This window comes from Trachypithecus francoisi, unplaced genomic scaffold (assembly GCF_009764315.1).
Source record: "Trachypithecus francoisi isolate TF-2019V2 unplaced genomic scaffold, Tfra_2.0 Contig01585, whole genome shotgun sequence".
In the NCBI taxonomy this organism is placed as follows: domain Eukaryota; kingdom Metazoa; phylum Chordata; class Mammalia; order Primates; family Cercopithecidae; genus Trachypithecus; species Trachypithecus francoisi.
Window position 1 is genome coordinate 10,247,062 of NW_022681444.1, and position 243,793 is coordinate 10,490,854.

At 49.0% G+C, this 243,793-nt stretch overlaps 3 protein-coding genes across 6 annotated transcripts; 2 read left to right on the forward strand and 1 right to left on the reverse strand.

Moving 5' to 3' along the window:
- Window positions 1-14,750: 14,750 nt before the first annotated feature.
- TTF1 (transcription termination factor 1) lies at window positions 14,751-55,022 on the reverse strand. 4 transcript variants are annotated; one of them, XM_033194827.1, is made up of 11 exons: window positions 54,958-55,022; window positions 49,280-50,662; window positions 47,917-48,140; window positions 45,513-45,698; window positions 43,571-43,649; window positions 39,093-39,223; window positions 37,306-37,540; window positions 34,071-34,160; window positions 31,901-31,966; window positions 21,156-21,241; window positions 14,751-14,842 (listed from the first exon to the last, which is right to left on the reverse strand). In XM_033194827.1, the coding sequence occupies exons 2-11, from the start codon at window positions 50,653-50,655 to the stop codon at window positions 14,766-14,768; spliced, it is 2,550 nt and encodes an 849-aa protein (XP_033050718.1). In that variant the 5' UTR covers window positions 50,656-50,662; window positions 54,958-55,022; the 3' UTR covers window positions 14,751-14,765. The 4 variants fall into 4 exon arrangements, 3 of the variants coding, with proteins under 3 accessions (XP_033050718.1, XP_033050703.1, XP_033050711.1); XR_004433308.1 differs by lacking the exon at window positions 14,751-14,842 and adding an exon at window positions 18,935-19,477 and having other exon boundaries at window positions 37,313-37,540; XM_033194812.1 differs by lacking the exon at window positions 14,751-14,842 and adding an exon at window positions 18,935-19,477.
- A 3,267-nt stretch (window positions 55,023-58,289) lies between these two features.
- CFAP77 (cilia and flagella associated protein 77) lies at window positions 58,290-225,816 on the forward strand. The gene is made up of 6 exons (XM_033194881.1): window positions 58,290-58,751; window positions 150,605-150,704; window positions 151,269-151,497; window positions 189,531-189,636; window positions 194,769-194,870; window positions 224,881-225,816. The coding sequence occupies exons 1-6, from the start codon at window positions 58,554-58,556 to the stop codon at window positions 225,001-225,003; spliced, it is 858 nt and encodes a 285-aa protein (XP_033050772.1). The 5' UTR covers window positions 58,290-58,553; the 3' UTR covers window positions 225,004-225,816.
- A 9,152-nt stretch (window positions 225,817-234,968) lies between these two features.
- On the forward strand, window positions 234,969-243,182 carry BARHL1 (BarH like homeobox 1). The gene is made up of 3 exons (XM_033194870.1): window positions 234,969-236,179; window positions 240,235-240,457; window positions 242,144-243,182. The coding sequence occupies exons 1-3, from the start codon at window positions 235,714-235,716 to the stop codon at window positions 242,436-242,438; spliced, it is 984 nt and encodes a 327-aa protein (XP_033050761.1). The 5' UTR covers window positions 234,969-235,713; the 3' UTR covers window positions 242,439-243,182.
- The last annotated feature ends 611 nt before the right edge of the window (window positions 243,183-243,793 follow it).

The following is a 243,793-nucleotide window of genomic DNA, read 5'->3' on the forward strand; positions in this document are numbered from 1 at the left end:
AAAAACTAGCCGGGCGAGGTGGCGGGCGCCTGTAGTCCCAGCTACTCGGGAGGCTGAGGCAGGAGAATGGCGTGAACCCGGGAGGCGGAGCTTGCAGTGAGCCAGGATCCGGCCACTACACTCCAGCCTGGGTGACAGAGCGAGACTCCGTCTCAAAAAAAAAAAAAAAAATACAAAATTAGCCAGGTGTGGTGGCGGGTGCCTGTAATGCCAGCTACTTGGGAAGCTGGGGCAGGAGAATCAGTTGAACCCGGGAGGCAGAGGTTGCAGTAGGCCAAGATTGTGCCGTTGTACTCTAGCCTGGGCAACAAGAGCGAAACTCTGCCTCAAAAAAAAAAAAAAAAGTATTTGTCAATATTTTATGTTTTTTTGCACAGAGTACTTGCACAAATTCTATTAGGGTCATTGCTTGGAATTTTTTTGTTGTTGTTTCTTTTTTTTCTTTTTTGTACATGGAGTCTCAGTCTGTCACCCAGGCTGTAGTGCAATGGCACAATGTCAGCTCACTGCACTCTGCCTCCCAGGTTCAAGCAATTCTCCTGCCTCAGTCTCCCAAGTGGCTGGGATTACAGGCGCCCACTACCACCCCCGGCTTTTTTTTTTTTTTTTTTTGGTAGAGACGGGGTTTCGCCACATTGGCCAGGCAGGTCTCAAACTCCTGACCTCAGGTGATCCACCTGCCTTGACCTCCCAAAGTGCTGGGATTACAGGCGTGAGCCACTGTGTCCGGCCTCATTGCTTGGAATTGGATGGTCTTTTGGGTTATTATACATGGTGACTGTGGGATGCAAAAGAATGGCGCCCAAAGATACTTATTTCCTAATGCCCAGAATCTGTGAATATGTTACATTTCACCACAAAAGGAAATAAGGGTTGGAGATGGAATGAAGGTTGCTAATCAGAGAGATTTAAGATAGGGAGACTAGCCTGAGTTATCCAGGTGGGCCCAATCTACTTCCATGAGCCCTTAAAAGTGAAAGACAGGCAGAAAAATGGTCCTAAAATGTGCCACCTGAGAAGGATTCGATGGCCTTGCTGGCTCTGAAGCTGGAAGAAGGAGCCACAAGCCACGGAATGCGGTGGCCTCTAGAAGCTGGGAACAGCCTTCAGTTCACACAGAGCAAGAAAACAGTCCTGCAATCACAGGGAACTGAATTCTACCAAGCCAGGAGCAGAGAACATTCTCTCCTAGAGCCTTCAGAAAAGAATGCAGCCCTGCTGACATCTTGATTTTAGCTCTGTGAGAGCTATCTAGAACTTCTAAGCTTCAGAGCTGTAAGATAATAAACTTCTGTTGCTTTAAGCCACTGAGTTTGTGATAATTTGTTATGGCAGCATAGAAACTTAGTAGAGATTTACTTTAAAATGTTTATTTTCTGCTTTTATATCTAGCAACTTTACCCAATAATTCCCATACATTTTCTATAGATTCTTTTAGATTTCCTGTATTTTCAATCAAGTCATCTGTGAATTATGGCAGTTTTATATCCTCATTTCCAATCCACGTAGCTTTTGCTTCCTTTTCTTGATCATTCTCTCTCTCTCTTTTTTTTTTTTTGTTTTTGAGAGATGGGGTCTTGCTGTGTTGCCTGGGCTGGTCTCAAACTCCTGGGCTCAAGAGATCCTCCCACCTCAGAGGATTATTCTTTTTCTTAATCTCAATGAGAAATGTTTCACTTTTCTACCTATAACAATAACGTTGACTATCAGTTTTTGTAGATACCTTTCTCTGATTAAGGAAACTGCCGTCTCTTCCTATTGAATGGATTTAAAAGTTATCAGTGTAATTTATTTTTTAGTTTCTCATAATTTTTCTTCTTCATTAACGGGGTGGATTGCACTGATGGGTTTTCTTTCTTTTCTTTATAAGAAATTTTGGGGGCCGGGCGCGGTGGCTCAAGCCTGTAATCCCAGCACTTTGGGAGGCCGAGACGGGCGGATCACGAGGTCAGGAGATCGAGACCATCCTGGCTAACCCGGTGAAACCCCGTCTCTACCAAAAATACAAAAAACTAGCCGGGTGAGGTGGTGGGTGCCTGTAGTCCCAGCTACTCGGGAGGCTGAGGCAGGAGAATGGCATAAACCCAGGAGGCAGAGCTTGCAGTGAGCTGAGATCCGGCCACTGCACTCCAGTCCGGGCGAGACTCCGCCTCAAAAAAAAAAAAAAAAAAAAAAAAAGAAATTTTGGGGACCGGGCGCGGTGGCTCAAGCCTGTAATCCCAGCACTTTGGGAGGCCGAGACGGGCGGATCACGAGGTCAGGAGATCGAGACCATCCTGGCTAACACGGTGAAACCCCGTCTCTACTAAAAAAAAAAAATACAAAAAACTAGCCGGGCGAGGTGGCGGGCGCCTGTAGTCCCAGCTACGCGGGAGGCTGAGGCAGGACAATGGCGTAAACCCGGGAGGCGGAGCTTGCAGTGAGCTGAGATCTGGCCATTGCACTCCAGCCTGGGTGACAGAGCGAGACTCCGTCTCAAAAAAAAAAAAAAAAAAAAAAAAAAATGTGGTGGCCATTTCTTCCTTTTTTTTGTTGTTGTTGTTGTTGAAAGGAAATTCACAGAACATAGAACTAACCATTTTGAAGTGAACAATTCCATGGTAATACATTCACAATGTTGTGCAACCACTTGAAATAGTTCCAAAACATTTCGTTACCCTTAAATGAAATCCCACACCCATTCAGCAATTATTCCCCACTTCTCTCAGGCCCTGGCAACCAGCAATCTGCTTCCTGTCTGTGTAATTACCTATTCCATTTCATATAAATAGAATCAGGCAATATGTGACCTTTTGTGTCTGGCTTTCACTGAGCACGATATTTTCAAGGTTCCTTCACACTATAGCATGGATCAGTACTTCATTCCTTTTTGTGCCTGAATAGAATCCTATTGTATACCACTTTTTGTTGATCCATTCCACTAAGTTTTATATGTCTATTATTTTCTTTTTTCAGTTACTATTAGTTCTATTTGTTTTTTTTTGCTTGTTTGTTTTTTGAGATGGAGTCTCACTCTGTCGCCCAGGCTGGAGTGCAGTGGCCGGATCTCAGCTCACTGCAAGCTCCGCCTCCCGGGTTTACACCCTTCTCCTGCCTCAGCCTCCCGAGTAGCTGGGACTACAGGCGCCCACCACCTCGCCCAGCTAGTTTTTTGTATTTTTTAGTAGAGACGGGGTTTCACCGTGTTAGCCAGGATGGTCTCGATCTCCTGACCTCGTGATCCGCCCGTCTCAGCCTCCGAAAGTCCTGGGATTACAGGCTTGAGCCACCGCACCCAGCCAGTTCTATTTGTTTTATTTAATAACTAGTTGAAGGCCAGCTACGGCGCTTGGCTTACCTTATGGGTTTCCACGTTCACCAACTTTCTTGCCAGCTCATTGATGCATTTAATAACATTGAATAAAACCTTCATTCAACCTTTCTGGTGTTCAGAGGGAGGTCGGGGCAGTCTGGATACCTACATTGCTAAACTGCCAAAAACAAATCCCTGTGCATTTTTTTTTAAATCCCAGAATGATTTTAATATACTTTTTTTCTCTTAAAAACAGCTACAGGCCGGGCGCGGTGGCTCAAGCCTGTAATCCCAGCACTTTGGGAGGCCGAGACGGGCGGATCACGAGGTCAGGAGATCGAGACCATCCTGGCTAACATGGTGAAACCCCGTCTCTACTAAAAATACAAAAAACTAGCCGGGCGACATGGCGGGCGCCTGTAGTCCCAGCTGCTTGGGAGGCTGAGGCAGGAGAATGGCGTAAACCCAGGAGGCGGAGCTTGCAGTGAGCTGAGACCCGGCCACTGCACTCCAGCCTGGGCGGCAGAGCGAGACTCCGTCTCAAAAAAAAAAAAAAAAAAAAAAAAAAAAAAAACAGCTACAGTGGGCCGGGGGCGGTGGCTCACTTCTGTAATCCCAGCATTTTGGGAGGCCAAGGCGGGAAGATCACGAAGTCAGGAGATCGAGGCCATCCTGGCTAACACAACGAAATCCCGTCTCTACTAAAAATACAAAAAAAAAATTAGCTGGGCGTGGTGGCAGGCGCCTGTAGTCCCAGCTACTCAGGAGGCTGAGGCAGGAGAATGGCATAAACCCGGGAGGCGGAGCTTGCAGTGAGCCGAGATTGTGCCACTGCACTCCATCCTGGCCAACACAACGAGGCTCCGTATAACCAAAAAAAAGAGCTACAGGCCGGGCGCGGTGGCTCAAGCCTGTAATCCCAGCACTTTGGGAGGTCGAGACGGGTGGATCACGAGGTCAGGAGATCGAGACCATCCTGGCTAACACGGTGAAACCCCGTCTCTACTAAAAAAATACAAAAAACTAGCCGGGCGAGGTGGCGGGCGCCTGTAGTCCCAGCTACTCGGGAGGCTGAGGCAGGAGAATGGCGTAAACCCGGGAGGCGGAGCTTGCAGTGAGCTGAGATCCGGCCACTGCACTCCAGCCTGGGCGACAGAGCCAGACTCTGTCTCAAAAAAAAAAAAAAAGAGCTACAGTGGGCTGGGCGCGGTGGCTTGCGCCTGTAATCCCAGCAATTTGGGAGGCTGAGGTGGGCAGATTACTTGAGGTCAGGAATGCTAGACCAGCCTGGCCAACATGGTGAAGACCTGTCACTACTAAAAATGCAAACATTAGTCGGGCGTCATGGTGGGTGTCTGTAATCCCAGCTACTTGGGAGGTTGAGGCAGGAGAATCGCTTGAACCTGAGAGGTGGAGGTTGTAGTGAGCTAAGATTGCACCACTGCACTCCAGCCTGGGCGACAGCGCAAGACTCCATCTCAAACAAACAAACAAACAAAAAATAGCTACAAAGGCCTTGGAAAAAGTGATGTTGAAAAGTTTTGAGTACATAAAAGTTTAAGGTAAAAAGCACCCTGCATGCTGCCATATATTCAATAAACATTGAATAAATCCTCACCAGAGGGTGGTTATGACCAGTCAGTGGCATTCACATTCAAAGGGAGGGGCAGGCATTAGGTGAGCAATTTCCATTGTGCTGAAAGTTACAGGAGGGTGAGTACAGGGTGTTCTGAGAGCCTTCTCCTTCCCAACTGGGTTAGGCCCTTCCAAGGAGGCCTGTATTCTCAGTCCCACCTTCAGACCTGGGCCAGCCCTCAGGGACCGTTGCTGTTTGGAGTGACTTCTCAACATTTTCGAAATCCCTCTCTGCTAACTGGGACAAGTTGGGGCTGCCAGTACCGTTCCCAGACCAAGCCCAAGCCGGGGCTGGCTGCGTGATCTCGTGGCTCAGTAACAAGAAGAGATAAACTAGGAAAGGAAGTTTATTGCTGTAACGAGATACAGGGAGAAGGTCGGAGATAGTTTCGCCAGATCAACTCGAAACGTTACAATTTTCTCAGTGCTTACATGTGTGGGGGTTATGTGGTTATGTGTGGTATCGCATTCGGCTAAGTCTATAGGTGACTAATTTTGTTCTAACTAGGTTAGAAGTCAAAAATGCTTTAAGTTTAGTGAATCTATGAGGACCCCAGTATCATCGAAGCCTGTCTCCTAAATTCTAATTAATAAGGACTGTGGTACTGAAGTGATTATTTCTATCTTATCTCTTTTACGGTTTGGTCCGGAGAGCTGCCTTAGACTCTCCAATAAATCTGTTCACACTGCTGGCTTTGTTACCTTAACCCGCCCCAGATTTCATTGACCTGAGATGGGTCCTGGCACAAGGAATGTAAGGCTGTCTCCATTATCTTGACTTGCTCCAGGTTTGGGAGAGGCCTATACAAAGCTTCTCCTGAACGTATATATAATTTCTGAATTAAATTAGTCACCTATAGACTTAGCTGAATGCGATACCACACATAGCCATATAACCCCCTCACATGTAAGCACTGAGAAAATTGTTAACGCTTCGAGTTGGGCATCGATTTCTCTGGGTCTAATTATTAGCTCAATGTTAAGACAGTGCTGTGAAAATTTGTCTGTGTAACTGGGGTGCTATGCAGGCCTGTCTGTGTGACTGTCAGGGAGAACTGGCCTGGCACAGTACCTTCCTTGGGCAGAGGGCTAAGATCCTGGAGCAGGACTTTGAGGTCCTAAGCTCCAATTCTCCCTGTTGGGGGCAACCTCCAAATCTCTACCCCTACCCCTTACACGTGGGGTGGACCAGATGCTCCCAGGAGCTTGGGGAAACTTGTACTAAGGGGCTTCTTCCAGGGCTGTGTGGCTGGCTCTGGTTCTAGGAAGGTGGGGTGGTGGGCCACTTACTGCAGCTGACCAGTGAGCTATTTCTTTTGCAGAATTGCCTGAGATTGGACCACTAGCATGGTATGTAGAAAATGACTTTGAGGTGTCTCAAGTTGCTAATATAGACAGGAATCCTGGCTCCCCGTCCTCCAAATTCCGAGCCACCCCTTCCCCTTTCCCGAAAGGATAGCCCTGCCTATAATTCTCTGTAGCATTCAACATGATTGTGATTGTTTGTTGTCTTCCTGCCTGGCTTCTTTTCTTCCTTTCTTCCTCCTTCCGCCACTATTCCCTTCCTTCCATTCATTCATTCAACCCAGACACCATTCAAGGTACTGGGGACGTAGAAATAAATGCATCTCTGCTTCCTTGGAGCTTATATTCTGAGGCAGGAGCTGGGCAGTAAACAAGTAATTCAAAAAGCAGGATAGAGATAAATGCTGTATTACACATAACAGCAGAGTAAGGTAAATTCATGGGGGTCTGCTTGGCACCAGGGGGAGATCAGAAAATGTCTTCTCTCTGAGGAAACCACATTTGAGTGGAAACCTAAATGAGGAGTCAGCCTTGCCAAAATGAGCCTTCCACTCTTTTCCATTGAGTAGACAATTAAATGAGGAGTCAACCTTGCAAATTTTTGTTGCATTGTTCTAGCCAAGGAATGGTAGCCACAAAGGCCGTGGGGTGTTTCCTGCTATTCATTCATTCATTCATTCATTCCACAGCAGGTTCCTGGAGTATGGTGGGTGAGAGGAATAAAAGCCTGAGAGAGGGTTGAAGAGACAAGCAACAGCAGATTGTGCAGAACCCCTGTAGACACGATGACATACAGTTTGAATATTATCCAAAAGCATGAGGGAAGGGAAGCCATTTCAAGGTTCGTTCGTTCGTTCGTTCTCTCTCTCTCTCTCTCTCTCCTGCCTTCCTTCCTTGCGTCTTCTTTCCTTCTTTCTCTCTCTCTCTCCTGCCTTCCTTCCTTGCGTCTTCTTTCCTTCTTTCTCTCTCTCTCTCCTGCCTTCCTTCCTTGTGTCTTCTTTCTTTCTTTCTCTCTCTCTCTCTTTCTCTCTCTTTCTTTTCTGTCTTTTTTGACAGAGTCTCACTCTGTCACCCAGGCTGGAGTGCAATGGCGTGATCACGGTTCACTGCAACCTCTGCCTCCTGGGTTCAAGCAATTCTCCTGCCTCAGCCTCCCAAGTAGCTGGGATTACAGGTGCCCACCACCACGCCTGGCTAACGTTTGTATTTTTAGGAGAAACAGGGTTTCACCATGTTGGCTAGGCTGGTCTCGAACTCCTGACCTCAGGTGATCCCCTGCCTCAGCCTCCCAAAGTGCTGGGATTACAGGTGTGAGCCACCACACCCGTCCCCATTTCAAGGTTCTCAACAGGGTGGTGCAGGATCAGTTGTTGCAGATGTGGGGACTACAGATTGGAGAAGGGCTGGTAGGGGAAGCAGGGAGATCAGTGTAAGACTAAGAAAAATCAAGAAAAAAAAAAGGAATAGGGTATCCTTTTTAGGTGCGGCCCCTGCAGAGCCTCCTAAACCCATTCCATTAACTTGGAAAACAGAAAAACTGGTATGGGTAAATCAGTGGCTGCTACCAAAGCAAAAACTGGAGGCTTTACACTTATTAGCAAAGGAACAATTAGAAAAGGGACACATTGAACCTTCAGTCTCACCCTGGAATTCTCCTATATTTGTAATTCAGAAAAAATCAGGCAAATGGCATATGTTAATGGACTTAAGAGCCGTAAACGCTGTAATTCAACCCATGGGGCCTCTCCAACCTGGATTGCCCTCTCCGGCCATGATCCCAAAAGACTGGCTTTTTTTTTTTTTTTTTTTTTTGAGACGGAGTCTGGCTCTGTCACCCAGGCTGGAGTGCGGTGGCCGGATCTCAGCTCACTGCAAGCTCCGCCTCCCAGGTTCACGCCATCCGCCTTCCAGGTTCACACCATTCTCCTGCCTCCGCCTCCCAAGTAGCTGGGACTACAGGCGCCCGCCTCGTCGCCCGGCTAGTTTTTTGTATTCTTTAGTAGAGACGGGGTTTCACCGTATTAGCCAGGATGGTCTCGATCTCCAGACCTTGTGATCCGCCCGTCTCGGCCTCCCAAAGTGCTGGGATTACAGGCTTGAGCCACCGCGCCTGGCCAAGACTGGCTTTTAATTATAATTGATCTAAAGGATTGCTTTTTTACCATTCCTCTGGCAGAGCAAGATTGTGAAAAATTTGCCTTTACTATACCAGCCATAAATAATAAAGAATCAGCCACCAGGTTTCAGTGAAAAGTTCTACCTCAGGGAATGCTTAATAGTCCAACTATTTGTCAAACTTTCGTAGGTCAAGTCCTTCAACCAGTTAGAGACAAATTTTCAGATTGTTATATCATTCACTATATTGATGATATTTTATGTGCTGCAGAAACGAGACAAATTAATTGACTGTTACACATTTCTGCAAGCAGAGGTTGCCAACGCAGGACTAACAATAGCATTTAATAAGATCCAAACCTCTGCTCCTTTTCATATTTAAGGATGCAAATAGATAATAGAAAAATATTGGCCGGGCGCGGTGGCTCAAGCCTGTAATCCCAGCACTTTGGGAGGCCGAGACGGGTGGATCACAAGGTCAGGAAATCGAGACCATCCTGGCTAATACGGTGAAACCCCGTCTCTACTAAAGAATACAAAAAACAGGCCGGGCGCGGTGGCTCAAGCCTGTAATCCCAGCACTTTGGGAGGCCGAGACGGGCGGATCACGAGGTCAGGAGATCGAGACCATCCTGGCTAACAGGGTGAAACCCCGTCTCTACTAAAAATACAAAAAACTAGCCGGGCGAGGTGGCGGGCGCTGTAGTCCCAGCTACTCCGGAGGCTGAGGCAGGAGAATGGCGTAAAACCCGGGAGGCGGAGCTTGCAGTGAGCTGAGATCCGGCCACTGCACTCCAGCCCGGGCGAAAGAGCAAGACTCCGTCTCAAAAAAAAAAAAAAAAAAAAAAAAAAAAAAAAAAAAAAAAAGAATACAAAAAACTAGCCGGCGCGACGAGGCGGGCGCCTGTAGTCCCAGCTACTTGGGAGGCGGAGGCAGGAGAATGGCGTGAACCCGGGAGGCGGAGCTTGCAGTGAGCTGAGATCCGGCCACTGCACTCCAGCCTGGGCGAGAGAGCCAGACTCCGTCTCAAAAAAAAAAAAAAAAAAAAAAAAAAAAAAGAAAAATATTAGTCCCAGAGGCAACAAAAGATATTAAAATTGTGGAAGAGAAAAAAAAAATTCGGTCAGCGTAAATAAGTAAAATAGATTCTTTTTTTTTTTTTTTTTTTGTATTTTTTAGTAGAGACGGGGTTTCACCGTGTTAGTCAGGATGGTCTCGATCTCCTGACCTCGTGATCCACCTGTCTCGGCCTCCCAAAGTGCTGGGATTACAGGCTTGAGCCACCGCGCCCGGCCAAGTAAAATAGATTCTTTAGCCCCACTCCAACTTTTGATTTTCGCCACTGCGCGTTCTCCAAAAGGCATCATTTTCAAAATACTGATCTTGTAGAGTGGTCATTCCTTCCTCACAGTACAATTAAAACTTTTACATTGTACTTGGATCAAATGGCTACATTAATTAGTCCGACAAAATTACAAATAATAAAATTGTGTGGTAATGACCCAGACAAAATAGTTGTTCCTTTAACCAAGGAACAAGTTAAACGAGCCTTTATCAATTCTGGTGCATGGCAAATTGGCCTTGCAGATCTTGTAAGAATTATTGATAATCATTACCCAAAAACAAAAATCTTCCAGTTTTTAAAATTGACTACTTGGATTTTTACCTAAAATTACCAGACATAAACCTTTAGAAAATGCTCTGACAGTATTTACTGATGGTTCCAGCAATGAAAAAGTGACTTACAGAGGGCCAAAAGAGCGAGTAATCAAAACTCAATATCAATCTGCTCAAGAGCAGAGTTGGTTGCAGTCATTACAGTGTTAAAAGATTTTAATCAACCTGTTATATTATATCAGATTCTGCATATGTAGTACAGGCTACAAAGGATGTTAAGACAGCTCTAATTAAATATAGCATAGATAATCAGTTACACCAGCTGTTCACTTTGTTACAACAAAAATAGGACATGAGAAATAGAGGAAGGTAATACCTGGGGAAGAAGTTTTGCTTGTGCTTCACTAGGAGAAAATCAGCTTCCTATTTGGATACCCACTAAACATTTGAAGTCTACAATGAACCCATCGGAGATGCAAAGAAAAGCGCCTCCACGGAGACGGAAACACCGCCATCGAGCACCATGACTCGCAGGATAAATCAAGTGGTGATATTAGAAAAACAGATAAAGTCACCACGCACCAGGAAGGCAGAGCTGCCGACCTGGGCACAGTTAAAGAAGCTGACACTGTTAGCTAGAAAAAGCCTAGCCAGCGCAAAGGTGACACAAACCTCAGGAAAAAATGCTGCTTGCAGCTTTAATGGTTGTATCAACGGTGGTAAGTCTCCCAAGGCCTGCAGGAGCAGCTGCAGCTAATTATACCTACTGGGCTTATGTGCCTTTCCCGCCCTTAATTCGGGCAGTCACATGGATGGATAATCCTATTAAAATATATGTTAATAATAGTGTGTGGTTACCTGGTCCCACAGATGATTGTTGCCCTGCCTAACCGGAGGAAAAAGAATTGATGATAAATATTTCCATTGGGTATCGTTTCCAGTTACAGTGTGACTGGAATACTTCAGATTTTTGTATTACACCCCAAGTTTATAATGAGTCTAAACATCACTGGGACATGGAAAAACGCCATCTACGGGGAAGAGAAGATAATCTCACTTTAGACATTTCTAAATTAAAACAACAAATTTTGAAGCCTCTCAAAGTCATTTAAATATTGTGCCTGGAACTGAGGCATTAGATCAAGTGACAAAAAAAATCTTTATGGATTAAGCCCCACGACTTGGATTAAGTCTATTGAGAACTCTACTGCAGTAAATTTTGGAATTATGTGTCTCTGTTTAATCGGTTTGTTTTTAGTGTGCTGGACCAGTCAAAGAATCCTATGCCAAAATCGAGAGAACGAACGAGCCTTCATCACCATGGCACATTTATATAGAGAAAAAGGGAGAGAGAATGTTGCGGGGAGTCAGAGACCTTGAACGGAGGGACTGGCTGGAGCCACAGCAGAAAAACATAAAATATAAAGATTTCATGGACATTTTATTAGTTCCCCAAAAGTTATACTTTTGTAATTTCTTATGTCTGTCTTTAATCTCTTTTTTTTTTTTTTTTTTTTGAGACGGAGTCTGGCTCTATCGCCCAGGCTGGAGTGCGGTGGCCGGATCTCAGCTCACTGCAAGCTCCGCCTCCGGGTTTACGCCATTCTCCTGCTTCCGCCTCCCAAGTAGCTGGGACTACAGGCGCCCGCCTCGTCGCCGGCTAGTTTTTTGTATTCTTTAGTAGAGACGGGGTTTCACCGTATTAGCCAGGGTGGTCTCGATCTCCTGACCTTGTGATCCGCCCGTCTCGGCCTCCCAAAGTGCTGGGATTACAGGCTTGAGCCACCGCGCCCGGCCTGTCTTTAATCTCTTAATCCCATCATTTTATTTGTAAGATGAGGAGGATATATGTCACCTCAGGACCCTGTGATGATTGCCTTAACTGCACAAATTGTTTGTAAAACATGTGTGTTTAAACAATATGAAAACTGGGCATCTGAAAAAGAACGAGATAACAACGGTGTTCAGGAAACAAGGGAGATAACCTTGAACTGGCCGCCGGTGAGCCGGACGGAATAGAGCCATATCTCTTCTCCTTTTGCACACAAATAGGAGAAATATCGCTGAATTCTTTTTCTCAGCAAGGAATATCCCTGAGAAACAGAATGCGCTCTGAGGGAAGGCCTACAAACGACCCCCTTGGAGGCGTGCCGCCTTTTACAGTTGAAGCCGAAGGGATGAAATAAGCCCCGGCCTCCTGTAGTGCTCTCAGGCTTATTAGGATGAGGAAATTCCCACCTAATAAATTTTGGTCAGTCAGGTTGTCTGCTCTCAAACCCTATTTCCTGATAAAATGTTATCAATGACTATGCGTGCCCAAAATTTCATTAGCAATTTTAATGTTAACACCATCCTGTGCTCTCATCCTGCCCCCACTTACTTTGTCATATTCTATTACTTTGTAAAGTTTGTAATCTCAGTGTCATGATGACAATGGTAAAATTCCTCTATGTTTCCCCTGTTAGCCCCCTTCCTTGGACCCCTGCTAAGTCTACTATTTCTGCTTACCGTAGGACCTTGTGTTATTAACAGAATTTTGCGGTTTGTCAGGGAAAGGTTTGACACCATACAGCTCATGGTCCTCAGAGCCCAATACCAACCTGTAAGCGCTGAAACAGAATCAGACTTATAAGACCCAAGATTGGCTCCAGATGTACCTGAGAAAGGGAGGAATGAAAGAGATCAAATGAAGAGACTAAGAGGCAGAAATGAAGTCCACAGGCAAACAGCCCGGACGGCGCCCTGACAGCCCGGGCGGCGCCCTGAGCCTAGTTAAAGATCGACCCCGGACCTAACCGATTAAGGTTATCTATAGACTCCAGACATTGTAAGGACAAATGTTGTGAAAGTCTCTGTCCTGCTCTAATTACCAGTGTCTGCCACATATCTTAGTCCTGGGCCCAGTACAAACAATCCTCTATTTTGTCCCAACTTCCTGAGCCCCATATGGCTGCCCGACACAAACACATGAAGAAAAACAACACCTGGGGAAGCTCCAATAAGGTTACAACCGTTTGTAAAAGCGCAGGAACCGATAAGAAGGCTGCTAAAAGCATAACTTCACATTAACATGTAAACCAATTGTAATGCTGTAGCCTAGAGAAATGCCTTGTTCCTCTGTAACCTGACAAGTCCTGTTTACCTCAAGCTATAAAAAGCAAGCGCACGCATTGTTTGGGGCCCTCTTGTATGTTGTAGAACGGAGGGACCAAGTTCGAACTTGCATTAAAGATCCTTGCTGCTTGGCTTTGACTCTGGACTCTGGTGGTCTTCTTCCGGGAATAAACGGTCTGGGCATAACAAAGTCTGAGGTCATGGCAGGTGGCAGTGGAGGTGGCTAGAGTGCAGGTGGGCTTGGAGGCAAATGTGGGCTGGGGTTTGCTCTCAGTTTGGATGTGGAGGTCCTGGAAGAAAGGATGGAAACAGAATGACTTCTAGGTTTCTGACTTGAACAAACAGAACGACGATACTGTTAGGTAGTTAGATGGACATTAGCAGCTGGGAGAGGGAGAGAGAAGGAAGCAGGAGGGCTGTCACTAAGACCAGCCCTAGCCCACCTAACTTCAGCCCCAGACCGTCCTAACTCCACCCTAATGGATGGAATTTATGGTAAAATCTGGGGCCAGCACATCCTGAAGAAAAACTGGGGCACAGATAAGGATGGCCCATCCTCATTATACAGTCATTATAAGACAATTTACATGTGGTTTTACCCCTCTGAGTGGGCTTTTCTTAATGAATTATGGGTAAAAACACATGCAGTTTAACTTTAGGGATGTAACCATAAACTGCCAATCAAACACAGCCTAAGTTTCAACTCCTCCCACAAACCCCGTAAAAGCACCTTGAGTTTTGTAAAGGGGTGCTGATTTTACTTCCCAGAAATCAGCCTGCTCTCCCTCAGAATGTTTTACTGGGTTGCAATAAACCTTGCTTTAAGCTTGCATTTCAGTGTTAGTTTGCCTTTTTTTTTTTTTTTTTTTGAGATGGAGTCTCGCTCTGTCGCCCAGGCTTGAGTGCAGTGGCGCGATCTCGGCTCACTACAAGCTCCGCCCCCTAGGTTCATGCCACTCTCTTGCCTCAGCCTCGGAGTAGCTGGGACTACAGGCACCTGCCACCACGCCCGGCTAATTTTTTTGTATTTTTAGTACAGACGGGGTTTTACTGTGTTTGCCAGGATGGTCTCGATCTCTTGACCTCGTGATCCACCTGCCTCAGCCTCCCAAAGTGCTGGGATTACAGGCGTGAGCCACCACGCCCGGCCTAGTTTGCAATTCTTTGCTTGCTATCGCACGAACTGAGATCGCTGGGCCAGAGCTCCAGCTCTGTTGATCTTGGTTAAAGAATCTGTCAGGCCCCTGAGCCCAAGCCAAGCCATCGCATCCCCTGTGACTTACACGTATAGGCCCAGATGGCCTGAAGTAACTGAAGAATCACAAAAGAAGTGCAATGCCCTGCCTCGCCTTAACCGATGACATTCCACCACAAAAGAAGTGAAAATGGCCGGTCCTTGCCTTAAGCGATGATATTATCTTGTAAAATTCCTTTTCCTGGCTCATCCTGGCTCATCCTGGCTCATCCTGGCTCAAAAAGCTCTCCCACTGAGCACCTTGTGACCCCCACTCCTGCCTGCCAGAGAACAAACCCCCTTTGACTGTAATTTTCCTTTATCTACCCAAATCCTATAAAACGGCCCCACCCTTATCTCCCTTCGCTGACTCTCTTTTCGGACTCAGCCCGCCTGCACCCAGGTGAAATAAACAGCCACGTTGCTCACACAAAGCCTGTTTGGTGGTCTCTTCACACGGACGCGCATGACAGAATCCATTCCAACACAGGATGCCCAGTAACAATACCATTGGCAGAGACGAGGAAGCCTGGGGGACAAGTGACACATTTTGAGATGGGTGTCAGCAATTAGAAAGTTGTTTGTGCTGGGAGAGGTGGCTCACACTTGTAATCCCAGCACTTTGGGAGGCCGAGGTGGGTGGATCACCTGAGGTTGGGAGTTCGAGACCAGCCTGACCAACATGAAGAAACCCCATCTCTACTAAATATACAAAATTAGCCAGGCGTGGTGGCACATGCCTGTAATCCCAGCTACTCGGGAGGCTGAGGCAGGAGAATCGCTTGAACCTGGGAGGCGGGAGTTGCGGTGAGCCAAGATCGTGTCATTACACTCCAGCCTGGGCAACAAGAGCAAAACTCTGTCTCAAAAAAAAAGAAAGAATGTTATTTGTAATATGATAATAGATTTCAGGTGTAAGATCCCTGCATGGAGACAGTGAGTAGGCAGATGAATTTTTTTTTATCCTGGTGTTCAGGGAGAATCTGACCTGTAACTACACACTCGGGAGGAGGGATTAGCATATACACATTATTTCAAGGCATGGAGAGAATGTGAAGAAGCCCAAAACTGAGCTCTGAGGAACACTAACTTTTCAATGTTGAGTGCAGGGGGAGGAGTGTAGCAGACACTAATTGAGTCCATATATAAATATATACACACATACACACGTTAAATTAAGATGAGTTATACTAGAGCCTGTTTGTATGGTGTTAATGGTCCAGAACAGAAGGCTGACAATTAGAAGGATCAACAAAACATCAAAATCTCAGAAAATGCTGGGGTAGCCAGGCGCTCACACCCTGTAATCTCAACATTTTGGGAGGCACAGGTGGGAGGATCACTTGAGCCCAGAAGTTCAAGACCAGCCTAGGCAAACTACGGAGACTGTGTTTCTACACAAAAATAAAAAATAAAAATTAGCTGGTGTGGTAGCACATGCCTGCTGTGGTCCCAGCTACATGGGAGGCTGAGGTGGGAGGATTGCTTGAGGCTGGGAGGTCAAAGTTGCAATGAGTTGTGATCGTGAACTCCAGCCTGGACAACACAGTGAGACCCTGTCTCTTAAAAAAAAAAAAAAAAAGCAAGGGGATGGGCTGCAGGGGCTTAGGTGTAGGCATTGGCTTAAGTGTGGCTGGAGGTAGGTTTGTCTGCTTGGTGGAGGGAGGAGGGAGCTTATGTCTTACGGCTGCACTTTCCTAAGTGGATTATATACATGAGGCAGAAAGTGAGTGTGAGAGGGCTGACTGTGGACATGATCTGATGTGCGGAAAAGCAAAGCAAGCCAACTAGAGATTCAAAGTAGGATCCTTTGGTAACATTGTGTCCGTTTGAGCTTTATCATCATTACAGTGAAATCTGCACAGCTCAGCTGTAATTTTCTTCTGGGAATATTCAGTTCTTCAGGTGCAGGTAACAGGCAAAGGGAAGGGTTCACCCAGGTCTGGTGCCTTAAACAGGGAAGTGGCACAGGGGGACAGAATGAAAGGATGGAGGGTGTTCAGGAAGCAGTGATTGTGCAATGGACCATGTGACAGCCTGGGTAAGCTGGGAGTGAGCTGATGGCACTTAGGGAGGCTGAAGAATGCCTGCGCATGTATTTCAGGAAATAAACAGGAAATGGTGTTCCGGAAGTGCTTGACTGTGTAGCCTCCAAGAAAGCAGGCCCCAAGGCTGCACTGTCAATGCTTGTTTTTTTTGAAATAGAGTCTCTGCCGCCCATGCTGGAGTGTAGTGGCGGGATCTTGGCTCACTGCAACCTCCACCTCCCGGGTTCAAGTGATTCTCCTGCCTCAGCCTCCTGAGTAGCTGGGATTACAGGCGCGCACACCCAGCTAATTTTTATATTTTTAGTAGAGATGGGGTTTCACCGTGTTGGTCAGGCTGGTCTCAAACTCCTGACCTCCTGATCCTCCTGCCTCGGCCTCCCAAAGTGCTAGGCATGAGCCACCATGCCCAGCCTCTATTACTTTTTTTTTTTTTTTTGAGACTGGGTCTTACTCTGTCACCCAGGCTGGAGTGTAGTGGCGTGATCTCAGCTCGCTGCAACCTCCGCCTCCTAGGTTCAAGTGATTCTTTTTTTTTTTTTTGAGACAGAGTCTCGCTCTGTCGCCTGGGCTGGAGTGCAGTGGCCGGATCTCAGCTCACTGCAAGCTCCGCCTCCCGGGTTTACACCATTCTCCTGCCTCAGCCTCCCAAGTAGCTGGGACTACAGGCACCCGCCACCTCGCCCGGCTAGTATTTTTTTTGTATTTTTAGTAGAGACGGGGTTTCACCGTGTTAGCCAGGATGGTCTCGATCTCATGACCTCGTGATCCGCCTGTCTCGGCCTCCCAAAGTGCTGGGATTACAGGCTTGAGCCACCGCCCCCCCCCCAAGTGATTCTCTTGCATCAGCCTCCAAGTAGCTGGGATGACAGGCAGACACCACCATGCCCAGCTAATTTTCTTTTCATTTTTTTTTGGTAGAGATGGAGTTTTATCATGTTGGCCAGGCTGGTCTCTAACTCCTGACCTCAGGTGATCTGCCCGCCTTGGCCTCGCAAAGTGCTAGGATTACAGGTGTGGGCCACTGTGCCTGGCCTCTTCAGGCTTTGATGTATCTTACCAAATTGCCCTCCAAAAGGAACATAAAATTTATATTAAGTTCTTCTCCATTTGAAATATCTAGGGTGGTTCTGCTTTCCTGATTGATGGAATAGCCCACCAATGAAATTATCTTTGAATATCCTACAGTTGTGCCTGACTGCCTGACACATTTTTTTTTTCTTTTCTTTTAAGCGTCTGGTCTCTGTCCCCCAGGCTGGAGTACATGGTGCCATCACAGCTCACTGCAGCCTCAAACTCCTGAGCTCAAGTGATCCTCCCACCTCAGCCTCCTGAGTAGCTAAGACCATAGGCTGCACTACCACACCTGGCTAGCACCTTTCAATAAATATAACAGAGTGTCCCCTCCCCTCCTGTCCTCCCACCCCTCCCTCCCTTCCTTCTTTTTTTTTTTTTTGCATTTTTAGCAGAGATGGGGTTTCACCCTGTTAGCCAGGATCGTCTCGATCTCCTGATCTTGTGATCTGCCCACCTCGGCCTCCCAAAGTGCTGGGATTACAGGCATGAGCCACCACGCCCGGCCCCTTCCTTCCTTTTTATAGAGACAAGTTCTCACTATGTTGCCAGGCTGGTCTCGAACTCCTGGGCTCAAGTGATACTCCTGCCTTGGCCTCCCAAAGTGCTGGGATTACAGACGTGAGCCACTGTGCCTGGCCTAAGCCAGTTTTTTTAACAAGCAATGGAAGAGATTGCTGTTTTTTGTTTGTTTTCAGTTAAATACCAGGTAAGTTCAGTGACTTGCTTTGACAGGACATGTTATATGAAAAATACTTATCTTTGAACACTAGAATCAAACTCAGGAAGATGAGCTATGTACACTATGACAGGTACAAGGGAAAGAGACCAGTTTGAGGGAACCTGATTCACAACTTCCACCTAACACGAATGTGATACATATATACATGGAGAGCACACATCTAAACAATTGGAAACACAGCGGAAGGGCACATACTTTTCTGAAATTGTTAACTCTCATTTTCTTTTTTTTTTTTTTTTGAGACGGAGTCTTGCTCTGTCACCCAGGCTGGAGTGCAGTGGCCGGATCTCAGCTCACTGCAAGCTCCACCTCCCGGGTTTTCCGCCATTCTCCTGCCTCAGCCTCCCGAGTAGCTGGGACTACAGGCGCCCGCCACCTTGCCCGGCTAGTTTTTTGTATTTTTTAGTAGAGACGGGGTTTCACGGTGTTAGTCAGGATGGTCTCGATCTCCTGACCTTGTGATCCGCCCGTCTCGGCCTCCCAAAGTGCTGGGATTACAGGCTTGAGCCACCGCGCTCGGCCTTAACTCTCATTTTCATTCAGTACCCATATAGCTGAACTCATGTAATGAAATGTTCAGAGAATGTGACCCTATTCTCTGCTACAATTAGAGGGATTTGTGAAACTTTTGTCCTTTAATAAAACCGTTAGTTGTAATTATTTATTAAATCAATTCATATGTTCCTCTTTCTTTTCACATTCAAATACACTTTAATATGAATGACAATACATTTTAATGCTCTAGAGGAAAGAGTAGAACTCTGGCCATTGTACATTCTTTATTAAACATGAATACTGAAAACAGATTTACTGACACATATATATAAATATAACCAAACTGATAAAAAGGGACAAGAAATAGTAATCTCTCTCTCATGCGGTGGTGCGACTTTGGTTCACTGCAACCTCCGCCTCCTGGGTTCAAGTGATTCTCCTGCCTCAGCCTCCCAAGTTGAAATTACAGGTGAGTACCACCACACCCGGCTAATTTTTGCATTTTTAGTAGTGACAGGTCTTCACCATGTTGGTCAGGCTGGTCTTGAACTCCTGATCTCAGATGACCCACTAGCCTCAGCCTCCTAAAGTGCTGGAATTACAGGCGTGAGCCACGGCGCCTGGCCTTCACTTTCTTTTTCTATGTCCTCTCCTTCACTATCGTCTTCATAATAAAAGATGTCTCGAAACGGGAAAACTTGCTTGAGTGGTGCAGGAGTCTGGATTTCAGTGCCTTTTTTCTCCAACATCTTTTCTAACTTTTCTTTAAGCAAAGGTAGAGTCGTCTCATAAAGGTAGTCGATGATCTCTACAGAAAAGAAATGTAATTGTGCAATTATCTGTCTGTACAAGGCCTCTTATCACAGTTGAGGCACACAGGAGACTGGTAATGACTATGAACTGCTCCTGTTATTGCTGTGTGTAAGGTCTGGTTCCAATTGGTTTACTCACATTCACTTCTCTGGTTCCAATTGGTTTACTCACATTCACTTCTTCAATCCTTGCAAAAATGCTACAGAGTTAGGCACTATTTTTAACTTGTTTTTCAATTGAGGAAACCAAGGCATAAAAACATTAAGAGACTTGCCCAAGGCCATGGAGTTCATAAGGATTCAAACCCGGGTAGTGATTTCTGCTGAACGCAAAGACGCATTTCATCACAGCCCAGGATACGATATCATCCAAATGGTGAGCCCAGGAGAAACACCAGTGCTGTGCAGACACTGAGAGAGAGCACAGGCCTGCAAGTTTGTTAGTGAAAATCCAGGCTCTGGACTCGGTCTAGAGACTAGGAATTGGTAGATCTGAAATGAGGCCCAGAAATCTGTATTTTTTTTTTTTTTGAGATAGGGTCTGGCTGTGTCACCCCAGCTGGAGTGCAGCGGTGTGATCACACTCACTGCAGCCAGGAACTCCCAGGCTCAAGCAATCCCCCCACCTCAGCCTCCCAAGTAACTGCGAACACAGACATGCACCACCATTCCCGGATAATTTTTGTATTTTTTGTAGAGATAGGGGTGTGTGTGGAGGGGGGGAGGGTCTCTCTATGTTGCACAGGATGGTCTTGAATTCCGCGTCTTAGGTGATCCTCCCACCTTGGCCTCTCAAAGTGTTGGGATTACAGACATAAGCCACTGCATCTGGCCATGAATTTGTGTTTTTTTGCTTTTGTTTTTTTTTTTGAAAAGGAGTTTCGCTCTGTCGCCAGGGCTGGAGTGCAGTGGCCAGATCTCAGCTCACTGCAAGCTCTGCCTCCCAGATTTACGCCATTCTCCTGCCTCAGCCTCCGGAGAAGCTGGGACTACAGGCGCCCGCCACCTCGCCCGGCTAGTTTTTTTATTTTTAGTAGAGACGAGGTTTCACCGTGTTAGCCAGGATGGTCTCGATCTCCTGACCTCATGATCCGCCTGTCTCGGCCTCCCAAAGTGCTGGGATTACAGTCTTGAGCCACCGCGCCCAGCCAGAATTTGTGTTTTTAACAAGCTCCTCACATGGCTCTGATGATCTGAGTTTGGGACTTACAAATCGAAAACATCCACAAATGGCTACAAAGAAGGAACTGGGTGTCTTTCATTCTTTCCGGAACGTGTGTATGCTTCCGTGTGTATGTGCATGTGTATGTGTGTACGTGCATGTGGTGTGTGTGAGTGCATGCATGTGGTGTGGTGCACAGGCATGTCGTGTGCATGTGCTGTGTGCACATGAGTGTGTGTGTGTGTGTGTGATGGCAACACCAGCAGGACTCAGCTATTTACAGAGTGGTCACTAAGTGTCAAGCACCGGGATGACCACACCGTACACGTTCATGACCTCATTTAGGACTTCGGAAAGTCCTGCCATGTAGGGATTACACCTGTCTGTTTCCACCATTTTGCAGCTGATGAAGCTGAGGCTCTAAGTCCAGTCGCTTGCCTCGGTGACTTTCATTACCAGCAGGTGGCACCAAACGCCATGTTCTTAGCCATATAAATATTAAGAATACTAACCTGGAAAAGTCTTTTTCTGCCAAAATGGAACATAGATAACTTTCAGCCTAGAAAATTTAGTTTGAACATAAGATGGAGGAACATCACTTTAGAAAAGGAAAGAAAAGATAAAAAGTAAGTTAGTTTAAAACTCTATGATTTCAATACAGTGTAGTAAGTACATTTATTCCGGTGAGGTTTATAGCTTTACATAAAATAAGATCACCATACATGTGTGATACAAATATGACACAATTTTTGTGGAAGATGGAAAGCTATTGTTTATTTGGTTTAAAAAGACGTAAAGGGGAAAAAGAGTCAGTAGTACAGAATGGATTCTGTTTAAATTAAAATAACTTCTATCACTAGTCGAGAAGGCAAAGTATAATGCTGGCCAATATGCTGCTGCTTACCTGGTGCTCAGCCCTGCCTAAGCACATTAACTGCAGCAATAAATAATCCTCGCGACAACTCAAGGAGGGAGTTACCACTCTCTCCCTGGTGCTGGAGAGATGAGGAAACTGAGGCACAGAGAAGTTGCCCAAGCTCACACGGCTAATCAGGGATAGAGCAGGGACTTCAGCAGGTAGTGTGATTCCAGATCCTACCCTCTTAATCATTACACTCAGGACACATACGTATTGGTCACAATTCAAAGACAGATGTTCCCTGATGTTTATTTTACAAAGCTAAAAAAAGCAGATGCTTACGAGGTTTTGGTACGTTTTCAATTTACAATACATTTCAATTTACAGTAAGTGGGTCAGAAATTATTGTTTTTTATTTTTTATTTTTTTTGAGACGGAGTCTTGCTCTGTGGCCCGGGCTGGAGTGCAGTGGCCGGATCTCAGCTCACTGCAAGCTCCGCCTCCCGGGTTTACGCCATTCTCCTGCCTCAGCCTCCCGAGTAGCTGGGACTACAGGCGCCCGCCACCTTGCCCGGCTAGTTTTTTGTACTTTTTAGTAGAGATGGGGTTTCACCGTGTTAGCCAGGATGGTCTTGATCTCCTGACCTCGTGATCCGCCCGTCTTGGCCTCCTAAAGTGCTGGGATTACAGGCTTGAGCCACCGTGCCCGGCTCTTTGTTTTTTTACAGTAAAAACCACTAACTTAACTTTTTGGGCACCTTTTCCTAATAAAAGGGGAACATTAAAAAACAACTAATCCAGTAGTTAAAATAATTAGCATGAAGAATTTGATGTTAAGTATGTAGAGGTAAAAGGTGATGATTCTTCCAACCTCTTCATTACAGTAACCACTAGCTGAGGACGTATGTGCCAGGTACCAGACTATGTCTTTTTCTTGTATTATCTTCTTTATTTTGGGGGGCATGGAGTCTCGCTCTGTCACCCAGGCTGGAGTGAAGAGGCACATTTTCGGTTCACTGCAACCTCTGCCTCCAGGGTTCAAGTTGTTCTCCTGGCTCAGCCTCCTGGGTAGCTGGGATTACAGGTGCCCGCCACCACGCCGGGCTAAATGTTTGTATTTTTAGTAGAGACAGGGTTTCACCATGCTGGCCAGACTGGTCTTGAACTCCTGACTTCAGGTGATCCACCCGCCTTGGCCTCCCAAGTGCTGGGACTACAGGCGTGAGCCACTGCACCTGGCCCATTATCTCCTTTAGCCCTCCTGATGGCCTATTAGATCATTATGCAGATGAGGAAACAAAAGGCTCAGACAAAGAGGTAACAATTGCCCACAGACTTGAAGTGGAGTCCCTGGACTCTATGCCAAATGTGTCTCACTCTGAAACCCCAGCTCTGAGGCAGCCTGTGCCTTTCCCCTTCCCATAATGCTGTGCGCCCAACATGCTGCAGACCCAAGCCCATGCTTCGAGAAATAACAATCATTGATCTGGACATTTTAAAACTAGGCAAGGGTTACATCTCATTAGGTGGAGATGCTATCCTTAAATCCTGCTTATATCATTCACAAAGAAGTTTTTAAGAATCTGCCGGGCGCGGTGGCTCAAGCCTGTAATCCCAGCACTTTGGGAGGCCGAGACGGGCGGATCACGAGGTTAGGAGATCGAGACCATCCTGGCTAACACGGTGAAACCCCGTCTCTACTAAAAATACAAAAAAAAAATTAGCCGAGCATGGTGGCGGGCGCCTGTAGTCCCAGCTGCTCGGGAGGCTGAGGCAGGAGAATGGCGTGAACCTGGGAGGCAGAGCTTGCAGTGAGCCGAGATCCAGCCACTGCACTCCAGCCTGGGCGACAGAGCAAGACTCCGTCTCAAAAAAAAAAAAAAAAAAAAAAAAGGGGAAAAAAGAAAAAATACACCAAAATGGTAAGAAATGCTTTCATTGGCCCGGGCGCAGTAGCTCACGTCTGTAATCCCAGCACTTTGGGAGGCTGAGGCAGGTGGATCACAAGGTCAGGAGATCGAGACCATCCTGGCTAACACGGTGAAACCCCGTCTCTACTAAAAAATACAAAAAACTAGCCGGGCGAGGTGGCGGGCGCCTGTAGTCCCAGCTACTCGGTAGGCTGAGGCAGGAGAATGGCGTAAACCCGGGAGGCGGAGCCTGTAGTGAGCTGAGATCCGGCCACTGCACTCCAGCCCGGGCGACAGAGCGAGACTCCGTCTCAAAAAAAAAAAAAAAAAAAAAAAAAAAAAAGAAGTTTTTAAGAATCTCAGGAGACTGAACCTTCAATATAATTTTTACCATTTTGTTATTAAAACTTTGAGAGTATATAGTGTTTCAAACAGTATTTGACTAGATGCCACAGTCTCTATCTTGGAGTTTTGAGATTTGTAAATCTTAAATGGATAATCAGTTCCTCAGTTACCTCCGGCCTGGATTTCGTGGGGCCCTTTTATTTATTTTTATTTATTTTTTTGAGACAGGGTCTCACTCTGTCACCCAGACTGGAGTGCAGTGGCGTGATCTCAGCTCACTGCAACTTCTGTTTCCCAGGCTCAAGCGATCCTCCCACCTCAGCCTCCAGAGTACCTGGGACAATAGGCATGTGTCACCACACCCAGCTTAATAATCAGTTTTTAAACATGTAGTTTTACTTAAAACCATAAAAACCCATTTTAATTTTACAAATGATGTGATTTGAAGAAATGTCACAAAATATACACAAATTTAATGGGAAAGTGGTTTTTTTTGTTTTTTTTTTTTGAGACGGAGCCTGGCTCTGTCGCTCAGGCTGGAGTGCAGTGACGCAATCTCGGCTCACTGCAGCCTCCGTCTCCAGGGTTCAAGCAATTCTGCCTCAGCCTCCCCACTACCTGGGATTACCGGTACCTGCCACCACGCTCAGCTAATTGTTGCATTTTAGTAAAGATGGGGTGATAGGGTTTCACCATGTTGGGCAGGTTGGTCTCAAACTCCTGACCTCAAGCAATCCACTTGCCTTGGCCTCCCAAAGTGCTGGGATTACAGGCGTGAGCCACCGCACCCGGCCGGAAAGCTGAATTTTTAAAAAGTGGTTTGACATTATAAAGGGCTTTGTCAATGTAAGTCGTTCTCAAGATGGGAGCTGGTGGGGTGCACATCAGCGTCACCTCCTTCAAAGCACCTGGCACTCTCCCTGCTTGGGGCCTATGGTGCTGAAGAGTAGGTACCCTGACCCTCAGATGAGCTAGAAAAGAAAAGGCTTTGGGACCACGGCATGTATCTGTGAATCCTGGCAGGGCCTGGACTGAGAGTTTCCAATTCTCCACATTCAAGAAGGAAGAGACAGAGTATCCTTTCTTGTTTGGTTATAATCCCAAACCATAAATGACTAACCATGAGAACCAGTTTAAATCCTTCTTTTTTTTTTTTTTTTTTGAGACGGAGTCTCGCTCTGTCGCCCGGGCTGGAGTGCAGTGGCCGGATCTCAGCTCACTGCAAGCTCCGCCTCCCGGGTTTTTACGCCATTCTCCTGCCTCAGCCTCCCGAGTAGCTGGGACTACAGGCGCCCGCCACCTCGTCCGGCTAGTTTTTGTATTTTTTAGTAGAGACGGGGTTTCACTGTGTTAGCCAGGATGGTCTCGATCTCCTGACCTCGTGATCCGCCCGTCTCGGCCTCCCAAGTGCTGGGATTACAGGCGTGAGCCACCGCACCCGGCCGGAAAGCTGAATTTTTAAAAAGTGGTTTGACATTATAAAGGGCTTTGTCAATGTAAGTCGTTCTCAAGATGGGAGCTGGTGGGGTGCACATCAGCGTCACCTCCTTCAAAGCACCTGGCACTCTCCCTGCTTGGGGCCTATGGTGCTGAAGAGTAGGTACCCTGACCCTCAGATGAGCTAGAAAAGAAAAGGCTTTGGGACCACGGCATGTATCTGTGAATCCTGGCAGGGCCTGGACTGAGAGTTTCCAATTCTCCACATTCAAGAAGGAAGAGACAGAGTATCCTTTCTTGTTTGGTTATAATCCCAAACCATAAATGACTAACCATGAGAACCAGTTTAAATCCTTCTTTTTTTTTTTTTTTTTTTGAGACGGAGTCTCGCTCTGTCGCCCGGGCTGGAGTGCAGTGGCCGGATCTCAGCTCACTGCAAGCTCCGCCTCCCGGGTTTTTACGCCATTCTCCTGCCTCAGCCTCCCGAGTAGCTGGGACTACAGGCGCCCGCCACCTCGTCCGGCTAGTTTTTGTATTTTTTAGTAGAGACGGGGTTTCACTGTGTTAGCCAGGATGGTCTCGATCTCCTGACCTCGTGATCCGCCCGTCTCGGCCTCCCAAAGTGCTGGGATTACAGGCTTGAGCCACCGCGCCCGGCCTCCTAAATCCTTCTTAATGGTTCCACAGAATATTGACTAGAAACAAAACAAAACCTTTCCTAATGGACCAATGGGACCTCACACCAGTAGCCACACTTCTGGAAGTCAGAAAGGCTGCAGCAGCCTCACCCTACTGTCTACCTTCCAAAACCAAAGGCCAAGCAATCCCTCAACATCCCTGCATCTGAAAGTCACTGATCCCCGAGCCCCATGATGCTCAACAACACGTAGAGGGCCTGTGCGCTGCAGCCCAGCTCTCCCTTACTTAGCAAGCAGTTAAGTTCAGATAGCGAGAGTGGTGGCCTCTCCAATCACAGGAACTGATTAAAATGCAAGAGCTATGTACAGTGAAGGCTCACAGTGAAGGTAAAGAGAGACAGCTTATAAACACAAGAGCCATGTTCAATCTCACTTCACAGATGAGAAATGCAAATGAAAACCACAAGGAAACTGACAGAAGCTTAAAGAGAAACAGGATCTTTATATAGTCTCAGAATGTCTCCCCACAGCCATTTCTTGCCACCAAAGGAAGAACCAGTATTTTTTTTTTTGAGACGGAGTCTCGCAGTCGCCCAGGCTGGAGTGCAGTGGCCGGATCTCAGCTCACTGCAAGCTCCGCCTCCCGGGTTTACACCATTCTCCTGCCTCAGCCTCCCGAGTAGCTGGGACTACAGGCGCCCGCCAACTCGCCCGGCTAGTTTTTTTTTGTATTTTTTAGTAGAGACGGGGGTTTCACCGTGTTAGCCAGGATGGTCTCGATCTCCTGACCTCGTGATCCACCTGTCTCGGCCTCCCAAAGTGCTGGGATTACAGGCTTGAGCCACCGCGCCCAGCCAGAACCAGTATTTTTATACAGTGGGGAAAAGAGGCAGATGCTGCCTTAGCCAAATAATCAAAACGAGAATCATGTGCCTCATGACATAATGCAGTGATAGAAAACATCAGGAATATGCTGTCCTCCTGCCAGAAGGACACAGCCTGAATCTCCTCAAGAGGAAATACTAGACAAGTGTCAACTGCGGACATTCGACAAAACACCTAGCCTGTATGCCTCCAATATTTCACTACCATCAACAGCAAAGAAGGACGATCTTCACAGATTAAAAGACAGTAAGGAAGGCCAGGCATGGTGGCTCACATCTGTAATCCCAGCACTTTGAGAGGGATTAAGGCCAGGAGTTCGAGACTAGCCTGGACAACATGGCAAAACCCCATCTCTTCACTTAAGGCCAGGAGTTCAAGACTAGCCTGGGCAATATGGCGAAACTCCATCTCTGCTAAAAATACACACACACACACACACACACACACACACACACACAAAAGGTTGGGTGTGGTGGCTCATGCCTGTAATCTCAGCAATTTGGGAGGCTGAAGTGGGTGGATCATTTGATGTCAGGAGTTTGAGACCAGCCTAGCCAACATGGTGAAACCTTGTCTCTATTAAAAATACAAAAATTAGCCAGGTGTGGTGGCAGTTACCTGTAATCCCAGCTACTCGGAGGCTGAGACAGGAGAACTGCTTGAACCCAGAAGGTGGAGGTTGCAGGGAACTGAGATCATGCTGTTGCACTCCAGCTTGGGCGACAAGAGTGAAAATCTGTCTCAAAAAAAAGAAAAAAGAAAATTAACTAATTGAAAAAAAAAAAAAAATTTAGCCAGGCAGGGTGGTGCATGCCTCTAATTCCAGCTATTCAGATGGCTGAGGCACAAGAATTGCTTGAACCCAGGAGGCGGAGGGTGCAGTGAGCCGAGATCACGTCATTGCACTCCAGCCTGGGCAACAGAGTGAGACGGTTGTCTCCAAAAACAAACAAACAAAAAAAAGGACACTAAGGAAATGGTACAGTTAAAGCGGGGAAATGCTACTAAGGACATCACTGGGAGGACTGGTGAAATCTGAATGTGGACTATGTTTTAGAGGGTGGTACTATATCATTGTGAAACTTCCTGATTCTCAGTTGTACTGTGGTGATGTAAAATAACATCCTAGCTTGGGAAGTGGTATCTGCCACTAACTCTTGAATGGTTATGGGAAACACTGTATTCCTTTGGAGGAGGGGGACAGGGATGATAAAGTTAATGTAGCAGAATGTTCAGAAGAGGCGACTCTGGGTGAAGGGGATGCGGGGTGCTTTCTGTTATTCTTACAACTTGTTTAGCTTCTTGAAGCCTTTAAGAGACTTTGCACACATTTCATTTGCCTTTCTTGAGTGTCTTCGGTGGCAGGTGGGCTGGAGGGAGGGCTGGTCTGATTTATTTGGTCCAGAGCACAGAGACTGGAAGTCTCGAATAAACACACACATGGCAGCTTTCCTGTTCTGTGGCGCTGGCATGCCACCCTGCGACCCATGCAGTGTTTCCTCACCCAAGACTGTGTCTTGGCGCTCTCTGTGCCCCATCACTGAGGGGCTTTCTCATTATTTTTTGTAGCTATAAAGAATTTCACTGTGGCCAGACGCGGTGGCTCACGCCTGTAATCCCAGCACTTTGGGAGGCCGAGGCGGGTGGATCACGAGGTCAGGAGATCGAGACCATCTTGGCTAACACGGTGAAACCCCGTCTCTACTAAAAATACAAAAAATTAGCCGGGCGTGGTGGTGGGCGCCTGTAGTCCCAGCCACTCGGGAGGCTGAGGCAGGAGAATGGCGTGAACCCGGGAGGCAGAGCTTGCAGCGAGCAGAGATGGTGCCACTGCACTCCAGCCTGGGCGACAGAGCAAGACTCTGTCTCAAAAAAAAAAAAAAAAAAAAAAGAATTTCATTGTATGGGTAAAATATATATATATAGCCAGTCCCCTATTAACAGGCATTTTGCAGTCAGTTACTTTGTATACAAGTCATTTCATGGATGTGTGAAGTTGTTTTGTAGAATGTAGTTCTAGAAATGGAATTACTTGATTCTAAATGGAATCACTAGAATTATTTGAATTTTGAAAGGTACTAAGGCTGCAAAGTATGTAAAATTTACCAAAAAAGATAACAATAATTGGAGGGAGTGAATGTAGATGTTTAGTAAGGATGGCTGGATTTTGACAGTTGCTAAATTGGGGTGATGGGAACATGAAGGTTCATTTATTTTGTTATCTGTCTAAAAGTTTCCTAATAAAGTTTCTGAAAAAATAATTGGGCATTGCTAATAAAGCAGTACTTAGAAGAAAACATATGGCCTTAAATGTGTATTACAAAGAAAGAAAAATGGCAAATGAGCTAAGAACCCATCTCAAGAAGTTGAAAAACAGCAGCAAGATAAACTCAAAGAGAGCTGAAGGGACGGTGTGGTAAGGAGCTGACATTAGAAAAATCACAAGATAGGGTCAATGCAATCAAAGCTGGTGTTTTGAAAAGACAATCTCTGGTAACTCCTATTCAAGGAGTAAAAAAAGAAAGTAGGTATAAATAGCCAACATTAGCCATCAGGACATTACTCAGATCCTGCGGACATTTTGCATAAACCATCTCTGGGAAATAGACACTGGTTTCCTGCAGGGCTGTGTGGCCGGTGAGTGGTGAGGCGACACTTTTTTTTTTTTTTTGAGACGGAGTCTGGCTCTGTCACCCAGGCTGGAGTGCGGTGGCCAGATCTCAGCTCACTGCAAGCTCTGCCTCCCAGGTTCACGCCATCCGCCTCCCAGGTTCACGCCGTTCTCCTGCCTCCGCCTCCCAAGTAGCTGGGGCTACAGGCGCCCGCCTCGTCGCCCGGCTAGTTTTTTGTATTCTTTAGTAGAGACGGGGTTTCACCGTATTAGCCAGGATGGTCTCGATCTCCTGACCTTGTGATCCGCCCGTCTCGGCCTCCCAAAGTGCTGGGGTTACAGGCTTGAGCCACTGCGCCCGGCCGAGGCGACACTTTTCACTGTGTTTCCTTTCATGTTTCTTTTTTCTTTTCTTTTTTTTTTTTTTTGAGATGGAGTCTTGCTTTGTGCCCAGGCTGGAGTGCAATGGCACGATCTTGGCTTACTGCAACTTCTGCCTCCTAGGTTTAAGCAATTCTCCTGCCTCAGCCTCCTGAGTAGCTGGGACTACAGGCACCTGCCATCATGCCCGGCTAAGTTTTGTATTTTTGTAGATGGAGTTGAACCATGTTGGCCAGGCTGGTCTTGAACTCCTGACCTCAGGTGACCTGCCCACCTTGGCCTCCCAAAGTGCTGGGAATACAGGCAAGAGCCACCGTGCCTGGCCTATGTTTCTTCAATTATGGACTACGTAATCTATTACCTATTCCAAAAAAAAAGGTAAAATTACACTGACCAGTCAAGTCCTTTTTCCTTACAGGTGGGGCATGATACTCAGTTCTGTATTTGAAATTGTTACACACAACTAAAATGTTCTAACTGGGAACCAACCAAGTCATTTAACCAGCGCTAAAGCACGGGGTCTCAGCAGGGTAGCACATCAGTCACCTGGAGCTCTGAACTATTCCGACGGCCAGACCCCACACCAGACCAATCCCATTCATGCGAAGCCAGACCCCTACGCCAGACCAATCCCCATTCATGTGGCACTTGTATTTTTTAAAAGTTCCCCAGATGATTTTGAAGTGAGAGCTAGGCTGAAAACCAGAGAATTGCTAGTGCTTACAAAGTTGCAAATTGGGTACACAAAGGTCACTGGAACTCCTGGATGTCTAGAGCGTGTGCTGTGTTGTCAACTGTCTGAAGTCCCCTGAGGCATGGGAGTCTGGCCTGCAGACCCACCTAGCCCACTGCTACCATCATTTTACTCACTGTCCTGGGCCACCTGGCCCCTTTCCAGTCCCCTGAATGTGCCCAGCCAGCGCTGGCTCAAGGTGTCTGCATTCACTACTCTGTCCGAATACCCTTCAGTCTCATCCCCGCATGGCTACCCTGCCACCGCTTCTGCTTCCAAAGTCTTCCCTAACCACCCTGATTGCCTCCAGTCCCTTCTACTCTATGTTTGTTTTCTTTTTGGTACCATGCTGTCTGAAATGAGCTTATTTGTTTACAGTCTCTTCCCAGAACTAAATGTGAGTTCCTAAAGTCCTTATTCATCACTACGTTTTGCGCCTGGTATACAGAAGGTAGTCAGTAATTATTATTAGTTTGATATCATTATCATCAATGTAGTTTTTAGGTTAATTCTGTACTATACAAAACTTGGTATTTGTGTCAGCAGAATGAACACTCTACCAGGCAAGGAACTTGGTTTTTGTTCAATGCTGTATCCCCAGAGCCTAGAAAAATGCCTGGCATATAGGCACTCGTATTTGGTGGGTGAAGAGTAATTCTGAACCTTTGATTTTTCAATAATTGGAATTGATAAAAGGTATGTACTGGGAAAATTCACTCCATTGTTACTAAAGTACCTATAATATCACCTCCAATGCCTGCCAAGGTCAACTAGACTACATGGTAATACTTCCTTACACAATTATTTTTCCACTGGAAAACTGAAATAGGAAGGAGGTGGGTGGGCCATCGGTATTATGCTCTAGCTAAAATCTAGCATCACAAAACACCTGAGGCGTGATGATCTATGTGACACTAAAAAAAGGGAAGAAAAATCAAAAACATATCCAACTAATGATGTATTTAATGTGATGAAAACCTGATCTGCCTAGCAGCTCAGAGCCTTTACATATACATTGCTCCTAAAATTATTGTTTCCTCTGCACTAACAAATTGGTTTCCTAGCAAATACACTGAATTTTTTTATTTTTTTTTGAGACGGAGTCTCGCTCTGTCACCCAGGCTGGAGTGCAATGGCACGATCTTGGTTCACTGCAACCTCCGCCTCCTGGGTTCACGCCATTCCCCTGCTTCAGCCTCCCGAGTAGCTGGGACTACAGGCGTCCCCTGCCTCAGCCTCCCAAGTGGCTGCGACTACAGGTGCCTGCCACCACACCCGGCTAATTTTTTGTATTTTTAGTAGAGACAGGGTTCACCAAATACACTGAATTTTAAGCACCACTTATACAAAATTCCAAATGCAGCATCATTATCAGCCCTGTAAGATGATAGAGAGTTATTATATTTATTAAGTCATCTCTATATTTTAATTAGTTTAATATTAAACAAATGGTCTTACCCTATGGCACTAGCAAGATCTTCCCAGTCTATTTCATTAGTATCTTCCACATTTATTTCATACAACCTGTGAGAAAAAATAAAAATTAAATTTTCAAGCAAAAATCAGCATGATAGCCATCCATCTTCATGGACACGTGGAGTGTTAAGAGCTGGAAGGTATCCATGCTTTCGCCCCATTCCAGCTCCCTCATTACACATGCACAGTGAGGTCAGCATCCCAGCCCAAGGTTAATCCAGGTCAGTGAGTTGTTGGGCTGCAGAGATGGGCTGAAAAGACCTCTCTCCTCCTTCTGAGCCCTTTGTGTGTCTCACCAAACCATGTTGCTTTCTTTTTTTTTTTTTGAGGCAGAGTCTCGCTCTGTCGCCCGGGCTGGAGTGCAGTGGCCGGATCTCAGCTCACTGCAAGCTCCGCCTCCCGGGTTTACGCCATTCTCCTGCCTCAGCCTCCCAAGTAGCTGGGACTACAGGCGCCCGCCAACTCACCCGGCTAGTTTTTTGTATTTTTCAGTAGAGACGGGGTTTCACCGTGTTAGCCAGGATGGTCTCGATCTCCTGACCTCATGATCCACCCGCCTCGGCCTCCCAAAGTGCTGGGATTACAGGCTTGAGCCACCGCACCCGGCCTTCCATGTTGCTTTCTCACAGCAAAAAACACCACCTCATCATTCAGCATAGACACACAGTAAGAGGACATCTGTACTATGTGACAGACATTGTGAAGGTCTTTTTATAAAATACTGGGTCTCGCTGTGTCACCCTGGCTGGACTGCAGTGGCGTGATCGTGGCTCACTGCAGCCTCAACCTCCTGGGCTGAGGCAACTCTCCCACCTCAGCCTCTCAAGAAGCTGGAACCATAAGCACGTGGCACCATGCCTGGCTAATTTTTTAGATTTTTTTTGTAGAGACAGTCTCCACATGTTGCTCAGGCTGGTCTCAAACTCCTGGGCTCAAGCAATCTTCCTGGCCTCCCAGTGTTGGGATTATTGGCACGAGGCACCACGCTGAGCCAGTTAAGACCTTCAAGTAGCCAGGCGCGGTGACTCAAGCCTGTAATCCCAGCACTTTGGGAGGCCGAGACGGGCGGATCACGAGGTCAGGAGATCGAGACCATCCTGGCTAACACGGTGAAACCCCGTCTCTACTGAAAATACAAAAAACTAGCCGGGCGAGGTGGCGGCGCCTGTAGTCCCAGCTACTCGGGAGGCTGAGGCAGGAGAACGGCGTGAACCCGGGAGGCGGAGCTTGCAGTGAGCTGAGATCTGGCCACTGCACTCCAGCCTGGGTGACAGAGCGAGACTCCGTTTCAAAAAAAAAAAAAAAGACCTTAAAGTGCACAAATTCATTTACAGGAACCCTCCCCCCGCCCTACAGACAGGGAAACAGTGCCAAGAGACTCAGTCATGGGCTCCAGATTGCATGACTAATAGGTGGGGCCAACACTGGAATCCAGGCCTGTTTGACTTGAGATGCGCTCTTGGATCTGCTAATCTATGCAGTCTCTCTAGCAGGGAAGACTGGGCGGGGGCATAGGAAAGAGGATCAGGAAACCCACAGTGAGCCTTAGGCAGGGCTCACGCGTGAGGCAGAGGGAAAGAAGGCGGACAGCAGGGCCAGAACCCACAGGCTTCTGCTGCTCTTTGCTGTTCCTCAGTCGACATGGGCCAGGTCCATGAGTCTCCCAGGCATCACAAAACGGGCCCATGTCTCCCTTTTCCTCGTCACCCTTCAACACTTTAGCGGGGACCCTGCATGGACCAGGAACTCAAAGACAAAACCAAAGACAAGCAAGGATGACACCAACAAGCTCATGCTGGAGCACAGGAGGGCTCTGTCTGAATCATTTGCCCCCATTTTCCAATGGGCGTAAATAATTTTATCCACATGAAATGCTTCAAAGACTAAAATAATTACATGGAGTACACAGTACGTTTCACATGTTATTTTCTTTTATCCTCCTGAAAGCACTAAGAGGTAGGTATGATTATCGTCATCCTCAGTAGATGAGTGAAGAGTAAACCGAGACTCAGAAGGGTAGGTCATACATGCGAGAAGTGCTGGAACAGGGATTTGGACCTTGGCAATCTCACTGCAGACTCTGCTGGGTTAACAACTTCTCTTTGGCTAGAGACAGAAACAGTTAAGAGGTGTCCATTTCGATTTTTCCTACCTTTCAATAAGGCTGACCTTGGCCCGCAGGGCATTAACGCCACAGTATATGCGCCGACCATTAGTCATCCTCTTGGTTAGAATTTCTGTCCTACATTAAAAGGAAGAAAAACACAGTTTAACACAGTTTACTTTCAAGGGTAGAGTTTTCATTAAAATTTCCTATATTTTTCTCATCTAAATTGCTCTTATTCAGAACCAACTTCTAACTTTTTTTTTTTTTTGAGACAGAGTCTGACTTTGTCACCCAGGCTGGAGTGCAGTGGCACGGTCTCAGCTCACTGCAACCTCCGCTGTCCAGGTTGAAGTGATTCTCCTGCCTCAGCCTCCCAAGTAGCTGGGATTACTTACAGGTGTGCACCACCATGCCCCGTTAATTTTTGTATTTTCAGTAGAGACAGGGTTTCATCATGTTGGCCAGGCTGGTCTCGAACTCCTGGCTTCAAGTGATCCACCTGCCTAGGCCTCCCAAAGTGCTGGGATCACAGGCATGAGCCATAGTGCCTGGCCCTCAATTATTTTGACTATTTATACACAGACAGGCATTGCTCTTATTACCATTACCAGCCTTGGAACATCAAATAAGACAAATTTAGTAAAGTGAGAAATGATTTAATGATTCCTCTAATGCCAAAGCTAGTGGCTGCAGGCTGACTGAAGTTTCTAGTAAAGGCAGTGACCCAATTAAAAAGATTTTAAAAGTACTTACCTTGAATAGCAAAATTTGTCACAATCTGATAGATCATTAGCTGTCATATTTACATTCTTGGTAATGGAGATACATGATCCACACGCTGATCAACACCACTGTGGCTCTTAGTGAGAGCCATCCATGTTTACAGAGTTGAAATGTACCAATGGAGGTCATTTCAATGTTACACAAGGTAAACATACACTCAGAGTTTAAGTTTACTATTTTTTATCTCAAATTCATAGCTAAATCTTGCATGTTATCTTAATTATGTTGATCCTGAACCAGTACTACCCTTAATGATCACCATGTCCTCTTTTTAACATTGGTATGTCATCCTCCAATTGAGCCTTATAATTCACTCTTCCTTTTTTTTTTTGAGATGGAGTCTTGCACTATTGCTGGGACTGGAGTGCAATGGCGCGATCTCGGCTCACTGCAACCTCCGCCTCCCAGGTTCAAGCAATTCTCCTGCCTCAACCTCCTGAGTAGCTGGGATTACAGATGCCCATCATCACGCCGGCTAGTTTTTTTGTATTTTTAGTAGAGACAGGGTTTCACTATGTTGGCCAGGCTGGTCTCGAACTCCTGACCTTGTGATCCACCTGCCTCAGTCTCCCAAAGTGCTGGAATTACAGGTATGAGCCACCATGCCCGGCCCTCACTCTTCCTTCTTTTAGCTGAAAATAGACAGTAGAAAGAGCTCTGGTTCCTTCAACATTTCCTGTTCTTTGGAGTTTATTTCCCTGGAGTTGTAAGGTATATAAGCAGTGTGAGCTAGGAGTCTGCTCTTAACATAAAATATGCCTACTCTGGATTTCACTCCTACTACTTATTATTCAGGAGCCACTGAGTGCCCTTCGTGTGCAAGGTGGGGGGTCATGAGCATGCAGAACCACTGGTTTCAGGAGTTCGCTGCAGCTGGACATCCAGCTGTGCGACTCTCCAGGTCCTGGAAAACCTATATCCAGCAAAGAATGTGTGGCAAGAGCAGGACTGAAACTATCTCCATGTGACTGATGTAGCCAGGAGCACGCCTACCTCACTTCATCTGAGGAACCACAGAAGCAGAAAGCACATTAGAAGGGCAGAGCTGTGGCCGGGCATGGTGGCTCAAGCCTGTAATCCCAGCACTTTGGGAGGCCGAGACGGGCAGATCATGAGGTCAGGAGATCGAGACCATCCTGGCTAACACGGTGAAACCCCGTCTCTACTAAAAAATATGAAAAACTAGCCGGGCAAGGTGGCGGGCGCCTGTAGTCCCAGCTACTCGGGAGGCTGAGGCAGGAGAATGGTGTAAACCCGGAAGGTGGAGCTTGCAGTGAGCCGAGATCGCGCCACTGCACTCCAGCCTGGGCAATAGAGCGAGACTCCATCTCAAAAAAAAAAAAAAAAAAAAAAGGGCGGAGCTGTTACTGATCACTACACTTGTGATTTCTCTCTGCATGTTAGTTTTCTATCTTTTTTCTATATATATATATATAAATATTTTTTTTTTTTGAGGCGGAGTCTCGCTCTGTTGCTGGGGCTGGAGTGCAGTGGCCAGATCTCATCTCACTGCAAGCTCCGCCTCCCGGATTTACGCCATTCTCCTGCCTCAGCCTCCCGAGTAGCTGGGACTACAGGCGCCTGCCACCTCGCCCGGCTAGTTTTTGTTTTTAGTAGAGACGAGTTTCACCATGTTAGCCAGGATGGTCTCGATCTCCTGACCTTGTGATCCGCCCGTCTCAGCCTCCCAAAGTGCTGGGATTACAGGCTTGAGCCACCGCGCCCGGCCAATATATTTTTATTTTTATTGTTTTGAGACAGAGTCTCGCTCTGTTGCCTAGGCTGGAGTACAGTGGTGCGATCTCAGCTCACTGCAACTTCCACTTCCTGGGTTCAAGCGATTCTCCTGCCTCAGCCTCCAAGGTAGTTGGGATTACCGGTGGCTGTGAGCCACCACACTTGGCTAATTTTTGTATTTTTGGTAGATACAGGGTTTTGCCACATTGGCCAGGCTGGTCTTGAACTCCCGGCCTCTTGAACTTTTGTATTTTTGGTAGATACAGGGTTTTGCCACATTGGTCAGGCTGGTCTTGAACTCTCGGTGTGTTGAACTTTTGTATTTTTGGCAGATACAGGGTTTTGCCACATTGGCCAGGCCGGTCTTGAACTCTTGATCTGCCTGCCTCAACCTCCCAAAGGGCTGGGATTACAGGTGTGAGCTACCACGCGCAGCCCCTGTCTTTTTTTCTAATGCTGCCAACAGATTGCTACCTTGTTTTATTAAAGACTTAGAAAGAGAGTAAAGAAATCAGAAGTCAATAGTCAGTTTTAAAAAGGTTCAAGTTCTTTAGGAGGAAAGCACACACTCTTCAATGCATCAGGGCTAGTTACGTGCTAATTTAAATCAGAGAGTGATACGGAAGCAGCGGGGGCAGCAGACGAGACATGATTGTTCTTGACATGTAAGCTTCCACACAGCAGTTACGCAGATATTCTTGGTAACCTCAGCTCTCCACAGAAGCTAGAGAGATAGAGAAAGAGAGAGGGAAGAACTTACCACTTACTTTTACACTGCATCCAATTTCTGGTTTGCACTTTAGCTTCTACTTCTACCCAAGATATGCCCTTGTAGAGTTTTTCCCGTACAATTGAGAGGCAACTTTCAGGATTGTCTTGGAGTTTGGAATCCACCTCTTTTAACTCCTGGGGAGACATTTTCTTTAGAATCACTTCTTCAACAGCCTTGATTAGTTTCTGGGTTTCAGACTTACTCCAAGCACCACGGTTTCTTTCTGTAGATACAAAAAGATGGTCTTATAGTTGCTAATCTATTTGCTTTCAAACACAATATTAAAAATGAAATGATAAATCAGATACTTTTCAGAAAATAATGGGCATCTCAATTATACAGACATGAAACAAACACAATTATGTGCATATTAAAATGAAATTACTAACATGGTCATGGATTTTTTTTTTTGAGACGGAGTCTCGCTCTGTTGCCCAGGCTGGGAGTGCAGTGGCGCGATCTCGGCTGACTGCAAGCTCCCCATCCCAGGTTCACGCCATTCTCCTGCCTCAGCCTCCCCAGTAGCTGGGACCACAGGCGCCCGCCACCACGCCCGGCTAATTTTTTGTATTTTTTATTAGAGACAGGGTTTCACCATGTTAGCCAGGATGGTCTCAATCTCCTGACCTCGTGATCCACCCGCCTCGGCCTCCCAAAGTGCTGGGGTTATAGGCGTGAGCCACCGCACCCAGCTGCTCATGGATTCTTTTTAAGAACTAAAGCCGGAAATTATTAAATAAGTCCTTTCTTAAAGCATTGTTTTATTTATTTCAAAACAGTTGTTCATCCTGTTTCGGAGAACAATGTCTCCCTCATGAAACTGTGAGGTTCCCAAACGTTTAATGGGGAAAAAAAGCCAGCCACATGGCTTTTATGTTATGTACATGTCTCTTGGACAAGAGTTCCTAGTGTAACAATAATAGCCACAGTGATACCAACACAGTACTTGATGAAGGCACTTGAGAATTTCTGAAGCCAATTATCTATGGCAGATGCCCACAGTATCCATGGCTCACCCTTCTTCACTAGAGACATTCACAGTCACACACAGACTGAGGCCTTAGAAAGTAGGGAGTCTCACACTGGCAGCTGCTTGGCTGTGCTTTTGGTAACATTCCACAGAATGTTACATGTTCCCCTCAGTAACAATTTGGATGACAATTTAAAAATCAAGCGATTTCCAAGAAAGAAAAAAAGATAGCTAGAGTTCACAAAATTAAAAAAAAAAAAAAATTCAAGATTTTTCCTTTATTTCTTGGAAATGTGAAGAACTGGCTGCAAGGCACTACCTGTGTGGCCGGAGTATGTGAGCCCCTGTGCTAAACAGAAACCCGATAAGGAGTGTCTTCTTAAAGGAAACCTTTTAAGAAAGAGGAGATAGAGACAGGAGGTCACCAACACTGGTTCTGAGAAAAGTTCCCACCTGACAGGCACGAACTGCATGCCTTCCTCCCACCCAAGGTGTCCCGTGCCACCGCGGGAAAGTGACCCTCCGCCCAGGCTCTCCCACCACCAGTTTCTTGGGTTCACTTGGCAGTTACATTTGCACAGAGTTATCGAAGTGTGGTAAAAATCAGCCTAGTGGGTAAAGGTTGCATGGCTTCACTGAATACATGAGGAAACCAAATGAATTAGTATAGAGAATAGCTTAACACACAAAGCTGTTGCAGAAGACAGGTCTGCGGTGATTTCTGGGCATTGGATCAGTTATGGCTGAACCAGGCCTGTCAGGGCTTATTTCTTCAGCGAGGTGGGCACTGGTGGCTGCCACTTACGACTGCTGATCTGCGAGAACTTCAGGGCAACGGAGAGGCTACTTCGGGCCACCATCTCACCAATCGTCTTCCAGTCATTCCCAAGGAGAGAATGGTACATCTTTAACTTCTCAGTGTCTCCTTCGCTATACCTAACAGAAAGGGAAAACATTTCCCAAGTTTAAACTAACTATCAGATTAAATACGGTATTCTCATCCCAGTACGCAGCAATTGTGGGAAAAGCTAAATGGCATAGGCTGTCAGGGAACCCGGTCAGAGCTCTCTTCACTTCCTGTTGGCCTCTCAGTGGTGGTCATCCTATCAATCAATCACTGAAGCCGAGACCAGAGGCCTGGTTCAACTGAACAGCAGCCAGAGCAATCACTTAGCCCTTCTTCAGCTCAGAGCCTCTGTCCCTGTGGTGGAAATGGCTTTCCTCTACCCCACCTGGACAGTGCCTGCACGCTCGCCAGTGCAGTTTAAACGGTGCATTTTCAGGGAACGCTTCCCTGACTCCCTTAGCCTGAAGTCCCCCTGTTGATTGCTCCTGGAGAACACTGTGCTTCTCTTTCATAGCACTGGTCACAAACCGCACTCACACATGCACAGGCTCTCTTGTTCACGCCTCTTCCTCTAGACCAGCACTGCCCAACAGAAACATAATACGAGCCTCTTACGGATTTTAAGTTTCCTAGTAGTCATAGGAAAATTCACTTTAACCTGGTTTTAATAAAAGGAACTTTAAGAATATATTTTTTACATGGGCATTGCGTGATGAAAAACAAAAACAAAAAATAATATATTTCCTTGAACTCAAGATATTAAAAATGCTATCATTTCAACATGTCATCAGTATCAAAAAATATCAATGATATATTTTACATTCGGTTCTTCATCTGGAGCCTTCAAAACCCAGCATGTGTTTTACTCTGACAGCATGTCAATGTGGACTAACTACATTTCAAATGTTTGACAGGCCCAGGAGGCTGCTGGTCACCATACTGGAAGACACAGCTCAAGAAGGGAAGTTCCATGAGGGCAGAGACCTTGTCGGTTTCATATACTATGGTATCCATAATGCTTGACAAACAGGCATTCCATAAACATACAACAAATGGCTTACTGTAAATATGTAACTACTTAAGACATGTAAAGTGCATTCATCCTACATAAAAATACATAAAGTACTAAAAAAAGCACTATGATATTACAAATGGATTTTCAGATTAAAAACCTAAATAAGTAAATAAAAAGCAATCTTTACAACATCTTCAGATTCCTATCTGAATAGGAATGGTGGTTTATGTCATCACTAAGGCAACACAAAAGAAATCCTAGAAAAATACAATTTCTTTTTTTTTTTTTTCTTTGAGACAGGGTCTGGCTCTGTCACCCAGGCTGGAGCACAGTGGCATGATCATGGCTCACTGCAACCTCCACCTCCTGGGATCAAGCAATCCTCCCAGCTCAGCCTCCCAAGTAGCTGGGACTACAGGTGCATGCCACCATACCAGGGTAATTTTTGTATTTTTTGTAGAGCCACATTGCCCAGGTTTGTCTCAAACTCCTAATCCAGTGATCCACCTGCCTTGTCCTCCCAAAGTGCTGGGATTACAGGCATGAGCCACCACACCCAGCCAAAAATAAACAATAACATCGTAGCATTTTCAGACATTTGTCTGTAAATGCAGCGTATGGTGAAAAGAAACTGGTTATTCTTCACTATTTTTTTTTCAGATGGAGTCTTGCTGTGTTGCCCAGGCTGGAGTCCAGTGGCATGATCACCGCAACCTCTGCCTCCCAGGTTCAAGCAATCTTCCTGCCTCAGCCTCCCAAGGAGCTGGGATTATCAGCGTGCACCACCACACCCAGTAAATTTTTGTATTTTTAGTAGAGATAAGGTTTCACCATGTTGGCCAGTCTGGTCTCGAACCCCTGACCTCAAGTGATCCGCCTGCCTCAGCATCTCAAAGTGTTGGGAATTACAGGTGTGAGCCACCATGCCTGGTCTATTCTTCACTACTAAGAATCATGGCTGTCAGCCAGGTATGGTGGCTCAAGCCTATAATTCCAGCACTTTGGAGGCCGAGGCAGGAGGATCACTTGAGGTTAGGAATTCGAGACCAGCCTGGTCAACATGGTGAAACCTCGTCTCTACTAAAAATAAAAAAATTAGCTGGGTGTGGTGACACATGCCTGTAGTCCCAGCCTCTTGGGAGGCTGAGGCAGGAGAATCACTTGAACCCAGGAGGTAGAGGTTACAATGAGCCAAGATCGCACCACTGCACTCCAGCCTGGTGACAGAGTGAGACCCTGTCTCAAAAAAAAAAAAAAAGAAAAAGAAAAAGAAAAAGAAAGGCCAGGCCAGGTGTGGTGGCTCATGCCTGCCTGTAATCCCAGCACTTTGGGAGGCCGAGGCGGGCGGATCACAAGGTCAGGAGATAGAGACCATCCTGGCTAACACAGTGAAACCCCGTCTCTACTAAAAATATACAAAAAAAATTAGCCAGGCATGGTGGCGGGCGCCTGTAGTCCCAGCTACTCAGGAGGCTGAGGCAGGAGAATGGCGTGAACCCGGGAGGCGGAGGTTGCAGTGAGCCCAGATCGTACCACTGCACTCTAGCCTGGGCGACAGAGTGAGACTCCGTCTCACAAAAAAAAAAAAAAAAAAAATTGCCAGGCATGATGGCTCACATAATCCCAGCACTGTGGGAGGCTGAGGTGGGTGGATCACCTGAGGTCAGGAGTTCGAGACCAGTCTGACCAATATGGTGAAACCCGTCTCTACTAAAAATACAAAAATTAGCTGGGTGTGGTGGTGGGCGCCTGTAGTCCCAGCTACTCGGGAGGCTGAGACAGGAGAATTGCTTGAACCCGAGAGGTGGAGGTTGCAGTGAGCCGAGATTGCGCCATTTCACTCCAGCCTGGGTGACAGAGCGAGACTCTGTCTCAACAAAACAAAACAACAACAAAAATTCAAAATTAAAATAATGCTAATTCTTTGATTTTTTTACTTTCTACTTTTTTCAGTCAGAAATTGCATGTTATAAAAATATTCGAAGGGTAAATAATCACCACAACACAAATAATACAGTACAAACAGATGACCTGATAAATTATTAGAATGACTCTAAAAATTACTCTAAAAAGTGCATTGCTCTATGTGTGTCACAGGTGGAAATATATTATCTCAGCTGCCACCATTAACCTGCCAAAAGCATTCTCGTAAGTCCCATTTAAAATGTTACCTTTAGTGGTTTTTCTTAAAGTTCTGTTCACAACTGTCTAACCTTGGGGTTGGGGAAAAATAGGCAGGGCAGGTCTCAGTCTGTGGATGAACTTCCCTCACCTAAAGCTGACTTCTTTCAATAAAAAATTTAAAAAGGAAACTGAGCCGGGCGCGGTGGCTCAAGCCTGTCATCCCAGCACTTTGGGAGGCCGAGACGGGCGGATCACGAGGTCAGGAGATCAAGACCATCCTGGCTAACACTGTGAAACCCCGTCTCTACTAAAAAAATACAAAAAAAAAAAAAAAAAAACTAGCCGGGCGAGGTGGCGGGCGCCTGTAGTCCCAGCTACTCAGGAGGCTGAGGCAGGAGAATGGCGTAAATCCGGGAGGCAGAGCTTGCAGTGAGCTGAGATGCGGCCACTGCACTCCAGCCCGGGCGACAGAGCGAGACTCCGTCTCAAAAAAAAAAAGAAAAGGAAACTGAGGTGACATCAAGGTTGGAAGTTTAGGTAATGCCCTATGTCTTGGTTTACAATCACAGAGCTAAGCAGAACTCAGCTGCCACCAGAAGATTTAAGAAACCTGCCTCTCAGAGAGAGGTCAAGTAGTTGAGTAGAAGGTAGTTTTGGGGGGCTCTTGGAATCCAAGCTAACACCTTCCTGCTTCTCCTTCTGTCCTTGAGCAGAGTGCTAACATACTAACCCAAACACTCGGTCTACGTTTGGTGTGTTTTTAAATGTGGAATGTTGGAAGCACATTATAATCGGACATTGTATTTGGGGAAAAGGAAGGAGAGAATGACAACCGGGTTAAGCACCCTGGGTTGATACCACTGAACTGCACTGAACGGACCTAATAATCCCAGCGCTTACCTCCACCTTCAAATAGTTACTAAAAACCCACAGCACTCTGCTAAGTGCTGAAGGCAACATCTGTCAAGATGGGATGTTTGGGTTCACAAGGAGATTACGAAGTAAGCAGAGAGCAGAGCAAACAGGAGTAACAGCACATGAGGCAGCGTATGGAGAGTGCTAAAGAAAAAGTGCAGAGAAAGCTGCAGATGCAGGAAACAGGTCACTAAGGCTTCACTAAAGAGCTGAGAATGGAAAAGGGCCTTGAAGATGCACACATTTGACACACCATCTGGCTTCACACACACAAATCTTCATAATTTTTACTGTGAATCCACTGCTGTGAATGTTTTGATTTATGGTATCAGCAAAGACTAGAGAAACGTTCTGTCTCAAGCTGCTAAGACTTTTTTCTTACCTGCCTTTGTAATTGTTGACATCGAACATCTTCTTTGCTCGATAGTATATAAGTTTCCAGGGCCGGGCAATGTTCCTACCTAAAGTCAGAAGAAAGGTGATCAGAGGGGCTCACGTGACATGAAGTCACAATTGTAAAAGGAACTCAGAACAGCCCTTGTAACCACATGAACTATCCTAAGCCCCGTGTTAAGGCTGGGATTTCCTGTGTCCTGAACAAAGCTGTCTTGAAGAGCAGATATACACAATCACCAGTTTCCTTGGAGATCTCCGAAAACTAAATGCTGAGTACCCCGAGGCTCCAGCTTCCCGTCTATGCAATTTGTGGAAAGAATCCTTACAAGACAAAGTAATTTTAACATGATTTGATCGGCCGGGCGCGGTGGCTCAAGCCTGTAATCCCAGCACTTTGGGAGGCCGAGACGGGCGGATCACGAGGTCAGGAGATCGAGACCATCCTGGCTAACACGGTGAAACCCCGTCTCTACTAAAAAGTACAAAAAACTAGCCGGGCGACGTGGCGGCGCCTGTAGTCCCAGCTACGTGGGAGGCTGAGGCAGGAGAATGGCATGAACCCGGGAGGCGGAGCTTGCAGTGAGCTGAGATCTGGCCACTGCACTCCAGCCTGGGTGACAGAGCGAGACTCCGTCTCAAAAAAAACAAAAAAAAACATGATTTGAATTAAGAGGAAGAGAACACTAAGGTGGAGAATACAGGGTAACAGTTCTCCAGAAGATGAACAACAAATCTTTCCCAAATCAGCTTTTCTCACTTTCTCACTCTAAGGTGAAATCCCTCAACGGGGGCGCACTAGCCTGTTTTTCTTCGTGGACTCCACAGAACACCTAAGAAATTATCCTCTTTAAATCCAAGAGAGATTTGCTTTGGCTCTGATCCTCCATGACAGCATGACCTTCTCACTTCACAAGCAGCCCCTCCAGTCGGAGAGTTCCAGTTACAAAGCACACATATGGCCACACTTAAAAAACGTGGGAGACCATGGTGCGTATAAGGATGTGCTTTGCATAGCGTACACAAAATATAAATAAGGAACAGGAGGAGAAACCAAAACCGTAACTATTGCCAAGGAAGAAAGGCAAAAGTTGATCATTTAATGTTTCACACTGAACTTGGGAGACATGAACACATTCCAAATCCCCAAAAGTAGAGACTGGCAATAAGAATACCATCAGGGCTGGGTGAGGTGGCTCACACCTGTAATCCCAGCAGGTTAGGAGTCCGAGGCGGGTGGATCACGAGGTCAGGAGATGGAGACCATCCTGGCTAACAAGGAGAAACCCTGTCTCTACTAAAAATATAAAAAATTAGCCAGGCATGGTGGCAGGTGCCTGTAATCTCAGCTACTCGGGAGGCTGAGGCAGGAGAATCGTTTGAACCCCAGAGGTGGAGGTTGCAGTGAGCCAAGATTGCACCACTGCACTCCAGCCTGGGCAACAGAGCGAGACTCTGTCTCAAAAAAAAAAAAAAAAAAAAAAGAATATCATCAGCCATCACAGCAGTTAATGTGCACTGCCTGCAGACAATGGCCAGGTACCGTGCTAACACTTACCACAGGTTATCTTGTTTATGGCTGGAAGGCTGTGGATGGTCAAAGAGTGATTGTTTTTTTTTTTTTTTGAGACGGAGTCTCGCTCTGTCGCCCAAGCTGGAGTGCAGTGGCCGGATCTCAGCTCACTGCAAGCTCCGCCTCCCGGGTTCACGCCATTCTCGTGCCTCAGCCTCCCGAGTAGCTGGGACTACAGGCGCCGCCACCTCGCCCGGCTAGTTTTTTGTACTTTTTAGTAGAGACGGGGTTTCACTGTGTTAGCCAGGATGGTCTCTATCTCCTGACCTTGTGATCCGCCCACCTCGGCCTCCCAAAGTGCTGGGATTACAGGCTTGAGCCACCGCGCCCGGCCAAGAGTGAATGTTTCTAAACTTACCAATGTGCAATCTAAACGAGTGTCTCCTTTTTAAGTTGGTGATCGCAGATTTTTCCTCGGGATATCTGTCTGTGTACAGCAGCTTGTCTGCACTCTCGATGCCTGTCAGGGCTAGAAAGTCTTCCACATTTTTCTCTAACTGCTTATTTTCCTTCACAGAAAACTTGCCAAATTTAATAGCGACACCTAGGATTGGGAAGGAACAGGGAGAACGTGTGTATCGTTAATAATGAACAATTGCTGGTTTTTCATCAGCAATGACAGTACCATGGCCCAACAGTCCCAACACCTGACATTTGCTCTCTTGCCCCCACTTGCAGATTTGGCCTTTCCTCCAGGGTTCAGCCAAGCCACACCTCTTCTGACAATGTCTTCCCTGGTCATCCTATTCCAAAGTGACCTTTCCTGTTTCATCTATCTTTTTTTTTTTTTTTTTTAGGTGGAGTCTCGCTCTGTCGCCCGGACTGGAGTGCAGTGGCCAGATCTCAGCTCACTGCAAGCTCCGCCTCCCAGGTTTACGCCATTCTCCTGCCTCAGCCTCCCGAGTAGCTGGGACTACAGGTGCCCGCCACCTCGCCCGGCTAGTTTTTTTGTATTTTTAGTAGAGACGGGGTTTCACCGTGTTAGCCAGGATGGTCATCTATCTTTTTAAAGAATAGTTTTCAAATTTATTCATGCATTCTTTAGAGATAGGATCTTGCTTTTTCACCCAGGCTGGAGTGCAGTGGCATGATCAAAGTTCACTGCAACCTTAAACGCCTGGGATCAAGTGATTCTCCTGCCTCAGCCTCCTGAGTAGCTGGGACTACAGGCATGTGCCACTAACACCTGGCTAATTTTTTATTTTTTGTAAGATGGGGTCTTGCTGTTTTGCCCAGGCTGGTCTTAAACTCCGGGCCTCAAGCAATTCTCCTGCCTTGGCCTCCCAAAGTGCTGGGATTACAGGCATGAGTCACTTCACCTGGCCTAGGTTTACTTTAAAAATATTTTACGGGCCAGGCACGGTGGCTCATGCCTGTAATCCCAGCACTTTGGGAGGCTGAGGTGGGCGGATCATGAGGTCAGGAGTTTGAGATCAGCCTGGTCAATAATATGGTGAAACCCCGTCTCTACGAAAAATACAAAAATTAGCCAAGCATGGCAGGCGCCTGTAGATCCAGCTACTTGGGAGGCTGAGGCGGGAGAACCACTTGAACCCAGGAGGCGTACGGTGCAGTGAGCCGAGATTGCGCCACTGCATTCCAGCCTGGGCCACAGAGCGAGACTCTGTCTCAAAAACAAACAAAAAAAAGTCTTTTATAAAATACATACTCATAAGAATTTCAACACAATACACCAATAAAATGGGATTATATACTACAATTGTGTGCATGTGTGTAGTGCTGTCTTTTTTGCTTAACTTGTCTTGTCTATTTTCTGAATCTCTTCAATCCCATGAATTCTGGAAGGCTATGACTCCTCTTCTTACTTTTTCCAATGACCAGTTGTATTGGGTCTTACACAGCAGATATTCAGTAAATATTGCTCACTGGTAGTACACAGCCTTACATTTGCAGTTTATTCTTAAATCCAATAAGCTTTATTATAGGATTTAAGAATAAAGGTTATTTGTTATTCTTAATAATAATAATTCTTAATAAGAGAGGTTCAGAAACATAGTGAAATCAAGAAGGTGATCAAGTCCACTACAACCAGCTCACCATCAATGTAATACCTTGGAGAAAGAAACGATACCTCACTAAAGTTAATGATTTTAATCTGACAGTATTTTATTTTATTTTTTTTGAGACGGAGTCTCACTCTGTCGCCCAGGCTGGAGTGCAGTGGCCGGATCTCAGCTCACTGCAAGCTCCGCCTCCCGGGTTTACGCCATTCTCCTGCCTCAGCCTCCCGAGTAGCTGGGACTACAGGCGCCCGCCACCTCGCCCGGCTAGTTTTTTGTGTTTTTTTAGTAGAGACAGGGTTTCACCGTGTTAGGCAGGATGGTCTCGATCTCCTGACCTCGTGATCCGCCCATCTCAGCCTCCCAAAGTGCTGGGATTACAGGCTTGAACCACCACGCCCGGCCAGACAGTATTTTAATTTTATATAACTGTTGTATCCTTTCCCGTGTCTCAACCAATTAACCCCTTGACCCTTCTCTTCTTGGTGGGAATTAATTATCTGGTCTCTTTAGCCCCATCCTTCCTGGCCACCTTTACCAGAAACTGGGAAAGAAGAGGAAAAGCAAGAGCACTTCGTTTTGCTAATTTTACAGCTCAGACAATTCTGGTAGGAGATAGAGGTGAAGGCGGCGAAAGAATGATTCTTGTTGATCTATACATCTGAATCATCCATAAAAGAAAGTCAGGTGCTAGCTCTGCATACAGGAAGTTCGACAAACACTAAGGCCCCACAAGCTCACCTTGCGCTTTAAATTCCTTAAACCGTTCTAAGTCATCCCGGTACATCCGCTTGATTGTGCTGGTGGCCCTGTCCTTGATGTTAGGAATGAACTCCTGAAGCTGTCTGACCGCAGAACCCAAATCCGCATCTGAATCATCGGCATCTCCTGAATCTGCATACAAATACCTTGTTTCGGAATCTTCAGCTGTTTCCACGTTGCGTTCTTCATTTGCAGGTTCTAACCTAAGCGGTTAGAAAATTGGGTTGCCCAACATTAACACATCACTTGACCTCATAACTTTTAAACTTTTCCTTCTTTTCTTCGTGAGACAGAGTCTCGCTCTGTCGCCGGGCTGGAGTGCAATGGTGCGATCTCAGCTCACTGCAACTTCTGCCTCCTGGTTCAAGCAATTCTCCTGCCTCAGCCTCCAGAGTAGCTGGGACTACAGGCGCCTGCCATCGCGCCTTGCTAACTTTTGTATTTTTATTTGAGATGGGGTTTCACCATGTTGGCTAGGCTGGTCTCGAACTCCTGGCCTCAAGTGACTCACCCACCTTGGCCTCCCAAAGTGCTGGGATTACAGGCATGAGCCACCATGCCTGGCCTTAACCTTTTCTTAAAATGGCTCTCACTTAGGCTATCAGAATATTAAAGCAAGATGAGATCTTGGAGTTGACTCAGTCCATGATTTTCAAACTTTTTACTGGAACTTGAATTACTTGGATATATCTCAGAGGCAGCCTAGAAGCTAAACGTGCAGCCATAAGCCCTATTTCCTCTGGTTATTTGCTCAGACTATTTTTCAAAGGTAATTTGGGCTTTTAAATTTACTCATAGATTTTCAGGGCTGGAATAGTTCTTAGTGAAAATTGAATCTGTCTTATTTCACCCATGAAGAAATTAAACTACTTGCCAAGTTTACTCAATTAAAGATGTATGATATTCTGTACATTGAGGGTATATTGAGAGTCTATCTCTTGATGATTTCTGCCATTTAATATGTATGTGCTGAGGCCAGGCATGGTGGTTCACGCCTGTAATCCCAGCACTTTGAGAGGCTGAGGCGGGTGGATCGCCTGAGGTCAGGAGTTTGAGACCAGCCTGACCAACAAGGAGAAACCTCGTGTCTACTAAAAATACAAAATTAGCCAGGTGTGGTGGTGCTTGCCTATAATCTCAGCTACTTGGGAGAATCGCTTGAACCCGGGAGGCGGAGGGCATAGTGAACTGAGATTGCACCATTGCACTCCAGCCTGGGCAACAAGAGCAAATCTCTGTCTCAAAAAAAAAAAAAAAAAAGAGTCTGTGCTACATAAAGAGGCATGGGCAGAATCCATACAAAAGAAATACACCAGTAGCTGGAATACCACTCTCACGTTACCTTGGCACCTCTTGCATATGCTTGCTTGCTGAACAGGCCCGGGTTTTCTTTTGTCGGGGCCTGGGTTTCACACTTTCTTCCATCACGGCGCCATCACCTTCTACTGAATCAAAGAGTGTGCTCTCAGAGTTCTTACTGGACACTGAAAAACCATCACCGGACGCTACGGCCCTTTTGACAGACTTAAGCTTCCTTTTCTTAAACTTCTTTGTACTGTTGGATTCCTTGAACCCTTTAAGAGCCTTCCTGCCTTCCACAATCCCAGCCTCACGGCCCACCTGTGATCCTTCACGGTATGTACTCTCAAGGCTCTCAGGCATGGCCATTGCCTCCAATTCCTGGTGATTGGACTTTTTCTTTTTTTTCTTAGACTTGTTTTTATAAGCAGGTGCTGGTAGTTCTGCAGTTTCACCATGTAGGCCCACAGTAGGCCGGGATTCCTGCGTCTCAGTCCCAACCTCGCTGCCCACTTGTGATCCTTCAGGCATGGCCAATGCCTCAGAGTCCTGGTAACTGGACTTTTTCTTCTTTTTTTTCTTAGACTTTTTTTTGTGAGTAGGTCCTAGTAGTTCTGGAGCTTCACCATCCAAGCCCACAGTAGGCCGGGATTCCTGCATATCAGGCTCAGCCTCACTGCCCGCTTGTGATCCTTCAGGCATGGCCAGTGTCTCATATTCCTGGTTACTGGACTTTTTCTTTTTTTTCTTACACTTGTTTTTATGAGCAGATGCTGGTAGTTCTGTCATTTCACCCCCTGGACCCATAGAAAGCCAGGACTCCTCCTGGTGGGATTCCGACTGAGGCAGGGCATCCGTTGCCTGCTGGCTCTCCTGCACAGCATCCCAGGATGCAGCTTTCCTCCGATGCTTTTTATTCTTTTTCTCCCTAACTTTATTGTGCAGTGCTTCTGATTTATGTGTATGTGACTTTGCAAGTACCTGAAATTTGTCTGTTTTAGGCTCTCCTGGTAACTTCTGTTCCATGCTCCTATCAACACAAATGACATCAACATCCTTTCTAAAATGCTTTGGTGTGTTGCTAATATTTTCTTTATCCACAAGGACAACTGTAACACCTGCTTCCTCTTCCACCTCTAAAGCACTGTATCTTCTCTTTTTTCTCTTTTTGAGTGTAGCAGTGGCATTTTCAGCATCATCATGGATTCTGGATTTTTTCAAAGGAGAAGAAATGAGATGCTGGAAATCTTTTTTCCTCTTTTTCCTCCTAGTTATTTGAGACTCTTCACTTACCAGGGAGGAGTCTCTGAAAATTTCATGGGAATGTTTCTGAGGTCTTTCCTTATGTACAGAGTACTTTTTCTTTTTCTTGTCAGAAACTGGAGTGTGGATTTCAAATCTGCTTGATTCTCCTTCCATTTTATTCCTGTATGGAAATGTGACGACAACAATGGTTTATTTTTGCCTTTTTTTTTTGAGACAGTCTCGCTCTGTGCCCCAGGCTGGAGGGCAGTGACACGATCTCGGCTCACTGCAAGCTCCACCTCCTGGGTTCACGCCATTTTCCCACCTCAGCCTCCCGAATAGCTGGGACTACAGGTGCCTGCCACCATGCCTGGCTAATTTTATTTTTGTATTTTTAGTAGAGACGGGGTTTCACCGTGTTAGCCAGAATAGTCTCCATCTCCTGACCTTGTGATCCACCCACCTCGGCCTCCCAAAGTGCTGGGATTACAGGCGTCAGCCACCGCCCCGGCCTATTTTTGCATTTTAAACATAGCCTCAGGGGAAAAAATCACAGCAAAATGAAATTGTATGACAAATGACAAGCCTGTAGTCATGATTACAAATTTTATATTATTCTAGATACACAGGTGGCTCACTGGAATTCTGTCTGGTCCCACTGCCTTTATGACGGAGAAAAAAAATAGTTAACAGAGAACAACAGTGCCCCGTCACCCACAGCCTCACCTCTGACTCATCTGTCCAACTCTGCGTTTAAGCCACAAACACGCCACAACCTTTCCCCCCAGCTCTCCATGACATTCTCGTCACTGTCTCCCCACCCTCCTTGCCTCCTGCCATCCTTCAGAGCTTGGTTTGAAGATCAGTTCTTCAAGAAAGTTTTCCCTGATTCCTTGGGCTTGGCCTGATTCCCAAGTAACATACTTTAACATTTAAAAAATAAACACTTAGTCATTTACAGGCTGTCTTCTCTGCTTAAAAAAAAAAAAAGAAAACAAGGAAGAAAAAGATGGTTTATCCATCTTGTTCCCCTCTGTGTTTCTACCATGGGGAAGCCATTAGACTCCATTAGAGTGCAGGATCCACAAAACGGCTTCGCAGTGGGGATATCAGGTATCCACTGACCTCAAACCAGAAGTCAGCCTCTTTGTGAAAGAAGTTGGATATGCCTTGTTGTGTCCAACAAAGAGCAAACATTCTGCAAAACACTGGAATAAATTTCATAAGCCACTAACGTTAATACTCACATATCAGGTGTGTGCACTTGGAATTAAAATACAGTAACGGAAACGCACTTTCCAAAAGAGATGATTACAAATATAATTTTGCAAACATGTCTTATTTTTCTCTTGGCTCTGTGTTGCTTCTGGGTTTCATTTTTTTTTTTAGATTTTATCTTTGGCTAAATAACACATTTACATGGTACAAAAATCAAAATAATCTTCATATTTCTTCTCCTTTCTTACACAGAAGGTAACATCTATATATTGTGATCTGCACTTGCTATTTTCCCTTAACAACAGACCCCGGAGCTCTCTCTATATCAGCGGTCTTTTTTTTTTTTTTTTTTTTTGAGACGGAGTCTCGCTCTGTCACCCAGGCTGGAGTGCAGTGGCGCGATCTCGGCTCACTGCAAGCTCCGCCTCCCGGGTTTACGCCATTCTCCTGCCTCAGCCTCCCGAGTAGCTGGGACTACAGGCGCCCGCCATCTCGCCCGGCTAATTTTTTCTATTTTTTTAGTAGACACGGGGTTTCACCGTGTTAGCCAAGATGGTCTCGATCTCCTGACCTCGTGATCCACCCGTCTCGGCCTCCCAAAGTGCTGGGATTACAGGCTTGAGCCACCGCGCCCGGCCAATCAGCGGTCTTTAAAGTCTGAATGCTAAGCACATTTTCTACAGAAGCTACCTAACTTATCCTGGGTAGTAAATATCAGCTGTATTAGACAAGAAATATGTCACTCCCCCAAGTCTAACACACCTGCTTGTGCTGCCACATCCTCTCTCTCTCTCTCTTGCTGCAACAAAGGAAGTGTCCCTTCTTCTGTCAAAGGCTATTTCCTTCCGTTATAGGAAGGAAAATGTGTGCTGGCTCCCAACCCCCTCCTGCCTTCTCAGAGAGATAGTGGTCCCCCAGGTACCCCATCTCTCTCCTGTATCTTCAGCCTGTGTTTTCTAGCAAAACACCAATAATATTTAATCTCCTCTAACTTAAAAAAGAAAAAAGCAACTGTCGTCTAACCCTAAGTCTCATCCAGCTGTTCTCTTTCTTCCCCTTCACAGCAACATTCCTGATAGAGAAATCACTCTTTCCATTACCTCACCTTTCATCCACTTATTAACCCACATCCTTGGAGCTCCCACCCCACTACTCCACTGAGACTGCTCTGGCAAGAGTGTCTTTAAAGTCACTAACTTCAACAGATGCTTTTCAGGCCCATCTTTTAGGACCTCTTAAAAAATCACAAACAGAACAGATGATTTTTTTTTTTTTTTTTTGAGACGGAGTCTTGCTCTGTCGCCCAGGCTGGAGTGCAGTGGCATGATCTTGGCTCACTGCAAGCTGTGCCTCCCGGGTTCCCGCCATTCTGCCTCAGCCTCCAGAGTAGCTGGGAATACCTGTGCCCGCCACAACGCCCGGCTAATTTTTTTGTATTTTTTAGTAGAGACAGAGTTTCACCGTGTTAGCCAGGATGGTCTCGATCTCCTGACCTCGTGATTCACCCGCCTCGGGCTCCCAAAGTGCTGAGATTACAGGCGTGAGCCACCACGCCCGGCTGATTTCTTTCTTTCTTTCTTTTTTTTGGAGACAGAATCTCACTCTGTCACCCAGGCTGGAGTGCAGTGGCGTGATCTCAGCTCACTGCAACCTCCGCCTCCTGGGTTCAAGCAATTCTCCTGCTTCAGCCTCCGGAGTAGAAGCTGGGATTACAGGAGCACGCCACCAATCCTGGCTAATCTTTGTATTTTTAGTAGAGACGGGGTTTCACCATGTTGGCCAGTCTGGTCTTGAACTCCTGACCTCAGGTGACCCACCTGTCTCGGCCTCCCAAAGTGTCAGGATTACAGGCGTAAGCCACAGCGCCCGGCCTTGATTTCTTTTTTTTTTTTTTTTTTTTTGAGACGGAGTCTCGCTCTGTCGCCCAGGCTGGAGTGCAGTGGCCGGATCTCAGCTCACTGCAAGCTCCGCCTCCCGGGTTTACGCCATTCTCTCGCCTCAGCCTCCCGAGTAGCTGGGACTACAGGCGCCCGCCATCTCGCCCGGCTAGTTTTTTGTATTTTTCAGTAGAGACGGGGTTTCACCGTGTTAGCCAGGATGGTCTCGATCTCCTGACCTCGTGATCCGCCCGTCTCGGCCTCCCAAAGTGCTGGGATTACAGGCTTGAGCCACCGCGCCCGGCCTGATTTCTTTATATAACATTTCCCCTTCCATCAGTTCCTTTCCTTCTTTTTTGTATATACTTCCTCTGGTCTCTGGAGCCTAGTACAACCTTCTAAATATATAGTCTCTCCCTGCTAAAAACTTTTTAGAGTTCTCCTGTTATTCTTAAGATAAAGTCAAAATCCTCACAGACCTGCAAGGGTCTTCATTTCTTCATAATCTAGCCTAGAGATGGAGAGAGGTAGGTCCATGCCTACTTCTCTACCTCTCACTTCTCTCTAGGTTTTAGAAACCCTGCTTTTTTCAGTTCCCATCACACTTTTGGCAGTTATAATATGATCGGCTTCTTGAGGGCTGGAATTTTGGCCACCTTGCTCCCAAATGGCTCCCCAGTGCTCCAAACATATTGAAAGAAGGGATATGCATTTATCCCCCCTTACTCAGAACATACACTTCCCGCCCTGCAGGTATGGGCTCAAACGTGGTCCCCGATTCTCTCACCGCCTCTGAGGTGCCAGAAAGACCTCGCTCTGCTCCCGGGTGGGCTGGGCGCTCCAGGACTGAGAGGGGAGGAACTAACCAGATGTGAATTCTCCATCTTCTCACTCCCAAAGACCCAAGCCTCGGGCAGGCGCGGTGGTTCAGGCCTGTAATCCCAGCATTTTGGGAGGCTAAGGCGAGTTGATCACCTGAGGTCTGGAGTTCGAGACCTGCCTGGCCAACATGGTGAAACCCCGTCTCTACTAAAAATACAAAAATTACCTAGGCGTGGTGGCGGGCGCCTATAATCCCAGCTACTTGGGAGGCTGAGGCAGGAGAATCGCTTGAAACCAGGAGGCGGAGGTTGCAGTGAGCCGAGATCGCGCCACCGCACTCCAGCCTGGGCGACAAGAGCAAGACTCCATCTTTAAAAAAAAAAAAAAGACCCAAACCTCAGTTTCCCCAAGATAAGGCCTGGGGCGAAGACCGCGGCCTGGAGACCGCAGGCCAAAAGGCGGGTCTCCCAGAAGACGGGGAAATCCACCACCCCACGCTGGGTTTTTACGTGCGCATTTTGAAATACAGAAACAACTAACAAAGGCGCTTTCAACTTACCCTCCGAAAGCGCTGTCGCCTTTCTCCCAACCCGGAAGTGCTGCTGTTAAGGAAGCGGAAGTAGTAGTGCGTCGCCTTCCGGCCCCCTCGGCGTCACGCTGTCATGGTAACACGGCGGCCGCTGGGCAGTGGAGGCGCGCGCATTTGTCTACCCATTTTCCTTCTAGGTCCTTTAGAGGTCAGGTGGGGTAGAGCGTGCTCCCAAAACGAAGAAAGTAGGACAGAATCCCCCTCCATTGACGTACTAGTGCATGCGTGCATTCCATTTATTCCAGTTTTTGGTGAACTCCAGGAACAACTTGGGAAGACAGATGATAAACAAATCAACTAAGATAATTTCAGATTATCTTGTAAGGAAAATAAAATAGGGTAACATGATGGAGAGTGACTAGGGGACAGTGGGTACTACTTTAGATGTAAGGGAGGGCTCACTGAGGAGTGACATTTGAGCTGAGTTTTTGGTGAACTCCAGGAACAACTTGGGAAGACAGATGACAAACAAAGCAACTAAGATAATTTCTGATTACCTTGTAAGGAAAATAAAATAGGGTAACATGATGGAGAGTGACTAGTGGACAGTGAGTGCTACTTTAGATGTAAGGGAGGGCTCACTGAGGAGTGACATTTGAGCTGAGTTCTAAATGAAAAGGGCAGGCAAAAAATCTAGACAGAAGAGTGTTCCAGGCTGGAAGTGAATGGAAAAGTCCTGAACTTGGTTGCTGGAGGACCTGGGAGAAGACCAGAGCAGCTGTAGCACAGAGTGAATTCACAGAGTTAACCCACAGGGTGACAGGTCGCACACGCCCAGCCTAAGTGAATGCATGTGAATGCAGGGGAGGGGGGTAGAAGATGAAGTCAGAGTTCTGCAGGTGCAGAATCTGATGGATGTTAAGCTTGGATGAAGTCTCAGAAGGTTAGAGCTGGCAGGAGTTTGGAGATCTAGCCCAGTCTTCCCATTTCAACAGAGTCCTGAAAAGACTTAGCTAAAAGGGCAGCTTTAACCTGGCTATCAATTTGAGGCCATTATATTTACCAACTAAACGTTTAACCTTTTTGGATAGTGAACATATACGATATAGGCAACAAGTTTTCTCACTTAATCCTTGTAGGTATCTATGAGGTATTATTAGCCCCACCTTGTGGATAAGAAACCTGGGTTTACAGAAACTTGTCAAAGGTGACTTAAATGGGCCAGCCAGAAATCAGATCTATGCTCTTTCTACTACTACACTATCTTGCCCCTCACTGTTCCACCTGACTTCTATGTGATCTGCCAAGTGTCTTTGATTAAAAAATGCACAACCTATGCTTCCATGAAGGGAAGCAGGTTGGAGAAACGATGAACCTATATATGCTGCTTTGGGACGTGGATGTGCAGTTGGATCTCTGTCTGGAGAAGTCTATAAATGTGGTGGTGTCCACTGTTGATACGTAAGGCCTTGAAGTCCAGGTTCGTCATTGGTGTCACGTGTTCTGTGGTGAGCCCACTTACCCAGAGCCTTGTGGTGCTAGTGATGCATGAATGAACCCACAAAAGGCTGGCACTAGAGGAGAGATTAGAGATCATCCAGGTTAGTGGTTTCCAATCCTCCTCCAACTGCACCAATCACTTGGGAAGCTTTTTTTTTTATGCAGATTCTCAACTTTGCAATGGATTTTATATTAAACACTATTGTATCACATTAAAATCTTCAGACATGATAATGACATTGTAGTTATACATGGGAATGTGCTTGCTACCTGATGAAGTACCTAGGGTTAAATACGGTGTTGACAGATATTTTTTCAGGTGATTTTGTAATGTGTGTACGTCCATGTTCACACACTCACAGAGAGAGAGCAAGAAAATGTGGCCAGTGCTGGGGATGGGTGAATCTGTTAGTTCAAACTATACCATTTTGTAAGCCCCCTGCCATTTCATAGACCTTGGTTAGAGTGAAACATTCTGTGGGGGTTCAGGCGGTGAGAAACAGCGTGCCTCTTATCATATTCTGCTGGGAGAAAGTGCCAGGAACATCACATTCCACCAGAACAAGGGCCAAACTGCCTCATCATGGGAATACCTTATCAACATCTTCCCGGGCAGTAGGCTATACCCCTGAGGCCCCTCCCTGCCCAGGCCTATAATTTCCCCAGCTTGTAAGCAGCGGTGGGCACTGGCATTAAGCTGGTCTCCCACCTCTGTAGGTCTTATGCTGGACATAAAGCCTGCATTTGCTGTAGAGCTGCCACTCTTTCTTTAACCCTCCCCTTCCCTTCAAAATCTAACAGAATCTAGGTGAAGCCTATATGTATTTTCATTGTATTCTTCTTTTGACTTTCAACTTTTCTATAGGTTTGAACTTTTTCACAAAGTTGGGGGTGGGTGGTTAAGGGGATTTTTAAAAATGCAGCATCTGTCCTGGCGAGGTGGCTCATGTCATTATCAGAGCAAGACTCTGTCTCTTAAAAAAAAAAAAAAAAAAAAAGAGCCTCAGGTGCCATTTCCAGATATTCTGATTCAGTGAGTCCTGTGAATCTTCGTTTTTCTTTTTTTGGCACATGTTCTTATTCTGTCATCCAGACTGGAATGTAGTTGCCCAAACATGGCTCACTGTAGTCTCAACCTCCTCCAGCGATCCTCCTGCCTCAGCCTCCCCATAACTGGGACCACAGGTGTGTGCCACCACACCTGGCTAATTTTTTAAATTTTTGGTAGAGATGAGACCTCACCATGTTGCCCAGGCTGGTCTCAAACTCCTGGCCTCAGGCCATCCTCCCTCCTAGGCTTCCCAAAGCAATGGGATTACATGGGTGAGCCACCAAGCCCAGCCCAAATCTGTATTTTTCAATTACCCTTCATTCTGTGGCTTAAATTTGGGAACCATTGTTCTAATCCAACTCTAGACTTTCCTTGTCACCCATCTCACAGGAAAAAAAAAAAAAAGCCCATTGGATCCAAGAGGGTGACTCGCCCGAGTCCTCCCAGTGGGTCAGCATCAGCATCAGACTTGGAATGCATTTCGTGCTCTCTCTCGGGTGTGTGTGCGGCGCAAGGGGCAGAGGTGGGGAGGGTTTGTGAGTGGAATGGGGGTGAGCAGAGGATGGAGTCTTTGACTTGAAAGACTAGTGTAAATGACCCGCTAAGAGCCACGCCGCTTTGAACGCAACCCACTGGAGATTCTCGGTTCTCCTGTATCGATTCAGGAAAACTCCAAACAAGTCCACACTAGTAGCCACCAAGAGTTTCTTGAAAGAAAAGTACAAGCCGAGCCGGGCTCTGTTGGCGTCCCGTCGCCAAGGAGACGGGCCGTTGCATTCGTCCTCCAGGGGTGGTCTTGGTTTTCTTTCCTCTCCCAGTCCGCAGCGCGGGGCCCAGGAGACGCCCTGAGGATCCAGCGGGGCTTCTGCAGGGCTCCGGCGCTCTTTCCAACGAGGGGCCGGCGCGAGGGGGGCGCGCCTGGCTCCGGAGGGGTCCTGGCATCTGAGTTTCCCCCCTAGGATCCCGGTGGTGCGGCCCGGGTCGCCCGGCAGGCGCCTAGGAGCTCCCAGCTGGCCTGGACTTGGGTAAGCGCGCTCCACCCAGCACGCGGGCCGGCTCCCCGGCGACCCCAAGGATGCCAGAGGCCAGGAGCTCCGGCCTGGACCTCACGCGATGGAGGAAGCAGCAGCAGCAGCCTGTGCGCCGCACGGTCAGTCAGGTCTGCCCGCCCCCGCGGCGGCCCCTGACCGTGGCAGACATCCGTCCCGGCATGGAGAACGAGCGGCTGGGGGTCGTGCGGGACTCCATGTTTCAGAACCCGCTCATCGTCAAGGTGAGCACCCCACGCCCACCGCGCTTTCGCGGTCGCCGACTCCGGGCACCCGCGCCGCCGGGGGTCCCCACCCGCCGCGCCCTGGCCCCTCGGCCCAGGGTCCGAGCGCAGCGTGGGAAGCTCCAGCTCTGGTTCAGACAGGCTTGAACCCCCGTGCAGGTCGCGTCGCCTCTCTGAGCCTCGGTTTCCCCATCCTCACAGTGGGATGATAATGGCACCACTAAAGGGACTGATTGGGAAGACGGAATAGGGTAATTTCTGCGGGACCCCGGAACAGAGCCTGACATGGGGTAAGGCTGCAATGGGGGCTGCTGTGGTTTCCCACAGAGTGAACCCACAGGGTGAGAGGTCGCACACGCCCAGCCTAAGTCCTGGCTGCCAGCACTCCTAGGGTAAAGGCCGCCTCTCCCGTTCCCCTGCACACCTGGGGTACGTCTATGCAGCGGGGGTTCCGTGTCTGTCCTGGAAGCATCACGTCGAATATTCATTTCCGTCCGATCATACTTATTTCTAACCCAAATTACAACCCTAAGAGAAAAAAAGCAGTCTTTGGCCTAGGAGGCTCCGCAGACAAGAATGAGGGAGCTGCGGTTTCGGCTACATCACGTTGCGCTTCCCTCCTCCCCACCTTTAGCCTCGCTTCCCTCTGTTGGGAAACCAACACTGCTGTGGCGGCCACACCTTCCGGGGGCTACGGAAGAAGTCAGGCTCAGGCTTGGGGGTCGGGGAGCAAGCCTCGGGGCGAATTTATCTTGCGCCGCTGGAGGGCAGTGCGCCTTTAAAAATGCACTCCGCGTCCCAGGTGCGGCAGTGGAAGGCGCAGGTGGTAACCGTGGATTCAGCAACAATTATTTGTGTGACCGCCAGGCGCTGAGTAGAGCCCAGAGGTGGTGGCGGCGATTTGTTTTTGTTTTGGGGAAAAGGGAACCCGTGCTAGAATTAACTGAGTTAATTGGCTCCTGGCAAAACATTGACTCCCTCCTCTTGCCTTCCCTAAACTCGGTCCTGCAGAGGAGGAAGGATACTGCCCAGGTGCAGGCAGCACCTGGGGGAGGCTGACTTACCACACTCGTGCCTTTCCATCCAATAGGCCCCTTGGGCCCCTCAAAGTGGAACAAGGTCCTTCACTTACTTCTAGATGAGAAGAGCCACTCTCAGTGGACAGGCAGGACAGGCAGGTGGAGCTCACTATTTTTGTATCAAGGAGAGAATCACGCCCGCCACCTCTAACTACCTGCGTTAAGGTTAGATCGTTGCTTTTGTTCAAGTAGTTAGTAGTGAGCCAACTTCTTCCTACTGAAGTGTAGAGTGAGGGCATATGGAGTTATTCTCCATGGTGAGTTAGCATGTGGTGCCCACGCTGAGCGATATGTACGTACACACACGTACATGCATATGCATTTGTGTATGCACCCATATACATATGGTTTACAACATGTATACATGCACGCATATGTTAATATACATGTACATATGTGTAAAATGTATGTACATATATGTAAATTTCCCCCTTCTTTTCCTTTTTCCTTTTGCTTCCCCCGACCCACCCAGCTATATCGAGGACAGCATTTGGCCTCTGGATGGCACTAGCTGAACAGCTTCCAGGACCAATTCAATCCCTGATTTCTGAACCCAAGCTTAGGGTTGGAAAATGTACAGGAGATGACTCACCCACGACTGGGGTTCTGTCTTCAGGACACGAGATGCAGAGCGGGTCTGCCCTGGCCCCCGTGACCATGCTGAAGCAGCAGGGACCCACTTCCAGGCTCCCGCTCTCTGAAGATGGAGCCTGGGGTTCTCTTCTTCCGTCAGGGGCAGCCAGGGGGCAGCCTTTACCTCTAGCTTTCCTTAGTGGGTTCTTCAGGGTCTGTAAGGTACTTTCTGGAGCAGTTAAGATGACGTCCACTTTTCAGTATTTACCATGTCATATAATATTAGAGTATCTTATAACTTTAGAGGTCAAAACCTGACCTAAATAGAAGTTGGCAGAGAAATTGACCACAAAAGGGAAGCTTGACCGTTACCTTTTCCAGACCCCTTTTGCAAATGAGCACACTGAGGCCACCTCTGTTTTGTTTGTTTGTTTGTTTGTTTTTGTTTTTGTTTTGCTGAAGGTTTTGGCAGAGCTTGGGTTTGCAGCTTCGTTGGCTAACTCCCAGCCCAGCATTATTTTTACCACTCCAAACAGCTTCCTATATTATTATGTATTTAATTATGAAACAACTTTGGTGTTTTTGACTTTAAACAAAAAGGGAAAATGGAAAATATGTGAGGTTGTGGAGCTTTAAGATGTTTTTCTTCTCATGTTATGGAAATTTCTATTGAGCTCGGCTTGTGGATTTCTTCATTGTGGCATGTCAGTTTCACCACCACAGATTTTCAGATCCCCCTGGTAGCCTGTGCCTCCCTGCTAAGTATGGTAGAGGTTGGGAATGCACTCTGCCTTGGTGTCTTTAGGAGGGTCATTAGAACTAAAGCATATTTTGGTTTTGTCTAAGTCTGAACCTGAAGGTGTGCATCTATATTGGAAGACTATAGCACCTTAGAAATAGGCGTTTATTCTACCGTATTGGTGGGTCGTTTCTTGGGTTGCTTTCTCCAATGAATAGGATCAGCATTTTTTTTTTTTTTCATGTAAGATGTAGAAACACTGACTGAACAAACTCAACAGTGTTATTTCACATTCATAAAATTTACCAGGATGTATACACATCAGTTATTCAAGAACATGTTGGCCGGGCGCGGTGGCTCAAGCCTGTAATCCCAGCACTTTGGGAGGCCGAGATGGCTGGATCACGAGGTCAGGAGATCGAGACCATCCTGGCAACCACAGTGAAACCCCGTCTCTACTAAAAAATACAAAAAACTAGCCGGGCGAGGTGGTGGGCGCCTGTAGTCCCAGCTACTCGGGAGGCTGAGGTGGGAGAATGGCGTAAACCCGGGAGGCGGAGCTTGCAGTGAGCTGAGATCCGGCTACTGCACTCCAGCCTGGGTGACAGAGCGAGACTCTGTCTCAAAAAAAAAAAAAAAAAAAAAAAAGAACATGTCTGCAAGATGCCACTGTAACCAAATGAAAAGTGAAAAACTGAAACATCCAAGCAGGTATTTTATCTACAAATGCTCAACAATCATTTGCCTCATTTAAAACCAAATCAACTGGTTATTTAATAGGAGTGATTGAATCAAGTCGGTGTTTTACGTGGCCACAAAAGATGTAAATATTTTCCATTAGAAAGGGTTTCGACTCTAGTGTAGACAGTGATATGCAGTTAGCCAGTTTCCTTCAAATGTGACTCTCTGGGAAGAATAAAATTAAATAGAGAAAGAAACAAGCTTCTCCCTGCTTGGTTCTCATTTCCCCAGAATTCTGTGACTCCACACAGAATCCTGCTACAATAGCCTTCAAGACTCCTTCACAAAACCTGTCAGGGTTGCACCTTTCTTGCCATCCGAACTCAGCTGATAACCTGTCAATACAATTATAGGGAGAGACTGCTTGGTTTGCTCCCCTGACAGCCTTGGATCTTCTGTCGCCCTGGAGAGGCTGCCTATGTACAGGGGTGGAATTTATGGAATCGAGCACCCTTAGAAAGTGCAAATGATCCTGGCACCTGATTTTTTCATAATTTATTACTGACTTTGTTTTTCTGTGGGGTTTTATGTAACCAATAAGAAGTGCATGCATTTGTAAAATAGAGTCATTGAATACACACAGCATTTGGGGCTGGAGGGAATCTTATAGACATCTAGTCCACCTCCTTTTTTGAGGAGCTCAAGGCCCAGTGAGGGAAACAGACTCATCTGAGGTGCTATCCTCACCTGGTGGCAGAAGTGGGATGAGACTCAGGTCTCCTGGGTTCCAGCCCCACGTTCTTTTGGCCGCAACATATGATTAATTAACCAAAGACAATCCAGGTTGGTAACATCCTGTATAGCAGGCAGTGAAACAGTGTTCACAGATGAACCAGATTCCAATATCATTTCATTCAATGTTCCTTCCAAAGTGAGCTCTACTGATTTCTTAGGACTTGTTGACAGCCAAGAAATATTTGTTGAAGGTTTACCAAGTGCCCAGTGCCACCCTAAGCTTTCCTGGGGGCATAGAAAGAAGTTTAGAATTCAGTGTTGCTGAGTTTCACAGGAGTCAACCATTTACTATTTAGCTGGGGAGATGGGATACATACACACATTTATAAATGTTCAGATAGAGATGAACGCAAAGCGGCAGGCAGCTTAGCACAGCACCTGCCGTAAGGAAAGCTCTTGGGAAATGTTAGCTCTTATTCACACACACACACACATATACACACACACACAGAGGCATGTATGCACAAATAAGACAGGCATTGTGATGCGTCTCCACCCTCATAGTTTTCAAGTGAGCTCCATTGCCCAGAGAGTTCAGATTTGTGGGAAGGGAGCTCTGGACAGGTCTCAGGAACCAGGAACCAGACCTTGAAAAGTGAAAAAGCAGAGTTGGGAAAGTCATTCAGCTCAATTCCGCCCTCCTCAGCTCCTAAACACTTGTAGGTTTTCACCCCAACTTGAGTCCTAGTTTACAAGACCCAGTGCTGCTGCTGGGATCATTATCATTATCATCACGAGGAAGCGTTTATGTAGAGCCAGTGTGTTCAAATTGGATGCTCTACAAAATTAGGCAACCACACCATGCCCACTAATAGCTTAACATCTCTAATAAATATTGATGCCGGCGAACATAAAGGCACGGAGAGAGACCAGCACAAAGAAGGCAGACAAAAGCACAGTTGTACAAATATCCCAGCGTGGGTCAGTATTTTTATTACATTTGAGTACAATCTGAAAATGTGACATGCAGCTTTATTGTTGAAGAGAATATACCCCTGATTGCTCCAATCCTTTTACGTTCAATTACAATGTAATAGGAGAAAATAAAACCTTAGAAAGGGATTAAAAAATGAGCTGCCCGTCCTAATGGCCCCGTCTTGGAGGGCCAGTGGGTCGGTTTCATTTTTCTAGAGAGTGCTGTGGGTTGATCCATCCTTGCAACTCTCTCCCTCTTGGCCCTTTTTTCCTTTTTTCTTCTTTTTAAACCAAAGCCTCCTGCTTCCGGGTGCCCAGTTACATCCTTCAGTGAGTCGGGCTGAGGCAGGAAACTAACCCCCCTGCCCAGCCCCTTGGCCATTTCAGAAAGCCGAGCTGCCCCCTTCCCCAGCTTGTCACCACTCTGCGGCAGCCGCTGCCCTGCTGGAGGAGCCCACTGTCCTCTTTGTCCCTCTGAAGAAGGAGTGCTTTGGCTTTGAAGCATTAATTAAGCGCAGACTTCAGCCCTAAGCACTTGGGTTCCTCCTGTTGAACTCAGCACCTCCCGATTATATGGCTCTCAGAACACTGCAGTGGCTTGGTGGGAAGGCCGTTCCTCCAGAATAATTCTGAGACTGGGGTGAACTTATCAGAGGTTCCTTCTCACACCTTCCAGAGCGTTCCAGGCTCACGTGTTGCTCACTGTATAATCCTGCCTGCTTGTTCCTTATCTTGAAAGACAAAGTTTTCTTCATTTACAAATGACCCTGTGGGCGAAATTTCAAAACCCCATTTTCTATTGCAGTGGTTTGCACACTGTTCTGTGGTCTTCAGGAGCATTGGAGGTCTCGTAAAATGTCCGATTCAAACAGCCTTTTAAGAAAATGCATCTTTATATTTAAAGTTTAATAAAAACATCAATACAATTAAATGTATTTTGTATCAAATGCTAACAATGGAGACCACCAACATGTTAGCTATGCTTGAAGTTTGCTAGCTTTGGGTGTTAGTTCTGTGTGTGTGTGTGTGTGTGTGTGTGTGTGTGTGTGTAATGCATGTAAATGTGTCACAGACAATGAACACTGTAACCAGGCATAGAACTTTGGGCTGAGCGATTCCCTTCGAGTAGACAGTGTGCAGAGGGCTTTGCGGTGGTCCCTGAGACCTGGGCTGTGTTAAACCTTAGACCCATCTGCTGGGCTCTCACTCCTGCCTCAAGAATCTCAGGTTGGGCAGGCAAAAACAAGGGAAGGCACACAGTCACACTCATCCAGTGCCTGGTGGATTTTGGCCTATGCCATAACTGTTGAGTGCTTCTCATCTGATCTTTTGTATTCTTTTTTTTTTGAGACAAAGTTTTGCTCTCGTTGCCCAGGCCGCAGTGCAGTGGCCTGATCTCGGCTCACCATAACCTCTGCCTCCCCAGTTCAAGGGATTCTGCTGCCTCAGCCTCCCTAGTAGCTGGGATTACAGGCATGCGCCACCACGCCAGGCTAATTTTGTATTTTTTTTTTAGTAGAGACGGGGTTTCTCCATGTTGGTCAGGCTGGTCTCGAACTCCCAACCTCAGGTGATCCACCCACCTGAGTGCTGGGATTACAGGCATGAACCACCACGCCCAGCCAGGCTGGAGTGCAGTGGTGCAGTCTCACTCACTGCAGCCTCCACCTCCTGGGTTCAAGTGATTCTCCTGCCTCAGCCACCTGAGTAGCTGGGATTACAGGCATATGCCCCCATGCCTGGCTAATTTTTGTATTTTTAGTAGAGACGGGGTTTCACCATGTTGGCCAGGCTGGTCTCGAACTCCTGACCTCAAGTGATCTGCCTGCTTCGGCCTCCCAAAGTGCTGGGATTACAGGCGTGAGCCACTGTGCCCGGCTGATCTTTTGTATTAGTTTTTTTTTTTTTTTTTTGAGACGAAGTCTTGCTCTGTCACCCAGGCTGGAGTGCTGTGGCCGGATCTCAGCTCACTGCAAGCTCCGCCTCCCGGGTTCATGCCATTCTCCTGCCTCAGCCTCCCGGGTAGCTGGGACTACAGGCACCCGCCATCTCGCCCGGCTAGTTTTTTGTAGCTTTTAGTAGAGACGGGGTTTCACCGTGTTAGCCAGGATGGTCTCGATCTCCTGACCTCGTGATCCACCTGTCTCGGCCTCCCAAAGTGCTGGGATTACAGGCTTGAGCCACCGCGCCCGGCCTATATTAGTTTTTTTAAAATGCCAGCATTTGTTGGTCATTGGTAATGATTGAACTTTAAATAAAATTGTCCTTGGAATCTTCCTTCAAGCTCCTGCATCAGTATGTGAAGACCACAGTGTAAATGAGGAGGGCTGTTAAAATGATTTCAGACTGCAGCTTTTGTTTTCTTTGTTTTCTTTTTTTTCTTTTTGAGACAGAGTCTCGCTCTATCGCCCAGGCAGGAGTGCAGTGGCGCAATCTCGGCTCACCGCAACCTCTGCCTCCCAGTTCAAGCAATTCTCTTGCCTCAGCCTTCCGAGTAGCTGGGATTTCAGGCTCCTGCCACCACGCCCAGCTAATTTTTGAACTTTTAGTAGAAACGGGGTTTCACCGTGTTGGCCGGGCTGTTCTCGAACCCCTGACCTCATGATCCACCTACCTTGGCCTCCCAAATTGCTGGGATTACAGGCATCAGCCACCACGCCTGGCCTATATTAGTTTTTTTAAAATGCCAGCATTTGTTGGTCATTGGTAATGATTGAACTTTAAATAAAATTGTCCTTGGAATCTTCCTTCAAGCTCCTGCATCAGTATGTGAAGACCACAGTATAAATGAGGAGGGCTGTTAAAATGATTTCAGACTGCAGCTTTTGTTTTCTTTGTTTTCTTTTTTTTCTTTTTGAGACAGAGTCTCGCTCTATCGCCCAGGCAGGAGTGCAGTGGCGCAATCTCGGCTCACCGCAACCTCTGCCTCCCAGTTCAAGCAATTCTCTTGCCTCAGCCTTCCGAGTAGCTGGGATTTCAGGCTCCTGCCACCACGCCCAGCTAATTTTTGAACTTTTAGTAGAAACGGGGTTTCACCGTGTTGGCCGGGCTGTTCTCGAACCCCTGACCTCATGATCCACCTACCTTGGCCTCCCAAATTGCTGGGATTACAGGCATGAGCCACCACGCCTGGCCACAGCTTTTGTTTTCACGCAACCACAAAATATATCGAAATAGATTAGTTGCCCAGACAGACAGAAAATTGCAGCTACTTCAGCAGAGAGGAAGGCCAGCAGTGTGGTATAGATGCCAGGTTGGAGCCAGCAGATCCTGGAATGAGTTCTGTCTCAGCCACTTACTGGCTCTGCCACCCATGAGACTACTTACCCTTTAAGCCTCAGTTTCCCCTACTTTAAAATGTAATGGTAATAGCACCCCAGCATGGGAGAGTTTTAAGGATTCAGTGAGACAATGCAGGCAGGGTCTGCCCCAGGAAAGAGCTTAATAAGTGAGCATTTTGTTATTTTCCATTATCCTGAGTCCAAATATTTATGTTTCTCAAAGCTACCTTATTCTCAGCAATTGACTTTAAGTTAACGTTAAATGTCTGAACTTACAAAGAAATGGAGAATGAGACAAATCCACCTAAGTGCTTACGGTTTTTCCCCCTTTCTGCTCTCACTGAAAAATACTGTCATCCACATCATCTTGTGTTACCTGTGGCCATGTACCCTGGCAGATGGGTGTACCCTAGTTGCCAGTGATGAGTGCCGAGTTTACCCTTGAGGATTCTTGGGGAAGTGGCTTAATTTCTCAGCCTGGGTTTCCTGATTTGGAGAGTTTGGGTACTAAGACCTACCCTATCTACATCTCAAGATTGTAACGTGGTTGGATTCAAATGAGATACTATGTGATGGAAGAGATTATGGTGAAGTGGAATGAGGTCAGGAGTTCTTAATTGAGGGGGGCAGTTTTGCTCCCCAGGGAACATTGGGCCATGTCTGGAGACATTTTTGGTTATTACATCTGGGGAGGGGGTGCTACTGGCATCTGGTGGGCAGAGGACAGAGATGCTGGTCAGCATCCTGCTATACACAGGACACTGTCCCCCACCCCAAAACAAGGAATCCTCTGGCCCCCAATGTCAATAGTGCCAAGGCCGAGAAGCCCTGAACCAGGAGACATAAAGGAGACGTGGGAACTTTGTTATCCTTCACCCATGGTTCATGGTCTCTTGAAACCTAATGCAAAGACTCTAGAAATGAGCTGGTTTGGTTTTAATTGCTTGTCTACCCATTGTTTGCTTCCGATTGTCTTCCTCCCATACATTTTATGCCTATTTAAAATCCCCCCTCTCTGAATCCGTTTCCTTCCCCTGAGCACCGTAGCTTACATGAGTTTGCTAGCTTTTGTCTGAGACTTGTCAATCTCTAGACTCACCCATGTTGTCCTTTAAAAAAATAAAAAGCATTTCCAGCAATCCATACAGTGTGGCTCAATAATTCATTAGATAAACTAATTAGCAAAGGGACTGATTTGTTGAGTCATCACTGACCAGTAGACAAGCTTTGTTTCCTCGGTGCACCAACTTCCAAGGGTTTTGTTTGGTTTGGTTTGGTTTTCCTCAGCATGAACTAATCTAAGATTTAAAACAAAATTGATTTAGTACACGAGAAATTAAGCTCACAGTGGTCCAGGGCCCCATCACAGACTCTGTGCTCTCATTGTGGCACTAAATACAGCATTTCGGGGAAGCAAATAAATATGCTTTATAAAGAAAACAGCTGTATTTTTCCACCCAATCATCTAAAGGCACATCAGGGTTCGGGCAAGAAACTGACAGACATGGGTCAATGAACAGAAAGGTCAACATGAGTAGCACACAGGAGGGAGAATGGCCACCAAAAGGATTGTGGAAAACACATAATGAGCCAAAAAGAGGGATTTTTGATCTTTTATATGAACCAAACAATACATATTTGGGAGACCAGTGAACTCAGAAGCATGCAAGATAAATTTCTTTGTGTGGATCGAAATCTTTTGTGTTTGTCCAGAAGAATGAAAGTGGAGGCTCAGAACTCTTTGATTTCAAGGTATGTATGGCATTAGTGAGAGGCCACACCGCTGCCAGGTGGCTGGCTGTTTGTAACCAATAGCACAGCGTCTAAGCCATGCCATGGCATCAGAGAAGCAGCCCTAGCGAGCCAAAGCTCGGATGCCACAGCCTCCCACAAAGATGGGGCACCCAAAAAGGCAACGAGAGAGATGATCTTTTGGCCACAGCATTTCTGTTGAGGGAATTAGAAAATCTACTGGCAGCTTTATTAGTTAATTTTACTGGACAATAGTGAATTTGGCCGTGTCACCACGTTAAAATGCCATCATAATATTCCCATTATGTAGAACTGCATTTGTATTTTCCACCTGCTTCCCAGGAGATCTTTAAGAACCAAGAGGCTGGGCGCGGTGGCTCAAGCCTGTAATCCCAGCACTTTGGGAGGCCGAGACGGGCGGATCACAAGGTCAGGAGATCGAGACCATCCTGGCGAACACAGTGAAACCCCGTCTCTACTAAATATACAAAAAACTAGCCGGGCGAGGTGGTGGGCGCCTGTAGTCCCAGCTACTTGGGAGGCTGAGGCAGGAGAATGGCGGGAACCCGGGAGACGGAGCTTGCAGTGAGCTGAGATCCAGCCACTGCACTCCAGCCTGGGCGACAGAGCAAGACTCCGCCTCAAAAAAAAAAAAAAAAAAAACCAAGATATTGGCTTTTTTTTTTCTTTGTATGCATTGAAGACTGCTAATGAACCCATCAGCCAATGAGCAAATATTTATTGAACACCTACAATGTGCAAGGGACCGGAGGAAACACAAGAGGTTGAAGACTTTGTTTCCAAGAAGTTGTAGTCTGATCGGAGAGAACCAGACTTTGCACAGTAAAATCCATAAGTTATTAAAAGTGGGTGGCTGGGGGCAGTGACTCACACCTGTAATCCCAGTACTTTGGGAGACTGAGGCAGGAGGATGGCTTGAGCCCAGGAATTTGAAACCAGCCCGCGCAACATAATGAGACCTGGCATCCACAAAATTTTAAAAAATTAGGCCGTTGTGGTAGTGTGCACCTGTAGTCTCAGCTACTCAGGAAACTGAGGCAGAAGGATTGCCTGAGGCCAGAAGGTTGAGGCTGCAGTGAGCTATGATCACACCACTGCACTCCAGCCTGGGTGATAGAGCAAGACCTTGACAAAAAAAAAAAAAAGTGGAAGGAGAGGTGATGAGAGGCCAGAATGCTACATTTAAGAGTTGAGGCAGGAGCTGTGTTGGGGCTTTCCAGGCAGCTCAGAGAGCTGATGAGGTTGGGCTGGGCCTGTAGGATGGACCGGATTCCACTGGGGGAACAGGACAGGAAGGGGACACCTAGAGCAAAGGCACATCACCTGGAATGTGCAAGGTGTTCTCAGCAAGAATGGACATACCTGTAATCCCAACACTTTGGGAGGCTGAGGTGGGCGGATCACTTGAGGCCAGGAGTTCGAGACCAGCCTGGCCAACATGGTAAAATCCTGTCTCTACTAAAAATACAAAAAAAAAAAAAAAAATTAACTGGGCATGGTGGTGCACACCTGTAATCCTAGGTACTTGCGAGGCTGAGGCAGGAGAATTGCCTGAACGCAGGAGGTGGAGGTTGCAGTGAGCTGAGACTGCACCATTGCACTCCAGCCTGCAGCCTGGGCTACTGAGTGAGGCTCCATCTCAAAAAAAAAAAAAAAAAAAAGAAGAAGAAGAAGAAGAACAGAACGGTAACTCCATGATTCTGTGCATTCATTCACTCACTGCTTTAATTAACACTTTTTGAGCACATAATGTGTACCAGGCACAGTGCCAGGCACCAAGGATACAGGGGTAAACCCACCTGGATATAGGCTTTGTCCTTGAAGAGCTTACAATCTAGCAGGCAGAAGCAGACGTAAGATGAAATTCAACAGCAAAGTGGTATAGACATGGCCACAGCCATCCGGACGGGATCCATGCCCAGCACCGAGGGCAGCTCCATCTTTACCTGGACGAAAGGAGATGAAGAAAGCTCTCATAGGCTGATGGCTTGGCTTGTGTCTTTTTTTTTTTTTTTCTTTTGAGACAGAGTCTTGCTGTGTCATCCAGGCTGGAGTGCAGTGCCGTGATGTCGGCTCACTGCAACCTCCACCTCCTGGGTTCAAGTGATTCTCCTGCCTCAGCCTCCCGAGAAGCTGGAATTACAGGCGCCTGCCACCACACCCAGATAATTTTTGAATTTTTAGTAGAGATGGGGTTTGTTTCACCATGTTGGCCAGGCTGGCCTCAAACTCCTGACCTTAGGTGATCCGCCCGGCTTGGCGTCCCAAAGTGATGGGATGACAGGCGTGAGCCACCATGCCCGGCCTTGGGCTGAGTCTTGACACAAAGATTAGCAAGTATGTGGGTGGAACTGAAGAGGTGGGGGCAGGGGGAGATCCAGGTTTTGCCAGGCTTAAAGTTTATGCAATATTGGGATCCCTCTTTAAGAAATAGAATACAGAATTACAAATAATTTTGAAAATTAAGTCCAAGGCCTTGGAATGGGCCCTGTGCTGGAGAGTGACCCTGAAGCTAAACTTCACTAGTTTCATGGTAAATCAACTTTGGGAGAGAAAAAGCTTCCCAGGAAAAGAGAGAGCGAGTTCAGTGGGGCTGGAGTCTGGGGGGATGGACCATTAGACTTGAGAATCCTCGATTCTTCTCCTGGCTGCGTGACATTCACTAAGCGTTGCACAGTTCCCCTGGACCAGGCACACCGGGTGCTGGCACCACAGTGAGGAGTTCACAGTCTACTGCACACTCTCATTGGCTCTGAAACCTTGAATGAGTCACTGGATGTCTCTAAGCCTTGATTCTGTACACCTGAATGGCTTGTCTCCCGTCCTTCATTTGCTCATTTGACCATTTGCAAAATGTTTATTGAGGAGCTGTTATGTGTGCAGGGCCCTAGGGACACCTCAGTGAATAAGACAGCCTTAGTACCTGCCAGCACGTGACTTCTTCTTTTTCTTTTGAGATGGAGTTTCACTCTTGTTGCCCAGGCTGGATTGCAATGGTGCAATCTCAGCTCATTGCAACCTCCACCACCCAGGTTCAAGTGATTCTCCTGCCTTAGCCTCCCCAGTAGCTGGGATTCCAGGCTCACACCACCAAGCCCAGCTAATTTTTGTATTTTTGTAGAGAGGGGATTTCACCATGTTGGCCAGGCTGGTCTTGAACTCCCAACCTCAGGTGATCCACCTGCCTCGGCCTCCCGAAGTGCTGGGATTACAGCCGTGAGCCACTGTGCCCAGCCCAGCAGGTGGCTTTCAAGACCCTGCAGAAGACAGACAGTAAGCCAAGGACCCCTCACTCAGGGATACACATTGCGGAGGAGTGCAGGGTGCTCAGAGGCTAGGGAAGCCCCACCTGAAGGATAACACGGATGCTACGTTTTAGCCCAGCCTTTCGAGCTGAGGGGTCCTGGTCAGTGAAGAGGTACTGGAAGTAGAGTGTGTATGTGTCCGTGTTCGGGTGATCAGTGGGACGAGACTGTTCCACGCAAAATAAGAGATTTTATGAGAAGACCCAAAGCAAGGAGGAACCTGGAGCTTTGGAGAAAGAGGGCCAGGGGGCTGCAGTGAAGCAGCAGGGAAAGGCAGCACTGAGGTGAGGCTGGGCAGGAAGGCAGAGGTCAGGGACACCTGCAAGAGTCAAAGCAGGGGGAATACACAAAGGGCTGAGAGACAGATCCAGAAACCAACAAGAGGCTGCAGCAACCACACCTCCTTCCCTCCACTGAAGGTGACAACATGCTGACAAAGGGATACACTCTCAGCTGCAGCATGCTGCAGTGTAACAGCTGGGATGGACATGTTAGTTGCATTCTGGTCCCCAACCAGGCCAGGCACGGATGGCAGGATGTGTGCCTCCAGGCTGGTTTAGGGTTGGTGACTACGATTTGTTTACTTTTTGTAAGTTACACAAGCCCAAGTCTGCCGCACTCTGTATTTTCACCAAGTCGTTTGAGGGAATCTGCTGGAGTAATTCCAGGGGGTCCCTTAGGGCTGAGTGTTGGGCTTCGCGGCTGCCTCCAAAACCTTTACAAACCGTCACTGAAGATTTTGCTGTCTCTGTAGGCACCCCAGTGGGCATAAATTCAGAGGTTTAAGCAAGTCTTTTAAAAACTCCCCTTCTGCCGGGCGCGGTGGCTCAAGCCTGTAATCCCAGCACTTTGGGAGGCCGAGACGGGCGGATCACGAGGTCAGGAGATCGAGACCATCTTGGCTAACACGGTGAAACCCCGTCTCTACTAAAAAATACAAAAAACTAGCCGGGCGAGTTGGCGGGCGCCTGTAGTCCCAGCTACTGGGGAGGCTGAGGCAGGAGAATGGCGTAAACCCGGGAGGTGGAGCTTGCATTGAGCTGAGATCCGGCCACTGCACTCCAGCCTGGGCGACAGAGCAAGACTCTGTCTCAAAAAAAAAAAAACAAAAAAACAAAAACAAAAAAACTGCCCTTCTAAAAGGACAGCACCTGTTGGGCGAACCTGAAAGCTCTGTCTTTTCTTAGGCAGCCGCTTGTTTCTTGGGAAGATCTTCCTAGGATCACCTCTCAGGATGCTCACGGGCCTGACTTCTCCCGGAGTGGGAGGATGAGGAGGAGGCTGAGCCTGGGTCTGAGTTTCCAGGAGGCTCCTGGCTGTAGACCATTTGATCAGCTGACACCCCAGTGTGCCCACTGACAGCAGCTGCCCTCTGTGCAATATGCTCATCGTATGCCGGGCACTGTGCCTCTCCCTTATATCTTTGCAACAATCCTGAGACGGGATGACTATCATTCCCATTTTACAGATGGGGAAGCCGAGGCTTATAGAGGTTACGCAAATTGCCCATAGTCACCCAGCTCATGCCTGGAGGAACCAGGCTTCCAACCAAGTCTTTCATCCCAAAGTCTGAGGTTGTAACCGCTGTGCAGATCCAAGGAACTTAGTGACATCAGTGGCCATCACTTGTTGAGAACCTGACCAAGTGCCAGATCTTTTACATATATTAACTCTGCAAGCTCCATGTCTTGAGCCCAGAAGGGCTCAGAAACATGCTCAAGGCCACATGAAGGGCAAATGGCAGGACTGGGGCTTGCAGTGTGGCCTGAGTGAGTCCACAGCCTGTCATGCTTCCTACATGTTACGCCACACTGCCCATTACCCTGGGAGACCCCTTTGTCCTGATGGGAGAGAATAATCCAGTTAATCCATGTGATTATCACCTGCGTCTATATCTATCTGAAGGGTCAAACTCATCTGGGGATGTGTTTTCTGTTCTCCAAGGACCTTACAGTCTAGTTGGGCAGAAAAGTCGCATCACACGTGTGCACCTACGGCCAGAAGTTGACTGCACAAGGCTGAAACCAATGCAGCCAAGACATCCATGGCTGTTAAAAAAAAGAGTTAGGAGGCCAGGCACAGTGGCTCACGCCTGTAATCCGAGCACTTTGGGAGTCCGAGGGGGGCAGATCATGAGGTCAGGAGATAGAGACCATCCTGGCTAACACGGTAAAACCCCATCTCTACTAAAAATACAAAAATTAGCCGGCATAGTGGCAGGTGCCTGTAGTCCCAGCTACTCAGGAGGCTGAGGCAGGAGAATCGCTTGAACCAGGGAGGCAGAAGTTGCAGTGAGCCGAGATCGTGCCACTGCACTCCAGCCTGGGCGACAGAACGAGACTCCATCTCAAAAAAAAAAAAAAAGAAAAAAGAAAGTTAGGAAGAGGGGGCAGCCCTGACCTGGCCTGGTCCAGAAAGACCTGTGAAATTGCTGGAGGGCTGAGAAGAGGAGGAACAGGTGTAGACAATGACCAGACAAGGTGAGAAATTGGCTGCCATGAACTTGGGTGCGTTTTCAGGGGAAGTCTGGAGGGAACACACTACCAAGAAGGCAGCAGAGGAAAGTTCCTGGGAAAGGGAGGCTGGGATCAGGTGAGGATCACTCAAGGAGCCTGCATTCTGGGTGTCACCACTTGAAAGTTTAAAGAAGAGACTCGGGATAAAGACGCATAGATACCGGGTTTCCCACGGATGTCAGATTTCAGGTTATTCCAAACGTGCGCATCTGCTGGCCAGGGAGCCAGGATGGCTGGGGGCAAAACCTCCATCAAGGCTGAGCAGAGCAGCCTCCCCCTTTTCAAAGGAAAGGCGTCCCCTCCTCCTCTCCCAGCCACGGCTCCCTTCTTCTCCCCACCTCCCTAATCAGAGAGAGCAAATTGTTATCAGATTAGCGCCAGCAATGAAAAGCACAGTCCCGCTCACCCTCGCAGTTAGTTAGCATTTAGATAGACTGGGACGGAGGCCCACACAATAGGCATCAAAGCCCGGCTCAGGGCGGCGGGAGGGATTAATTTCTTTAACCAACAGGCCTGATCTGGCCTAACTCATTACCCTGCCTTGTCAGTGTGGATGTTAGATTCGATTGAAGATTATACCATTTAGGCCTTTCCCTTGTTTTCTGCCGAAACCGGGGCTATTGAATTGCACATTCTTGCATCGCCCCCGTCAATACTCAGCGGCCTGAGGTTCTAATTCTGCTTCATTTAAACTTCATCAACTTTTCCAATCAAGTGGAAGGATCCGAAATAGGCTCTGCGAGCAGAAAGGCCCGATTCCCTTTGTCAGATAATTTATTCTGTTTTCTCCTCCCCCACTCCTTTGCTCTCTTTCTCTCTCCAGCCCCGCTCCCCAATCCCCTCTCTCAATGCTCCCCCCTCCTTATCCCCATGCTGAAAATGAGATTACAGTATTTAAATGACTATGGTAATCAATCTAGGGACCCCGAGCTGAGATTGAGGTTAATTTTTCTTAGCAGAACAAAGAAGCGTGATGCCTTTGGGGATGTGAAGGTGCAATCTGGGTTTCTTGCTTGTGTTTCTTTCCCCCCCCAGAAATTGCAGTTTTAGGAGTCTTTTCTTGTTACTAACTAGGCGCCGAGTGTGATTTTTAAAGGCGGCAGCCCCTAAAGAGAGCAGAAATGTAATTTTGAGCTGATAAACAGCTAACGGCCTTCAATCAACAATTTTAATAGGAAAAAAAAAGTCACTTACATGATATGGGTACAGATCTAATGAAAGGGTGATCATTTACCTTATTTATTTTTAAACACACACGGAATGATTTCCCACTGTGTTAGAACTAGTAATTACAGCCACACAGTGCGCCTGTAAACTTTTGAATGAAGAGCCTTGTCAGTCAGACGGCCCTCTCCCTGGCAGCTTTTGCTGCTATAAAAGTTGAGATTTTGTCATGTTTTGGCTAATTGGAAACCGGGTCATTATACCATTGAAAATCTACATGAAAGTGACTTGTTCAATTGTTACCTGAAACATTCACAAGCCGGCCAGTCATTCTGCTGGGACCCCCGCCCTCCTCCCCCAGCTTCTAAAACAGAGAGAATCAAAATATGTATATTTCTTTGTCTCCCTTTGCTATCTTGTCAGAGCTGTTTTACATGCTGCCACCCAATGTTATCTTTTATTTGTGTCAGGAGAAAGGATTTGACAAGTTCCGTATACAATGTTCATTTGGCAAGGCAAATTTTTCATACCAATTTTGAGTTAGAAAATGAAACTATCTTTCAACAGAATGAGCAACATCATTTTTGGACAGACTTATTATGAGAGAGAGGATTGCAGAACTTTATTTCCTTGCATGATCCCAAAAAGTCTAATACATTTTTTTAAAAGTAGGATCCCGTTTCCACCTGCAACCCAAGTTGGGGGAAATAAGAAACAACGGTAATGTCTTCAAACAGGGAGGCCTAATGTCACATTCCCCCTCCTTCCCTGTTCCCCGCCAGTTATTAAAAGGCTGGAATAAATTGTTCCTCTTCTATATTATAATGACTTTGCTTCAGACCCTTTAAACTGTGGGTGAGTTTCTGACAGTCATCCACATTTGCAAAGCAAAATATTTATTAACCATCATCATCTGAAGTAGCAGCGGAACCTGAGGCAACCTTGTTTGTGCAGAGTGAAATTCCCCCGCCCCCGTGCCCACTTTCCATCACTGTTTGCCTAAAAGAGAAGACTCTCTCACCCTCTGTGCTACCAAATTCATTTGGGGCAGTGGTTTATGGTGACATTTTTCTTTCTTAAAGCAAATATTGACTCACCATGGGGAAATTAAAACTCCATTAGGCATCGCTACATTGTCGAGCAGCCTGCATTACAGCAGTCAAGCTACTATTAATTGGTTTCTTCCTCAGGAATAATTCAGGGAGGGCAGAGGAAATGGAGAAAGAGAAGATGGATCTCAACCGTAATTCCTTAAAATGACACCATCTAATACAGCAAAGGTGATCATTATGCGGTTATTAATCTAAATATAAAGAAGACACTGCCTGATAATAGGATGAATTTATCAATATAAGAAGCCTGCAGCCGAGTTATTTCTGGGCTGGAGAGAATACATTGTAAGACACAGGTGGGCCAGCCTTGGCCAGATTTGGGCCAGAACCGGCTTCCCCAGAGCACAAGAAGCCCCGATTCTTCTCTCCTCTATCTGGGTGAAGAAGTTTTTGTTTCCTGCAATAAGGTAATAAGGTGTTCCTGCAGCCCATACACGGCTTCCTTCTCAGCACCAACGCTCTGCTTTTTCACCCTGGCCATTCCCTCCTTGGCCATCCAGCAATTCCCGCCATGCCCAGCCCATCCTGTGTCCCACCCACTCCCCCAGACTTCTTCCGTCCTTCTCGGGTCTAGCGGCTTTGCCCTCTGTATTAGGGCTGCCTAATGAATGACCACACATCAAGTGGCTTAAAAACAGGTGTTCTGGGGCTGGGCGCGGTGGCTCACGCCTGTAATCCCAGCACTTTGAGAGGCCGAGGAGGGCGGATCACGAGGTCAGGAGATTGAGACCATCCTGGCCAACATGGTGAAACCCCGTCTCCACTAAAAATAAAATAAAATAAAAATTAGGCCGGGCGCGGTGGCTCAAGCCTGTAATCCCAGCACTTTGGGAGGCCGAGATGGGCGGATCACGAGGTCAGGAGATCGAGACCATCCTGGCTAACACAGTGAAACCCCGTCTCTACTAAAAAATACAAAAAACTAGCCGGGCGAGATGGCGGGCGTCTGTAGTCCCAGCTACTCAGGAGGCTGAGGCAGGAGAATGGCGTAAACCCGGGAGGCGGAGCTTGCAGTGAGCTGAGATCCGGCCACTGCACTCCAGCCTGGGCGACAGAGCGAGACTCCGTCTCAAAAAAAAAAAAAAAAAAAAAATTAGCCGGGCGTGGTGGTGGGCACCTGTAGTCCCAGCTACTCAAGAGGCTGAGGCAGGAGAATGGCATGAACCCGGGAGGCGGAGCTTCATGTGAGCCAAGATCAGGCCACAGTAGTCCAGCCTGGGCAACAGAGCGAGACTCTGTCTCAAACAAACAAACAAACAAACACAAAAAAACAGGTATCTTGTCTGGGTGCGGTGTAATCCTAGCTACTTAGGAGGCTGAGGCACGATAATCTCTTGAACCCGTGAGGTGGAGGCTGCAGTGAGCCGAGATCGTGCAACTGCACTCCAGCCTGGGCAACAGAGTGAGACTCTGTCTCAAAAATAAATAAATAAATAAATAAAAACAAAACAGATATTTATTCTCTCAGAGTTCTGGAGGCCAAAGTCCAAAACCAAGGCATCAGCAGGGCTGGTTCCTCCCAAGAGCGGTGAGGGAAGGATCTGGTCCAGGCCTCTCTCCCAGCTTGTAGATGGGCCTCATTATGTTCCCATGACATTCTGCCTGTAAAGGTGTCTATGTCCAAATTTCCCCTTTTTATAGGGACAGCTGTCCCCTGCAGTATCACCTCATAATTAACAAATTATCTTGCCAATGATCCTGTTACCAAACGAAGTCACATTCTCAGGTGCTAGGAGTTAGGACTTCAGCATATGAATTTTGAAGAGACAGAGTTCAACTTCTAACATTCTCCATTGACCCCATGACCCAAGTTTGTTGAGTGTTAGATTCTCTTTTTTTTCTGAGACAGGGTCTTGCTTTGTCACACAGGCTGGAGTGCAGTGGTACAATCATAGCTCACGGTAGCCTTGACCTCCTGGCTCAAGTGATCCACCTCAGCCTCTTGCATAGCTGGGACCACAAGGACATGTGCCATCATGCCTAGCTAATTTTTAAGTTTTTTTTTTTTGGTAGAACATGGGTCTTACAGTGTTACCCAGTCTGGTCTCAAACTCCTGGGCTCAAGCAATCCTCCCACATTGGCCTCTCAAAGCGCTGGGATTACGGGTGTGAGCCACTGCACCTGGCCAGAGCATTAGATTCTTAATAACTGCAAGGAGCCAGGCACGGTGGCTCATGCCTGTAATCCTGGCACTTTGGGAGTCCAAGGCAGGCGATCACTTGAGGTCAGGAGTTCCAAACCAACCTGGCCAACATGGTGAAACCTCATCTCTACTAAAAATAGAAAAAATTAGCTGGGCATGGTGGTGGACGCCTGTAATCCCAGCTACTTGGGAGGCTCAGACAGGAGAATCCCTTGAACCTAGGAGGCAGAGGTTGCAATGAGCCAAGACTGCACCATTGTACTCTAGCCTGGGCAACAGAACAAGACTCCATCTCAAAAAAAAACCAAAAAAACCAAACACAACTGCAAGGAAAAAACACACCTAGATTACCCTGGCAGCGAGGTTCCTTCCAAACAGCTGGGGAGGTGCAGAGGTAGGTGCCATTCTCTTATCATCCATAGTCTGGGTTTTGAGACTAGGGCACACACCCAGGTCCCAAGGCCTTCAGGGCACAGTGAGAGCTTTGAAGACTCACCTGCTCTGTGTACATTGGCATCACCAGGCTGCGACGGTGATGGTCAGGGTCCCACCAGGCCATCTCTGACTATTGGCTTCTGTCATGTCTCATTCACATGTGACTGCTTTGGGCTTGCGTCCTGATCTCTGGTCCCTGAGTTTTGGTGAGAGTAACAAGGTAATCACTAGAGTGTCACCCTGAATGCTGAACTGGGAGCCTCTGTCTAGTTTTCTTTCTTTCATAATGGTTTTTCTCAAATGTTTGTCTATTCTTGGTTGGGTATTGTATTTTTATTTGCCATGTCCTAAATATTTTCCTGTGAATGTTTTTTTCTCTCACTGCTAGAGATTGCAGGGAAGAGGCAGGCTAGACTGGAAAGTAAAATAAACTAGTGGTTTTTCTTCTGAGTATGGGAATAAAGAGCCACATGAGGGTACCTTTAATCTCTCCTTTCCAGCCAGGCGCGGTGGCTCACACCTGTAATCCCAGCACTTTGGGAGGCCAAGGGGGGCAGATCACGAGGTCAGGAATTTGAGACTAGCCTGTCCAACATGGTGAAACCCTGTCTCTACTAAAAATAAAAAATTAGCCATGGGTGGTGGCGGTGCCTGTAGTCCCAGCTACTCCGGAGGCTGAGGCAGGAGAATCACTTGAACCCAGGAGGCAGAGGTTGCAGTGAGCTGAGATTGTGCCACTGCACTCTAGCCCAGGTAACAGAGCGAGACTTCATCTCAAAAAAAAAAAAAAAAAAAAAATTCTCTGCTTTTCATGATCATTGCTTTAGTCTGAATGCAAATGCCACTGTTGCTTTTTGCTTGGTGACAGGCTCAGTTAACCTTGGAAGGGGAGAGGCTCAGTTAACCCAACTACTCCCAAAGCAGCTCCCCAGAGAGTCCACGACTGCTGCCCAGAGCCCTCTTTTCTCTGCTACGTGGGGTCTGCACTTGGTATTAGGGGTCTGCACTTGGCATTAGGGGTCTGCACTTGGCATTCTCCTGGGCACTCCCTGGCTCCATGGCTGTCATCTCCTATACTTATTTCTGGTGGTGATTTTCTCTGGTTTTGCTTTTCTGTTTGTCTGATTCTGTCTAATTTCTATCATTCATAAATTTTTTTTTTTTTTTTTTTTTTTTTTTTGAAGCGGAGTCTCGCTCTGTCGCCCGGACTGGAGTGCAGTGGCCGGATCTCAGCTCACTGCAAGCTCCGCCTCCGGGTTTACACCATTCTCCTGCCTCAGCCTCCCGAGTAGCTGGGACTACAGGCACCCGCCACCTCGCCCGGCTAGTTTTTGTATTTTTAGTAGAGACGGGGTTTCACTGTGTTAGCCAGGATGGTCTCGATCTCCTGACCTCGTGATCCGCCCGTCTCGGCCTCCCAAAGTGCTGGGATTACAGGCTTGAGCCACCGCGCCCGGCCTCATTCATAAATTTTTTAAAATTTCTGGCTCAGTGATGGAGCTCACTTTCTCATTTTCCACACGATTTTGGATTTTTTTTCTTTTGGAAAATTCTCTGTCCTGTTGTGGTATTTGTGGCACAGGGGGAGAGAAAGTAGATGAATGGGCTTAGTCCTCTGTTTTGATCCGATCTCCTTATTTCTCCTTCCTAAGATTTTTGCAAGCATTAGATCTCATAATAAACTGGTAAGGCACGTTCCAAATCATAGCCTTAAGATAGTTATGTTTATCCCCTACAAAAAGATTTTTAGAAACTACCTTAGCATCTACTTATAATGCAGCCAAGAATGTTTCCATTTTTCCCAATGACCAGAGCTACCCTGTGAACTAGAAACCCACTTCTTTGTTGTGATCTGAAGAAAAGCCCTCCTGTCCTAGTCATTCCTACCAGATTGCCAACATACCAGAAAATCTCAGCAGAATCCCCTCTGTTATCTGACACATCTGGGACCTCAGTCAATATGTCAGAAGGAAGAAGCAGCACTTCAAGCTATTTTTACCCAGTAACAGAAAACTTGTTCCTCTTCTAGTCATGGCCAAGTAATCTCCTATCATATCAACCCTCCCAGAGATAACATTTATATACTCCAGATAAAATGTAAAAAAAAAAAAAAAGAAGAAGAAGAAGATGCTAGAAAGTGAACAAATGCAGGCAGATACAGCAGGCAGATGAGGGAGTCAACGCGTGGAGGAAGACAACAGCAGGAGACGACTTTCCTATTTTAAAAATGACCTTTATCCAAAGGCCAGGCTATAGTCAATGCTGCACAGTGTGTCTACAGTTTGGATAGAAACCTGTGATTCTATTCAACCTGTGGTTGAAGAACCAGAAGACAGAATCGGGGCAACCACTGTCACTGGAAGGTGAAGGAAGAATCTAGGAAAGGAGAGAGCCAGAGAAGGGAAGTCCAAATTCAGGGTCTCTGGATAATCCCTGAACCCATATAAATGAGGCAGACACTACAAAGCCCAAATAAGGCTAAAATAACAGAACTTAGATGTGAATTTCTGTCCACTGCTGAAGAGGCAAAGTTTGCCTCTTGCAAATCAAGTTAGCTTCTTGCAAACAAGACAAACAAACAAAAAATGTTTAAAAAGAACATAAATAATCCAGAGTCTCTACAATGGGTCAGTCTCAATGTCCAAGGCACACCTCAGAAGTATATTTGACACACAAAGAAATAGGAAAATGTGACTCATTCTCAAGTGAAAACATATAGAATTGAGATAATTATCCAGATTTAGAATCAGCAATCCTGAATTTAAAGTGGATGCTATGACTGCACTTAAGATGTAAAGAAAAATATGTTCTCAGTGAATGAAAAGATAGGACAAAAAGTAACCAACAGGAATCTAGAAGTGAAAATACAATGTCTGAAGTAAAAATTCACTTAATGAGCCCAACAGCAGAATCTAGACAGCAGATGATTCAGTGATCCTGAAGATACACCAGTAAAAGTTATCCAATTGAGGAACAGAGAATTGAAAAAAATGGGCAGATCCTCAGGGACCTGTGAGACGATATCAAAAGGTCTAACATGTGTACTTGAAGAAAGGGTAGCCCAAATTTCCCCCAATTTACTCAAAGACATATTAGGTTGGTGCAAAAGTAATGGCAGTTTTTGCCATTACTTTTGCACCAACCTAATACATCTCAGTGAATCCCAAAAAGATTTCTTGAACTCCTGGCCTCAAGCAGTTCTCCTATCTTATCCTCCCGAGTAGCTGGGATTCCAGGTGTGAGCCACCACTCCTGGCTATTCAAACAAGATTCCTAAAAAGTAACAAAACCACACTTGTGCACATCATAGGCACATTGTGAAGAACCAAAAATAAAGAGAACATCTTGAAATCAGACAGGGAAAAATAACACATTGCATGTCAGGGAGCAATAGTTCAAATAATCACAGATGTCTCTCTGGAAACACAGAACCCGGGAACAGAGACCTTGGCCCGGAGTCCTCTCTTAGAATTTCTAGTTCTATAAAAGGACATCAGGAAGCAGGACACAATATAAATAAGCCTGGATTTGGGGGAAGGCAAAAGGGTGATGTGTGGAAGAAATGTGTGGTTTCAGGGACAAAGTGGAGTGGAATCCCTAGCAAGATGTGAACAGAGTCTGAGGGCTTTACATGGGAGGAGTTGCGTGGCTAGGGACCCATATTTGAGAATGCAGCTTCACAGTCTTATTGGGAGCCAGACCCATCCATAGAATGTAGCAAGGACTTTGGACTTGGACAGGTGTGCAGTTTACCCCTCCTTGCGCTGCTTGCTAGCTGCATAACCTCAGCTAGGAAGAGGGTCCCTTCTTAGTCCTTGGTTCCTTTTTGTTGTTGTTGAGATGGAGCTCGCTCTGTCTCCCAGGCTGGAGTGCAGTGGCGTGATCTTGGCTCACTGCAACCTCTGCTTCCAGGGTTCAAGCAATTCTCCTGCCTCAGCCAACTGAGTAGCTGGGACTACAGGCACATGCCACTATGCCCGGCTAATTTTCATTTTTTAAATTAATTAATTAATTAAGACAGAGTCTCGCTTTGTTGCCCAGGCTGGAGTGCAGTGGCGCAATCTCAGCTCACTGCAACCTCCACCTCCTGGGTTCAAGCAATTCTCCTGCCTCAGCCTCCTGAGTAGCTGGGTCTACAGGTGCCCACCACCATGCCTGGCTAATTTTTGGTGTTTTTAGTAGAGACAGGGTTTCACCGTGTTAGCCAGGATGGTCTCATTCTCCTGACCTTGTGATCTGCCCTCCTCGGCCTCTCAAAGTGCTGGGATTACAGGCGTGAGCCACCACGTCCAGCCAATTTTTGTATTTTTAGTAGAGATGGGGTTTTGCTATGTTGGCCAGGCTGGTCTCAAACCCCTGACTTCAAGTGATCCGCCCCATCTCGGCCTCCCAAAGTGCTGGGATTACAGGTGTGAGCCACCGCTCCCGGCCTATTCATTCATCTTTTAAAACCTGGTTTTGGCCAGCCGCTCATGCCTGTAATCACAGTACTTTGAGATCACTGGAGTCCAGGAGTTAGACACCAGACTGGGCAACATAGAGAGACCCCATGTGTTTAAAAAAAAAAAATTGCCTGGGCATAGTGGCATGTGCCTGTAGTCCCAGCTACTTGGGAGGCTCAGGTGGGAGGATCGCTTGAGCCAAGGAGGCTGAGACTGCAGTGAGCCATGGTTATACCACTGCACTCCAGCCTGGGTGATGGAGTAAGACCCTGTCTTGAAAAAATAAAAATAAGATAAAGTAAAATAAACAAGGCCCAGCTCTGGATACTCTCCTCTGGAAGTCTTTCCGGACCCCATCCCCGCTCTGAGATGTTTTACGTGTCCCCACTCTTTGCTGCCATTGTATCCTGTGTGTATTTCTGTCATTGTTGTTACCATGTATATGAAAATGTCTGTCCTTGTTGGTTCCTTGTGGCCAGGAACCAGGTTTCTATCCCCAGTGCCTGCAGTACTTGGCATAAAGTAGGTGTTCAATAAATGTTTGTCAAATGAGCAAATAAACAGTTTAACGAGGACCTGGGAGACTGTCTCCTAGTGAATAGTAGCCTTGGCATTTCTACAAACATCTGGATCTATTTTCAATCCAAAGTTAAGACACTTTCATTTTAAGATTCAAAGACAGGCTTTTCTCCACGAAGGAAGGCACAGCTGTGTGCACAGGTGGATGGAAGCTATGAATGTGCAATTTGGTTTCACCGAGAAGCAAAATATCTGTGCGTACAACTTTGTGTAATTGAAACACGGTTCATACCACAACAACCTGTGTGTTATCAAGCCTCCAAGTGCCCACGAGCAGGGCAAATGCATATAGAACCTGTAGGGGGGCATAGGGATTACTTCTGGTCTGGCTTTTGATTTGAGCATTTAACAAGTAAATCCAAATGGGCACTTTGAAACCATGATCCCTTCCAGCATGGCCATTCTGTGGATACGCGCTCTGCCTGGGCCGCCCAGGGCACAAAAGCGAAAAAGAAGGAACACATGGCCAATCCCAAGCCAGAAAGAGCCTTTCTGTGACAGGATATTGAGCTGTTTGATAAAGCCCAATATTACGCTTGAATTATGCTTGAATGCTTAGAGAAAGAACGTTGTTCAAAGACGCTTAACATGGACTCAAGTGGATCGCTTTCTTCCGCCGCCTTGGAGGTGGTGTTGTGGGCTGTAATGATTTGGTATTGTATTTATAAGCTGACAGCGTAATCCTAGGAACAGCGGGAGGGGATGCAACCCAGGCAAGACTTTTCCACCCTGCTAATTAAAACAATCCTTCCTCTCCCCATGAAAGCTAATGAGACAGAAAGCGAGTGGGCTAATGAAAATGTCACCACGAGATTGCCCACTTATTTTATTTATTTACTGAATGTTGTAACTTCCATTTTGGGGTTCTAAGAGAGAGAGAAGGAGAGAGATTTTTAAAAACTTGCTAGAAAGCCCTTTCTCATTCATCACTGCTCTGCCCAGGATGAGCTATCACCACGCGTATCTTTAGTGATCTGAAATTTTATCTCCGGTTGTCAATAATAACAATATGCTGGGAAAAGATTGTGTTCACTTCAAACTAAATAGAAGTGAAGGAATCTGAATGCTTTTCAGAGTATTTCCCCGTGAATCCAAGAAGCCAGTTTGTTTATGAAAGGCTTGGGCCGTGGGGTGGCCGGTCGAGTTGAAGAAACTTCATCAATACCGAGTGGTGTTTGGTGGACGGGAGCAGTGTGTCCAAACACACTTAATGTCTGCACCAACAGCATTTGGTACTGCCAAGATGGCAAGAACTCAATTAACATGGTATCTAATGGCGTCCAGCATGACCTCACCCTTCAATACCATGAGGGCACCCCAGGGCCCTCCTTCATTTCAAACCCTTGCATTTTTCTAGAATGCTTGGTGATGTCAGCTCATGACTTTATTGGCACCCACTGTACAGTGGACCAGGGAAAGAAACACAGGTTTTACCTTTATGTAGATTCTGATAAGGGGGATTTTTATGCTGGCGAGTCTGGATTTTTGGTCACCAGAGTGCTTTTGCTCAGTGAGTGAACTGAGACCAGCAGCAGGTGCACATTCCCCAGGAGAACCCAGGGAATGAAGACAGGATGATGGTCTGCTTATGGACTTGGCAGGTTTATTCATTTCCATGGCTGCCATCACAAATCACGACTTGGTGGCTTGAAATAATAGGAAATGTATTCTCTCACAGCTTCAGAGGTCAAAAGTCTGAAATCACAGGTGTTACTGGGGCCAAGCTCTCTCCAAAGGCTCCAAGGGAGGGTCTTTCCTGGCCTCTTCCATCTTCTAGTGGCTCCAGGTGTTCTTGGCTTGTGGCCGCATCACTCTGATCTCTGCCTCTGTGGTCACATGGCCTCTCTCCTGTGTCTGTCTCCTATTCTCTCTTACGAGGGCACTTTTCATTGGATTTATGATCCACATGGATCATCCAGGATGATCTCATCTCAAGATTCTTAATTGCATTAGCAATGATCCTTTTTCCAAATAAGGTCACATTCACAGGTTCTGGGGACATATCTTTTGCAACCCACTGTAGTAGGGTTTGCAAAAAAGTTGAGTTGGTCACTTGATCCAAGTCGATTACACAAGCATTTTTCACTCTTGCTTCAACAAAGAATTTTTCTCCCTAGTTTTTCATGGTATGAAGATATTTGCAGAGTGATCTTTATGAAAAGAATAGTCAGGAAAAAATACAACATTTTGAAGACATTTAAGTGATATCTAATGGCCTTTCCACCATTCCACATTTGAAGTTGGAGACTTTAATGCTGTGGCAATTCAAAGTGATAATTATGAACACTTCAAGTGAGATTCCTGATGGGGAAAATGCCCGTGATAGGTTGATGAGTGGGGCAGTGAGGAGGAGGTGGAACACAAAATTATATGTCTAGTATGATTGCAGTGTTGCAAAAATTATCCTTGTCCATGAACAGGGCCAGGAAGTGAACTCTGATAAATGAAAAGTGGTAAGTTATAGATAGGAGCTGGATTTTCCCCCCACCCCTACTTTACAATTTCTTTTATGAGGATCATTTTTAAAGTTACAGTGGAGCTTGCCTCTATGGGGAGAGGAGGACTCCTGGGACACAGGAACAGGAGGGAGACCCGCTCTTCGTTTCACACCCCGTGTATCATCTGACTTCTGTGTCATGTGCATGTAATACCTATTCAGGTAACTCGATGCACAGAGAAAGATGGCAATTCCTGTCATCATGAGGCCTTCCCTGATTGCCTTGTCCCCAAATGCTTGGCCTGCTGTCTGAAGACTCCTTTAGCTGTTGATACACTGTGAGTGTGTTCATAACATTACTCTGCAATTGTTTGCTCTTTTCTTCTTGTGCAAGGAGTGAGAGCATGGGCTAAGGCTTGAAGCAGAAAGACACTAAGGTGTACTCCAAGAACAGAAAGACAGTCAGTATTACAGGTTCAAACTTGAGGCAGGACATGGCAAAAGGTGAGGCTGAAGGAAAGAGTCGTGGATGTCACGGTAGGAGTCTGGACTTTGTCCGAGGGCAGTGGGAAAACATCAAGAGGGGTGGGACCACTTTTGCATTTTAGAGAGATCATCTCGGGTGTGGAAAATGGGCATATAGTAATTTTGCCATATAGGTATAATAGTTATAAATAAACCTCAAGAGTATAGGCAAAAGCAAGACATTGGCCAGGCGCAGTGGCTCACTCCTGAAATCTCAGCACTTTGGGAGGACGAGGCGAGTAGATCACCTGAGGTCATGAGTTTTAGAGCAACCTGGCCAACATAGTGAAACCTTGTCTCTACTAAAAATACAAAAATTAGCGGGGTGTGGTGGGCACACACCTGTAATCCCAGCTACTCAGGAGGCTGAGGCAGGAGCATCGCTTGAACCCAGGAGGCAAAGATTGTACTGAGCCGAGATTGCACCACTGTACTGCAGCCTGGGAGACAGAGCGAGACTCCATTTCAAAAAAAAAAAAAGTTAGGCATTGGGAAATAATTAGAAAGTGATGCCTTTAGAGTATTTATTGCATTATCTTCGTATAACTTAAAGTTTGTATAATTTAATTTTTAATAATGTCCCTATTTAACAATTGGCTTGCAAGATTCCTGAATACCTAATGATTGGCTCTGGTGAGCTGATACTGACTTTGTATACCATTGGTTTCTATTGAGTCTCAAATGCATGTATTTTAGGAGAATGTAATATACTACCACACATAAAAATCTCCAAGATAAGAGGATTCTGAGTTCTCCTTTATTTGGGGGCACAGATATGGTCAATATATATATATATTTTGAGACAGGGTCTCAAGTCATCCAGGCTGGAATGTGATGTCACATCATGGCTCACTGCAGCCCCAACCTCCTGGGCTCAATCAATCCTCCCACCTCAGCCTCCTGAGTAGCTGGGACTACAGGCACATGCCAACATGCCTGGCTAATTTTGTATTTTTATTGCCTGTTGCCCAGGCTGGTCTCAAATTCCTGAGCTCAAGCGATCCACCCATCTCCACCTCCCAAAGCGCTAGGGTTACAGGCGTGAGCCACTGCACCTGACCAGCCAATATTCTTTGTTTCTTTTTTTCTTTTTTTTTTTTTGAGACGGAGTCTCGCTCTGTCGCCCAGGCTGGAGTGCAGTGGCCGGATCTCAGCTCACTGCAAGCTCCGCCTCCCGGGTTTACGCCATTCTCCTGCCTTAGCCTCCCGAGTAGCTGGGACTACAGGCGCCCGCCAACTCACCCGGCTAGTTTTTTGTATTTTTTAGTAGAGACGGGGTTTCACCGTGTTAGCCAGGATGGTCTCGATCTCCTGACCTCGTGATCCACCCGTCTCGGCCTCCCAAAGTGCTGGGATTACAGGCTTGAGCCACCGCACCCGGCCTTATTATTTTTTTTTCTGAGACAGAGTCTCACTCTGTTGCCCAGGCTGGAGTGCAGTGGTGGGATCTCGGCTCACTGCAACCTCTGCCTCCCGGGTTCAAGTGATTCTCCCACCTCAGCCTCCTGAGTAGCTGGGATTACAGGTGCACGCCACCACGCCCAGCTGATTTTTGTATTTTGAGTAGAGATGGGGGTCTCACCATGTTGGCCAAGCTGATTTCGAACTCCTGACCTCAGGTGATCCGCCTGCCTCGGCCTCCCAAAGTGCTGGGATTACAGGCATGAGCCACTATGCCCAGCAGTCAATATTCTTAAATAAAGGAAGCAGTTGAACATGATGTTTCACTCTGCACTGCATCCAGCCCCGAGTCCTCAAGAACAAGACCTGGCTCACGTGGGTAGAAGCTGCTAAGCCAGAGAGGAATCTCCTGGTAGGGGCATTCAGGACCAGGGTTTCCTCTTTCACCTGCTGAAATCACTGGCTTTGGCTTCCTTCCTCTGTGAGGCTCTGTGATTAAGCCAACCCAGGCAGCGGAGGCATCTTTCTGGTCACTCCCCACTCTGAGCTCTGAGCCGAGAGATCTAGCTCTTTGTGGTCTGATTTAGTCTTCCTGACTCATCTTCAGATAAATCAGCTACTGTTACAGTTTCAGCTCTTACTCTGGGTGAGATGCTCTAATCTACCTGTCCAGAGCAAACATCTGTCTTATTCCTCGATCCTATGGTGCGGTGATGTAGATCACCACTCAGGGAAGAATGGAGAATATCACCCTTATCATAGATCATCATCATCCACATCAGCATCATGGCATCATCATCATTATCAACATCATAACATCGTCCTCAGTGGCTGCAGCAGCGGCAGCAATAACAATAACAACAGCTCTGGAAGGCCGAGGTGAGGGGATCACTTGAGCTCAGGAGTTTGAGACAGGCCTGGGCAACATCGCGAAGACCCCTCTCTACAAAAAAAATTAAAAAATTAGCCGGGCATGGTTGCACATGCCTGTAGTCGTAGCTACTTGAGAGGTTGAGGAGAGAGGATTGCTTGAACTCAGGAGGTCGTGGCTACAGTGAGCCATGATCACGCCACTGCACTCCAGCCTGGATGACAGAGTGAGACCCTGTCTCAAAATAATAGTTATAATAGTAATAATAATAATCAACAACTCACATTGACTGAACAGTTTCTATGGGCCAGGAACTGGTTTTACAATGCATTCTCTCATCAAATCCTCTTAACAACCTGACCAGAGTAGATACTGTTGGTATTCCCATTTTACAGATCAGAAAACCAAGGCTCAGAGAAATACGGAAACTTGCCTGAAGTCGTACTGCTAGTGAGTGGTGAAGCCAAGATCTGAACCTCCACTAGGCTGACTCCACAACCCATCCCCTTGTTAGTAACTCTGCTACAATGCCATTGACTAGCTATTGACAATTATGATTAACATCTAGATCATGTTTGAGGGTTTACAAAGTACCCTTGAATCTATCATCTCATCTGCTACCACCCTGGGAGGGCCACCATTATTTCTGTTGTCATTTGAGAGTCCAGGGAGCCAAGGCTCAGGGAGATGTAGGGCCTTTAAGAACCCATCAATGGTAGACAGTAGAGTGGTTCTGAACTGGGTCGGACCCTGCAAACTGTGCAGGCTGCCCTATTCTACATACTTTCTGGGGTCTGGACCATTCTTCTTCAGCAAACACCTCCCATATACAGGACTTTCTGATGCAACCTGTGTGTGTTCCCAAAATAGCTGTTGAGTGACAGTCTAGCCTCCTTGATTTGAAGCTTGCAAAGACCACTGTTTTCACTATCACCCTTCTCTCCTTGCCTCTTACTTCCTTTTCCTCCTTACTCCCTTTTCCTCCTCTCCGCATCCTAAACACACAATACCAGGGTCGGTGGGACCCGCAGCCTTTGTTTTCAAAGTAAAGTGTTGAGAATCTCACCTCACAAATCTGTCATTTGCATACTGTTTCTTTGGGAGTAGGGGGAAAAGGAGGCTGTGGGCCAGATATGTTCATGCAATTCTACTCATTATTTACGCAGACAAGGAGATATTTCAGTAAAACCGCACTCAACGCTGAGTGACAAGGTATCTTTCTGCAGTGCAAGGTTCAGGGAAATTGTAGTGAAGTTGACAGCTTTTTAATGTACAGTTGCTATTCCACTGAAATACGGCATGTTTTTATTTTGAAAGTACAAGATGACCTATTTATTAGCTGTGATTCAAGCTGAGTTTACATGCTGGGAAACACAAAGGGAGAAGAAGAGCATATTTCTTTTGAGGGCCACAGACGCCCTCCCCGCTCCCCCTCAACCACACATAAGAAAACATTGAAACGGAGTTTTCCGAATTGGAGTGGACGTATTTTCCTTGAAATGACAGCCTACCTTGGAATCACGGGAAAAAGTTGCCAATTACCTTACTCACCCTCCTCAGGGTAACAACAAGGAAGTGCTTAGGCTGCCTTGGTGAGAGGAGGCAGAGTGAGCAGTGAGTTCTGGGGAGACAAACAGCCCCGGGTTCAAATACCGGGAACCCCATCTTCTTCAATGGCAAGGCTCGGGTCTGGCACGCCTGAGCTCCTGCTCCTCCAAGGGCGGCTGGCGTGCCTGCAGCATCCACAGCCCTGGGCACTTGCTGGAGACGCAGCATCTCAGCCCCTACCCCAGACCTTCCTAATCATCAGAACCTATATTTCAACAAGGTCCCAGGTAATCTGTGTGCGTATTCCAGTTTGGGAAGTGCTGGGCCAACCCAGAGTATCTCCTACCCTTTGTGCAGCTTAGGGAGGTTCAGTTGTGCGCTGTTCAGTTGTTCACTTATTTGGCACCTACTACTATGTGCCAGGAGCTGATCTAGGTACTAGGAATACAGGCAGTAAGACAGACATAGCCCCTGCCCTCCCTTGGGCGTTTCCAAGACAAGCAGCGATATGGAACAAGGAATTGCAGTGGGGATGGATTATAAGACCATTCTCAGCGGGATAGAATGGCATTCGCATCTTGATGGGATTGTAACTGGCAAAATTTATTCAATAAGAAAAAACAGGTTGGGCACAGTGGCTCACACCTGTAATCCCAGCACTTTGGGAGGCCGAGGCAGGCAAATCACTTGAGCACAGAAGTTCAAGACCAGCCTGAGCGACATGGCGAAAACCTGTCTCTACCCAAAATACAAAAAGATTAGCCAGGTGTGGTGGTGTGCACGGGAGGCAGAGGGTGCGGTGAGCTAAGATTGAGCCACTGCACTCCAGCCTGAGCAACACAGTGAGACCCCCATCTCAAAAAAAACTCTGTGTTGTAATTTATGCTGTATCATTTTACATAATCTTATAAACCTTTTCTTATAGGTTATTTTGTACTCGGAGATAATCATGCCCATCTTTTTTTTTTCCATTGAGGCAAAATTCACATAATAGTCACTCATTTTTATGTATGTACTTATTTTTTGTAGAGATAGGGTCTTACTATATTGCCCAGGCGGGTCTTGAACTCCTGGGATCAAGTGATCCTCCCACTTTGGCCTCCCAAATTGCTGGGATTACAGGCGTGAGCCACCGCACCCAGCCAAACCATTTCAGAGTGTACAATTCACTGGCAGTTCATGCATTCACAAAGTTGTACAAAACAGCACCTCTGTTTTGAAAGTTTTTTCATCACCTCAGAAGAACACCCCAAAACTTTTCAGTAATCACGTTCCATTCCCCTCTTCCAACCCCTGCTAACCACTAACCTGCCTTTTGTCTCTATGGATTTGCCTATTTTGGATATTGTATATAAAAGGAATCATAACATGTGACTTTTTGTATTAGGGTTTTTAACATGTTTTCAAGGTTCATCCATGTTGTAGCAAGTATCAGTACTTCATTCCTTTTAATGGCTAAATAGTATTCCATTGTATAGACATGCTGCAATTTATTTATCCATTCATTCATTGATGGACATTCATGCTATTAAAATAAAAAAGCGTTTTGTTTTTGTTTTTTTTTTTTGAGACGGAGTTTTGTTCTTGTTGCCCGGGCTGGAGTGCAATGGCATGATTTTGGCTCACTGCAATCTCTGCCTCCCAGATTCAAGCGATTCTCCTGCCTCAGCCTGCCAAGTAGCTGGGACTACAGGCCTGTACTACCACGCCTGGCTAATTTTGTGTTTTTAGTAGAGATGGGGTTTCTCCATGTTGGTCAGGCTGGTCTCGAACTCCCGACCTCAGGTGATCCGCCTGCCTCGGCTACCCAAAGTGCTGGGATTACAGGGGTGAGCCACCGCACGCAGCCAAAAAAGTATTTTAATGTAAAATAGGCCTGTGTTTATCTTAGGTAAAATGGACCATCTTGGTAAATGGTCCTTTGTGAAGCAACAATGCTCAGTTTGGATTATGTCAGTTATTGTCACTTACATATGTAGCAGCAGTTTTTCGAGATATTACCCAAGATGTAGGAAGCGTTCTTCCTGAGAAGGACGACACTATGGTCTGTAAGGCTCAAATTGGAGCATGACGTTGAAAATAGGATTCCAGATTACATGCATGGGGCTTCTGGCCACACTTGAATAGTAGACACTGGACTTGAAAATCACTTGTTTGGGTCTGCAAAGCATGAATTTTGCACCCACAACACTGCCCAGAATCAGTGGCAGTTCTGGGCCGTTTTCCCATTTTATTCAATCAGTTGTTGAGTTCACACACCAGCCATTTCTTGAGTGTCAACTCTGTGCTGGGTCCTGGATAGATGACAATGGCCCTCCGGGGCCCACAGACCAGGCTTCCGGACATGCCCAAGATAAGAGCTGAGCAGCCACCAGGGTGAAGCCTCCACCTGGTCCTTCCTTGGATTCTGAGAACACCCTTTCCTCTTCCCCTTCCCGTTTCCTACAGAGGTGGCTTTGCAGCTCCAAGGGAAATCAGCTTGCACATGGAAGCCCTGGGCATTAGCAGAAGCAACGGAAGAAGGTAATTGTGAGGATAAGACGCTCAGATGGGGTTTTCCAGCCAAGCAAACCTAGAGCCACCTGCAGCATTGCCAGGGAGACAAATGCCACATCTGGAAAGATATCTGCATAATCCACAGCTTGTCATTTGGGCAGGAAGTATTCTCTCTCCTTTGAGAATCTGCCTTATTATGGGCTGGATCCATGCCAGGAAAGAGGAACGAGAAGGGAATGAAGCAGGAGCACATACACTCAGCACATTCATACCGTGGTTTGTCCTCTTGGCTCGTGGCCCGCCTCCAGGGCCCCACAGGTTCAGGAGGTGCCCATGGTTAGATTCAAGAGAGATGGCCACGGCAAGGCAGGATGGCTGACCTGAGTCCTCCCGGCCAGCCGGCTGGGTCTTGGCTGTGGTCACCCGAAATCGTGCAGTGTTTGGATCCATAGCGAGGTGTGTTGCAAATCATTTGTCGCTACTGGTAAAATACTGACTTTTGCAGGTTATTTATTTTTTTTCTTTAATTTAAAAAAAAAAATTGTAGTAAAATATGCGTGACCTAAAATTTGCCATCTTACCCATTTTTAAGTGTAAAGTTACGTGGCATTAAATGCTGAACCAAAGGCCGGGCGCGGTGGCTCAAGCCTGTAATCCCAGCACTTTGGGAGGCCGAGACGGGCGGATCGCGAGGTCAGGAGATCGAGACCATCCTGGCTAACACGGTGAAACCCCGTCTCTACTAAAAATACAAAAACTAGCCGGGCGAGATGGCGGGCGCCTGTAGTCCCAGCTACTCGGGAGGCTGAGGCAGGAGAATGGCGTAAACCCGGGAGGCGGAGCTTGCAGTGAGCTGAGATCCGGCCACTGCACTCCAGTCCGGGCGACAGAGCGAGACTCCGCCTCAAAAAAAAAAAAAAAATGCTGAACCACATTAGATACTGCGTTATTGTGCCACCATCACCACCATCCAGCTCCAGAACTCTTTTCATCCTGCAAAACTGAAACTCTGTCCCCATTAAACAACTCCTTATTCCCCCTCTCCCAGCCCCTAGCAACCACTGTCCTATTTTCTTTCTTTCTTTCTTTTTTTTTTTTAGACAGAGTCTCACTCTGTTGCCCAGGCTGGAGTGCAGTGGTGCAATCTTGGCTCACTGCAACCTCCGCTTCCTGGGTTCGAGCAGTTCTCCTGCCTCAGCCTCCCAAGTAGCTGGGATTACAGGCACGCACCACCATGCCTGACTATTTTTAGTAGACACAGGGTTTTGCCATGTTGGCCAGGCTGGTCTCGAACTCCCGACCTCAGGTGATCTGCCTGCCTCGGCCTCCCAAAGTGCTGGGATTACAGGTGTGAGCCACCGTGCTTGGCCTCACTGTTCTATTTTCTGTCTCTATGAATTCAACTACTCTAAGTACATCATAAAAGCAGAAGCCTACCGTGTTTGTGTTTTTGTGTCTGGCCTATTTCACTTAGCCTCATCTTCATCTGTGTTGTGGCTTGTGTCAGAACTTTATTCCTTTTCAGGAATAAATACTATTCCACTGTATGGATAGATCACATTCTGTGTATTCATTCCTCTGTCGAGGGACACTGGGGTTGCTTCTACCTTTAGGCTACTGTGAATAATGCTGCTATGAAGATGGGGGCACAGGTTATTGGCTTTTGAAAAACAAAATAAATATGCTGGTCATGGTGGCTCACGCCTGTAATCCCAGCAATTTGGGAGGCTGAGGCGGGCAGATCACTTGAGGTCAGGAGTTCAAGACCAGCATGGTCAACATGGTGAAGACCTTTCACTATGAAAAATGCAAAAATTAGCCGGGCGTCATGGTGGGTGCCTGTAATCCCAGCTAATCAGGAGGCTGAGGCAGGAGAATCACTTGAACCTGGGAAATGGAGGTTGCAGTGAGCCAAGACTGCACCACTGCACTCCAGCCTGGGCGACAGAGTGAGACTCGATCTCAAAAAGAAAAAGAAAAACAACAGAAATAAGAGAATTTCTCTGCTCTTGTGTTCTCTAGTGCTCTTTTAGGGGAGGGGGCTTCCAACTGGGTGGTGCATTAGGTGCCGCCCTCCACCTGCCTCATCTCAGCCTGTAGTGAGAGGCGTTTGCTGTTGGCCGTTATGTAGCTGTTCCAATTATGAGTGCTCATTCTAATGTAATTGTCCCACAAACGACGGTGGTGGGGACTTTCCTCAGGATCTAGGCTTGCTCACAGGCATGGTGAGCACATGAGAACTTGATCCATGAGATATTTTTCACTATGGAAAAAAAAAGTTCAGAAGAGCTTCCTTAAAATCTAGGAAATTAGGCCGGGCGTGGTGGCTCAAGCCTGTAATCCCAGCACTTTGGGAGGCCGAGACGGGCGGATCACGAGGTCAGGAGATCGAGACCATCCTGGCTAACATGGTGAAACCCCGTCTCCACTAAAAAATACAAAAAACTAGCCGGGCGAGGTGGCGGGCGCCTGTAGTCCCAGCTACTCAGAGGCTGAGGCAGGAGAATGGCGTAAACCTGGGAAGTGGAGCTTGCAGTGAGCTGAGATCCGGCCACTGCACTCCAGCCCGGGCGACAGAGCAAGACTCAAAAAAAAAAAAAAAAAAAAAAATCTAGGAAATTAAAGAGTCTGCTTGGTCGTGCCAGAGAGCAGGGCTGAACCCTCCTCCTGGACCTCGAGGCTGTGGCCCACAGACCTGGGTCTCTGAGTCGTCTGGGCATGTGTGGTCCTGGTTTCTGTTTTCACCGAGAACACCAGCTGGAATGGAGCCCCGACAGATCGCGTATTGTGCTTCACTCTTCACCTAACTCCCGAGGGTGCCTGCCAAAGATATGGCTCTCAAGGCCAGGTGCAGTGGCTCACGCCTGTAATCCCAGTACTTTGGGAGGCCGAAGTGGGTGGATCACAAGGTCAGGAGTTCGAGATCAGCCTGGCCAACATGGTGAAACCCTGTCTCTACTAAAAATACAAAAAGTAGCCGGGCGTGGTGGTAAGTGCCTGCAGTCCCAGCTACTCAGGAGGTAGTCCCAGCTACTCAGGACAGGAGGCTGAGGCAGGAGAATCGCTCAAACCTGGGAGGTGGAGGTTGCAGTGAGCCAAGATCACACCATTGCACTCCAGCCTGGGTGACAGGGAAAGACTCCATCTAAAAAAAAAAAAAATATATATATATATATATATATATATATATATATATATATGGCTCTCTGGACCCCATATCTAGAGAGTCGGATTCAGAAGGGGGTCTAGAAATCTGCACTTTGCTGAGCTCCCAGGCGATTCCCATGCAGGCTGCCTCTGGGCCACACTGATCAGAGCCAGTCTGTGCAGTTGTGCTGTTGCTGGAAGGAGGAGAAGCTAACATGGGCTCCCCTCCCCCCAGGCCTCCTGCCTCCTGCAGGGTGACTCATGCCAGGGATGAGTGGGGTGAGGGGAAGGAGAGCCATCATGAGCAGTCAGTTCCTTACCAGCAAATTTGGGGGTGGAGGAGTTGCTTACTTTGACTTCAGAATTTTTTTCCAGCTTTATTGAGGTACAATTAACAAATAAAAGCAGTATATGTATGGTGTACAAGGTGATGTTTTAATATGTGTATACATCATGAAATTATGACCACAATCAGGCTAAGTAACACACCCATTGCCTCACATAGCTTTTTCCTTTTTTTTTTCTTCATTTTTTATTGTTTTTTTTTTTTAGGTGGAGTCTCACGCCATCACCCAGGCTGGAGTGCAATGGTGCGATCTTAGCTCACTGCAACTTCCGCCTCCTGGGTTCAAGCCCTTCTCCTGCCTTAGCCTCCTGAGTAGCTGGGATTACAGGCACCTGCCACCACACCCAGCTAATTTTTTGTATTTTTAGTAGAGACGGAGTTTTGCCATGTTGGCAAGGCTGGTCTCGAACTCCTGACCCTTAGGTGATCCGCCCGCCTCGGCCTCCCAAAGTGCTGGGATTATAGGCATGGGCTACCATGCCCAGCCACATAGTTTTTTTGTTTTTTTTTTAAATGGTGAGAACATTTGTCTGGGCTCGGTGGTTCACGCCTGTAATCCCAGCACTTTGGGAGGCCGAGGTGGGCGGATCATGAAGTCAGGAGATGGAGACCATCCTGACTAACACGGTGAAACCCCATCTCTACTAAAAACTACAAAAAATGGCTGGGCGTGGTGGCTCATGCCTGTAATCCCAGCACTTTGGGAGGCCGAGGCGGGCAGATCACGAGGTCAGGAGATCTAGACAATCCTGGCTAACACGGTGAAACTCCGTCTCTACTAAAAATACAAAAAAAAATTAGCCGAGCGTGGTGGCAGGCGCCTGTAGTCCCAGCTACTCAGGAGGCTGAGGCAGGAGAATGGCGTAAACCCGGGAGGCAGAGCTCGCAGTGAGCCGAGATCGCACCACTGTGCTCCAGCCTGGGCGATAGAGCGAGACTCCGTCTCAAAAAAAAAAAAAAAAAAAAAAATACAAAAAATGAGCTGGGCGTATTGGCAGATGCCTGTAGTCCCAGCCACTCGGGAGGCTGAGGCAGGAGAATGGCGTGAACCCAGGAGGCGGAGCTTGCAGTGAGCCGAGTTGGTGCCACTGCACTCCAGCCTGGGCAACAGAGCGAGACTCTGTCTTAAAAAAATAAAAAAGAAATCGTGAGAACATTTAAGATTTACTCTTTCAGCGAATTGCAAGTGTACAACGCAGTATTCTTAGCTCTGGCCACCGTGCTGCACATTAGATGTCCAGAACTACTTCATCCTGCATACCTGAAACTTCGTCCCCTTTGACCATCTCCCCATTTTCCCGTGGAAATCACCTGTCTACTCCTAATTCTATGAATCCAACTTTAAAGATTCTATATATAAATGAGAGCACTCAATGTTTATCTTTCTGTACCTGGTCTATTTCACTTAGCATGATGTGTCCTGGATTCATTCATATTGTTGCAAATGACAGGACTTCCTTCTTTTTATGGCTGAATAGTATTCCATTGTGTGTGTTTGTATGTGTGTGTATATATGTATACATATATGTGTATATGTGTGTATATATGTATACATATATGTGTATATATGTGTGTGTATATATGTGTATATATATATACACTCACACGTGTCTTTTTTTTTTCTTTTTGAGACAGGGTCTTGCTCTGTCACCCAGGCTGAAGTGCAGTGGCAGTCTTGGCTCACTGCAGCCTTGAACTCCTGGGCTCAAGCGATCCTTTTGCCTCAGCCTCCTGAGTGCAATGGTGTGATCTCAGCTCCAGAATAATCGGGAGATAGGCACCAATGACCTGGAGATGAGGTTATGGGAAAAGTCCAACAACTGGGCTGTGAACAAGGACAAGAGGTGTGAGTCACCATGCCTGGCCTATATTTTCTGTATCCATTCATTTATTGGCAGACACTTCAGTGGCTTCCATATCTTGGCTATTGTGAATAATCTTGCAATGAACGTAAGAATGCAGATACCTCTTTGAGATACTGACTTCATTTCTCTCGGATATATACCCAGAAGTGAGAATGCGGGGAAATATGGTAGTTCTTTATTTTTTTGAGGAACCTCCGTACTGTTTTCTATCATGGCTGTACCACAATTTCAGAATTAGTGAACCATTTCTCCCTTCTTTTGTTCATTTCCTTAGTTCATTCCTTTCTATGGTAAACTTTCCATTGGAGCCTTGAATTCTAAGTAGGAGATTTAGTCAGAAAAACCCAGTAAGAGTCAGGCCTCTCATCACCCACATGGTCACAAGTTGAATCAGTCTCACAAAGTTGCTTTGGGAAAGCTCCGTGTGGATCCATATGCAGCAGCCACATGAGCCTGGCCAATTCATTCATTTCTCATGGAATTACGCGATAAAGATAACACATTGGCCGGGCGTGGTGGCTCACGCGTGGAATCCCAGCACTTTGGGAGGCCGAGGCAGGTGGATCACAAGGTCAGGAGATTGAGACCATCCTGGCTAACATGGTGAAAACTCGTCTCTACTAAAAATACAAAAAATTAGCTGGGTGTGGTGGTGGGCACCTGTAGTCCCAGCTACTCGGGAGGCTGAGGCAGGAGAATGGCATGAACCTGGGAGGTGGAGCTTGCAGTGAGCCGAGATCTCATCACTGCACTCCAGCCTGGGCGACAGAGTGAGACTCCTCTATCTCAAAAAAAAAAAGATAACATGTAAAAAAAAAAATAAACACAGGTGCGGGGAGGGGGGTCTCCCTATGTTGCCCAGGCTGGTCTCAAACTCCTGGGCTCAAGTGCTCCTCCCGCTTCAGCCTCTCAAAGTGCTGGGATTACAGGTGTGAGCCACTGGGCCTGCCCAGTTCTCCCATTTTCCAGAGGTGAAGACTGAGGCTCAATGAGGTTAGATGATTTGCCCCAAAGTCTCAGGGTAAAGCAGGGAAGCCAGGATTCAGACCCCAGTCTGACCCTCTCCAGATTCTACACTCTGCCACTGATTCTGCATTTTATGTTTTGCCCCTAAAATCAACTAACGAGCAGAAGAAACTCGGTGCAGAATGCAGCTGGAAGTGCCGCGCTTCCATCTGTCAATGAGAACCTGCCTCTTTCTGGGGATGCAGAGAGTGAACTAGGTCAAATTAATTGATCAATGTTGGTGTTAGAGGACCTCTTCCAAGAAAAGAAAAGCCATATTATTCACATTCCAGTTTCTTTTTAAGCCTAGCAAATAATTGAAAGCAGACTTCAGACAAGTGTAAGGTGACGCGCCCTGACTAGGGTGCTTGGGGTCTTGAATTCACTCGCCAGCTTAGACGTGATCCCTGCTCCTGCCACCAGGAGTGCGTGGCCTTTTCTTGGACGTCCCCATCCACAAAGCAGCGTGCAGAGTGGCTCCGGTCCGGACAGATCAGCATGTCGGTTACACACAGGGTGCCCTCCGTGTGTTCGGACCTAACATTCCTCTCAAATACACAGGAAGGTGCTGACAGTAATAAACGCGGGGACTTCAAACACCTAGTGCAATGTATATGTTGAAAGAGTGGTTTTCTAGAATACTAAAAGGTAGAACATAGCAGAAAATTGGGCTGATTAAAGAACCAACCTGCTACTTCCTCTCTGTACTCAGCCCTAGAATATTTCTTAATAAAACCACCCAACATTCAAAGGATATCCACTGGAGGAAAGACCTACTTAGGAGTGCAGTTTACAAGGCAGTGAGATTATTTGTTTTACCGCAGCCACTGTATTATGCAGTTAGGGGCTGCCAGGGGAGGTACCCATTGGTAATGTGGTGACAATGTTATGTGCTTTGTTTGGGAGTGTGGCTTAATTAGATGACAACTTGGAGGTGCTAGCTGTTCGCAAGGTAATACTGGTCTCCTGGGCTGAGGACTAATTTAGCTTTTTCGTTTAATTCAGAAATGGCGAGAGGGAAGAAACTCAACTTGTACTGGATCAAGAAACACACACACACACACGCACACACACGCAGACATGCACACACAATGCACACGTGTACACACACACGCACACACGCACGCACACATGCACGCATACTTGCACACGCATGCACACACGCACGCACACACACGCGCACATGCACACATGCACGCACACGCACACATGCACGCACACATGCGCACACATTCACGCACACCTGCACGCACACATGCACACACGTGCACACATGCACACGCACGCACACACACGTGACACATGCAGACACACACATGCACACACGCACACACATGCACACGCACACATGCGCACACACACGCACACATGCACACACGTGCACACATACACACACGTGCACACGCATGCACACATGCGCACACACACGCACACGCACACATGCACACACACGCACACATGCACACACACACACACTAATAGTATGTGTGCATCTCAAAACTTTGGTTGCATGACCCTGGGAAGGACTATGGTCTCAGAGTAGAAGAATGGAATGGCTCTCACATTGAATTAGGTTGATTAAAACACATCACTGCTGAGACCTTTCTCTTGTCTCATGCACCATAGCAGGCAGTATAATGTTGTGTTAAGGCACAGCTTTGGCTCAGGCAGACCAGACATTGGGCAGGTATTTATTGAACCTCTCTGAGCCTCCATTTCTTTGTAAAACAGGGATAGTAACATTTGCCTCCTGGGCTGGTGCTGGTGAGGATCCAGCACTTGGCAGAGATCTTAGAACACAGGAAATGCTCCCCAAATGAAGCCTCTGTTTTTTGTTTGTTTGTTTTTGTTTTTTGAGACAGAGTTTTGCTCTTTTTGCCCAGGCTGGAGTGCAATGGCGCAATCTTGGCTTACTGCAACCTCCACCTCCCAGGTTCAAGCGACTCTCCTGCCTTTGCTTCCCGAGTAGCTGGGATTATAGGTGTGTGCCACCATGTCCAGCTAATTTTTGTATTTTTAGTAGAGACAGGGATTTGCCGTGTTGGCCAGGCTGGTCTCGAACTCCTGACCTCAGGTGATCCACCCACCTCAGCCTCCCAAAGTGGTGGGATTATAGGATTGAGATGCCGTGCCTGACTGAAGCCTCTGTTTATTATGAGCAGTCGGGGAGCAGAGATACATGGAGGGACAAAGAGGACCCTGCCTCTAGAATAATCGGGAGATAGGCACCTATGACGTGGAGATGAGGTTATGGGAAAAGCCCAACAACTGGACTGTGGACAAGGACAGGGCACCGTGGAGGTGGGAAGTCAGAGAAAGCTTCACAGAGGGGCCCAGTCTGGAGGTCGGTTTACAAATTTCCTTTATTGTTCACAAAACTATGATTTTTTACGCCATAAAGTTGATCCATTTTAAGCATCCAGTTTGGTTGATTTTGGCAATTGTGTGCAATCATGTCACCTCCATCACAGTAGAGATAAAGAACAATTTCCCCAACCAAAGAAGCTCCCTTTTGCTCCCTTGCACTCACCCTCTTCTCTCCTACTCCTGGCCCCAGCAACCACTGATTGCTTTTTGTTGCTACAGTTTTGTTCTTCCTAGAATTTGATATAAATGGAGCCATAGAGTACACAGGATTTTTTTTTTTTAATTTTTGATTTCTTTCATTAGCATAAGGCACCTGAAATTTATCCATGTTGTGGCATATAGCAGTACTCCATTCCTTTTCATTGCCAGGAAGATTTCCGTCGTATGGGCATACCACAGTTCGCTTATCCACTTGTTCAGTTGGTGAACATCTGGGTTGCTCCCAGTTTAAGGCTGCAATGAATGACCTGTGATTTCCAGACAGACACTTTCGTGGGCATATATTTTCATGTATCTTAGGTAAATACCCAGGAACAGGATTGTGGAGTTACATAATAAACGTACGTTTAACTTCTCAAGGTTCTGCTGTATCATTTTCCAAAGTGGCTGGCCCATTTCACATTCCTACCAGCAGGGCAGGAGCATCGCAGTCGCTCCCCATTCTCACCAATACTTGGTATTGTCGGTCTTTTTAAATTTCACTGTTGAATTTCCAGGGATGATTAAGAGTTTTGTAGGCAAATGAGGTGGGGAAGATACTCCAGGCAAAGAACATAGCATTTGGAGAAGCAGGGAAACGGGTAGAAGGATGAGATGTGTGAGAACTGCTGATCGGTCAGTATTCCTGGGGCAAAAAGTGGGGGCCTGGCAGTGGAGAAGTTGGGAGAGCAACAGATGGACTCAAGATGTGGATGGAGGCTGGACATGGGCCTAGACTGTTCATAATAAAAACAATGACTGCAAACACCCATTAAATTCTGCATATCAGCCACCAAACTTCTGTGAGATAGGTCCTCCTATTATCCCTTTTCACAGATGAGGAAACTGAGGCATGGTTCATTAATGTGCCTACACACATATAGCTGGTAAGCAGAAGAGCAGAGATTTGAACTCTGGTGGTCTGCCTAGACAGGTCATGAGCTTAAAACCATGGCACCACACTGCCCAGCAGGAAATTTTGGTTCTGATACTGTAGGCCATGAGATGCTTTTAAAGATGTTAAGTGGGGCAGTGAAATGAACGGACCTGTCTTTATGCAAAACCACATGGCTGCAGAGTGAGCCTGGATTGGAGGGGGTAAGCCAGGAGGCGCAGAGACCCGGGAGGAGGCTATGGCAGTCGTGTGAGTGAGAGGTAAGCAGCAGAGGGCAAGAAACAAGTGAATGGGTTGGAGAGCTACTTAGGAGGCAGCCTGATTGAGTATGGAAGGTGAGGAAGAGACTGAGGATGGATGTCAGGATTTTGGCTTGAGCAATGGGAGTGCCTCCAACCAACATGGAAAATTTCAGAATGGAAGCAGGTCTGTGGAAAGATCATGAGTTGGACCTGGCGCGGTGCCTTGTGCCTGTAATCCCAGCACTCTGGGATGCCGAGTGACTCACTGGAGGGTGGATCACTGGAGGTCAGGAATTCAAGACCAGCCTGGCCAACATGGTGAAACCTCATCTCTACCATAAATACAAAACATTAGCCGGGCATGGTGACATGCACCTATAATTCCAGCTACTTGGGAGGCTGAGGCAGGAGAATTGCTTGAACCCAGGAGGCGGAGGTTGCAGTGAGCTGAGATCGTGCCATTGCACTCCAGCCTGGGCAACAAGAGTGAAACTCCGTCTTAAAAAAAAAAAGAAAAAAGAAGAAAAGAATGATCATGAATTGGATGTGGGTATTCAGTCTTCCACAAACAGTGGACTTTTGGGGCTGGTGGTTTTAACACTCAAGTGAGGGCCCTGAAGGCCCATGACATTCGATGATTCATAGTTTTGCGGAGATTCACATTTGAATATCCTGCACTGTGAGGTGTGTCTGTGTGTACAGGAGTCATTTGAACTAGTGAGTATACCTGCTCAGCCACCCAGCGTCTACACTACCACCCTACTCCATAGTTCTCTCCTCTTCATTGCGTGACACTCATGAAGATACTTTGTCTCTTTCTCGATCCCTGCCACACTCTTTAAGTTAAGGGCCATCACTGTTTGTTCCCCGAGCCAATCCCAGTTGCCTTCTTTATGGCATCTCTCCACCAGCCCTCACCCTCTCCATTCTGCCTCCCACCCCGAGCCAAGGAGATGTTCTTTTTTCTTTTTTGAGACTGAGTCTCACTCTGTTGCCCAGGCTGGCGTGTAGTGGTGCAATCTCGGCTTACTGCAACCTCCGCCTCCTGGATTCAAGCGATTCTCCTGCCTCAGCCTCCTGAGTAACCGGGACTACAGGTATGTGCCACCACGCCCGGCTAATTTTTTGTGTATTTTTAGTAAAGACGGGGTTTCCCTGTGTTAGCCGGGGTGGTCTCGATCTCCTTGACCTCATGATCCGCCTGTCTTGGCCTTCCGAAGTGCTGGGATTACAAGCGTGAGCCACCGCGCCCAGCCGGAGATTTTCAAAAGAACAAATCTGGTCCCATTGCTCCCCCATTGCAAGCCCATTAGGGTTCCCCTTGCTGTCTGCAGGGTGGGTCACAATGCCCGTGTCTCCTCCCAGTTGGTGTGCCCTTGGGGGAAGGTCTGGGGCAGACAGAGCTCTTCTGCAGTTCATGCCTTGACCAGAGCATCCACTGCCTCCTCCTAAGGGGGAAAGTCAAGCCTGTTGAGAACAGTCTTACAGCAGCCAGGTGGTGTTGGTTTGAGCACTGATGTTATCAATAGGCAAGACCCCTTCCCCGCGCCCCTGCTTTGCAAAGAGCACCTGAGCTCAGCTCTGGTTACCTGGGGTACTGCGGGCCTGAAGAGGAGGGGGCCAGGTTGGTGAACAATCCAGAAACCACAGGAGGACCAGCTGAAGGAGAAGAAAAGGCCAAAATAGAATTGGATCATGATTTTCAAGTCTCTGCAGAAGGTGGCTTTTCTGTTTTCCTCCAGAGAGAACTACTGAACCGCCACTAACATTGGATCCTGTGCCCAGCAACTAAGACTCAGGACTAGGACCTCAGTGGAAGCTCCAGGGAGGCAGACTCCAATTGGAGATAAAGAAGAGGTGCCTGAGAGTGTGACGAATCTGTTGCTGAGATGGGGTGCCTTATGCAGCAGGGGTGCTCTGTCCCAGAAGGAACTAAACAGCCTGGAGACCCACTGACTCGGCAAGGAACATTTACTGGACCTGAGCAGGAGGGTAGACCAGATGACCCTTTCTGACTCTCAAGTTCTTTGACTCTAAGAAAGAGTTCCATTCCTAATAAGAAAATATCTGAGGCCGGGCGCAGTGGCTCACACCTGTAATCCCAGCACTTTGGGAGGCCGAGACGGGTGGATCACGAGGTCAGGAGATCGAGACCATCCTGACTAATATGGTGAAACCCCGTCTCTACTAAAAAATACAAAAAAACTAGCCAGGCGAGGTGGCGGGCGCCTGTGGTCCCAGCTACTCGGGAGGCTGAGGCAGGAGAATGGCGTAAACCCGGGAGGCGGAGCTTGCAGTGAGCCAAGATCCGGCCACTGCACTCCAGCCTGGGCGACAGAGCGAGACTCCGTCTCAAAAAAAAAAAAAAAAAAAAAGAAAATATCTGAAAAGCTTAGTGGTACTGCCTTAGACTCATGGTGTGTGCTCAGTCAACATGAACCACTTGGCTTGGCTTTTCTTTTGCCAAGCATCAAGATAGTGAAACTGGATGAACCTGGGGCATGGACCTGACACTCAACCTTCACTCTTCCCCTCATGCCCTCAGTGAATCTCTATTTCCTCTTCTGTAAAAGGAAGGGAGTAACAGTGATTCCTAAAATCCCTCCCAAATTTAACGTTCAGCTTTTTAAAAAACCAACATAGGCCGGGTGCAGTGGCTCACGCCTGTAATCCTAGCACTTTGGGAGGCCGAGGCAGGTGGATTGCCTGGGCTCTGGAGTTCGAGACCAGACTGGGCAATACAGTGAAACCCCGTCTCTGCTAAAATACAAAAAAAACTAGCCAGGCGAGGTGGCACGCGCCTGTAATCCCAGTTACTCGGGAGGCTGAGGCAGGAGAATGGCGTGAACCCGGGAGGTGGAGCTTGCAGTGAGCTGAGATCTGGCCACTGCACTCCAGCCTGAGTGACACAGCGAGACTCCATCTCAAAAAAAAAAATAAAATAAAATAAAGCCAATATAATTCATATATCTGGTAGAAGGAAATATATCTCATGTTGGTTCCAACTGAAGCCAAAAGATTCGTTAAAAAACCCCACAGAAACCGTTTGTTTTCATAAAAAGGGCTTCAGTGTGGGGGCTGGAGCCAGGGACACCAGGTAATGAACCCCAACCCTGTATCTTGCTGCCCACTCTTGTAGCAATTCCTGGATTCTCAGGTAGGATTCAGAAAGCTCGGATCATTCTGGATGTTTTCTCCCTTAATCATCTTTTGGTCTCTCACTTCTGAGTATGTGAGAGCCATCTGCTTTTCGCATTTACAATACTTTCTTTTGGAACGTTGTCCCTTACTGATTCAGAGAAAGAGGACATTTGTTTTAATAGGTTTGAATTTTATCAGCCTGTGTATTTGCACCAAAGCATAATAATAATAAATTACAGTCCTAATAAGTAGGTTGCCCAGAAGGAGGGTGGTGGCACCCCCAATAATTGATGTACATTCTTTGGAGTTTAGGGGCATCATAATTTATCGGGGTTCATTTTTTTGTATCCAATTTGAGGAAAGGCAGCTGTGTTTTGTATGCAATAAACTCTGCCATTGTATTTCTTGGCTAAGCAGAGAAAAGCATTATTATTTTTTGCCTATTTCCTAGTTATTACTGCAGTATCTAGTAGCTTCTTTATGGGAAAGAGTTTATCAATATTTCAATTATAAACTCCAATTTTCAGGAGGTTTGTAACTCATCTATTTAAAAATCAGATCAGGCTGAAAACACAGCGAGTAGCTTGTCATCCCAGGAAACCAAGGGCTTTCTAAAATATTAAATAACCAGTGTAAGTCAGTTTGATTTCTTTGAACTTTTAGGGTAAAACTTTGGTTTTTCTTCCCCACATGAATAAAATGGAACTAAGCTTCTTTTTCCATAAAACGTGGTTCAGGTGTTACTGAGGTTTCCGTCTGCAAGTAAAGGGAACAGGTGCTGAAATCGGCGTCTCTGATATTGTTCCTTGGTTGGTGTGTTCTGGAAAAGCTGCCCACACATCACATTTTTTACCAACTGAGTGACGGTTTGATACAATGCCCTTTTGAATGGAACCACATGGTGAATCCTTTTCTAGAAGTGAAGACTCCTTCAGGAAAGCAAGTAAGCACTCCTAATTATTGCAACAGTATCCTAGCTTTGAGAAAGCAGACATACCTATAATGTAGCCAGGGCCAGCATTGCCCTTGTCATTGAGTGGATGGGGACAGGCCAGCCGTCTAGTGGCCCAGCCCTCCTGGTAGACATGTGGACCTCAGGCACCTAAGGCCATCTGTTGACTTCAGTCAGTCAGTGACTTGAGCCCGTCCTCCCCACCCAGACCACACACTGAGGCACTTCTTTCAAAGTCCCCTTAAGTCAGAGAGAGTGATCACATAGAGCATCCCAGGATTACCTGAAGCGAGGACATCACAAAATCCCATAACATCCTACAAAAAAAAAAAAAGAAAGAAAAGCCAAAAAATTAGCCTGCACAAAGAACTCTAGTCCATGGGAAGGCCCAGTGATATCTGGTGAAGTTTGTTCTACTCGCAGATCCTAGCTGGCCCTTTCCTAGGTCTTATTGGGCCTGGGACCTTGTTGATGGCAATACCATCTGTCATGGCAGCAGAGGCCGTTACTGTGGGGTTCTTACCTTAAAGAGGAGAACTGGCCGGGTGCTGTGGCTCACACGTATAATCCCAGCACTTTGGGAGGCCAAGGTAGGTGGATCTCCTGAGGTCAGGAGTTCGAGATCAGCCTGGCCAACATGGCGAAACCTCATCTCTACTAAAAATACAAAAATTAGCCAGGTGTGGTGGCGGGCACCTGTAATCCCAGCTACTCAGGAGGCTGAGGCAGGGAGAATTGCTTGAAACCAGGAGGCAGAGGTTGCAGTGAGCTGAGATCCCGTCACTACACTCTAACCTGGGTGGCAGAACAAGACTCTGTCTTGAAAAAAAAAAAAAAAAAAAGCGAACTTCGAGACCAGCCTGGGCAACATGGTGAGACCCTGTCTCTACTAAAAATACAAAAAAAAAAAAAAATAGCCAGGTGTGATGGTACATGCCTGTGGTCTCAGCTACTCAGGAGGCTGAGGTGGGAGGATCGCTTGAGCCTGGGAGGCGGAGGTTATAGTGAGCTGAGATCGCACTACTGCACTCTGGCTTGGGCGACAGAGTGAGACTGTCTCAAAAACAAAACAAAACAAAAAAAGCAAGACAAACCGCACATCTCTCTTCACTCAGCTCCCAACAGGATGCAATTGTCAAGGAAAGGCTGTAACTCCTAACTGTGGGATTTGGGGAGGCCACAGAATGTAGTGGCCAGGATGTGGGCTTTGAGGTCCACAGACACAGACCCGAGTTCTCATCCAGCGCCAGCCACTTATTAGCTGTATAACCTTGAGCAAGTTATTTATCCACTCTTAGTTTTCCCTTCTCTAAAATGAGGACAATCACACATTCCTGGTGGCACTGCCATGGCGATTCAATGAGGAAATGTGCGTGCTGGGCCTGGCACTTGTCCATCAACGAATATTTTATGAAGCACCTGCTGAGTGTCGGGTACTATCCTAGGCTCCGTTGAACGAGACAGGTGAACTGCCTCTCTCATGCTTACATTTGAATGGGGAAAGACAATAAATACACAGCCGAAAGGTAGCATCGCTTGTAGTAAGTGGCTGGGCAGGGAAGGTGGCTCAGAGTGGGTGACTGAGGAGGGACTCTGTCCACAGTAGCTGTTGTCCTGCTCCCTATCTTGACATCTGCTGCCCCTCGCCCAGCCTCATGTGTCTTGTCACGTGCCTGTGCCTGTTCCCATTTGTACCCTATCTTCAGCCAGCACTTAGCTCATTCATGTTCATATTCCCTAGGGCACCTCCTTGGTATGGCACTGGGCATGTGGTCAAACTCCAGAAATGTGTTCAAATGAAACTTCTGAAAATAGTAGACAGGGGCAGTGCCTTCTAGTCCTGTGAGTGTACAGAGTCCTGGCCCTAGAGCCATCTCTTATTCAGTGATGGACTTGAGCGCCTGTGCAGAATCCCATTAAGATTTCCATAGCCTGGCCCCACTCAGCTCCCTTGGTCCTAAGTCCGTTTCCTCTTCCTCTGGTCTTCATGGAAAACAGCATCTGAAAGAAATCATTCTGTTTGGGTAGTAACCGCCTGGGAGATGGGAAGAGGCCACTGATCCAACTGGAGATTTAAACAGTTTTTTTTTTTTTTTTTTTGAGACAGAGTCATACTCTGTCACCCAGGCTGGAGTGCAGTGGTTGCAATCTCAGCTCACTGCAACCTCCACCTGGACTCAAGCGATTCTCATGCCTCAGCCTCCCGAGTAGCTGGGACTACAAGTGTGCACCACCATGTCTGGCTAATGTATTGTAGAGATGGGGGGGGCGGGTCTCACCATATTGTTGCCCAGGCTGGTCTTGAACTTCTGAGCTCAAGTGATCCACCTGCCTCAGCCTCCCAAAGTGCTGGGATTTCCGGCATAAGCCACAGCACCCGGCCCCAGGCAGATCTTTAAAAAGAACCATGACTGGTCCCTACTGTGAAAACAAGTCAGGGCAATCCTTCTTTTGTGTGCAGGAGCTGACTGAGCCCCCTAAACCGCTCACCCGCACCCCTGAAGATGAGGAAGATGAGGCCAAGGTTTGCGTATCCTCTGGATGTAGCCCTTGGCCCGGGGTCCAGTTGTGTGATCCTGGGGACTCGCTCCCATGCATGCCCGCAACACTCAGAGGAACTGACAGGCGGCCGCATCTTATGACAGGGGTGGGGAGAAAGGATTAAAATCAAGATTTCGCTATTATTTTCTTCTGATAAAAGTGTAGCAAGGAATAGCTCGACTGTGTCACTGCCTAGTTTTTCATTTGTGTTTTTTGTTTCTCGCTTCAATATCTTCCTCCAGCTGCTCGTGTCTCCTTTCCTTTTCTCCTCACTTTGATCTATTCGTTTTCCCCAGAAATGGGGTTTATAAATCATTGTAATGCAGCCTTGGGAAAGATGGTGCTTAGTGCAGGGAGAAATACATCGCCGCTAACAGCCCCGGCAGGGAGAAAAACTCTCGCCTTGTTGCTGGGTTCTGGCGACAGGTTACTGATGGTATTTGCTTTTTATGTCTGCGTGCGTGCCATCGGGGCAGGGCCGTGGGGAGCGTTCCGCACGCCACCTTGGTAATATTTCAAGTCTCCTCCGGCAGTTGAAAACAAACTGCTCCTGCCTGCTCTCAAGGAGGCAGAGAGAGAAAGGGAAGGGAGACACGAAGGCAGGGAAGGAGCATAAAGACGTGTGCCTGTGATTATGTGGATCCCACCCCGGATAAAACCAGCTCCTAAAACACCTCTTCCCCTCCCTGAAACCCTCTGCACATTTGGATTGACATAATTAATCTGGTGTCCCGGATCGTCGGGTCCCAGTCTCCCAGGCACAGTTAGGAGTCTAACAGCCCCGATCCCTTTTTTCTGAAGGCCCAGGGCCTCCCTCCCTCGTCATATTTTATGATCCTATTTTCTCTGCAGCTCAGAGCAGCAGAGAAGCACGGGGCTTGAGGTGTGGGCCTCCTTCTGACTCAGAGCGGCCTCGCCGTGCGTGTGAGATCTGGGGCGAAGCAATGAAAATCCTGCGAGGTCTTAAATCAGAACATAAAGGTGGACCCCGTTATCCTGGAGCCAGGCACGCTTGCACATCTCCAGGCTCCTGGGCCGGCCTGAGATGCGCAGAAATGCAGCTTCCAGTCGCAGCGACAAGCTTTTGATTTCTTCTTCACCGACAGGCCTCTCCACCTTTGTTTCCCTGGCAAGCGGGTGTGGAAGGCTCAGCTCATCCCCACTCTCCCACATCTTCTTTTCTCCACGTCGGGAATTTCAGCTGAATTTTGCCATCGTTGCTGTATCTATCCATTTCACCTTGCCTGTGTGAGCTACATGTTCATCCTACAATGATCAGCAGAAGAAAATGTTTCTTCCCCTTCGTAGGTCAGGTCCACACAGGGCAGAGTGAAATAGATAGTGAGTTGGGGAATTAGCGTTGGGTAGCTCAGCACTGTCCGGTGGAACTTTCTGGAGGGAGCTCTCTCTGCTGTGTCCAGTAGGGTCACTACAAGCCAGATGGCTAGTGAGACTGAAGACTAAACATCTAACTTGACTTAAGTATAATTAATTTAAATCTAAATAGCACTTGCGGCTGGCAGGTGTCATATTAGGTGGCACAGATGTAGCCAGGCACGCTGGAAAATTCAGAGGAGACGCGTCTTTTGATGATGTCTTGTTATACCTGGAGCCACTGTTTCCAGCAGGCTAACACTAAAACACTGAGGCATGTGCAAGGAAATAAAAGGGTGAAAAAAGCATGAAATGACCGAACCCTTTTGAAGTCACACTCTTCCTCCAAGTACACCCAGGGGTGAGGATACTCGCAGACTTGATAACCAGACTGGATCGTGGGAGAATTTTCCTTCGGGGTAAAAATTAAAAGATAATCCGAGTAAATTGTGACTTGCCCTTCTGGTGGCAGCTCAGTCTACAGCCCTGGAACTAATTTTTTTTTTTTTTTTTTTTTTTGAGACGGAGTCTCGCTGCATCACGCAGGCTGGAGTGCAGTGGCACGATCTCGGCTCACTGCAAGCTCCGCACCCTGGGTTCACGCCATTCTCCTGCCTCAGCCTCCCGAGTAGCTGGGACTACAGGCGCCCGCCACCATGCCTGGCTAATTTTTTTGTATTTTTTAGTAGAGACAAGGTTTCACCGTGTTAGCCAGGATGGTCTCGATCTCCTGACCTTGGCCTCCCAAAGCGCTGGGATTACAGGCGTGAGCCACTTCGCCCGACCGCCTTGGAACTAATTTATCCCATGCAGCTACTGTGGCCTGGATGAATTGTGTGTGTGTATGTGTGTGTGTATTTGTGTGTCTGTGTATATGTGTGAGTGTATGTATATGTATTTGTATGTATATATGTGTGTATATGTATGTCTCTGTTGAGGTATGTGTATGAGTGTGTGTAGGTGTGTGTGTGTGAGCATGTATGCATGTGTGTATCTATGCCTGTATATGTGTGTGTATACGTGTGTATGTGTGTATATATGTATGTGTGTATATGTATGTCTCATGTGTGCATATTTATGTGTATATGTGTGTGTATGTGTTTGTGTATGTGTGTTTACCTGTATGCATGTTTGTATGTGTGTATGTGTGTGTATGTGAGTGTGTATGTGTGGGACTATACATGAGTCTATGTGTATGAGTGTGTGTGTTTGTATGTGTGAGTGTGAGTGTGCTAGTTTGTGAGTGTGAGTTTGTATGTGTGTGCGCGTGAGTGTGTGTGTGAGAATCTGAGTTCATGAGTGTGTGCGTGTATGCTTCTTTTTTTTTTTTTTGAGACAGAGTCTCGCTCTGTAGCCCAGGCTGGAGTGCAGTGGCACGATCTCAGCTCACTGCAAGCTTTGCCTCCCGGGTTCACGTCATTCTCCTGCCTCAGCCTCCCGAGTAGCTGGGACTATAGGCGCCCGCCACCTCACCTGGCTAATATTTTGTATTTTTAGTAGAGATGAGGTTTCACCGTGTTAGCCAGGATGGTCTCGATCTCTTGACCTCGTGATCCGCCCGCCTCGGCCTCCCAATATGCTGGGATTACAGGCGTGAGCCACCGCGCCCAGCCATGTGCATGTATACTTCTTAAAGACCTTCAAGACACTTCTCTTGACATCCAAATCTTCACGCATTCTTCCATGCAGGGCGTCGCACCCTGTGGACTTTGTAAGCAGGAGGACTTCCTGACCAGCCCCTTCGGAGTAAATGGAAGAACGTTTCTGGATGTACCAGGGGATGGTTCAGAAAAGTCACTCCACCCGTTTCCTGTTGTTGCTCCCTCTGCCTTTGCTCTCGCTTCAGCCCTTCCCCAGTTCCTGGGCAGTTCAGCAGTCAGACTGCCTGGCCACCTCCCACCTCCTCCACTTTATGAAGGCACAAGGCCTTGAGTAAGTGACTTGACTTCCCAAAGCCACTGTGTCCTCGTCTGTGGAGTGGAAATGATAATAGCATCCACCTCAAAAATGTCTGAACGTCCATCAGCAGATGAATGGCTATAAAATATGGCCGATCCATACGGTGGAATATTACTTGGCCATTAAAAAGGAATGAAGTACTGATCTATGCTACAATGTGGACAAACCTTGAAAACATTATACTAAGGGAAAGAAGCCAGACCCAAAAGACACATATTAGATGATTCCATTTACAGGAAATATCTAGAATAGGCAAATCCATAGAAAATGGGTCAAATAGATTAGTGGCTGCTAAGACTGGAGAGATGGGGGTGTGAGGAGTGGCTGCTCAAGGGGTGTGAGATAACCTTTTCGGGTGATGAAAAAGTTTTGGTGCTAGATGGAGGTGATGGTTGTGCAACATCACCTAAATCTACTAAATATCACTTAGAATCTACTAAATATCACTGGATTGTACAGTTTAAAGGGTCATTTTTTTTTTTTTTGATACCTTGCTCTGTTGCCCAGGCTGGAGTACAGTGGTGCAATCTCAGCTCACTGCATCCTCCGCCTCCTGGGTTCAAATGATCCTCCTGCCTTAGCCTCCCCAGTAGCTGGGATTACAGGCGCCCACCACCACACCCGGCTAATTTTTGTATTTTTAGTAGAGATGGGGTTTCACCATGTTGGCCAGGCTGGCCTCAAAGTCCTGACCTCAGGCGATCTGCCTGCCTCAGTCTCCCAACGTGCTGGGATTACAGGTGTGAGCCACCATGCCTGGTCAAAAGGGTCAATTTTATATTATGTAATTTTCACCTAAATTAAAAAATTAATGTAAAAAATGTATGCTCGTTTATTTACTCAAAGCCCTCCGCACAGTGCCTGGCATAATAGCAAATGCTGAATGAAGGTTGGCTGTCTTTTCTTTCTTTCTTTTTTTTTTTTTTTGAGATGGAGTCTCTCTGCCGCCCAGGCTGGAGTGCAGTGGTGCAATCTCGGCTCACTCCAACCTCTGCCTCCCGGATTCAAGTGATTCTCCTGCCTCAGCCTCCTGAGTAGCTAGGGTTACAGCTGCCCACCGCCACGTCCGGTTAATATTTGTATTTTTAGTAGAGACGGGGTTTCACTGCATTGGCAGGGCTGGTCTCGAACTCCTGACCTTGTGATCCACCCACCTCGGCCTCCCAAAGTGTGGGGATTACAGGCGTGAGCCACCACGTCCAACCTTGTAGGTTGGCTCTTAAGAACAGTAACGATGACACAACACACCTCCAATCTCTGGAAATCATACTTCTTACAGATGGAACACGCGAGAAGGAACTGGGCAAAGCGCCCCTCGTTTTTTGGTTAGGCAAAACCCACGCATTGGACGAGGTGTGTTGGCCAAGGGTGTGCCCGGGTTCCGGGACTGCTTTTGCAGGTCTCTCTCTGTCTTAGGCCAGGATGAGTTAAAGACCCCGGGTACAGCCCAATGCTACCAACTACAGTTTGGCGAATGTGTTAATTGCATCTGCTTCAGCGGCCTTCCTTCTGGCTCGGGGACCATGTCTATTTACCTGCTCCCTGGTCCCCAGCAGCCAACTAGGGCAGGCCCCAGCAGCAGAGCAGCTCGATTCCTCGAGCCCAAGGAAGCCATAAATCTAGAGCTTTAATCATGTCTTCATGATCATTCAGCAAAGAGCGACCGAGGATTTATTCTACCGGGACGGCGAAGGGAAGGCTGCGGGGGTTTGTCGTGGGGAATATTGGTTTAGCCAAGGCAGAACTGCTCCCCTGGGCCCTTCCCAGGCCTGGCCGATGAACGATGACACCAATGGCCATAACAAGGCAATTACGGTGTGTGCGGGCAACGCTTTGTTAAAGACAGACAGGCTTCCCAGCCAAGGCCTTTGTTGTGCCACTTCATCCGCCCCAGAGTGCCTGCGATTTCTCCCCGTTTCTGCTCTAGAGCCTGCGTCCTTGAGAATGCAGTAAGCATTTTTTAAAAGCCCCAAGGGTCCTTTCCAGTTTTCTCTGCAAATGTTAAGGAGGAGGAGAAATCAAGGAAATCCAGAGAGGACTCTGTGGTCCCTTGCACACGGCAGGTACCTAATATCTACCTAGTGAACATCTCCACTCCTTCATTTTCAGGGCGAGAAGAAAGAGGCCCAGAGAGGTAGCGATTAGTAACTGTCACACAGCTGGTCTCCCAATTCCCAGTGTGAGCCAGGTGCTTCAGTGCCTGGCCTTGTTTACAAACTGCAGTCTTGGAGCCGCAGAAAGGGAGTGGGTTCCCCTGGGACGGAGGGAAGAAAGCCAGCCCCAGTTCCTGCGGCTGATCTCTAGGACACGTTTCTTGTGAGTTACTCCAGAAAAATTCTAAGTACGTGCAAGTGGTCCTGCTCCTCCATTGGTCTGCTTATTGTTTTTCCACGATGAGATGCTGCTTCACTCATTTATCTGCCAGGCACAGATTGGGACATTTTCATAGCAGAAGGTGTTGGTTTCCCTCCTTTTTAAAATGGCTGTGACTCGTTCCATTACACAGATGTTCCATAAAATAGGCTTCTGTGCCCCCACCCCGACAGCACCCCCGGCAATTGTCCTTTCTATCATCTCCAGGTTTCCAACATTATAAAACACTGCAAGAACACGTTTGTCTTTGGGAGGCTTTGATTGACACACATTCAAGTCAGCTGCAGCTAGCAGGGCTGTGTCCCCACTGCATGAAGCCAGGCACCCTTATACACCAAGTCCCAGGAGGAGCATAGTTCCTGGAACTTGTGGTCAGGGGCTGGGGACATTCTGCAAAGCCAATGCCGGAGAACGAATGTCGCATTGCCCTCTGCACTGTATCGGCAATTGGTACTCTCTTCCCAAGGACCCGATGTCAAGTAATTTCCTGCACATCAGGTCCTTGGGAAGGAAAGACTGGATCGGTATGAGGACACCTGGCAGAGATGCCCCAAAGAGCTATTTTTCCTCTTCAAGAAAATAGCTCTGAGTTAGTTCCCCTGACCTCCCAGCTTCCTCCAAAAGCCTGTCTGACGCCTCCTCACCACATCCCAAGGACTTGCCCAGCAGAAGAGGCTGGCAGAGATGACCCCTGGGCTCCTCCACCTTCTCTAATTCTTTGATTCAGATCAATCAATGACATTTGTCACAGCCAGGTGTCCTGGGGCTGGGAACAGCCTTTGTTTTCATTTGAAATTGTAAAATATAGGCCGGCCGAGGTGGCTCACACCTGTAATCCCAGCACTTTGGGAGGCCGAGGTGGGTGGATCACCTGAGATCAGGAGTTTGAGACCAGCCTGGCCAACATGGCAAAACCCCGTCTCTACTAAAAATACAAAAGTTAGCCGGGTGTGGTGGCAGGTGCCTGGAATCCCAGCGACTGGGGAGGCTGAAGCAGGAGAATCACTTGCACCTGGGTGGTGGAGGTTGCAGTGAGCCGAGATCGTGCTATTGCACTCCAGCCTGGGCAACAGAGTGAGATCCCATCTCAATAAATAAATAAATAAATAATAAAATATAAGTAACAAAATTTACCATCTTAACTATTTTAGGGTGTGCCGTTCCCCAGCGTGAAGGACATTCACATCGTTTGTGCAATCCATCTCTAAAACTCTTTTCATCTTGCAAAACTGAAACTCTGTCCCCATTAAACAACATCTCCCTGTCCCCCTCCGCCCTCTCAGCCCCTGGCAACCACCATTCTCCTTTCTGTCTCTGTGAATTTGACTTTTTGGGGTACTTCATGTAAGTGGAATCATACTTTGTCCTTTTGTGACCGGCTTCTTTCACTTAGCACACTGCCCTCAAGGTCCATCCACGTGGTAGCATGTGTCAGAATTTCCTTCCTTTTCAAGGCTGAGTAATATTCCCTTGTATGGAGGGACTATAGTTTGATTGTTTATTCTTCCATCGATGGACGCTTGGGTTGTTTTCACCTTTTGGTTATTGTGAATTATTCTGCCATGAACACGAGGATGAAAATATCTCTTTGAGTTTCTACTGTCACTTCTTTTGGGTATCTACCCAAAAGTGGAATGGTAGAATCACACGGTAATTCTATATTTAATTTTTTTGGGAACCACCATTCTGTTTTCCACAGCAGCTGTATCATTTGGCCTTCCCACCAATGGTGCACGAGGGTTCCAATGTCTCCACATCCTTGCCACCACTTGTTATTTTCTGGGTTTTTATTTTTTTATTTTTTTGTTTAAATAGTCACCATCCTAACAGGTATGAGATGGGGGAACATCCTTGTCAAAGCTCTGTTCATGAAGTGTCCTGGGATAAGGGGCACACGAGCAGATGTGGATCTGATGAGCTCACTCCCCGTCCTGCATCCAACCTTTCAAAGGCTCTTTGCCTTAGAACTGTAGATTAGGGCCGAGTGCAGTGGTTCACGCCTGTAATCTCAGCACTTTGGGAGGCCGAGGCGGGTGGATCACTTGAGGTCAGGAGTTTGAGACCAGGCTGGTCAACATGGTGAAACCCTGTCTCTACTAAAACATACAAAAAAATTAGCTGGGTGTGGTGGCGCGTGCTTGTAGTCCCAGCTACTCAGGAGGCTGAGCGGGGAGGATTGCTTGAGCCCAGGAGGCGGAGGTTGCAGTGATCCAAGATTGCACCACTGCACTCCAGCCTGGGCAACAGAGCTCACTTCATCTCAAAAATCAAAAAACTACAGATTAGAACACTTCAAACAGGCCACAGTCCTCCCTGTTCCACTCCAGCACTTTCCACTCCAGCCTCATTCCAAGATGCCTTCTCTGGAACAAGGAACCTCCCATGCCCCACCTCGCCAGCCCCTGCCCTGGGCCCACCTTGTACTCATCCAGCACTTCCTTACTCTCCCTTTAGGTCTCAACTCAAATGTCCCTCCCTCCAGGAAGCCTTCCCTGACCACTCAAGAGCAGGCCACAGCCCTTGCTATGCATTTTCTAACAATTGTCACAGGGGCAATTCAATGCTTCGTCCTGTGATATCTGTCTTTCCAGATGGGATGTAAGCATTGTGAGGCACTATGATGTCTCTTTTGCTCACTTTTATATCCCAGGGCCTTTCACATTGTAGGTGCTCAGTTGATATCTTTTGAAAGAATAAGCAAACACACACAGACACACACACACACACGCACACACACAGCACCCATGTGGTCAAGTTTAACTCTCAGCCTATGTATACAAACCAGGAGAGCCCTTTCCAAATGGAAAGAATCAAAATAACTATGACATGTGTCCTATTAAAAGAAAAATTTCAGGCCAGGCGCGGTGGCTCAAGCCTGTGATCCCAGCACTTTGGGAGGCCGAGACGGGTGGATCACGAGGTCAGGAGATCAAGACCATCCCAGCTAACACGGTGAAACCCCGTCTCTACTAAAAACTACAAAAACAAAAAACAAAACAAAACAAAAAACTAGCCGGGCAAGGTGACGGGCGCCTGTAGTCCCAGCTACTCGGGAGGCTGAGGCAGGAGAATGGCGTAAACCCGGGAGGCGGAATCTGCAGTGAGCTGAGATCCGGCCACTGCACTCCAGCCTGGGAGACAGAGCGAGACTCCGTCTCAAAAAAAGTCCAGCCCCCAGACCTTTCCCCCAAGTCTCTTCTCTTTCTCCAATAGGTATAAATGCACTCATCTTTCCCACTTCTATCTTTGTAATGGAGCCGAGGAGCGCGCTAAGAAGAAAACAAACAAACAAACAAAAACGCTGTGCTCCCTTGTTAGCAAAAGGGGTGGGGGCAGGGGAACCCAGCACTTCCGGGGTAGAACGAGGTCTCTGTGAGAAGCCGGAGTACCAGGGGCAGAGACTCAGCCATGAGAAGGGCTGGAGGACCAGCTCGTGCAATCACAGAGAGATTTTCCCCCGAGCGCCTTACAAAAGCAGATAAAGGCAGGACAAAAATACCTTCCATTTCCCCCCTAATTTGTAGTTTTCTGGTGTTAGCAAGGCTTATAAGACACATGCTCCCAATTAGCTGCTCCTCTTAATTTAAATGCTTCATAAATTATCTCCTGCGCGTGTGGATTATCACTTCATAATGCGAGTTAGCATTTAAATAAATAGCTGTGGTGTAGAAAATTAGAGAGGTTTACTTCTGAGGCGCCGGCATAATGAAGGAAAATACCACGGCAGCTGAACAGGGGCAGAGGGAGGAGGCAAGGGGACAGAGAGGCACATCCCTGCTTCCCAGAAAAGGAGAGTTGTCTGCAAAGTCCACACATCACTCATGGGCTTCAACATTCTCTTTCAAAAAAAAGTATTTCATTTGCTCACCTTTTTTAAAAAAAATTTTTTTAAATTTTGAAATAATTACAGACTCACAGAAAGGTCTCACTTACCCTGACCCCAGCGCCCCCCGACCCGGTGGTGACATCTTAAACATCTAAGAAATAGTGAAACGGGGAAATGGATGACAGTCCATCCACAGGCCATATTCAGACTCTGCCAGTTATTGCTCCGAGATATTTTTATTGATTGATTGATTTATTGTTGAGACAGAGTTTTGCTCTTGTTGCCCAGGCTGGAGTGCAATGGCACCATCTTGGCTCACTGCAATCTCTGCCTCATGGGTTCAGGCAGTTCTCCTGCCTCAGCCTCCCGAGTAGCTGGGATTACAGGCATGCGCCACCATGCCCGGCTAATTTTGTATTTTTAGTAGAGACAGGGTTTCTCCATGTTGGTCAGGCTGGTCTCGAACTCCCGACCTCAAGTGATCCGCCCGCCTTGGCCTCCCAAAGTGCTGGGATTACAGGCGTGAGCCACCACGCTCGGCCTAAAAGATTTTTTTAACGTGGCCAGTCACGGTGGCTCATGCCTGTAATCCCAGCACTTTGGGATGCCAAGGTGGGTGGATCGCTTGAGGCCAGGAGTTCCAGACCAGCCTGGCCAACTTAGTGAAACCCCATCTCTACTAAAAGTACAAAAATTAGCCTACCTGGGAGGCTAAGGCACAATAATCACTTGAATCCAGGAGGTGGAGGTTGCAGTCAGCCGAGATTGTGCCGTTGCACTCCAGCCTGGGTGAAAGAGTAAGACTCTGTCTCAAAAACATTTTTTAATGCTATTTTATAAATGGATATGTTTATTTTTTTCCCTTATGCTTGGAAAATAAATCAAAACATTTTTGTGGGCCCCTATAAGGATGGTGGGCCCGGGGCACTGTGTCCCACTGCCTGATGGATAAGTTGGCCTCACGTGCAAGGCGTACGATCCAGAGGTTCAGAGAAGCAATTAGAGCAATGTAGTCAGTCGGGAGAACCACAGATCTCAGAGGGTTCAGCCCCGGAAACTGTGACCTGAAGCCCACTGGGAAGTGATGCTGAATGAGAGGCAGAAGTTGGGAAGGTCCCACAGAATCATCTGGAGAAGGTAGCTGTGAACCAGCTTCCCAGAACTCAGTGGCAGGAGCCCCAGAGTCATCTGGGGGCACCCTGCCTGCCCACGACTCTCTGGGTCCCAATCTGGGGTCCACCCACTTCTTCCTATTCCTTTATGGACCCTCCCTCCTGGGCACACACACATCAAGTTAATGGCCACACCCTCAGGTCCTGCACAGGCTTCTAAAGCCACTTCTCAGAGTTTCATGTTTCTTTCACTTTGGGATCTTTTTATATTGTGCTATAAACATAATCAGGTAGGTTGGTGATAGGAGAGACTTGGCCAGCCCCAGGTGACAGCTAACCCAGCTATTACAGGATTTTTCTGTACAGGAGCGTTGTGCGGGAGGGGGTTTGTTTTTGTTTTGTTTTGTTTTGTTTTGTTGAGACAGGGTCTCATTCTGTTGCCCAAGCTGGAGTGCAGTGGTGCTATCATGACTCACTGTAGCCTCGAACCCCTGGGCTCAGCTATCTTCTCACCTCAGCTTCTGGAATAGATAGGACTATAGGCATGTGCCTGCCACCATGCCTGGTTAATTTTTGTATTATTATTATTATTATTATTATTATTTTGTAGACACGGGGTTTCACCATGTTGCCCAGGCTAGTCTCAAAACTCCTGGGCTCAAACAATCTGCCTGCATTGGCCTCCCAAAGTGCTTGGGTTACAGGTAGGAGCCACTGCACCTGGCTTCACCGGGCATTTTTATTTGCTAAATCTGGCAGACTAGCTGGCAGCCCAGCACCTGTGCAGACCTATGCAGATCCCCCCCGCTGCTCCCATGACTCCATCCTACAACCACATGTTTTCTCCTCCCTCTCGCTCAGAAAACGTCAAGTTTTAGGGACCAGGAATTGTGTCTCTCACTTCAATATCCCCAGCACTGGGCACAATCTCTGGCACACATCTGACGCTGGATATCGTCTGTGAAACATATGTTGAGTGCTGGCACTCAGGGAGGTCTTTGTGAAGAGATGGACCGGTCATTTAGGAAGTAATTTGCAAGACTCTTTATTGTAGAATGCAAAAGCTGCAAAATAATTAGCTGCATTGTGGCTAATCACGTGACTGTTTCCACAGTCTACTTAGGCATAGCACAGTGATAAGTGTGCTTATAATGCAGGCAGGTGTGAACACAAACACAACAACAATTGTTGGCCAGGTGCATTGGCTCACGCCTGTAATCCCAATGCTTTGGGAGGCCGAGGTGGGAGGATCGATGGAGGCCAGGAGTTCAAACCCAGCCTGGGCAGCATAGTGAGACCCCATCTCTACAAACAAAATTTAAAAATTAGCTGGGTGCAGTGCGGCTATAGTGGTGCCTGTAGTTCCAGCTATGCAGGACGCTGTGGTGGGAGGATCACTTAAGCCAAGGAATTCAAGGCTGCAGTGAGCCATGACTGCACCATTGCACTCCAGCCTGGGTGACAAAGTGAGATCATGTCTCTAAAACAAACAAAAAACAATGGCTCTGATGAACTCAGTGTTTGCTGTGTGCCTGGCTCTGGGAAAGCATTTGTATTGAACCATATTAAATTGCTTCTTTTTCCTGTTAGCGCCATGTCTTAGTCCATTTTGTGTTGCTATAAGTTAACACCTGATAAAGAAAAGAGGTTTATTTGGCTCTGCAGGCTGTACAAGAAGCATGACACTGGCATCTGCCCAGCTTCTGGTGAGAACCTCAGGCTGCTTCCACTCACAGCAGGAAGCAAAGGGCAGCTGGGGTGTGCAGGGACCCCTCCGTGAGAGGGAGTCAGGGCTTGGGGGAGGGAGGTGCCAGGCTCTTTTTAACAACCAGCTTTCAAGAAACTAACAGAGTGAAAACTCATTCAACCCTAAGGAATGTATTAATCTATTCATGAGGGATCTGCCCCCTCACCCAAACACCTCCAACGTCATTCAGGATCACCTTTCAACACGGGGCTTGGGGGAGCAACCATCCAAACTATAGCAACCCACAAAGTGGGCACGGTGGTATGGGTGCCAGGCATTCTCTCCTCTGAGCCCCAGACACACCCTGGAGGTGGTTACTATTTGGCCTCCCTATTTTACCGCTGGGGAGACTGAGGCAAAGAACAGTGATGTAACTTGATCCAGATCGTCCTGAAGATGAGTAACAGAGCTTGGATTTCAACCCAGGCGGTTATAGTCCCCAAGCCTGGACACGGATTCCCTTCCAGACTGTATACTCGTCAGGATACCTTCCTGTCTGTGGAGCGGGTGGTTGCAGGCCAAACCAGACGTGTGAAAACCAGACGATCCCTAGTTGTGTCCCTGGAGCCCTCCCCAGTGCAGGCAAAGGGCAGCTCCCAGCCTCAACCAGAGCTGTCGCTGACCTTGGAGTTCTATTTTTTTTTTTTTTTTGAGATGGAGTTTCACTCTTGTCACCCATGCTGGGGTGCAATGGTGCGATCTCGGCTCACTACAGCCACCGCCTCCCAGGTTCAAATGATTCTCCTGCCTCAGTCTCCCTAGTAGCTGGGATTACAGGCGTGCACCACCACCACCCCTGGATAATTTTGTATTTTTAGTAGAGATGCGGTTTCACCATGTTGGTCAGGCTGGTCTCAAACTCCCGACCTCAGGTGATCCACGCGCCTCAGCCTCCCAAAGTGCTGGGATTACAGGCGTGAGCCACGGCGCCCGGCCTGATCTCAGCGTTCTGGACACAGACTTCCTGTTGATCACATTGCGTCCTCTCCTCACAAACCCAAGAGTCTATTGACAGCCCTGGAGATGTAGCTGGGGTGCCCTGCATGCGTCAAAAACTGTTTTATAGATTTTGGGTTGTCTCTTGTAAGGGTCTGCATCTAGAAAAAAATCTTGCTTGATTAAAAACAAAGCTCATTGTGCATTTTCACATCTGTATCTTTTTGCTTTGAGTAGAGAATACACGTGGTCTGGTGGGTGCCTTGCTCTGGAAGAGTGGTTTTCCAAGCCTCTGTTCTGTTTGGCTTTGGACAATCACACACTTACGAACGCCTCGGGACGCCATTCATTCATTCACTCAGTCACTCGTTCACCCAAACACGTCATTATGAAACTGCGACTCTGGATCCATTCATCCCAGGAAGGAGCGTGACTCAAGTGAAATGGGATAAATGTGGGGGCTGGCAGGGCGTAGGGGATGCGGCTGGTTCACATCGCTCAAGTATGCAGGGATCAAAGGCCACCGTTGGAATGTTCTAAGACCTTTGAAGCTTGCAACAAAGGGGTTTCTAAGAAAGTTCAATCCTTAGGACCAGGGGGCAATGCACAGATGGAGCTGCTGGGGGTTGGTGACAGGGACACTGAGATCGGGTGGCGGTGGTAGAGAATGATTAGAGAATTACCAAGTTATTGACCAACAGGGCCAAAGGTTGAGACAAAGGCAGGCAAAATGGTGCATATGACTCAGGGCAGGTTGTTTGGGGGTATCAGAAATGCCTGGGGAAAGTTTTCTCTGAAATAGTCAAAATTGGATCTGATGGCTTATGTCTTTCCAACTGATCTACTAATCATATTTCTTCAAATTTTATATCCCTGACCCTTGTAAAAGGATTGCATTGAAGGCGTGTTTTAAGCTGCATTTTAATAAGTCAATAAGAAAGCTCAAAATTATTTAAAGCTTCTTAAAGAGGATTATATTTGATTTCTTGTGGGAATTCTGGGGTGTGGAAGAGAAAGAGGCTCAGTCCTTCTGAGGCTGTTTAACATGAAGGAAATGCATCATTTCAGACAAAAACTTTTAACTGTTTTGTTGTTCCAATAGCGATGATTTAGGACAAGGAGACTTTCATTATCTGCTGGCGGCATTAACCGAGCCTGAGGTCTTCCAGGGAGAAGCAATTGCATTTTAAACTTCCCAGCAAATGTGAGGCCCTCCTTTGCAGTTTCTTCCCTAACCTTTAAAATGAGAGTTTTCTGATATTCTGAAAAGGGCAGTCGGATTCCCCAGGTATCTGGAAGAGCCCAGCCTGGGTATCATGCATCTTGGGGATGACAAATCTGGGCCTGAGCAGATGTTGAATTCTTGCTTTCTACGGCTGCGTCTACCACTAGGCCCCTTCACTAAGGCTGGTCTGCAGTTGGGAGCCTTATAGAACCCAGGCTGGTTCCAGGCCACAGTCTCCCTGCTGAGAAAACGCAGGGGTGGGGAGGGAGCCCACTTGGGAACTGAGCAGATGATCCTCTCTGAATTGCCTTCGTTTTTGCTAGTCTTCAATGCCTCAGTCAAGGAAGAAATCCACAGGAGTTAGGCAGGGAGAAGTGACTCGGTTAGGAGCAGGAAGAACAAAGAACCCACATGAAATTGGGCTGGCAGCTTTCTCTACATCCAATCACCTTTGAAGATATTTGGGTCCGAAGAGCTCAAGCGTCTTGCATTTGCCACAGAGGCCTGAGCATTGCTTTCCTAGATCAGACTCTTGCCACCTCCACCTGGAGGGCAGAACCAGGCTCCTGGATACCCCCACCCTCTGCTTTCTCCTCTACCCTCTCCTGTGCCGACTACCAGCCCAGCTTTCCCAAACTGCAGTACTGATCCTACCATGGCCGTGGAACCACAAGCATCCATGGCTCCCTATTACCTCTCAAAGAAGATAGCCTGGCACACACTGGCCCCATGACTCACCTTCCCTCTGGTCTGCTGGATCATTTGCTGCTGCCTGTGTTTCCGTCCAGGCTTTTCTGCCATCTTGGCCCATGCTGTGAAATGCCACAGCATAGCTCTGCGTTCAGCATTCAAAATCTTTCTCAAATGCCACCTCTTCTGAGGGTCTGACCCAAGCCTGGCAGGCAAAGGGACTTGCTTTTCAGCATTCTCGTGGCCTGTAAGACTTCCGTTTTGGCATTCCTCTATGCCCAGCTGTTCTGTAAGTGTCTGTCCTCTGCTTGGTTCTGGGGTTGGATGCTTCCAGGAACACCCTCAAGACTGACTATCAGAAAAGTCTAACTCAACTCTCACTCACTGCGTCCCATACCACATGCTCGGAGAAACCTTCCGCCAGTGACCCACCCTCCTCCTGGAGGGCTGGATGGTGAGCTGTCTTCAGTCTCTGGGTCCCCAGAACTTTGCTTATGTCTGTCTTCAAGCTCTGATCTTCCATCTCCCCACGAGCTGTAATAAGGAGCACACACATGTTGTCTGTCCCAGCAGATGGGTGTGGCTGATGCCACACTTGGTGCTGGGATGGTTCCCACAACATGCTGGCTAATGAGTGCCGTGACCTTACTTGGACATAGGGTCTTTGCAGAGGTAATCAGGTTAAGACTCTCAGGATGATACCATGTTGGATGTAGGATGGGCCCAAACCTGATGACTGGTGTCCTGACAAGAGAAAGGGGAGGGAGGTTTGAGGCACAGAGACACACAGGGGAGAAGGCCACGTGGAAACGGAGGCAGAGATTGAAGTGACACAGCCATAAGCCAAGGAACACTGCAGACCGCCAGCAGCCACCCGCAGCCGGGAGAGAGGCCTGGAATGAGTCCCCTCGGAGCCCCAGGAGGAACCACTGCTGCTAACACCTTCATTTCAGACTCTGGCTTCCGGAGCTGTGAGATTTCTGCTGCCTTCAGCCACCAAGTTGGTGGCGATTTGTTGCCGCAGCCACAAGAAACAGATACACAGGTGATGGTTTGGGGCCAGGAGTGCACGGTCAGGTCTTCCCAGCCGCTGGTGCTGTGACGCCAACCTCCTCTGGTCTTGGGGCTGCCGGAGCTGCAAGCAGCCTCATACATCTGCCTCCATGTCTCGTGCCAGGCTGACTGGTTTCTCTGTGTGCCAGGATGCTCAGAAGGCTGGGAGGCACCAACAGGGGGGCCAGCATGAGGGACACCTAGTTGATTTCCGAGCTCTGCCTCTGGTGATTAGCAAGGTGACCCTGGGCACATGCCACCTCTCTGACTAATCTGTAAACCTGGCACAAGAGTAGACCTACTTCTTAGGTCATGACGATGAGCCTTCCGTTCATTCATTCAGCAAAGATGCATTGAACACCTACCACGTGCAAGAACTACTCCAGGGCCTGGAGACAGAGCAGCGAGCAAACCAGCCACCAGTCCCCATCCCACAGAGCTTGTCTTAGGGAGAAGAGAAAGATGATGACCCAAATTCAGCAGTAGAATATGTAGTGAGTTGTTGATTGGTGCTGCAGAGAAACACAAAGCCAGGCAGGGGTGTAGTTTCCAGTGGGAGGTTGGGTCAGGAAGGGGCAGGGGTCAGCAGGGGTCAAGTGCCTCATCCTGGGGAAGGCATTGGGCACATAGTAACTGCTCAGCACACATGAGCTGTCTGCACTCCAGGCCAGGAACCTAGTCCATTTCTTTCCACGGGATGCTCTTGCCTTCTCTTGCCCCACATTGGGTTCTGATGCCACCTCCTGGCTCCCTTTCTTGAGTATCTGAATGCCAAGGCAGATGTCTGGGGGGCGAGTAGGGAACTGGGCCAAACTCTGATGGAGACGTGGGAGGCCGTGGGCTCAGAAGGGCAGCCTGGGAGTCCAGACCCTCTGAGTCTGGACCAGAGTTCACGACCCTCTGAGTCTGGACCAGCGTTCACGAGGGCGGAGCCACCGAGACTCTACCAAGCTGGGGGCAGTGGGGCCCGGCCACAGCCGCCTACCCTTTCAGTCATCCCACTTGCTTTTGTTTAGAAGACGAGAAAGTCCAAATGTTTGCAATTTCTTTGAGAACTAAGACAGGAGATTAAGGAGTCAGTGTGGTGGAATTTTTTTTCCTTCTCATCTACCCAACCTAACCAAGTGATATGGTTTGGCTGTGTGTCCCCACCCAAATCTCATGTGGAATTGTGACCCCCACATGTTGAAGGTGGGGTCTGGTGGGAGGTGACTGGATCATGGCGGGTGGTTTCTGCCCCATGCGCCTCTTCCCTTTGCTGATTTTAGCCTGTAGCTTTTTACTATCATAAACCATAACCGTGAGTACAGTGGCTTTTCTGAGTTCTGTGGGTCCTTCTGGCAAATTCCTTAAGCTGAGGGTGGTGTTGGGGAGTCCTGAATGGCAGCCAAGCCTCAGCCTCTGCTTACCCTGCATGAGGCTCACAGGTGAAGACACGGCACTGGGTTACCCCCATTTTGCTCTGTCGGTGCCAATGGTTCCGGGTGTGCGTTCAACCCTCCAGACTTCAGAGGCTGTACTCGCCGAGAACAGGAACAAGCTCCTCTAATAATCAATGCCCCCCCTTTGGCTTTTATTACTTTGGGCAAAATAAAATTTGCTCCTGAATAAGCAAAAGCTCCCTGACAGCCCTGTTGGTGCAAGGTGTCCTATTTGAAAAGATATGAGAGGCGAGGGACAAAAAACGCGAGGCTCCTCCAAGGCAGATGGGGCCCGGCGTGGGCTGGAGGTGACAAGGAGGGGACTCAGAATCTAATGAAGAAGAAAGGGCTGGGCCGGAGATGCTCATCTCAGCCTAGCCCTTTAAAACCAAAATGATGGAGTTCATTTGCATTTAGATCTCCTTGGCTCCCTCTTTTCATCTAAAGACAAATCCTCACAAAAGGCTGCTTAATTAGACCAAATTAGATTTCCGCTCGGCAGCTTGTCATTCATTACAAAATGCTGTTCTTTTTCTATTTTGGTAATTATAGGCTGGTCTATAACCAGTTTGTAAGCATTGACTCTAGCCATTGAATATGACTAGCATTCCTGATTCTGTGCAGAGAGGAGGAAAATTATTCAGTTGCACCAAATCTGTCTGTTTTATAAGTTGGCTCAAGACCATCACTGGAGTCTTTTACAATAATGGGCATTCTCACCCCTAATTCTTTCATGATTAATTGTAGGAGCAGCACAGGGCTTGGTAATTTTCAAGACTAAAAGCTAAGTACAAATAGATTTTCGCATGTAGCAATTATGCCACATACTCAGAATCTTTACCTTAGTGATGCAACCCCATTGCATCTAAGAAGCCGTCCATGAAAGCATTTATAGCACAACACCTCATGCTCGGCTCACAGTGCTCAGCCATCGTTTGCCCTGGGCACACTCAGGGAGCTCAGACCTTTTCCCCCATAGTTCATCCCACCATAGTTCATCCCACCGTGGTTCATCCCACTGTAGTTCATCCTACCGTGGTTCATTCCACCGTGGTTCATCCCACCGTGGTTCATGCCACCGTGGTTCATGCCACTGTGGTTCATCCCACTGTGGTTCATGCCACTGTGGTTCATGCCACCGTGGTTCATCCCACCGTAGTTCATTCCACCATAGTTCATCCCATCCTCCCAACCACAGAGCCACAGAGTTTCCAGTTTTCAGTTGCAGACACAGAGGCAGCTGGATGGGTGCATGGGGAAAGGCTTTGGGGGGCTGGGCCTGGTTTGGCTGAGCCAGGGTCCTCCTTGTGGCATTCTTGAAATACTCTTCATTCATCGAACCTGCTGCAGTGCATCGAACCTGCTGATCCAATCACCTCCCACCAGCGATGCTCCCCCGAGTGGCTGGAGGGACGAGCTGCAGAGCCATGGCCTGAGTTCCTTCCAAGGATGGCTCTGTTGGCTTTGCTCAGGCCATTCTGGTTGAAAGGATGTGGGCAGGTGGGCCGAGCTGGTCACCAGGGACAGACGTTGCTGATGGAGGGGGGACACGTAGCATCAACTCCCTCTAATAATAGTGGCCACACTTTTCTACTGCAGATATTGAGGATGGCCTACTACATGTAAATATTCTCACGTAGTAGGCAGTGAATATTCTTATCTGACACCAAGCCTATGAATTAGGTGGTGTCCAGAGACAGGCGCAAGGGTGAGGTCCTTGGCCAAAGTGACGCAGCTAGCAAGCAGGAGAGTGGCAGTAGAACCCAGGTGAGGCTGGCTCTGAGCTCTCCACTGTGCTCCTCTGCCTCCTTGAGCAAGAGAAGCAGATGATGAGGATCTCGATGACACAGTGGAGACACGTTCCAGATAGGAAGTGGCAGAGCTGGTGGGGGGGACCCTGGAGATCAACCAGCTCAGCCCCCTCATTTTGCAGAGGGACTACTGAGGCCAGAGAAGAGGAGAGGGGCCCTTGTCAGCTGTTCTCCTGGACCGCCATCCCCAGGAGCCACCAGACTCCCTCTTGCTCCTGGTCCCTGCCCACCTGCCAGAGTCACGAGGTGGGAAACTGCTCAGCTCCACTGCCCACCCACCCTGCTCTGGGTCCAGAGGCTCCAACCCTGTGGGGTCAACAGCAGGGCAGGACAGGGCTTTCCTACTTTTGGCCCTCATAGCTCAACTCCCTAGATAATTTGAGAACAGATTCCAGACCCTATTCTGGAAGAGCTGCCCCAGATGGCCCAGGCCTGGGAGGGGTAAGCTTCCATAGCAGGCCTGTGTGCCCCACTCCTTGGCACTCAGTCACTTGAACAAAGCATGTGCTGAAGACCTACTGTGCGCCGGGCACAGGAGACGCCGCAGCAAATGAGACAAGTCTGCCCTGTGCTTACACAGCTGACCTGCCACGGAGTGAGACATGGCAGAAACCACCGTTTGATCCATTCATCTCAAAGACGTGGGTCCAGGAAGGAAAAGATGTGAGATCCTGTGACGGTTTCTCATGGAGGCTACAGAGTCCGGGGGCTTCTCCAAGGAGGTGATATTTCAGCTAGGAGTTGGGGGGCCGGGAGCCGAGGGGGAGAGGGAGGCGTCAGCCTGAGCACAGACTTCATGGGAAAAGGAGCCTGAAAGTTCCAGGAGCCGAAAGAAGGCCCGGGGCAGAAAGTGAAGAGTGAAAGAGAGGGCATAAGAAGAGGCCAAGGCTGGCCGGGCGCGGTGGCTCAAGCCTGTAATCCCAGCACTTTGGGAGGCCGAGACGGGCAGATCACGAGGTCAGGAGATCGAGACCATCCTGGCTAACACGGTGAAACCCCATCTCTACTAAAAAATACAAAAAACTAGCCGGGCGCGGTGGCGGGCGCCTGTAGTCCCAGCTACTCGGAGGCTGAGGCAGGAGAATGGCGTAAACCCGGGAGGCGGAGCTTGCAGTGAGCTGAGATCCGGCCACTGCACTCCAGCCTGGGCGACAGAGCGAGACTCCGTCTCAAAAAAAAAAAAAAAAAAGGAAGAGGCCAAGGCTAGGAACAGAGGTGCCCCGCTTGTGGTCCGGGGGCCCCGTTATCGAAACAAGCCACAGACAGTCCCCATGTATCCACCTTTGGTTGCTCATTTCTTCGCAGCAGGCTGAGACCTGTTAGCTCGAAAGCGCACAAGCACCAAACAAATTTTTCCACATCCAGTTGTTTTAAAAAATCTCCAACAAGCAGAATTTAGCCATTTAGAGCCCACCTGCTTTGCACACCCACAAAGCTATACTCACGTCTGCCTGCCGTGAATACGACAGAGGCTGGTGACTGTAAGACCCCAAGTTGCTGCTGCCCTTGGGAGCTCTCTGGGCCCGAGACTCCCTGCCGCGCTGCTAGACGCTTCAGCCCTGTCTCCCCCAAAGTGGCCTCGCACTCCTCCTTCCTGGATGGTGGCCCCTCACTGTAACCTCTGGACAGTCTCATAGACATCCCTCCTTGAGGACTTCCCCTCTCCTGAAACCCCATCCAAGCCCTGCCCACTAAAGCTTGTGTATTTATGTTTTCCCTTTGACTGGCCCCTAATCCTCGAACTCACTCCTTACACTCCTCCCTCCCCAGCAAGATTCTCATCCATCTTTGTGTGTTCGAGGTACCCAGCACAGTGGCTTGCACCCCGTCGGTGGCTGCTGCCTCCACTCTTGCTAGAGGAGGAGAAGCATTGCTGCTGAGGTCTCTGCATCATCTGCCCTAGGAAATGTCAAACCAGAACCAATCATAAAGCAACCCCAGAGGCTGCGAAGAGGAGGGGGTGGGAGGACCCCATCCTCCAGCCTCCCAGCTTTGTGCTGAAATCAAGAGCCAGCGCTTCCTCTCCCAGCCGACCCCAGCCTTATTAACGGGCTTCGTTTTAGGGACACCTCCTCTGCCTCTGCTATCTGCTATGCTAACAGGTCAGCTGCCATTTTGTGTTAAACTCCTTCTCATTTATTACAATACCACTTTTTATTGACATGGAAATAAAACTTACAATCAATAAGATATTATGAAATATACATCAAAACAAAAGTCACTGGAGCGGGCGTTTTCATCTGTTCTCAGGAAGGAACAAGGGTTTATGGTGGGGGGGGCGTGGAACACTGAACATTTTTCTTCCCTATTACATGATGCGATTTTCAATGAATCTATAAAGAAAATGAAAACATAAATAGAGTAACCAAACAGAATGATCCCTGCAGCTGTCAAAACTTAAAACAGTTCAGTTTTCCTTTGATTTCTGTTTTAAGTTTTGAAAAGTACATAGATCATTCTCTGCTTTTTCCTTTTCTCTCTTTCTTTCTTTCTTCCTTTTTTTTTTTTTTCATAGGGAGGCTTTTTCTTAAATCTGCACATTCAGGGTCTGCTGGCTGTGACCTTTGGCAGCTAAACTGACCAAATGATCAAGTGGACTCTGCATTTCTTTCTTAGGCCGCCGGCCCGGCCTCGGTGGGAACCTCTTATTCTGTTTATGACTCCTCAGCGGTGCAGAAAGTTATTTCTTCGCTTGCTGGACACCACATCAAAGGAGGCCCAAGGTGTTTCTTTCTTCTGCTAAAATAGTGTCACCCTGGAGAAAAAGGGGAAAAGAGGGGACCTTCCCGGTTTCTGCACACCTACTGTGTGCTGGGCACCCGTGGTTATTCACCTCCATGGTCTCGTCTAAATCTTGTCATTACGCGATGGGGTGGGGACGGTTATTCCCTGTTTAATGAGTGACAGGAAACTGAGATTCCAAGAGGCCAAGTAACTTGCTCAAAATCACACAGCAAAGAAGAATCAGAGTCCGGTTCCAATCCCATCTGTCGACCTCGGGTGGGCGCTGGTGAGGGCTGCCAAGGCAGCCTAGTTGGATTCTCATTTTGTTTGTCTTAAGAACGCACCCTTCCGGGCTGGGTGAGGCGGCTCACACCTGTAATCCCAGCACTTTGGGAGGCCGAGGCAGGCAGATCACCTGAGGTCAGGAGTTCGAGACCAGCCTGACCAACATGGAGAAACACCCTCTCTACTAAAAATAGAAAATTAGGCGGGCATGGTGGTGCATGCCTGTAATCCCAGCTACTCAGGAGGCTGAGACGGGAGAATCACTCTAACCCTGGAGGCGGAGGTTGCAGTGAGCCAAGGTCGTGCCATTGCACTCCAGCCTGGGTAACAAGAGCAAAACTCCATCTCAAAGCAAAAAAACTAAGCAACAGCAACAACAAAACGCACCCTTCCAAAGAGGCCTGACTTGGAGACCCCCATACATAAAGCATATGTTAGAGTGGCCACCCAACTGGCCCAGGACAAGGGGCGTCAAGCCCCTGAGGTCCTCTGACGCCCGAGGGGTTGTGGGGCTCTGCGGCAGCCACCCGTCTTTTCCCGTGCCCCCAGTGCAGGCGAGGCTGACACGGACTGACACCTGGGTCTCCCGACTCACAGTCCAGTGCGCTCCTCCCTCCCCACTGCAGCCTTTCAACAGTGAGGCCATGGCAAGCAAAGGGGACCACACTGTGAAGTGGGATCCATCTAGTTTCATGGTTTCAGACATGCTTCCCCGGCTCTCACCATACGGACTGTCAGAACAGCGAGACTCGGATGGAAACGGCCTTCACTATCCTTCCCAGCCCAGGGCCCACTCCCCACCCCACGCCCACCTCAGCACAGTCTCAGAAGAGAGCACAGTCTCCTCAGGACTGGGTCACATTTTCAAAGCATGTTGTCCTACTGTGATCGCTTCGTCTGCATGTCTTTCCTCTCCCGTCCTCCCATCCTTAAGGAAGAAAGAGTTTCCTAAATTGCTCGACAGGAACCATGGCATCTCCTTCCTGTGGACAAAAAAATTGTCTTTTTTTTTTTTTTTTTTTTTGAGACAGAGCCTCACTCTGTTGCCCAGACTGGAGTGCAGTGGCGCGATCTCGGCTCACTGAAACCTCCACCTCCTGGGTTCAAGGGATTCTCCTACCTCAGCCTCCTGAGTAGCTGGAATTACAGGTTTCTGCCACCACACCTGGCTAATTTTTTTTGTATTTTAACAGAGACAAGGTTTCTCCATGTTGGCCAGGCTGCTCTCAAACTCCTGACCTCAAGCGATCTGCCCACCTCAGCCTCCCAAAGTGCTGGGATGACAGGCATGAGCCACTGCACCCTAATTTTTCTTTTTATGTGAGATTCACATAAAATCAACCATCAGCCATTTTCAAGTGTGCAGTTCAGTGGCATTGACTATATTCACAATATTGTACAACCATCACCCCTCTCTAGTTCCAGGACATTTCATCACCCCAAAAGGAAGCTCCGTACCTGAGAGCAGTCACTTCCCCTTCCCTCCCTCCAGCTGCAGGCAACCACCTCTGCTTTCTGTCTCTTCGGATTGACCTATTTGGACATTCTAAATGGGTTCATACACGTGGCCTTTTATGCCTGTCTGGATTTTTTTTTTTTTTTTTTTGAGTCAGAGTCTCGCTCAGTCTCAGCCTGCACTCCAGGCTGGAGTGCAGTGGCCGGATCTCAGCTCACTGCAAGCTCCGCCTCCCGGGTTCACACCATTCTTCTGCCTCAACCTCCTGAGTAGCTGGGACTACAGGCGCCCGCCACCACGCCTGGCTAATTTTTTGTATTTTTAGTAGAGACGGTGCTTCACCGTGTTAGCCAGGATGGTCTCGATCTCCTGACCTCATGATCCGCCCGCCTTGGCCTCCCAAAGTGCTGGGATTACAGGTGTGAGCCACCGCGCCCGGCCTGGATTCTTTTCCTTAGCATAATGCTTTTAGTTTCCATCTACACGGTAACATGGATCAGTGCTTCATTCCTGGTTACGGGTGAATAATATTCCATTGTGCGGATGTGCCAGGTCTTATTTATTCACTCATTAGGACATTGTGTGGTTTCTGTCTGTTGGCTATTGTGAATAACGCTGCTATGAACATGCAGGTACATGCATTTGAATGCCTGTTTTCTTTTTTGTTGTTGTTGTTAATTTTTGTGGGTGCATAGTAGTTGCATATATGAACACTTGTTTTCAATTCCTTTGGTGTATCACTAGAAGTGGCATTGCTGGGTCATATAGGGTAATTTCATTTCTTTCTTTCTTTCCTTCCTTCCTTCCTTCCTTCCTTCCTTTCTTTTCTTTCCTCTTTCTCTCTTTCTTTCTGATGGAGTCTCGTTCTGTCACCCAGGCTGGAGTGCAGTGGCATGCTCTTGGCTCACTGCAGCCTCTGCCTCCCAGGTTCAAGCTATTCTCCTGCTTCAGCCTCCCCTGTAGCTGGGACTACAGGCATGCGCCAGCACGCCCAGCTAAGTTTTTTATTTTTAGTAGAGACGGGGTTTCACCATGTTGGCCAGGCTAGTCTCAAACCGAGAGCCACGGCGCCTGGCCCTCATCTTTACCTTTTTGAGGAACAGTCAAGCAGATGTGTTAATTATATAACTAGTTCTCTAGTCATACAAATGGAGACGGAACTGCTGGTCATTCAAAATAGCAGAGTCTAACAGTGGCCAGTAGGTGGTATGACTACTTTTTGTTAAGAAGCTTCCAGGCCCTCTGCTGAGAACTCTGCCTACATTGTGAAATGCGCTACCACCCTCCGAGCTGGAGGCTCTCGTGATACCTACTGTAAGGAAACCAAGACTCGGAGTTCAAGCATTAGAACTTGCCCAAGGTCACGCAGACTTGAGAAGCCAGAGTTCTAATTCGGGTGGCTCGGCCCCCAAGCTCATGTTCTTAATCACTAAACTGTCATGTCCCGATCATGCGCCAGTTGGTTTCTGTTTGGATTGCAGTGTGACAGGGTAGAGGCTGGCAGTGGCGGATCTCTGCTCCTAATTATGCCAGGCTCAGACTGTTATGAAAATGAGTTTGCCTTCCTCGAGCACGCCCCAGCTGTGAGCAGCGGGAGCTGGCCGGCGGGTGGCTGGAATGAAACCCCACGCAGTGGATAACCCACCAAACAGATAAGTGACACTTGACTGCAAAGTACGACACCGAGTGATTGCCCTCCATGGCAGCGGTGAGCTCCATCCCTCCGTTCCTTCAGAAAACAGCCTGTTGTCCCCAGAACAGCTCCAATTTATTGGGCACTTACTCCATGTCCACCAAGGTGCAGAGATCATCTAACCACAGACTGAAGAGGGGATATCGTTTTCCCATTTTACAGACAAGGAATCAGGGCCCAGGTAGTTTTCGTAAACAGGTGATGAGCACGCAGGTGTCATTTACCGAGCTGATGTCAGCCCAGGTGCTGGGATGTGAGAACACACACCTCCTCTTTTTTTAATTAATTAATTAATTTATTTATTTATTTTGAGAGGGAGTCTCGCTCTGTCGCCCAGGCTGTAGTGCAGTGGCGGGATCTCAGCTCACTGCAAGCTCCGCCTCCCGGGTTCACACCATTCTTCTGCCTCAGCCTCCAGAGTAGCTAGTACCACAGGTGCCCGCCGCCACCACACCCGGCTAATTTTTTTTTTTTTTTTTTTAGTATTTTTAGTAGAGATGGGGTTTCACCGTGTTAGCCAGAATGGTCTCGATCTCCTGACCTCGTGATCTGCCTGCCTCGGCCTCCCAAAGTGCTGGGATTACAGGCGTGAGCCACCGCGCCTGGCCCACACACCTCCTCCTAATCAGAGGCATCATCACTTTTGGGGACGTCAGATTTTGCTCAGGAGGAGAAGTTTCTAGGAGTTCCTTCCCCAGGACGGTGAGCTGCCTCCTGCGAGTGACTTGGCTCTGTTCATAATCTCAGATGATACCTAGCCAGTTTTTATTGCTCTTTAAAAATATATATCCCATCGAGGTATTAGTTCCTTGCCACCTCTCAAGTTTGCCTTTTGTCAAAACGCTGCGCATTTCCCCCTCATTCCCCTAAACCTGCTGTTGAGTTACCGGCCCCCAGAGGCCATGGACTCGGAGCGGATGCATCCCCGCACCTCGCTGCTCGCTGCCTTCTCCGGGTGTAATCAAACATCAAGCTAAGTAGCAAATAAATCTCTCGATCTCATAAGCTGCACAGCGAGATCATGTAAATGCAAATGAAGGACCTGATTTCAAGCTGTCGAGGGGGAGGGGAAGGAATGCTGGGGCCCTGTCACCGTGACCGCCTCACATGGCAAGCAAGGGCCATACATCAGCCGCCAGAACAGAGCAGGCAGAGGGAAGGGAGGCCGGGCTGTCCTGGGGAGCGGGGACCAGGCAGGCGGCAGAGCGCAGGCAGCCCAGGGCCGTGGGAACCAGACAGGGCTGGACTGGGTGGCGGGGCAGCATGAGGACGCCTGGAGGGGCTCCCCACGGTCCGCAGCTCCCTTTGGACCCGAGCTGGGAGCTGCTATGGCAGTCTTAACAGTAAGACAGCAGTAATAGAAACTGTCTTTTACTGAGCAACCTCCTGGGCCAGGTGCCATGAAACACTCTACGTACAACCTCAGGAGGTTTTGCAGGTGAGGAAAGAGAAGACCAGACAAGGCGAGGGACTTGCCCAAGATCATACGGGAAGTGGCAGGGCAGGGAGTCCAACTCAGCTCTGCATGTGAATTAGTATGCCAGCTACCAAATTCTCCTCCGTGACCCCCCGGCCTCAGCCACCAGCTGTCATCTTAGCCCCCATTATAAACCCGAACGGAATTGCAATGACACAGAAGAGACTCTTTCATAGATAAAATGGGAACATATAACTTAACTCTATTGTGTGGCTTTTTAAATTATGAAAGTAAAACCTCATTACCAAAAAAAGGGCCCATATCCGTAAGCACACATCCTCACACACCACAGTTACAGGGCTGGGTTTCCTTCCAGTATTTTTTTCAATGCATTTTTTTTTTTTTTTTTTTTTTTTTGGTTTTTAACGTGGTCATAACAGTAGTCTATGTAGAATTTCGAATCCGGCTGTGTTTTTTTTTTTTTTTTTCACTTGACATTATTTATACGCCTTTGATCACACATGGATGTGGTCTTCTTGTGCGTGGCTTTTTCGTATCATTATGCAATGTTCAACTGACGCTCACACAATGCACAGGGTTCAAAGCATCGGGCTTCTAAGAGGATGCCTGAGTCCTTTGATGCATAATGCACCTTATTTTACATGATTGTTTATCTGAGGTTCTCATTATGGAAATAAATAAATATCCTCTATGCTAATCATGATCACAATTTGCATTTATATTGTGCTTTTCATTCGAGGATCTTAAGTTGTTTTACAATAATGAACTGCCTCTCCATGAGCACAATGGTATGCGTGTGCCTATGTATGCATGGGTCTAGCTGTATACAGATATTTATTTAATAACTACCAGGCAATGGGATTTCACATAACTGCGCTTTAACAGAACGCAGGAGAGTGAGAGGAGGCTTTTCAACTGTCGAACAAACATTCATTGAGACGCAGGGCTAGAGGGTTAATGAGCTACACTATGTGTGGTTGCCAGGAAGTGGGGAGTGATTGATTCCTTTGAGGGGCTTGCTCGTGATGGAATGAGCGTCTTTGGTGGGTCTGAAACTCAGGCATCGAACTCCCTGACAGAAAACCTGCCACTTTGGAAGTGACCACTGGCCCGTTTGTCTGGACTAAGATCCGATTCAAGGCTGTCTCAGCAACAAAGCCAGCTGGCTTCCCTCCTTTTTGCCTCTTCATTTCTCATTTCTTGTGTCTGGATTTTTAAGATATCTCGTGCAAAATCCACAAGGTCTTTTAAGAGGCGCACCTGTTTTGCAATAAGAAATGAGGGCTAGTTAAGGGAAAAAAAAAAAGTAGATTGGGTGGGAAATGATTATACTTGAGTTGCAAGGCTGGGTCACGTGTTTTGAAGAAGTTGTACCATGCAAATGGGCTTTGGTGAAGCTCCAGGTCTAGAGACTTTCGTTCCTGGGTCCCAGGTAGCTTCGGATCAAAGCCTGTGGGAAGTGATACCTGCACCTGCCTCTAGCTAGCCCCAGTAGTTCTCACAGCGACGGGCTGCTCCGAGGGGGCTTCCGGGCGCCGGGGCTGCCTGCCCAGCTGGTTCCCGGTGTGGGTTTCCAGGGCCTGGTCCTTCATGATGGGGAGTGGAGGGAGCTGATATTGCAGGAGGAGCCCAGAGAATCCCAGGACCCCCTGGGACGGGGAGAGAGATGGTTTTAATTAGAGCTGAGAGATGGGAAATAAGGCAGAGAGGAATGACATCTTAATGAGGTTTAATGAAGCTGTCTGCTGATGGGGACAGCTGTCACCCAGAGCTGTATTCCAGCCAAGCCACTTTGTGATGGAGGAAACTTGGAAAAAGGCAGTTTTAAGGCAGCTGAGGAGGGAGAGGTGGTCAGACTCGGAGCTGGGATTTTTCTCCATTTGCCTCTTAATTCCAACACCTCATTGACAAGGGATTCCAGCTAGTGGACCATATTAAAATAGCCTCCAACCTTTCAAAATTCCCTGTTGTGCAAAACTAAGGTGTGCCTCTTAAAAGACCTTGTGGATTTTGCACAAGATGTTTTAAAAATTCAGACATAAGAAATGAGAAGCACAAGGATTTTGAGGGCTGAAAGGGGTCTCTTCCCTTTTTGAGCCTTGGCTCCTTGCTTGTCCAGTGGGGATACCATGGCCTCCCTTATAGAGTTGTTGTGAGAGTTGGGGGGTGGCTGGGAGTTAAGCACAGAGGTGTGATGTCCAGGAGAGGTGAGTTTAACCCTAGCTCTTCTATTGACTATCTGGGTGGTGTTGGACAAGCGTGAACCTCTTTAAGCTTCAGTTTTCCCATCTGTAAAATGGGGAAACCTACTAGACGGTGAAGTTGGCAGAGTTCAGGGAGAAGCAAAAGCACTCTTCCGACATGCTCAGCACATAGTAAGCGCTCAATAAAAAGGGCACAGGACATCCCATGTGCCCTGCATGGAGGAGGTGCACAACAAATCTTGATTCTCTTCCTTCTTTCTTTCTTCACTGCGCGGTGGTTCTAAGGGATCCCTGTGCAGGGAGGGTGATCTCAGCCCCACACGGCCCAATAGCCAGGTCAGCTGTCCCAGGACCTTTGCACATTCCAGTTTGGGACTTGTCTGGGAGACCCCTTTTGTCTCTGCACATGGCCACCTCTCATCCTGGCCTAGGCTGGTGGGGTAGGCTGATGGGGTCCCGGGTGGCTGATCAGAGCTGAGATTTGGGACTCAGTCTCATCTGTTTCATGGATGTCAGAGTGAGGTTACCCAGCGTCCTAGTGTGTTTGTGCTGCTGTAACAAAATACCTGACATGGGGCAATATAGAAAGAACAGAAATTTGTTTCTCACCATTCTAGGGGCTGGGAGTTCAAGATCAATGCGCTGGTGGTTTCTGTGTCTGCTGAGAGCCTAGTCTTTGCTTCCAAGATGATGCCCTTGTTGCAGTATCCCCCGGGGTGGGGATGAATGTTGTATCCTCACGTGGCAGATGGACAGAAGGGGATAAAAAGGGTGAACTAGGCCGGGTGCGGTGGCTCAAGCCTGTCATCCCAGCACTTTGGGAGGCTGAGGCGGGTGGATCACGAGGTCAGGAGATCGAGACCATCCTGGCAAACATGGTGAAACCCCGTCTCTACTAAAAATACAAAAAAATACTAGCCGGGCGTGGTGGCGGCGCCTGTAGTCCCAGCTACTCGGAGGCTGAGCTGGGAGAATGGCGTAAACCCGGGAGGTGGAGCTTGCAGTGAGCCGAGATCGTGCCACTGCACTCCAGCCTGGGTGACAGAGCGAGACTCCATCTCAAAAACAAACAAACAAACAAAAAAGGCGAACTCCCTCCACCAAGGCCTCTTATAAGGGCACCTATTCCCCCACGAGTGCAGAGCCCTCATGACTCAACCACCCCCTAAAGGCCACACCCCTGGACACTGTCTCATTTGGATCAAGTTTCAGCATGAGTTTGGAGGTGATAAAAACGTTCAGACCATAGCACCGTGGAAAAGCAGGTGACCATCAAGCCTCAGGTGCCCCTGTGTTTTGATGGCAGCTGAACTCAGATGTCTGTCACAACCTGCTTGCCCGTGTCTGAAAGTTCAGGGTCAGGAGCTCCTCCGAGTGCCTCTCTCTGTAGGTTCTTAGCAGGCTTCACACAGCCCCCCTGAGATGCCCAAAGACCACCCCTCTGACAGGCAGCTTTTCTCTGTAGGCTTCTAGAAGGCCCCACTGAACAAGCTGGGGAAGGAGGCCAAGGGTCAGTGCTGGGCCCTCATACCTCTGGCTCCATGCCGCTCCCTGCACTAAGTCCCCTTGGCTCTCTTGCCCGCCCTGTCTACCTCTGGAAACTTCTTCAGGTCAGTTCTTCCCAAAATGCCAATTCAAGACCTGTATGTGTCTTTCTTTTCCTGGCTACCCTTCGCCCAACCCAGTCAAGACATCTGCCTGGGTCCCAGTCACTTTAGTCCTGAACAGCAGCTCCTCCGTCATTTTGTTCAACATTGTTATAATGCTGATGAGAAAAGAAATCAGTGTCCAACTGGGGCCACTGTCTGCGTGGCGTCTGCATGTTCGTCCTATGTCTGCGTGGGTTTTTCTCCAGGCACTCTGGTTTCCTTCCACATCCCAGAGGTGTGCACATTAGTGAACTGGCGCATCTAATGGTCCCAGTATGAGTGGGCATGGGTGTGTGTGGGTGTGCCCTGCGATGGGATGGTGTCCTGTCCAGGGTCAGTGCCTGCCAGGTGTCCTGAGCTGCTGGGACAGGTTCCCACCACTCGCAACTCTGAACCGAAATAAGTGGATCGGAAACACGAATGAACAAAGGAGTACAAAGTATTAAAAACAAAAATCTGTGGTGGGCATGGTGGCTCACTCCTGTAATCCCAGCATTTTGGGAGGCCGAGGCGGGCAGATCACTTGAGGTCAGGAGTTCCAAACCAGCCTGACCAACATGGAGAAACCCCATCTCTACCAAAAATACAAAATTAGCTGGGTGTGGTGGTGCACGCCTGTATTCCCAGCTACTCAGGAGGCTGAGGCAAGAGAATCACTTGAACCCGGGAGGGGGAGGTTGCAGTGAGCCAAGATTGTGCCACTGCACTCCAGCCTGGGCAACAAGAGCAAAACTCCGTCTCAAAATCTGTAAAGTTCTGTATATGATCATCATACAAATGCACGACTGTGGACAAAGCGTAGAAAAGCGCTCAGCAAGCCCTTCGGATTGATGATGTTTGTTTTTTACCTGCACAATCGTAGGAGGGCTCTTGGCAATTTTGACTTTGCAAACATTTATTCCTTGATTTAACCCATTACCACTCTGACTGCTGTCACTCATGGATTTCCCCCAAACTGGGTAAATAATGATCTCATTTGTTTTTATTAATCTTTCTTGAATGTATGGTTAGCTCACATTTACATCAATATTCAATATTAGAAGTATTTTGGTGGTTATTGAGTTTGGTGATGTTTTTGTGACCAGATTGTGCCATAGGAACTTAATTCTTGTTATCTATTAGCCTATGTTAAAATTGGGTTTCTTATATGTTGTTTTGCTTAAAGTTGCAATTTCCAAAAACATATTGATGATGTTGAGTGAGGGCTTACTGTTAAGTTTTCTGAAGGGATAGCTCTTCCCATGAACCTCAGTCTATATATTGAATAGTGGACTTTTGCCAGGCACGGTGGCTCACTCCCATAATCTCAGCACTTTGGGAGGCCAAGGCAGGAGGATTGCTTGAGGCCAGGAGTTCGAGACCCGTCTGGGCAACATCATGAGACCCCATCTCTACAAATAATTTAAACATTATCTGGGAGTGGTGATGTGGGCCTGTAGTTCTAGATACTCTGGAGGCTGAGGTGGGAGGATCACTTGAGCCTGGAATGTCGAGGCTGTAGCAAGCTGTGATTGTGCCCCTGTACTCCAGCCTAGGCAATGGAGCAAGACCCAGTCTCAAAAAAGAACCCCCCACAAAACAAAAAAAAAAACAAAACGACAACAACAAAAACAGCAGACTTTACCTGGGGTTCTCCTGTGTGTAAGGCACTGTGCTGTGCACCATTGTGTGGGGGCAGAGAAGGCCAGGAAGTCAAGACTCACCTGTTCCATATGAGCCAAGCCCCACCTGTAGAGATGAGGTCTGTGCACATGAAAAGACAATCAAGCCCAGGTCATCTATGCTAAATGCCGGCTCATGAAGTAGGAGGCAGCAAAGACTGTGGAGTCAGATGTGGGCTCAGACCCGCCTTGGACACTCAGCTGTATGGCTTTGAGCAGTCAGGGCTCTCCAGCTGTCCATGCCTTCTTTTCCATACCTGTGAAATTGACATGGTGATTACACCACGTTGCAAGATTGTTTTATGAATTGGCAGTAACAGGGGAGCCGGGCACACAGATGCCAAGATTATAGATGTTTGATGAGCACATGGCCAGGTGGGTGTCCAGTTAGCCTGTCTTGTGGGGCAGATGAGCTGGTAATGGGTGGATGTGCTGCTTGTCTAGGGCATTTGCACGTGAACGAAGGGACTCTGAGACACACTGTACTTGCACCTAAAGGGCTGGATTGTGGACAGTGGGATTTCAGGCCATGGAGGTATCTGGGGCCAGGAATAGAGGGGAAGGTTGCCGAGGACTCCCGCGGCTCCAGCCCTGGCAGACACAGCCATGCTCATTTCATTGTGCTTTGCTTTATTGCGCTTTGCATGCAGGAGTCCTCACAAAGCCCCGTTGGTGGCCTCCAGCTGCGCCCAAGTGAGGCCCAGGGTCCCCTGGGGTTTCCTACCCATGACCCTCTCTGACACTGTGGTGTAGTGTAGCCTGCTCAAGAGGGAAGGAAGTCCAGGCGCCAGGGCGGAAGGCTGAGAGGTTGATAGAGTTTCTCTGAGTGTCCAAATCTGCTTCTCGGCTGAATTCCTGGGAAGTTCTGCTTCATCCTTCCAGGTGACGCTACGGTCTGGAAAAGTCCTGGGAGATGAGAAAAACACTGCTATGGGCATTTTGGGGGATTTCAGGATGAGACTTTCTAGTCTAAGAAACATAGACCAGAGAATCCCTTTGGAAAAAAGAAAGTCATTGTGTTGTTGTTGCTGTGGTTTATCTGGTGCCTGTGTTCATGCAGTTCTCATGTGAAGCTGGGTCTCCGGTGTGGACAGAGAACACATTGCTCCGTCAGCAGGGGGTTGGGGGAAAGGGCTGGCAGACACAGTCATGGATGAATGGCTCCTGGGGGAGGGCAGCAGGTGGCAGGTACAGTGTGAAGGGCACACATTGGGTCAACAACATCATGACCCCTAAAGCCCCTGGTGCTATCTTCAGTCACTGCCCCAACCCAGGGGTCCTGCACTCCTGACTTCTAAACCCAGAGATGAGTTCTGCTGGTGTCTGGCTACATCTGCTTGGAGCAGTGCACCTCTGTGTGTCTGGCTTCCTTCACGCCACACTTTGTGTGACGACCACATATGTGGTGGCCCACAGTAATCTTCTTTCGTTTTCAGAGTTTCTTTCTTTTCTTTTCCTTCCTTCCTTCCCTCCTTTCTTTTTCTTTCTTCTTTTTCCTTTCCTTTCCTTTCCCTCCCTCCCTCCCTCCCTCTCTCTTTCTTTCTTTCTTTCTCTCTCTCTTTCCTTCCTTCCTTCTTTCCTTCCTTCCTTCCTTCCCTCCTTCCTTCCTTCCTTCCTCCCTCCCTCCCTTCCTTCCTTCTTTTCCTTTCCTTTCCTTTCTCCTTTCCTTTCCCTCCCTCCCTTCCTTCCTCCCTCCCTTCCTCCCTCTCCCTCTCCTTTCCATTCTTTCCTTTCTTTCCTTTCCTTTCCTTTCCTTTCCCTTCCCTTCCCTTCCCTCCCTCCCTCCCTCCTTCCCTCCCTCCCTCTCTCCTTCCCTCCCTCCCTCCCTCCTTTCCTTCCTTCCTTCTTTCCTCCTTCCCTCCCTCCCTCCCCTCTCCTTCCTTCCTTCTTTTCTCTCTCTCCTTCCTTCCTTCCTTCTTTCTTTTCCTTTCCTTTCCTTTCCCTTCTCCTTTCCTTTCCCTTCCTTCCTTTCTTCCTTCCCCCTTCCCTCCCTCCCTCCCTCTCTCCTTCCTTCTTTCCTTCCTTCCTTTCTCTCTCTCTCTCTCTTTCTCCCTTCCTTCCTTCCTTCCTTCCTTTCCTCCTTCCCTCCCTCCCTCACTCACTCCCTCTCTCCTTCCTTCCTCCCTTCCTCCCTTCTTCCCTTCCTCCCTTCCTCCCTTCCTTTCTCTCTCTCTCTCTCTTCCTTTTTTTGACAGGCTTTCACTCTGTCACCCAGGCTGGAGTACAGTGGTTCAATCACGGCTCACTGCAGCCTCCACCTCCCGGGTTCAAGTGGTTCTCCTACCTTAACCTCCTGAGTAGCTGGAACCACAGGCACACGCCACCACACCCGGCTAATTTTTACATTTTTTGTAGAGATAGGGTTTTGTCATATTGCCCAGGTTGTCTCAAACTCCTGGACTCAAATTATCTGCTTGTCTTGGCTTCCCAAAGGGCTGGGATTACAGGCGTGAGCCACCGCACCCAGCTCATTCCGAGTTTCTTAATCTCTGTGGGCACTGTTGGCATCAAGGGACAGATAGCTCCTTGATGTAGTGGGGTTGTCTGGTGCGTTGTAGGATGCCTGGCAGCACTCCTGGCCTTCACCCACTAGATGGAGGATAGCGTCCATCATGGCCTCCCAAGCCATGATGACCAAAAATGTGTCCAGACATGGCCAGATGTCCTCTAGGGCACATTATCACCTTGATTGAGGACCACTACTGTAGGGTATTCTGTGTTATGAATATGTCATGAATTTTTTATCCACCTATTATGGCCACTTGGGTTGTTTCTAGCAGTTGACTATCATGAATTGAGCTGCTATGTGTATTCGTAGACATGTTCTTGGGTGGATGTACACATTCATTTCTGCTGGATGTCCAGGATGGAATTGTCGGGTTATGGGGCAGGCATATATTTAGCTTTAAGAGATACTGCCAAACAGCTTTCCACAGTGGTTGTAGCAGTTTACACTTTCACCAAGTGCATGAATATCCCAGTTGCCCCACATCTTCACCAATAACACTGAATTTTTTTCTTTGCATTTCCCAGAGGTTGACATTTTGACATATGGGTCTTGGCCATTGGGACATCCTCTTAAAGAAGTTCCTATTCAAGTATTTTGCTCATTTTTTCCTATAGGATTATCTGCCTTTTTCTTATTGATTTGTAGTAACTCTTTATATATGATGGATAAGACTCCTTTGTTAGATATATATATTGCAGATATCTTATCTCACTCTTTAAACTCACAGACTTTTAGAACCAGGGGCACTCTGTGTTTCCCACATCAAATACCCTGGTGCACATGACTGCCATTGCTTAACTGTACTTTTTGCAAGACAGTGAATTTCATAAGAGCAGGGCTGTGTGTCTGATCTGTTCACCCTAGAACTCCCAGCACAGAGGGCTTAGCGCTGAGTGGGTACAAAATAAATATATGTGGAATGAAAGTATGAGCAAACCTCCCACTGGGATTTTGTTTTTCTTTGTAGTCTAAAGCTTCCACATGTTTCAGCAGTTATTGATTCCCAGGCAACCACAGTAAAAAGCAGAGATTGAGGCACAAGCCTTCTCCCTTGCTCCCCGCCTGAGGTGACAGCCAGCTCCTGAGTCTGTCTGTCATTCCCCTGCCAGTTGGAACTCTGCCCACCTGCACCTGCCCTGAGGGAGGCGGGGTCTCTCCCAGAGAAGTCACATTTTAATTAACTTCCCCGGCAGTCACTGGAGAGGCTGGATCATTTTCATAAACAAATGAGAGGCCAGAGCTTTGTCTGTAACTCAGAGAGCATAGTATGGAAGGAATTCAAAACAAGCCACCCTGCAGGGTCCCCATGCACCCACTTGAAACTCAGAGCTCCATCACTCCTGAGGGACATTGGGGTCTGGGATTTGAGTTGGAAAAGAAGAGGGAGAAAAATGATCAACTGTTGTGTAGACAAGAGCCAATGGTCTCAAAGTAGGCTGTATGAACTGCACGTCTGTGTACTCCTAAAATTCAAAACCTAACTTTGGATGAGATGGCATTAGCAGGTGGGTCTTTTAGGAGATGATTAGGTCATGAAAGCAGAGCCCTCATGATGGAATTTGTGCCCTTAAATGAAGAGGAAGAAAGCTAACTCTCTCTTTCTGCTCTCTGCCACGTGAAGATATAACAAGAAGGCGGCCATCTGCAAACCAAGAAGAGAGCCCTCACCAAGACATTGGGTCTGTTGGTTTCTAGATCTTGGACTTCCCAGCCTCCAGGACTTTGATAAATAAATGTCTATTGTTGAAGCCACCCAGTCAATGATAATTTGCTATGGCAGCCTAAGGTGACGAAGACATAGTGTTTTACCCACTCATTTATTCAACCCCTATTTATTAGCATCTATTCTACACTGAAGCCTGGGGAAAGAAGAGTGAGAATAAAGATTCACGGGGTATACAAAAAATCTCCATACCTTCTGCTCACTTCTGTTGTGAACCTAAAACTGCTGTAAAATATAAAGTCTGTTTTTTAAAAATAACCTTAAAAAATAAAGATTGGATCACTCGCCATCAGAGAAATGCAAATCAAAACCACAATGAGATACCATCTCACACCAGTTAGAATGGCAATCATTAAAAAGTCAGGAAACAACAGGTGTTGGAGAGGATGTGGAGAAATAGGAACACTTTTACACTGTTGGTGGGATTGTAAACTAGTTCAACCATTGTGAAAACAGTATGGCAATTCCTCAAGGATCTAGAACTAGATGTACCATATGACCCAGCCATCCCACTACTGGGTATATACCCAAAGGATTATAAATTATTCTACTACAAAGACACATGCACACGTATGTTTATTGCGGCACTATTCACAATAGCCAAGACTTGGAATCAACCCAAATGCCCATCTGTGACAGACTGGATTAAGAAAATGTGGCACATATACACCATGGAATACTATGCAGCCATAAAAGAGGATGAGTTTGCGTCCTTTGTAGGGACATGGATGCAGCTGGAAACCATCATTCTTAGCAAACTATCACAAGAACAGAAAACCAAACACCGCATGTTCTCACTCATAGGTGGGAACTGAACAATGAGATCACTTGGACTCGGGAAGGGGAACATCACACACTGGGGCCTATCATGGGGGGGGGAGGGATTGCATTGGGGAGTTATACATGATATAAATGATGAATTGTTGGGTGCTGACGAGTTGATGGGTGCAGCACACCAACATGGCACAAGTATACATATGTAACAAACCTGCACGTTGTGCACATGTACCCTAGAACTTAAAATATAATAAAAAATAAATAAAGATTGGATCCGTTTCCTTGTGTGTCTCACAGGCTCATGAGGGAAAACAGACATTAAACTGATCATTATGCAATGAATGACTTAAATACAGTACTTTGTAATTTTATTTGAGATGTAATTCACATTCCCTACAATTCACTCATTTAAAATGTAGAATTCAATGGCTTTTAATATATTCACAGAGTTGTGACACCATCACCACAATCGATTTTAAAACATTTTCATCACTCCCCAAAGAACGCCCCTTAGCCATCACAGCTACAATCATTCCATCCCTTCCCCCGACCTGTCACCAGCCCTGGCAACCATGAAGCTACTTTCTGTCTCTGGATTCGCCTGTTCTGGACATTTCATGTAGATGGAATCATGCAGGATGCGGCAGCGCTCTGTGTCTGGCTTCTCAGCGTGATGTTGTCAACTGCATCCACATTACCACGGGTACTACCCTGTCATTTTGTAAGTGCCGTGAAGGTAGGCTGAGGCTGCTGTGGTGCCACCATATAATAAGGAGGCTTGTCTAGGACTGATGGCAATCTGGAAAGGCTTCCCAGAGGAAGTGGTTTTTAATATCATGCATTTATTGTGCACCTGCTGTGTGTCAACAGGAAAAAGAAGGTAATAGGAGCCATGGCTCTGGCTGGATAGGAGTGTGTAACCCAGGCAGGAGGGTCTGCGTGTGCATTCATGGAAACTGAGAAGGTGGTAAGTTCTAAGCCCCAAATGAATAGGATAGTAAGGGTCACTGGCATTCAGACGAGGGTGAGCCATGGTGAATCCAGGGGTCCCAAGAGCTTCTGGCAGAGACAGGGCTTGAAGAATAAGGACCAGTAAGGGTGGGCCTTGAGGAAAGAGCAATGGAGGCGGCTGGGATGCCTGCAGTCCTTCAGACAAGTGGGCAGTGGGTTCGTCTGTCTCAACGGGGGCCATAGGGGAGTCTGGGAGGTGAAGCCACAGTGCTGGGTGGGGTGCAGGACCTGGACTGCCAGCTGAGGGAGGGGTTTATTCCAGAGGCAGCGATGAGCCACACTGGGTGGTCCTTGACCATCTCTCTACCTCTCAGCACCCAACCTGTGGGAGCTGGAGAGATGGGGATATAGACGAGATGGCAGGAGACAGCAAGGCCAGAGCCTACCAGACCCTCTGGACAGTCTTTGGTGTGGCCAGAGTGGAGAGATCCCGGGAAATGTAACACCCTGTGACTTTGAGTCCACAGCCTGTGGCCTGTGGGCAGTGGGAGAAGCAGCTGAGCCCACCCTTCTCAGTAATGGCCCCGGGGCCTGCTGGCACCAGGGAGCCACAAGAAGCTGAGGCTGTGGGCATTTCTTTGGCTTGTGGATCTGAGCATGAGCTGGGAGCAGCCAGCCTGGGTTCCAGTGCTGGCTCTGCCACTTCCTACTGCTTGACCTGAGGCAACCTGTCGGATCTCTCTGTGCCTCAGCTTCCCCTTGAGAAACGGGGATGGTAATGAGACCTGCCTCACTGGGTGGCTGTGCAGACAGCATGAGGGAAGGCCAAGGAACCCCAAACATCATGCCTGGGATGCAGTCAGAACCCAGCAAGTGCCCATCGATGTAGCAGGTGCGATGGGGTTTGCAGCACTGTGCAGGACAGAGCCTCTGACCTCGAGGAGCTGCTGTGCTAAAGGGAGACCGCGTGGCAGGATGATCAAGAGCGGCAGCCAAGAGGACGGGCACGCCTCCACGCGATGCCCTGCCCAGCCCTTGGGGGCCGGGGATATCGACCCTGCCTCTCTAGGCCTCAGTTTCTATAGCTATAAATGGGTGGTGGGTGGGGGGCGTCTAATGTGGTTGATGACAGGGCAATTTCATTTGTACAAACCACCTCTGAGAGGCCAAGGAGTTCCCTAGAGTCGCAGGGAGTAAGGACAGCTGGCCAGGTGCAGATGGGTGGCAGTGGCCCTGCCACTGTATCTTCCCCAGGTGAGGATTCAAGGAAGTGACTTCCTCAGTGATGATGGTCTGAGCGGTCCCTGGGGTGAGGAAGGTGGGAATGAAGGTAGGAAAGAGGTCTCCTTCCCTCGACGGGGCCTCCAGAGGAGGCCTCCTGAACTGGGTCTTTCATTTCCAGCTTGAGCCAGCCAGGTCTAGGCTCCACCCCAAACACAGCTGCTGAGCTCGGGGACTGTGCCTCCCCACTCTGACAATACAGATGTGCTGAGAGGCCTCTCATCTCCGATATCCTCATTTGCCTTCAGCACAGACATGCGGACCCGTTTCTGCTGTGTGACCCTGTGCCAGCCGCAGCCTGCGCTCCTCCCAGGGAGGGCTCTGCCACCCACTCCTGTGCCGCCCTGAAGGCTGCAGCAGGGCCTGGGGCAACGCAGGCCTCTGGTGCCTCCCTGCTGCCGAATTACAATATGATTGGTCTGAGACTCCACTCCTCACCTCTGCTCTCTGTCCTTCCCCCGACAGGTTGAACTCGGCAAGCCCCGGGAAAGAAGCTACAGTCTGCCTGGCATTAATTTTAATTATGGACTCTACATCCGAGGGCTTGATGGAGGAGTCCCTGAAGGTGAGCGAGCAGCTTTGGAGCATGAGGGCAGAGGAGTGGGCGGGAGGCTCACCCCTCTTCACAGAGCCCTTGACCTAGCTCGCTGCTTGGCAGCTGGTTGGGTGCTGGAGAAAGACCCAGGGACCGCCAGCCTGGGCAACTGAGTGGTAAGACCCAGGAAGTGGCCCAGACAGGGAGGGCCGAGCAGGGCCCTGGTGTGCGGTGTCAGGGAACTAGCATGGGCACCCGCCCCCTGGCAGGGACTGTGTGTGCTGTGCTGCTCCGGTTACAAGTATAGAATGAGCCTGGGACCAACCCTCTGCCTGCCCAGAGGAAGTCAAGGGCCAGGCCAGCCCAGCTCCAGGGAAGACACTTGACTTCCGTTCGCTCTGGGATCTCTGGGAGCCCCGATCCCACCCTTTTGGGCCATCATGCTTTCTGGGGGCCAGGCAGGGTTGTCACCCAGCAGGCTCAGGTAAATGGGAAGGCCGAGGACCTGCATGCCCCTATTTCTTCTTGATCAGCTGCCTCAGGGTGCTTACTCCCAGGCTGACCACTGCCCCGTGGGTCTCTCCCTGCCTTCAGCCATCGGAAGCTGGAACGTGTTTAAGCAGCAGCCCACCTGCCCCCACGAGCTGACCCGGAATTATATCGCAATGAACCGTGGGGCGGTGAAAGCTGGCCTGGTGACTGCCCGGGAGAACTTGCTCTACCGTCAGCTCAACGACATCCGCATCAGTGACCAGGATGACCGGCGCCTGAAGAAGGAGCCGCCCCCTCTCCCTCCAAACATGACATTTGGGATCCGGGCACGGTGAGGTGGCTGGCAGGCAGGGCTTCATCCCTTGAGGGGTGGGGGTACCAGCTGAATCAGAGACAAGGTCGGAGGCTGACAGGGAAGTGGAGCATCCTCCCAGCCCCACTCTCCTCTCTCCGATGACTGTCTCTTGTGTGACTTCTGTAGCCACACCCTGAATCCTGCTGAGCTGGGTCCTGGCCTTACAGCAGGTACCCTGTAGGGCTGTGCACAGGTCACCCACTTTCCCTTGATTAACAAACAGTGATTGAGACCTGTCCCTGGGCCAGGCCCAGTGACTCATCTCTGTAATCTTAGCACTTTGGGAGCCCCATGTGGGAGGATCGCTTGAGTCCAGGAATTCGAGACCAGGCTGGGCAACGTGGCAAAACCCCGTCTCTACAAAAAAATTTTAAAAATTAGCTGGGCATTGTGGCATGTGCTTATAGTATCAGTTACTTGAGGGCTGAGGTGGGAGGATTGCTTGAGCCCAGGAGGTCGAGGCTGCAGTGACCCGTGATTGTACCACTGCACTCCAGCCTGGGCAACAGAGTGAGACCCTGTCTCAAAAAAAAAAAAAAAGAAAAAAGAAAAAAAGAAAAAAAGAAAAAAAAAACCTGTCTCTGTCTTCATGGGGTAAGAGAGGGGAGAGCCTGCCAAGTTACCCAAGCACAGCACAACCCCAAGGAAGCCATGAGAGAGGCTCTGGAGCCTGGGCTCAAACCTGGACTCTGGCCATGACTGGCCATGGGATCCTTGCCCCAGCTTCCACATCTGTAGAATGGAGATAAGAGCAGCACCTGTTTCACCGTATGCTGAGGTTTCAGTGACGTAATGCATACAAAAACCTGAGCACAGGGCCTGGCCTACAGAAGGCGCTCAATAAATGTTAGCTAGTGTTCATGTTAAGATATGATGTAATGTGAGTTGTAGATCCAAGAGCTATGAAATTTTTAAAATTTTTTATTGAGGTAGTAAAATGCACAAATCATGGAGTGTTCAGCTTAATGCAATTTTACAAATGGACACACTCAAGTAACTACCACTAAGATAAAGATATAGAATAAATCTGGCACCCCAGAAAGCTCCGGCACACCCCTGAGAAACAGCAGTTCTATTCTATTCTTCCATCCCCTGAGAAATGACTGTCCGGTGGCCCCACTGTCACCACAGATTAGATGACTGGCATGTACATCCCAATGAGGCCACATCCTCACCATTGTCAACAAGGGCACGACTGGCTTGGCGCTTAGATCAGCTCCCTAGTGCTAATGAGGGCCCACAGGCCACACACAAGTAAATGGAGGGAGGTGGGGGGACACCAGCAGAAGAGCCATGCGTCCCATCCAGTCAACGCCCCGTCTTCTTCTGACTGTCCTACAGAAACCAGCTAACTGCTCTCTCTTCTTCCAGAATTGGCCCTTCCCAAGCCACCTTCCATATTACTCCAGAGTTATCTTGCTAACACACAGATGAAATGAGCCAGACATGACCCATGTCCCAATCCTGGCACACATGACATTCTACAAAAGCAGAACGTAGTTGCATTTAATCAAAACTCACTCATGGCTCACGTGATTGGAAAGTGCAGGGATAACTTCAGGCATAGCAGGATCTAGACAGTCAGGCAACGTCATCAGCAACAGGTCTCTCTGTTTCTTGGCTGTGCTTCCTGATTTTGGCTCCATTCTCTGAGAAGCTTCTTCTCACCTGCAAATGGCCAGCAGCAGTTCTATTCTGTTTTTCTCTTAACAGCCCAGTGCAAAGGGCGTTGGTGCTACCTTGAGTTCAAGACTCTTTGGGCCAGCTCGGGGTTACATGACTATCTTTTTTTTTTTTTTTCAGACAGTATCTCTGTCTGTCCCCCAGGCTGGAGTGCAGTGGCACAGTCTCGGCTCACTGCAACCTCTGTCTCCCTCCCAGGTTCCAGTGATTCTGCTGCCTCAGCCTCCCGAGTAGCTGGGACTACAGGCGCGCACCACCACGCCTGGCTAATTTTTGTATTTATAGTAGAGACGGGGTTTCACCATGTTGGGCAGGCTGGTCTTGAACTCCTGATCTCAGGTGATCCACCCGTCTTGGCCTCCCAAAGTGCTGGGATGATGGGTGTGACCCACGGTGCCTGGTTACATGACTATCTTCTACTCAACCACTGTGGCCAGGGCTGAGATGCCAGGCCTGGGTCATGTGTCTGCCTCCGAGCTAATGGCTGAGGCTGGGGGAATCGGAAGCCTGGCTGGCCCGGTCTGCCAGGGGAATCGGAAGCCTGGCTGACCTGGTCTGATGAGGCACCCTTCCCTGGAGTCAGGGGTGAAATCAGTCCCTGCAATCCACATGGGCTGATGGTGGAAAAGATGTACAGACCAGGGTTCTGTTCCAGGAGGGGAATGGACACCAGACAGGCAGCAGGACTTCCCAGCCCTTTCCACATCACAGCACAAGCTGGTCATTAGTACACAAATGACCAATATTTGTGCATTGCACTGAACAAATAAATAGAAACAGCTGCTCCCAGACAGTAGTGGGCTTCTTGCTATCTGGAGCCCTGTTCAGTGGCCTGTGACTGACAAAGCCAACGTCTTAGCCCATCTGTGTGGCAGCATCCAGGCCGGGCCTCATTTAAGGCCATTGACATTCCATCCTTAGCCTGTCTTTCCAGTCTCCCCTCTTGCCTCTCCTGGACTAGGTGCCTTCCTCTGACTGTGCCATCATATATATATATATATATATATATATATTATATATATATATTTTTTTTTTTTTTTTTTGGGTGGTAGTTCCTTCTTTATTTTTTATTTTTTCTAATTTTTTATTGTGGTAAAATATACATAAGATTTATCATCTGAACCATTTTTAAGTATACAATTCAGTGGGAATGATTCCATTCACGTTGTTGTGTGACCATCACCACCATCCATCTCAAGAACTTTTTCATCATTGCAAACCGAAACTCTTTCCCTATTAAACACCACCTCCCAGCCCCCGGCACCCTCCATTCTACTTTCTGTTCCTATGAATTTGACTACTCTAGAGATCTCATATGAATGGAATCATGCAATGTGTGGCTTTTTGTGTCTGGCTTATTTCGTTTATCGTAATATCCCCACGGTTCATCCATGTGATAGCGTGCATCCGAATTTCATTCCTTTTCAAGGCTGAGTCATGTTCCCTGTGCGTATAGACTGCGTTTTGTTGACTCATTCATCCACTGATGGACATTTAAGTTGTCTCTACCTTTTGGCTACTGTGAATAATGCTGTCGTGGACGTGGATGTACACATGTCTGTTCCAGTCTTGCTTTCAGTTCTTTTGGGGGTAGACCCTGTGGTGGGATTGCGGGATCAGGTGGTAATTGTATTTTAAGTTTCTGGGGACCCGCCACACCGCTATCCACAGCATATACTGTGTATGCCTTTGTATGCTTTTCCCAGCATCCTACTCATGGGAAAGAACCCTGAGGGATGAGCGGGTGGGAAAACCTATGCATTCTTCAAAGTTCAGCTCAGCATCACCTCTTTGGTAAGTTTTCCCACCTCTCATGGCCTCAGGCATGTCTGTCTCCAGAAATGCATTTCTATGCACCAGCCCTGAAACCAGGAAGGTGACACTAGAGACACACTGGAAAGTCACTTTGGGGCTGGATTAATGAACTCCTGTACATCATCCTCCCTATACTTTTGAAATCGTCCCCCAAGGCATCTCCTGTGACTTTTGCTGCTGACCTGACTTCTCAGCTCTCAACACATGTGCCCTCCCTTGCCCTGTTCTTGCAGGCTGCCTGGGGCAGAGAGGAGCCCCTGTTCCTGGTCCGTGCTGTGCAATAGATTTACTAGATCAGTCCATGCGGGTGACCAAGTGTCTCAAACACAGCGTGGTGGCAGGAGAGGGGCCCTGGGACGGGAGTTGGCCTGGAATGCTAATTCCAGGTTTGTCACCAACTCTCCACGTCACATTCCCCGCAGGGCTTCTGTTTCCTCATCTGTAGACAGGGGGCTGCATTAGTAACACATATACTCATCACAGCACTCTGTGATTCTCAGGCTGTGTTGTGCCTCCTCAGCTTGGCTCTAAACCTTCATGCCAAATTATTTTCATGGTCATAAAAACCCTGTGCCAGAGGTGGACAGGATTACTATCCAACTGAGGCAGGCAGAGGTTAATTGACCTCCCCAAGTTCACACAACCTCTTCATGGCAGGGCTTGGCCTGGATTCTCAACCTTTAGTATGTTTATATTTAAAAATAGAGCCGCGTGCAGTGGCTCACGCTTGTAATCCCAGCACTTTGGGAGGCTGAGGCGGGTGGATCATCTGAGGTCAGGAGTTCGAGACCAGCCTGGCGAATATGGTGAAACCTCGTCTCTACTAAAAATACAAAAAAGAGTCTGGTGTGGTGGCGTCCATCTGTAATCCCAGTTACACAGGAAGCTGAGGCATGAGAATTGCTTGAACCTGGGAGGTGGAGGTTGCAGCGAACCAAGATCACACCACTGCACTGCAGCCTGGGTGACAGAGTGAGACTCCATCTCAAAAAAAAAAGAAAAAGAAAAATAGAAAAGATTGGAACACAAAGGATACTAGTGATCACCTGGTTCAAAGCCCTTATTTAAAACAGGAGAAAATAGAAAGAAGTTCAGAGAGGTGAAGAGAGCTTCCCAAGATTGCACAGCAATTTGTTAACTGAGCCAGGTCTGGAGTCCAGTTGTCAGGCTCCCCATCCAGTGCTCCTCACTCTGTGTCCTACTTCCTTGGAACCGACGTGCAACCAGAACACCCACAGCTTCTCATCCTGGGGCCGGGGTTTTCCACAGCATCACTGAAGTCAGCTGGGCTCAGAAAGGACAAGCACTATCATCCAGCTTTCAATACAGAATCTTAAATTGCTATAAAACTGAGTGACCACAATTCCAGGGAAAGGACGTGATGAAGTGCTGGCTATATCTTCTGTGATGGTAAATGGGCTTTGCATATGCAAATTGAATGGATTTTAAAATGGTATTTAATGACAATTTTCGTAGCAGGCATTAACATTAATTGCACAAAAATGAAAATGCTGCATTAGGTTGCTGTTAGCAGCAAATATCGTGGCCATAAAGCTTTATCTTTATCAACAGCAGCCCTTTCTGATGTGACGGGCAGCTCCGCAAATTGCAGGCAAAAGGGCTTTTATGGAGCAGAAATATCCCCCAAAGCAGGCCCAAATCAGCATCAATTTTGCTTTATTTCTTCGTAAATGGAGGTTAAATGGCTGCTGGAAAAGCTTTTACTGAGATGCCCAACCTGCGTGGAAAGCCTCCACCTTGCAGCATAAATGCAGAGGAACGATGACAAAATCATCACCCCGCTCCCTAATGGGGCTATTACTTTAAAGTTATGGGGCCAAGGCCCATTTTCTAATGATCACCTTTTACAAGCCTCAACTGTATTTATTTCTTTACTTTAAAAGCATGTTAAAACACCAAATCCGATTACACCCGACAGAGGAGGGGTTGGGGCAGTTTGGTCCCATAAATAAATAAAACAAAACAACAACAAAATGAGTGTTATTTACTCACAATTACAGACGTGTTAAAAAAAATAAAGTCCCACCTCAGACTGAATCCACTTAAAGCTCCCTCTAAGCTAGGATGCTAATGAGCAGAGGGGTGGTGACTGCCACCCTGTGAGCTACGATTCTGACCACAGCCAGCCCCCAGCCCCCACCCATGTCTAGATTTGCAATGGGCAAATGAATTGTGGTGAGGGGTGCACCCCCTCTTCTCCACACATCTCTGAATCTGTGCGTTCAGCCTCAATACAAGATGGGATGCAACGCCGAATTTAGATGATTCAATTACTTCCTTCCCAGTTATCCTATTTGGTTCCCAACCTACACCGTTTTGTTGTGGGTTGTCACTAAATCAGAAGGGTGCATTTCAATCTGAAAGCCTCTCTGACTCGCAGGAAGTGGAGACCTGAGGAGTTACCTGGAAAATAGGGGTCGTGTAGACATGGGGGCAGACTGGGGGTTGTGGCCCAATCAACCCCCAGAGGAGTCTGGCTGGTGCAGTGATGAAAGAAAAACAAAAAAAGGTTGAGTTGCCACATTTTTAAAAAAGTAGGCAGATTTCATATAAATACCTGGATTTTCTACTTCCCTTGAAAAAACAGAAGCCTGGGCAAGTGGAACTGCGCTCTGCCTGGCTTCAGGGGCTGGGGCTGAGGGGCAGCGTCCCTTTGGACAGAATCCATGGACCGTTTATCCCAGTCCTCACCCAGACTGGCTTCTCTCATTTTTGTTACCTGCCTAGTCCAGGTAGGCACTGAGTTTGGAACCACTGGTGTAGACGGATGGTCTCGATCCCTCGGCTAACTGCGGCTTCTTTTTGTCCTCTGATGACAGTATGAGCCACCGGTAACAAAAGCTGCTCTGCATTGATCTTAAACATGGAGGCATTTTGCACACATAATTGTTAACCCTTACATCCTTCCTATGAGACAGGTATCATTCTGCATACTTCACAGGCCAGGAAAGGGAAGGCAAGGGCCCTCCCCGAGGCCTTACAGTACAGAGCCTGGATTTCTACCCAGTCTGGCGGCTGGCTTTGAAGACCACACCTCTAGGATCAGGCAGCTGGAAAGAGCCCTGGTATTCTCTCACTGCTGTTTCACTGTCAAATCCCAGAATTCAAGTCAGGGAAGAATTTTAAATTCTCATTACCAGCGTGTAGGGCCCTAACACAGATCTCAAAGCACGCTGTGACCCGAGGTCCAGAAACGGATATGTCTGGAGGCCAGAAATGTAACTATTAAAGACACGCTTAATTATTGATGCATTTTAATAAGTGTTTGCAAATGTTCACATGCCCTCGGCACATCTTAATTGTTACTGCTCCTAATTGGCCCAGCATTGTCGATTATGATGAGTCGGGATGGCGGGGAGGGGAGGAGCAGGGAGGGCCTGGCAGCAGCTGGTGCTCCTGGTGGACTCTGGGCACCCTGGGCTCTGCCACTGCTCTGCTTGGGAGCCTGTGCCACACTCAAGACACAGATGCTAGCAGAAACATCCATCACTCAGTCAACCAGCAAACAGCCCCTTGCGCATCAGTGTCTGACATGGGCCAGATGGAAGGTGGGAAGACCCCACTTTGCACTAACAATGGCAACTATGTGTTATTATTACTACCACAGGTCAGACACTGTGCGGAGGTCCTCAGGAGCATCCTCGTTAACTAACTCTGAATAGCTCAGTGAGTACAAAGTTAGCTTAAGTGAGTACAAGGTTGCAATGCTTCTATCCCCACTTTACAGAAGAAGAGACAGAGGATCTGAGAGGTGAAGTCATTTGGCTGTTCTGCAGTGCGAGGAGGGTTAGTGTAGCCCAAATGCCTATGACAGTGACCAAGGATCTGATCTGCCTCCCTAACAAACACAGGGGTGGAGGTGACACGGGCAGAGACTCTGCTTATGTTTTTCCAGCACTAGAAGGGGGATGAGACAGGATTCTGTGTAACGCCATCCTGTCTGGATTTTTCTTAAAGCTTTAGAACTTAATCTGAACAGATCCAAAGAGCCCACTGAGCTTCCCCTTTCTGGGTCACTTCCTTCCCTTTTACATTCAGCGGCAACCACTTCCTGATAAACTCAAACTTCTTCTCAGGGCATCCAGAACCTTCGCCACGCTGGATGCTCCAGGCCTGCTTTTCTCACCCCAGGATCTCTGGTGCCGACCACAGTACCTTTGTGGAGGAGGCCCTCGTGGAGTTGCTGAATGAGTGCATGAATAAATGGCCACATTGGGGTCCAAATATAAAGCCAGTTGCCACGTGCAACCTCAGTAGCATCCTTAGATCAGCACTAATTAGCCTGGTCTACACCCCCAGTCCTGGTGCTGAAAGCCTTCAGACCATGGAAAGGTAAGAAACATCAGATAAGCGGGAGATGCTGCTGGCCCAGACTTCTGTCTGCAGCCGCTGCTGGTCCTGCTATCAGATGCATCATCAGCCTGACGCTGACAAATGTGAAGGATGCAGGAAATTTTACAGGCTGTTAAAAAAATGTTTGCTGCCTGACAGGTTTTTTGAATCTCTCTGCCAGGCTGATTTATTTTACAAATTTACAATGGGCCCATCAATCACTCTGGGTTATTTTGTTTCTCCTGGATCCGATGGCCAAAAAAATCCAAGCCACCCACCCAAACTCCTATAAAATAATAATAAGCCCCTTCCCCAGCAGCCATCCCAGAGATTCGAGGCAGTTTCTGAAGGGCGAGACCGCGGCTGCGTTGATTGGTGTCTTGAAACCCGGCTGAATGAAACCTGGTCTGACCACAAGGGGGAGCATGTGGATCTCGCAAAGACTCCCGGGCTTCGGAGAGGGCCTGAAATGTACATTGCCCCCCAGCAAAGCCAAGTTTTTCCTGTCCCCGGCATAATCTGCTCCCTGGCACTGACTGCGACTGTCGTGAATACTCCTCTGCTGTATGTCAGGTCCCAGAGCGCAGGGAGAATGTCGGTTTCATCCATCATTGCATCGTCAGCATCCAACACAATGCCTAGCACATAGTGAGCACTCAAATATGGTCTGGAGCCCTTTAAGACTTTGAGACAGTTATCGGAAGCAAAGAGACAGTCCATCTGAGACCTATAGAGGGGACGGTATAGGCAGAGATGACACTTAATAGACTCCACTGTGATCCCCCCTCCCCAACCCCTCCCCTCACTGATGTTATGAGTCTGCAGTGCCCTGAGGCTGCCTCAAAGAATGAATGTGTTCCTCGGCCATGTTAGTAGAGGTAGCAAGTTCAGAAGAAAGGAGGTGACCTCCTTGCTCTTTTCTGCAGCTCAGGTCATACTTGTAGTATCAAGCTCAAGAATGCAGGACAGAGGCCAGGCGCAGTGGCTCAAGCCTGTAATCCCAGCACTTTGAGAGGCCGAGACGGACGGATCACAAGGTCAGGAGATCAAGGCCATCCTGGCTAACATGGTGAAACCCCGTCTCTACTAAAAAAATACAAAAAACTAGCCAGGCGAGGTGGCGGGTGCCTGTAGTCCCAGCTACTCCGGAGGCTGAGGCAGGAGAATGGCGTAAACCCGGGAGGCAGAGCTTGCAGTGAGCTGAGATCCAGCCACTGCACTCCAGCCTGGGCAACAGAGCGAGACTCAGTCTCAAAAAAAAAAAAAAAAAGAATGCAGGACATCATACATTCAAGGGAAGGTTCATAAACAGAAAATCGTCTAGAAGGGAGCCATCAGGATGATAGGTAGGAAGGGGGAGGATATCCACTGTGTACAAAGAACAAGAGAAGGCCGGGCGCGGTGGCTCAAGCCTGTAATCCCAGCACTTTGGGAGGCCGAGACGGGCGGATCACGAGGTCAGGAGATCGAGACCATCCTGGCTAACACGGTGAAACCCCGTCTCTACTAAAAAAATACAAAAAACTAACTAGGTGAGGTGGCGGGCGCCTGTAGTCCCAGCTACTCGGGAGGCTGAGGCAGGAGAATGGCGTAAACCCGGGAGGCGGAGCTTGCAGTGAGCTGAGATCTGGCCACTGCACTCCAGCCCGGGCGACAGAGCGAGACTCCGTCTCAAAAAAAAAAAAAAAAGAACAGAGAAGAGATGAGGTCCTCCTAGCTGGTTGTGAAAAGATGCGGCAGAGACACAGCAGCTGTCCATAACTCTCTGAAGCCCTGGGATTAGGACAGTGGAGGGGTTTTGCTCTCAGAGGCTTCAGAGAACAAAATGAGGACCAGAGTGTGTGTTGGAAAGGGGCAGTCTTCATAGCTGACACTTTCTGGGCCCCCACGGAGTGACTGCTGCGTGCAACACTGAGCCCTGTACCTCATCTCATTAAATACAACTCTACCAAGTAGAGACTATCAGCCCTATTCTACAGATGGGGAAACTGAGGCTCAGAGCGAGTCACTTGCCCAAAGTCTCCTGGCTAGTTGGAGGCAGCACCAGGATTTGAGCCGAGTCTCCTTCCAGGGCGGCTGTTCATATCCACAGGCCGCATGCTTCCAGGAGGCAGAGCAAGGCCCTGGGCGAGGAAGTCATTTCTCATCCTGAGCTCCGTCCACAATGGTGCCAGTGGCCTGGTGCGGAGGCGAGTCCTCAGCAGCGAGATGGTGGCTACAAACAGCAGTTACAGCAATCAACGGCCAACGCTGATGAGCACCTACTGGGGCCTGGCTTTCCACAGAGCAACTGGATGAGTCCTCATTGCAGCCCTGTGTGGTGGGCGTCCATCACCTCTATTTATCCATGAGAAAAGGAAGGCATGGTGAGGTTCTATCCCTCAGCAAGAGGTCGCAGGTGGTGAGTGGAGGTGTGGGGGCTCCGTCCAGGCAGCTTACACCAGGACCCTGGCCCTTAGCGGCCTGAACAGGTTCTTTTGGGAGGTGGAGGCATTGGCTGGCTGCCCAGCCCGGGCTACCTCTGCCGGGGCTTTGGGAGCCGCCTGAACTGAGTCTGACAGGGGTCCGCTCCTCCTCAAGGCCTGCCTGCTTCTGTGGGCCTGGATCTCCAAGGAGTTTTGTTAAAAGGGGCCCAGGCTGAGGGCCAGGTTTGCTTGGTGGCTCACACCTGTAATCCCAGCACTTTGGGAGGTCAAGGCAAGTGGATCACTTGAGGTCAGGAGTTCGAGACCAGCCTGGGCAGCATGATGCAACCTCATCTATACTAAAAATACAAAAATTAGCCAGATGGTGGTGGGTGCCTGTAATCCCAGCTACAGGGAGGCTGAGGCACGAGAATCACTTGAACCCGGGAGGTGGAGGTTGCAGTGAGTCAAGATTGCACCACTACATCCCAGCCTGGGCAACAGAGCAAAACTTTGTCTCAAAAAAAAAAAAAAAAAAAGGTAGGGGACAGGCAGGGAGCCATAACTGGGAGAGGTAGCAGCCTGGGGCCCCCATCTTTTCCCGCTCTACTCCCAGGAAGCCAGCCTCCCTGGGGCCCCAGCCTAGCTGCTCCTGATCCACCCTTTCTCCCTCCCCAAACTCCGGCTGCTCCTTCCTCCTTCATGGAGGCTTTGTCGCCAGAGCTAGGACACAGACATTTTTCATGCTTTGCCTTGTTTCCCTTTCGGCTCTCCTGTGACCTGGACAGAGATTTATTCGCGGCCTGACACTCGTGGCATCCCAAGCAGTGAGGGCTCAGGGAGGCGCTGATGGGCCCATAATGGATGGGGCCGCCACTCCCCCGGGGCCTGGCCAGGCCCGAACCCCATCCATCAGGAGCAGCTCGGTGCCAAGGTCAGCACTAACGAGGCTGGCCCGGCTGGTCCCCCTCGGGGCCTCCCAGGTTGCATCACACATGCTCCATTCTGCCTTTGATTTTTCCAGAGCTGGGCCTTGCCTGTGTCGGGGGAGGGGCAGAGTGAAAGCCCTGGTGGGAGCCGACGTTGGAGTCCAGGGTCGGGGTCCGGCTCCATGCCTGGCCTGGCCGTGGGCCTCTTATCACCTCTACAGCCTCCAGCTCACGACACAATCAGAAGGGTTGCTGGGGTGAGGTTGGTTTAGCTCATTCTGGGACACAGGGCACGGAGGAGATGGTGCTGCTGTGAACCAGCCGGCACCCCCCTGACACTGCACGAAGAACCAGGCGTCAAGCCCAACACATCACCCCACATCCCACTGTGGCAAGGGACCCCATAAGCAAAAATAGTCACAGAATGAGCGCGTCATGCAGAGGAGCGGTGAGCCCAGCCAGGACAAGCTGCAGGCAGGCCCTGATCAATCCCGTCGGAGGCCGATCATCTCGTCGTGCGGAGGAGCAGTGAGCTCACAGGACGGAGTTGCAGGTTGGGCCCCATCAGTCCTGTTGGAGGCCAGATTCGTTTTGGAGCCTTGCATTCGTTTTGATGAACAATAGTGCCAGCTTCCGGGGCCAGACACCATGCTGGGTGCTTCATACACATCAACTCAAGACATCCCCAGATGGGCCCTAAGGTAGCAACTGACTCTTTTATCCCCAATTTACAGACAAGGAAACCAAGGCCCAGAGACACTTGTACACAATCACGTGGTCGCAAAGGGGTCACGCTGGGATCTGATCTCAGAACCCACATTTGTTACCTCTGGCCTATGCTGAGAGTTCATTTAGGGCTCACCTGTGCTAGGCATTGTGGTGCTGGCTGTTTGGGATATAGAGAAAATAAAACACAAAACAAACCAATATGCAACCAACAGGTATAACAGCAAGGCAGTGCCCGCTGTTTCTAGTGGGCAGAGGACCCAGGAGAGAGGGCACAAGGGTACCTTTGGGTCTGCTGAGACTTCACTGTGACTCCCCCAAGCTAAACCTCCTTCAGTCCCCTGAACTCCCTCCCTCCCCACGTTTCTCTGGACTCACATATGCTTTTCCCCTCTGCCAGGGACACTCGTCCCCTACCTTGCCTGGGTGAGGCCTCACCATCCTTCAGACACTCCTGTGTCCCTTGCCTAGACAGGCCACCCTGTGTGGCCACTGCCTGCAGACCTGACCATCTCCCCTAGCAGACTCAGTGGGGCGGGTCTGGTGTTGCTTATTCCTCCTTCCCCAGTGCCTAGCATGCGCCTGCCTGGAATGTTGTAGGTGCTCGGTAATCGCTTGTTGACTGGCTGAGTGAGAGGGAACAGATTGCTCAAGTGCAGTGCGTCCTGGATATTGGGAACAGGCAATATTCTGGTGCCAAGAGCACATGAGACAGCCAACTCTTTCCTGGGCCCAACTCCTGCAGGGCACTGAGCTTCGGCTACAGGAGCTGTTGAAAATCATCGTTTGTTAATTTCCTGGGGTTTCTGAAACAAATTACCACATACTTGATGGCTTAAAATAACAAAAATGAAACGGCCGGGTGCGGTGGCTCACACCTGTAATTCCAGCATTTTGGGAGGCTGAGGCGGGCAGATCACCTGAGGTCAGGAGTTCAACACCAGCCTGATCAACATGGTGGAACCCCGTCTCTACCAAAAATACAAAAATTAGCTGGGTGTGGTGGCACATGCCTGTAATCCTAGCTTCTTGGGAGGCTGAGGCAGGAGAATCGCTTGAACCTGGGAGTCAGAGGTTGCAGTGAGCCGAGATCGCGCCACTGCACTCCAGACTGGGCCACAAAAGCAAAACTCCATCCAAAAAAAAAGAAAGAAAGAAAAAAGAAAGAAAAGAAAGAAAGAGAAAGAAAGAAAGAAAGAAAGTAAGAAAAATGGATCCTTTCCTAGTTCTGGAACCCAGAAGTCTGAAATCAAGGTGTTGGCAGGGCCACCCTCCCTCTGCAGGCTCTAGGGAAGGGTCTCCCGCCTCCTCCGGCTCCTGGTGGCTCTGGGTGTTCCTTGGTATCCCTTCAGCCACTGCTGCCTCACACTGCCCGTGGCTGTCTCTCCTGCATCTCTGTCTTCTGTCTCTTACAAAGATACTTATCATTGGGTCTAGGGCTCAGCCAAATATCCCCAGATGATCTTATCTCAAGATCTTGAACATCGTTACATCTGCAGACACCTCTTTTCCAAATAAGGTCAAATTTACAGGCTGGAGGGGGGTTAGGATATGGACACATCTTCTTTTTTATATATACTTTAAGTTCTAGGGTACATGTGCATAACGTGCAGGTTTGTTACATATGTATACTTGTGCCATGTTGGTGTGCTGCACCCATCAACTCGTCAGCACCCATCAATTCGTCATTTATATCAGGTATAACTCCCAATGCAATCCCTCCCCCCACCCCATGATAGGCCCCGATGTGTGATGTTCCCCTTCCCGAGTCCAAGTGATCTCATTGTTCAGTTCCCACCTATGAGTGAGAACATGTGGTGTTTGGTTTTCTGTTCTTGTGATAGTTGGCTAAGAATGATGGTTTCCAGCTGCATCCATGTCCCTACAAAGGACGCAAACCCATCCTTTTTTATGGCTGCATAATATTCCATGGTGTATATGTGGTACATTTTCTTAATGCAGTCTGTCACAGATGGACATTTGGGTTGATTCCAAGTCTTTGCTATTGTGAATAGTGCCGCAATAAACATACGTGTGCATGTGTCTTTATAGCAGCATGATTTATAATCCTTTGGGTATATACCCAGTAGTGGGATGGCTGGGTCATATGGTACGTCTAGTTCTAGATCCTTGAGGAATTGCCATACTGTTTTCCATAATGGTTGAACTAGTTTACAATCCCACCAAGAGTGTAAAAGTGTTCTATTTCTCCACATCCTCTCCAGCACCTGTTGTTTCCTGACTTTTTAATGATTGCCATTCTAACTGGTGTGAGATGGTATCTCATTGTGGTTTTGATTTGCATTTCTCTGATGGCGAGTGATGATGAGCATGGATATGGACACATCTTTTGGTGGTGGAGGGGAGACCATTCAGCCCACTATAATCATCGAAGCATCTTAACACAAATCAAGTCAGGGTGTCCTGCATTTTAGGTGTCGTTGGGTTTTGAGAAAATGATCTTTAGAATGATAATTTTCCAATGGCTTCCCTGGAGTCTTGCTACCTGTTGGCCCCTTAACGTTTTTTGAAAAATACAGAAGGGGTTTGTAATCAGTCAAAAAATGATAGGAATAGGCCGGGCGTGGTGGCTCACACCTGTAATCCCAGCACTTTGGGAGGCCGAGGCGGGCAGATCATCTGAGGTCAGGAGTTTGAAACCAGCCTGGCCAACATGGCAAAACCTTGTCTCTACTAAAAATGTAAAAATTAGCCGGGCGTGGTGGCGGACGCCTGCAATCTCAGCTACTCGGGAGGCTGAGGCAGGAGAATCACTTGAACCCGGGAGATGGAGGTTGCAGTGAGCTGAGATAGTGCCCCTGCACTCCACCTGGGCGACAAGGGTGAAACTCCGTTTCAAAAATAAATAAATAAATAAAGATGATAGGTATAAATGCTTTTATGAGTAGCAAGTATTTTATTTTGTAATTAAATTTTATTTTTTATTTTTAATTTAAAATACGGTGCATATGTTTATGGGGTACGTGGGATGTTTCCATACCGGTTTGTCATGCGTAACAATCACATCGTGGAAAGTGGGGTCTCCAGCTCCTCAATTCTACTCTTTTAGTTATTTTAAAACGTGCAATTAAGTTCTTATCGATGGTGGTCACCCTGTGGTGCTATCAAGGGAGCAAAACCTTTTAACCAATCCTTTCTTTTGTGTTTATTAGAAAACTTTCCAAACAAATAGAAAAGTTCAGAAGCAGCACAACTAACTCCCATGAACCCACTACCTGGATTTAGCAAATGTTAACCATCTGGCCGCTTTCACTTCTGATCCTTTCCTTTAATATTTTATTTTATTTTATTTTATTTTTTTAGTTTTGAGGCAGTCTCGCTCTGTCACAGTGCAGTGGCCGGATCTCAGCTCACTGCAAGCTCCGCTCCCGGGTTTCCGCCATTCTCCTTCATCCCCGATAGCTGGACTACAGGCGCCCGCCACCTCGCCCGGCTAGTTTTTGTATTAGTAGAGACGGGGTTTCAACCGTAAGCCAGGATGGTCTCGATCTCCTGACCTCGTGATCCGCCCGTCTCGGCCTCCCCAAGTGCTGGGATTACAGGCTTGAGCCACCGCGCCCGGCCCTTCCTAATATTAAGAAACAAACGTGACACAGTCTGAAGCCCCTGGGCGCCCCTTCCTAGCCTCCCCTCTCCCCGTCTTCCCTGGGACCCTCCCGAGGTTGGAGCACGCATGCTTTCCACCCACCGTGCCCAGTTTTGCTCTGTCGTTAGCGATCCGTAAATCACAGGGACTACTGAGTGGGGTCCTGTGCCCTGGAAGTCACTCTGCACAGTGACTCGCTCATCTCATGACACACGTTCGCAACATCACCCTGTCCCACTGTCTGAATCGTCCGCCACAGGTGTACCCAGCTCTCTACTACTAAAGTGTTTCTCATGTGCCCCCATGACAAGGCCCCTGCAAGTACCCTGGCACACCTGGTGCCCCTGTGTGAGGGTCTTCGGGGTTGATGTCCACCAGCAGAGCTGCTGACTGGAATGAGACCTGCTCTGCCTGTGCCGACGACCCCATCTGTTGTTTCGGATGCTGGCCCCATCTACCCTCCCATCTTCTCAACTTTTTCTACCTCCTCTGTGTCATTGACCATGGGTGACAGGGAGGAAATGACCCCTCCCCTCCATCCCTGACCACGGGTGACAGTGAGGAGATCCCCCTCCCCTGTGTCACTGACCACGGGTGACAGTGAGGGGACACCCACTCCCCAGTGTCCCTCACCACGGGTGACAGTGAGGGGACACCTCCTCCCCAGTTTCCCTGACCATGGGTGACAGTGAGGAGATGCCCCCTCTCCTGTGTCCCTGACCACGTGTGGCAGTGAGGAGACACCCCCTCCCCTGTGTCACTAACCACGGGTGACAGTGAGGAGACGCCCCTTCCTCTGTGTCACTAACCATGGGTGACAGTGAGGAGATGCTCTCTGCCCTCCTGGTCAGGCAAAGGGTGGGTACCAGTGATCACCTTGGAAAAGGGGAAACTGAGGCCCACAGGTGCGGCTCTCCGCTGAGTTACACACACTTGTTGAGAATCCAGTCTTCTAACACCTGGTCCATGGCCTCTCTGCCATCCTCACTGCCTCCGGCAGAGGTGCCCACCTGGGACTCACCTTTCCCCGCGGTGCCAGGCTCCTCTTGCCCAGTCGGTTTCTGAGTGGCCTGGCGGATCTCTCGTTCTCAGCCCTTTCCATTTCGGCTTCACTGAGTGCTGCCTTCCTTGCTGCCTGCTGCCTGCACTGGTGCTGGAACTGCTAATTGAATTCACCCTTGTGAAAAATGTTAACACATTGCAAATGACCCCTCAGACAGATTCAGAAGTCAGGCGTGTGCTGCTAACCAAGCATCCCGCGTCATTAGCTTTTATGTTGGATCCACAAACAATTAAAAAGTAGCCACGAGCCCGGAGGTCCTCTTCTCTAATTAGCTCTAAGAGTCCTGCTAGGGAGACAGGCGGGGCCTCAGTTCTACCCCTGTTCCTAGAAGAAACAGGCCCTGGAGCCGAGGGGTCAATTAAGAAAAAGGCAATGAGGGGATGAGAGTGGTCCAAGGGGTAGAGCAGTCCCCGGGGGGCCAGAGCTCAGCCCCCCCGCCCGCCCCAGCTCTCTGCCAGAACAGAAGTGCTGGTGGCCAGCAGGTGGAGGGCCCCCTGCCCGGGAAAGGCTCGGAACTGGGACTCTAAAAGGGTGCCAGGGAACACGTGTGCCAGAACCACTTGGCAGGGGTGGGGGAGGTACCCTTGTTAAAATGCAGAATCCTTGCCCTCCCCTACAGGCCCAGAAAGCCAGAATGTCTGGGGGTGGAGGGTGACATCTCTACTTTCACTAAGCTCTTTGTTATTCACCGTTCAGACAGAGAACCCCTGCTCCACATTCTGAAGGAAGGAGAGACTGGCAAATGTAACTTCTTATCCAGGCTGAGGCCTGTGTCTTTGGGTCCAGGGCAGCTGAACCTGAGGGCTGACACCTCCCTCCCAGGGCTGCAGGAGGACTCTGGGGCCCCTGGGCACACTTGCCTTCCTGTGTCCCTTCCTCTATTAAAAAAAAAAAAAAAAAGGCCGGGCGCAGTGGCTCAAGCCTGTAATGCCAGCACTTTGGGAGGCCAAGACGGGCCGATCACGAGGTCAGGAGATCAAGACCATCCTGGCTAACACAGTGAAACCCCCTCTCTACTAAAAAAAATACAAAAAACTAGCCGGGCGAGGTGGCGGGCGCCTGTAGTCCCAGCTACTCCAGAGGCTGAGGCAGAGAATGGCGTAACCCGGGAGGCGAGCTTGCAGTGAGCCGAGATCCGGCCACTGCACTCCAGCCTGGGTGACAGAGCGAGACTCTGTCTCAAAAAAAAAAAAAAAAAAAAAAAATCTATTTTATGGCTATGTTAGTATAAAGATGAATATAATCCAGGCTGAATTATTTTATATTTTTCTGATTTTGAAAGAAATTTAAATATTTTAAGAGTCCCTAAAAGTGTCTTGGGCCCAGGCACAGGACCTCCTGGGCCTGATGCGTAGGCTGGTCCTAGATCTTCCTTTCAGGCCTCATTACTCCCTTCCCTCCTGGAAAGGAGGAATTCCCTCTTCTCTCTTCCCTCCTTGCCTCTCCTGGCACCCCTTTCTGCAGTGAGCAGAGAGAGGATAGAGAACTTGCCTTGAAGCCCGAAGACTCGAGACTCAACACAGACCTCTCGCATTTCCATGGTGTGGAACTTTAAGCAGGCCACACACTCTCCATGGGCCTCCGTTTCTCCATCTATCATTGGGATTAACATTCCTTCCACTATAGGAAAAAAAGTTGTGTCAACCCATCAGTGAACAGTTCCTTGGGCTCTTAGGAAGAGAGAGAGGCACCAAGTATTTTTGTTGTTTAATTGGCATAGAACTAGGGTTACAAATTCACGAGCCTGCAGAGACCTGGCAAATAAAAGGGGATGCTGGCCTTGTGTAAGGCTATAGGGAGTGGTGGGGACTGTGGCAAACTGGGGCACATACCTGGTCTAAAGTTGGCAGCTCCAGCCAGTTGTGGACATGTAGGAATGTGTGCCAGTGTTACCAGATCGTCTAACATCTCAGTAAACAAAGCCAGGCCTTTGGACTTTTATGTGAACCTTCTGATTTTTTAAAAGAGTATATTGGTTACTTAAGATTTCAAAATGCTACAGGCCAAACGAAGCATGTCTGTGGTCCAGACATGGCCTAGAGTCTGCTATTTGCAACCATTTTAGGGCAGTAGTCACCCGATGCTGATCCTGAGTGAGTTATTTAATCTTGTGGAATTCCAGTTTATTTATACATCAAGTGGGGCTCACATAACAGTAGTTCCTGTCTAGTAGGTTTCTTGTCGGGATGAAATAACGCAGTCTCTGGAACATGAGTGCAGTGTGGAAGCGAGGTGGGTGTGGTTCCAAAGGACAAGAGGAGGGAGCCTTGTGGGGATGGAATGTTCTGTGTCTTGACTGTGGTGGTGGATACATAAAACAACAGATGATTAAATCGCACAGAAATACACACACACACACACACACACACACACACGAGTATGGGTGAAATCGGGGAAATCTGAATGACATTGTTGGACTGTATCAATATCATTATCCTGGGCGTGATTTTATTCTACAGTTACCATTGGTGGAAACACGGTAAGGGGAACGTGGGATTTCTCTGCATCATTTCGTACAAACTGCATGTGAATCTACAATGATCTCCATAAAAGTTTCAGTTTTTTAAAAAAAATGGATTTAGTGGTAGCTTTGGTACCCACAGGCAGTGTTATAATCGCTTGTCAGAAAAAAACAGCGGTGAAACTATAGGCACAAGCAAAGTGCTCAGTAAACAGCCGTAGAAGTCACTTGACAGTCGAACAGCCAAGCCATTCAGGAAGCCTCGGGTGCCAAGGAAAAAGAGAGACACCCCAGCCCTGTAGCACGCGGCTCGGGGCTGTGCAAGAACACGAGGGCGGTCTTCAGAAACCCCACCCGGCAGGTGGAGAAGGTGGGTCGCCCTAGACGGCTCCACTTCTGGGTGTACCTTATGGATCAGGTGTTGATTTTGTATCGTGGAGAGAAGCCCAGCCCTCCAGCCTTCTCCCTCCTCCCAAACCAGCCATCCACAGTCTCAGGCCCAGCCTCAGAGGCCACCATCCGCCCCTCCATCCCTTCTCAGCTGCGAGGGTGCCAGCACCTTCCCGGCCCCTGGGAGCAGCAGACTGCTGGCATATTAGAGATGGATTTTAATTTTATTTTAACAAAATAGCTGTCTCCACTGGAAGAAGCATCAAGAGCCAAATAAGGACCCGTCTTGAGCGGAATCACGATGAACAGACCTCCGCACTGTCATTGATTTTCCAGGAAGAAAAAAATCGCCTCTGGCTACTAAACCGAATTAGTAGTCACTGATGACCAATTATTTTAGCCCGCTGTGAACGGAGAGCCGTACTAAAATCCAGTTTGTCAGACCCAAGTCTCCCTTCTGAAACACCTTTCAACAAATGTGTACCTAAAGTCCCTCAGAAGGCTCCTCCAGCTTCCTCTCTTCCGCCAAGTTCTCCAGCTCCACAAAGTTTTAATGAGCAGCGAAGATGAAGATGGGTTGCCATGAAAGGGCCCCTCTAATCCACAGAGCACTCCTGGCAGAGCGGAGCCGCACCGGCAAATCAGAGCTGTCAGCCCTCATCCCCCGCACTCACAAAGTGTCAGCCTAATGTTTGCAAATGATAATTTCCATTTCCCCTGCACGTCCCCTGTGCCTGCATCGGAGATCACCCCCTGGTCTGGGGTATCAATCGCAGAGCAGTCAGGATGGGTTTGATGGAACTAATTTGAAGTTTCTGGGAGGCCTACCCCGAGTAGGAGCTGATTTCATTTCATTCCCTTGTTTTCCACTTTATGGGACCGAGTTTTGACACGGTTGTGTTGCTAGTGGGTGCGTCCGGCAGTGAGAAACTTTTCCGGGGGCTTCCTGCCAGGTTATCAGCAAATAATTTGTCAAAGCTCTTAGCAGGGGCCTCGTCATCACGACACAGGCTATTCAGGAGTCCACAGGCAAGCCCAAATCCCGGCTTTCTGAACAGTAGAAGCAGCAGCTCGGAAGTCCTCGCAGCCCAAGTGTGAGGGCCTGAGACCCCTGGATGGGGCCCAGCGTGAAAGTCAGGACAAATCAGACTCCTTTGTGTGGAGGAAGCACTTGCTCACGAGTCCAGGCTGGCAAATTGCCAATAAGCACAACTTGCCCTGGACAGAGATGAGTGGATCATTCAGACCCGCCTTGGAGCCGCTCAGCACACAGCCTAACCGTTAGGGGCAAAAAGCCTCAGGGCCAGGGGAACCCGGGTGTGGATCCTGGCTCTCCTGCCTGGCTACTCTGCATGCCTGAGCATCACACAGGCAACTTGCTCCATTTCTCTGAGCCTCAGTTTCCCCTTCTGAAAGCCAGGAGTCTCCATCCTCCTTTCCAGAGTTGTGAGGACTTAGTGAGCTTTGCACGTGGAGGGCTTGGTATAGAAAGTGCTTATTAACATGGGAGGCATTTTGAATCACTGTTATTCTTCAGGGCAGATCAGGCCGTCTCCAGCTGGGAGTCCTGCCTGTGTTGACACCGTTCCCTGCCTGGAGTTCCCCTGCCCGGCCACCTTCCACCCATCCCCAGAGATCTGTCCAAAGCCTCAGAGGAGACGTCCCTCATCCCACACCCTTGCTGAATTAACCTTTCTGTCCTCTGAACTTCAGCCACACTGCAGGTTGCTGTCTACCCTGGCATTGGCCCTTGGCACTGCAGGGCGATAGGGCTGCAGCGTGGCTACCCCTACAGTCTTCCGATTCGAACAACTACTGTGTGGTCTTGAGCAAGACAGTGGTGTTCCCTGGGCCTCAGATTTCTCATCTGTAAAGTGAGGATATCGATATCAGTCTCTCGAGTTGTTGTCCCAAGGATTGAGGAGGCAGGCAGGGAGTGTGAGCTGTGAGGATGGTTATTTCTGCTGCATGCTCTGTGATCCTAGAGGGCAGGGAGCCACCTCCACATTCAGACATACCATTAAAGCCCTAAATGGGCCAGACAGGTGGATGGGTGGGTGGGTGGATGGATGGATGGATGGATGGATGGATGGATGGATAGATGGATGAATGGATGGATGGATGGATGAATGGGTGGGCGGATGAGTGGATGGATGGTTGGGTAGATGGATAGGTAGGTGGATGGATGGGTGGGTGGGTGGGTAGATTGATGGATAGATAGATGGATGAATGGATGGGTGGATGATGGATGGGTGGATAGATAGATGGATGGATGGATGGATGGGTAGGTAGATGAGTGGATGGATAGATGGATGAATGGATGGGTGGATGATGAATGGGTGGATAGATGGATGGATGGGTGGGTGGGTGGGTGGATGGATGGACGGATGGATGAGTGGTGGCTGGCTGGCTGGATGGATGGATGGATGGATGGTTGGGTAGATGGATGGGTAGGTGGATGGATGGGTAGATGGATAGATGGATGAGTGGGTGGGTAGATGGATGGGTGGATGGATGGGTGGGTGGATGGATGGATGGATGGGTGGGTCGGTGGGTGAATGAATGGATGGGTGGATGGATGGGTGGGTGGGTGAATGAGTGGATGATTGGATGGATGGATGGGTGGATGGGTGGGTGGGTGGATGGGTGGGTGGGTGGATGGATGGATGAATGAGTGGGTGGATGAGTGGGTGGATAGATGGATGGATGAGGAGGTGGGTGGATGGGTGGGTGGTGGATGGATGGATGGATGGATAGATGGATGGATGGAAGGAAGGATGGATGGATGGATGGATGGATGGATGGATGGATGAATGGGTGGGCGGATGGGTGGATGGATGGACTAATGAATGAGTGAACGCAGAGTTGAGATCTCATTCATGAGGTGCACTGCCCTTCGGCTGTCCCCTTCCTCCCCCTGAAATGTCCTTGGACCCTCAAATCCTATACCCTTCCCCCTCCCCCAGGCTAATCCACTCTACTACACAGCAACAATGTCTGGCATCATGCCCCCTCCCCTCTCAATCAGAAACCATCCCTAATACCTTCATAAAGCCTTTCCTCTGCTATAACTCCTGCCTTAGCCGTTTACTCCCCAATCTGGTCTTTTTAGTTTTTCTTTTGAAACGGCCTTATTGAGGTGTGATTTCCAGACAATAAAATGATCCATACACAATTTGATGGGTTTTGACAAATTTATACACCTGGGTATCCAGTGAAGATACAGTACATTTCCAGGCCAGGCACAGTGGTTCACACTTGTAATCCCAGGACTTCAGGAGGCCAAGGTGGGAGGATTTCTTGAGGCCAGGTGTTCAATACCAGCCTGGGCAACATAGTGAGACTCCCACCTCTACAAAAATTAAAAAATTAGCCAGTTATGGTGGTGAGTGCTGTAGTCCCAGCTACTCAGGAGGCTGAGGTGAGAGGATTGCTTGAGTCCAGGAGATTAAAGCTGCAGTGAGCTAGGATCACACCACTGCACACCAGCCAGTTTCTAAATAAATAAATTAATTAAAAGATACAGCACATTTCCATACCCCAGAAGTCTCTCACGTCCCTTCTCAGTCAGTTCCTTACCCCTCCTCAAGGAGGATCTCCAGCCCTCACCAAGCCCCTGGCCTCAGGTCCGGTGTGGACCTGACCCAATTCCTTCTGCTCCCCGGCCCAGGAGCCCCTCCCCAGACAACAGCGTGGGGCCAGCCCTCCATTCCTCTCTCTCTGGGCTCTGACAAGCCTCAAAGGCCAGTAGGGCCGGCCTGCCTCAGAGCAGCCTGCAGTCCTGCATCCCCACCCCAGTGCCCTGGCAGACCCCTTCAGTATTGCACAGAAGCAGAGACGTTTACAATCTTGAATTACTTCTGAACGCAGTCCTAAAGATTTATAAGGAACAGTTCTGAGAGCAGATCTCCCTGGCTCCTCCAGCCTCTCCTCGGCTTCAGGAACCTCCTCTCATTCGTCTTCAGGAAGGAGTTGCTTCCTTGGCGTCTCCTGGCCTGGCTGGGCTCTCTGTTCTCCAGGGCTACAAGGATCCAGGATCGGCTCTGACATGCTGACTTAATGGCTGATCCTCCTATGAGAGAGAGAAAGGAATCAAGAGGCCACGTGGCTTGTCCTCCGTGCTTGCACCCATTCTGAAGGATATCGGGGCCACCCCACCTCCGTCACTAGGTTCCCCAAGGAAAAGCCCATTTCTTCCAAAGACCTGCACGTGGGCATTGCAGTTGAGGCCACCGGTCCTCAGGAAAGGAGTTTCCAAAGACTTTGAGTCACTCGGCTTCTCTACTGAGTGCAGACAGTCCAGGCCTAGAGATTTGGAGAGGGCAACCCAGCACCATCCCTGCTCCGGAGAGCTCAGAGCCTGGTGGGAAAGGTGGACCCTGAGCCAACCATTATAAAGAGCTTCAGACACCTTCGCATGTGCAGAGTGCAGGCATGGCAGAGTGGGCAGAGCTAAGGGAGGTCTCGAGAGGCGTCTGCCAGGCGAAGGAGAGGAGTCCAGGAGGAGGTGGGGGAGGACTCTGCATTTGGGAGGGGTTAGGAGAGGGACTGAACTGGAGACCCTCGAGAACCATGTACTCTTAAGGGCAATGGGAAGCCACTGGTTGTGCTGAGAAAGAAACAGACCTGCTTTTTTTTTTTTGAAATGAAGTCTCACTCTGTCACTCAGGGTGGAATGTAGTGGCAAAATCTCAGCTCACTGCAACCTCTGCCTCCTGGGTTCAAGTGACTCCCCTGCCTCAGCCTCCCAAGTAGCTGAGACTACAGGTGCACGCCACCACATCCAGCCAATTTTTGTATTTTTAGTAGAGACAGGGTTTCACCATGTTGGCTAGGCTGGTCTCGAACTCCTGACCTCAAGTGATCCACCTGTCTCAGCCTCCCAAAGTGGCAGGATTACAGGCGTGAGCCACTGCACCCGGCCCCAGACTTGCATTTTTTAAAAAGCCTTGGCTCCTATGAGGAGCAGGGGGCCAGGAGTTGGGGGATGTTGGAGGATCCAGGGACAAAGGATGGTGTCTGGGAAAGTCTGGGGTCCTATATGAAAATAGCCAGGGCCCCTGGACTTGGCTTCTATCTGCAGCTGGCTTGCTGGGCAGTGTTGTTCAGCCTTAACTGCCCTCTGTTTTGTGAAAATTGATTCAAATTCTCTTGGCCGGAGACACTGCAACTGGAAGGGTGGGAGTCCAGGCTTTGCTACTGGAGTGTGCTGTGTGACCCTGGGCAAGCCATTTGACCTCTCTGGGCCTCGCTTCCCATTCCCACCTTTTCCATGCTCATTTAGTGAGGATAAATAATTAAGATCCTCCATGTGAAACCCTGCAGCGCCTCAAAAGAAAGCTGCAGAAAGGACGGCTGTAATTGTTACCACAGGGGCTCTCCGCCTGGGGCAAAAATCGTTCATTTTGGGGGTGGGAAAAATGCCTATATTTTACCGTAAAGAACTACATTTACTTAAAAAACTGAACGTGTTGTAAGGTAGCATCAAAAAATGGTTATGGAAAAACACAGGAAAAACGGCTCCTAAAGATGCATTCTAGAAAGGTCAAGTACACAGGGAAATGCTAGATGTCCCCAGGGCATGATAGGGTAGGGCTGGGTCCTCCAGCCATGGGCGCTCCCCATAGCTCCATGAAGCAGGATCACCCCCGGATGCTTTGTGGTGGAAAGCAAATGGCCCAGAGAGTTCTGATCTGATGTTCGGTGTGGATCTGTGCGTGGCAGGTGGGGCTGGGAATGCGTCCTGACCCCGAGTCTGGGGACCAGAATCCATCACCCTCATCACCGGCCACGCAGCCTCAGTCAACTCTCAGGAGTCCTTTTTTTTCTCTATTCTTTGCAAAAGGGTCATATACAACCACTAAGTAAGCTGAAAGATGGAAGTTTCCCTTACCCCATCCCTAGTTCTGCTCCCCTGCCTGAGGCCTCACTGCAGACATCACTGGTAGGCTTCTTTCTTCTTCCCTTTTTTTTTGGAGACAGAGTTTCACTCTGTTGTCCAGGCTGGAGTGGTGCAGTGGCGCAGTCTCAGCTCACTGCAACCTCCATCTCCCGGGTTCAAGCGATTCTCCTGCCTCAGCCTCCCGAATAGCTGGGATTACGGGCACCTGCCACCACTCCCGGCTAATTTTTGTATTTTTTAGTAGAGACAGGGTTTCGCCACGTTGGCCGGGTTGGTCTGGAACTCCTGACCTCAGGTGATCCGCCCGCCTCAGCCTCCCAAAGTGCTGGGATTACAGGTATGAGCCATTGCGCCAGCCTTCCAGTCTTTTTTTCATCCACCCACGTTTGTGCAAAGGTACCTGTACTGTACGTCTCCTTCCCTGACTTCCTGTTTTGCACATGACATGTCTCAGAGATCTCTCTAGCTCATTACACACACAGTCACTTCATTCTTTTTGGCAGTTGAATAATATTTCATCATGAAGGCTGTCGCTTTTACAAATGTGACCAGCTCAGTGAACAACTGGGAGGCACAGGGGGGTCCGAGAACACCTGAGCCCTTGACCCAGGGGCCTGTTCACACCTGCTCTAAGGGTCGACTTCTTTCCCAGTTCCTTAGGTGAAACCTCAGGCTTCCTCAGCTTTTCTGGTCACTTCTAATTACAAAAGGCAATCTCCATGCTCTAATTAATGTGCCCAGGCTCAGGTATCATCAATACTCCCAATTTCACTGGAAGATGAATTTCTTTCCTCCCCTGGCTGGCTGCTTGGTGAGAAGTGGCAGGGAGTGAGCTGCATTCATGTGTCTGGTTTCTGCCCCGCCACCCTCACTCCCAGGCTCCAGGATTGAATGCAAGGTATTACAAGGGGCCTTTGCTGTTAATGCATTAGCCTATTTGATTTGGTGCTATTTTACATAGCATCCTTTTTAAAGTTTTCTAATTTTTTTTAGAGATAGGGTCTTGCCATGTTGCCCAGGCTGGTCTCGAACCCCTGAGCTCAAGAGATCCACCCACTTTGGCCTCCCAACGTGCTGGGATTATAGGCATGAGCCACTGCATCCAACCTACTTTACTTAGTATTCTTTGTGTTTATAAGTGAGACTGATCAGCAGCGTGTATATTCTCCTTGTCTTGATTGTGATCATAAAATGATTTGGGAAGCTGTTTTTGAAAAAGTTCTGGAAAGTTCTGGAATAGTTTCTATAGCACAATTGGGAGAGCTTGTGTGTAAAAGTACCCGGGGTCAGGCACTGGGGCTCACGCCTGCAATCCCAGCACTTTGTGAGGCCAAGACGGGCAGATCACTTGAGGTCAGGAGTTTGGATAAGCCTGGCCAACATGGCGAAACCCTGTCTCTACTAAAAAAAAAAAAAAAAAAATTAGCCGGGTGTGGCAGTGTGAGCCTGTAATCCCAGCTACTCGGGAGGCTGAAGCAGGAGAATCGCTTGAGCCGGGGAGGTGGAGGTTATAGTGAGCGGAGATCATGCCACTGTACTCCAGCCTAGGCAACAGAACAAGACTCCATCAAATAAATAAATAAATAAATAAAAGTACCCAGGCCTGGTTTGCAAGGCTCTACTAAAGTTTTGTATAAGCACATCAGTCAACTTTGATCTTTTATATTTTCCTAGAAAAATTGCCTAATTTATTTCATTTATTGGCACAAAGTTGTACATGATATTCTCTCAGGCTAATTAAAAAATCAAAATCTTACCTGCATTCAGGACAGCTCCAGGTTTTGTGGGTTAATAAGCCTGCAGCTTATTCAACCTTGGGAGCCCTCTTTAAGAAAAAAAATTCAAAATCATGAATACAAATTCAGGCGTAAAACTGAATAATAAATTAGGATGAGAAAAGAAATAAGAACAAATTGCAAATTTAAATTAGCTGACCAATACCACAAACCACAAAAATCCAGGAAAATAACATACTTAAAAAAAAATTAAAGCTGGGCACGGTGGCTCATGCCTGTAATCCCAGCACTTTGGGAGGCCAAGATGGGCAGATCACTTGAGGCCAGGAGTTGGAGACCAGCCTGGTCAATATGGTGAAACCCTGTCTCTACTAAAAATACAAAAATTAGCTAGGCATGGTGGTGCACGCCTGTAATCCCACCTACTCTGGAGGCTGAAGCATGAGAATCACTTGAACCTGGGAGGCAGAGGCTGCAGTGAGCAGGGATTGTGCCACTGCACTCCAGCCTGGGCAACAGAGCAAGACTCTGTCTCAAAAAAAAAAAAAAAAGAAAAAATTAATCAACACACCCCATATTTATTTATTTATTTATTTTGAGGCAGAGTCTTGCTCCGTCGCCCAGGCTGGAGTGCAGTGGCACTATCTCGGCTCACTGCAAGCTCCCCCTCCCAGGTTCACGCCATTCTCCTGCCTCAGCCTCCCGAGTAGTTGGGACTACAGGCATCTGCCACCTCGCCCAGCTAATTTTTTGTATTTTTAGTAGAGACGGGGTTTCACCGTGTTAGCCAGGATGGTCTCCGTCTCCTGACCTTGTGATCCGCCCGCCTCGGCCTCCCAAAGTGCTGGGATTACAGGTGTGAGCCACTGCACCCGGCTGACACACCCCATATTTAGTTTTACCCTATATTTTGTGGTCCTATACTCTTTGATTACCTCTTTACATGATAGTAATTTTTTTTTTGCAATGGAGCCTCATTGTGACTCCCAGGTTGGAGTGCAGTGGCACAGTCTCGGCTCACTGCAACCTCTGCTTCCCGAGTTTAAGTGGTTCTCCTGCGTCAGCCTCCTGAGTAGCCAAGACTACAGGCATGTACCACCATGCCTGGCTAATTTTTGTGTCTTTAGTAGAGACTGGGCTTTTACCATATTGGCCAGGCTGGTCTGGAACTCCTGACATCAAGTGATCCACCCGCACCGGCCTCCCAAAGTGCTGGGATTACAGGCGTGAGCCACCGCGCTCGGCCCCATATGATAGTAATTGTTAAATATTTTTCTATAAAAGTATAAGGCTATTTCAGTCTTTCCGCTAGCAGGCTTGATTGTATTTAAAAAATATTTTACTTTGAAATGATTATAGATCCACAGAAAGTTTTAAAGAGAAAGTTTGTACAGAGAAAGCCCACGTCCTCTTCAACCAGTTCCCCACAATGACAAAATTTCACATAGCTAGATTGCAAAATGAAAACCAAAAACTTGACACTGGTACTACGCACAGATTCCATTCATCTGCCAATTTCATATGCGCTCATTTGCATGTGTGCGTGTGGGCATGTGTGTGTGTGGTGTATTTAGTTCTTGCAGTTTTATCACATGTGTAGATTCGTGTGACACAATCAAGACACAAAACTGTTCTGTCATCCAAGGATCTTCCTCACACCCCCTATAGTGAACTCTGCTTCCCTCTGTTTCCCAATGCCTGGAAAATTTCAAGAATGTTAAATATATGGAATCACACAGTGTGTAACCTTTTGAGGCTGGCCTTTTTTTGCTCAGCATAAAGGCCTTGAGTTCATCCGAGATGTTGCATGTAGGGAGAGTTCATTCTTTTTTGTTGCTGAGTGGTATTCCATGGTATGGATGGAACTGGATATTCTTCTGGTCTATAGCTTGTCTTTTCATCCCATCCTCTCCTTTTCATTCCTTCATTGAAGAACATTTTTGTTTTCCAGTTTTGCACTGTTACAGCTAAAGCCGCTATGTACGCTTCAATTACATCTTTAAAGAAAAGAAAATTAAACAAACAAATAATCAAATGCGATGAACATTTGTGAATAAGTTTTTAGGTCAACCTAAGCTTCCATTTCTCTGGAATAAATGCCCGGGAAAGCAATTGCTGGGCCATCTGGTAAGTATGTGTTTAGTTTTTTAAGTAACTGCCGGCCGGGCGCGGTGGCTCACGCCTGTAATCCCAGCACTTTGGGAGGCCGAGGCGGATGGATCACGAGGTCAGGAGATCAAGACCATCCTGGCTAACACGGTGAAACCCTGTCTCTACTAAAAAATACAAAATATTAGCTGGGCGTGGTGGGGGGCGCCTGTAATCCCAGCTACTTGGGAGGCTGAGACAGGAGAGTCACTTGAACCCAGGAGGCGGAAGTTGCAGTGAGTCGAAATTGTGCCACTGCACTCCAGCCTGGCGACAGAGCGAGACTCTGTCTCAAAAAAAAAAAAAAGAAAAGAAAAGAAAAAGAAAGAAAGAAAAAAAAAGAAAAAGAAACTGCTAAACAGTTTTCCAGAGTGGCTGTGCCATTTTTCTTCCTCACCAGCAGTGCATGGGAGCTTTAGTTTCTATGCATCCTCACGTGGTAGTGTCATTATGCCCTCTTATTTTAGCTGTTCTAATGGGGGCATAGTGATATCATAGTCTTCATAGTCTTCATTTGCATTTCTCTAATGGCTACAGATGTTGACTATTCTTTCATGTGTTTGTTTGCCATTCATATATTCTCTTTTTTTTTTTTTTTTTTTTTTTGAGACGGAGTCTCGCTCTGCCGCCCAGGCTGGAGTGCAGTGGCCGGGTCTCAGCTCACTGCAAGCTCCGCCTCCTGGGTTTACGCCATTCTCCTGCCTCAGCCTCCCAAGCAGCTGGGACTACAGGCGCCCGCCATGTCGCCCGGCTAGTTTTTTGTATTTTTTAGTAGAGACGGGGTTTCACCATGTTAGCCAGGATGGTCTCGATCTCCTGACCTCGTGATCCGCCCGTCTCGGCCTCCCAAAGTGCTGGGATTACAGGCTTGAGCCACCGCGCCCGGCCAGCCATTCATATATTCTCTTTGATGAAATGTCTCTTCGTGTCTTTTGCCTATTTTCTTTCTTTCTTTTTCTGTTTGTTTGTTTTTTTGTGTTTTTGTTTTTGTAGAGAGGATTTTGCCATGTTGGCCAGGCTGGTCTCAAACTCTTGGGCTCGAGGAATCCTCCCACCTTGGCCTCCCAACATGGGGGGATTACAGGCATGAGCCACTGGGCTGGGCTTTGCCAGTTTTCTTTTTCTTTTCTTTTTTTTTTTTTAGATGGAGGGAATCTCTCTCTGTCACCCATCCTGGAGTGCAGTGGTGCAATCTCGGCTCACTGCAATTTCCACCTCCCAGGTTCAAGCGATTCTTATGTCTCAGCCTCTTGATTAGCTGGGATTACAGGCACGTGCCACCATGCCCGGCTAATTTTTGTATTTTTAGTAGAGATGGGGTTTCGCCATGTTGGCCAGGCTGGTCTCGAACTCCTGACCTCAGGTTACCTGCCCCCGTCGGCCTCCCAAAGTGTGGGGATTACAGGCGTGAGCCACCATGCCTGGCCATCAATTTTCTAATGGGATTGTTTGGGGGTTTTTTTGTTTTGTTTTCGTTTGTTTTGTTTTACCATTGAGTTTTGAGAGTTTTTTATTCTAGATACGAGTCCTTTGCCAGATACATGGTTTACAGATGTGTTCTCCCTGTCTATAGCTTGTCTCTCCATCCTCTGAACTGGATCTCTCACAGAGCAGACGTTTTTAATTCTGAGGAAGCCCAATTTATCAGTTTTTTTCTTTCATGGATTATATTTTTGGTGTTGAGTCTGACAAACTCTTTACGTAGCCTTCGATCCCAAACATTTTCTCCTATGTTTTCATCTAGAAGTTGTGTAGTTTAATGTTTTGTATTTAAATCTGTGATCCATTTGAGTTAATTCTTGTATCAGGTGTGAGACTTAGGTTGTGTTTGTTATGTTTGTTTGCTGTGTTGTTTGTTTTGTCCAAGATGTCCTAGGCTCCAGCACCGTTTGTTGAAACGACTATCCTTCCTCCATTGAATTACAATTTCCCTCCATTCGCTTCTTTTGGTTTATTATAACTCATAGATAGTCTAATTTACAATACCCTGAATTATGAAAAGTTTATCTCCTAAAATTCTGCCTAGTCTTTTTCTCTGTCTCCTTCCCCTCTTTCCTCCTGCTGTGTGTCCTCTCTGTCTCTATCGGTCTTATTCAACAAGAAATAATTCCTGAGAGCAGCACTGTGCCAGTTCACACCAGACATAAACTATCCCCACCCTCGTGATGTTGTTTGTAAATCAGCAAACAAACGAATGAATGAGTGCCCTGCGTGGGAGGGTGCCCAATGAGGGCTGTCCTAGGATGGGCTGGTTGGGGAGGAGCCCTCTGGGGAGGTGGCCTCACTACTGGGACCTGAAGGCAAAGGGGAAGCTGAGTGCGTGCCGAGCTAGAGAAAGAGGATTCTCAGGGCTTGGAAGACCTGGTGGGGGGGTGGCATGAATGTCAGGAAGGAGCTGGAGAAGGAGACAGGAGCTGCTGGAAGGGCCCTGTGGCCCGGGCAATGAGTCTGGGCTTAGGCTAAGAAATGGGGGGCCATGGAAGGCATTTTAAGCAAGGGGTGATATGATCTGACTTATGTCCGAGATTCTTCCCATGTCAGACCAGCTTCTCCACCTTTGTATCCAAGGTAATGAGCCAGAGCAGAAGCGGGCATAGCCTGCTGGTCTCCTTCAAAGAACCCAGGCTGGGGCCATTGGGACTCCCAGGGTTTGTGGGTTACTCTCATGCCCTGAGCCCCTTTCCCGGTAATAAGAGCTGCTGGCCGGAGCAAGAAACAGGATGTCAGCCGAGCCCGCAGGAGGGCTGAGGGTGCCTTTGTGGAGGCGATGGATGTGCCGGGGACTGCTGAGAAGAGAGCTTTTCTGTTGTGAACAGCCTCTTGGGGTAGATATTTTCAGATTACGAATCTAGTGTCATTAGAAAACACAGCTATAAATTAGGCTGCTCAGAAGCATGGGGTGCGTAATAATTAAGTAATAAAAGTCACCGCAGGGGTAAAGGAACTGGAAAACAAAGAACCACCATTTGTAGCTGCACCACAGGCTGCTGTGTGAAGGACCTCTGAGCAGGGGCAGCAGCTTGAAGCTGCTGAACCTTTGCTCAGACAGAATCCCAGGCTCAAACAGAATCCCAGCTCAGCCCCGGCCCAGAGAGAGCTGCGTGCAGGGGAGGCAGACTGGCCTAGGAGCACAGACAGAGGCCAGGGAGTGGATATTTAGTGTCTGCTTTAGCTCTACAGCTGTCTCTGGGCCATAAGCTGAAACATGTGGAGGAGCCCAGCAGAGAGCAGAGCCAGCCTGGTAAGGCAATAGGGCAGGGTGAGGCCTGGGGCGGAAGGGGAACTTTTACTCAGCGCCAGCCAATTGCTGCAGCCAGGAGTAGAGTCCAGCATTGGCAGAACTTACAAAATGTCAAGACACTCCAGGAAGTTGTTTTTTGAATGGAAAAAATTTTAATTTTTAAGTGTTGACAATGACTTCAAAGTTTAAGACCACCATGCAGGCCACATAGAACGCAGAGTGAGAGGCTGCCATCTCTGGTCCCGAGCTGTGTGACCCAGGGAGCCGCTTTCCCTCTCAGCACCTCCGTTTCCTCATTCATTTTTTCTGTGAAATTAAGTCACGGGGTAAGTTCTGAGGTTCTGAACCCTTCCTGGGGCATTTGCATCTTTGAAAAACACGTAAACTGGGTGCAGTGGGTCACGCCTGTAATCCCAGCACTTTGGGAGGCAGAGGCAGGAGGTTCGCTTGAACTCAGGAGTTTGAGACCAGCCTGGGCAACATAGTGAGACCCCCTATCTCTATAAAAAATAAACAAAAAATTAGCCGATATGGTGGCGCACTCCTGAGGCCCCAGCCTCTTGGGAGGCTGAGAACATCGGATAAAAGCAGTGGATCCTCTCCTCAGATGAATGTCTTTACATAGCTGCACAGAAATAATCGCCTGCACCTTCTTGGGACTTTGGGAGGCTCAGAGCCCGGGGTTAGATCATCTCCAAGTCCTTAAGCCTTGAAGCATGAGGCCTGGATGCAGCGCCTTGGCCACCCCTCGTGACTGAACCGGAGGTGCCCTGAACAAGATCCCCCGGTGACCCAGCTGCATAGTTTGAGAAACACTGCTCAAAACGCCTTTTGGCTGTTGAAGACTCTTCCATATTCCAGTCACTGGCCATGTTCTGGATACCGCTCAGCGAGAAGGTGGTTCCCATCGATGTTTCCCAGCGTGTAGGCTGAGGAACCCCTGCGTACAAGGGTCCTGTGGCCGGTGTCACAAATTACCATGAACTTGGTGGCTTAAACAACAGGAAATGATTCTGTCACAATTCTGGAGGCCAGAAGCATGAAACAGGAGTCAACAGGCTCCGCTCCCTCCCAGGGTTCTAGCCGAGGACCCTTCCTGCCTCTTTCAGCTGCTGGCAGCTCCAGGCGTTCCTTGGTTTGGGGTTACAGGGTAGCTCACATTATGTTAGGGTGGTACAAAAGTAATTGCAGTTTTTTTTGTTTTTATTTTGGAAAGTAATTTGAGGCCAGGTGCGGTGGCTCACGCTTCTAATCCCAGCACTTTGGGAGGCTGAGGTGGGTGGATAACCTGAGGTCGACAGTTCGAGACCAGCCTGGCAAAATGGCGAAACCCCATCTCTTCTAAAAATGCAAAAATTGGCCGGGCGCGGTGGCTCAAGCCTGTAATCCCAGCACTTTGGGAGGCCGAGACGGGCGGATCACGAGGTCAGGAGATCGAGACCATCCTGGCTAACACGGTGAAACCCCATCTCTACTAAAAAAATACAAAAAAACATACTAGCCGGGCGAGGTGGCGGGCGCCTGTAGTCCCAGCTACTCCGGAGGCTGAGGCAGGAGAATAGCGTGAACCCGGGAGGCGGAGCTTGCAGTGAGCTGAGATCCGGCCACTGCACTCCAGCCTGGGCGACAGAGCGAGACTCTGTCTCAAAAAAAAAAAAAAAAAAAAAATGCAAAAATTAGCTGGGCGTGGTGTTGGCAGCCTGTAGTCCCAGCTACTCGGGAGGTTGAGGCAGGAGAGTCACTTGAACCCAGGAGGTGGAGGTTGCAGTGAGCCGAGATCACGCCACTACACTCCAGCCTGGGTAATAGAGCAAGACTCCGTCTCAAAAAGAATAAAAGGAAAAGAAGAAGAAGTAATTTGACAATGCTGGTCTAGAGTCTTGATTACCTTCCAGTTAGTTTACTTTGGGGTTTTTTCCCCCCAAACATATTTGGTAGGCAGTCCAGCATACCTCCTAGCCTATCACTTCTGGCACAGTATCTATTTGTCACTGTCAGTGATGTCAAGATTGATAACTGGGGTAAATTTTATGTTGTGTATATTTACCATAATAATAACATGATGATCATAGAAAGGGCTGGTCATTCGGTTCGGCTGCTGCAGCATGACCCGTCTGTTGGGAATCTCCCATCAGCCTCCACCTGATCATTTTAGCAGCCACCGATGAATGTTCCCTAGATCCATTATTTCATTAGGAGTCGCAAAACACTGATTTCCCCACTAATTCTGTCATTCCTCCTGCATTTATGAGCTCTGGTTTTTCTTTTTTGAGATGGAGTCTTGCTCTGTCGCCCAGGCTGGAGTACAGTGGTGTGATCTCGGCTCACTGCAAGCTCCGCCTCCCAGATTCACGCCATTCTCCTGCCTCAGCCTCCCGAGTAGCTGGGACTAGAGGTGCCTGCCACCACGCCTGGCTAATTTTTTGTGTTTTTAGTAGAGATGGCATTTCACTGTGTTAGCCAGGATGGTCTCAATCTCCTGACTTCATGATGCACCCGCCTCAGCCTCCCAAAGTGCTGGGATTACAGGCGTGAGCTACCACGCCTGGCCAAGCTCTGGTTTTTCTATAAAGAACTTTCCCTTATCGCCTATTTGATTACTCCAAGATCCTGTTAGTACAGGAGGAAAGGCAGGGAAATGCTCTGTTATTTATTTTCAGAATAATGATTTTGTGGCCTAGCAACCTCCAAACTGCACAAGGAGGTTTTCCTTTTTTCCCCAACCAGAATTATACATATATGTCCATGTGTCATATAGAGAGTGCTATATGATGGATTTCAACTCACGGCCATTGTTATTCTGTCTAATGCTCAAATTGTCCTGTCTTTGGCCAGTTTGGGCTGGCCCCTGTGGTCCATTACCATGTCTCCCAATAGCCTCTGACAGCCTTCTTGCTTCTGGCATGGGGACCTCCTGGGCACAGAGATCAACCCTTTCTCCAGTGATCCCTGGTTCTTTTGAGCAGAGAACAGCACTTAGAGACCACAGTCTGGGCACTAGGGGTGCTCATTGCTACTGAGTTGTGATCACTTCTAGACTTTTACAGTGGACAGAGATAGGGATAGGAAACATGTTACTTTTTATAAAGAGGAAAACTAACAAGTTCATAATGATATTTACAATTCAAATTTAAAATTACAGAGGTTTTTTTCTACTTCTTTGATTTTATATAGGTATTTCTTTTCTCCTAATGGCATTTATATAATTACTAATTTGCTTTATCCTGGAATGTATACATAATAGTTTCAAACTAACAATATCAACATTATTATTAGTAATAAGGACACAGCTTCAGATTTCCTCATGGTTCTTTTTATCCTCAGGATATTTTACGCTAGGGATATTCTACCCAAATCTCTTTTAAAGTCACTTGAAGCTGGGCAAGGTGGCTCATGCCTGTAATCCCAGCACTTTAGGAGGCTGAGGTGGGCAGATCACTTGAGGTCAGGAGTTTGAGACCAGCCTGGTCAACATAGCAAAGCCCTGTGTCTACTAAAAATACAAAAAATTAACTGGGTGTGGTGGCTGGTGCCTGTGAGCTCAGCTGCTTAGGAGGCTGAGGTGGGAGAATCGCTTGAACCTGGGAGGCAAGGTTGCAGTGAGCTGAGATTGCATCACTGCACTCCAGCCTGGGTGACAGAGCGAGACTCCACCTCAATAAATAAATAAAGTCACTTGAAATCATCTGTGTTTATGCCACAACTTGACATACATTAGGTTCATTTACTCTCTCTTGTTGTGATATGGGGTAGATGCTAATCCTTTCTCTTCAATTTTTTCATAATTAGCAAAAAAACCCCACATTTTTTATATGTTTCCAAAGTCAAAACTATAACACAAAGTCTATTCAAAAAGTTCTAGGTTTCCTTTCTGTTATTTCCTTCCTGTTCTCTCCCTCATTCTACAGGTAGCTTCTTAGTTAATAAGTTTGGTTTATCTTTTCATTTTCTTCCTCATGAAAATAGAAATATATATATATGCATCATGTATATGATATACATCATAAATTCTAGGTATCTATTTTATATATATGGGGACATCCTATGGGACTGGTTAAGGGCGCTTATTTAGTTTTCTCTGGTTGGTTCTAAGCTGCAAGTGGGTACAAAAATTAGGGGAGCTGGGAGTTATTAACCAAGTCCCAGACATGCTGGGTTGGCTGTTTCGAGGGTTATTGTTTGGCTTGCTGGACTGTTGGTAGAGACCGCAGTCTGACTTCCTACAAGTCTGGCATAGCAGGTGGCTTCCTGGGCTGGTTACTGTACAAAACGGGCTGGTTTCCTGGCCTATCTGCAGACTGTGGCTCATAGTTTTGTTTTTGTTTTTGTTTTTGCTTTTGTTTTGAGACAGAGCCTTGCTCTGTTGCCCAGGCTGGAATGCAGTGATGTGATCTCGGGTCACTGCAACCTTCATCTCCCAGGTTCAAGTGATTCTCCTGTCTCAGCCTCCCTAGTAGTTGGGATTACAGGCACACACTACCACGCCCAGCTAATGTTTGTAGTTTTAGTAGAGACAGGGCTTCACCATGTTGGCCAGGCTGGTCACAAACTCCTGTTCTCAGGTGACCCACCCTCCTCAGCCTCCCAAAGTGCTGGAATTTCAGGCGTGAGCCACAGCACCCAGCCCATAGTTTAATTTTATATGTGGTTTGGCCACTGTCCATTTGGATATTCAGCCTCTCAACCTTTTTAGAGATTAGGTCCCACCTGGGAGCAGTTGGCCATTTGCTGCAAGGACATGAAATCTCGCTGCTACAGAGGCTTGTGGCTGAGTGTGTCTGCCTTGCGGTGCTGCCCGCACTGCTCTGGGATCTTACCCTTCTCATCTGTAGGATGGGAATAATACTAGTATCCATTTTCGTGTTGGGAAGGGGTGGAGCATACAAAATGCCTAGGGTAAGTGCTCCTTGGCTGGAAATCGCTGTCAAAGAGAACCGGAGCCAGACACTGATTAAAGGTGGTAAAGGCATTTTATTCAATATTATTGCAAAAAGGGAGAAGCTTCAGTATAGAACTCAATTCCAGATACAACAGAAGTGGGGATGTTTGGCTGAGGAGCCAAGGGAGGGGCGGGGTCAGTGGATGGAAAATTACTAAGAGGAGACGTCAAGGCAGGAAGATCCTTGCTAAAGGCAGGCCAAGGTCATCAGATATCAAGGGTACAGGTGAGGAACCTAATCAGCTGTCAAGGGTAATCAGATGTGAAGGGGTGGCGAATCAACATAGCGGGACTCTTGGCTAAAACTGGCTTCAGCAGGCCAAGGATAGGGCCCAGGGATGCGGCCTAGTGAGAAAGAGAGCTCAGAGGACCAGACCTCTAACGTTTGGTCAAGGAGAGAGTCCTACCACCATCGCAGGCCCAGCACTCATAAGCCTATGTGAGGCACCTGTTGCATAGCTTTTGAGGGCTGGGAGAGAGGCTTTCACAGCTGTGGGAGTGATGCAACCTGCAGCTCCTGACACTTAGGAGGCTCCCGGGGGCGGGGGGTGGGAAGCGGGTGCCTCTGTCTTTCTAGGGCCTCAAGCTCTGTCTGGACTTCTTCCCTCCAGGCCTTCCACACCCTTCTTTGATCTGCTGCAGCACCGGTACCTGCAACTGTGGGTACAAGAACAAAAGGCCACCCAGAAAGCCATCAAACTGGAGAAGAAGCAGAAGGTAAATGCAGCCCTCACTCCCGAGTTGCCAGCTGAGGGGGTGGAGAAGAGAGAAGGGCTGGCCAGGGCCAAGCATCGAGATGACACTTGTGTATGTTTGTCATTGGGGGTGGGTGGGAAATCAGGTTGCATCTTCTGACCAGCATCAGAGAATCTAGAGCTGAAAGGATCTTGGTGATTATCCAGTTCCGACCCTACGTAAGTTCAGAGGGTAGAGGAGATGGGTCCAGGCCACCAGTCAATAGGCCCCGTGTGACCCTGAGCCGGAATGAGAACCCAGCTGTCCTGACTCCTCCTATCTAGGGACCCTTCTCACCAAACCTCTGCACAACTTCACACACCCAAAATCAGATTTTAGACTAACCCGACCTGGCCCACACACAAGTATTTCCTGTACAATCTATAGAGAAAAGACCAATAAGGCAAAGTTGAAGAGGAACCCACTTCTGAAAGGGTGCCTCAAACAACACATTATATTAAACTTTGTAACATTTTATTACAAATTAACCAGGAAGCAGTATTCCAAACACCTCCCAAGCAGGACATGCATCCTCTCATCTATGCTACCAAGGCCGCAAGGCAGGCATTGTAATCCCTGCTTCCCAGGTGTGGAAGTCAAGGCTTGGGGAGGCAGTACCTGCACAGGGAAGTTTGAGCTGAGGTCCCGAGGATGTCCAAACACTGCCGATTGCTGGTGATAGGAGTCCCTAGCAACGAGCAGGACATCAGGTCAGTGAGGATTTTAGCAGGAAGGAAAACCATCTTTAACTGTTTGTGTTGTCATACACATGTGAAAATACTCACGGCTGGGTGCGGTGGCTCACGCCTGTAATCCCAGCACTTTGGGAGGCCGAGGTGGGTGGGTCACCTGGTTTGAGACCAGCCTGGCCAACATGGTGAAACCCCTGTCTCTACTAAAAATACAAAAATTAGCCGGGCATGTTGGTGGGCACCTGTAATCCCAGCTACTCGGGAGGCTGAGGCAGGAGAATAGCTTGAACCCAGGAGGCGGAGGTTGCAGTGAGCTGAGAGTGCACCACTTCACTCCAGCCTGGGCGACAGAGTGAGACTGCGTCTCAAAAGAAAAGATACTAAAATGGTACTTCCTGGCTGGGTGCGGTGGCTCACGCCTGTAATCCCAGCACTTTGAGAGGCCGAGGCTGGCAGATCACGAGGTCAGGAGACCATCCTGGCTAACATGGTGAAACCCCGTCTCTACTAAAAATACAAAAAATTAGCTGGGTCGTCCAGGCATGTCCCTGTAGTCCCAGCTAATCAGGAGGCTGAGACATGAGAAATGCTTGAACCCAGGAGGCGGAGGTTGCAGTGAGCCAAGATCGTGCCACTGCACTCCAGCCTGGGTGACAGAGCAAGACTCCGTCTCAATAAAAAATAAATAAATAAAATAAATAAAATAGTACTTCCTTTAAAGTATTCTGAAACTCGAACATTCAGAGAGATGAGATTGGCCTCCGCCGCAGTAGGTCCAGACTGATGATGGTAAAATCAGATTTGTTCTATGTTCACGTGGTGCTTTACAGACCTCATTAAGGGCGTGGCTCCAGCGTGGCTGGTTGTCATGACGATCACAACCAGCACCCTCCCCAAGCCTCTGAGCTGAGGCCTGGGCTGAGCACGCACCCTGAGTTTCTGCATTTAGTTCTCCGAGAATGCCCTGAGGTCAGTCTCTCCTCTTATCATCTCAGTTTGGTTTATTTGACAGGGAAACTAGGGCTCAGAGAGATGAAGTGATTTGCCAACAGTGTTAGACCTAGGTGTGTCCAGCCTGGGAGTCCAGGCTTTTCCTGAACGAGAGGTGCCACTCCTGCTGTTTACGGAAAAGCCTGGGACTCAGCGACAGCGCCTGTGATGTTCTAGGGCCAACCTGGGGATCGGAGTAGTCTTTCTAGAAATCCTGGTACCCCTCAGGAGGGGCCACGAGGGGTGTACGAGGTGGGGGGGGCCAAGGATTTCCAGGCGTGGCGGGTGCCAGGGCCTCTCCTGGCTCTTCTCAGCCGTCTGCAGAGCCCCAGACAGCTCATTAAAGAGCTCGGCGTTGTAACAATATTTTAAGAGGAACCCATGACTAGTTTATTTGTTAATGGCTCAAGCAAGAGTCCACTTGGTATGGTAATGGCTGGTTCCAGAGGGAGCATTGCCAGCACAAACTGCTTTCTAGCCCTGCATTAGAGCTGGGAGTTTTTTTGGTTTTCTCGTTTTTCTTTGTTTTTGAGACGGAGTTTCGCTCTTTTCACCCAGGCTGGAGTGCAATGAGGCAATCTCAACTCACTGCAACCTCCGCCTCCCAGGTTCAAGTGATTCTCCAGCCTTGCCTCCTGAGTAGCTGGGATTATAGGCACCTGCCACCAGGCCCAACTAATTTTGTATTTTTAGTAGAGATGGGGTCTCACCATGTTGGCCAGGCTGGTCTCAAACTCCTGACCTCAGATGGTCCACCTACCTCAGCTTCCCAAAGTGCTGGGACTACAGGCATGAGTCCACTGTGCCCGGCTTAGAGCTGGGAATTTTCATTAGCAGGTATTTCATGCAACCCAGTGCTGGTAAACGCACCCCATCTTCCGGCTCTAGGAGAAAGCCCCTCCTTTTCAAGCAGAGCCCCCTGAAACAGCGCGTGTGGTTTGGAGCAGGTGCCAGCTCTGCATGTGTAGCTGAGGGAGTCTCTCTTTGCTGGGATCTTGGTTTCTGCACTGGGCATGGAAAGGGGTCTGATTAAATGAGGGCCCGCCATGCTGTGAGGGGAGGAAAGTGTCTTTTTTTCTACCCGTCCTAGACTCACGGCTGAGGGCCCTATCACAAAAGACAAGTTTGCAAGAGGAAAGCATTCAAATGTCTTTCAGTTTTATGTGACACGTGAGCCTCCGTAAGGAAATGAAGGCCCAAAGACATGGTTCAACGCATGTATTTTTGTGCTGGATTTGGTGAAGAAGGGGATAGTTGTGGAGAAACAGGATTGGATGAATAGTGAGATCTTTTGGTGACAAACTGGGGAAACGTCGCAAGTCCTGTTTGTTCAGATTATCAGGATGTTCTTTACCTGTAGGTTCTGGGGGGCACCTCTGGAATGAGGGTCTCATAACCTGCTTGAGGGGAGAAGGGCAGGGGACGTGAGAGAGACCGTCCTACTTCTGCCCTTTATCAGTATGCCAACGGGGCATATTTGGAGGTATTGTGAACTCCATCACTTAGCGCGTAGCAGGCAGTCAGAAAACACTTGTCCCAACCCTGTAATCTTGCTCTAAGATTCTCTGTCTGCTATATTGTCCTACAAATGGCTACAAACCCACCAAACGCTGGGAGGCTGTGATCTGGGGTCGATAGACAATTTACCGGACTTGCTTAGATGGTCAGTTTGCAAGGCCACATCCCCACCGCCACAGACCTCGGTGTCCTCCTTAAGCCTGTCAGCATCTGGGTATGTCCTGATTGGGATGGTGATGACCCCAGATGAAATTCATGGCAACAGCTACCGATAAGTGAGTCATCATCTTGGCCAGCTGCCCTGCTCAGAGCTGAACTCAGCAAACCCTGCAAGAACCCTGCTCGCCCTATTCCCAGCAGAGAGAACCGAGGCTCAGACAGGTGACATGACTGCTTGCTTCCGATTCCGAAGCCCGGCTCCATAACCCCCGACTAGACAGCCTCTCTGCTTTGGTTCAAAGATAGTTTCAAAACTTTCTAGACATGGCCAGATGCGGTGGCTCACGTCTGAAATCCCAGCGCTTTGGGAGACCAAGGCCAGTGGATCCCTTGAGGCCAGGAGTTTGAGACCAGCCTGTCCAACATGGCGAAAACCCATCTCTACTAAAAACACAAAAATTAGCCGGGCGTGGTGGCAGGTGCCTGTAAATCCAGCTACTTGGGAGGCTAAGGCAGGAGAATCGCTTGAATCCAGGAGCCTAGATCACAGCACTGCAGTTCAGCCTGGGCAACAGAGCGACATTCTGTCTCAAAAAAAAAAAAAAAAAGGGGTCGGGGGGCTTGTAAGTGATCCACAGACACTTTCAATAAAATTAATACAATAAATCAATAAAAGGGGTTTACTGGGGTGGTGGCACCTCGATTAAACTCGGTGCAGTCTTTATTTGCCGACTGCGCCTTCTGTGGGCTTCACGCCATGGGAGGCCACGTGGAGTTTATGGGGCCCCGCCCTTGGAAGCCAAGGCAGAACCATGTTCTGTAAGGCCTGAAAGGTCTGCAGTTTGGAATCCCGATTTACGAGAAAGTACACAAAGGAAACCTGAGACTCTGTGAACTCATGCACTGGGCCCCTCATAACCGAGCCCTGAGATAAAGGACTTGGCAGCATTGGCCTCAGGGCTACTCCACCAGGTCTCTGTCCCCACACTCTCCCGGGGCTGCCCTGAGCCAGGTCTGTGGCTCTGGCTGCAGCCAATACTGATGACTCCCAGACCAGGGCTTCCAGCCCATCCCCAGCCGCCTATGCCCTGCCCCTCACATATCTCAGGACATGACACAGTCAAAGCCGAACCAAGTCTTTTGGGTCAGCCCAGAACAGACCTTATGAGCTACGTGGCTCTAACAGTGGACTTGCTGGCACCTGTTAGAGGGCACAGGCACGCAGGTCAGCAGCAGAGGGGCTTCTACTGTGTCTCTGAAATCACACCTGCAGAGACACCATGGTGGGGGGTCCCTGAGTCCCCCGAATAAGCTCTCACTCCTCCTGCATGAGCAGGCCATGGAGGACCGGTTCTAAGAGACACTAACCACTCGAATCATGCAGTTCTTCATTCAGATACCATGGAGTCCTGGGGACCCACTAGGACTGCGTTAGCCATGGAGGACAAGTTCAAGGATGACCGAGACACTATCCATGCCCTCAGGGTGGCTGCACGCTGGAATCCCACGTGTTCCAGGGACTGGAATGCTCCGGGTATTCTGGGGTCCCACCGTCCCCAGTCTCCTGAGCTGTGGCCAGAGACAGGACCATGGAAGCAGGTGGTGTGAAACAGCCTTGGAGAAGGGCTGGGGCTGGAAGGAAAGTGACTGAGGATCTTGCCAAGAATCCCAGCCCTCTGTCTCTGTATCCCTTCAGCATGGCCTTCTCCAAATAGCTGGGCGACCATCTCACCATTGCCTTTCCCTGGTCTGCAGGTGGTCCTTGGGAAGCTGTATGAGACCCGGAGCAGTCAGCTGAGGAAGTACAAGCCGCCCGTGAAGCTGGACACCTTGTGGCACATGCCTCACTTCCGGAAGGTCAGTGTCACCTTCATCCATGCCCCTCCCTGCACCATGCTGGCTGCTGCTCACCTTGCCAGGTCTTTACCTGCTGTCTCTAAGTTCTGTGGGCTTCTCACCATCGATTAGCACAACAACAGCAGCAGCAACAGCTAATGTTTCTTGAGCACTTCCTAAGGCCGGGAGCTGAGCCTATGTGCACCATCTCCATGACTTTTCACATTCACTGAAGGGGGCAGCTGCTGGTACCAGGCCTATTTTCTGGACAGGGAACATAGTGGATGCTGCGGAGTGGCAGAGTCTTGGGCTGAACCCAGACCATCTGGGTGCAGAGGCTGGGCAGCTGTCCACCTGAGGCAGAGGCGGTCTACCTGTAGAGGAGGCTGTCCACCCGAGGCAGAGGCTGTCTACCTAGAGGAGGCTGTCGTCTGGGGAGGAGGCAGTCCATCTGGGGTGGAGGCTATCTAACTGTAGAGGAGGCTGTCTACCTGGAGGAGGCTATCCACTTGGGAGGAGACTGTCCACCTGGGGCGGAGGCTGTCTCCCTGGGGCAGGGGCTGTCTCCCTGGGGCAGAGGCTGTCTGGGCCAAACCTCCCTCCAGGGAAGGGGTAGTTGATGCATGACATCCTGCGCTGGGAATTTTGGGGTGCAAGACAGATGCATGCCAACCAACATGAACCTCCCACAGAGCGATGTCCCTGGGGAGAGAGGAGCAAAGGTCTACCAAGGACTGGGGCAAGTGTGCGACATGTACCCAGACTGACCTAGATAAGGGCCCAGGGAACGCGCCACGTTCTGGCCTCAGAACTCAACCGGCGTTCTCTCAAGCACGTAGCCCTGTAGCACCCAGACAGGGATTCATCTTCAACAGCTTTTGGCAGGGAAAGAACAGTCAGTGTGAGAGCCGGGGGCACCATACGGAGAAAGGGAAATGGGATATTTGGGAACAGTGGCTTCAGGATGGGGCCGAAGGAGCTGCGTGTGCTCAGCTCAGGCAGAGGGAGCCTTTCTAGGAGGCCACAAGGCACTCGCCTGGCCCCAGGAAGACAGCTGCACAAAGCAACGTTCCTGGCCAGCCAGGCCCGGCTGCTATGCCACATTAAACTGCAATTTAAACAATGAAGGGCCGGTGCCTTTCTGAGCCTAATGCACTCCAACAGGCTGTAGAGCTTCATCGGAGAAACCTGCTCTGCCCCCCTTGACGCGGCCTCTCATGTTCTGCCCAAGTGGCCTCTGCCAGCATATGTCAATGACCATGCGCCCCGCCGCCCGTCAGTGCGCTGCTTCCGTGCACAGTAGACGTCAAGGGAGGAACAGGGCCGAGCACACTCAGGAGGTGGTGGGAGTCACTGCAGTTCTGCAGCTCCTCTCACTGCTCCTGCCCTCAACAGCGTGGCTCATCTCTAGCTTCTCTGCCTTTTCCAGCCATGTCACTTCCTCTGCTTCCCCTGCTCTCTCACTCACTCAGCAGATTCCATCCACAGCCTTCATCCTGGCTCTGGCTGTGGTCTTTTTTTTTTTTTTTTTTGAGACAGAGTCTCGCTCTGTCGCCCAGGCTGGAGTGCAGTGGCCGGATCTCAGCTCACTGCAAGCTCCGCCTCCCGGGTTTACACCATTCTCCTGCCTCAGCCTCCTGAGTAGCTGGAACCACAGGCTTGCACCACCATGCTCAGCGAAGTTTTGTATTTTTTGCAGAGATGAGGTTTCGCCATGTTGGACAGGCTGGTCTCGAACTCCTGGGCTTAAGTGATCCTCGTGCCTGGGCCTCCCAAAATGCTGGGAGTACAGGCCTGAGTCACCACACCCAGCCACCTCCCTGCTCTTTTCTCTGTGAGAATCCCTGCGGTCCGTGGGGACGCTGCCTGAGGAGGGACTGGGACACAGCGTTCCACTGGCATGGGCTGCCCTCTGCAGCACTCTACTTTAGCCTTTGACTCCCAGCCCCACTCAGCCCCCTCCTTTCTGACTTAGAGCCCAAGACCATGAACACAGGAGACTCAGGTGGTCTCCCCTCAGCAGAGCAAGGAAAGGGCTCCAGGTAACAGTGCTACACCTGTGCTGGGAGCTCCGGTCTCACTCACCTGTGTCCCATGGTGCCTGGCCCGGAGTAGGAGCTAAATGCACATAGAATGAGCTTCCATTTTCAAAAGAGGAGATTTGACTCAGCTGACCAGAGGTCTGCCAGTCTTGAGACCATTATTCTGACATATGGCTATGAACAATAGCAAACCAGGAACGATGGCCTCCTGTTCCGTGCCAGGCACTGTGTGAGGTCATGTGTGCATATTCCTTCATTTCATCCTCAGAACAAGCGTCCTGACCGGGTGGTGTGGATGAGAGGCAGAGGCCCTCCACAGAGTGGCAGGGCCAGGAACCCAGGTGTGTCTGATGGCAGGGTCCAAGCTGGTACACGTGACCTATCAGGCCATAAAGATCATGAGAAAGAAAATCAACATGCAAGCCACAGTATCTGTCGAGTGTTTTCCTCCTACCCGAGGATATTCGCAGGATGCTGGGAGTTAAAGCTGCAGGCTGTCTCCCTATCCTACTGGCCGGAAACCTGGGGCCAAGGGAAATGCAGAATTGTGCAGGGTTCATCCCCGGATGCCGCCCTGTCCAACCCAGCAGAGACCCTTAGACCCACAGAGTGCTGCCGTTATGGGTGTCACATGCAGTCCCCTCCTTGTCAGGAAGTAACACCAACAAAAAGTATTTACTGAGCCCTTAGAATGCACCCGGGGCTGAGCATGCCTCATCTCATAGATATCATGCCCCCATTCTACTGATGTGGAAGCTGAGGCTTGGAGAGGTGAGAAGTGGAGTCTGGGTCCAATCTGGGGTTTTCTAGCCCCGGGGCCTCCCGAGGACCTCTTACCTCACCTCCAGGCCCCACCCACAGGTCCCCATTCTCGCCACCAAGGGGCCCTTTCTTCCCCTTCCCGTCACTTAACTCTGCAATTAATTAACTGGGTAATGTTTTCCATCTTGTTCAGTAAAATGTGAGCCCCCCAGGACCGTGCCTATCAGTTCCACACCTTGTCCCCAGAGGCCAGCAGGGTGCCTGGCACAGAGGAGGGGGTCAGTAAACATCTGTGGAATGAATGAATGAGGGTATGAAAGACGGAACCACCAATACAGCCCAGAGTGACAAGAATTTAAAAGCCTGTTATGGACCTGATGAGCCTTCCCTTTCTCCCCTTCCCAAACCAAGCACCCAAGCACCCACCATCCCGGCAGCCACCAACTGGGCCTGGACTCAGAGGTCCGGGCGGGCAGCCAGGGCCGCTCCCCCCGATGGAGCTGCTGTCTGCGGTGTGTGTCGCGCGTGAAGCCCTGGGAGGGCCTTTGTCTGCGCCTGGCGTTGCCGCTGATCTGCTGCCCCCACCCCGGCCCCATTATGAAGGAAAAGCGCTTCCAAAAAAGTTGAACCTGTCACGGTGATGGATAACCTAAATGGACTCTCCCTGCTCACGAACAGATGTCGACGCTGAACTCTGTCAGAAATAATTAAACACCTTTCACACGGAAAAGCAGCAGGCAGGGCGCGGCGGCTGCACCGACCCCGCCAGCCACGAGGGGGCTGCCCCGCCAGAGGGGCTGCCGAGACCCCCGCCCCGGATGACCCGGGCCACTTACAGGGTGGAGAGAGGAGAGGGACCAAAGAGGGAAGAGGACACGTCCCCCACCGTGCATTCCCTCCAGGCAGGGCAGTACAGAGATGTCTTCTTTCTGGTCTGTGCCACCAGCAACTGCCCCGGGTGGCCGGAGCCCAGGAGGGGCCTTAGCCAGCAGCCAGCGAGGGGCCCTCCTTCCAGGACAGTTATGCCTGGGCTCTCTGGGCCTCAGTTTCCTCATCTGAAAATGCGTGGGTGGGACTAGTTCTTGAGTGTCCCTTCCAATCCAAGATTCTGTGATTCCCAGCTCACTGGCCCAGGAGCCATGTGGGAGGGAATGGGAGCTCTTGGAGGTGCAGACCCCAAACCCAGGGTGAGCCAGCAGGGGGAGCAGCTCAGATCCTTCTCAGGTGCTCAGTTGGGGGATGGGACATGAACTCATTGTCTCCCGTCCCTGAATGGAGGAGCTGCTGGACTGAGGCCGATGCCCTCTGTGCCCTGGGGGGATAGAGATGCTCCCCTGCCCTTTGGCCCGGTGTTCTAGGTCTGCAGGGCAGACCGCAAGGCCAGCAGGGAGTAGTGTGGTACATCTGTGTGCACACATGACTCCAGGGACAGCCAGATGGGGTCAAGTGGTGACCCTGCCACACCTACCTGTCAGGTGGCTTTACCTGTCCGCGACCCACTTCCTGTTCCATAAAATGGGCTAACAAATGCTCCCCTGGCAGGGCTGCTGGGAGGATCCGGAGATAACGTGTGAACCATGCTTAGCAGAACGCCTGGCCCATATTAACTGCCTATAAATGGCAGCTGCCATGAGGATGGTTGTGGAGATCATTCATTCATTCACTCGCTCATTCACAAATCTTTTCCACCTGCGCCTTTGTGCCGGGCCCTGTTCCCTGCACTGACACTATGCTGGCAAACAGGCCAGACTCGGGTGTGACTGCTGCCGTGGGGCTGCTGGCCACTGGCTTGGGGTGACATGGACAGACAGACCAACACACAGGCAGCTGCACAGCTGGACACCTGGGCTGGGAAGTCTGGAGAAGGTCTGCCCTGGGTGTCCTCGGGTGTCCCCAGGTTCCCCATGTCCGCAGCCTGAAATGGTCCGGAGACACCAACCTTGCTTGAAGGGCGGAGTCCACTCCCATAACGATAGCCCCATGAAATGTAACTCTGCATGGACCGGCCCACCCTGTTCCTGTGCCTTTTGCAGAAACCTCAGGGCTCCCCAGGCAGGGTCCAGACACCCCTACTTGCCCAGGCAGCCCTCTCTGGGGCCCTGGCTAACAGCGCTTCCTCTGGTTCTCAACTAGCCCCACGTGCATGGCCACACAAAGCAGACGGTACATCCTTCTGCCCAAAGATGGAGAGCGAGTGCCCCCAAAAGCTTGTGGCCGATGACAGTGGCAAAAGACGGGATGCCACTGATGAAGAGACGGCTCAAGTACACATTAGGAGACCTTGACAACCATGGCTGTGATCTGTATTTATTGCCACTTTAATAACATGTTGTTGGGTAAAAGAGTCCATGCCACGGGACCCCGTCTGGAGAGAAGCTCCCAAGCATCTCTGAGTGCACAATGCCTACAGACGTTTGGCAGGAGGGCCCCCCAAATGGTAGCAGTGGTGATCTTTGGGGGGGGTGGGGTTTGAAGCTGATTTTCCTTTCTCTGACGTTCTTTTCTATATGCTTTGCATTTTTTTCATTGAGTAGATGTAGCTTTTCCAAAACCAGTAAGGCCAATTTTTAAAATGTTTTTAAAAGATGGAGATCCTGAGTTCTTCCCCAGGTGTTCATCCCAGTGTTCGACCCCCAGCTTTGAGCTCAGTTCTTCCTGATGTCTCACCAAACGTTCGCATGCTGCTGGCCAAGTCCGGTTTTGCATATTCAGCTTCCCTCGGGCATGAAGGTCAGGGCTGTGCTCCAGCAGCGAAGCCTGCTGACTTCTGGAGTCTGGATCTTTATCATAAAATGTATATGTTATAATGAGAGACCCAACATCCATTTTAGAAGGGGGCTTGCCCAAGCATCTGGGGGGGGTGGTCTCCACGTTCCCCTCCCGCCCCCACCCCCAGAACACCCGCCCCTGCCCCCACAGTCCTTGTCTCTCTACACCGCCAATACCCACCAACATTACATAGTCGTTCAGTCACTAAAGTATGAACAAATTGACTATATTTTCATTTGGCTTTTGGTTTCAGCCCCACTGCTTTAGAATAATGGCCCAAGCTATTAAGCTAACAGTTTGATTTACAAGCTTTTGTGCTCTGAACGCTGGGATCAGACTCCTCTGTTCGTGGAAGACTAACCCTGCCTCGGGTCTCCTGGGTCCCCTAGCTTCCCTAATAGAACAGGAGATGGAGGGAAAAAAACATATCTCAGCAGCCAGCCAAGCAGTGACACCCAGAGATGCAGCTGATTAGTGAAAGCTGCTGAATCTAAGAAAAGGATTTTCTTTCCCACCTTTAAGCTCTCTTACAAATCATAGCTGGCTGGAAAGTTAACTCTCTGCTAAACCCCCCAAGCGGACTCCTAGTCTGTCCACCCTGCCGCCTCTGCCTCTCCGCAAGGCTTGCCTGGTTAAAATGAAGATGGGCAGACCTCTACAAAGGTGTATCTGACCCTGGGAAGGATAGCTGCCAGATCTACTACCCCTCCAAGGATCTCTGCACCAGTGATGTATTTTAAGAATCCTGTTGCTTCCTTGCATCAGAATAAGAATCGTCCTGTGTCACTGTGGAGAGCACCAAGTACAGGAATGGAATGTGTCACATGTGGAAACAGGGCAATGGGAAGAATGATTCAGAGGCCCTGAGGGAGTTAACTCTTCCTCTGTAAATACAGACACCCCCCCCATTCTACGTGGATCAGCCTGCAGACGAGCTGACTTGCTACAGGGATGAAAGCAGGAGCTTGGCCGGGCACAGTGGCTCACACCTGCAATCCCAGCACTTTGGGAGGCTGAGGTGGGTGGATCACCTGAGGTCAGGAGTTTGAGACCAGCCTGGTCAACATGGTGAAACCCCGTTTCTATTAAAAATGGAAAAATTAGCCAGGCGTGATGGCAGGCGCCTGTAATCCCAGCTACTCGGTGGGGCTGAGGCAGAAGAACCACTTGAGCCCCAGAGGTGGAGGTTGCAGTGAGCAGAGATTGTGCCACTACATTCCAGCCTGGGTGGCAGAGCAAGACTGTCTCATTTACAAAAAACAAACAAAAAAAAACAAAGCAGGAGCTTAATTGGTTTTACATAATCTGGCACCTCAGAGGTAGAGAATTTTTAGGCACCTGCTCGTGAGATGACATTGCTGCTCAAATACTGGCAAGCCACAAATAGCCAGAGCTGAAGGTCTGGGGCAGAGACAAGAGGAAAGGAGGCATTTGTGTATGTGGGGAGTGATGGGGCAATGGCAGCCAAGTTCCTAGAGCAGCATTCAGAGTCTGGGAGTGTCTGTGGTGGGGCCTGGAGAGGCCAGCAGTGAAGAGATGACCAAAGCTGACACTTCCAACAGGACCAGTCCTGCAACCTGGGAGCCCCCAGCCCGGCTGCCGCCTTCATCCTTCTAGCTCCAGAAGCTTTTTGTCTAATCCAGAAGGTGGTTCTCCCCGATTATATGCAAAAGTATCTCAGGTTTTTGTTGAAAATCATCAGAATCAATGAGTAAGACAGTTGGTTTGGGCATCAGTCACATCTTTCTAATGTCTAGAGGCAGCAAGAGTCTCATGTTGAATTTGGGGAGTTGATGGAATTTGGGGGGTCCCCAATTTCCTCTTCCGACTTCTAGCTCATCTCCAGGAGAATCAATCTCCTACGATCTAGAGAGAATCCCACTGGCTTGGGAAGGAGTTTGGGGAGTAGCATCTTCCTCAACATCTCCCTTGAAGCTTTTTTTATTTTTGAGACAGGGTCTCACTCTGTTGCCCAGGCTGGGGTGCAGTGGTACAATTATGGCTCAATGCAGCCTCTACCTCCCAGTCTCAAGTGATCCTCCTACCCCAGCCTCCTAAGTAGCTAAGACTACAGACCCGCAGCTAATTTTTAACTTTTTAGTAGAGACAGGGTCTCACTGCCTTGCCCAGGTTCCTTCTGGTTTCTGAGTGTCCCCACTTGTCAGCCTCCATCCCCCGACCCCAGCGAGGTTGGTGGGGTGGGGACCCAAAGCCACCTGACATGGCGTCACTTGACACAGTACCACCTGACACGGGGCCGGCAGCAGGTTCTTGCCCATAAATGGCATCAGATGATTTCCTGGAATAAACTCAGGGTTCATTCAAACTGAACTCTGGCAAAGCTGCAGGTGAAATGGATCAAGATGCTGGCTAACACAGCCTGACTGGCTACCCTCAGAGATGCAAAGTGCATGGCGTCAGTGAACACATTTGGGGTAGGGGGAAAGTAAGACAATGGGGAGGTTTTATGAAGACTGATTCTGTCTTCTTCCCCTCCTCTCCTCAAAGAAGTCCTAGGAAATGATGCCTTAGGGTGGTGCAAAAAAAAAAAAAAAAAAGTGGGTAGGTTGACCAAAGTCCAATGGCCGGGAGAGTGGAGGGGAGAAGTTATCCTAAAGACAGAGTTCCTAGACAGCAGTAATGGTAACATCAATAGCTCACACATCCTGACTCCTTCTTGAGTGCCAGCCTGGGTGCTTTTTTTTTTTTAAACTATATTTTATTTTTTTAAGACGGAGTCTCACTCTGTTGCCCAGGCTGGAGTACAGTGGCACAATCTTGGCTCACTGTATCCTCCACCTCCTGGGTTCAAGCAATTCTTCTGCCTCAGTCTCCTGAGTAGCTGGGATTATAGGCACCCGCCACCACGCCCGGCTAATTTTTGTATTTTTAGTAGAGACAGGGTTTTGCCATGTCGGCCAGACTGGTCTCGAACTCCTGGCCTCAAGTGATCCACCCACCTTGGCCTCCCAAAATGCTGGGATTACAGGCGTGAGCCACCACGCCCGGCCCAAGCCTGGGTGCTTTTGTGAGTTATCCCATTTCATGTCAATACTCTCAATAACCCCACATGGTAGAGATGAGTCACCCCGTCTCTGAGGCAAGGAGGCTAAGGTTCCAAAGCTTAAAGTCACATGCCTGATCAGCATGTGGCCAGGTGGGGACTTGGACTCTGGCTGGCAGCCTCCAAGCCTCAGGCTCTAAAAAAGCTGATAAATAATAAAGACCTGCAACTGACGTCAGGGGCCAGTGCGGGGCTAAATGCAGGACCTGAGAAGGAAAGTGCAGGGCGGTCAGGAATGAGGGATTTTATGAGTGTCCAGAGTGTCGTGGCCGGACCTGCTCTGGCTGATTTAAGCCCTGGCAATAAACCAAACTTCCCACTGCCCCAAAAGCTTCTAGACCTTGATAAAACCTCAGGCATCTTTTAAATTGCAGTTTGGCCCCAAGGCTAAAAAGGAAAGAGGCGGCTGATCCTGGATTCAGGCTTACTGCATTAAAAGTGGGACGCTGAGGCCGAGCCCAGCAGGAGGGCTGTGTCTGTGGGCTGGGCAGCCACATAGAGCAGTTGCAGGTCCCAGTCTGCCTGGTGCCCACCCCAGGTCTGCATCTGTGAAGTGGGGGCGGCAAAAGAGAGGACCAGGTGCAATCATGCATGGGAAGCCCGTGGCACAGGCCTGGCTAGGGGAGGGTCATGGGGCAACAAAGCCTCTGGGAGGGGTGAGGCCCTGGAAGCTGCTCTGGTAGATGAGTTATGTGAAAACTTGGCTATGCCTGGGGTCCTCTGAGGAGATGTTTAAAATGCAGAGTCTAAGGCCCAGTGCGGTGGCTCATGCCTGTAATCCCAGCACTTTGGGAGGCCAAGGCATGAGGATCACTTGAGCTCAGGAGTTCGAGACCAGCTTGGCCAATATGGTGAAACCCTTTCTCTAGCAAAAATACAAAACTTAGCTGGGCATGGTGGTGGGCTCCTGTAATCCCAGCTACTCGGGAGGCTGAGGCAGGAGAATTGCTTGAACCTGGGAGGTCAAGGTTGCTGTGAGCCGAGATTGCACCACTGCACTCCAGCCTGGGTGACAGGGTGAGACTCCATCTTAAAAAAAAATGCAGAGTCCAGGGCTCCCCCAGGACTCTGATCCGGTGGGTCTGGGGCAGCCACCAAACCTGTATTTTCAGCAAGCCAGCTGCCCCAGCTCCCAGGTCATGTCAACTCCACTCTTACAGTTACGTTCAAATATGTGTTTACTGTGGCAGGTGGATGTGTTTGACATGAGGCATGATGGGGCTTTCAAAGGGAGATGGGCAGCTGGAGACCGCCTCTGTCTGTGAAATAGCCCTAAGGCTTATGAACTTCTGTCTTGGTCAGCTCAGGCTGCTGTAACAAAATTCCATAGACTGAGGAGCTTAAACAACATGTTTATTCCTCCTAGATCTGGAGACTATAAGTCGAAGGTCAGGGTACCAGCATGATTGGGTTCTGGTGAGGGTCCTCTTCCTGGCGTATAGCCAAGGTACCTTCTCACCGAGTCCTCACTTGCTGGAAAGAGAGAGAGAAGCAGCACACATTCCGGTGTCTCTTCTTATAAGGACGCTAATTCTATCATGGGGGCCCCACCCTCACGACCCCATTTAAACCTAATCAACTCCCCCAAGAGCCTCATCTCCAATGCCATCACACGGGGGTTCAGGGACTCACATACGCATTTTGTTGACTGAGCGTGGTGGCTCCTGCTTGTAATCCCAGCGCTTTGCGAGGCTGAGGTGGGAGGATCGTTTGAGGCCAGGAGTTCAAGACCAGTCTGGGCAACTTAGTGAGACTCTGTCTCTACAAACAAACAAGCATCATATGTGAATTTTGGATGGACACATTCAGTCCATAGCAAGCTCTTTTTCAAGTGCAGTGGGAATCTGCCTTTACCTTCTCCTCATTGCGTTTCTTGCTTCTGGAGCCCCGTGGAATCACCTTCTCTCCCTTCTACATGACAGCCCTGCAAATTCCCGAAGTCAGATACCATTTCTTCACAGGCAACCAGGGTCTTGATTGCACCCCAGGGCAGAGTTCTGAATGTTGGAAGGGGGAACCCTGCGTTGCAGCAACAGTGGACCGCCCAGGCGCCACGGTCTCCACCAGTCCATGCTGCATTCTCTACCTTTAGATTTGTCAAGCTGCACTGCATTTCTATATATTTTTAAATAAAATTGTGGCTGAAGCTGTCTATCAGTGCTACTTGAATCACTTAATACAAGAATCTCCGTGAAAATTCCCTGCTGGAGGGCAATTTCAGGAAGAAGCTTAGTCGGATTCATGTACTACTAATAGCAGTAAGAACAGTACAAGCCACCATGTCTTCAATGCCTACACTGTGTGCCAGGCACCGTGCCAGGCTTGGCAATGACCCCACAGGATGGGTAGTATGATCCTTACTTTGCAAGTGAGAAACTGAGGCCCCTGGGCACACAGCTGGAGAGCGATAGGACCAAAATTGGAACTCAGATCTGTGGAACTCAAAGCCCTGCGTCCCTAACCATTGAGTGCACTGTCGTCCCTTCTGTTGTGGAAAAAACATGCTTGACATGATGGAATGTGCTCCATTTGGCTTCATGTAACAGAAATTGAGCAAGAGTTGGAATCTGTTAAAACCAGGGGCCTGAGAGTGGCTACACTTTTCTTCAGACTATGCTTTATGCAACCTTTTATTTTATTTTATTTTATTTTTTTTGAGACAGGGTCTCACTCTGTCACCCAGGCTAGAGCGCAGTGGCACACTCATAGCCTCGACTTCCCAGGCTCAGGTGATCCTCCCACTTCAGCCTCCCAAGTAGTTGGGACTACAGGTGCATACCACCACACCTGGCTAATTTTTTTGTATGTTTTGTAGAGACGGGGTTTTACCATGTTGCCTAGGCTGGTCTTGAACTCCTGGGCTCAAGAGATCCGCCCGCCTTGGCCCACCAAAATGTTAGGATTACAGACATGAGCCACTGTGCCCAGACCTTAAACACCTTGTTTCACATTGCATGCAATCCACCAGATGCCTTCAGATTACTTGGAAGGAGACAGGTACAAATATTGAAGAAAGTAAAACACTTCTTCCACTTAGAGTTTAAGCTGAGCAAAGCAGAGATCTTCAGGGTGCCTGAATCTTGGATGCATTCCTAAGGGCTGTGTTGCCTCATCCCCAGGCTCCTGACCCACTCATCTGTCCATCCATCCATCCATCCATCTGTCCATTCATTCATCTATCCAACCATCCAACCATCCATCCATCCATCCATCCATCCATCCTCATCCATCTGTTCATCTGTTTGTTCATCCAACGATCTGGCCAAGATTTGTTTGGTGTCTACTGGGTGCCTCTAAAAGTAGAGTTACCCCAAGACCTTTGAAGGCCTCCTGTCTGCTGACAGTTCTCTAGAACCATGCCTACAATATGGCATTAACATCTTTGCTACCTAGCTGAGGACACTTAGCACTAATAGTCCTATTTGTGACTTGTCAGGCATAGCCTCGTCAGCCACAGAAAGGTTCTGCTCCTTCTTAAAAGATACCAGAAAAAGTCCTTCCTGGTCATTATTCCAATAAGATAAAAGGGGAATAACAACACCAAACCTGACTGCAGTACACTGCACCCCCATCGGCCGAGGACACCAAACATCTGAATGTGTCCCCAGCTTCCCTGGCAGTAACGCAGGAGTTGTTCAACAGCCTATATTAATGAGCAATAAAGTCCTAACGGGCACTGCATGGACGGCTCAGCAAAGGACTTAATTTGCAACCGAGCACAAAATCAAAGACTGTCAACCGAGGAACCATGTGGCTGGATAAGCACCTTGTGCTACCTGAGAAAGCACTGTCAGGTAAATTTCCAGAGAAAGTAATTAAGGAATCCCCATTGTCTAAATTCAGCAGTAAAATTTGGAGCTGTGGAATTTGATGCTCACCAGGGACCTGGTGTCTCCTCCCAGCCCGATCCTTCATCAGAATGAACAGTAGAGGCTTAGGAAGGGATCAGCTGGCGTGCCTCCTGCCCTTTCCCTAACACGCCCCCCAGCCCTGTGTGGTCCTGTGTGTGTTGTCTTGTCAGAGAAGCAGAAAGCAGCAAATGAGATCTCCGCGTTGTGAGACGGGGGTGAGATTAACACACAAACATATAGACCTGAGATCTGGCAAGTGCCAATTAATATTTATCAAGCACCCACGGCGTACATGATACCGAGAATCAACATGCAAAACATCCAGTCCCTGGCATCAGGCAGTCTCCACTCCGAGTCATACTCAGGTTCTGCGCACAGATGGATGATCCCTGTGCTTGGAGGCACCTGCCCCGGTGGGAGAACCCACCAGGAGTTTAAGTTAATATTGATACAAGTGCCCTCTTCATACTGAGACAATGTAGGATTCTCAAGCAGGCGTCGTCAGCACCCTGGCCTCCACTGGGGGAACCCTGCTGAGACATCACCCCAGATCTCTAGGGGCCGTCCCATTCGCAAAGATACCTCAGCAGGGTCTCCGTCAACACAGTCCCTTCACTAACTTCTTAGTCCTCACAATAAAAGAAAAAGTTCTCCTCCCCACTGAAGATCAGGCTCTGCCGTGACCTCCCCCGTCCTGATATTTCTAAGCGGGGGTGGGCAGGTTGCGGCAGGACCCCTTCAGAAGAAAGAGCTGAGCAGCCTCCCATCATCTGCATTCTGCAAAGCAAAGGGGGAGCCCCTCCCGGGCGGCTTGGCTTGTCAGGGCCTTTGTTGACAACCCCATTGAAAGCGGCCTCACTGTCGCTGTGAAGTTCCCTCCGTCTCCCATTCACTCCTTTCTCAGACAGTTTTTGAAAGGCGAAAAGTCTGGAAAACACACACACTGTCCCACCCCACCCCCCGAGCCCCACCACACAGAGGGAGAGGGGGCGGCAGCTTGGGGGAGCCGGGCTGACGAGCCCCTCACCTGGCCCCGCGGTGCACCGCCTCCAATTAAATCAAAATGGTTTGTTTTTAATGGTCTTTTACACTGACAAGTGGGCGATCATTTTGGGCCCACGAGCTGTCAGGGAACTGAGGCAAATCCTCCGTTGATAATGCCCAATGCTTCCAATTAGGAGCCGAGGCCGCTCCTGGCGCGCTAACGATTCCCCAGCCAGCCCCCAGGCCCCTTTGGCGCTGGCTGTTTCTTCTGCCTCCTCCACCGCAAATTACTGACACAAAACGGAAGGCCCCGCGTCTGCTCCGCCACGCCAGGCCCGGGCCCTGTTGGGTTTAATGAGCCGATGGAAGTTTCGTGGCTCCGGCGCTAAATTCTTTTCTTGTTTGACAGCTGCTCAGCTAAGGCAAGTGTTGACCTTATAAAAGATTTAGTGTTTCTCATTATTTTCTGTCAAGCTTCACAAGTGATGGCGCGGCGGTTATCATTTGCATCCTGGGGTGTGTGTTGGGTGCGTGTGTTGGACAGGGGCTCCAAGGTGCGGATAGGAAAGGGGAAGGGATCTTTCCCTCTCCCCAGGTTGTCCCTGGCCCCTGCACAGCAGCTGCCAGCGTGAGGTTCTTCCTGGACCCAGGTGTTTGAAAGAGAAGGCTCAAGATGCAAGGCTAAGGTGATGGATGCTTCCACGGCTTCCAGGCCTGCCGATAGAACCAGAGCTACTGCTGTGGAGGCACAGGAGGAAGCCCAGTGCACACTGAAGTCGGTCAACTCTCAGAGCCTGCTGGGCCCCAGCCCAGCCAGGGATGAGCACTGACCAGCAGGACAGTCCCAGCCAGACTCAAGGCTGAGGACGGTTTTAGGATCACACTCAAGATTTAATCAGGGACCTCACCCTTGCCTCACAGGCCCTGGTTAAGGCAGTTTCCCAAAAGCTTCCTCCTCCTGCTCTACACCCGGAGAACCAATTTTTTCAAAGTAACTGGCATTATTCTCCCCAAGCTGACTATGGGAACTTCGTTAGTCCTTCTGGCACCCCATGCAAATCGAGACCACTCAGTAACTCACAAGGCTGCAGGGAGTCCTTCCCCAGGCCCTGCTGGCTTCCTCATCTCTTTTCTTTCCATCTCTGCATCCTCCCCTTGCTCCAACCTACCTGCTGGCTATCCCAGCTGTGGGCGACCTGAGGTTGCATAAAGAGTGAGAGAGTTGAGGGCAGTGGAACATGTAGATGTCTCCTCCCTCAGTTCTGAGTTTATAAGCACCATTGTTACCATAGGAGACTCCACGTTGATCTTTTAGAGTGAAAACGTGGCACTCTACCTCCCTGCTGTGCCCATGGCAGACCTTACTGATCAATCGTTGTGTACTTTTTTTCACCTGTCTAGGTTTGGCCTTAGAATATTTTGTAACCGAGGATGGCCATCAGCTACCACCAGTCTATTAGAGCTAAGTGAAATGAAACAGTACTGCCATCCCTGCCTTAGAGAGGTCATGAAAATAAATTGCTAGGTATTCCTAAAACTGCTTATCTTTTTATGCTATATTAAGATGATATTTATAGAAAAGGAAATAAAATATATAGCCCACTACATAAAAATAAATAAATTAGACTTCACTAAACTTTGAAAGCTTTTGTGCTTCAAACAATACTATCAAGAAAATAAGAAGACAACCAGCAGAATGGGAGAAAATATTTGTAAATCATATGTCTGACAAGAGACTTGTGTTGATGAATATATAAATTACTCTTATAAGTCAGTAATAAAGTCCAGGTGCGGTGGCTCATGCCTGTAATCCCAGCGTTTTGGGAGGCAGAGGCAGGAGGATCACCTGAGGTCAGGAGTTCGAGATTAGCCTGGACAACATGGTGAAACCCCCATCTCTACTAAAAATATAAAAATCAGCCAGGCGTGGTGGCAGGCGCCTGTAATCCCAGCTACTCAGGAGGCTAAGGCAGGAGAATCACTTGAACCCAGGAGGCAGAGGTTGCAGTGAGCCGAGATTGTGCCATTGCACTCCAGCCTGGGCAACAAGAGTGAAACTCTGTCTCAAAAAAATAAATAAATAAAAATAAGGACGGGTGTTGTGGCTCACGCCTGTAATCCCAGCACTTTGGAAGGCCGAAGTGGGCGGATCACCTGAGGTTAGGAGTTCGAGACCAGCCTGACCAACATGGTGAAACCCCATCTCTACTAAAAATATAAAAATTAGCCAGGCGTGATGGCACAGACCTGTAATCCCAGCTACTCAGGAGGTTGAGGCAGGAGATTCACTTGAACCCAAGAGGCAGAGGTTGCAGTGAGCCAAGATTGTGCCATTGCACTCCAGCCTAGGTGACAGAGCAAGACTCTGTCTCAAAAAGAAAAAAAAATCAGTAATAAAAAGATAAATAACTCAATTTAAAAATGGGTGGCTGAGTGCAGTGGCTCACGCCTGTAATCCCAGCACTTTGGGAGGCCAAGGCGGGCAGATCACAAGGTCAGGAGATCGAGACCATCCTGGCTAACATGGTGAAACTCCTCCTCTACTAAAAATACAAAAAAATTGGCCAGGCGTAGTGGCAGGCACCTGTAGTCCCAGTTACTCAGGGGGCCGAGGCAGAAGAATGGTGTAAACCTGGGAGGCAGAGCTTTCATTGAGCTGAGATTGTGCCACTGCACTCCAGCCTGGGCAACAGAGCAAGACTCTGTCTCAAAAAAAAAAAAAAAAAAAAGCAAAAAATAGGAACAGACATTTCTCCAAAGGAGATAAACACATGAAAAGATGCTCAACAACATCATGAGCCATCACGGAAACACAAATCAAAATCACAATGAGATGGGACTTCACTGCCCCTAGGATGGCTAGAGTAAAAATGATAGACAACAACAAGTGTTGGTGAGGAGATGGAGAAACTGGAACACCCATCTGTGCTGGTGGGAATCAAAAATGGTGCAGCCAAGTTGGAAACACTTTGGCAGTTCTCCAAAAGGCTAAACACAGAGCTCCCGTATCAACCAGAAATTCTACTCTTAGATAAACACCCAAGAGAAATGAAAATATACATCCACACAAAAACGTGTACATGAATGTTCGAGCAGCATTACTCATAATAGTCAAAAATGGAAATAACCCAAGGTCCATCAACTGATGAATGGGTAACAAAAACGTGGTCCATCCATACAAAGGAATACTTTTCCCTGGAAAGGAGTGAAGTGATGGTCCATGCTGTAATGTGGATGAACCTTGAAAACATGATGCTAAGGGAATGAAAGCAGCCAGTCACAAAAGACCCCACATTGTATAATTCCATTTATATGAAGAGTCCAAAATAGGGAAAGCCACACCAACAGGAAATAGATTAGTGGTTTCCAGAGGCTAGGGAAGAGGAATAGGAGTGACTGCTAATGGCTATAAAATTTCTTTTGGGAGTGATGAAATGTTCTAAACTTAGAGTGTGGAAGTGGTTGTATAATCCTAAGAACATGCTAAAATTGGTGAAGTTTATAGTATGTGAATTATATCTCAATAAAACTGTTTTTAGAAAGAGTCACTTTAAAAGATGGTCCAGTTGAATCAGATGAGTGATCATCACCTAGATTCTGACTTTAGGGGCCAGAACAGGGTGATAATTGGCCACCGAGGTCTGGCCTCAGAGGAGGGGAGTCTGCTGTGTCCTCCACTACAACTCTCATTCACCTGCAGCCTATTGAACTTAGAAGCTGAAGAAGCTTAGGAGCTGACCCGAGGTTGATGGAAAGTTCACACGCACACTCCACCTTGGGACTGGCATTACCCAATTATTTTGCTAGTAGCGTCTAGCAAACAGCTTCATTGTTCAATTTTGATTTCAACTGCTGCTGACTGGCCTTCACTAATCCTTGCGAATGACCTGGAGCCATTGGTATGGCTTCTCGAAGGAGCAAATCAATTCTCATTTTCAAAGGCACAAATATCTAACTTTCCTTCTGCTCTGGTAAGTTCCGCAGCCCTGCAGTCAGTCCATGGAGAACAGCTCTGGATTCCTGTTGGGGCTCTGTCACTTAGTAATTGGGTGTCCTTGGGCCGGTGTCCTACCCTTCCTGAGCTTCAGTCTCCTCCTTTGTCAAACGAGTGGTCCCCCATCCCATTCCCTCAAGGTCTCTGCTCCTCCCCATTCCCTGGGCACGGTTCACCGAGAGTGGTGCCGGTGCCATTTGAGAACCTACATTAGACCTTGCAGGAAGGCAGGAAGTTTTTTTCCAAGCTGAGCTTGGCTGTTCTTTGAAATCGCAGCATGTGTCAGCAGGGAGGGTCGGGTCCTGTGTCCTTGCTCATCTATTTTTGGACCACAGAGAAATGAGAGCCAGTGGCAGAATAACAATCTAGGGGACCAGATGTCTCAGGAGAGATTGTTACCCTTGTTAATTACTTAAACGACAACCTGCTACATCAGAGCTGAGGACCCAGCCTGCTCTCCAACGATGTCCTGCATGAATCTGTGTTCTACCAGGGCCTCTGACCTCCAGCTGCCCCGAACTTGACAGGAATTACTGACCTGGGACTGATCCATAATTTTCAAGTGCCTCTCATTAGAGGAGACAGCCTCTCAATCTTTTAAAGCAAAATCTCTCTCCCAGTCACCTGAGCAGTTGTCACTTAAAAACTCAACTAAAATCTCTATGGCTGTCTTTTTTTTTTTTTTTTTTAGTTCTTTGGCAGATTTTTTTTTTCTTAATCTGTTTTTCCACCCCCCCAGATCCTCCCTTTTGCTTTCTCAGTCTCCAGACCTGGCACTGGAAGCTTGGTGTGCAGTTCAGGGACCTTCGTATGTCCAATGCATGGGGAGGGGGGTGTCTGTTGGCTCAGCTGCCCTGGCGGTGGGACTGGGTTGGGGACCTGGACTCAGAAAGTACTGTGGAAAAGCTGATTGACCTGTCAATTTGTACAGCGCCGGATTTGGTTTCTTCTGGCCATTGTGGTGCGTGTACACACACACACACACACACACACACACACACTCCACGTGTCTCTGGGATGGCTTCGCAAGCAACAGCAAGGCATGACACTGGACAGGAAGCTCAACATAAAACACATGGCCCCTGCCCTCCCAACATGAAGAGCCGCAGGGCTGTGGCTGCCTGAACCCCCCACCTGTGGCAGAGGTATCAGGCAGAGAGGGTAAGAAGGCAAGGAAAGAGGGAAGGGGAAGAAGGCAAAGGCAGCCCGCTTTTCAGCTTGTGGACCAGAGCCATTCAACCCAGCAGAAGGCTGGTGCCATGCAATGCCTCACCCCCAGGGAGAGCCTCTGCGTCTTAGATATTTTCTCACGCATGGAGGTGAATTTAAGCGCCCATGAAGCTGGATAAGCCCAACAGGAAGGGCCATCAGGAAGTCACATACGTAAGCCAACGTCACCCACCACTGGCGGCTACAGTTCCTATGGCAAAACTTTGTATTCAAGTTTGGAATCCTACCCACATCTCCAATAAGTGAAACTCATAAAACAGAGTTACTCTTTCTAAACTGTGTGTGGCACGGGGAGGCCCTCCCTCACCCCAGGTCACCTCCCACAAATGCAGTTTGAACCCATATTTGTGTTTTCATATGAAAAAGAGGAAAAGACAATAGTCATGTAGAAATAAAACTGAAATCCTCTGTGCTTCCCTCCCTGGGCTCACTCCCCTCCCTCCCAGAGACAGAGCCTGGCATGACCTTTGAGAACATTCTTTTCCTTCCATCCCTTTCCTGTCTAAGCAGATCCACACATATGCTGGAGCAACACAGGGAAGCATTTTGTATGTTTTTTATTTTTTTCATGTCAAGGAAATCATGCTTAGGTTCCATTCTGTAAATTTTTTTTCAAGCAACATTGGGTTTTTGAGATTTATATGCATTGGTTCTGATAGATCTGGAACAACACTGTCTAACAGAACTTTCTTTCTTTTTTTTTTTTTTTTGAGACGGAATCTCGCTCTGTTGCCCAGATTGGAGTGCAGTGGCGCAATCTCGGCTCACTGCAAGCTCCATCTCCCGGTTTCATGCCATTCTCCTGCCTCAGCCTCCCATGTAGCTGGGACTACAGGTGCCCCCCACCGCACCCGGGTAATTTTTTGTATTTTTAGTAGAGACGGGGTTTCACTGTGTTAGCCAGGATGGTCTTGATCTCCTGACCTCGTGATCCCCCATCTCGGCCTCCCAAAGTGCTGGGATTACAGGCATGAGCCACCGTGCCTGGCCCTAATATAACTTTCTGATAAAAATGTTCTACATCCACCTGTCCACTGCAGTAGCCACTGGCCACTCAGGGCCATTGAGCACTTGGGTTTTTTTTTTTTTTTTTTTTGAGATGGAGTCTCGCTCAGTCTCCCAGGCTGGAGTGTAGTGGCACAATCTCAGCTCACTGCAACCTCCACCTCCCAGATTCAAGAGATTCTCCTGCCTCAGACTCCTGAGTTGCTGGGATTGCAGACATGCACTACCACAACCGGCTAATTTTTATATTTTTAGTAGAGACAGGGTTTCACCATGTTGGTCAGGATGGCCTCAAACTCCTGACCTTGTGATCAGCCTGCCTCGGCCTCCCAAAGTGCTGGGATTACAGGCGTGAGCCACCGCACCTGGCTGCACTTGGGGTTTTTTTTTGGGTTTGTTTGTTTTGACTTTTTTGGTTTTTGTTTTTAGAGATAGCGCCTCACTCTGTCACCCAGGCTGGAGTGCAGGGGTAGGATCATGAATCACTGCAGCCTCCGCCTGCTGGGCTCAAGCAATCCTCCCCCTCAATCTCCCGAGTTCCTGGGACCACAGGTGGGTGCAACCATGCCCTGCTAAAATTTTTTTGTAGAGATAGGGTCTTGCTATGTTGTCTAGGCTGGTCTCGAACTTCTGAGCTTAAGCGATTCTCCTGCCTCAGCCTCCCAAAAAGCTGAAATTACAAGTGTGAGCTGCTGTACGCAGCCTATTGAGACTTGGTATGTAGTTAGTGCAACCGAGGAACTAAATTTTAGATTTTGTTCTATTTTAATCCATTGACATTGAAATAGCTGCATGTGGCTGGGAGCTGCCATGTTGGGCAGGGCCTCTCTGGAGTGTTCACTGTAGTGGATGCAAGGTGTTCCACCGTCTGAATTCACCACCCTTCGTCCTAGCAGGCCCCACTTATGCACATGCAGTTATTTCTGGCATTTATTGACATAGTACTACCGTGAGGATACCTTGTGCATGTCTCTTAGTGGACATTTTTGAGAATTTCTGCAGGGCATGTATGTAAACATGGACTCGTGGGTTCCATGGAGTGTGTGTAAACTTTCTGGCTATGCCAAGTTCGTCTAAATAGGTTGTACAGATGAACACACTCGCTAGCAGTGCATGGAAGTTCCCGTTTCTCATGTCAGACTCATTCCCATTATTACCAATCCTATGGGTGTGAAATGCTTAGTCTCTTGCTTAATGTGCTATTCCCTGATGATGCGTTGCGTTGAGCATACTGTTCTGTTTGTTGGCCACTCAAATTTCCCCTCTGGAAACCACTTGTTCCTTTCTTCTGCCATGGGACCCCTGCACCAGCTACTCTGTCTCTTTGAGTATCTGCTTGTGTGCCATTTCCTCAGGGAAGCCTTCTCTGGCCTCAATCAGAGTTGGAGTCTCTGTATCATAAACTCTTACAGAACCTGGTGTTTCTTTTAATACTGAACCCAATTCTAATTGAAGAATTCATTATGTGATTTTATTTTTATTGATTGATTGATTGAGACGGAGTCTCGCTCTGTTGCCCAGGCTAGAGTGCAGTAGCACATCTCCGCTTACTGCAAGCTCCACCTCCCAGGTTCATGCCATTCTCCTGCCTCAGCCTCCCGTGTAGCTGGGACTACAGGCACCCGCCACCACGCCCGGCTAATTTTTTGTATTTTTTTAGTAGAATTTCACAGTGTTAGCCAGGACGGTCTCGATATCCTGACTTTGTGATTCGCCCACCTCGGCCTCCCAAAGTGCTGGGATTACAGGCGTGAGCCACCGCGCCCGGCCAATTTTATTTTTATTAGTAGTTTCTCACTGTATCTCTGGGACTAGCCCCATCTCTGACACACAGTGGATGGTTAATAAATAAGCATAGAATAAAATCATGAATACATAAATACAAAGACAAGGGCCACATCTTAGCCCCAACCCAGTTCCTATTGACATCTTCTTTAGGATAGCACCAGTTCATTCCACATGGGGATTTTTTCATTGAAAGTAGAACAGATTTTTCAAGCAAGAATACAAAGCAAAACCTCAATAAATACCAAAAGGCCTGACTTGTGAGGATTACTTTAGCACCAAAGAAACTGAATTAGAAATCAGTAACAAACCTAAGTGATAAAATTGCCTGGAAATGTAAAATCATGCTTATAAATAACTTAGGAATCAAAGGAGAAATCCAAACAGAAATTAGATAGAAATTAGATTAAAAGAGAACTGAGCAAAAATAAATATACTGAAAACTTGTGAGATGAGCTAAAAGAGAATTTAGAGGGAACACAGTTGCTAACGCTGTGTTATATAAATGCTAATATTGGAGAAAAAAGAAAGATGAAAGGTAATTAGCTAAGCCAACGACTCTAGATGCTAGAAAAAGAACAACAGAGTAAACATTAGTGAAATGTCAAAGGTATCATTAAGGATATCAATCAAATGAAAAGTTGGTTCATTACAAGTGGATTGGAAAAGCACAGATGCTTTCAAATCAGTTAGAAAATGGGGCCCAGGGCTCTAGATGCAGGAGGCAAAGTGAGACCTTGGTTCAGGGACTGCGGTGCTGAGGAAGGGGACTGCTGTCTGGCGGCTGGTCTCAGCTCTGCCCAGGACTCACAGGAGACCTGGGAGGGTCACTTCCCACCTTCGGTCCTTGGGATTCCCATCTGCAGTATGAGAGAGTTAGATTCAATATCCCTAAGCTCGCTTCCAAACCTGACTCTGGGAATATTTTATTCTGATCCAGTAGCAGAGAGGAAAAGGATGTTATCCTAGACGGGAACTATGATTCCTAGGCACATGGAGTAGAAGTTTCTTCTAGGATCTAGTAGCTGCTCATCTCCCCTGACACATCTGGCTGCGCCTAACAGCAAGGGCTTGCTTTCATTTCCTCGAATTCACCCCCATTCCTCCTTTGGCCCTTCCTTTACCCCTGGCTTGCTCCTTCATCCTCCCCAGAGAGCCTTTCCTGAGCCTCAGATGGAAGTAGATCGCCCAGTCCACAATCTTATTAAATAGCTCTTGTCGGCCAGGTGCCGTGGCTCACCCCTGTAATCCCAGCACTTTGGGAGGCCAAGGCGGGTGGATCACCTGAGGTCAGGAGTTCGAGACCAGCTTGGCCAACATGGTGAAACCCCATGTCTACTAAAAATACAAAAAATTAGCCGGGCCTGGTGGCAGACACCTATAATCCCAGCTACTCAGGAAGCTGAGGTAGGAGAATTGCTTGAACCCGAGAGGCAGAGTTTGCAGTTAGCCGAGTTCACACCACTGCACTCCAGCCTGGGCAACGAGAATGAAACTCCTTAAAAAAATTTTTTTTATATATATAGCTCTTGTCTAAATGTCACAATCACATGCATAATGTGTTTAGTGACCGCTTCCCAAGACGTCTCCCTGGGTCCATGTGGGCTCTGCCTTCCTCGCCGGTGTATTTCCAGGACACTGCATGGCAGCACTCTGTCCTTATTTCTGTGATGCTATTTAGATTTGTGCAATGCTCCCCATTCGAACAGGACCAGCTCCTTCACCAACCCGGATAAAGCTGCCCGCCCGCCCGGCTCCCAGGGCTGCTGGCGGCTGTGGCGCTTGCCTCTTATTTACCTGCACTGACCTTAGAGCAGCTCAGAGCTCCATTCAGCAAAGCTGTCTCCTGCCAAAGCCGTTACAATTTCTTAGCTCCAGGCAGAGACAAACCGCAGATGGCTTAATTTAGAAGCATCTCAGAAGGAATTCCTTGCTCCATAGCTCTTCATCCTTTGACTCCAGGGGTCCACAGGGTCGTGACCACACAGGGCTTGAGGCCTGACTTGTAATCAGGCTCCTCATGTGTGGCTGGGCTGCTTGGAGAGGGGGGAGTGTGCATGTGGGGCAGAGCCATGACCTTGCAGCCAGCGACTTTTGCTTCACGGACTCCATGAGCATTTAATAAGAGGCAATGGAGCTCGTGATGAAGGGCTTGGGGCCTTGAGTCTTGCAGCTCTGGGTTCAATCTCTGAAATGGGGCAAATGACTTAATCTTCTGGGACTTCCACTTTCCCAACTGTAAAATGGAGACAACGATGGTGCCGGCCTCCTCAGGGCATTCCGAGGCTTATATGAAATAAATGCACAGCGCCCAGCAAATAGCAGGTCTGTTCTTGCCCTAGCATTGCTGTTGACAAGGGGCTGAACATGCCAGTTCTGGCCTCCAGGACAAATTTTGCAGAGAGGCACCCAGCTACCAGGCCCATTGAGGATCGGAATTCCCCTCTCCACAGACAACTGGTTTTTTTGGTTAGGGATTTGGAGACTTCGTGGGTCCCGAATAGGCCCCATCTCCCTTCTCTTTCTGAAGGGCCCATCCCACCTGGGGTAGACACTTTTGCTTGAGTTCCCTTTCAGTGGAGTCTGCCAGGCCCAGGCACTAAGCATCTCCTTTGGTTTTCGCCTCCAGACTCCACCTCGCTGGGCCCCCTCTGGCTTCTGAGGATCTGCTTCCCTTCTGTTCCCTCCCTTCCCACCTCCCTCGCCACAGTCCTTCCAGGGCACACTCAAGTCCCTCCTGGCATGAGAAGCCCTTGCTGGCCACCAGAGGTCAGATTCTCTCAATTTCCTTCACTCATCATTCATTCATACATTTGATCATCCACCCAACCTTGTTTAAACACTTCTCAAATGCCAGGTTCTATGCCAGGCACTGGGGGTCCCTCAGGGAACAGGCCAGGAGCAGACCCTGCTTCATAGAGGGCGAGCCCTTCCTTGAGCTCCCCTCTGGGATGAATTCACTCCGTGAGATTCCAGTTGGAATGGGAAGTCATCCACATCAGAGACCACAGGTGACATGCGCTCTGCCTCTCCCAATGTCAGTGCACAGCTGGTGCCAAAGAGTGTGTGGTTAGTCATCGGTGGGGAGCCTCTCATGCCCAAAACACTCCTTTAGAAAACCAAGGGGAATATGGAACTTGGAACTCTGAAGTGCAAGGGGTATGTGCTTAGCAGCTGCTGGCACACAGTAGGTGCTTAATAAATATTTTTTAGATGGATGGATGAGTGAATGCTTCTGCTTCAGTGAAGTAAACGGCGATGGCGTAAAAGAAAGTTTCTCATCAGGGTTCTCTTTTGTCCTTGTGTGGTTAGACTGAGCAGCTCCTTAGGGCTTCAATCCTCCAGTCACCTTCTTAGGGTATGAGATGAGTGGGGGCTGCTGAGCCTCCTGCCACCAGCAGAGCCAGCCGCAGCCCCGCCCACCATCGCTGCATGCTGATTTGCCCAGGGAATGGCTTGAGGGCTATATTAGCTTCTAGAGGCTGCTATAACAAATTGTCACAAAACCATAGAAATGTTTGCTGTCACAGTTCTGGAGGCCAGACCAACAAAATCAAAGTGTCGTCAGGGCCGCATTCCCTGGGAGGCTCTAGGGAGAACCCTCCCTGCCTCCTCCAGCTCCTGCGGGCTCCTGATGCTTCTTGGTTGTGGCCACATCGCTCTCATCTCTGCCTCTGCCTTCACATGGCTGTCTCCTCTGTGTCTTCTGTTTCTTCTAAAGACGCTTGTGATTGGATTTAAGGCCCACCGGAATAATCTAGGATGATCTCATCTCAAGATCTTTAATTATATCTGCAAAGACCCTGTCTCCAAATAAGGCCACATTCTCAAGTTCTGGGGGTTAGTACATGGATGTGTGTTTTTGAGAGTCATGGTTCAGCTCACTACAAGGGCCAAGGAGGAAGGAATGGACATGGCTGAGAGGTGGTTTACAGAGCTATGCTCCCCTGTGAAGAGCCATGGGCACTCAGAGAAGCAGAGAGAAGAAAGGTGGCTGCCAGGGACTTGGGGCAGGGGGAAATGGGAGCTGCTATTCAAGGGGTAGTTTCATTTATGCAAAATGAATACTCTCTAGAGACCTGCTGTACAACACTGTGCCTAGAGTTAACAGTAATGCATATACGTGGGCACCGTGGCTCACGCCTGTAATCCCAGCACTTTTCGAGGCTGAGGCGGGTGGATCACCTGAGGTGAGGAGTTCGAGACCAGCCTGGCCAACATGGAGAAACCCCGTTTCTAATAAAAATACAAAAAATTAGCCGGGCATGGTGGTGCACACCTGTAATCCCAGCTACTCGGGAGGCTGAGGCAGGAGAATCACTTGAACCCAGGAGGTGGAGGTTGCAGTGAGCCGAGATCATACCATTGCACTGCAGCCTGGACAACAGGAACAAAACTCCGCCTCAAAAAAAAAAAAAAAAAAAAAAGCAATAGTTCATATACTATTCTGTGCACTTGAAAATGCTGCTAAGAGATCAGATCTCATCTTAAGGGTTCTCATCAAAAAAATCTCCAAAAAGCAAAACAGCAAAAAACCAACTGGGCATGAGGAAGCTTTGGAATTGATTTTTTTTTTTTTTTTTTTTTGGAGACAGGGTCTCCGTCCCATAGTCTGGAGTGCAGCGGCATGACAATGGCTCATTGCAGCCTTGACCTTCCAGGCTCAGTCAATCCTCCCATCTCAGTCTCTCAAGTGACTGGAACTACAGGCATGTGCCACCTTGCCTGGCTAATTTTTGTATTATATGTAGAGACAGAGTTTCGCCATGTTGCCTAGGCTGGTCTCTAACTCCTGGGCTCAAGAATCCACTTACCTTGGCCTCCCAAACTGCTTGGATTACAGGTGTGAATCACCTTGTCTGGCCATTGATGGCTATTTTTTTTTTTTTTTTTTTTTTTGAGACGGAGTCTCGCTCTGTCGCCCAGGCTGAGTGCAGTGGCATGATCTCGGCTCACTGCAAGCTCCGCCTCCCGGGTTCACGGCATTCTCCTGCCTCAGCCTCCCGAGTAGCTGGGACTACAGGCGCCCGCCACCACGCCCAGCTAATTTTGTTTTGCATTTTTAGTAGAGACGGGGTTTCACAGTGTTAGCCAGGATGGCCTCGATCTCCTGACCCCATGATCTGCCCGCCTTGGCCTCCCAAAGTGCTGGGATTACAGGCGTGAGCCACCACACCCAGCCTGATGGCTATTTTTTATTGTAGTGATGGTTTCAGGGCTATTTGCGTATGTCCAAACTCATCAAATTTTACACATTAAATGCAGCTTTTGCAGCTTAGGTAGATCAATCATACCTCAACAAGGCTGTTACAAATATCCTTTTAAAAAGTAAAATTAACTTTAGAGGCCAAGGGAAGAGGATCACTTGAGGCTAGGGGTTCCAGACCACCCTGGTCAATATATTGAGACCCTTGTCTCTACAAAAACATACAAAAATTAGCCGGGCATGGTGGCGCACACAAGTCCTAGCTACTTGGAGGTGAGGCAGGAGGATCCCTTGAGCCCAAGAGTTTGAGTAAGCCGTGACTGTGCCACTGCACTCCAGCCTGGGTGACAGAGTGAGAACCCGACTTAGGGGTGGAAGAGGGGAAAAGGAAAATTCTTATAGTGACATTGTAACTACATGGATAGTTGTTTTCACACGCTAAATATTTTGCAAAGTCAAATATAAAAAGTTATTATTACTATTTGAAAAATATGCCTGTGTTCTAAAGAGCAAACAAAAAGACACCATTGGTGACTGGCCACCAGAGACAGCAGGAGCACCAATCTGGACGCCACTAAGGCCATGGATGCCTCGGGTCCAAGCCAGCTGGACACTAGGGTGGCTGCATGCCCCAAGACCCGGATGCACCTGTCTTCCTAAGCATCTCTAGTTGCCCTTTTTTTTTTTTTTTTTTTTTTTTTATAGACGGAATCTCACTGTTGCCCAGGCTGGAGTGCAGTGGCACAATCTCGGCTTACTGCAACCTCTGCCTCCTGGGTTCAGGTGATTCTCCTGCCTTAGCCTTCCCAGTAGCTGGGACTACAAGCGCCCACCACCACCACGCCCGGCTAATTTTTGTATTTTTAGTAGAGATGGGGTCTTGCCATGTTGGCCAGACCAGGCTGGTCTCAAACTCCTGACAAGTGATCCACCCGCCTTGGCCTCCCAAAGCACTGGAATTACAAGTGTGAGCCACTGCGCCTGGCCTCTAGCTGCCTTTTAGGAGCCACGGGCCTCAGGAAGATCATGCCACGGTGTAAAAATCAGGCTACCACTCGCCAGAAGGTCACAAAGGTATCACTAGAAGCCCTTTGTCCACGGACTATTTTCCTCCTACACACTGTGCAAGGCCTTCTCTCTTCTCAGTGTGTCTTGTGAGGCTACTTGGACATTTTTCCGAAATGTTGAGATTGAGCTGAGGACACGATCATGGTTTGATTGATGGAAATGAGTTGCACAGCAGACATGCAGCCCTGGGTCCAGGTAGGCACTGGGTGACTGTGCCATGCGCCCTGACCTGAGGGGCTCAGTAGCTTTCGGGCTGGGCTCAGGCCTCTCCCTTGGTTGCAAGAGCCCCAAGGCGATTCTGGGGCAAACCTAAAAAATCTGAAATCTGAGGCTGGGACTGGGACTGTGACTGGTGCTGTGGCTGGGCTGAGGCTGGACAGCTCTGAGAAATGCTGCCGTGGAGGGTCCCTAGAGGGACTTGCAAAGGGCCCTGAAACCTCCTAAATTGCCTCACTGTTTTTTATGTAAGCACTTGTGGGCATTTTTTTTTTTCCCAGAAGAAGAGGGCCCGTGGCTCTCCAAAGAGCATCCCCAAGGGGTCCACATCCGCTGGAAGGTGAAGAACGTGGTTATTCCTGGAAGAACAGAATATCCGGTCACCATTTGATTTTTATGGGTTTCTAACAACCCTCCACAGCCCCCTGCCTTCTTTCACCTCAGCAAGTGAGGTGTAGGGAGCACCCTAGACACAGCAGGAGCAGCCGCTGTGACAGAATATTCTAGAAAGAATCCAGAACTTAGAGTCCAGAGGTTGGGGGTCACCAGTTCCCTGTGGGGGCAGCCCTGAACCACACTCTGCCCTGGGCCTCTGTTCCCTCGTCTGTGAAATGATAAACAGTCCAAGGAGGATTCCACCACGTCCAGAGAACAGAGACTTTCCCTACAAGCCCCTCCTTATCTTCCCTCTACCCCCTTTTAATATTTCATCCTCTCTCCCCACATTTTTCTTCTTCTGTCACCTTTCTTCACGCTAACCTACAGCGCTGTGGGCTTAGGTAACCACTCCAGGGTGGTCAACCCTGACCTGGATTCTTGACAAGCACCCTGTGGCTGTCCCAGGCATGGGTCCTGCTTTATCCTGAACCCACTGCAGAGCCTTTGGCTGCTCCTGCAAATCCAAACAGGACCTGCCCTGCCCACCCTCCACCCAGCCACCGCATCCCCTCACAAACTTGAGTTCTCTTGGACCCCAGGGCCAGCATGCACGCTACCCCCTTTGCCCTGGAATCCCAGCTCATCCTTCAAGACCCCCTGTACGCATCTCTTCCCCAAGACCTGCTCAATTTGTTGTCACTGCACATGTCCCAGCCCTCTGTCCATTGTGATGTAATAGCTGTGTAGTTACTGCTGGACATCTGCTCTCCCTCTAGATTAAAAGCTCCATGAGGGTAGAGCCGAGTCTCTCTGGTTTACTGCTGTATCCCCCACATCTGACACAGAGTTGTGTTCAATAAACGAGCATTTCATGAATTAACAGATGGATAGAAGCCCAGATGCAGGAATGACCACGTGAGCCCAAACCCTTTCCACCCTGTGCCATCCTTAGGTTATCCCAAAGGAGAAATGCCCAGGCAGGAGGATGTTGTGCTCAGTTAATGGGATGGATTTTGTGGCACTTGGAGGTGATGTAACAGACACAGTGGACATGAGGAGATGAGGCGGGGTATTCACCCACCACCATTTCTTGAGAAGAAAGGGCAGGCCGAGATACTGATGGCATAAAATCTTAACTGAAAAGGCTCCCACTCCTTGAATCTGTCTCCCTTGCTTTTTTTTTTTTTTTCTGATTTATTCTTGAGCTCTGCTTCTGGTGCTGTTGAAGTTCAACTCTTGACTCCTATGGTGGCTGCCACTGGGCAGGAGGGAAGTGATCTAATTCCCAGCAAGGGAGTGCAGACACGGTTGGGAGGTCCCCCTTGGATATGGTGGCTCGTTTGGGGTTTTTAATGGTGGAAAAGCAATGTGTGAAGGACACTGTCTACTAGGTCCCATTGCATGGCCGTCTGGTCATGGTCTGGCAACTTTTGTTCTGCCTGCATCTTCCCCAGCAAGGAGCTGGACAGAAGGACGAACACTTCTCCTGGGCAGTCCCTGCTCTCTGCCTCGCAGCTCAGCACCAGGAGACTCACAGCACTTGCTGTGACTTCCTCCCTCTTACGGCTATTTTTATCATTACTCTAAGATTGAGGTAGGGGGTGGGCAAGGGGAGCAACTGGAATGGGCTGCACTGAAGACTCCCCTCACCCACCCACTCTTCCCTTCTGTCCACAGGTGGGCCGCCACCTTGATACCTTCCCCACCGAAGCCGATCGCCAGAGAGCATTAAAAGCCCACCGGGAAGAGTGTGCCGTGCGCCAGGGGACCCTGCGGATGGGCAACTACACTCACCCCTAACCCCTCCCTCCCTGCCATGAGAAGCCATCTTGACAGAATGGAAAATTCCTAGAAGGACTCCCTATCTTGCCCCAACCCTGACATTCCCCCATTTTTATGCGGGTTCTGCTTCAAGGAGCTCAGATTCAAGTCTTAGGTTAATTGGTTTCAGTAAAAGTCCCCCCTTTTAGGTTAGCCAGCATTAGTCTCCACTTAGCCCCAGTGACCCTCTGTACCTGGCGCCTCCACCTCCTCCTCCTCCTTCTCCTCCTAGGGCAGGCTCACCCTGCCTCTTCTCAAGCCCTCACCTGCCAAGACAAACCCAAATTACAAGACAAATTTTTAGACTCCAGGCTAAGGGTCGATTCCATGGCTCTGCCCATTAAGTGTTAAGAACGACCTGTGTATTTGCTGCAGAAAGCATGACAGTGACGTGCTTTGAAAACCCTCATTTTCTATTCCAAACATGAGTTTTAATTGCTGTTTTTGGGATGCCTGATGTCTCATCACGGCAGTATTATCTCTCTGGGACCTCTGACAGCAGGAAGAGCCAATGGTTCATTACTCGAGCCTGCCCCCGCCTCTTCAGTGCTGCGGCCCTGTCAATCAAGCAGGCCAAGATGGACTCCTCCCCCAGGACTGACTTTGGAAGGTCAACCCCCTCTGGAAAAAGAGAGCCTTCCAGGGCGAGGGGCAGACTGCCGAACACAGGCTGCTGAACTTCTCACCCGAATTCCTGGGCACTTCCTCACTCGGTCTTTCTGTGTGTTCTTTGGCTTCTCTCTGCAAATTTTATGCTGATCTATTTTAAATTAAAAATGCTATTTGTCATCCTCCTTTTGTGTCTTCATTTGAAAACCAGTTAGCAAACCAGCCTCAGAGCCATCAGATGAGGGTGCCACATAGAGACCTCTCAAGTTGGCTAACCTCCAAGACATTCCAACCACGCCTTTTCTGAGGGAGGCAAATTTTCAAGTTTTAAATATCATTTCTAATCTGAGGATTTTTTATTTTATTTATTTATTTATTTTGAGATGGAGTCTTGCTCTGTTGCCAGGCTGGAGTGCAGGGACGCGATCTCAGCTCACTGCAACCTCTGCCTCCCGGGTTCACGCCATTCTCCTGCCTCAGCCTCCCGAGTTGCTGGGACTACAGGTGCGTGCCACCACACCCAGCTAATTTTTGTATTTTTAGTAGAGACAGGGTTTCACCATGTTGGCCAGGATGGTCTTGATCTCTTGACCTTGTGATCTGCCTGCGTTGGCCTTCCAAAGTGCTGGGATTACAGGCATGAGCCGCCGCGCCCAGCCAAGGATTGCTTTTTTTTTTTTTTTTTTTTGTGACGGAGTCTCACTCTGTCGCCCAGGCTGGATTGCAGTGGCAAGATCTTGGCTCACTGCAAGCTCTGCCTCCTGGGTTCATGCTATTCTCCTGCCTCAGCCTCCTGAGTAACTGGGACCATAGGCACCCACTATGCCCGGCTAATTTTTTTTTTTTTTTTTGTATTTTTAGTAGAGACAGGGTTTCACTGTGTTTGCCAGGTGGGTCTCAATCTCCTGACCTCGTGGTCTTGATCTTCTGACCTCATGATCTGCCCGCCTCGGCCTCCCAAAGTGCTGGGATTACAGGCGTAAGCCACCGCCCCCGGCCCCAGCCGAGGATTTCTTAATGTTGATCTTCAACCTGGGAACCCCAGACTTTTTTTTTTTTTTTTTGAGATGGAGTCTTGCTGTGTCGCCCAGGCTGGAGTGCAGTGGTGCAATCTCGGCTCACTGCAGCCTCTGCCTCCCAGGTTCAAGCAATTCTCCTGCCTCAGCCTCCTGAGTAGCTGGGATTACAGACGCGGGCCGCCATGCCCAGCTAATTTTTGTATTTTTAGTAGAGACGAGTTTCACCATGTTGGCCAGGATGGTCTTGATCTCTTGACCTCGTAATCTGCCCACCTCAGCCTCCCAAAGTGCTGGTAATACAGGCATGAGCCACCACGCCCGGTCCCCAGACTCATTTATCCAGCTGCCCACTCAGCGTCTCCCCTTGAGTGTCTGACATTCATTGTTAACCAACGCAGCCAAGGCAGACATTTGATTTTTTTTCTGCCAAACTTACTTCTCTCTCTGTCTTTCCCATCTCATAAGTGAGACCACCATCTACCCAGCTGTGGAAGCCAAAATTCTTCAATACTCATTTTCCTTCATTCCTCCAATCTCCCAAGCAGGCAGAGTCTGGGTAGGCTGGCCCTGAGCCGGCGGTAGCACACTATGCCACAGAAGAGCGTGAAGCCCAGCTCTGCCCAGCAATTGATTTCCGTGGGATCTTGAGCAACAGTCCTAGCCTCTCTGTGCATCTCAGAGACAGGGCCCCACACATCACAGACTGTGTCTTCAAGCTATATTAGATGACCATTACATTAAAGAATGTAAATGACGTGATGAGCACAGGAACTGGCACTTTTAAGCAATAGATTAATATGAATTATTATTTTCTATTTATTTATTTATTTATTTACTTATTTACTTATTTATTTATTTATTTTGAGATGGAGTTTCACTCTGTCGCCCGGGCTGGAGTGCAGTGGCCGGATCTCAGCTCACTGCAAGCTCCGCCTCCTGGGTTTACGCCATTCTCCTGCCTCAGCCTCCCGAGTAGCTGGGACTACAGGCACTGCCACCTCGCCCCGCTAGTTTTTTTTTTTTTTTTTTTTTTTGTATTTTTAGTAGAGACGGTGTTTCACTGGGTTAGCCAGGATGGTCTCGATCTCCTGACCTCGTGATCTGCCCGTCTCGGCCTCCCAAAGTGCTGGGATTACAGGCTTGAGCTACCGCGCCCGGCCTGAATTATTATTTTCTAATCACTAAAGCACACTGCAGAAGCATCAACCAGAGCCCTGTGAGTGACTAAGGGACTGGGCAGGGCAGGACACTCATGGGGAACAGAAGGCTTTCCTCCAGATACATCCAGAAGCTGAAGGATATTTTGAATCGAGCCCACTCTTTCCCTTTGAAATCCCCTATGGAAAGGGGAGGGGGCACATCAGGAGGCAGAAGAGTTTCCTGAAGAACCCAAAATTGGCCCCACTGTGGCAACAGAGATGCCCTCCCAGGCCTGCTTTTCCCCAGGACCTGGGCCGAGGCAGGCAGGACAGGCTCAGTCAGGTAATCTCTTTTTTTTTTTCTCCAATCACTCCTTGCCCCATTTGCTAGGGGACCCACTAGGGCTGTGGCAGATGCCCTGGGAGCACCACCGTGGGTGCTCTCTGGAGTCCAGGGCGGAAGCGGTGCTCACTGGAGAGACTCTCAGCTCCTTGTCCTACAGCGCCACCCGCTGGCGAGTCTAAGTCAGAGGCGGTGGAGATTCCCCGCGCTTCCCTCTCTCCTGGCGTCCTTTCCCCCACCAAGCCTGGTTCTTCCCTCCTCATTGATTATCTGTGACTGCACAAAGCCCCAAGTCTGATTCTGGTCTGATTCTACCTTCTTGGGTATCCTGTCACCTCGGCCAAACCCCTGTCCTCACCTGAGCTGACCCTGGCTGGGGCAACTACCTACCCTTTATGACCCGAATAGAGTCCCCACAGTGTCCAACCTGGAAGGGCCATCTTGTTCATCTCCCTCCACTGCCATTTCCTCAACTTCATAGGTGGAAAGTGGACGTGAAAGGAAGCCTGAGTTCACTCAGGAAGCCAGGGCAGTGAACTCTCCCAGACCAGTGACGCCCACGACACGTTCCAGAGGCTGCCCCCCAAAACCCCTTCCCAATGAAAGGTGGACAGAAATGGGGATAGCCCTAGCTTTCCATCCCAAGTCCTCCCAGTCACACACCAACAAATGCCAGGTGAGCATGAGAGTCTTTGGAGGTATGGCTTTGTGCCTCTTGCTTTGGCTAATTTCCTCACTGGTTGGCATTTAGGAACATTCTATCTCCTGGTTGACCTTGGCAACACCTCATTGGAGTTTAACCAAAGAGGTCCACAGGCACTGTTTCCACAGGCCTAGGGAGGCAGCTGGTCTGGGCCCTCACCTGGCCTGCTTGAAATTCTCTGAAGTCCCCTCCAAGGTGAGAGGGAGGCAGCACCACACTGATGTGCACCTGGCAAGGTGGACGGGGCAAGTGCAGGACTGGGTGCCAGAGCGTGGAGATGGAGCCGTTGGGAAGAGGACTCATGGAGATGGACAGGCTTGAGGACACCTGGAGATGAGGCAGGGTCTTCACCCACCACCATTTCTTGAGAAGAAAGGGAAGGCTATCTCCCTTGCATTTTTTTTTTTTTTTTTCTGATTTGTTCTTGAACTCCTGTTCTGGTGCTGTTGAGGTTCAGCTTTTGACTCCTATGGTGGCTGCCACTGGGCAGGAGGGAAGTGACCTACTTCCCAGCAAGGGACTGCAGGCAGGGCCAGGAGGTCCCCCTTGGAACATCCAGGAGAAGACAAAGGATGGTAGAGCTACTTAGCATCCATACAGGGGCAGGGCAGACCTCCCGGATGAAATCTCCAGCTCTCCTCCCACACTGATCCCTACTGGCTTCAGTCCATGGCCAGATTTTTAGAGCCCAAACTTCATTCATTCTGTCTCCCTCTCTAAGATATAACTGTATAATTAACAATTTCCTTGGACAGAAGAAAGAAGGTTGTTTTGGAGTCTCACTAGAGACTCCAGAGGAAGTCTGGAGGAATTGTAGCCATGAGCAAATGGCCAGCCGTGTCTGCTGCCTGCGCTGCCTGCCTAGCAGGGGGCTCCTGGAAGCACTGCTCATAGACCACACATCCAATTCTAGTCCTCAGGGAGGTCCCTGGATCCACACAGAGTTGGTTTGGCTTTTAATTCAGCTATCTCAGTGCCCCAACTAAACCACAGATTTAGAAGTCCAGAGAAGGCACATCTCTGCAGCAGCAAGCTGATCCCAGCCTAGGTGCTGAGGTGCACCCCCGATGGCAGCCAGACAGGTCTGTGCTTCCAACCAAGCACCTTCTCTTGCATTTATCTGTATGAACCCGATAATTCTTTTTGCTGTACTTATTTTTTACTTGGGAAACCCTTTGATGCTTAAAATAATCGTTAAGGAAAAATAAAACTAGGTTGGCTTTTTATACAAGTTCCTAGAGTTGAATGCAGGTAACTTATAAACTTGAATCTACAGTGGGCAATTATCTGTAAAGGGGATTCAGATCCATGGGCACCAATGCATTCTGTGGGTTCCATTCGAGTGGGTCAGCTCTGTCTCACTCTCCATGACTCACCAGCATCTGGTATGATGCACAGGATGGAGGGTATGTTGGAAGAAAGGAGGGAGGGAAGGAAGGAAGGAAGGAAGGAAGGAAGGAAGGAAGGAAGGAAGGGAGGGAGGGAGGGAGGGGAGGGGAAGGGAGGGAGGGGAGGAGAGGAGGGGAGGGAGAGAGGAAGGGAGGGAGGAGAGGAGAAAGGAAGAAAGGGAGGAAGAAAGGGAAGGATGAAAAGAGGAAAAGAAAAAATATGTTCTTTTCCTGGTTTCAGTAGCTCTATGAGGTTTTAAGCTTAAAAAACAAACAGAAAACAACAACAACAACAACAACAACAAACCCACATAAGAACAGCATGACCTTGAAGTCCACAAATTGCCCAAATCCTTGTCCAATTCAACTCTTTGCAAAGCAGAAAGATGGCACCCAGGCCTGGCCTGTATCATTCGAATCCTCTGCTCACTTCACCTTAAAAACTGGTTTTGGTAGGAAGACCCTGGACAAAGGTGGGTGCTGACTTTTCTAGAGAGGGCTGAGGAGACAAGCCTGAGGGCTCAAACCTGCCAGAGGAAAAAGGCTCTAGCTATTATTAACAGCAGTTGTACTATGAAGTACATAATTGCTATTCCTCAAGACTGCAGCCAAGTGCCAAGATTCCTCATACGAACCATGTAAAATGGGCAACAGCACCCCCACCTTACAGCTGGAAGGAAAAACAGCTCAGAAAGTGACTTGCTTTAAAAAAAAAAAAAAAAAAGAAGGAAAGCGATTTGGTCAAGGTCACAGAGTGCATCCCACTCACATAAGGGGCAAAATCTAAGAGGTGCCAAAAAACTCAGGAACCAAAACCAATGATATTTTAATACATTTTAAAAATCATGATGGATAAAATATCAACATTTTAAATAACATCTTATGTGACCTGCCTCATCTCCTTCATCTTAGTCCCAGCCCTGGATTCTAGAGTCTAGAGAATTTGAACTCAAGTCTGACCAATTTCGAGTCTGTCCTCAACAACCCCAGCCCGTATGCTACCACTAGACCCAGCTATGCAGAAGCTTGAACAGCTCTAGTATGAGCCCTGCATTTAAGCCACCATTCATAAGGGAGCAAAGACCACTTTGGAATCATTCTCAAAAAGCTTTGGGCAGATTGCTCTGTGTGACTCTGCCTGGGGAGCTAGGTGAGCAAAACCGGCAGAAAAAAACCCATTTGCTAGCTCCAGGACTGAAAGGTGTTACGTGGAGAAGGAGGTGGGGCTAGGAGAAAGTTGCTAAGAGCTGTGACCTAGTCAGGGTCTCAGGCTCATCCAAGTTCATCCCGACCCAAAGCCAAACCCAAGCCAAGAGCCGCAGGTGGCAAAGAAGGAGGTGAATTCTACAGCCAGGTGGCTTCTGAATGATCAAGGGGACTCTCCCACCCTCACCTCTCACTGCCATGTTCCGATGTTAATGCCTTTGTACCCAAGGGAAAGCCAAGGAAGGTCTGGGCAAGAGAGATGAGTTGTCCAGAGTGTGGGCAGCGCCAGAGCCTTCTGGGGGTTTCTCCATGCACCTGCCTGTCCTGCCCCTGGAGAAGACCAACTGTGGTCGGCTCTGTGGGTGTGGGTGGGAGGTCTTGGATCTGCTAGGGCTCTGAATCCATCAAGAGGCTAAAAGTCTAAAAGAAAGCAACACCAAAGGACTGGGCAGGCAAGGATTGGAAGTGGAAGCGAGAGATCTCAAGAGGAAGTGGGAAGCTGGGGGATGGGAGGAAGAGTTGGGGTCCTGAAAAATGCACAGAGAACAAGGAACTTGGACACTGGGGTGGCAGTTCTGGCTCTTGGTTAAGACTGAGTGATCCTGGGAAGCCCGGCCCTTGATGCACCTTCATCACACTAATTTTCTTTCCTTCCTTCCTTCCTTCTTCCTTCCTTCCTTCCTTCCTTCCTTCCTTCCTTTCGTTCTTTCTTTTTTTTTTGAGGCCCCCAATGCACCCCTGCCAGGCCCTTGGGGAGTGGGCCAAGAATTGCTGAGGACAGGGACCTGGGACTGGGGAGAGGGGCCTGCCTCCTGCTGCGTGAACAGGGGCTCAGAGAAGTTGGGCATATTGCCGAGGCTCACCCCCAGCTCCTTTGGACCTGGAAGCCCTGATACCCCACACGACCAACCAAGCCTCTTTCCCAAAGGCGGGAAGGTAGGGTGGACTCAGGCTCCCCTGGACGCTGAGAAAATTCCCAGCTAAACGAGAGCTCAGGTGAGCGCCCAAAAATCTCTTCGGCCGGGGACAGGGTGAGATGCAAGACCCACACCGATAATGGGAAAATCAGAGGAGAAGGCACCTGCATGGAGCTGGAAATCCCCAAATCGGAATAAAACGATATTATCGAGAGAGGGCTAAATCCTAGAGTAAATTTCAAACGAAATAAATCGCACATCACATTTTAGGTGATAATAGACGGCGGTAACTCAATACTAATGATAGTGTACTGACAACCCGCTAATATTCTTGGGCTCCAAGAAGCCGGGCAAAACCGGTTGGAGCGACAGGAGGTCCGGCTTTGCTGTTCTTTCCCACCGGGAGAGGTTGGAGCCACCCTCACTCCCGGCCGCTCTCGATCGATCGCAGCTCCCCTCGCTCCAAAGCTTCGCTTTCGCTGGGTCCGGGATCCAAACCCCAACCCAAGAGCCAAAGGCCAGAAAAGGCCCTGGCGTTGCCAGCTGCTTGTCGCCTTGGGGAGGGGCGGCTTGGGACCCGCCCGGGGCGGAGGAGGACAGAGGAGGATGCGGACGCTCTGGGGACCAGGCGGTCCCGCGGATGCTCGGCCAGGGGCATCGCCATGGCTAACAGGCGGGTTGTGGGGCGGAGGGGGCTCGCCGTCGATCTAAGTGAGGATCTCGGTGCTCGGGGAACATGAGATTCCTTAGAGGATGCGGGCGCAGGCCTGGGAAACAGGGGAGAAGTGGGTGATGGGGAGGGAAGTGGGGTCTCCAGAGACGCCCAGAGCAGGAGCAAGGCCAAGCTGGGGACTGGCCTGGAAGAGCCAGGGCAGCCCGCTCTCCTCTTGATTTATGGCCCCCTCCCAATCCACCAAACTGAAATGAGCGGCCGGCCCGGCCCACCGCGGGAGGTGCCCACTGCAGTGGCCGCCGCCGACCCAGAGCCTGGGCCCCCGCCCTCCCGCCTCCCCGACAGCTTGCAGCCGAGCCGGGCCACCGTCCCCCGGGAGCTGCCCGTCCTCACCCCCAGCCCGGCCGGCGGCGGGGCCGCTTCCAATCTGCCGGCGGGCACAGGGGGAGAGCGCGGGGAGCCGGGCGCCGGGCCACCGCCGACCTAGTCCGAGGGAGGAGAAAGTTTTTGCTCCACCCGACCACGCCAGGGTTTGGAGGGCATGCGGGTGCCTCACGATTCGCTGCGGTATCGGTCGCTGAGCCCGACGTAGGGGCCGGGGTAGTTTCCTGGGGGCTGGGGATGGTGGCACCGGAGTGCGGGCCGGGCTGGAAAGGCCTGGCTTCCCGAGCCTGCGGGGGGTAAAAGGACGCCTCTGACCCGCCCGGCCTCGATGAAGGCCTTTGGGTTCCTCTCTGAAAGCCCTTTCCACCGCAGACCTGGGTTGTGATCCCTGGGGCTGTGCAGAGAGGATCCAGGCCCGGGACACACTTCGGATCTGTCCGCGGTCCTGGGCCCCAACACTGGGGGCTGACCCTAGAAAGGTGCTGGACTGGAGCCCTTGACGGGGTGGGAAGGGCGAGGGGTCCCATTATTCACAATGAAAAGGCCACGTTTCCAGAGTTGCCTTGAAAATGCATCCCTGGACGAGCTCTGGCTCTGCGTGGCATAAGAAGCCGTTAGCAGGCGTCTACACTCGCACTCGGAAGCTCTTGCGCGGGTCCTGTTCAGAGGTACGACAGCGCCGGCCCCTCAGGAGGTGCCCATGGGAGAGGCCATCAGCGGGGGTGGGCGGGTTACTGCTTTCTTTGTCCCTTGCGCTGCCTTCCTTGAGCCACACGGATTTCTTGAGGTCTCCCTAACGCCCCAGACAAGATCTTCCAACCTCGCCCTGAAGTGAAGTCCTCCAATCTCGCCCTGAAGTGAAGCCATCGGTCTGGTCACTTCCCGGACAGACACCTGGCTTTCCCCACCCCCGCCAGGCCCACAGGTTCCCAAGAGGCCAGAGAGACAGGACTGCAAATTGTCCTACAAGGGAAACACCCAGAGCCCAACAGAAATGCCGCAAACAACATAACTTGAATTTTCTTCCTCACACTAGAAAAGGGGTTATCGATACACACACACACACACACACACACACACACACACACACACACACACACACACCACACTTCTTTCTCCACTGGGTTTAGTCCCTTTCTGCTGCTGGAGGAAGAAAAACGAGGGAAGAAAAAGGATCTACGACAGACCTGCGGACGAATAATTGGAATAATTGTGGGAAAGGGTCGGGGAACGCTAAAAAAGCCCAGCGCACATCCCAGCCCACCGCAGCAGCAGTCGGCTCGCCGCCCTCCCCGCCAGCCGTACCCCCCTTGGCTAATCACCCTCATTAGGAGCTTCGTCACCGGCCTAATGAAAGCAAACCGTGTGGAAATCGCCGGTAAACAGTTGGGTCTGTGCTGTAATTAATTCAGTGTCTCTTTTAATCAAACTGAAAGGGAATCGGGCAGCGGCTTGCGGAGCCGTGACATCACCCCCAAAATCGGCCAGAGCCAATCAGCGTCATCACTCCGGGGACACGTGGGCGAGTCTCCTTAAAAAAAAACACAACACAACGAAAAAAAGAGAAACAAACAAAAAAAACCCAGACCCAAAGTAAAAGTGACACAAGTTCATTTTTTAAAGGAAGGGGGGGAGGAGAAGGCGCGCGCGGACCGGCAGAGAGCTGCCGCCGAGGAGCAGGGAGGCGCTGTCCACGGTGCTGACGGGCCCCCGGAGCGGCGAGGGCGCGGAGAGAGGACCTCCCTGGCCAGGTGGAGCGTCATGAGCCGCTGGCAGCCGCCTCCGCCGCTCTCCGCGGTGCTGATGCCTCCAGGTGCGCTCCGTTCTGCCGGCTGCTAGCGCGGCCCGGGCCCGCAGCTATCCGCGGTGCTGACCTCGCCACCCTCAGCCACCGCTTGCCTGGAAGAAGCGTGCGGTTTGGATTTTTAAAACGCCATTCTTTATTTAGATTCCAACATCCTCGCGTTTCTTCTGTGCCAAGGGGCCCTCGGGCCGTCCGTCTCCCCCTTTGCTCTCCCCAACTTGGCGCGCCCTCCCTCCCATTCCTCCCTGACACTCCCACCACCCCCCCTCGGCTCGGCGGCTCGGCGCGATGCTGCAGAAGACGCACTGAGTCCTTCTGGATCTAATGCGCAGAGGAGGTTGGCCCAGAGCTCCCGGGCTCCCCCAAGGCTGAACTCCGTCCAAGGTGCCCGCAGGCTCCCTGCCCGCCTTCCCCATGCCAGCCCGCAGCTAGGGGCAGGGGCAGCGGCGGCTGGGGTTGGGGGTGGGTGGGGAGCTTTTGGGGAGGACAGGTCGCAGCTTGGCTATGGAAGGCTCCAATGGCTTTGGGATCGACTCCATTCTCTCCCACCGCGCGGGCAGCCCCGCCCTTCCCAAGGGGGACCCCTTGCTTGGGGACTGCCGTTCGCCCCTGGAGCTGAGTCCACGCTCAGAGAGCAGCAGCGACTGCTCTTCGCCAGCCTCTCCAGGAAGGGACTGTCTGGAGACGGGCACCCCACGGCCTGGTGGGGCATCCGGCCCAGGTTTGGACTCGCACCTGCAGCCCGGGCAGCTCTCAGCCCCGGCCCAGTCGCGCACCGTCACCTCCTCCTTTCTGATCAGGGACATCCTTGCCGACTGCAAACCACTCGCGGCCTGCGCACCCTACTCTAGCAGCGGGCAGCCGGCAGCCCCTGAGCCTGGGGGCCGCCTTGCGGCCAAGGCTGGGGAGGACTTTAGAGACAAGCTGGACAAAAGTGGCAGCAATGCCTCATCGGACTCTGAGTATAAAGGTAAGAAAGCAGGAGGTGAAAACTTGGGGGGATGCTATGTATCTAAAAACTGGCATTTAAAACGAGTACACATGGCAGGACAGGCACTCACTCACCTGGGGGAACATTTCAGCCACTCCTGTGGTTATGCCTTTGAGTAACAAAGAGTCTGGTGGAGAGAGTTGGGGGCAGGGGAGGGATACTGTGTGCCCGAGGGGAGATTTCCCCAAAATGCACTAAGCAAACTTTCTAAACTTCGACTGGGACCCTTGCCCTTCCAGCAGTGCTGGTGGACAGGAGCAGGTTCCAATCAGGCCAGTGGCTCTCTAGGAAGAAACCTTGCAGAAGCAATGGAAGACTCAAAGGGTTCTGCTTTATAAGAGTGAAAATATAGCAGAAAAATTTCAGCTGGAGCCCTGAGAACAGTCAGAATTTTCTGCCTTTTAATCTACATTTCCAGACAGGAAGAGAAAATGGGTTTTTCCTCCCAACGGGCCCAGTGTGATCCGGGTCCTGTGAGTCATGAAAAGAGGCACTCACTTCAAAGCAGAAACCTCAGCCAGGCAGCTTCCTGGGAGCAGGTCAGGGGGCTGGTGGAGAGGGCAGTACCCTGCACCCCCCACCAAGGGCTCTCATTGAATTTGATTTTAAGTGCTTTGAGCAACCAACTCCAGGTTTTATGCAAGTTCCAGGGATTCCTGAGTAACCAGCCTTGTCTCCCGCTACCCTGGGGTTGTTGCCCCTCCACTTTTCTTTTTACCTCAACGAATCTTTGTTGTCGTTTGCTCCATTTTCATTCCCATTCTTAACCAAGGAGATGAGATCAGGGTTCAAAGGAAAGGGAGAAGGAAGGAGGGAGGGAGGGAAGGAAGGAAGGAAGGAAGGAAGGAAGGAAGGAAGGAAGGAAGGAAGGAGAGAAAGGGAAGAAGAAAAAAAAGAATTCCCTAATTTTGTTTCTGACCCCCAGCCACTACCTCCACTTTAGCTGTTTCTCAAAACCAGAGGCAGAAAGTTCTTTCTAAGGAAGAAGTCAAGGGGCAGAAGGTGAAGAGGAGTATGAGGGCTTCATGGGAGACAGCCCCACGTCCCCATCTAGCAGAACACTCGGAGCGGGCAGAGGCTGTTCAGAGCTCTTTCAAGCATATAATTGATTTCCAGAAATCTTTTCAAGAGACAAAATATCCCTGTAAGGGCAACTTCTTTATTGTCTTGCCCCCTTCCCCAACACCACCCACCTCCTGGTGCCGTACCTCCTGATCCCTATTTGGACCAAGTCTTCACAAAATTTTAGGAAAGCTCCTTTAACACTCTCCTCCCAACCAAGAATTCGTTTGTGGATATGTCCTAACTCCAAACCGAAATTCATTGGTCCGACTGCACATCCCATTTTCTTGATTTCCCCCACACAAATGGCCGAGACTCCTTCAGCCAGGCTGTGCCCACCATGCCTGGAAAGTAGGCAGGTTGAACAGAGCGGCCAGGAGGAGATCTAGAGGTATGCGGGTGCCCACAGGCCGGCACCCGCTCAGTGGTCCTTGCTCCTCCCCCGCGGGGGCCTGCTTAGAAAGGCAAAGAAAACTTGCCCTGGAGAGAGACTGGCATGGCGAAGGGGGAGGAGAAGGAGGGGGAAGTCAATGTAAATATATATTCATAACATCACTGTTATTATTTACCATTTGCAACAAGAACGGCCCCGCTTTAGTTAGAGCGAAGGGCGCGAATCTTCCACCGCCCATGCTAATGGCTGGAACTGGCAATGGTAACACAGTTTGGTCCTTGTCTCCTTTTATTTCTTTGCCCTCAGGAAGGATTTTGAGGACAGGTTTCGTTTAAGATAATTAGAATATCCATTTTCTTCTCCTGTCTCTGAGGATATCTGATCGGCAGGTGACGAGGGCTAGCTGTCTACATATCGCTTAAATAGGTTTGGAGCGAAGGGGTTAGAAGATCTTGCCCAACCCCCACCCCAGGTGTTGCTGCCTTTGCCCCTAGTGAAAAAAGGAGCAGGGCCAGGCAGTGAGGCCTTGTCTGGAGCGTTTCTCAAATGTGGAGGGGACTTTTTCAGAGCTCAGAAACAGACACCCTGAGCCAGTCCGTGGAGCATTTAAGCTGATCTACTCTCCAGCCGCCTTCCAAGCTGAGTCACTTCCTTCAAGGAGGGCATGGGGGAAGGTCAGCCTCATCCCAAGTTTCTGCTATCAAAGGCTCCTCAAACAACATTTCTTTGATAATATTTAAAGAAGCCAAAACTCAGCTTTCAAGTAAGGTGGTCGGGGACACTAGCGGCTGGATCCAAGGTCCATGGAGAACCCAAACCAGAGTTTTGTTCCCAGCAGGTAGGGTCGGTGGATGGGCCTGGAACTGGGCGACACTGAGATGTAACCTCTAGAACCAGAGTCTGGGAAGCCAGTACCCCCTGGGCTGAACCTATTCAGGGGGAGGCCAAGGCAGAGCAGGCACAGAACGTGCATTCAAAGCTCACGCTGGAGGGGAAACAGAAGAAAAGCCCCATTAGGTGACCCATTCTTCCTGACACCACAAACTCAACACCTCCCGACCTCCAGCGCAGACCTCGTCCCTGAGAAGTGGGGGATTTTCATTAAGTAGCCAGGCAATTAGGTCAAAAAGTAAGAGTTCTACGATATTAAGTTTGAGATTTGGATGACCGTTTCCTCAAACTTATTTAAACTATCTGTCTGCACAGACAGAACTCAAGTCCCCCCAACCCAACACATCCCCTTCTCCTGATGGTGGCCATGCCCAAATATGGGGAGCCCCCACGGCAGGGAGAGCCTGGTGCCAGCCCGGAGGAGGCAGGTGGAAAGCCTTAGCTGGCCGGCCGCTGTTTCTCCTCTGAGCTCTCCTGGCTCACCAGGCTGGATGCCAGGCCCTCCTTGCAGCGAAGCGCTGCCTTTTCAGTTGAAAAGTCTCTATCCCTAGTGGCTCAATTAACCGGATTATTGTTTCCTACAGAGAGAAATCACCTTGCATTCAGCTGAACCCTCTCACTGCAAACGCCAGGCACAATGAAACTCCACCATAAAAGAAAACAGAGAAAAAAGGGAGTAGGTTGGGGGAAAGCCCCAGTCTGAGCTGCCAGTTTTGGGGAAATGGTCTAGTTGGTTATATAATTGCTTTAGAGGGAGAAGGAGAGTGAGCATTTGGCTTGTTCGATTAAGTGTTTTCTGTGCAGTCAAAGCCGAACGAAAGTGTTTGGGATAAAGAAATCACCCGTGCCAGGTCTATCCTTCGACCTCAGGAGCTGTGCCCCCGGTGCAATTCTGTCCCGACTGTGGGGTGTAAACACACGATGCCACGCAGGTGTAGCAGGAGCCATCGTTAGTGAGCAATGTAATGACAACGAAACGCAGACCTGGGCAATGTGCGCTGCGCCTAAGGGGCAAACGAGTGGCAGAGTCGCTTATTTCTCCAAGTGCTCGGCGCTCGCAGACCCGGCGCCTTCCGCCCAGCGCCCTGTGTCGGGAGAAATCATCAGTATGAATTCGTATTCATATAGGGCAGCGCCAGGCAAGACACAATGATCTGTCCTTCAGGACAAAGAGTGGCTCCGGGGAGAGCAGGTTTTTCTCCCTCCACGCAGGTTTCTCTCCCCAGACCCCAGCCTTCAGCTTCCTCCCTTCCTGTCACGGACGCAGCCGGGGAAATTGGGGCCCAGACGCGGAGCTCACTCCGCCAGAAACCCTGGGTCCCCTCCCCTACTCTGGCAGGCTGGTTTCGGTTCCATTGTCGCGGCTCCGTTTATCCCTCCAGGGAGCGCGGGCGGAGCGCGGAGCGCGGCGCAGGGACTGCAGATCTCCCCAGCTTCGGGTTCTTTCTACTCGGAGCTGCCCGGGGGGTCTCGCCCTCGGGCGCTCCCGCCGCCGTCCTGTTCCCCTCAAGGTTCATGTCCTGTTCCCGGGGCCCCAGAGGTCCCGGCTCCGAGCGGCCCCTGCGAGCTTGGGTGTCGGGGAACCACCGCTGTCGGAAGCCGCCGTTACACAAACGCCACCGGCAGGAGCGGGAGGGCACTGGCGGCGGCTGCGAGGCAGGGCCCTGACATGCTGCTGTGTCCGCAGTGAAGGAGGAGGGCGACCGCGAGATCTCCAGCTCCAGGGACAGTCCCCCGGTGCGCCTGAAAAAGCCACGGAAGGCGCGCACGGCCTTCACCGACCATCAGCTGGCGCAGCTGGAGCGCAGCTTCGAGCGGCAGAAGTACCTGAGCGTGCAGGACCGCATGGAACTCGCCGCCTCGCTCAACCTCACCGACACGCAGGTCAAGACCTGGTACCAGAACCGCAGGTGAGGCCCGACTGCGGGGGCAGAGGCAGAAAGGGAACTTCCCCTTTCCTCACAGCTCCTGGAGGGGACCAGGAGTCTACAGGTTGGTGCTAAGGGAGGGCTCCTGAGCCTCCCCCATCCTGTAAAAGTGGGAAACTGAGGCCCTAAGGGAGGAGGCCTTGCCCAAAGTCCCCACAGTGAGGGACGGAGATGAGATTAGACTTGGTCTCTAGTGTTCAGTCAGCCCTCCCCCGGATGGGTGGACAGACACATAGGCCACTGAAGATCCAAGCCCTGCCCTAGCTCAGCCGGAGTTGGTGGGGGTCTTCCTGGAGCCGCCACCTGAATCAGCCTGGGTCTTGGAAGCCCCAGGCCCTTGGAGGGGTGACAGTCTTGATGCCCAGGAAGCCTGTGAAGAGGACAGCCAGGCAGTGGCCCTTGGGGTGTTGAAGCCTGGCCCAGACCAGGCAGCTGCCTTAGGGGCCTCTGAGTTTCCTTGAGGCTCTTCAGGTCTCCCCAGACTTTCTGGTCCCAAAACATGAGTGGGGAACTGGCCAAGCCCTTGCTCCTTGGGGACAAGGTGACTGGGAAGTTGGTGTTGGGGCACTAGACTTGAACCTGTTTCCTAATTTCCCTCCCGAACACACTCACCAGACTTAGGTGCACATGTACAAAACACACATGCATCCACACACTCAACCCAAACAGCGACACACTGACGCACACATCAATACAACTTGCAGTCACACACGCACTCACACTCAGCCCCACAGTCACTTGCACACTCTTAGCAGAGGCAGGAATGGTGCTTTTCATAAACAAGCCTCAGAACACATCGCTCCATTAATAATAAATACTGATTACTGCTCCGGGCATCAATAATTAAGGCCTGTTACAGTAATTACACAATTATGATGATGATTAATAATTCAGGGAGGGAAACAGGGCTGGTGTGGCTGAGCCCACCTTAGTGGACCCTGGCTGGTCCGCCTAGCCTCACCTGGCAGGTGAGCCTGGGCTCCAGGCCTGCCTTCTCCAAACCCCAGGAATTTGGCTGGCCAAGGCCTCTGGACTTTGGGGCCAGACAGTGCGCAGGGCTCGCACTGCAAGCCCTGGAGGGTGGCAGGTGCAGTCTGCTCCGGCCGGCAGGGCGTGCAAGCCGGGAGTGCGTCCTCTCCGGTTGCCATTTCAGGCCCGCTCGCTTCTGCTAGCTTGCAGCCTGGCCAGCCTGCAGAGGAATCAACCGCATTCCCTTCCCTGACCAGAGCACCCCCCATCCCCGCAGCCCTCTCCAGGGTGATCCCCCACCTTCATAAAGAGGCGCCTGCAGGGAGGAACCCTCCTACCCAAGGGTTCGTTCTGCGATCTCCTGGGCAGGGTAAGGCGCAGTTAAGAGCCGGGCTTTGGGGTCAAGACAGCAGGGATTAAAACCCGGGCTCAAAACCCGGGCTCCTTTTTGAAAATTGGCCCAGACCTCAGTTTTCCTCTCTGTAAAACGGGGTAAGAGCCACGGAAGGCCGGTGGAAGATAAAAGGAGAGGATGCATGTAAGGCGTGCGATGGTGCCTGGCACTCGGTTATTTATTAACAAATGAGTATGATCCCTCTTGGACTCCCTTGGCCTCTCTGGGCCAAGCAGTGGGGAGGGGCTGGGGTCCCTGGATGCCCTAGCCCTGATCCTGCCATACGCGTTTATTTCGGCCCCCAGGACTAAATGGAAGCGACAGACAGCCGTCGGGTTGGAGCTGCTGGCGGAGGCAGGCAATTACTCAGCGCTCCAGCGGATGTTCCCGTCGCCTTATTTCTACCCGCAGAGTCTGGTTTCCAACCTGGACCCCGGCGCGGCGCTCTACCTGTACCGCGGCCCCAGCGCGCCGCCGCCCGCTCTCCAGAGACCTCTGGTGCCCCGCATCCTCATCCACGGACTCCAGGGCGCCAGCGAGCCGCCCCCGCCGCTGCCTCCGCTGGCCGGCGTCCTCCCGCGCGCCGCGCAGCCTCGGTGAGGCGCCCGCCCGCTCCGGGGCCTCTTCCCGGGGGCTCGATGTGGCCCCTTCCTCCCGCCTTTCTGAGGGCGCGGGTTTGACGCCCCTTCCTGGGAGGGGGCCCTGCCCGGCCCTCCCTGGCGCCCCAGCCCAGTGTCCCCTGAAGGGCCAAATGCCAAGTCCACTGAGGCCCGGACCCCGGACTGCGTCTCCCCAGCCCCCGTCGGCGTCCTCTCTCGCGGCCGCTCTGTCCGGGAGCCACCCCCACCCGCTGGGTGTACATACGCGTCTCTGCCCCTCCCCGCCCCCAGCCTCTGCAGGCTCCCCTAGGCGCCCCTTTCTCCCCAGGAGCGGGTGCAGCTGATTCCCAGGCTTCGCTCTCTCCCACGACCCTTCCACGCTCCAGGTGGACAACAGCCCCTCTCCCCGCGCCTCTGCCAGGGAGAGAAGGGGAGCGCGGAGCTCCGTCTCCCTACCCCCCGAGCGCCTGGGCCAGCGGCTGAGCTGTACATACCGTGTGCAAAGTGTATATGAAGTTATTTATTCGTGAACCATGAGCCCGTGACCGTGTCCGTGGATTAGTGAGTCTGTGGCCTGTGCCCTCCCCACTCCCAGGCGGGGCAGGAAGGGGCTGAGGGGGCTTGCCCACCCACCCCGACCCCAGTCCCCAGCCTCAGCCCCGGTCCGGGGGCAGCCAGGCCTCTCGGGTTCTCTCTTTTTTTAAATGTCGAAATAAACTTCTTACAAATGACCAGGCGCCTGTCCGCACTCCCGTCGCTTGGTTCACACTCAATCCCTCTCCCATCCCTCTTAGGGGGACTCGGTTTCCTTCCATCCTCAATAACTTAATATTTTTGTCCCCCTTTTCTTCCCCGGTGCTGTGGACGCGCGCGGGGGGCCGATGGGACGCGCTGGGACTGGGGTCTCCCCTCCCTGGCCTCAGTCTTCCCATCTCTACAGCGAGGCCAGCCCGTTCCTCCCCTCCTCCCCCTCTGTCTCCATCTGGTTCCTCGCGGCTCCCAGACGGTCCCGAGGGCCGGGGCGGGGGTCCGTGCCGGAATAGGCGGGGGTCAACGCGGGGCCTCGGTCGGCTGCGGGCCGGACTGCCGGGCCCGCGCCGAAACGACTCATCTGGCCGCGACAAGGGCCCCGGCAGCTGGTGACCGGCACGCCGGGCGCGCGCCGACAGATGGGCTCCGAGGCTGCTCCCCCCCATGACTCCCACCCTCCGCCCCGCGTCCGGCCGCGCTCGGGCTCCCGACGCTCGCGGGCGCCAAGGCGGCTCCGGCCTCCGGGCCTCCCGCACCAGGCAGGACTCCGCGCGCCTTCGCTGCGAACCAGGCGCCACATCGGGTAAAGCCCCACTCCCACATCTT

What these genes read in the sequence shown, in the direction of transcription:
- TTF1 (XM_033194812.1), bottom strand. Translation starts at nt 50,655, where the DNA reads ATGGAAGGAGAATCAAGCAGATTTGAAATCCACACTCCAGTTTCTGAC. An exon ending in GTCAACAATTACAAAGGCAG is followed by an intron (nt 39,224 to 43,570) that starts GTAAGAAAAAAG and finishes CCTTTCTGTTAG; the next exon opens with GTATAGCGAAGGAGACACTG. An exon ending in GCAGAAAAAGACTTTTCCAG is followed by an intron (nt 19,478 to 21,155) that starts GTTAGTATTCTT and finishes TCTTTTCTGTAG; the next exon opens with AGATCATCGACTACCTTTAT.
- CFAP77 (XM_033194881.1), top strand. Translation starts at nt 58,554, where the DNA reads ATGCCAGAGGCCAGGAGCTCCGGCCTGGACCTCACGCGATGGAGGAAG. An exon ending in AGAACCCGCTCATCGTCAAG is followed by an intron (nt 58,752 to 150,604) that starts GTGAGCACCCCA and finishes TTCCCCCGACAG; the next exon opens with GTTGAACTCGGCAAGCCCCG. An exon ending in ACATGCCTCACTTCCGGAAG is followed by an intron (nt 194,871 to 224,880) that starts GTCAGTGTCACC and finishes TTCTGTCCACAG; the next exon opens with GTGGGCCGCCACCTTGATAC.
- BARHL1 (XM_033194870.1), top strand. Translation starts at nt 235,714, where the DNA reads ATGGAAGGCTCCAATGGCTTTGGGATCGACTCCATTCTCTCCCACCGC. An exon ending in ATCGGACTCTGAGTATAAAG is followed by an intron (nt 236,180 to 240,234) that starts GTAAGAAAGCAG and finishes CTGTGTCCGCAG; the next exon opens with TGAAGGAGGAGGGCGACCGC. An exon ending in ACCTGGTACCAGAACCGCAG is followed by an intron (nt 240,458 to 242,143) that starts GTGAGGCCCGAC and finishes TTCGGCCCCCAG; the next exon opens with GACTAAATGGAAGCGACAGA.